Source organism: Cyprinodon tularosa, unplaced genomic scaffold, assembly GCF_016077235.1.
Source record: "Cyprinodon tularosa strain WSP-4 unplaced genomic scaffold, ASM1607723v1 ctg4, whole genome shotgun sequence".
Lineage (NCBI taxonomy): Eukaryota > Metazoa > Chordata > Actinopteri > Cyprinodontiformes > Cyprinodontidae > Cyprinodon > Cyprinodon tularosa.
The window spans coordinates 2,276,080-2,564,437 of NW_024039118.1; the positions used below are offsets into that span (position 1 = coordinate 2,276,080).

Sequence of the window (288,358 nt, forward strand, 5' to 3'; positions counted from 1 at the left end):
TTTGCTTCTTGAGTCATTGTTCCCACTATTGGATGTAATTTTGATGGTATTAATGATCATCCATGGTCTCTAGTTTCCTGAGAAGGGTCTGGCTTTTCTCCACAGCCTTCAGCCTTTCTGCCTCACTTCTGTCCAAAGAGGCTCGTACCCTTATGACTTCTTGATTAAGTTCTTGACACAAAGCGCTGACACTTTCTACATGATTAGAGATTTCAGTTTCTGCTTGGAGCTTCAATCTTTTCTCTTCTTGGAGCAACGTTTCCAGCTCCTGGTTGTCATGTTGAAGTTTTTTCTGGTCGACCTCCTTGGATGTGCTCTGAGTTTCTTTTAGTTTCCGTTCTTCTGCCTGGAGTCCTACTTTCCTCTTTTTCTTGAAGCTCTTCTTCCAGTTTTTAAATGTCCAGGTTAAACTATTGAATGTAATCCTGATGGTATTAGTGATCGTCCCTGGTCTCTAGTTTCCTGAGAAGGGTCTGGCTTTTCTCCACAGCCTTCAGCCTTTCTGCCTCACTTCTGTCCAAAGAGGCTCGTACCCTTATGACTTCAACATGGAAAACCAGTGATTTCACATTTAGAAATCGATTCTATATCACTGCTGGGCATGACCCTTCCCTTGACACAAATCCATGGTAGACTTTCAAGAGAAGACTATGGGGACTGATAAAATAAAAGCCTCTTCCTTACGCACACTCATTCATTGTGCCATATGGTTCATAGCTATGACCCGAACTCAACCAATTTCTTTAAATTACACGACCAAGGCCTATTGACAACACACCTCAGTGCACATTTCTTAATGAAGCTCTAACGTTTCCACTGTAATAAAGCATCTGCTAACATCGTAAGCAGATGCTTTACTTCTGTCAACTTCCAGGTAAACAGATACTTTTGGACTTTTTCTTCTGGTTAATCAACTTTAAATGTTTTGCTTTTAAGATGAGTGTGTTTCTGCCATTATTTTGCCAAATGATTCTACCCTACAAAATCTTCAGATGATTCTACTGGTTTCTGCAGTTTGAAGTTTCTGATTACTTCCTATCACATTTTGATATGTTCTTCAGCTAATTTCTGCTTCTTTTCCTTTATACAGTTTCTTTAGCTAATTTTTCTTTCTTCATTCAGCATCAAAAAGCATTCCCACTTTGCTGTTTCTCCGAAACAGCTTTTTCTAGTTATCAGTTTTATTTTCCCAGAGCTTTCATTGCTGGACTAATAAGACATCCAGTGCAGCTGCACTGGGCGTTGAGCTAACTAGGAGTAAGTTCCAACGGCTGGAAGCATGAAGCAACAGAAGAGCTGACCCTACCTCCTCCCTGTCTCTCTCTTACCTACAGGCATATCTGTCTCTGAAGCCTCTTGGAGCGTGGATGCAGGATCTCTGCCAGCGAGTGGACCAGTTTGCATGCTGGGCACGCACACTCCAGCCTCCCATCCAGTTGTGGCTGTCCGGCTTCACCCGTCCAAACGTCCTTCTCACCGCCGTACTTCAGTCCACGGCACGGAAACATAACGTGAGTGCTTACAAAGATGAATATCTTTCTTCTGATCTTATAAACCTGTCACAGTTAAACTCAGTTTCACTCTACAAGTTCCCACCGTAGACCACTTTTGCTTGCCCATGTCAGAACTACCCCTCAGTCTTCTGCTGTGTAGGTTTGGCAGAGAACACAGTGTCTCTCACTTCTGAGTGAAGGAACTTAATCTCAGCTTCTTGCACCACATTAGGGCCTGTGGGAACTTGGACAGACAAGTCACTTTTTTAGCTTATCTTTTTTTTTCTTCCTCTTTCTGGTAAAACATGACAACATCTGATACATGACAAAAGATCCCACATGATAGAATCATACTTTTACTTTCACCAAATTATATCCAGATCAATAGAAAGATGGTAAGACAGATGGACAATAATCAGAATTCCTGAATACTTGTCATTATTCAGATGGGAAAGTCTTTCACCCAAGACGTAAAACTTACTGAAGAAAATATACCATACATTTTTCACAGAATAAACACTAAACCTTAATTCTAAAGGCTTATGCTATTTTGAAATCCTTCAAACCCCTCAACTGATTTAATGTAACAGCACTTTTTTGTTTTCAGATTTGAACTACAGAGACCCGTATGTGTAGACATGTCTAAAACCTGAACTTGTTCATCAAGTAAAAGAAAATGTAAAACTGGCTGGAATGTGTAGAGCTAGACTAAATAGATCCCAACAACTTCATTGGTAAATTTGTATATGCATGCAGTATCAATTTAACAAAAAACAACTTCAGAATAATCCAAAAATTTAAAGTCATTCCAAGTCATTTAAGTCATTCCAAAAAAGTTAAAAAGCAAATGACTGGATTGAACAATCCAGTCATTTGCTTTTTGACTTTTTTGACTATGACCTGGATGACTGTGAATCTTCAACAGCATATAACTGTTAATGCTTTACAGAAAAATGTACATTAATGAATAATTCCATTTGTTTACTTTATAAACAAACCATCTTTTAAATGATACCTTCTTCTATTTGCAGATCCCAGTGGAGACGCTGTCCTGGGAGTTTGTGGTGTCCACTGTGGATTACAGACAGCTGTGTACCATGCCCGAGGTGACTATCAGATCGCTCTTCTTTTCTGAGCTGTTAATGTCCAGCCATCTTCTCCCAGATAGCATCTACTCACTGATAGCAGCACATCGGATTAATCTCTTGATACATTCTGTTTTTTTTTTTTGGGGGGGGTCCCAGTTAGTGTCAAAAAGTTATTTTTTTTTTTCAATATTGTGATGATCCTTTGGAAATATTGCAGTTAATTTAAATCTTTCCTGAAACCTAGACACCTTTTTTTATTCAACCATTGCCACTTGGTTGAGGTAATAGCCATGCCAGGCACTTTTAACCACTGGAAAATCCTACTGTAAGAAAGTTTTAACCTTCTGATCCAAACACCTTAGGTAGATAAAATTGGTAAAGATGCTGAGGTGGAACCCAGGGACCACCAAGGCATGCTCTAGGTGTCTTCTACTGTATAAGGACAGAGTGTACGTGCTTTCCATGCATCACAGATGGCCATATTTGTTCTTTCAAATCCAAGTAATGACAAATGACAATCTAGAGTCAACAGCAGAATAAGCCATTTAGCCACTGTTTACATACTCATCTCTGTCAAAGGAACAGTTCAAATGAATCAATTTAACCAGCAAATTACTTTGACTTTCATGCTTATAAAAGTTATTATAGTTATCTTTAATACCTTTCCCCTGTCTCACCTAACCTTCAGGATGGTGTATATATAACTGGGCTTTACCTGGAGGGGGCAGGTTGGGACGGGTGGAATTCCTGTCTGGTGGATCCAGAGCCCATGGAGATGGTGTGCCGGATTCCCACTATCCACTTTAAGCCAGTGAAAAAATCCAAAAAGATGCTACACAGTGAGTTCAAGTCACCGTACCATTTCAGTTCTGACACGTTATTCGGTTTTTTTTCTTAATGTTTCAGTGTGGTTTCACTATATGAGCTCATGCTGTTTTGTGTATGTTGGCAGATATTTACCGGTGTCCCGTCTATTACATTCCTGCACGTGCTGGCAGAGCCGGGCGGCCGTCATTTGTGGTCACAGTTCAACTACAATCTGGAGCGGTTGCTCCAGAGCACTGGATCAAGAGAGGAACTGCTCTCCTGATGAGTTTGGAAAACTAAGAAAAATATATTTGAGACTTGTTTTTTGTCATTGTTAAGATTAATAAAAGTTGTTACTTGATGTCTGTCTTCTGGATTAATTTGTTCGCACCCGTCTTTGTTTTCCTCTACTATCAGTAGTATGTTTCTGATCAACACTCCTGGGTGAGTAATCCAACATTTTAACTAAAATTATCCTTGAAATATCTGGACCAACCTGAAGTGATTGGTAAGAAAATGTCTGCCTTTTTTAACTGTCACCTAAAATAATTTAAAGCCACTGAAATAACACAAAACATTTCAACAGTGATGGTAGGTTTGCGGAATTTAGAGCTAGATGATGCAAACCAAGCATTGCTAAACATAAAAAGTGATAACAAATCAGAACAACCCTATTTATTTAAAAGAACTTAACTTACCTCCACTCATGGGTGTAAGGAGAAGCATGGACTGAGGACTTTGAATATTCCAATTAAGTTTGAGTATCAGTGGAAAAGATTAAAAATGTTTTTTGACACTATTCCTAATCTGACAAAAGGCAGTTCAAAGTAGGATTTATTTTCTTAAACCCCCTGGCTGAGAGTCTAGTAACCAAACACACGCATGCACATGACAACAATTCAAAGATACATGTAAATGAATACACCTGATATTACAACCCTTCTAGATTACGTAACCCAAGAGAAGAAAAAATGCCTAATTTACAGCAGCAGACTCTCACCGTCTGTCGTCTTTTGCAGACCCACATTTTTCTACAAGACCGTAACTGCTGGACCGTTTGAGATGTCTCAAAAATCAAGTATGTAGCAGAGAAAAACACTCATGAGTCTACAGTTCTATTTACGTAGTGCATAGGCCTTCAGCAGTGCTGTGACCATTCAATCGCCGAAGTGATTCAGCGGCGCATCAGATGTTTGTAAAGTGAGCTTCTCAGGAGTGACAGCGCCGCAGCGGTAACATTCAAGCATAAAAGTTAAGACAGAGGGCCAATCAGAAGCTTGTAGGTGGTCTAAACTCAATGAAGCGGGCTTCAGCTTGAGCTGAGGTTTTCCACTTGGTCTTAGTGCCAGACAATTGTCTGTTTACTGTTGCGTAACATTGTTTTATGGCAGTGCAAGGAACATGTCCCCCCCCCCAACCCCGAAATTACGTCTGTGCCTAAAAACTCTACAAAAACTCTGCAGATAGACTGAATGGTACTGTACAGTAGTGCAGATTTTTGCATTTAAAACTATAATTGATGCTACTTTTAAGAGATATTAAACATTTATTTTAGGTCATCCAGAGGTCACCCCAATAAAATCTGAATTGAACCAAAGTGGTCTACTTGTTTAGTGCTTCATTTGGGCGGACTTGTGCTGTAGTTGGTAGGGCGAGTGAGCCATTCAGCCCTTAAACAGCTAATTTGCATCAGTGCAGGGTTGCTGGAATTTGGCAGCGGGTGTAACACCCACCTGATTGCGGGGGAAGCACCTGCATCCAAATGTCCCTTTCAAAAAGTTTTGTTTGACTGTATACATTTTTTTAAGAAAGGGGCATATTTGATTTCATGTCAACCTGCCACAGAGCTACAGCCACCCACATGTGGGAAGAGGCCGTTCTAATCTTGTTTATACCAACCTTCAATCAAGGCGCCTTCCACAACTGTGAGTGTGACTTCTTTCAGAGTGACACTTTATAGTTATGGGTTAGTGGTTATGGGGGAGGTTTGAGATTGGGCTAATGTTCCCTGAAAGCTGTGCGCTTGCACAATTGCACACTGCTCGCGCATTCTCAGCGCACAAGAATCTATACAGTGCTCAAAATAAAATCCAACATATACTTTAAATCAATATTCAATAACATTTTTTTCCTCCGTCTTTTAACTTTTTCCAAATTTCGTTACATAATATAGAGAAATTGAGTAAACTAATGTTTTCTTGCCATAGAGTTATAGTTTTAGGCTTTTGTAGCCTGTGGTCTTTATGACAGCTATCATGAATTACCTCAGCCAGCTGGTTGGTCTGGATGTACAAATCGCCTTTATTTAAATCAACTGTTCTGAAACATTATCTACTTTTCAATCCCGGTTTAATATTAATATCAAATCAGTTTTATAATACAAACTAATACATTTACGAGTAGTATTGGTATGGACATGTTTAATGAAACGGCAGTTTCCTTTGTAAACAGCTTGTGGATATTAGTGCTACATTTCAATCATCCATTGATGATTGTGAAAGAAGATTTAATTTAATCAATAATCGAAAAAGCAGGATAATCATATCAGGTTGGCAGATTCAGACAACCACTCACAGGCTGGCCTCACATTCTGTCAATTTATTAACATTCTAGTGGCATGTTTTGGTTATATCGTATTACTGAATATTAAACAATAAGGTCTTAAACTAATATTGTCAACTTACGGTAATAAAAAATAACACAGGATTTCGCTGACAGAATAAGAGTCAACTATACTAGTGCCCAAAAGGCAAGTGTGTCAAACTATCTCACTCAAGGTGCAATAGAACATACAAGACTGGCCCTAAACTTCCTGGGAACCAACACACAGGCCACTCCCATTAAATTTTAGGTAAAGGTAGTAAATATTTAAGTCAGATTTGTTGCTATTCTAGTGACATTTTTTTTTTTAAATGGATATTAAATGAAAATACTTGTCATAAAATGGGACAGATGGACCCAGTATTGAGGTGAGTCAGACAGTGGGAAGTTTCAAAATGTTTAACAAAAAATAAAAGACAGAAACTGAACACGGGCTGCTGTGGATCAGCAGACATTTGACGCCTTTAGGGGGAGGTCGAGCATTGCTCATCACTGGAACTCTGGTTGTGGGAGAACCATAGGTAATGACCACGATAATCTGAAAGATTAAAAAGCAAAAGTATGTTTTAAATCAAGTGAGGGGGAAAATTACTTAAGTGGCTTAAGGATTAAATGGGGCAACAAGACGACATTCCTTTCCTGAAAATTTTATTAATTTGAAACATCTAAAAGCTCTTCCCTCCACTAACCTTTGTTTTGTTTTTTTCTCCCTGCCCTTTAACGGATAGGGGCCGGTTTGGGATTCAGCCAAAGTCTCCTCGTTATGTAGCCGACAAATGCATCCTTTTTGCCCGTTTTGAAGGACAGGTTCCGGTGAATCCTCCGCAGCATTTGGCATCCCATTATCCATTGCAAGTCCAAGCAAGCCAGCTGCTCTGTGCAAAGAGGAAAAAGGTGCTTCTCAGTAGTGAATAATGAAAATAGTTTTAAATAGTTATTGAGTCAGATATGTGGCAGGTAATGTTTGGTTTATTCAGTTTTTTTCTTTTTATATGTCCCTGTATAAATGGGTTTGGCTGACATTTAATCACAGATTCCAATATCTGCGTTTGTTGGGAACTATAATTCTGACATTCACAACAACAATGTGGGTACCCGATATGTCAGGGTGGTCAGATCTGCTTAGAGTTAGATATACATAAAAGAGTAGACCCTGCGTCGACCTCTTTCTGCCATGGTTTTGAATAGGCCTTTGGCCCATATGCAGAACAAACTCAGGAGAGAGAGAAATGTTTAAGAATATTAAAAAAAAAATAGCAATAACTGGAGGCTGAGCTGAGATCTGGTTCTTCGGCTGTGTAGCAGAGGATGACAAAGTAGTTAAATAGGTGGAATGGGTGAAGGGGAATTTTTGAAAGAGAAGGTTGGCCTACTGATGGAGATGAGTGGAGCTGCCAGGAAGAAGTTGAGTCTGAGGAGATTCACTGGTGAGCCAGTCTCCAAAGGTGGAAGGGTGAGCAGGGTTCGATCAGAGCGTGGGACTCAGTCCATTTCGGTAGCCTGTTCGATAACCAGAACCTAACGCCACCTCAGTGGGAGTTTGGTGTTAGCTGGACCGCTAATGCAGAAACGGGCAACGGGTGCTCCTGACTATGATGAAGACCATAGCCAAAAGAAGCATTGACGGGCTATCTTAGTGTCCGCTGTTGACCATTAAGCAAGCCTGCTGTTACCCAAGCCTAAATATATGCTTCGAAGTGAGAAGAGATTTTGGAATGATGTTGCATAGTGTCACAAGCCTTGATGGGTAGATGGTGCAGGTGTGAACACCAGCCAATCAGGATTGGTGTAATCATAGAAAGGATTTTGAGGAATACGACGTATCCTATAGTGAGATTTTGAAATGAATGCTATAAATGAGAACTGCACAATGAGTCTTATTGCATAATGATCTATGAAACTAGAACATTCATAGTACAGAAAGTAGTTCTTGCAGTAATTCATCTCTGGAGAACCATCTCTTTTTTATTTATTCATATTTGGATCACTTTTCTGCTTTAAAAATAATAATAACCATAATCATTTAAAAGATCCAAGTTTCAAATAGGTTTTGATGACACAGACCCCAACAATGTTGCCTCAGTCTTGGGAAATCAACAATTCACTTCTACTTTCAATTCTTTCTGGCAGGAGATCCCAGCAAATTTTAGTGACTGTCTTCTGGTAAACCTTGAAATTCTTTATTTATGACAGCACTCATTAGCCCTGGTTGTCGGTATGTTTTCTTTTTTTGAGTGCCTGTTAAGAAAACAGCTTCTAATGCTGCATTCCATAAACCCTTAAGAAACAGAAAGCCCAGTGTTTATGAGGGCAGGTGCTCAGACAAACTGATACTGATTGAAACTGAAGTGTCAGTTTTAGAAGTTGTTTGGTTACCATATGTAAACAAAACTATTGTGGCACTTTTACTATTGAGAATTGATTATTATTATAAAAGTAATGTTTATGAATTCATTTGCATTAAAAATAATTTTTAACATATTTAGCAACTTTTCCAATAAATATGTAAATTAAGTAATGATGGTAACAGCAGAGACCTAATCTATATAGAACTTTTAAGTGCAAGTGTAGCTGGGTTGATTATTTTATTTTATTAAACATAGCCAAAGTTTGAAATAAATGCATGTGCTTCTAAAAATTAAAACGTGTGTTTTTTTGTTTGTTTTTTGTTGTCTTTTTTTTATTCTGGGAGAATTTGTTCTTTCCAAACGTAGTTTTCTCTCCAGTCTGTATTTTCAATTTTTTATGTTATTTAAGCAACTTTGTTTTATTCTGTAAAAAAGCATGCCACACAGCTGCTCTGCTGTGGAGGAAATATATTGTGGTGGTTTGCCACCACCTGGTGGTTGCAGAACGTATCAGCACCCATTGCAGTGCAACGTTACAGCGTCAACACTTTGAGTTGTAGGAAATATTTGATTCAGAGAAACAAGTTAATTAGGAAACTTAGTAAAATAAAAAAATAAACTAGACATTGTTTATTTACTGCAAAGGGAATCAGTTTTTCACACCTGGAGATGGCGGTAATGCTCACCTACCGTTTTTTGCCAACCGCCAAAAAAAGAAGAAGAACAAGACGAAGAAGAACAAGAACAAGAAGAAGAAGAAACGTCAACAACAAACGTTTGACGTCATGACGGTAACGTCCCATCCAAATTTGCGCGGGTTAACCGCTTTTACGGTGGGCTGTCATTTTTTTTAGTTCAAGGCTGCAAAAACGTAATCAAAAAGTTAGTGGACCACTACATTTGACACCTTACAATAATTCTTTTACACGTAAGTATGACATTTTGCTGCAATCAGAGCTAGTTTTTATGTAGCAAATGGCCCGTTTAAACACATGTTTTGGTTTTTCTGTCGGTAATTACGTCGTCGGCGTATATAAATCTGTGCGTTTTATTTTTTATTCTCTTAAAGATTTCAGGTTACTTCTTATCCATGGTTTAACACGGAATAATGTCCAAGCGAAAGGCGTTTTTAGAAGCAACCTCAAAGGAAAAGGTGGAGGACTTTCTTCGCTTTATTCAGCTTCACGTAAGTACTTTATACGCTCTATTTGGGCCAGCTAAAAGTTTAGACGAAGCAGTTTGCTTTTTAATGACAAATCTTAATTGTTTGAATTACTTCCCTTCTGTGTTAACAACTTCTGCAGGATCAAAATGGACGCTTGTTTTATTTTGGTGTATGAAATCAGTGAAAGATCTAAGTACAGGTGCTGGTCATAAAATTAGAATATCATGAAAAAGTAGATTGATTTCAGTAATTCCATTTAAAAAGTGAAACTTGTATATTATATTCATACATTACATACAAACTCATATATTTCAGATGTTTATTTTGTTTAATTTTGATGATTACAAATGACAACAAATGAAAATCTCAAATTCATCATATCAGAAAATTAGAATATTACTGAAGACCAATAAAAACAAAGGATTTATAGAAATGTTGGCCAACTGAAAAGTATGAACATGAAAAGTATGAGCATGTACAGCACTCAGTATTTAGTTGGGCCTCCTTTGGCCTGTATTACTGCAGCAATGCGGCGTGGCATGGAGTCGATCAGTCTGTGGCACTGCTCAGGTGTTATGATAGCCCAGGTTGCTCTAATAGTGGCTTTTAGCTCTTCTGAATTGTTGGGTCTGGTGTATTGCATCTTCTTCTTCACAATACCCCATAGATTTTCTATGGGGTTAAGGTCAGGAGAGTTTGCTGGCCAATTAAGAACAGGGATACCATGGTCCTTCAACCAGGTACTGGTAGCTTTGGCACTGTGTGCAGGTGCCTAGTCCTGTTGGAAAATGAAATCTGCATCTCCAAAAAGTTGGTCAGCTGCAGGAAGCATGAAGTGCTCTAAAACTTCCTGGTATGTGGCTGCGTTGACCCTGGACCTCAGAAAACACAATGGACCAACACCAGCAGATGACATGGCACCCCAAACCATCACTGACTGTGGAAACTTTACACTGGACTTCAAGCAACGTGGATGAAGTGCCTCTCTTCTTTTCCTCCAGACTCTGGGACCTTGATTTCCAAAGGAAATGCAAAATTTACTTTCATCAGAGAACATGACTTTGGACCACTCACCAGCAGTCCAGTCCTGTTTCTCTTTAGCCCAGGCAAGACGCTTCTGACGCTGTCTGTGGTTCAAGAGTGGCTTGACACAAGGAATGCGACAGCAGAAACCCATGTCTTTCATACGTCTGTGTGTGGTGGTTCTTGAAGCACTCACTCCAGCTGCAGTCCACTCTTTGTGAATCTCCCCCACATTTTTGAATGGGTTTTGTTTCACAATCCTCTCCAGGGTGCGGTTATCTCTCTTGCTTGTACACTTTTTTCGACCACATCTTTTCCTTCCCTTCGCCTCTCTATTAATGTGCTTGGACACTGAGCTCTGTGAACAGCCAGCCTCTTTAGCGATGACCTTTTGTGTCTTGCCCTCCTTGTGCAAGGTGTCGATGGTCGTCTTTTGGACAACTGTCAAGTCAGCAGTCTTCCCCATGATTGTGTAGCCTATAGAACTAGACTGAAAGACCATTTAAAGGCTTTTGCAGGTGGTTTGAGTTAATTAGCTGATTAGAGTGTGGCACCAGGGGCCATCAATTTTGAACCTTTTCACAATATTCTAATTTTCTGATATGATGAATTTGAGATTTTCATTTGTTGTCATTTGTAATCATCAAAATTAAACAAAATAAACATCTGAAATATATGAGTTTGTATGTAATGTATGAATATAATATACAAGTTTCACTTTTTAAATGGAATTACTGAAATCAATCTACTTTTTCATGATATTCTAATTTTATGACCAGCACCTGTATGTAGATAACAAACCAATCAATATTTTATGTGACGTTTGTTTTGTTTTTTATTTGATTTCAATAAAAGCTTAAAAATCGGTTCCAAAGTTTTGTATTTTCCTTAAGAAATGTTTGACTTTGTAAAATTGCGATCATCCTGGCGTTAGGGACTTCACTAATTAAATAAATAATAGTGGCGGATTTTGAGATTCTTTGGAAAACATTTCTGTTGTATGAAAACATACTGGCTTTTTAGTCATGGTGAAATATAAAAATACTGCTTTGGTGCATACAGAAGAGTATTTGGGACACTGAAAAAATTTTAAAAAAGTTGACTGATTTTTAGATTTTATTTCAGTTTAATATGGGGAAAAAAGTCAGAATTTTGACTTTAATCTCCGAATTCTAACTTTTATCAGAGAATTCTGACTTTTTTTTCTCAGAATTCAGACTTTAATCTCAGAATTGTGGATCTTAATGTAGGTGGGCACCATGAAGGAAGAGAGGTGGGAGCACTCAGCTTCACTGACAAAGATGTGAGCTGTCTGGGAGGGCCAGTAACACATTGGTGGAAAATGGCAGAATTAGGCAACTTTTTACTTGCCAGAGGGGTCCCGGGGATTCTATTTTAATAATGGAAGAGCAGAAGGTGATTAAAACAAGAGAGCTAATCTCTAAAACAGCTATGGCTACGGCTTTATGCTAACATGTTTGTAAGCTGTCAGAAAACAGTCAGAATTCTGAGCTTAAAGTCAGAATTCTGAAATTAAAGTCAGAATTCTGAGATTTTTCCCATATTAAACTGTAGTAAAATTTTTAAATCAGTCAACTTTTTTTTTCTTTTTCAGTGGCCCTAATCCTCTTCCGTTGGTGTAAAAGTGGCTTTGTATAAACAATGGGAAAATCAGGCCATATGCCTGTAAAATGAGCAGTTCTGAATTTAGATTGCATAAAGCCTCAAAAGGACAAATTTAACCACAGTCTATAGTATAATTGTTAAAGATTATTTAAAAAAAATGGTTAAAATCTGAGTGTGAGATTCTAAGGCACGCTTAGATCTGGTTGCTTTTGATTTTAGAGTCAAAAATTGACAATTACAAAAGTAATGAGGAATCCTGAACCTTCATGCTAGCGACTTTCAGAATGTTTTTGCTATAAGAATGGTTAGGGGTTTGTTTGTATTCGCTAAAACTAATATATTAAGAAAGACATTTCCCATTAACTAAAACTAGTGGGAAATGTTAAACCCTGCTTCTGTTTTTTTTTTTTTTTTTTTTTTTTTGGCTGAGTAGAAGGACAAAGCTGAGCCCTTTGATGTTGAGGAGGTGGTTCAGGAGATGCCCAGAGAGCAGAGAGAGGCTCTCTGGAGGCAGCTGGAGTCGCTGCTCCGTGAGATTTTGCTGGAGTTACCTCCAGACCAATGGGAAGAGGAAGAGAGAATGCAGCAGGAATCCGTTCCAGATGCTGTGAGTTTACGGGTCTCTTCATATTCAACCAGTTGACATAAATCAATAGTAACCCCTGGCGTCTAGAATATCACATCGTATTTAGAAGGTGAATGAACGCTGATATGCAGCCTGGTGATTGTTTCAAACTTTTCTTCTTCAGAAACACGTCATGGCGGTGGTGGACGGTGTTGTCCTGGTGGTTGCTGCATCTCTAAGGGTTTTACAGGATGGGGACTCCTATAGCACACTTTTAGATATCGCCCACAGACTTCATGGTGAGATTAATGTTGTTTTGCTTTATTTAAAAAAAAAAAATGGACCCATTCTTATCCGATTTTCACTTCCTGATTACCTACAGTTCTTTCTTAACTGTTTCCTCCCCTCTCTCCCTCACCCACTGATTTTCTGGGTTCACCTGCTTACATATTTATAACTCACCTTCCACTATTTATTTATAGCTTTCTTTATGATTTGATATTAAATAAAAATTTATTTGATATTTCTTAAGAGCCTTTAGAGACAGCCTTTCATTAGATTTCATGTGCATCTGTATAATTGTAGCTGTTTTTGTTTTCCATCAGATGTTTTGATGTCACTTCCTGTGTCAGAGGCGGCGTTGCAGCTCCACATACAGAAGCTGTTTGAAGCCTGGTGGAAGTTGGGACTGCTGGAGAGGGAAAAGTTTGGTCGTGTGGCTTTCCTTTTCTCCCTGCAAAATAGCTTCCTCCTAAAGAAACCGGTCAGTGTGTTCTCCTTGAATGTCCACCGCTTTTTAGCAACAGGAGGGAGCTTGCTCGTGATTCAGGATAAAGTGATGCCGACAGGCAGGAGGAAAAGGAGCCACTAGCATAACCTCTGTAGAAGTTTAGAGATTTAAGACCTGATGGGATCTATCAACACTGTTTTCTTATCTCTGATTTTTACCGTCAGAGTGCTGAGATTGAGAGAGTGTGGAGCCTTCATGATGTTCTTGCCAGTCTGGACTACACATCGGAAGACAACAAGCAGATAGTCGACCTGCTGCTGCAGTGCTTTCACCGTCCCACTCACATTAGAAACGACGACGTGAGTAGAGTCATTCGCTATTGCAGGTGTGACTTCATTCTTAAGCTGTCAGCCTGATGGTGAGTTTGTTGTCACAGGGAAAGCGGTTCCTGGTGTCCCTTTTCAACTGGGATGTTGATTTTATCAGGGTTATCCACGGCACCATTAAAAACCAGTTGGAGTTTTATGACAAGTAAGACGTGCGCTTCATGCTTTGACTCCAGCCAGCATACCAGGGAGTTTAATTTATTTGCTTTTATCATAACACAGGGGTGTAGTTGATCATATTGCAGAAATTTACTTCAGAGCCTGGAAGAAGGCTACTGGGGACTTCCTGGAGACGATTGAGAGCGCATGCATTCAGGATCTGATGCAAAATGCCATTCTTCTTCAAAGAAAATCACCTGTTCACAGCAAAGTTAGACAGGTACTCTTTAGTTTTTTTTGTACCTCCGTCACATTTTGTATTGTTACAACCAAAGACTTTGATTAACAAAAAAATTCAGAAAACATAGTGTCTTTTTTGTTGAACCCCCTTTAATTTCATGCCTATTGATTAACATATAGTGAAACCAGTGGCCCTTAAAATATAACTAGACACATTTTGTCATTTTGTATACACAGTGTATACAAAACAACATTTCATTACATACAGCGACAGTGAATGTGCAGCAGCTTGGCAGTGAAATCAAAATTTCCATTTATAAAGTGCAGCAGTGATCAAAATATAAACAGTGTAGGAGTGACATGGTGCAAAAGGCATTGATGTGGAAGGTTCAGAGCAGTGCAAAAATAAATAAATATATATGGTGCAAAATGCAGTAGAAACATTGAGTTGAATTCTATCTAAAGGGATTTGAAGATTCACCATGTAGTGCAAGTAATATGATATTAGTGTGATGCAGAGTCTTGATGTGTGACGTAATTAGAGTTTTCAACATTCTTATGGCAGTGGGGGAAAGTTGTTACAGAACCTGTTGGTCCTACATCAAATGCTTTGAAGCCTCTTCCCAAAGTGCAGCAGGGAGAACAATTATTTACTAAGATCCTAATGCAAAACACTGCATGTGCTTTAAAAAAAAAAAAAAAAAAAAAACTACTGCCTGAACCTAATACCCCCACTGCAGAACATGGTGTGGAATAATTATGCTATGGGTTCGGCTGGACGATATGGCCAAAACTTATCACAACATATTTCTTAATTTTTGTCAGTAAATTAAAATATGCAATCAATATGAAAGCCTCAGAAAAGGTGCCAAGAAAAACCACAAAATTCCTTTACAAGCCTTTGAATGTTTGCAAAATAATTTAGAATTATCTCTGAAAATAGAGATTAAAGGTGCTCTATTAATTTTGAAAAATCTAGCTCAGAAAAAGCCCTTATTGACACATCAAGCAGAGCTTTACTATGAGCTGTTTTTATAAGATTAACTTTATTGTCCCACGAAGGGAAACTTCCTTTGTGCACAGTTGTATAATCACAACTGAATACATAAAATTACAAATCATAGGATTTAACATAATCAAAAAAGAAATAAAAATCGTAAAAACAAAAAACATCCATATGCATAACATACAAGTGCAATACTAAAAAGGACAAAAGTAGAACTTAGGCGTCAAGATTCTTCCAAAAGTCCTGAAAAGCAAATCACAGCACACCACCTCTCTCTGTCATTGCACTTCACGTTTTCTAGTAAAAATCACATCACACATTTTTTTCCCCAATCTTGAATGCAACATTTTTATATATTTTTTACAATTCTAGTATAGTTTATGCTCTAAGTGGGTTTTTCTGACACCTAAAGACATATTTTACAGTTTCTATACTCCAGTTAATGATTAATCGATTACTAAATTAATTAACGATCATTTCAATAATCGATTAATCCGATGAATTGTTTCAGCCCTAATCCTGACTAGCTTTAAACTGCACAATCAATGCTTTCTACAGGGTCTGCACGCAGCAATCTTTTTCTCTTTCATCAAATTTGAAGACATTTGACTGGTACAGGTCATTCAAAACTGGAGCGTTTGCTTGGGTTATCACTGGCACTCGTTAAATCTTAGCGCACTGAAGCTTAGCATCTGAGCATCACAGCTTTCAGCGGCAGAGCACAGCCTCCTGTCTGTGGGGGAACATCATTGCCCCTTTTGTTCCTTTTGAATAGCCTGTTCTCAGTTGGTGGTAACGCTGTAACCAAAAATAAATAATAAATAATAATAATAAATATATATATATAAAGTGCTGGCCTAGTGGTAAGGGCATAGAGCTTGGAATCCTGAGGATCTTGGTTTGAGCCCCACTCCCACAGACTGCCACTTTGGGTCTCTGAGCAAAAGACCCCTGCTCCCCAAGGGGATGGGTTAAATGCAGAGGTAAACTTCTCCAATGTGAGATCTATAAGGTTCAATTATTTATTTATGTAGCCTGATATTGTGCTATTTTACATTTTCGATGCTGACTTATCTTTTCTCCTTTATTCATCATAGATTTTAAGCTATTTTCACTCCAGGAAAACAAGTCATGGTGTGGACAAGATGCTGTATAACCTCTACAGGCCGATCCTCTGGAAATCCCTGAGTGTATGCACACATAGCTCGTTGAATGAATCATTTAGAGCATGTTTACATGTTCACCTAGCATTAATTGCTGCCTGTGTGATGCCTTTAGGTTCCTAACTTTGAGGTTCGTGCAAACGCCACTTTGCTTTTCTCTGAAGCCTTCCCAGTCCATGACCCAGAAGAAAACTCCAAAACTATGGATCTGAATGTTCAAAAGCAGCTGGACACAATGATGGTGCGTTTTATTTTAAGACACTGCGGTGCCTTCACAGGTTGGATTAGTTTACAAAAATATGGAGTTTGATTTTGTTTTTTTTCTCCTCTCCCTCTATCCTCTTCTCTGAAATGTACATATATCTGTTTGTTTTACATCCATAATTTTCTTTTTCTCCCGTTTTATATTTTCTACAATTTTTTTTTAACGAGAACCATCAAACAATTAAAAAATTGTATGTAAAAGAATATAGAGAAGTATGAATATGGGAAACTCGCATCGTTGATATGAAAAATTTGGAGGAACGAGATTTACAGTCCTGTTTTCTTCATGTTTGGGATCTAATAATTTTGGCTGTGTGCATTGTTTTCACACTCTTAATATCCTCCAATAGGGGCTCTTTGACGACCCTCAACCTACCGTGCGTGCTAACGCCACCCTGGGGGTGTGTAAGATCCTGTCAAAGTTCTGGGAGCTCCTTCCTCCAACAATCATCACAGACTTCCTGAAGAAGCTGCTGATGGAGCTGGCTGCTGACAGCAGCTCTCCTGATGTCCGCTGCTCAGTCTTTATGGTAAAGTCCATGGCCTTAGTTCATTTAGAGTCAATATCAGTTTATATTACTGGAATATCACAGAAATTACAAATTTTAAAAATGTTCTTTTTTAATCTTTCAAAGATATGCATATAATTTATTGGTATAAAAAGTTGGAACGCTTCATTTTTGCTGATGTATCTGTTCTTGTCAACAAGCCGCCATTTAGATCAGGGGTATTAGAAAGTAGATTCAGGGGTAGGCCAAGGACCCCCACACTTATGGCAAGATGGAGCAGGGAGCCCCTAATGATATATATTGTATGAAATTGTGTCATATAAAACTGAACCTATAGTCACTCTATTACATATAGAGTAATGTAACAAAATTAGTTATCTTCCTGGGTTTATTAAAGTATTTCGGATTCCTCATTGATGGGATAGGTGTTGTGAATGAAATGGTCCCCAGCCTGAAAGAGTTCCTGTGTGTTGCTGAATGTGTGCACTGATGACTGAAAGACATCTTCTGCCTCCATTTATCTGTTTACTACAGTGTGTTTTATTCATGTTAATGTATATTTAAAGACATTTCAATTAGTGGAAAAATTTGCAGGGGGGAATGTATAAAAAAAAAAAAGTCTTATCGACCAAAACTTTCGTGAAAACTTTTCGAACCTAGGGGTTGCGGACCCCCCCCCCCCCCCCCCGTTGAAGACCTCAGATTTAGATGCATTAAGAGTCAGAAAGGCTGGAAAGTATTCAAACTGCCCTCGTTTTCTCCGACTTCTTGTTCATTTTAATTCCTGCTGTCACTAATGGTATGATAACTAAAAAACTACATTAAACAGAACAAAACCTATGACTAAACTTTTTTTGTTTGTTTTTTTTGCAGTACAGTGATGTTACAACCATAGAAATTGACAAGATAACAGCTTCTATATAAAACTGATAAGATACACTATATTGCCAAAAGTATTTGCTCACCTGCCTTGACTCACATATGAGCTTAAGTGACATCCCGTTCCTAATCCATAGGGTTCAATATGACGTCGGTCCACCCTTTGCAGCTAGAACAGCTTCAACTCTTCTGGGAAGGCTGTCCACAAGGTTTAGGAGTGTGTTTATGGGAATTTTTGACCATTCTTCCAGAAGCGCATTTGTGAGGTCGCACACTGATGTTGGACGAGAAGGCCTGGCTCTCAGTCTCCGCTCTAATTCATCCCAAAGGTGTTCTATCGGGTTGAGGTCAGGACTCTGTGCAGGCCAGTCAAGTTCATCCACACCAGACTCTGTCATCCATGTCTTTATGGACCTTGCTTTGTGCACTGGTGCACAGTCATGTTGGAAGAGGAAGGGGCCAGCTCCAAACTGTTCCCACAAAGTTGGGAGCATGGAATTGTCCAAAATGTCTTGGTATGCTGAAGCATTCAGAGTTCCTTTCACTGGAACTAAGGGGCCAAGCCCAGCTCCTGAAAAACAACCTCACACCATAATCCCCCCTCCACCAAACTTTACACTTGGCACAATGCAGTCAGACAAGTACCGTTCTCCTGGCAACCGCCAAACCCAGACCCGTCCATCAGATTGCCAGATGGAGAAGCGCGATTCGTCACTCCAGAGAACGCGTCTCCACTGCTCTAGAGTCCAGTGGCGGCGTGCTTTACACCACCGCATCCGACGCTTTGCATTGCACTTGGTGATGTATGGCTTGGATGCAGCTGCTCGACCATGGAAACCCATTCCATGAAGCTCTCTGCGCACTGTTCTTGAGCAAATCTGAAGGCCACATGAAGTTTGGAGGTCTGTAGTGATTGACTCTGCAGAAAGTTGGCGACCTCTTCGCACTATGCGCGTCAGCATCCGCTGACCCCGCTCCGTCAGTTTACGTGGCCTACCTCTTCGTGGCTGAGTTGCTGTCGTTCCCAAACACTTCCATTTTCTTATAATACAGCTGACAGTTGACTGTGGAATATTTAGGAGCGAGGAAATTTCACGACTGGATTTGTTGCACAGGTGGCATCCTATCACAGTTCCACGCTGGAATTCACTGAGCTCCTGAGAGCGACCCATTCTTTCACAAATGTTTGTAAAAACAGTCTGCATGCCTAGGTGCTTGAATTTATACACCTGTGGCCATGGAAGTGATTGGAACACCTGATTCCAATAATTTGGATGGGTGAGCAAATACTTTTGGCAATATAGTGTATTTTTGTTTTAATCAATCATTTGTCCAGACAAATGTACCATTAATGGAAAGTGAATTATATAACAATTGGAAGAAAACAATGACAGTGTCTGTCTTTCCAAGCTCGCTTGATTTTTAGAAAAAGCATTAGTATTAAAAAATATTTTTTATGGAGATGATTTAAAATATTTTGATTTCATTTATTACAATTATTTTAATTATATGCCTCCTTTCACAGATAAAGTCAAAGTAATTCACAAAACCCTTCAAAAAGCAAAGCAAAATAAAAAAAATCATAATCACCTAAAAGCCTGTCTTCATAAATATGTTTTCTGCTGCATTTTGAAATAATCAATTGAATCTCGCACTGCAAAAAAGGACAGCTCCTGATTAGCTGACCTCTTTCTGAATTTGTTCAATAAAACTAATAAAATAGAAGAAGCACTTTTTGTTTATTCATTTTCCTTAAAATTTTTGATCAAAATGGCATTTTACCATATAGTGCCCTTAAACACTATATAGGGCACTATATGGTTGTTACTCCATTTTAGATGAGTGTCCCAATGTACAGTGCATGAAAAAGAAGTGCACTTGAAATATCCCACAATGCACCTTAAAAAATAGTGATCATCCATAGTCACTAAATGAGCAGATATATCCCTTGATGCTTTGCGAGGAGAAATCTTGCAAAGCATCAAGGGATTTCCTGTCACAGTGGCTAATAACAAAAGCGACTAATAAAAATGTGTGACCAACGGTGAGCGAAAAGCAGTGATTATCTGTTCGAACAGTCAGTTAACTGAGTCCATATGTTGAACCAAAAGCTCCTGGTTAGCTGAGCTCTCGCTGAATTTGTTTTAAACCTAATAAAATAGAAGAAGCACTTTTTTTTCATTTTCCTTCTTAAAATTTTTGATCAAAGTGGGATTTTACCATGATCAATTAGGTTTAAGCTTTAAAACCCTAATACCTGTAACAAAACATGTGGCTGCGTTAGGCATGTTATTTTTATTCCTTTGTTTCTATTGTCTTATGGACCCCCCCCCCCCCCCCCCCCCCCCCCCCCCCCCCCTTTAATTTTTATTTCCTGCAGAGCTTGACTATTGTGTTGGACAACCCTTTGAGCCACCCACTGCTAGAAAAACTCCTGCCAACTCTCAAGTACAGCCTCCACGACACGTCAGAGAAAGTCCGTGCAGCTTTCCTTGACCTGCTCATCAAGGTTAAAGCAGTCCGTGCTGCCAAGGTGGGGTTCATTTTAGAGAAAATTTACTTCTTTTGTCGAACAGTCTTTGCAAGGTTTTCCACAGTTGCTTTAAATGTAAACTCACTCCATCTGAATACATTGTTTTCCAAAATGCCACCAAATCTCTAAATGCAGTAAAAAGACGGTTCATATACAGAATTAATTAAATCTCACAGGAAAATATGAAACAATTCACAGTAATATTAAAATCGTGTCCCATAGAAACAATTCCCACACACTTTAGATGCAAATATCATCTAATTTGGAGTATACTTTAGCTATGTGTCAAGGTCCTGACAGCTATGTAGTAAATTATTATTTGTTAGACTGCTTAAAAGGCTAACGATAATTTTTTTTGTTGCTTTTCTTATTTTTTCTTTTTTGTCATTTTGTTTTTAGAAGAATCATATTGTGGAGTGTACTTTTAGTTTAGCCAAGAGCAAGGTGATATGGGGAAGGATTTTTTTGCCGTTTTTAATTATTTTCATATGTATCATCATATGGTTTCAAAATGAGCTGAAAAAATAATTTTAAATGAACAATTATAAATGACAAAAAACATATTTCTGAAACAACTAAATGTTGTGAGCAGTGATGTACTTAGGGAAGTGTTGGCCTATGGGTTAGAGCAGTGCGCTTGTGCACTGAGAAGGTTGCAAGCGGTTCGATCCCAACAGCCTACACTCTGGGTTCCTGAGCAAAGACCCTTAACCCCACAGTTCTGCTCGGGCGCCGCACAATAGCCTCCCCCACTGCTCCCCAAGGGGATAGGTTAAATGCGGAGGTAAATTTTTCCATTGTGAGATCAATAAACTTCTATTATTATTATTATTATTACTACTTCAGTCTCTTGTGGTCAAATGTGGTACTACAACAACAAAGCTTGTATAACATGAAGGCTGGCTAGAAGAAACTGCAGAACAAACATTTCAGATATTTGTTACATGAAGTGAGTAAATTCAGAAGATTTGCTAAATTCATTAAGAAAAATTAAGAAACGTGCTTTAATTAGCGAATTAAAACCTGTTACAGTCCTATCGAAGAAGCAGATGAAGCCTTTTCTCCTAATCCCCCCCCCCCCCCCCCCCCCCCCCCACCTTTCTTCAGTTCTGGGACATCTGCAGTATGGAACACCTGCTAGCCCGTCTCGCCATCGACTCACAGACAGTGTCCAAACGTATCGTCAACCTGCTCTTCAAGTCCTTCTTCCCTGTTGACGAGTCAGAGAAGGAGTGGTGCTGCCGCTGCGTCACCCTCATCCAGATGAACCCCATGGCTGCCAGGAAGTTCTACCAGTTTGCTCACAAACACACGGCCACCACAAACATCGGTAAGGAACAGAAGCGACGAGCAAAGAGAGCTTACATGTTGAAAAGACCATTGAGTGTATGACAGGGTGGTGGTTGTGAAACATTTTTGTTTTTCTATCTTAGTAAAGCTGATGCTGGCTATTCGTCGCACTCTAAACAGCTTCATCCAGGTGGATTTTGACATGACGGAGATTAATGAAAGCAACAAGGAAAACAGCACAGTAAGAGACAGACTTTACAAAATTACAAACATTTGTGAGGATTTTTACCAATTAAAAAAGGGGGTTAACTTATATTTTAAAAGACATCATGATTAGTAAACTAAAAATTTAAGCTGATATTAGTTAGCATGACTTTGGTTCATAAAACAGCAATCTTCCTGTGTGTTATATAGAATGCCACATTTTAGACTCTGAATACATAGTTGGCATATATTCAATCACTATTTTAGTAGTTAATTATTTGAATATTAAATTAACCTGATTTATTTTTGCAGCCCTAGTATATATATATTTTTTTCCCCAGCAGGCTGGGCCTGTGTTGCTGGGACAGGACATGTCTGTTGTGTCCAGTTTACTGGAAGTGGTGGCCATCCTGTGGAGAAGTGTTGAGAAGGCTTTGAAACAAAATGAAGAGGCACACAAATACACAGTGGCAAAATTTGGAAATGTTATGACAAAATACTTCAAAGCTTTTGAGGTAATTTTGCTGCAGCTTATTATGATGTTAGCATTTCTCTAAACCACGGGTGCTCAAGTCCAGTCCTCTAGAGCTACTATCCTGCAACTTTTTAATGCACCCCATTTTTAACACACCTGAATCAAATGAATGGCTCGTTAAATGAGGGGATTGAGCCTTTCTATTCAGGTGTGTTAGAGAAGAGATGCATCTAAAAGTTATAGGATAGTAGCTCTTGAGGACTGGACTTGAGCACCCCTGCTCTAAACGAATCCCACAGAACGTTTTTTTCTTCTTGTTCTTTTAGGATGAGCGCTGCACTGCACCACTCATACAGCTGGCGTCTTTCATGCCCCCTGCTGCAGTTCCAACATTTAGGTGGGCTGTAACGCCAACTGTCACCTTATTTGATCCTCTTTTAAAACAGACCAATTTAGCTTTCTTATCTCTTCCTAGCTGTGGAGTCCTGTCCAGACTGAGGAGAATGAACTCTGGAGCGACTTCAGCTCTGTTCAGCCAGCTGCTGGACTGCGTCTGCAGTTGGGGTCAGGTGGCTGACATCCTAGAGCTGGTGTCTGATTGGCTTAGTGAGTCTGTTCCCAAGCAAACGGTCAGTGGTTTCATTTTGCACTCTAGGGTTCTCATGCTGTATCGAAAATAATGGAAAAAGCTTTTATATGTTTTCTCATCTGGATAGGTATGGAGAAAAGATATCACTGTTTGGGAAAATAATTATTATTATTTTATTTTTTTTTTATTAGCTGGCCTCATTAAAATTCCAGTTATTTTTCTGCTTAATTTAATGCAAGAGGTGCAAATGTGCTGCTAACTTATAAAAGTCAAGTGTTGCCACTGGACTGATTTCTGTGTGGCTGTAGTACAAAAGCGATGCAAATCCAGTCCTCAGTTTAGGGATTCAATAGTTTTATTAATTAATTGATTTATTAATTAATTAAAACTAATCAATTGATTAGTTTTAATCAATCAGTTTTATTTTTAGATTGGGAAACTTTTGGACTGATCAAGATGCCCTTGAATTACAAAATGTTTACAGCATAAATTTTGCAGGTTTTTCATTCGCTTTAATTTTGTAATAAATAGGATTCCCTCTTTCAGGAATGTTCTGGTGGCTGTTGGAATTTGATTTACCGTTTTTTTTTTTTTTTTTTTCCTTTTCTAAACATGATACAATATTCAAGTAAACTGATTTTGTTTTTTGTTTTGGTTTAATTTAATATTATATTGAATATGATTATAATTGCATACCATGGAGAACCTGAAAAATCACAGAAAAAGAAACCCAGCTGTTTCAAATTTAAAATTAGAATCAATCAATTTGAAAAGCATTTTTTAGTTGCAAATTTTAAAATGAGTTATTAAAGAGCAATTTAAATGCTATTTATTAACCCATTGTTAAATATTGGAATTTGGAAAATGTGTTTTCAAATCCTATTTCTGAAAACCATGATTCATATATCTGATTATAAATACCTTTCCTAACAACACATCTAAAAAGGTCATTCCTTTTTCCATTTTCCTTTTCAATTTGTTTTCAAATACTTTTAAAATTGCATTTTGTTTTTGCTTTATCTGCTCTATTTACCTTTTCTGTGCCCTCTTTTGGTCCTTCAGGGCACTGAAAACACAATTAAACCAATCACAGCTGCTCTTTGGATGTAAACAACTTTCTCATTAGACTGCCACAGTTGGATCCTAACCCTGAAATCCCACATACTCCGTCTGCGCTCCGCTCCGCCCCGCTGCGCTCCAGACCGCCTGCACAAAGCAAAGCCTACAGCCGCCGCTGTTGCTCCGTCCCCTCCGCTTTGAGTTCCTTGGAGATCATAGAGGGCATGCGCCAGATGAACCAGGGTTTCCGCGGATCATTAAAAATAATTACAATTCATAATTCTTTTTTTAATCAAGGCCTTAATTGGCACTAAAATTAATTAAATATGTTTTATCGTTGCATTTATGATTCTTTAATAAAAATGCTTCTAAAAACAATTTCGTCAGATATTATCTAAAAAATATCTATAAATATATATAAATATCTAAAAAAAAAAAAAAAATTCACCAACCAGGAAGCAGATTTCTCATCTCCATTAAAATATTTATTTTATACCGAGGGACTTAAAGTTTAATCAAATCCATTCAAAAGAAACTTCTTATTACAGGAATGAAAAGAGATGCTGAGTTGTAGAGAACAAGTTCATTAAAAAAAGCAGTTTTGAATTATCCTTCTCTGTTACAAAAATCTACAAATATATATTTATATATTTGGGCAGAAACTGAACATATGCTGGATGATGGTGGGATTTTTTTAATATGCCATATTAAATTAAGCGCTCACAGGGTTCATACAGGAGTGAGTGACTCTAATTTAATGCTATTTTAATGCTATTAGAAATGATTTAATGCCATCAACCAGAACCATGTAGGCCTACACAAGTTATTAGTGTACATGAAATATGAAGGAGCTGTAAGCAGAGTTCCATGACTCCTGTATGTAAACACACACACACACATATATATACGTATATATATTATCTAGCTTTTTCTCCGCCTCGAGCTTCCTTTCCGAACATACGGCTTTATAAACAGTTCCACGCAAAGTCACCAATCTGTTGCTACTATATTTTAATTTGACGAACCGGAATTTGTCGATGTTCTTTTTCCTGTTTGGTGCGATTGCAATTGCGGATCTTGACTTGGCCGGACCGGAGCGGAGCAAAAAATAGCTCGGCTCCGTAATTTGTCGGTGACGGACGGAGAAGACGTACGTGGACAGAGACGTGCGGAGGAGTAGCGGTGGATGTGGAACAGTTCTCATTGATTTCCATGAAAGACAAGCGCTCCGCACGACGTACGTCAGCGGGGCGGAGCGGAGCAGAGCGCTGACGGAGTATGTGGAATCTGGGGGTAACACTACGAGGAAGAGCTTCTATGACTGGTTAAACTGTGATTCGGGTGTCCTCAAGGACCAGAAGTTTCAGGGAGGTTGTTTTCTGTAAGGATGTCAAATATTAAATCTGGCTTGTATATGCCCTTCTCGTAGCAATAGAGAGACACATTTCCCATTGCTCACTGCTTGGCTTTGATTAAAATGACCTATTAATAGGAGCTTATTACTGATAGTGTCTATCCTAGGCCTACATTTAAAGTTGTAATTATTGACACTGTCCTACCCTCACCATGACATCAATAGACTTCAGTCAGAAATGACATGGTGTAAAATGTGCCTTTCAGAGGGACACCTGCTTCAAATAGCTTTAATATCTACATCCTGGACTATTTATAAGTTGGATCATTTCTGAATTTAAATATGTAAATAAAATATTTGAGTGGACCAAGCTAAAATGGTGATATACAGTGCATCCTTAATGTTTGCCACTTGATGGCCCCAGTGAGCATTTGAAGTTTATATAAGGCTTTGAGAAATCAACCATGTTGAAACGCATTTGCTGAAGAGTTTCAGAGCCTCAACAAAGATCCTGCTCTTTATCACTGGACTTATTCATGTATTGTATGAGATGTCTAAAAATGGCACTGCACATTCAGCAGCTTGTTACTGTGGCCCTGTGCAATAACCTGTTATTTATATTTAATACCCTATGCAATAGATATATATTTAAATACCCTTCTATATTAACACCCATTTAATAACCTGTAAAATAATCCTGCTAAATGAGAGACTTCAGCTGTTATATATGTATATGAGGATGCACTGTATACACCCCGATGCACCTTTTCCTCCTTTTGGCACCTTCTTCTTTTTGACTCTAAAGCTGATGTAACGATTAAATTTCTCCACTGTGAGTTCAATAAAGTCATTCAATCAATCAATCGTAAATAAATGCAGGCTTGGATTCAATCCAAATCCAACACTTATGCCACTTTGGGTTTTTTTTGTATTAGCTTCATATCAATATAGCCTATTATTAACAAATTCAGCTGTAGGAGTGGATAAATGCTGCCACATGTAGTTTTTGAATTTCTGATAACTGTTCTCAAGTCTGATGTTAATCAAGGTGTGGGGATCTTGTTAAACATCCATTTGTTTTGCCTCCATGAACTTTTATCTTGACTGTTTGGTCCATGTGCATACAATTTGAATGCCCCGTATTAAAGTGTTGAATTTTTCTGTAATAAATGTGTAGGATCCTTGTAAAAAGCCCCTCTTTCCAACACTAGGAAAAAGCCACTAAGAGTAGGAAGGTGCAAATCCAGGAGACGCTGGAGGCCAAACCAGATCTGGCTCTGGTGTATCTGGAATACCTTTTCAGCCACACTTCCACACGAGAGAAAGTCCTGGCTCTCGGTGAGGGCCCTCTGAGGCAGCTTCATACAGTTTTGGGGAACTGGAAGGTAAATAACTCATAAGTCTCATAATTGTTAAACATAAAGGTTGAAATTTATTAGCCTTTATGTGTTTGGCTAACAGGGTCTTCTAAAGGAACGCCTTGTTAGAAACATGCTCTCTGCCTCTCTTTATTGTTGACAGTCGGTGCTCTACACTTACCTCAGCTCATCTACAGAGGATCCAAACAGTCCCACTGTGCAGACGGCGCTGAAAGCCTTTATATACCATGGTCGTCTCAGTGTTCACCTCCAGCATAGCGTGAGTCTCTCTCCCATCTGATTAGTATGAAATTACAGGTTTTACTCCACTTGACTGTTTCGTACAAGTCTCAGTAGCAAAAGGGCTCCTCTTAAAACTTAGCTGTAACTTACTGAAAGAAACCTGTCTGGGTCTTTCAGGAATAAACTAAACTATAAACAGACCTTTGCATTTTGGAAGCATCTTTTTCTGTAAAGGAAGAATCCTGCATTCAGAATTGTATGTATTTAAAAAAAAAAAAAAAAACAAAGCAAAAAAATGTCTTACAGTTTTTAACTGATTAATGCTTCGCTTTACTAAATTCAGAAAACCTGTAGGTGAACATGGATATTTATTTACATTAGTGCCTAGCCTTCTATAATGATATTTTAATTGTTACTGTAAAACCCCAAATTGGTAAGGTATAAATAGCTTAATAATACTGCATTTTAAAGCTCCTTTTTCTTATAAAAATCCAATAAAAACAATCTGATTTTACTTTAGTTTGACTCTTTCTTAACAAACTAATGTCTGCACTGCTATGGAGCTAAGCTTACAAAAATATTATGCAGTGACTAGCCTTTCTGGGTGGGTTCTCAGGTTGCAAATACAATTAAATATGGTGGATCCAGCATCCTGTATTTTTTTTTCCCCAGATGCTGCAGTTTGCTGCTCCCTTATTTGCTCCCTATGTGAAGTTTATGTAGCCAAAAGTTTTTGCAAGCAGTGGGACAGAAACAGGTGTGCTAACGTCACCTCTATGACTGGAATGCTATCTGACACATGCATACATGCATGCATGTGTCACATAGCATTACATCGATGCTTTTGAATAAACATTTAGAAATAAAATATCATTTAATAGTCTGAAATTGTGAGTCTGAAGTCCTTCCAATGCAAGTCTAAGCAAGTATGAAGTCACTACTTATCAGACATGGGTAATGTGGAGTCAACAAGTCATCTCCATGTCATGTATTTAATCTACCCAGCCAATTAACCAGGTGAGTCCAATCTGCACAGGTTAATTCACGGTGAAGATTGGACTCACCTGCTTAAGTGGCTGGGTAGAACAAATACATGACATGGAGATGACTTGTTGACTCCACATTGCCCACGTCTGCTACTTATGCAACTTAAGTGCAACAGGAGTCCCAAACTCGAGTTCTCATCCTTGCCTGCAGTTTGATGTGTAGAAACCGTCTGAGTCACCCTCAGCCTAAGACTTTTTATTGTGCAAATCATTGAAATATATGATTTATGGTTTTAATCAACTGAAAAGATCTGTAGTTTATTAGTAAGTGATAGTTCTGCTGAGAAGTTTACATTTACTCATCACTGGGATACATGTTACATAAATTTGAGCTTTTAATGACATATTTGAAAATTCATTTTTAGGCTAATGAAACATTAAGTTTAGTCATATCTCAAAAACCGTAAAGTGTCAAATTAGATTTTTAATCTCCTATCTTCTTCCAGACTTGAGCAGAGTGGTGAGAATCAAAGGAACTCATTGCAGAATACATTGCTGTTTAAAGTCACATTTTCTGCATTTGTACTGTTATAGAAATGGCTCTAAAAGAAATAATTTACAACTAAATCTGGTATTATTCTCCTAAGATGTGTATTAATTCCTTTAACCTTGCTGCTCCGCGTATTTGTCATTGCTTTGGACGCTGTTGAGTATTTTTAAATGATTTCAAATCAAACTCATCTGAGCTGAAGTTCTCCAATTTTTCCATTTTGATCTGGAAGTGCAGACAATGTCTGGCCTTAACTGTAAATCTGACCAGTTTTAGAAAAGCCTGCTCTGTTTTATCTTCACAAGAAGCTTAAATAAAACTGTCATGTTTTTTTGTTTCCCAGTCGGCAGAAGGTCGGGACTACCTGATCTCCCTGGAGAAAATGGCAGTGTGGATCTCAGACAGGGTTCTGCCCTTCCTTACCAAACATAGGAGTGATGACGGCAAGGATTCGGGGAAGTCTCAGCAGCTCGCCTCAAAGATAACAGAGGTTAGCTTTCGTTTCGTCTACTTTTTCACATGCAGCCCCAGCACTACAGCTTAGTTATGTTGGATTCAGTTTTCATTAGGGCTCAGTAGTCAGAGTGATGCTCATTAAGCTCATAGTGAGCCTTTTACCTGAGAAATAATACTATTTTCTTCCTTTTTCATTTCAGAAACTGAATTTCTGCTCGTATGATTGATGACTAAATAATCTGTTCTCATATTCTCGGACAAATAAGCCTGTTATTTCTCAAAGTAGGACCAATTAGTTTTTGCTGTATTACATTTGAAGGTTGTACAAATATCCAACAGGATAATAGTTTTTCTTTTTGTCTTGTGGAAGAGGAAAACAAGAAACGGTCCTGTGTCTGAAGTGTGGAGCTAATTTCTGTCCTCCTTTATGCTGTATGAGAATCAAACCTACCAGTTTACAGGCTTTTTATGCAGTCCTAAATGTTATTTATAGTATATCCTGATCCAGAGGTTATGAAAAAATACACTGTGAAGAAAAAAATGTGTATTTCATTATTGAGAATTCCCTTGTGCTCTAAATATACCTCCATCTGTCCATTTGCTCATCCCTTAGATTTTCCATTAATTCATACATCCGCCATGTTTATTGGATCCATTGGATTTCCATTCAACTATTGGTCCATACATTCTGATGTTTTAGTTGTATTTTATAAAATTGGCTCCGAAACTGACTGAGAATTTTGGATGTTTGTGTCTGGAAAAGTTGCATTTTCTGAGATGAAAAATGTGTTAAACTGCCATCTTAAATTTTTATCCCAGTCATTTTCACAGCAGCTCATACCCCAGCTCAGAATGAATTCTATCTTGTTATCCTGCATGTTTGGTTCTGAGGAGCTTATTTTTCACCCCCATCAGTGACTTAAAGTGCTGCTCAGTAAACTTTGAATCTACATAGATTTTTTATTTTTTAGTCTACTCCAGTCCATGCTTCCTGTTACTCTCCTGAAATTAGGTGTTTCCACACCCCACCGATGAATTCAAACCGTTTCTTTAGATTGTTAAGTAACTGGATACGTTTCCTTGATGCACTTCAACAGAGCTTCCTGACATTGTGCCGTGACATTTTTCTGGTTGGTTTGGGAGATGAGATATTCAAAGGCGAGATCCTCCACATGTGCTCACTCATCCTCAACTCAGGTGAGCGCCTCTGCTGAGATTAAAATGACAAATTTCACTCCGCTAAAACGGATGCAAACAAGCATATTTCACTGAGGCTTGGCTCTCCTGCTTTTACGACTTAAGTATCATATGGTGAAGTAACAGCAGTGTTTGTGTTTCCAGAGTCAGGCTACAGGTGTATTCCTGCAATTCTGCCAATTTTAAAGGAGGTGGCAAACTGCTTTGTGCCCTGTGATAACATTCGGGACCAGAACAGTCATGATGAGTCCAACTTGGTCATGTTGGGTGTGGTGGCCAACCTTTTCCATAAGATCATAGCGTTGCTGACAAGTTCCCTGAAGAAAGACCCAGAAGAAGGACAACTTGTAAGGATTTTTTTTTAACTATTCAAAATGTAATGGTTTGTTTGTCATTTTCCTTTTATTTGGCCTTGATTTATCATTTCAATGGTTTGCAAAAGTATTAAATAGAAAAAGAAACATAGGAAATGTTCCTTCATGTTGTTTCTTTCTGTTAATGAAAATCCATCATAGTTGGAGATGGCAATGAAAAATGGTTACTACTTTCTAATTTCTCTCTGCTTTATAACTTTGTGTCTGATTCAGCTGTGTCAGTCAGCCGTTCCCAGTCTGACGGACTTCTTCCAGGTGGCCCAGACCTGGCAGCCAGCACTTCTTAGCGAGGTTTACTCCACTGTGTTTGCTGCCATCATTGTGGAGAACATACGTATTCTTCAGAAGGTAAGAGATGGCACAGGATGGAGCCACTAAAAGGTTGTATTGCTTAATTGTATGTTGAGTTAACCTTAGTCTATTTATTGATTTTGTTTGTTTGCTTTTTTTTTTTTAAGCTTGCTCTTCCTGAAGAGGTTTTCGTTCCTCAGTCAGTGGATGAAATGCCTCCTTTGTCCAACTTACTGCTATCCGTCATCATCATATCACCCTCTATCACAAGGTAAACAAACTGAGTATCTTTTAAATGTAGGATATTTTAGATTCGATTGTTAATTCATCCTGTCTTTAGCTCGTTTTTGGCAGAGGTCTCTTCGTCTCTGGACTCGGATGCCCTCAGCAGTTTCACCGAACTGGTAGCAGTTCTGCACGTCTTGGCCGTCATTAAACAAAGTACGTTATTTTTATCTATTTATTTTTTAATACCCAGAGCAATCATATCAATATCTGCAGTGACTGAATATCCTTTTGATGTGTTGTTCATTAGAGGGGCATAACAAAGGTGCCTTAAAGAGCGCTGCTATATCTATCCAGCGGCGTCTTCACGAACATGCAGTCTCTTCTTTGGACAGCAGAGAACTCCATCGGTGAGTTTCAGGGAATGATATGTTTTAAGTTTATTCTGTCAGGACATATTTCTAGATTTTATAGTGCTATGTAAAAGTATTTGGGTCTTTCAAGCATCATGCTAGACTACAACCTAAACGAATGTTGATAGGAATGTATGCGAAAGAGCAATACAGTAGAGTGCATAAGATGGAAGAGAAAAGAGGTTAAGTTTTAAAATGTATTTGTTTTTTGTTGTTTTTAAAAATTACAATTCCAAAACGGGCATTAATTTAGCCACCTGTGCTTTGGTACCATGAAACGTTATCCAGTCAAACTCTTCAGAAGTTCTGCAATGATTTAACAGATTCATCCTGTGTCTGGTGTATTTATAGTACATCCAGCTGTTCTCTGATTATCTTGGATGTCTTTTCGAGAATGATAGTGCACAGAAAAAAACATCGAGGAACACCGCAGATATTTTAGGGATAAGGTGGAGTAGAGGATTTAGGCAACGTTTGGTTACCTTTAACTCTGTCTTTTAAGAGGAAATGAGAAATGAGATCTGATTCTCAGTTTTAGCCACATCTGTGACAGAACCTGAGTATATGAAGATGCTCCTGTCAGTTGAGACCAAAATGGACATTTTTGGACTATACTAAAGATGTTGGCAGAAAACTGAAATGGTACATCACCCTCAGAACTCCATTGCTACTCTTAAACACGGTGGTGGGAGCCTCATGCTGTGGCTTTTTCTTATTTTTAGCAGGACCAGAAAAGCTGATCAGTTTTAATGAAAAGATTAATTGATCAGGAATATAAAGGTAGACAGAGCAACGGTATGGAAGTTTTTGATTAAGGCATGACTGTGTAAAAATGTCCTAGTTAAAGTAAATGCCTAAAACTGATTGAGAATCTGCGACAAGACTGAACGATTGGTGTCCAATTGAATTGAGCTGTTTGTATTAGCGATTTGCCAGTAGTTCATGAGGCGTCATGAACTACTGGCAAACTATGGATACCGTGTCACGGAATACTGACACCTGTTGGACATTTAAAATTACTACAGGCAGCCTCTTAGACAGACTAAAGGCTGATTTATACTTCGAAATTAGGTCCTCTGCATAGGTGTCGCAGTGAACAAAAAGACGTCCCCGCCCCCTCCGCAGACACTCTGCTGTACCTCTCCCAAATTGTAGCTGAACGCAGAAAGGAGGCCGGCCCGTTTTGTTTTTATAACCGAAATTGCGGAAAACAACTCGTTAAGTTTGACCAGCTAGAAGATCGAGGTGCACGAGAATGCTGAGACTCTTTTTCCACCTGGATCCCCACTATTTTTCGCCTTCATGTCCCTCCTTTGTCGGAAAAACTCGCCCCTACTTCCTCACCGCCTCGGCCGTAACTATGATCGCTGAGGCTAGGCGTATATATAAGCCTAGCCTCAGCGTGTATGTATATATATATATATATATATATATATATATATATATATATATATATATAGAACTGAAGAAATGTTCATCTGTAAGAAAGATAAAATTCCGTTGGATTCCTGTTCTGTTGATGGATTTTTTTTTTTTACAGTTGTTGGACGATAACCTTTGTCTCTCTTTCCTTCAGGTGCATGTATGAATCCTCAGTGAAGACCTTGAATGACCTTCTGCATTTCTAATCCCCAGTAAATTAAACATGATGGGTTTGTGTTGAGTGTTTTTTTATGCATTGTAATCTCCATATTCATACTGTATAAACACAAAGCCTTTACATTAAAAAAAAGATGCTGAAACAAACAGGTCATTGAATTGTACTGACTGATTCTTCTCACTTGCAGTATTAAGTTTAGATTGCATCCAATTTATTGGTTTTAATAGGGGCAATACATGTGGAGTCATCAGCCATCATAACCATGGTGTCTGAACCATGTATGGGTCTGCAATAGCGACTAAAAAACGGAGAGGAGGAAGGAACTCAGCCCACAGCCTTGAGGCACACCAGGGTCAAGGGTCACTGGGGTAGCAGTGATGGTCTGAGTAAGGTGTGGTCTGTTGGTAACAAGGTCCAGTCATCAGTTGCTGATGCCCAATTGTATACATTTGCTGATCAACTTGGAAGTTATGCCTGTATCAAATGTTGAACTGAAGTCAGTAAAAGGATGACTTCATGACAACCATGAAGGGAGTAATTGCTATTATTTTATATATTTGAATTAGGACAATGCACATTTATCAACATGTCAGCTTAAAGCATCAATGTAAATCTGCCAGAATTGGTTCAACAGCTAACAGCATCCAGTTTCCTAAGGCAGGTGAGAACAGTGAACATTAAACAAGACACTACAGGAGTGGACACAAACAGATAAGATGCCAAAGACAAAATCACTATAAATTAGAATTACGGGCTCAAAGGAAAGAGCAATTCACTTGTGAAAACATCTGGTTAGTTTCAACCAATGTCTCAGGGAGATTTTAAAACTTATGTAGGTTGCAGAGACCCTAAGATGAGCTGGCAGTGTGTTCCATGAATGCCCCTCTGATGGACACAACCATCTGGTCAAATTTGGTGCTACGCTGCTGAACATTACAGTCTCCTGTGGTTATAGCCCTGGTGTTTATTCTAGTAATTATTTATTTTTTTTTTTGCTTATAAAATCAGTAAGAGTAGTTGGAGCAAGTCAATTTAAAACTTTAAAAACAAGCCACGCATCCAAAAATATCTGATGTTCAAAGTCTAAAATGTACTTATTTAAAACGTTACAATAATGATAACATAAAGGCTGTGTCCGAACATCCGCCCTCACCCATAAATCCCTCAATTACTATTTAGAGCGGGGAATATATAGTGGACTTTATAGTTAACTCGGTTAAATGACCATTCGGACAGATAATCTCTACTTTTCACTCCCTTTTGGTAATGTAACTCTTTGCAAAGCATTCTGGGATTTATCTGCTCGTGTAGTGACCATTGATGATCGTTACTTTTCAAGGTGCGTTATGGGATATTTGGAGTCCCCTACCTTTTCATCCACTAGACCAGGAATGGGTGCCAGAAAGGGCCGTGTGGCTGCAGGTTTTCTTTGCAACCAAGCAATTGCACACCAGACTCCATCTCATTAAGGGAGTCCAATCTGAACATGATGACTTGATGAGATGAACGGGGTCTGGTGTGCTATTTTTTGTTTGGAAAGAAAACCTACAGCCACGCGGCCCTTTCTGGAATCAGTTTAACAATCAGTTACTCATCTAAAATGTTGTAACTACTATATAGTGCCCTACATAGTGATTAGCGTGGATGTTCGGACAAAGCCAAAGGCTTTTTGTCAATAATTTTCAGTTTTCTTCAAGAGAGACTAGAGGTTTCCGAATGGCCTCTGAAGATCCCATGTCAGACCATGTGGTATTGCAGTAGTTTATATGGCATGCCTATAGGTTTATTTGCTAATTCAATAGCCAGATTAAATAGCCGGCTTAAACTAGGGGTGGGTATTGTCAAAGAAGTCATGATTCGATTCGAATCACCATTCACATGCCACGATGCATCACGATACTTGAAATATTGCATCGTGATGCGTTGCGATATTTTCACTGAACACTGTAAGAAAAGGATACAGCAATTACCAGTGGCTGACTGGCTGTGTATGATCTGGATAGTGTCTTCAACTGATACATAACTGAAATCAACTGAATTCATACATAGCTGTATTTATTGAAATGACTTTTGGAGGTGTTGCCATTAAAACAAATACTGGACAGAAATATTACTATTACTGGTGTGGACACACTGACAAAAAGATCTTAGGATTCATAAAACTTAAAATAAAGTAAGGATAATCAGTGCCGTTTACATGGCCTCAGTGGTCATTTAAACCAATGAAATGAAAACATTCAAATGTATGACATTTCCCCTTTTGCAAATTACATGCGTCATATCAATTTCGTTTTTACCTTCTTTGTTTTTAAAGCCTAAATGCATCCAAGCATCTTAGTTTAAATGTGATGGAGCCGGGCAAATTTTCTCAGTGTCCTCCATGTTTTGTTTACGAATGACTTGTCACAGTATCCCGCGGCTGGAAATGCTTGTGACACAAAGCAGCGGGCGTCAACAAATACGAAGCTACATCTGCTGGACGGGAAGTTGTATTCCACTTGGTTTGGCTGATGTGCGCCAACCATTCATGTATTTATTTTATTCATTTTTTAAAATTAAGAATCGATACTTGGCGTCAAGAATCGATGCAGTAGATCACAAAAATTAGAATCGCGATGCATCGTCATGACGATTATTTTGCACACCCCTAGTTTAAACTTTATGTTTAATGTTTACTAGAGGCCACTTGTTTGAATGTTGAGGGTTTGGATGGTGGCACAATAGGTCGCATTGCAGCATGGAACAGGGACAGGTTGAATTGCCATTAGAACCCTTAGGTTTGTGGACCTTTATTCTGCTCAGCACAGCTGAAATCTTAATGGCTGGTGTACAAATTCCTTTGGGCAAGTAATATCTAGAAACTTGCCCAGGACGCTAGGCCCTAACTGAAAGAATCTATCTATAGATGGTGTTCATCATGTCCAACATCACACAGTAAATGAAAAAAAAGGGTTAAAGACCCTTTTATATTTTAAAATTACACAACTATTATTTCTTCATTGAATGGTAACATACAGTATGATCAAAAGTATTACATGTATTTACATGTCAGTAAATCTAGGTGTTGCAATCACTTTTATGAACAGGTTTATGAAATGAGCAGCTGAGCATGCAAATGGGACACTCCTGGGGTCTGAGTGAGTTACATCATTGTACCAGGATAACGATGCCACCTGTGCAATTACTCTGGCTGTGAAATATCCTCTGCTTGGTATTCCATTGTTAACCGATGGAAGTTGTAAAAACAAAAGCCCAGCAAAAATGTGCTAAGCCACATTTCTGAGACCTTATCTCATCAAGCCTTCAGATTCACAAGGTTAAACAGTTGAAGCTAAATTAACAAATATAACAGCAAGAAGGTTCCTTGTTCGATTCCTGGCCCGGGGTCTTTCTGCATGGAGTTTGCATGTTCTCCCTGAACTTGCACGGGTTCTCTCCAGGTACTCAGGCTTCCTTTCACAGCCCAATAAAATGACTGCTAGGTCCAATGGCTTCTCTAGATTTTTCCTTAGGTTTGTGGCTGGCAACCTGTCCAGGGTGTACCCGCCTCTCGCCCATAGACTGCTGGAGATAGACACCAGCCCCACCTTGACCCTGACAAGGACTAAGTGGGAGAAGATGGATGGATGGATGGAATCTTGAGTAAATCTGACCTGTAATTCATTGGACAAGATAATATTATGCTGTGGGGCTCACTGTTGCATTGCAGCAAGAAGGTTGCAGGTTCGATTCCCGGCCTGGGGTCTTTCTGCATGGAGTTTGCATGTTCTCCCTGAGAATGCGTGGGTTCTCTCTGGGTACTCCGGCTTCCTCCGACAGTCCAAAAACATGACTGTTAATCGTTTTCTCTAAATTCTCCTTAGGTGTGAGTGTGTGCATGAATGGTTGTTTGTCCTGTTTGTCTGTGTTTTACCCCGCGATGGACTGGCGACCTGTCCAGGCTGCACCCCGCCTCTTGCCTGAAGACAGCTGGAGATGGGCACCAGCCCCCTTTTGATAACGCATGTCAGAAAAAAGTGATAATTTGTGGAAATAGTTTGGGAAATACTGTAAGCAAGGCCTATCATAACATGAATGAATCTTTATTTTTGTTGAAACAGAAAAGTGAAACAGAAAAGTTGTGTAATATAAAGATCATATCGGATTGCAACTGGAACATCACTTTCGTCTGTATCTATAAGAAGGCAAATGAGCCTTTCTTTCTATAGATGGATTTTAAGCAGCATATTCCACCATCAGTCATATAGAATATGTCTGCGTTCACCGGGTTATAGTGGTGCATGTATAGTTTCTCCTGCCATCAGTCTCCTTTCCTCAGCATGTGTGCTGCTTGACGTCAGGGCCTTAGGAGGGGCTTCGCCGTCAAGCTGGTCGCTGTTCGTGGTGCTGAAACAACGACTGGCTTCTGTGGTGCCCAAATGCTCTGTACCACTTTTCTCTGTCTCTCCTTCCTCCGTTACTTTAATCTCCTGGCTCGAGCAGCCGACCTCTCTGAGGCTGAGGCTGAAAACATGCCGTTTTAGCGAAGGTGTGCGGAATGGATTAGTGCTGACGGCAGGAGCGGTATGGATTCTCCGTGGCGTCCCGTCCTCATCGCTGCGCTGGCGGTCTGCTTTTGCTCCTCACCTGCCGCCTCTGACAGAAAATTCGGTAAGAATCTGGATTCTATCTTATTCCGCAGTCGGTAACAAATGATATTGTTTACCTTTAGTGGGATCGTCTCCGCCAAACGCTTAAAGAACATTTAGTATCTTGGCAAAACTTCGGGGACAATCTCAGCCTGCAAACACAAAGATATAGCAGTTTGTGAACAGATGCAGGAGACTGGATGAAATCCGGACATCCATCATTAGGAAAAGTTACGTAATCTTTCAGGCCTAATGGACAAAACGTTTCCTGTGGGACTTCTTCTCTACTTTCTGCTCCATGTGTCTGCACTGAACATATGGCCCCCAAAGTATGTCTATAATAGAATCTTTATTTATAGAGTGCTTTTTACTCACAAGGAGGGCAACCCAAATGGATTTAGGCCTACATGAGATAAAATAACTTAAAACATGGTGGTAACAGAAATGTGTGATCAATTGAGTGGATTTTGGTATGTAGAAGTTATTAAATGTAGTGTTTGGTTTCGCTACTTTATTATCATGTATACAGTCACGTCAGAATGAATTTCAAGTATTTATATTTTCTAATTTTATGTATTTTAGTTAAGCTAAGGGGCTGCTCAGTGGGGCAGTGGATAGTACTGCCGTCTTGCAGCAAGAAGGTTCCTGCTTCGATTTTCTGCATGGAGTTTGTATGGTTTCCCTTTGCATGTGCGGGTTCTACTTTGGCTTCCTTCCACAGTCCAAAAACATGACTGTTAATTGGTTTCTCTAAATTCTCCTTCGGTGTGAGTGTGTGCCTAAATGGTTGTTTGTCCTGTTTCTCTCTATGTTGCCCAGCGATAGACTGCCGACCTGTCCAGGGTGTACCCCGCCTTTTGCCCGTAGAAAGCTAGAGATAGGCACCAGCCACCCCCCGTGACCCCGCTTGGGATAAGCGTGACAAAAGATGGAAGGATGGATGGTTAAGCTTACAAAAACCCCAAATTTAGCCTCTCACACAATTTGAGTATCTCATTAAACCAAATTCAAAATGCATTCTTTTTTTCTTTTTTTTCTTATTTTTTTTAACAGTATTATGGTACAACATATATAATCAAGTCACTGTAAAGGAGCTAGCACTTTACAGGCTGTATACAAATAAATATAAAGTTTGGTGGTGGCAGGATGAATGTGGGGGAAATGGGAATAACTGCTGCCTTGTTTGACTGTGGGGTATTCAGAATTTCCATGTTAGTATTTTCTTAGGGTCTTTATCAACTGCTTTATATTTTTTGATGTTTATTTTTTTGTTTGTTGGATTAACCTAGCCCTATCTTCTGTCCCCTTCCTTCCTTTCCTTCTTCCTTCCTTCCTTCCTTCCTTGAGCCGTTTTTCCTTCCATATTTTTGTTCTCTTTTTTCATCTGTCCATGCTTTCTTTTATTTCTTTTCTCTTTTCTCATCTCTCCATCCTTTCTTTTATTTCTCATCTCTTTCTTTAGTGTGTTATCCTTTTAATCCATCCATCCTTTAATGCTGGATAGATGGCTAAAAAAGTATCACAGTTTTATATAAAACTGTAAAGTATCATAATTTTTTTTAAAGTTGTCACCGAATCACATAAAGCATACATAAAAGTCTCTAGTGATTCTGAAATAGATATTTATTTATACATGTTGAAAATTATTATTTTTTTAATATTTATAAAGGTTGAACCCTAAATAGAGGGTAGAGTTCTTATAGGTATAAAAACCTGCATCTTGATAGATTATTTAATATTGAGGTCATAGCGTCTTTTATATTCGGATGAATTTTATTTATTACATTTATTTATTCTTCTAGAAAGGCCTCAAATATAAGAGAAAAACCTGATTAGGTATGTATGTTATACCGCGTAGTAGAGCATCTGTTGTGATAACTGAGTTTCCCCAGATTTTCTCACGTCTTTTCACAGCAACTGTTACATTTTCTGCTACCAGAACACATGACAGCATAACTGGATCATAAACAGGAGGCAAATATAGGTTTCCGGTCGGCACCCGGTTCTGGGATGATTCATACAGACACCAAACAAACTGCACCATTGTCTGTATATTTAGAGCAGGGGAGTGTCAAATTTATCCTTTATTAAATCAGGCATTGTGCTTCTTATTTTATCTTTCATATAATCGCATGTGGGTTTAAACATGTTTTAATGTTTTTTTTTCTTGCTTTCAAGTTTTGGAAGTTATAGACTGTTGATAATGATTTAGAGCATTTTTTACAGCTGAGTAATTTAAAGTGATTTCTCACACTGTGTTTCTGAAACAATAAGCTCCTGATTGCCGGCATTGTGAAGCCCGGGAGATGCATTTTCTCTTAAATAAAGCCCTGTAATTTCATGGATCTAGAGCTCTGATTTACTATAACTTAGTGTGATTATTTAGATGATGCTATAAATAGTTGGATGCATACTTATGTAGTTTGTGTGGCAGGTAGACAGAGAAGGTGTGGAGTACGTGGGAGTCCAGAATGTCTGAGAACAGATGAAAGCAACAGAGGAGACAGGGGCCTAAAGCATACGTATTTGCGCAGATTGGTAGTTCCGGTAACAGCCACAGACTTCATGTGTTATAGAACCTAGTCTGATTTAAAAAAAAACAAAAAAACAACAACATTCCATCTATGGGTAAATTATTCCTAAAATAAATCCAGCTGTTCCTTAAAAGGCTCAGGTGTGATAGAGAACTTTGGTGAACAAAGAGCATCATGGAGACTAAGGAACACAGCTGGCACATCAGGGAGAAAGGGGTATCAAAGTATTCAAGCCAACACCTGAAAAAGGAAAGACTGGCAAAACTTCAAATCTAATTAGACTTTAATTTTTACTGGCAGTAGAATGACCAATTATAGTGTATAATTATAATAGTAGTTCTTTTTACTGGCAGGGTTTTATCTAAAGACCTGTACATACACTAGAAAAACAGTGACATGTCTTTTGCTTGAGTATGCAAGAACAGTTAAAGTTCTGATGAGATAATGTTTTATGTCGCGCAAAACGTAATTGCAGACCTTCTAGTAAGTCATCATAGGTCCCCTCTACAATAGCCTTAATTATAATGCTCACATAAATTTAAGGTTACCACAGTATTTGTCAAACACCACACAAGAAAAAAATAATCACTTCAGACAATATTTCAAGAACAAGCTGCAATAACAGACTGACATTTTGTTATTGCAGCCTTAGAAGGGAGGGCACATTTCTGTTCTTTGAAAGTCTTACTACTTAACCAGTATTTTAGCCAAAGTGACCAATTTGTATTTGTTTGCTCTTTTAACAATATAGACTGGGTAAAAACACTGCCAAATTAGATTAGTTGGTTTAACTAAAAGATTGGTTGAACACACACCTTCCAACCAAATTAAAACCAAAAACTGTAATACGTTTTTTTTATTTCTCAACAAAAATTACTAACACTTTTCCTTTTCCTCATCATTGCCTAATTTCCAAATACACGTTCACTGTCTGCTTGAGCTTATTTCACTAAAATGACAGTACACCTTAAAAAATTATTCTTTTCCAAGACATGTTACTCACAAAAAACTTACAAAGGATTTTATTATTCACACTAATCATTAACACTTTAAAGAAAACCTAAATGGAGAAGAAAAACCATTGCAAAAAAAAAAAATCACAATTATGTTACAAACTGTAGTTACACACTCCACCAGTAGGTGGTGACATGTTCACATGAAGCTTCATGAACTGTGGGGATCGTTGAATCAATTTGCCCTAATGGTTCAATGCCTCATAAAGCTTCATCTCCCCATCACTACGTGTAGTCTTAGGTTTTTTGACAAAATTCCTCGGTAGTTATAGTTACAATGTGGTAGCATCATAAGACAAAGTTATACTCAACACAAAACAAACATATTCATTCTATTTAAAAGTAAAAAAACATTTAAAAGAGAATATATTTGTGTGTTTAAGCACATCAGTTTGACTAGCTACTTATTATTTTAAGGATTTAAATACTTTCTGCTGCTGAAATGCCCAAAATTAATATATTTAGCAAAAAAAAAAAACAACAAAACATTTTTTTAACTTGGAGCTCCAAGCTAATGGCGCAGAGGAAATGGACATTTAATAGGGTGATTATCTCCCCCTCTTCATCATCCTCAATTGATGCAGTTCTGCCTCTTTCGGTTTCTGTCTCACTGACTCCTACTTGTTAGACAAACACTCAGTGTTCGCAAACCAAAATGAGTAAAACCGCCTATAACTACCTCTGAAACTATACTCTAAAGGTCACAGACTTAATCGAACCATTGCTACCTGTCAGGTTGGGTGACTGAAGCTGAAGGTGGTTTCTTGCAGATTTAAATTAAAAGGTGACAACAGAAGCAAAAATCCCAAAACCAAGCAGATTGGGACCAGGTGTGGACAGATGCGTCTAGAAGGGAGGTAGGGAAAAGGAGACTGACACTAGAGGGCAATAGAGGGCAAACAAGAAATACCTAAGAACTCAAATACAATCAAAAATCACTAGAACAACACAAAATCGAAATAAAGACAATAAAAAAACTCAAACCCACAACACTGCCTTAATGATAGCAAAAGTCAACCTAGTAAAACAATGTTAATAGATCCACACACAGATATCACATGAGAACAACAATTTAGCATGATCATAAGCTTATATGCTGCTCTTCTGCTTCTGGTACTGTGAAAGCTACTGATGTTGCACAGTATGCTACCTTCACAACATAACAGTATAAATCATAAAATGCTCAAATGAGAGATTGCCTCATTTGGGGACAGATCGTCTAAAATAAGGACTGTCCCCGTAAATCGGGACATGCGGTCACCATATTCTTATGGTTTTTAGCCAAGAGGTACCAGACATCCTGTGATAAAGGGGAACATATAACCTGACCTGGTGAACATATAGCGTGCCAACAGATAATAAACAAAAAGGTAAGCTTTGCTAAAGAACACACCTGCTGTTGAGTCATAAATCACTGCAATTTCAAAAGTAACACACACAACTAATGAACTAATGCTAGAGCAACCAACCAAACTTTAGCTTAAGGTTAACTGGACTTTACCCCTGAAATATAATGAGAGGCAGAGCCAAGTAAGCAAAGGATCAGACTCAGCATTGTGGATCCTTCATCTTTTGACTTATAGATTGCATGCACAGTCATATAAAGAAGTTTGGGCACCCCTTTTAATCTTAATTATTTTACTTCTAAATATTTGGGTGTTTGCAACAGCTATTTCAGCTTGATATATCGAATAACTGATGGATACAGCAATATTTTAGTATTGAATTGAGGTTTATTGGTCTAACAGAAAATGTGCAGCAAATTTAACAGGTGCAAAAAATATGGGCACCTCAGCAAAAGAGAGATTAATATTTAGTAGATCCTCCTTTTGCAAAAACAACAGCTTCTTGTCCGCTTTTTGACCATTCCTCTTTCCAAAACAATTGAAGTTCAGTTAAGTTTAATGATCGCCGAGCATGGACAGCCAGCTTCAAATCATCCAACAGATGTTCAATGATATTCAGATCTGCGGATTGGGATGGCCATTCCAGAACATTGTAATTGTTCCCCTGCATGAATGCCTGAGTAGATTTGGAGCGGTGTTTTGGATCATTGTCTTGCTGAAATAACCATTCCAGGCATAACTTCAATTTCATAACTGATTCTTAAACATTATTCTGAAGAATCTGCTGATATTGAGTGGAATCCATAATACCCTCAACTTTAACAAGATTCCCAGTGCCAGCATTCGCAGCTCCAAAGCATTATGGAACCCCCACCATATTTTACAGTGGGTAGCAAGTGTTTTTCTTGGAACGCTGTTTTTTGTTTTTTACCCCCATGCATAATGCAGTTTTTATCACCAAACCATCTTCTTCTCTGCCTCCCTGATATTTTTCTTGGCCTGCCACTTCTGAGCTTAACAAGAACTGTCCCTGTGGTCTTCCATTTCCTTACTATATTCCTCACAGTGGAAACTGACAGTTGAAATCTCTGAGACAACTTTTTGTATCCTTCCCCTGAACGACTACGTTGAACAATCTTTGTTTTCTGATCATTTGAGAGTTGTTTTTAAGGGGCCCATGATGGATCTTCAGAGGAGATTCAAACAGGAGAACAACTTGCAACTGACCATCTAAATCATTTTCCCATGATTGGATACACCTGGCTATGAAGTTCAAATCTTAATAAAGTTACCAAACTATTTTGTGTTTAAGTAAGTCAGCTAAAAGTAGTTTAGGATATTCAAATCAATAAAATGCTTAGGGTACCCCAATTTTTTCACCTGTCAAGTTTGGTTTTAATGCGTATTGCACATTTTGTGTTAGTCCAACAAACCTCAGTTAGATACTGAAATATTACTGTGTCCATCAGTTATTAGATATATCAAACTGAAATAGCCGTTACAAAACCAAAATATTTAGAAATAAAAATAAATAAGACTAATAGATGTGCCCAAACATTTTCATATCTATGATAAGTGCCATTGATTCTATTTGCCTGATCAGTCCTCAACCTTTTCATCTCCTCTTCATCTTGATAAAAATTTTTAATTTTTCTTCATTTATTTTTATTTTTTTTGTCATGTAAGAGCCATGCTTATGTTGTAACACCCTAAAAAAAGTTTGTTAATACAGCCAAAAAAATTGGTTGAAGTTTACCAATCTGGTTTGTAGTTATGTGCCCAACCAATCTTTTAGTTAAAACAACCAATCTTATTCGTTAGTGTTTTACCGTATCTATATTAGTAAAAGGGCAAACCAATACAAATTGGTCCCTTTGGCCAAAATCTTGGTTAATCAGAGTAAGAAAATTTAGAGCCAGAGCTTGAACCAAAAACCCTTTATTTGCAAAACATTCTCCTGCATTCAGCATCACTGTCCCCAATTATGCATCTTGGAATTTACTTATAGTTAAAAGTAAAAGTCAAGTTACAGTCTGCACTTGACTTCAGCCAAGCAGTCAAAGTAGAAAACCATCAGTTGCCATTTTTATTGGTTGTTTGCTTAACCAGTTAAATTGGGTCATCCAAAACAGTGGCTTAGTCAGTTTCTGACCATTATATTCGTTAATTGGTTTAACCAAAAAGATTGTTTTTTTGTTTTTTTTTTTTTCCCCAGCCAATCCATGCTTAGAGTGTACCATCTTGTGGTGTTTTCTTTATCGTTGTCACTGATGAAAACAAACAACTCTTGTAGAGTAGGTATGGACCTGCGTCCTAAGGAGCTGTGTACAGTAGGGTAATGCAGCAAACATTTGAAAGATGGTGTTCCAGTCAGATGGGTCTAAAATGAAAATTAAAGGCCTATGTTAAATATGCTTTGTGGCTAAAAAATATAGTACATAATATAGCTATTGGCTTGTTGAAAAATTTTTGATAACTGATCTTGTTAATTGTTTTTCCTGACTGGGACTTGGTTAATTACGGTGTGTTCAGAAAATGGAACTCTATCTAAGTTGACACACTATCCCCATGAAACATGATTGGGACATCATTATGCTGTGCAGATGCTTTTCTTCAGCAGGGATAGAGAAGGTGGCTGGAGTTTATGATAAAATCATAACTTTCAGCAGGACCATAATCGTGCACCTAGAGCCAGAGCTTGTATAGAATGATTTATATGCAGACATATTCAAAACCTAGACCTAATTCCAGCAGAGAACATTTCTGTTCAGTCTTTCTCCATCATAACTGGCTGTGCTGAGGTATTTTGCCAAAAGAAATGGGCAAAAATTGTTCAGATAATCAAAGCTATTAGAGATACTCCCTAAAAAGGTTTGCAGCTGTGGCTGCAGGAAATGCTGGCTTTAAAATGATGAGGGCTGAATCCAATATACTGAACACTTCCCAGATTTTTATTTGAAAAGAAAAAAATCCTCTTGAAAACTATGAAATATCTTCCTTCTTCTTCACAATTCTCCACTATTTTGCATTGATTTGTGAAATAAAATCCCAATAAAACACATTTTCCTAGGGGGTTTAAATACCTTTGTAACTTGCTAGTTGGTGGATTCACTTTGGTACTTTTATAAAGTACCAAAGTACTGTGATATTTATAACTACATTGGTTGGTTTGAAATACCTCAAATGACGTACAGCTTGCTCACCTTGAGCTAACTGACGTCAGAGCTGCTTCTTTTCAATGTTTGCTCAATGAAAAGAGGAGAAGAGACCATAACAGGGCTATAGTGGAAACTTCCTGCTCTGATGACTCACTAACCAGCCCCCAGTCTGACGCCTGTAACTGCAATTCAAAACTAGGCTCGTATAATCGGAAACTATGTTTTTCTAATACTATTATAAAAGCACTTTTACGCATACAAAACATAATCATTTTCATCACAGCATGCTGTTACTAAAGAAAAGAAAAAAGGCTTGACAACGATTGATATAACCCCTACTTCAAGGGTGAAAGAAAGTTGTTCTAAGAAAGTTATTAAAAAGTCTGATTTGAATAATGACTGTGTTGTCTCCTGAGTAGTGTTTATCCAGTGGAAAATGTGCAGAAATTGATTTCGCTGTGCAGCAACACTCCAGTGCTTTGCCTTGTAGATTTTCTATCAGGAATGCTGTTAAAATTCTGCAGGGTGTCTCTGTTCTGTTTGCAAGGGTATGGCAGTGCTCTGAATCCCAAACACAGTGGCTGAAAATCCAAGCAGCTTTTATTTAAAACGGACAGTCAGCCATTCTCCAGCTGCAAGGTCAAGCTTTAAACCACCAGGTCACAAAACATAAAATTAAATATATTATCTTATCAGGCTTTATCACAATGTATGGTAAAATCTGTCACAGAACCTTTAGCATGACTAGAATTCCTAATTTACAACTAATTCAATACAGAATCCTTCATAGACAGGCCAAATCGATGCTTAAGATAGGTTTTATATAGTCTGATATCTGCTTGAAATAGTGCGCAAGATGACTATATATATGGCTAATACAGAATCCTTCATAGACAGGCCAAATCGATGCTTAAGATAGGTTTTATATAGTCTGATATCTGCTTGAAATAGTGCGCAAGATGACTATATATATGCACTACGGTTATGCACTCCTCGGTTGAAGTCTGCCCCTGGTGCTTGGCATCTTGCTCCCCTGGTGGAGGGTTAAGAAATGGGTGCCTATAGGGGTTAGTAGTGGAGTTGGCTCCCTGGGAGAACACTTTTCCCTATGTATATACTTCCCATCTCTGATGCTTCCCCTCATCTGCTCTATCACTCTACTACACAAAAAGGATCTTGGGGAGGAGATTATCCCCAGGGTGGGTTTTCCCATGGTGGTGGTAGCCCCAATTTTTATAAACACCTTAGTCAGCATCATTTATGACATTTCTAAGACCTACATATATGTAGGGCATCAGGTCTTTGCTTCTGGTGCTCATGCCCACCTGTGATATTTTGAATGCATATAGGTGTGCGGCTTGTGCCGCGGAGGGGCTGGGGCCAGTGCCCTATGGTTTTTTATTTTTTTAATTAATGAATCTATCTTTGCATGCCCCCTTTCCACATGGGGGGGTCTAGGGATCTCCTCCTGGGGCTGTGGGTCTTTTCCCCCCAGAGGGATTGGCCCCCCAGACCCAGGAGGATAGTGTATGTATGCAGACTGTAAGAATATGTTTAGTGTATGCCTCTATGTCCGTCTCCATTGTGTGTCTGTGTATGTTTGCATGGGTTTAAAGGTGGGATTGTGTGAATGTGACTGGATAAATGTGAAGTTGTTTCTGTCTACTTGTCAGGTTGGGTGTTTGCCAAGGCCCTATGGGACCGTGGGACTAAGGCCTTCGGGGTCGGGGCCCTCAGGAATTAAGCCCCTTTGACGTTTCGCACCTCGGGGTTCAGGCTCCAGGTGCACTGGTCTGCTGGGTGTGGCTATCCCTACAGTATGTCTGCCCTCCTTGTGTCCCAGGGATCTGGAGTTCCTCTGGATAATATGACTCTCATTTCGTCTTTTTCTGTCCGGGGCCCTGTAGGGCTTGTCTGGGGCCACCCTCACCTGCTATTAAGCAGACATTCCCTTAAAGAATCTTTGTGAGTCATTTTACACAGGCATGCTGATGCATTTGGTTCCAGATGTTCATGGATATAAACTAATACTAAATAGTAAGCCGCGGCTACAGATATATATATACCGCCCTAATTAATATTGTGTAATATCTGTAGGTTCTGACTCACACACATTGAAAGGATACCTGCTGCTCTTGAAGCTTTTTTGTTTTAAGCTTACTTTGGTTTCTTTGGTTTTCCGTTGTCTTCTTTTTGCTGTTATGCTCTCTGTTTTCTGTTCCTAAGGTTCCTACAGATATAGAAGCAGAATGAGTTACTGTATATCTACTGTGTTGTTTTGTTTTTATCTTCTCTTTTCTTGAACTCTTTCCGAAAATAAAATAATGATTGAACTTCATTGATCTCACAATAGGGAAATTAACTCTTTGCATTTAACCCATCTCTTTGGGGAGCAGTGGGCTGCCACTGTGCAACGCCCAGGGAGTAATCGGGCGTTAAGCTTCCTGCTAAGAGGGCCAGAGTGGCAGACTGTGGGAATGGGTTTCGAACTCAGAACCCCAGGATTCCAAGCCCTATGCCCTAACCACTAGGCCGCCACCCCACTAAGCCTGTCCTCTTTGTCTCTATATTTCTCTCCCCCCTTAGTTCTTATCCCCTCAGTCCTTCTCACCTCCCTTTCTGTGTCCGTTGTATACGATTTTATTCCCCAAATGATGTTCAAGAAAATTTAATATACAAGGATCAAATGGAACCTTATTGTAACAGTACATACTGTTCTGCTTGTGAAAGCAAAGCTGTTGGGCTGTCGGCTAGCTCTGGGAAATTTATTCCCAGAGCTATATTGGCTAAACAGGACACAAAAAACAAAACATGAAATCCCAGATCAATTATTGCCATGTTGTGGATTTGACTAAAGGAAACATGCAAATTAGTCCTATTGAAGTAACCCTATGCACACAAATCAAGAACAGAGATTACATTCGTCACCATTCATTTCTAAAACTGACTCTTTAACTCCTTTGTATTGATTGAGGAGATGACTGGAGGCTTTAAGGGATTCAGAAAATTGTTTACAGAAACATCTTTCTTCACCTCTCATCTTCAAATGCAATACAAATGTTATCTTCAATATGTTTTGACCCTCAGGGGCTTTTTATGGGGCCTGGCTTTCAGTAGCCAACTTCTTGTATACAGATGGAAGTAATATTTGATTCATAGGCTGTTTTGCTACAGGCCCCTTTCAGGTGATGGATCAAAGGACTGAGTGGTGGCATCAAATTCTTATAGAGGTTCTAAATCATCACAGGGGGATGAAATAGGTGGTGATATTCAGGATCATGTATCATTACAGGGCTGGTCAAGTGGGGCTTTCCTCATTGGATTTGAACCATTTAATCCCATGCACAGTTAAAGCAGAAACGTGAACATGTAGAAATCAAGATGTGTTCTAACCTCAACTGTGATGTTTGTAAGAGGAAAAACAATACAGTATGTAGATGTTTAGCTCTGTGTGTAAAACAGAACCTAATGAACAAGATCATTTAAAATCTCATTGTTGATTGTAATACTGTTGCCTTGCAGCAAAAAAGGCAAGGGGTTCGATTCCCAGCCTAGGGTCTCTTTGCATTGAATTTGCATGTTTTCCTTGTGCACGCCCAAGTTCTTTCCGGATAGTCCGGCTTCCTCTCATAATAAAAAAAAAATGACTGTTAGGTTAATTGCTCATAGGTGTGTGTGCATGGTTGTGTATCTCTATGCCGTGAGACAAACTGCCGACCTGTCCAGGGTCCACCCTATCTTTCACACTCAGAGATAGACACCGGCTCCAACGCAAGAAATTTCTTAACATTTTCAGTATTCTTTCTCAAAAATCGATCTACAACCATCTTGAACTGTATGCACAAAGCAGTTCGACAGAATGATGCTACCACTGTTTCATTGTGGTGTGTGAGTTCAGGTCAATTGACAATGGCTAATAAACAGTTGTGATTGTGTCCTTTAGCAAGATAATGATGTTAAACATAGGTATAGCCAAATCTGCCTTGAACAAAACAGGAAGATCACCCGAACATAAATTACCTTCTCACATTCTTCATTATCGTCTAGAAAACATGTATGTCGAGCTAAAGATGTAGTTTATATTGACAGGATTTTAAATGTCCTCAAAACAGTTCTTTTCAATACCCTAAAGTTCTCTTTTGCATAAACTTAGTGATGAAATGTTGTCTTTTGGAAATCTTTATTCATGTTATTTGTGCAGAACCTAACATGAAATTCAGTTTTCATGAAATTCAGTGTAAATGTGTAAAAGAAGAATAAACGTATTCATTATCATCAGTTCAGGTTTCTTTTAAGCTCTAAAAGGCTATTGTAGTTGTTTCATGAGGAGATGAAGAGTCTTTTGATAGGTTAAAAGTGAAAATGATCAGTCATAAAATTGATAATTTTATTATTATTTTTTAATTAACAGGAAGAGCTTTTTTCTTAAATAATACAAATGAAAACTTTTTGCTGTGATTTTCTTATAAAGCACTTTTTTCATTATTATCTTTTGACTTCATGATTCAGAAATGTGCTAAATAAGTAAGATTGAGGAAAACTAACATTTCAGATTTTGGGTTCATATGGTAACATGGATTCAAGGAGCAAAGCTAATGGGGCCGCAACACTAATGTAACCCTTCTGTCATTATCTTCCAAAAAGGTCGTTTGGCAATTTTGGACCCTCTTGGGATATGTGAGTCCCCCAGTCGATTTGAAAGAGGGTCAAAGTCAAGAACAGGGTATAGCTGAGACTTCATTGACACTTTGGATATGAAATCTCTCTGGATCCCTTTAACAACATTAGCTTATTAATTACCTATTGGATGAGGCTCTATTTTTCAGCAGATTCTCTCTTTGTGTGCAGCCTGGTTAAATGAGCATCTCTTGTGTTATTTGCAAAACCCATTTGCTAAAATAAATGAGGTCCCCAGCTGCTGCAGTCAATACAATACTCATTGATCAACGTTAGGATTTTCTGGTATTATCTCCTGATAGGCATTATACATATCTATTTATTCCTAATAGTAAACAGCATATAAAGAAAACCAGAAAAAGTTGTCGATCCCTGAACTCTTGTTTTTAGGAATATGATATTTTGTATAGCACAAATCATACATAAGGTAATTAATTTGGTTAAGTAACATGAAAACAAAGGAAAAGGAGTAAATATTTATGTAAAAAATAAAGCATCACATTATATGAGATGAACTTCTAAAGTAATCCTAAAGTCAAGGGTTAATCTTAAGTTTAACATATTTGAGAAAAAAAATTCGAATTTGTAAACTAAACTGGAGGAAATCCTTACAGCTTGGTTGATTTCTATTACTGTATGTACAAACTGACACAAACACTGTTTTATTCCTTTATCTTTTCATCGCACAAAGATGCAGTTATATAGTAAGCATACATGTGCTAAAAATATTGCTTCGTTATTAGAATTGTCATTGGAAACCCAACGTATTTTAGCAACATTAGATTTGATTAAGCAAAGCAGTCTAAATAAGGTGACAAAATCGGAATACTTTAAAATGGCTCAGAAAGACACATACCCCAATCGGCTATTGTAATATGCTTTTCTGTTATTGGATCAGCAGAGAGATCCAATATAAACTTGCTTTAGTTAGCTTAAATTTAAGTTTCATAATAAAATGTGGAAGTTAAAGTACTTATTCTCTGAATAGAAAACAAAAGGAAATAGGTTGCATATTTATATTTTGGGAATCTGTGGCAACTGATATGATACGCAAATGTACGTTGGGGAGGAGGGAGGCTTTCTGCTGTTTCTTAGAACCTCCTAAGGAATGTGAGAAGCTTTTAAGGAGCATTGCGAGCCAACAGAGAAGCCTGAAACTGTGTCAAGCAGACATTTTAAAAGAATGCATTGTTTCAAGCTCCACTCTGCCGTGGTTTTACGATGTAATTTTCAGTTATTCTGAAGAAGGAAAAATGCCACAAGATAAGGGAATTGGTTACATTTTTTTTTATCTATTGTCTAGACAGCAATAAATCCACTAATAAGCAAAGAGAGTATTGATGTAACCTTTTATTTCTCCTAAGGACCTTTGAGTTCTCATTTTTATGCAGGTATCAGGAACGAATTTATACAATGATCCTGACTGAATACATCTTTAAACATGCAGTGATAACCTTTGACACATTGCAACCACACTCAGTTGTATTTTACCTTTTCTTTTCTTGAAAATTTTCTTGAAAGCTTTTAACCCTGATGGGTCCAGAAGAAATAAATTTTTGGTGTGTTGAGGTTGTACTTTGAATTTTTCTTTCTAAACAGTTCACAAGTATAACATATTCAAAGGACTGTGCAAATCTATTTAGGCTTTTTTTTAACTTGATAACTGCAAAGAAAGTTTACGGCAAACCATATGCTGCCACCTAAAGCCAGGCATACACTGTATGATTTTTTCAATCGTTGCACGCAGCTAAAGCTCACACTGTATGACAAAACCGCAGGGTTTCGTTGTACTGTGTGGTTCACAGCTCTCGATGTATTTGCGGTTCGACGCCCTAATGCAATCTACCTGCTCACACTGTACATCTAAAAGCCACGTCGGACTCAGCTCCGCAGTGAGATGGCGCTACTTGGACTTATATAACCAGAATCCAAACGTTCAGAAGAGGAACAGGAAGCGCACTAGAGTAAAACACGCTGCCATGGCAATTTGTGCAATTATGTGTGCTGAATGCCCTAAAAAGAAAAGGCAACGACAAATTTGGACAAGTGGTGGTTGTGAAAGGATGATTGCCCCTCGTTACCCCATGTACACTACATGATGCTACATTCTCGCACAACTGGAGAATCGGCCTGAAATTGGCAAAAAAAAATCATACAGTGTACATCAGGCTTAATTAGCCACCCTGTTAATAGATAAAGGCCTTAGCATTTTGTTAGAGAACAAACAGAACTGTTCAGACTAAAGAACACAGCAGACATGAGAATAAATATTAGAACAAAAACATCCTATGGATCAGTAAGCCACATAGCAGTGCCTCATGGAACGTAGACAGTCTTTGTAAGGCAATAGGGAGCTGGTGGTTTAAAAGTGTTAGCTGCCTATTTTAGTGTTCAACAAGCTGATTTTATCCCTCAGAGATAATTCAAATGTGTGAACAATGATGCATACACACATTTTCTCCAGAGCCTCGCTAGCTCATGATACAGAGGCAGCGAGGCTGCCTCTCATAGATCATATCATGTATGCATTTTTTTCCCCTTTTTCTTTTTTTTTTTTTTTTTACATTTTTACAACACTTCCTATGTTGAAATTGAATGCTATTGGTGTATGAACTGGTGTACAGATCATGTCTGTGTTATCAAAGCTAAGATTAACTTGGAGGACAGTGACAATGTCAACAAGATTGAAAAAGATCTGCAGGCTGAGCATAAGTAACGGATGCTGGGTTAGCTGTAATTAAAGCAGTGCTCTGCTTGTTTTGTCTTATGGAGATGTTGATAATTGCTCTGCACAATTTATCAGTGCAGAGCGATCTCTTGGAGACTCGTTTATATTCCTACTCTCTCTTGTGTTTTAAATTTGTCATTTTTGGCTATATTCTGTAAAGATTTATTCTAAGGTACAATATGCCTTAAACATTTATACATGTCCTGTTTCATCTGCAAACAAGGATGTGTTCGATGGAGATTCTGTGTGATGGATCTACACACAGCAATGAAAAGGTAGAAAATTTAAAATGGATCCTAGGCAGAAGTTCAACTGAAGAAACTATTTGCTTTCCTACATCCACCAGCCAATCAGTTTTGAACCACACCTCCACGAAAACCAATCGGCATCCAAAGTTCATCTTAAAAGGCCGCCGATACGCACTTGTCTGTTCCTGTGCGCAGATGGCGGATGCGCTGTGACTTCATTCAGATGACACCGTTTCAACCGAACTCCAGCCCCTCCTCCACCATCGTAACTAAAGCTTCATCAGAGTGTCATTCCACCTGGACTCTTACTTCGTTCCCTGTCTCATCTTTACTGGTCCGACAGAAGACCGGCATGTTGAGCCTGCTTTTGCCAGAGGTTTCTTCCCAACTGGGAGTTTTTCCTTTCCACTGTCGCTTCATGCTTGCTCATCATGGACAGGTTCTCTCAACCTGTGTTATCCAACTGGACTTCCATCTGAGTGAAGGTCTAGTATCAGCTCACGTAATCCACTAGATCTCCTCATAAAGCTCAGCATACCGTCTCACTAACCAGCAGTCTACAGACTGACCAACTTCTTCTATCTCCACTCCACCACCAGTTTCAGGCCTGGAGGGTTGGCCTAGTGCAGGGGGTAACCAATTAAAAGTCAACACAGTCCGAATAAAGAAAATCAATAACCAGTAAAGGTCCCGAGACATTTTCAATTCAGTGTAAATATGCCAGAACAGCTAATTTGCATCCAATGTCTTAAGGGAGGTAAGAACAGTGAACTTTAAACAAGACACTACGGGAGAGAGCAGAGTGGACACAAACAGAAAAGATATCAATAACATAAAATCACAATAAAATTAGGCTAACAGGCTCGAAGGAAAGATCAATTCACTTGTGAACACATATGGTTAGTTTTCAACCAATGTCTCCAGGAGGTTTAAAAACTTATGTAGGTTGCAGAGACCCTAACTTGAGCTGGCAGTGTGTTCCATGAATGCCCCTCTGATGGACACAACCATCTGGCCAAATTTGGTCCTACGCTGCAGAACATTACAGTCTCCTCTGGTTATAGTCCTGGTGTTTATTCTAGTAAGGTTTTTTTTTTTGCTCATAAAATCAGTAAGAGGAGTTGGAGCAAGTCCATTTAAAACTTAAAACAAGCCACACATCCAGAAATATCTGAAGTTCAAAGTCTAAAATTTTATACTTACTTGAAAATGTACAATAATGAGTCCGAACATCCGCCCTCACCTCCAAATCCCTCAATCACTATTTAGAGCAGGGACTATATAATGGACTTTATAGTTAAAGAAGTTAACTTACCATTTGGACAGATGATCACTACTTTTCGCTCCCCTTTGGTAACGTAACTCCGCTTCCCTGCACAGTGTCTGCACCAAATCTGACAAAAAATCCCATAAGGCTTTGAAAGGAGAGCTCTCCTTGCAAAGCATTCCGAGATATATCTGCTCTTCTAGTGATCGTTGCTGATCACTATTTTTCAAGGTGCATTACGGGATATTTCGAGTCCCCTACTTTTTCATCCACTAGACCAGGGGTAACCAATTAAAAATAACTGGGGTCCGAATAAAGAAAATCAATCACCAGTAAAGTCTGGAGACTTTTTTAATTATGATCTGTTACTTTAAACAGAATGTAACACTAAAATAAAATGAGGTGTTTCTGCATCGATGCTATACATTGACTTTTTGAATAAAAAATAATAATAAAAAAATAGAATTTTTTTTACATTTTAAAATCTAAAGTATTTTTTGAAGTAGAGACCAACAATCCTTTAGTTTGGCATCTAGGCAATTTCCTGATTCAAATATTTTATAAAATACCTGAACTGACCGTTTTTTTTGTTTTTTTCTTTCTTTCTTTTTTCTGGCTTAATGAGAGAATTGGACTTCAGGCTGACCTGCAAGGCTTTAAACCTGGGTGTCGGCAAAGCCATTCTAAAGCACATATCAAAGTACTCATTCGTGAGCCTGGATCAATATTTGTTTTTGATTATGTTCATGGTGGAGAATCCTGCTTCACTGCAGTAGGTTGAGCCAAACATACTCAAAATGTGCAAGGTCATCTTTGAGCACACCATTTCAGTTTTCTATCACCGCAGTTCTTCCAGCAGTCCACACACTTTCTTTCACTTTTTCTCATGTCTTCTCCTTCTTTCCAGCCACCCAGCTATCCACAGGTTTGCCTGCTGTGTCTAAAAGTGGCTAGCAGCAGCAGCTTTAGCAGCCACCCTGATTAACACATGGCCTAATTTGTATCTTGTGTAGCCTGGTCCCAGAAGCTCTAGAGGTCTTTACCGTACAAACAGGAGAATCGGGGCAAGTGAAATTAGACACTATCGTCGGACAACATGCGGTAATTTATAAATGTTTTAAATCAGGTTGGGTCCGGATCCGGACCGCGGTCTGCTAATCCGTGACCTCTGGCCTAGTGGATAGAGCAGTGCACTTGTGCTCTGAGAAGGTTGCAAGTACCCGGTTCCACACAGCCTCTACTCTGGGTCTCTAAGCAAGACCCTAAACCCAACACTGCTCCCTGGGCACCACATAATGGCAGCCTACTGGAAAATCAGGATGAAAAGTTCCTATCTGCTTGTTTAGACACAACAAATAATCTCCATCTCCAGCAGGATGGGTTGTTGAGGGATATTATTCTGTTGTAGAATATCTTTGATTTGCCCTTCTAGCTGCATGGCCTTTGGTTTCACACCTGCAGAAAAAGGATCCATGCATTAATGCAACACTGGAATGACCTGAAATTTATGTTGGGTTCAAGTGGCAGCAAATCTTCCTCCTCATCTAGAGAAGTTGATATTTCCCTTCAGACCAGGTTGTGTTGATTCACTCTGAGCTCCTTGGAGCGTGACAAGGAGGATGCTTAAGTGTTTGACTTGCTCAGGTTCTGCACTTCAACACTCAATCACATCTCAAATGAGGGGAAGAAAATCAAACGACTGAATCACTCCAGAGCGGGTTGGGGAAAAGGTCAAGCCAGCCTATTTATGGGCCCTCAGTTGCCGCGGTGATGCCATCTTTAATTCATGGCTGTTGTCGAGTGCTGTTGCCTCGAGCTGGCAACCGAGTCGCTGAGAGTGACCCGCTTGAGTGGGAATTCAGACAGAGCTGTTTCTTTTGGTTTAGCTCCTCAAGGTGACAGGTGGTCTCAGGTGGTGTCAGGTCTTCTCTGCTGTCAAAGTGACCTCAATATCTGAGTTTTAAGCACCTCTTTATTACTCTCTCAGGCTCCCATTTTTAAATTTGACTGCAGGGGAAAGTTCAGCTTCTATGACTTCAGGGTCAAACCTTAAAAAAGTATAATTGGTAGATAGATACAACAGACACAATAATTGACTTCATTTCTTGTTTTATCATAGATTAATTTTCCAGTATGTTGAAAGTCCAAAATACTTCAGAAGGGAATGATGTGTTCAAATATATAATTCAAGGTTAATTGAGCTCTCCCAGACACCTGTATTCTCCTCATATGCTACACTGATTAGGCACAACATTATGACCTCCTTTCTGATTGCATGTTGCTTGCTGATTCTGATGATACTCTTATAGTCTTCCAGCTCAGGGATTGAAAAGGGTTTGGGACCCTGGGGTGCTAAGATCATTTAAAATCATGGTAATGTGACCCCTATGGTGTATGAAGAGCCAAAAGGGACACAATTAAATAAATGTATAATTTCAATAATGTGAATGTTCCATGAAATGTATAAATATAGCATTAAATGCAGTATTAATTCAATAACTATTGTTTCTCCGGGTACTCCGTCTTCCTCCCACAGTCTAAAAACATGACTCATGGTTTAATTGGCTTCTCTAAAGTTTCCTTAGATTTGAGTGTGTGTGTGAATTGTTGTTTGTCCTATTTGTCTCTGTGTTATAATTTTTGCTGTGTATTAATAAATAAATGCAAGATGAAATAATTATGTATTTTTTTGGTGCTCATTCATATTCTTTATTTTGCAGATTTTACTGGTTTTAACCTATCGAATCACAGTACCAAATGTGTCCTTGCTGTCAACTGCATCTAACACAATAAATCATACCTTATTGAAGAGTTTTAGAAAATATTTAATTTAGCTGCCATTTTGGATTCTGAGCTAACAAGAAAAAATATTTTTCCTGTTCTCTCTGAGTCTAAGTGTGATTTGTGATTTCCAAAAGGTTTTCCTTAAAAATTATTTTTATTGTTGCATATGAAGAGTTTGATTATTTAACTTTGTAATGTTTGTGTGTGCGAGCTACAGCTGTTTTAAACTAGTTTCTGTTTTTCTTCAAAGTGAGAGCTTCTCAAAGCAGATTGGACAAGTAAGACCTAGAGCATAACGTGAAAATAATTTTTAGGAATTTAGATGGATTATATATTTCTCCTTTCAAAACAGCTGTCAGAAAAGTGCAATTTGAATACAAAGTGCTTGGAAAAATAGGTCAATGACTTGACTTCTTATGTAGCACTTACGATAAGAGCTGCCCTCCTGGAGCTACTTTAATTTTAGAAAGAGGAAGCTATAATGACACAAGCTGTTTAAATATACAGACATGGTGGCAGGCGTGAGGTGATTTGCTTGTAGGTGATGTTCGCTGCTGTCCCCGCTGCTGCTACGCTCTCCCCTCTCAGCTTCATTGTGCTTTTATTGCAGCTGTCACCCACTGCGGTGTCCAAAATGGCTTTTTTGGCAGGTAACACATATGTGTGTATGATAAGAAATGGGTCAGGTGTCCTTGCTGGTAGCTTATATTTATTGTAGAGGATGCCAGAGATGGGGTGAAATATGTCTCTTAGCTGCAGCAGACTCTAGGAGCGGCTGTCCTCACTGCCAGGTTCCCTGCGCCCTTCCTTGGTCCCCTTTGATATCACAGATGGTAGCCCAGCAACCAGCGGCCACCTGTGAGGGAAACTATCATGGACTATTTCAGGGTCGGGTTTGGTCTCTTTCAAACGTTTTTAATATTATAGACAAGGTCAGCCAAAGCTTTATATTTCAAATCTATGATTATTATCAAGGAACTAGTAGATGAAACTGTTCTCCTAAATTTCTGTTTTTGCCCTTTATTGAGTGTTTTATTAAGCTTTTTCCTCCACTTTGTTTTTAAATCTCTTAGGGGGGACACCCCTGCAAATACTGTATGTCCCTCACACACTGGGAGATTTCAGCTGAAGGTTAATAGTTTCTGGAAGTGTCTCTACATAGACCTCTGTGTTGCCCTTTACTGCAGATAGTTGTAGTAAATAAGTAGTTGTAATAAAAACAGTATAAAGGCCATAGGGTCAAATCTCCATAGATTTTCTGTAGAAGTAGCTGGTTTCATTAGAATATGTATTTTTGCAGTCTAGTATTAATTTTTGCCTGCTGTAAAAGAACCCAGCAAAACCAAATCTCTTCAACTACTGACCTGATCGTTTTGGATACTCCGTGCATGCTGTGTTTATAAATCAGGTCACACAGCATCTATTTCTGGAAGGGGAAGCGTCTGCACATTTAGAGCACCTGCCGTTAGCTTTCAACAAGTGCTTCCTTTTACTATTATTTTAATCATCTTTTAATCTGCCGGTTACTGAAAGGACATTTTTTTCTGTGTGTGCAACACAAATGCCCCCTAAAACAGCCTAAAATGTCTGGTTACATGCCTGCTTGTCATTTATTGGCAAGCAAAATTTATTTTTAACAAATTGCTTTGTCTGAAAAATTGTTAAGGCTTTTTCTAATTATCTATTTTATACTAATACTCCCTGCAGGGGTGATAAAGAAACCTCTCTCCTATATTCCTACACCACTGCTTGAAAGATCAACCCACCTTGAGCAGCAATTATATAAAACCTGTAAAAACAAAATATGTGAACATAAATATGCATTTAAGATAAAAAAAAACTTTTTTGTCCTTCAATGTGCTCTAACCTCAGGTGGAAAAGTGTTAGATTCATCTGGTTTAATTTTGCAAACAATCTTCTTTAAGTAACTTTTGGCTATTCAATTATTAATCGATTAATCGAAAAAGATAACCAATAGATTAATAGATTTGCATAATAACCATTAGTTACAGCCCTATAAATGTGAATAGGTTTAGTTTTTCTAAAAGGCTTTAGAATGACGTCACTACCAGGTGCATTCGAATCACTGCGTCTGAACCTAGGATTTAGGTTGGAAGTGTGTAGAATACAAAGAAGCTGCAGCTGTAGAACCTCCACAACAGCTCTGCCCATTACATTTTGAGTTTAAATCTAAGCATGTCACATGAGCAGAAGCCTATAAATCTGATTTTATCAGCAGGTGTGGAAAACCAAAAGATGGCAATATTGCTGTTTGGAAACGATACCATTTCAATATAACTAGAGATGCATTCATCAAATCAATGAAATTATCTTTATAATAAATAAATAAATACATACATGTCAAAAAGTTATATTTCTTTAAATTATTTGCTGTTACTAGATGTTTATTTCAACTTTATGGCCAATTTTGTAAGCTATTGCTTATTTATTTTACTAAAATCCTTTTTCCTAAAAAAAAAAAAGCAGGTCATAGTTGTGTTTATTTTTAAGTAAGTCTGCTTCGATTGCTACATTTTGCTTTATTCACGATGTGTAGTAGTGGTACGATGGCCAAAAAGTTCATTTTTGGTCTACTTTTCAGCCACATCCTTTAAGAATAACTTACAATAATCTGCAAATGGGAATTGGTTATATTTTTCGTTTTGCTTTTGCTTTACCCGTCAATATCTTTTTAACAAAACGGTTCCAATGATAATGAAACACACCCACCTTAAGAGACCCTTATGCATATTTTTGTCTTGATTGATATTTGAATGTTTTATTTTATAAGTAAAAATGTAATTAATAACTCAACTGTATTGGGTAGGAAAAATTCAGTACCACAAGATACAAAAATTACTCCTTTTGTTTTTGTTTCTACACCATTAAAAAAATCCTGTTGTACTGTATTAAGATGTTTTTATATTACAGTGGTATTTGAAAAAACAGCTATTTACTGAAACTATCATCTTCGTAATAAAATGCACTAAAACCCTCTGTGAAACCGTCATGGTGAGCTGATAATAAAAACTTAATTTCGTGTTCTAAAAGAAACATCTTGCTTGAAAATTTATCTTGTAAGGTTACAGTAGAATTCAATTAGATGTTCAGGGTTGGCTTTCTCAGGATGTCTCATTAAAACATACTTTCTCTTTATTTTTTCCTATCCACTACAAACATTTTTTCCCAGCCTCAGGTAATCAGCAGCATCCACTGTGATTGCTTTTTAATTAAAAGGTGCAATTTTAATCATCCGTGGCTTGGCTGGTTGCAAAGAGTGGATGTACCATTTTCAATGCTCTGTCCCTGCCTTTCACACAAAGACACACGCATTATATCTAAATGACTGACTGTGCCTGGCTGGATGCGTCATTAGTTTAAAGTCATGATTAATATTGAGAACTTAGAAAGCCTCCCTGAGAAGCCATTGAATTATGCAGGGAGGTGATGAGGAGGTAAAGTTGAACTTGTTGACACTAACTGCAGAACGCAAAGATGTACAGTCAAGAGTTTTGGCATGATTCAGCTCCATGTGTGGTCTTCACAAGAATTCAGCCTAATGTATGTGGTCTCAGGTTGAAGTTTAATCATAGGATATTGAATTGACCTTAAAACAAATATTTGCATGACTTTCTTGAGGCGTAGCACACAAACAAATCCATATTAACTGTATAAAACTATATCTAAGTACAGATTCACTCATATTTCCTTTGTTTATTCCAGTCTGTGTGGATGGTGTAAGCAAACCTGGTAAGAAATACAAGACTCCTACTGTTAGGACACCCCCTGTTCAACTATGTACCGGTAGATAGAGATATGCCTTTCATTAAATGTGGGAATAACTAGACTCTAAAGGAGGGATTTGCACAAAACCATAGACTTGGCAAGTAACCAGATTTCATATCATGAAATCAGCCTAATATAATAATGTTACCCCAATGACCTGGATTACACGCAATTGTAATCATTGAATGCTTAAGTGTACCAGGGGATGGTGTAGGCATATCACAAAATGGCTGTAAACATGGTTGGATATTGCATTATGACCGGAAGAAAAAGAGTAGTCTCCTAAACTACTAAATTGTAAAAACACTGTAAAGATAAACTAATCCTTTTAAAGAAATCCACATATGTATGTCAATAGAGGCACAGCCTTGTTGTATCTGACAAAGGGCTAGTGACATTTTTTTTTATCATATGCAAGAAATAATGTCAGATTTGTATCTGACTTGGAATGTGTTAGGAAGGATAATGCTTAAAGACATCAGTGCGCCAACTACTGATTGTTCTGGTGCGAGCCGATAGAACTGACAAAGATTTCTGGATGGATGTCAAAACGTCTTCAGAAATAGCTGATTTTGTTTTTCCATTTTTAGCCTGTTTTGTGGTTAACATGACCCAAATAAGTGAGAATATACACAATCATTTATAAAAAAATTTTGTTACTTTCTTTGGGGTTCAACGTTTTATTGTCATTACATTGTCACAAGTACAGAGCAACAAAATTAACTCTCTGCATTTAAGCCATCCCCTTGTGGAGCAGTGGGCTACCTTTGTTAGGCACCCGGGGAGCAGTGTGGGGGGGAAAGGGTCTTGCTCTGGGATCCAGAGTGGTCCGTGGGAGTGGACCACTCTGTCAGGATTCCAATTGCAATGCCCTAACCACTAGGCTGCCACTTCCCAAAGCAGGCAATAGTGTGAAGGGTGTTGCCTAAGGACCCACACTGGCAACTCATTCCCCCCAGCTGGGAAAAGAACCCAGGCTTCCTGTTTACAGGACAGGTGACTTACGACTTCAGCTAGCCAGCCGCTTACTTCTGTAATTTACTCATCCCCTTGGGAAGCAGTGGGCTGCCATCGTGGGGCGCTCGGGGAGCAGTGTGGGGTTAAGGGTCTTTGCTCAGGGAGCCAGAGTGGCATTCTGTGGGAGTGGGGCTCGAACTCAGAGCCTCAGGATTCTCAGCTCTATGCCCTAACCTCTAGGCTGCCATTCCTCCTGATCATTCGCCAATAGTTAAAGTTAAACCGTGCCTAACCAATATGTTCAGTACTGAGGTAATGATTTGTTAATCTTGTGAAATAGCTTATTTTATATCTTCATTCCAACCAACATTACTGCAACTATTGGCTCCTGCTGTTAAAGCCTCCTATGTTCAACTCTTTTTATCATGGCAGTCACGTTCCACAGAAAGTCACCAAATTCATGGTAAGTGCTGCCCCTTACCCAACTTTAAGCTAGTCTGTACGATTGAAATCAACTGGTCTGTCCCCAAACATTGACAGCTCTAGTTATACAACTGTGGTCAAACCCTAAGCCCACTCATGACGACCAAGTGAGTAGCTCACTCCAAAGGCTGTGGATGCAAATTCTCAGCTACTTCTATCTAGAGGTGGGATATGTGGAACCATCAAGGCATTTCTATGTCATGTATTTATTCTAGTCCCAGTCACTGAACAAGGTGAGTCCAATCTGCACAGTGAATTAAACTGTGCAGATTGGACTCACCTGGTTCAGTGGGTGGGCAAAACAACATGACATAGGGATGACTTGTTGACTCCACATCTCCCCACTCTGGTTGTATCCACTGAGCCCGCTCTGCTGACAGTAAGGATTGGGTGGAGCTGAATCTAATTCCGCTCTCATATTTCCCAAAAAAATAAAAAATAAAAGGCAATAACATGATAAGCTGGTAGGCTCTACAGTCTATAACTTGTTATTACACCCAAACCCTGGCTTAAAATCATAGTTATTTGGCATATATTTAGGACTCTGCCAAAACAGGTAGAAATAATTCTCTAAGTAGATGTTAGAGTGGATTTGCTAGTTTTTATTACTGCTGCTAAAAGTTCTCCATAGACGAAGACAACAGGTGAAAATAGTGCAAACTTATACAATGCTACACAGAGAATGTAAACTCATCAATATACACAAGCACCTCTTTATATGTTCAATGTTTTAACAGCTTTGTCAACACTGAAATAACTCCATCATGGTTGTTTTCTTCTTGATGCTGCCTGGTCGTGATATAACTTATCTTTCAGGGTATCTACTCAAAGAGATAAGTTTGTGAAGGTAGTTATAATCAGTCCTCTAGTGCATACAAGTTAGTTATTCCACATATTTTGTCAGGGTTTTACTTCTAGGCTCTTGCTTTTTTCTTTCTTTCAAGTCATGTGAATGAATATCATGCAAGTCTCTGGTGATGTCCTACTTTTGTTATCATTTACTCAGACCAAATATTTAATCTACAAAGTCCTGGTGTGCTGTTTGGTGCTGACAGCTGATACAAACTGCTAATGAGAAAAAAAATCACTTTAGTTTGCAATACTTACTGATAAATTGATGAACATCAAAGCGTAGGGCATTTGAATTATTATTTAGGAATATTTTACTTTATTATACAAACAAACAATTAAGTTTTAGTTTTCTTTCTATATTACACTTCATACTCATCTCAGTTAACAAAGGTTCTGGGTTCAATTCCCAGCCAGGGGTCTTGCTACCTGGAGTTTGCATGATCTCCCCATGCATGCGTTGGTTCTCCGTGGGCACTCTGGCTTCCTCCCGCAGTCCCAAAACATGAATGTTAGATTAATTGGCTTCTCTAAATTTTCCTTAGGTTTGAGTGTGCAAGGTAACAGACCAAATCAGGATATACCCTGACTCGTGCCCACAGACTTCCAGGGACTGGCACCGGCCCAACCCCTGACAGAATAAGTGGGAGAAGATGGATGGATGGTTTTAGTTAAATATAATAACCCCAGAGTGACGAGGGGAGGATAGGAATCAGCTTATCTAAGCCTAAGGCTATGGTTCTCAGCTGGAAAAATTGGAATTACTTTATTTGGGTTGGAAGTCAGTCTTTTCCTCAGTCTCTGTCAAGATTATTTGCAGGATTGACCAGTGACAGATTGGGGTTCAGTTAAGGTGGAAAGTTATGAATACAGGAACATTTCAAGTTTTAAATTCAAATATTGAGCTGAAAGGTGATACAATTAAGCCAATATAAACTGCAGAGATAATCAAGTATATGTACAAACACTGGTAAAACTATTTTTAAAGACAATTTATTTAAGATAAACACATAATTTATTTATTCTAATCGATTAGTATATAATCATTTTAAGTTTCCAATTTTTCATTTTAGAAATCTTACCATCACTTTTTTAGGTCCTTCGTGAGAAAGGTCTGCTGCCTGCCCATTACCATGATCAATGCACTGTGTGTGGAAGAAAATAATATCTAGTAGCTTCTCCTCAGTTCAGGACATTCTGCTTTTCGTTACAGAGAGCTGAGTGACCCTGCAGCACAGCAATAATGCCTCCCTCTGCATCATTAAAGAGCCATTTTGCTGACATCTCAAGGCCATTACCTCTGAAAGACACAATTTCATGAAATGCACCCTACACCCCTAAGTAAAATAGCTTTTCGGTGTCTGTATAATTATGTCTCCACACATACAGTATGTACCCTGTAAAAACGAATCGGAACAGATTAATGATGCTGCTGCCGGATCAGCAAGTGGAAAACTTGAACAAACTTTGGTAACTTTCTCCCTCGTCCACACCTGTCCTCATTATCTGTCCTTTCTGCGTCAATTGATCAGCAGGCCTGCAGCACCGGTCTCTTCTCATTATTAAAGAAGTCTGACAGAGACGTCTCCTCCTCTTCCCCTTCAGCCCGTTCTTTCTTTCACGGTCACAAGCTGCTTATTGCTATCCATCGGGGCCATCGGACCAAGAGAGTGCATCCAGTTCTGTCACTCAGTCCGATAAGCACAGGGGGGAAATAACAAAGATGAAAGACATGCAGAACGAGAGCCATGGCTTGGCCCAGATGTTTGCATTCCTTTTCTTTGTTGATAAACCACAAACCCCCTAAACTCTCAGTGTGTCTGAGCTTTTCTTAGTTTAGAAACTTATGTGGAGTTGGATTCTCACAAAGAGTAAGGTCTAAACTTTTACTGGGTCATTCAAAAAACTTTTTTCCTTTTACAACTGGTGTGGCTTTAAGTTATCTTTAAGGCTTTTAAAGAATTAGAGGCCACTGTGTGTTTTTGGGACAGTTCATTTGTTACAGTTATTTTTCTGTGGACTCATAGGGATCTTTATAGGTTATAAAGTGTGGTGGCTGTGTCACTGTTTTATCATTTTATGCATTTATCTAACTAAGTGATGAGAGCAGCTTCTTTAATATCAAAGCCTGGTCAACACTGAGTAAGAAGTTACTTTTCAATAGTTGCTGACCTAACAGCCCAGGTCCTCTATGGAAAAAATGTCAATGTCAAATGCATTTATTGTTATTTATTGTTATGTTAATTGGTGTTGTTGTCTTTTCTGTAAAGCACTTTGGTGCAGTTTTATACCTGTTTTAAAGTGCTGTATAAATGAATTTGACATTGACATTTGACAAAAAATAAGATATAATAAAAATAAAGTCTCTGTAAATGTATTGAGTTTTTTTTGTTACTCATTTCATAGATGAAATACAACCTAAAACATCCATATACTTTGATCTAAATGATTAAATGTAAGCTATGGATGTGTGTCCAGCATGATGTGATACTACAGAACCTCTGAAATTACACTGAATTTTATTTAGGGGTCCCAAAGTAAACCTACTTCTACTTCCTGTGAGTTTTTTTTTACATGTTGCAATCACTTATGTTAGTGTCAGGCCATTTAAGTTTCAATTTGTCACATTAGATTATGCAAACTGGATTATTTTTAAGTGAGATTCAACTATATGCTTGGCTAAATGTCTATCCATGCACAACAGGTCACCTTTGTTTCTTCAGAAATCTTTAAATGCGTATGATTACCTTTGCTGATCAGCAAGCTGAACAATGAGCCGTCTTTTATCCCCTCCATCCCCCCAGAGAGAGATAGGAATCCAGGGAAGAGCTACTCATATAGCTGCTGCCATCTGTTCTTTTATTAGTTCAGAACATCGGTTCTCTGTCTGAGCATTAAAGGTCATTAATATTCATACAACATTCATATATGGAAACGTTGCCAATGGAGCTTGGGTATTAGTGTCAGAGTCAGGATAGGACAAGTCGCACTAATTAATGACTGATGGCTGGACCATTAGCAGCCAGGCTCTCAGTCTGAGTCAATGTACCACTAAGCTATGCTCTCAGAGCAATGGCTCTATTAGACATTGCAGCATTTAAGAAATTTTATGGCTTTTTCTGAATGAACAGGTTGACGTTACGAAGAGATTTTAAACTATGTTTTAATTGGTTTTCCTTTCTGTTTCACTGACCTTTAGGTTGTCTGTTTGAGGACAAGCTCTGTGCACCATATGAGTTCTGCATCAATGGTAAGTACAGCTTAGAGATTATATACACCAATTTGTCTTGTCATGGTTCCTACTCAGTTGAGAAAGATGTGGAAAGGTCTGAAATACACTTTTTTATCAGTTTCTAGCTCTGCTTAAAAATGGAGTCAAACCTTTATTCAATTCCTAAAGCTGCTTGATTCCAGTAAAAGTAAAACATGCTTTTGGTTAAACAAAAAGCTGTCGAACTAATAAGTTAGATTTGATTTAATATCTAGTTTTAAGTTATCATATAAAAAAGATAAAGTTATTTTAAAATTAGTTTGTTTTATAATAAAAATAACACAAAACATTAAGAGTTGTTTACAAACAAGGATTCTGATTTTACTGTAAATGTTAATTGTGTGTGTTGTTCACATTTTATTAAAACAAGCTTGATCTTCATTCTGTGAAATTTCTTATGATGGGGAGAGAAGCCAAAAGTAATTAATTAAGTAAAAGTAAAAAAGTGTTGTGTAGTAAAACAACTCCTGAAGACCTTTTTTTCCCCTGTAATTAAGTAGAACTGGATATTACCCACCCCTGTTATGTGTGGCTGTGTGTTTTGGGAAAAAGGATGCAATATTTATAATCCCTATCTCCCTCAGCATGAGATCATTTTTTGTAATGTCAAAGTCTTATTCCTGCTTTTAAAAATTGTAAAAAATTTAGTTTGACTTTCATATTCATATCTAACAATCTTAAGCAAATGTACACACTATTTAAGAGAACAGCACGTATAGACAGGTTTCTTTTTGATAACTTCTCCTTTATTATAGTGCTCTAATAAACAACACTGTCTACATCAACCAATCATTACATTAACTGCTGCACTGATCGATATCATGACTTTTTCCTTCATATGATGAGAAATTCCTTGCACAGCAGAAATGATCAGAAACCTCACATACAAACCAGTCTGTCCTGGAAGATGGATGTGTCTGTGTCTGTGGTTGCCATGACAACATGTCGCCCCAATGAATGAATGGATGAAGGTGAAAATGTCAGGTTTTTCAGCTGAAACCACACACCAAGACTAGTTTTGAAGGGAACTGACAGGAATTGGATATTAAAGTTCATCTTAGTCGGCACACTTAAATGGACTGAAAATATTCTTCTCCTTAATGGAAGGTTTTATCAACAAAAATCATCCTCATTCTTATTTCCTCCTTCTTTACCTACAGACATTTTGACTAAGTGCCTGTTTGCTGAGGTTGTGTGGTTTTCTGCTACGTTTGCTGTCTGCTAAGTCTTGTCCAATTATGCTTCTTACAAACAAGAGGAAGCAAGCCAAGGCACGACTTGCACTTGACAGACAATCAGCCTGCTGGGGAACATGATGTGACTGCATGGAGGAACCAGAGAAGAAGACTAGAACAGAAAAAAGATAGGACACACACAATTTGTGACTTTATCATAGAAGTAAGATTATTGGATTCTAACTTTAACACGTTATTCTGATGCTGCAGTTTTTTCTTGCTTTCTAACATGATGATCTTAAAACAATACATATTTAATAAAACATTTATTTATCAAGAATCTTTAATTCATTCTTAAAGGAACTGTCTCGATACACGCAAAGATTCAGTTATATTTCCTAAATTTGCAATAATTCATAAAGCTCTCAATATATTAGAATAAGAAAGCATAATTTAAATAAATATATTTAATCTTCTCTGTATATTTTGTTATTTACTTGCCTCTATTTCCTTTAATTAAAATATTCTATAATTAATATAAAATGGTTTAGTGCTCAATATATAATATCTATAAAGAAAATTAGAATAGCTACTCTGTTTTTATCAAGCAATTTAAAGCAAATAATGTTTTTGTCAAAAATGCTATGACATTACGTAAAACAAACTATTCTCAAGTATCAGATAGTATGTTCAGGATTATATATTTCGACTTTCAATGTTGTCATTTCTAGTTCTTACTAAAGGATCTTCAAATGATACAACAATGATTCATGTTGGTTGATTTGTTTTACAGAAAAAAAAACAAAAAAAAAAACAGAAAAAACAACACAAGGAGCCTTAATAATACAGTTGAAAACCAGCAACAAAAATTATTCTATAATACAACTGTGAAAATGAATGTAACAGCCAGTAACAGTATAGGGTGTGTTTCGGTATGCACCATATTAGCAAATTTGGAGACCTCCTTTCTTATTTCCATATTAACCCAGTTTCAGGGGAACTTGTAAAGAAGACCGAGGAGAGGAGAAGCCACTTTAATTACAGATCCCAGATTTATTCAGAGGGGAGGCTAATGGATGGAAACTGCTGACAGCTTAATAACAAAATATCTTCTGGCAGAAAGAATGTTCTTGCTGTAGGTGCACCATTTTAATTTATGCTGATGAGGTTTGCTCACACCACTGTCTAGATCCAAGTTAAACAGGGTGTGAGCCGTAAACTTTAACCAGTTATGTGTATTACAAAAGCATGATGTGTTTGAATACATAAATGTGTTCTCCACACAGAATGCAAATAAGCAGCTATGCTGTAAGTGAGTATGGTTGCAAACCATCTGTGCCTACCCATGTGTCTTCCCTCTTTCACTCTCCACTGGACTCTCGGTGAGTGACAGCCACAGCACAGACAGATGATGAGTGGGAGTAACTAGGTCTGTCACTTTCACTCTAACACAGGTCCCTGATGGAGTAACCTGGTTTATTCTCGGCTGGGCGAGACATCTTCTTCTTCAGCCCAGCAGTTGCCATGCAGAATGGTTAGGAGGCAGCAATAGCTGTGCTTAAGGTGGCCTAACATGGCAAGCCAATCTAGCAGTTATGAAAGTGAATATGTCTTGAAGGAAATTAGGATCTAGAGTCCCTAAAAAAAAACACCATGAAAATTTTACAATTTTGTTAAGTTTTCTAGTATGTTGTTTTTGCTTTTTATTTTTAAGACTAAGACTAAGTATTCTATAATTATGAAATTTTACAGATAAAACAACTAAAACAACAACAAATCAGCGAACCTATTCAAGAGTGTTGTATTTCTTTTTTTTAAGCCAACGTGGTGGTGGAGGTTGGATGACGACCCAAATGCAGAGATGAGGGAGACAAAGATAAATTCTTGCAGGTTTAATAAACTCAAAAGGGCACCAGAAACAAAATCCAAGAACAAAATACTAGAGACCAAAAACCAGGGGAAAACACACAGGAGGAGCCAACCAACAACAACAAGGAACCAAAGGGAGAGTATATATGGGAGACAGAACAAAGACTGGGGTAATTAGCTGATATGGAGCAGGTGTGGATAGAAGTGACTAGAAGGGAGTTAGGGAAAAGGAGGCAGACACAAGGGGCAACAGAGAGTAACTCAAGACAACTTAAATATAACACAAAATGGAAAATAAACCAAAGATCAACAAAACAGAATGGCTTTGATGACTGAAAACTCAAAACTCAAAGTCCAAAAGGGAAGAAACCTAACATAAACGCCCAGATAAAAACAAGACAAGGGAACAGAGATAAAACCTTTCATTGAAATAAAGTGCTTACAGCCATCTCATTTTAGAGTAATTCACTGGAAATAACCTCTATATTGTATAAGGCTCTGACATTCATATTTCATGGTTATTATTATTAATCATCATTGAGTTAAGCAGGTAACCCGCATGTTATCATCTAACACTTTCTGCTTTGCAAAACATTTCATCATAAATGCTGATAACTTACTTCTGGTGTGAATACAAATATGCAAAAATGTTGATTTGATGTCATAAACTGGAGTAAACAAGATAGCAGTCATTTAGATGAGGCAGCAATTCATTGTTAAGTTGGCTAAACTTAATACTGTAGCTACAACTTTTGTTTTTATTTCCCTTACACTAATTTGACTGTCGGAAATAGGATTTTAATTGCACTGTTAAGTAAGACCATAATAAGCATATTTAGATCTTATTAGGGCAAGTGGAGTAAAGTCATTTTAAAAGGATTACTTTTAGTATTTACCAAAGTTACTATTATTGAATGAATAAATCATTACCGTACTATTCATCATATAATCTCTGGCTGTCATTTCGTGTTCTGTAAAATCTTAAGAAAGTTGCTGCTCTAGGCGTTTTTTTTTTTTTTTTTTTTTTGAAAGGATAAGTGATTACCTGGAAAGGCCTTTTAATTTTCTGCACTCCAGAGTGTTTGACTCACTAGTTGGACAGACTCAAACCAAAGTGCAGTGGATAAGTGCTGGGTGTTTCCCTCGGGGTGGCGGTTGGCTCCTATTAAACACTTAAACCAACAGAGTTGGATCGATCTGTGGTTATCCCGCTTCCAATTAGGCCAATATTGCCTGAGTCTGCACTGTATTTTAAACTTAAGTGATTTAGGTGATGCCTCTATTGATCTGCAGCGTGTTTAGCTGAAGCATAAACATTAAGCATGGAAATATCTGACAAGTTTGTACAGCCTGAAAAAGGAAAGAATGAAGTGTTGACTTTACAGGTAGTAAAGAGTACAATAGAAGAATGGAAATTTAAATTAAGCTATCGTACTGCAAAAAAAAAAAAATCTTTTTAGCAGGAGGTCTTTGATAAAGGATGGAGAGTCTTTTTTTATTCCTCTATTTAAATGTGCATGAATATGATTATCATTTCAAAGCAACAACTGCCTCAGCTAAAAGGCCAGAATCGCCCGTAAACACTTCATTAGTCATAGTCTGATCACTATAGCTTTTGTTGCTGCACCTTTTCTTTGCTAGAGTGCCACATCTGGTCCAGTTTCGGCACATTGATTTGAGCCTATTCATTTTCGTGACAAGAGCTGCACAGCTTATACACCTGTTCCACTACGTCTTAATTTGTCTCCCGGGTCCGTTCCTCTCTCCTCCAGACACCTTGGTGACTGTCAGCTGTAGTTCCAGCTCCTGTTATCCTCCTACATTAGCTTTCACAGTTTAAATGGCTTTAGCGGCAGACGGAAGTCACTGTCTGTCACAGTGGGAAGACAGACGAGATCTGGATCCAAAGCTTCCTTTTTAGCAGAAAATCCTATTTTTACCTGTCAACATTTTGCTTATTCAGATGGAGATTCTGTATTGCCAGAATGCAACTTATTCAAATTAAATCTTTTCAAATGTAATCAAAAATACATTTGAAGAGAATTAAATGTATTCAAAAAGATTTTTTTGTTCCAAAACGGGAAGTTAAATGTTGCAGTAACTCATAGTTTTTTTTTTTTAATCAATGAGTAATACAAATGTTGATAGATGTAAGCAGGAAGGTTCTTGCTTTTCACCTGTAATGTGAAGTGTTCATCATGTATTATGAATTTCATTGAAAAAGTTTTTTTTTTCTTTTTTTTTCATCATTAAAAAAAAACAAATTACATGCATTAGCCACATAAAAGACTTTTTTTTGTCATGAATAACATTTTACAGATCATCAAATATTAAAATCAGACAGTTAGACCCACAAAAGCCTGTATAGTATTAAGCACCTTTCAGACAAAGCAGTCACAAAGAACTGTACAAGAAACCAATAAAATAACACAGATATAAAATTACAATAAAAATAAAACGTAAAAAAAAGCCTGTTTAAAATAATAGTTTTTAACTGCTTCTTAAAGTACAGGAATTCACCTTTAAATTATACTTTTAATGAGTGGAGAAAGGTTCTCATACTAAACTATTCTAAGTGAAAAAGTTATTGCCTCCCATGTTGACTTAATTGACTTAAATTCTGATAAACCACTTTATTTAGGGTTCAGTTTCATCACAACCATTACCTACAAATGCAGAAATACAAATAAGTGGTGATCCTTCCCAGGAGAGGCTCATCCGGGCCACAAAAGCACACAGAGCAACATCCTAAGCAACACAGACCTCACTGAACTTAGTTTAGTTCATTTGTTATCACCAAAAGAAAAAAAAAAAAAACTGTCTAGGTAACATGTTTTTAACACCTAAAATTCCCCCCAACAATACAAAGAAACACCTCATATTTGCCCAAATAATGTCAATTATCTGCAAATCCTTTAGGAAAATATTTTTTGCGCTGATAAGGTTTTGCATTTGATTATATTTTGTGTAAACTGATACCATAACATTATACCTACAGCCAAGCATTAGACTGATCTTTTAAAAACCTCCTTCAGCCTCGATCAATAGCAGTGAATAATGCAGCGCTGGATCGGCTCTCTAGCAGCTACTATTGATTCTAAGCATACCTGGGTTATATAAATAGACAGTAATCCAAAGTCCAAAAGGAACTACACCTCAGAGTGGCTCAAAACAAAAACCTTATAGCGGTTTTATGTAGTCAAAGTCCAGATATAAATGTCACTGAGAGTCCTTAAACAGCCTGTTTCTGCTTGCAACATCCAGAAGTAGATAATAACAACAATTCTGTAAAAAAGAGTGGGCCAAAACATCTCCACAGTGACAGTAAACCATTTTATTTCTTGTAAGTGACAATTATGTTGCCACCAAGAGTTGGTTTGGAAAGCTTTTAATTTCCCTCAAGAATTAAAATCATCATTTGTATTTACTCAGAAATCTTAGTGTGACAAAAAAAAAAAAAACAGATGAAGGATGTAAGTATGCAAACCCCTTTCACATGTTGCATTTTTTTGATTTTAAAATGTATTTTAGATGTTGTCGGTCAAAGCCTTTCACTTATCAACATAATTAATCAAGAGAAGTAAATAAAATGCATATACTAAATATTTCTCACACAAATAGTGCCTTTTTTTAAATGTTACTTTTATGTTACTTTCCGTTTTTGACAATCCTCCATGGATGCAACACATGCTGCGCTCCTCCAGGCCTGAAATTAAAATGGTGCTTTTTCTTGTCAAAAATAGCATGGGGGGGTTGGGTTTTGTTTCTTTTTTCTCTGAGCTGTCAACTGCAGTGAGCCTCGTTCTGATCCCTCCGGTCTTGGGTATGCGAGCAGAAACGTGCCAGAACAAACCTTGGTGTTTGGTGCAACCTCGATAATTCAATTACTTGTTTGCCAAACAAGGATTTTTTTGTTTGCCAAAACCTCTCTTTGATAATGGAAATTACCCTGAAAATGGACATGTGACATTTGCCATCAGCAAAAAAAACCACTACTGGATTTAGTGTAGAGCTAGCACTTACAGATTCGTTTTCCAGTTTTGACACGAAAATTAAGGATTCATTGAGTGAGTTATGTCACCAGGGAAGATGAGAATAGATTTTTGGCAAACAAATATGAGCAAACAAAAGAAGACAGTTGGTGTGTTTTGATGTGCAAAAATCTGTGGGCGGAAAGTTTATCTCTGTTCAAAATAACTGCTGAACATTATCCTCTCTTGAGTCTTGAATCTCCCCAAGCTTTTTTTGTTTGTTAGAACCGGCATCTGATATCTGGCAGAGAGACGGAACATCTAGAAAACACCTGGACCTCTTTTAGGATAGGATTAGAGTGTCCAGACTTAAAGCCATGTCAGATTTTATGATTTATGTAATGAGGACTCAGAAATCAGTGAAATTAACTGGTTTATTAGTATTTTCTGCAAACTTTGGAATGAATTTTGACATCCCCCTACATTGTGACACCCTCCAACTCGTTCTGGAGACTGTCATGGACAATCCAGGTTATAAGATGTTTATAATACCTCCTGTTTCAGGTACATGGAGTACATCAAGTACTTTTGTAAAGTGTTCATTTCTTTTAACTGTTATGATCTAAGCTTACGGACAAGGAAAATCCAAAATTTAAAAATTTAATAAGATCCAGATTTTTGTTTTTAAACAGCAACTTACAGTAATATATTTAGTAGGTTATGACTATGTTGCATCCTAAACATTAATAGGGATTTACTGCTGACTTGAGAAATGTCAAGAAGACGATCGCTGACCCGCTCCACTAGAAGTATAAGTCATAAAAGGTCATTTCTAAAGGGTTCAAAAAGCTCTTTGTTCACTATGTGCTGTATCAAGAATAGTTATAGAAGGTTTAGTGGAAAGAAAAAGTGTGGTAGGAAGAGGTGCTCCAGCAACAGGAATAACCATAGCCTTTAGAAGATTGTCAAGAAAGTCCATTCAAATATTTGGGAAAGCTTCACAAGGAGTAGACTGACTTTAGAGTCAACACACCAACAGCCTCCATTAACAGATAGATCATATGAGCTCCAAGTAATTGACTGAGAAGAAAAATAAATAGACCTTTTCTTTTTCGTTAAAAGTATTTTTTTTAGATAAAAGTAGATCCCCATGTCATTTGGAAATCAAGATCCCAGAGTCTTGGTCAGGCAGGAATTATTTCAGTAAGGGAAATTAGCCTGAATAAAATATGAAATTAAGAGTTTGAAAGGAGTCACAAAAATATTGAAGTTTTATCCAATCTTCAATTTTTTTTTCTATGTAATTTACAATGAGTCATAAATAGCTGCATTGCAATCAGATCCCCAAATCACCAAGAAGAAAATCTACTTCAAGCTTAATCTATATGAGGACTAATTTGCTCCTTACATTACCTCCTTATCGACCATTGTATGAATAAATCTCATTTAAGTCACTCATATTCTATTATATATACTGTTTTAATCAATACATCATTATTGCAGAAGATAGGTTTAGAATATAGATGGATTTAGAAATGTTGATCTTTATCCTTTCAGCTGATATCTTTTATCACCACAACACACTGGACAACACCCACACTACTGCAATTATGATGCGGCAATTTGTTCTTCTTTCATTGGAAATTAACGGACATATTAGGGCACCAACGTCGATAATGTAGAAGCTACTTGTAACTTCTGTGTGATGAGAGAGCTGAGGAAAAAAGCAAATCTCTTAATTTACCAGTAAGTCTACATTCAGATAATTACAAATGGCCATAGTCTAAGGATTATAACCAGAAGAAAGAGATTCCAAAAACAAGCAGCTACAATATGCTTCATCCATTGTGCTGCTGAAAAGCACAAGAGCAGTGTAAATAAGGACCCAAATTATGAAAAAAATTAATGTAATTTTATGCCACCAAAACAAGGGTTAAATGTGCATTGTATTCTTAAATTATAAGACATATCCATCTAAATCTATTTAATGTAATTCCTGTTTTTTGTCATAAGCTCCAGGTGCCCAGATGACATTACAGACATCTCCTCTCAAAGTTGAGATAATGTAACAGGAGTAAAAGTTAGAGTACGGCTAGCTTCCTACTGTAGGTGAAAAGCAGCCTTAAGCATAAGTAAAAAGGTATGGACATCTGAGAGAAAGAGGAGACATAATCAAGGTGTCTTCCTGAAAAAAAAAGAATTAATGAATCTTTTGTATCTACTTAAGCTTATTAAATAACGATGAGACATGACAACAGATTTTGATAGAAATTGTAATCTTACTCAGATCAGAGAAGTTGCTTAGAGTTACTGAAGGTAGCTGCATACCCCCCTCACTTCTTGGGAAGTGGCCCCGGTTAACGGTTAAAGAGGCACATCTTATACAATTCCAGTCGTCCACATCATCACATTTTACATCATGCACGTTAAGATGAGGAGACATCCATGGCTCCAGCCTTATCAAAATGTTACACTTTGTTCTTAGCTGAAGGACATCCCTCTCATTCTGTTCCCAAATATTTGCCACGTAAGGAATGAAGATTATAATTGTATATCTGGACAGAGGAACTGTCTTAATTAGATAAACTATTGGCGAAAACATCATTTCTGACATGCAACAGGCAGCTAATATTAATTTGTAATAAACTCACACATTAGCAATGATAATTATCCTAACACAGTTCCTTTTTTAATGGGGAGATTCAGAAACCATAAGAACAATGCATCCTTTCGGGATACAAAATCCTGCAATGAAATCACAGATCTATCAGAAGCCAAACAAATAAATTCACAAAGGTCTTTGAGATTTACATTCCCTTGTTTGCTGCTAATATAAAAGCAAAGTTAGGAGTGAAAAGAGTAAATCTACTTAGCATTAGTTCTTGTTTATTTTGTGCTTCCCGAGATGAAAGCATCAATCTTATCGATGTCTGCTGTCATTCCCCGACGTCTTGAGGCTAATTAATGGGAGGCTGTGGTGTATGACCAAGTGTTGAAGCCCATCATTAGTTCCCACTAGTTTACACTGACTCTCAGATTATGCTATTGCTGATAGCTCACATACGTGAACACAGAGATGTGAGTCTCTTGAGAACATCACTGAGTCACATCTTGGATTTTTGCCAAAAAGGTGCAGAAATTCTTCTTTCTGGCTGAAAAAACATGGCGGCTCGGTTAATTTAAATTCCAAGTTTCTGTTTACGCACTGCTGTCTGACCCCCACATGCCTCCCTGAGCCTCAGTATTCATCAGAGGTCCAGAGCAGCCATTGAATTATGGGTTGATAGTGAGTCTATGGTGTTGGTTGCCCGGCAACCGAAGCGGGAGGCCTACTGATAGGAAGATTACCAAGGTCTCAGATAAAGTCCCTTCTGCCACAAAAGCGTGCTTATCATGGAGCTGTCTAAGGAAGAAATGTCAGCTATTAGCCCCCCTTAAAAGAGAGAAAATAAGATGTGCTAAACAACACAGGTGCCTCACAGCAAAGCTTTTCATCTGAGCTTGCAGATGTTATTTGGCATCAACAAAATCGCACAAAAAAACCCCAAAATGCTGAAGAATGTGTACTGTGTGTGTTTCTCACTTTAAGTTGCAACAAAACACCCCCTGAACCTGTTTTCACTGTCTGCTTCCTCTGTAGATGGAGTGTTTGGAAGGTGTCAGGAGTTGGCTGGGGCAGACCTGTACACGTATGATATTTCATCCTCCGCTCTCCAGCGCCTCAGGATCCTCCTACAGAAGCTGGCTCACAGAGGTACAAACTGCCTGTCTGTCTTTGACTGAGAGTCTTTCTTTTTCATTCGTCATCTGTCAGTGCAGGTCTCGCAGAAAATGCCTTTCGGTGAGAGGCAAGCCAAATCAACCAAGCTGTCTCTTTGGCAGGCGCTACACTCTGCCATAGAGCAGGGACGGGTCATTTGACTCACATCAGCCCATTGTTTGGCCATCATTTTAACTCTAGCAGCCAGTCTTATTGGCTCTGATGCTAGTTGGACATTCAGAGCTAATCTCGTGGATGAGTAAGTGTGATGTGTGCAGGGTAATCGCATCAGTCTCGCACACCCAGTCGGATGATCATGAGCTTTAGAGCAAGTTACAGCTTCAGGCTGTTAAAAAGCATCTACATGATAAACATGCAGCACCTTGCAAAATCTTGCCTTATGTTGTCACATAAACTAGATTATTTCATTAGCTCATTTATATAAATCCATGTTTTATAAGAATTAATAATATTCAACTTATCATATTTTCTCTTTTCTTTCCTTTAAGGCAATGGTGTGAGTATGTATGAAGAATAGGCAATACACACTTAGCTCCCTGTATAGTGGTATTACTTTTTTTTTTTTTTTTTTTGCTTTGATAGTATTTAGAATATATTTCTGACTGAAATACATATCTACAAATAATAATGAAAAATATGTTGTAATCATAGATGCAACTTTTTGGGCGGTTAGGTTTACTGCTTTTTCCTCACGTCTTATACAATTGAATCCAATTGGATGGAAAGTGTCAATAAGCAGTCTCAGTCTCAGTTGGATTTAGACTTTCTTACACATGGTGTGTTAGGGATAATGTGCAGTATTAGATTTTTAAACTCCAATATCTGTGTAGCTGTATCTACTTCATGGCTTCTGGCAAAATGCAAAAATGACCTCTTATTGTTTTTATTTGAAAAAATTGCTCTTTTCTTACCAATCCTTTTACAAAGGACAGATTTGTATACAACAGATGTCATTGTGTGAAATTATTCTTACACTTGAGCTGTGAGTCTCTTCAGCCCCACTAGATACAATGAACCTCCTCTGCTTCTATGATTAATTTCCTCCTTCCCCAGCATTTTAGGAAGATAGCTATGTCTGGGTAGGTTTGCAATTGTCTTCCCTTTTTCAGACAATGAACTGAATATTTCATTCAACAAAAGCTATAGATTCATGTATTACTTTCTTTCCATTTCACAAATTATCTCCACTTTCTGCTGCTGCATCATATGAATTCCCAGTAAAATACATTACACTCCTTCCTGGTTGTGTCGTCATAGAATTAAAGTTTAAAGTGAAATGAAAACCGTGATAAATGCATATTTATTATTCAAATCTCGTCATAACAACAATAAAAAAACAAACTAGATGCATAAAGAGAGACATTGGAGGCTAAATTCTTTCTTGATTTTCTTTAACTTAATGAAAGTAAATGTCATGTTTTCTGTCCACATTTTGACAGTCTCATTGCTTTTACAATTTAAGTTATTATTAAGTTTATATTCACACAATGTGGTGGGGTTTAGATTAGCTTTTTGACTGCAGAAATGACTGCATCCTTCCTGAGAGTCAAAGCCAGATAAATAAACAAACAGAATTTTTTTTAAAGTAAATGTTGGAAAATGTCATTTAATTTACCTTGCATTTCATCAGAATTTCAAAATGTTCTGCCCTGAGCCAGATGTAGGATTCTGTGATAAAAATGTCTATGGCCTTCTGAAAAGTATATCTAATGAATTGGTTGAGTTTGTGCAGTTATTATAATATCTATTGTGAAACAATAACCAAAAAAAAAATCTTGGTGAGCATGAGTGTAGCATGTCAAACATTTCTATTATAATTAGAGGTTATAGTTTACTTACACTTAGAATGTACCTTATATCTTCATGCTCCTGCACTGACAGTTATACCCCACCAGGGAGCAGTAGAAACCTTTAACAAGACCATGACCATAGAGGTCCAGTGTCCAAATTGTCTTTGTGGGCCACCTTAATATTTTCAAACAAATGTTCAAATTTATAAAGTGTGGGTAAAGTGTGAAATAGAAGGCATGAACAAAAAAAACATAATCAAAACTCCCTGCAAACTTTTTTGCATTTATTTTTATGATAATATATGAAAGACTGAGGAGGATATTAAGAGATGTGGATTTTATTTCTTTTATTTTTTTTATTAATTCTCATCCTCCTCCTTTGACCGCGTGCCTTAAGAGAGTCTTATACAGACATGACATCATCACTTTGAAGGCTACCCCCCCTTCACTGTCTGTAAGACTCCCCATCCACAGACAGCGAACGTTATCTGCCTTTGAGTTCACAATGAGCAGGTAATGCTCAGTGGCATGTTCTTCTTATCAGCTCAACAGCTATTGAAGTGTCATCTTTGTGGTGCGGATTTTTTTGTTGTTGGGGGGGTCCTTTTTGAATCAGACAGGTTTGTGGGGACCATTGTGCTGTAAGTTAAATTGAAGAGATGAGGGAGAGAAAAAAAAACAGTACGAACATCAATGGAATCGATTTACAATCCTCTTTATCTTGCATCAGAGCAGGTAAAAATCACACAATCTCTGCTCGCTGCGCAACACCAATGTCAGTCAGATCAATACAAATTGACCCTTGAAGAAAGGGGGCTTGAGCTGTCTGGATGTGTCCCCATCGGCATTGCACATTGTCTGGTATAAAATTTTCTTCACAATACCTGTGAATGCAAGGCACACTCATCCATCTGCAAATGACTTTTATATTTCACGGGCAGCACCCAAAGCAAAGCAACTTTAGTATTCACTGTGTGCAGCTACAGTCTGTCCACACAGTTTATAGCCATGCACACCGCTGTCATACTGCTTAGGACTCATTAAAGCTCCACTAAATATTTGTTTTTGCGTCGCCTTGTACCAAGAATAACTTCAGTTGTTGCAGTTAATTGAATTTGATATACATTCTTTTAAATTAAATATTTGCTTTGCGTCTTTCTAAACGTCTACCCTGAACAGACATTGTTCAGTTAACTGCAATCACTAAGCAAGCAGGCTGTCATGCTCTTCAGGCTGAAGCAATATTTTGAAAGTTTGGAATAAGAAAATTGTATTTTTTTTTTATTTGACCAACCTATTCAAGACCAGTAAACATGTCCAACTACTATGTTGTAAAGTATTTATCCCCTTAGGGTTTTCTTTTCTTCTTCTAATCACTCTAAAATGTTTTAGATAATCAACACAATTAGGATCTAAACCAAGATAACTTTTGTAACTACAACAGCACAATTAACAAATTGATTTCATTTATTAGGGGGGAAAGTGCAACCCAAGCCAACATGGATATGTGTGAAAGACTAACCTGAACCTTAGCCTAATAATTAGCTGTGCCACCTTAACAGCAACAACTACCACCCAGTGATAACTAGCAAAGCTTTCTACAGCAATCCAGAGTTAAAATATTTTTACTCTTGTTTTACTATTGTTTTACTTCAGCTACAGAGTTTTATTTCTCACAGTCTATCTAAGATCACCCCACAGCTTTTACAAGTGAGGATGTCCTTTTTTTGGGTGAATCATTAAAATAATTGTCAACTTTTTACAATTTTTTATTTTTTTTTAAAGTTGCTAAAAATCAAAAGTTTGCAATGTCATTAAAAGTTGCATTATGGTTATATGTTTACGTAAGGCCATCCTACATGCTCGTCCCCAATTTATCTTACTAGTGGTGAGTTTGACGGTGAGTCTGCTTGTATGGCGAAGGGAACAGCAACTTAAACTTAAAAAGTTTGCACGAGGAGAAATGGGCTTGTGCATGCTCTTACACGCACTCTGCACATGCACCCGCTTCCCTCTCGGGTGCATGTGCAGTTTTTTTTTTAAGTTGTTTTCAAAAATTCATGAAAATCCTCCACTATACCTTTAAGTCTAAAATTTGTCAAGGCCACTCAGAAAATTCCCTTTTTCCCTTTGCAAGATAATTAGGGCTGGACTTTTTATTCAGCATTCTCCTCAGGATTTTCTCTTGATGAGAATCTGAAAATTAAGTATTTTATTCTCTCAGGTTAATTTTGTATTCTACTGAACGTTATTTAATAGAGTACTCCATTTAATTGTGACAAAAACACAATAACATCACACATTTGTTGGGAAAAGGACAAATACTTTTTAATGTCAAACAGATAAATAAGAGCAAAACAGTGCTAAACTAAAGCATTAGTTTTACCAGTTGCTTTTTGATCTTTTTACAAAGAAGAACGACACTTACTGCCCTGTAACTGGACATTGTTTATGCTGTTTTGAAGTAAAATTCAAATTAGATCATAATGGATATAAAGCTGCCTGATAGGATATCATGAATAAATGATATCCTTTCCTATATAAATGAAAGGATATGTTTCTCTATATATTGATAAGATTTGTTCTCTGCACTTTAAATTTATACATAGATGGTTCGTACAGATCTATTGGTAGTAGTTAACAATTTTCCAGACTAGTTACACAAAAAAATTATTTAATATATGTGAAGGAATTTCTTGCTAAAGCTTTAAACTAACATCTATTCTGAGGGAGTTTAAAGTTTTAAATAGTTTAATAGTTCAGACCAGCTTTATTTTAATGATAAACAAAATTTTATTCACCAGGTAAATATTATGTACAAAGAGTGAAACACTAGGTTTTTAGTCACTTTTAGGGTTATTTTCTTTTACTGTATTCTGTGTGTTTTTAAACTGATTATACATCCTTTATTACATAAGACGTCCCTTTGGCACAGAGAGACAGCTCATCACCATAAAAACTGAACAAATCAATTATATACAAGCATTTTTTTCCCTTTTTTCTTTTTTCATTTATTCACTTTTTCCATCCAACAACATTTTTAGCATACTGCTTGCCATATCAGGCTTTGATTTGGTAAGCGGTGAAGTAGGGGCTTTACAGTTCAGTAGCTTTTATTTGTCCCAGTATGGGCAATTTTTGTGCAGTAGTAGTACACCTTTCACACACACATTTATATTTCACAAATCACAGATAAAAAAAATAAAAGAAGAAACACAAGAAACACATCAAATATTTAAAAAGATAAAAGTGAGGTGGATAAAAGAGAGAGAAAAAAAAACAAGCAGCATTTTCATTTTTCATTTGACGCCCAAATCACTTAATTTTCAAGGTGCTGAAAGCTTGTAACTCTAACTTTAAGCTTTCTGCAGTGGCTAACACAAATGTTACAATTTGAGTTCTGACCACAAACTGAAGAGTAGACAGGGCCTGGCAGAATGCAATACAGCATGAATCCTTTCACAGAGTAATTGTGATTTAGTTGATGGACCATGTTAAACTACAGTGGCCTGCAGTCGATTGTCCTTTCGACCTGTGCAGTACAGCAGATATATTCTCATTGCGGAGACAAGTTAAGATGATGTGTTGTGACATTTGTATTAGCTATATTGACAGGAGCTGCCCATCAAGGAGAATCATTGACCACAAACTGACATCACAGAAACAGTCCTATTTTAACTTTATTGCCAAAAAAGAAAACCTTTCTGGGGAAACAGCCACTAAAATCAAATTGTTCCTTCCCAACCCCCCTCGGCAGTGTTACAGGGTTCACACAGTGGCTTTCAAGCTGTTTCTGCCACTTCTAAGTAGGAACCATGAAGGTAAAGGTAATCTTTTGTATCCTTATTAATGTAACCCTTTCACTGTAGAATCATGATTCTTCAGTTCACTTACATGTTTATTGTCATAAAGCGGGGCAGAGGGCCCCAGTATTTAGGCAAGACTGACAGTGGGAATGTTGATAGTGTTTATCAACAAAAACAAACAAATGCGCAGAGCTGTGAATCTGCGGATAAGCAGGGGCTGCGGGGGGAGGCGGGGCTCCACCCATCACTGAAGCTCTGGTTGAAGGAGAAACATAGGTAAGTGATCACTATAATCAAATGGAAGATGATAATCTAAGTGAGTCACTTCCCTGGTTTAACAGTTCAGTCCAACTCCTAAGAGTGAGGCAGGATCCAGCCGATGGACTGCCAGACAGGATGTGGCGGGGGCTGCCGAGCTTGTCCCCGATGCAGCAGCCTCCGTAAACAGGCAGAAGTCCGAGCCAGGTCAGGGAAAACAGTCCACAACAGGACAGTTCTGAGACCAAGGAATCATTAACTCGGTCAGGGGTTCCGATCAGAGCAGGAACAGACAGATCCAGGGTTGCAGGAATCCAGATGGAAACAGGCAGTGTCATGATTTTATGCAAAGATCTGACCCACATGCAGAAAACCAAACAGAGAGACCAGGGGAAGGTTTAACAGGTTTATTGAGAACTTGTAGAGATGGGCCCAGTGCTGCTCTGAACACTGGCAAACCGGGACTTAAAAGTGTAGGGGAAGTTCCTGTGGTTAGTTGAGGCTCAGTGGGAAAATTGAGCTTCGATTTGCACAAGGGAATTAAGGCAACAGGACTCACGTTTCCAGAAAAGGTGTCGATCTCTGAATCCAGTAGGTGTGGGTTGTTCCAGTGATTGACTTGCTCGTTGGAGGGTGGACAGAGTTTACCCAGATTGAGGTGTTTCCTTGAGGAACGGAGGAGCTTACTGCCACTTAGATTTCCTATGGTAATTGAACACTTTCTTGTGGAGATGTATCGCCTGCTCAGTGTGAAGCTCAAACAATCCTTTGGGGAAAAGTAGATCCAAACCTCCAGTTTGAATCACCAGCTCAGTTGAAGCTCAGACGATCCTTCCAGGGGGAGAAGGTCCAAAACATCCAGTATGCAGGATGACTTCCTGCAGAGAGGCAAAGACAAAAACACAAGGCTAAGACTCAGGTTGACAAAAACTATGTTTGACTCAGCAAAACTCAGCTTGGCTAGAGTACCCAAAACTAGCAAACACTCTGGCGTCGAGGTAGTGGCAGTCAGCAGCTTAAGAGTCCTCCGGTAATGAGGTAACCCTCCATAGGTGTGTGAGGAGGCCAACGAGAACCAGGTGCCACCTGGTGGTGGAGGGAAAAAACACAAAAACACAACCTACACAAACTGCACATGCAAATTTTTTGGACTGTCAGAGATAACTGTAGTAGAGTAATATTTATCTAAAAAAAAGAAAAAAAAAACGTTTAGAGGTTGGCATGGTTGGTAGCTATGTGTTGCACTATAGATATTATTTATTCTTATCATAGGTTTTTTTTTTTTAATATTCATTATAACCTCCATCTACATCGCTCAGAACCTCATCTTCCTTTTATGGTGACTTTCAAACTGCCGGTAGAATGTGCAATCTGCAAATCTAATGGGTAGAAAAAAATCATCATAAGATTTGTGCAGCAATCTTGATGAATCATCTTTGATGGGCCCACTTATTGGACCTGATAAAAAAAATGAACGTGTAATTTAGCACCACTTATTTTCCAGCTTTAAAGATCAGACAAATAGAGATCAGAATAAAACTCTGTATTTTATGTAGCATCATATTTGTTCTTACAGTACTTCTTTTTTTTTTGAAAATCCTGAATAACAGTACTGCCTAAAAGTAAATCTTGGGCGATTTTTTTTACCTACACTCAAGAAAATATGTTTCTAACCTTGGCAGTTAAGTCGAAGGGAAAGGTCATGGTTATTTTGTGCTATTTTGGAACAATTTATTGTCCATTTAATATTGAACTAGTCCGTAAGACATGTATGGATATATTGAAAATACACGAGAACTGCATTATTTTTTCTGCAAAAGGGAAAAATGTCTTTAATATCTTTATTTACTAATATTATTATTACATAATAAATTAGTATAGTCACATTTTAAACTTTTAAATGTCATAAGTATACCAAACAACACATTTGTGCTTCATGCATTCATTTTAGTAATGCATTTTCAAACCACACATTATATGCATTGAAACACCGTATAGTAGCACACTCTAAATGATAGAATAGCAAACCTAGTAAACATGAGTCTCCAAAGTTTCGAAGTTCTTACAGATAGTTCTGAAAATGTGAAAAAACATAGCTGTGAATATCAATCTGTCACTGGATGAGTGTTATTGGAAATTAAATTGAAACATGGATTTTATTAGACCGACATGTCCTTAATAACAAAACAATTAGCATAACTTCCTCACATTTCATACAGGGATTAGTCATAAAAAATTAACTTATTTTGTTTGCCCATGATTCACATATTTTTAAATAATTATAATTGGATATATAATATGGATTTTAAATAAAAAAGATTATGCTTTTGAAATACTTGACACAGTAAAATTTCCTTTCTTATATATTGAACACCAAAGAATAAAGTGAAAGCTTTGTATTTTTGCTGTTTCATTTGTCAAACTGGGAGTGACACATTTCATTTTGACTAATTAGGCACAACTGACTGCTAAATTATTCACAGTCTTTTCAATTAATGCATTTAAAATCAGTTGGTGGACAGAAGCAAGGAAAGGGGGAAATCTGCATTTCAAAAACACCAGATGAAGCAAGAAGACATGTAGAGAGGATATCATCTAATAGGCTTTGAATATGTAGGAGAGCCACCCCCCATCCTCCCTGTCATACAGAAAACAGGAGGCCAACTGAAATATCATGCTTGTTTGAAAGCTGTTGTGCTAATGGCAAGGCGTTAATTAACTGAGGCGTTTACCCGAGCTGGGATGCTACTGTTAACAGGCAGAAAGTGGCAGCACTTGACAAGGAAGTCTGCTCTGACTGTGGACTTATTGAGGATATTGCATGACATTTAACTCTTCTGTGCCAGGTTAATCAGCCTAGAGGTCCATTGAGAGGAATCCAACCATAAAAGCCTCAGTTCTCATTGGCTTTCTTTGCTGTACAAAATGACGTGTTCTGGCACTGTAATTTGTGTCTGAATATACCTTTCCATCTTATGAGTGCCCATCAGAGGCTCAGAAAAAAACCTCTGGAATATACAGAAATGAGTGCATTCCCCAGGAGATGAAGGGATAGAGGTGTCACAGGCAATGAAGCTAGTCTCACCCTGTTTGGGATGCAATAACACATTTACTCTGAAAACATTTAACCAGCTGCAGTAAACTGCAGGTAGCATATGGAACACCAGCCCTGAGATCCCCATTGACGCTGTTAATAGCGTAAATGATCATCACTGTGGCAACGTATAGTCAGTCGGCCCCACATCGGGTAAGCCATAGGTAGTTAACTGTCATTGTTGTATGGATGGATGGCTGAGCTGCGTTCCAGAACGGTGACAACATACGCTGCTTTGTGCTCTGTTCAGCGCTGCCAAGAATGACTGGAGGCATGTGTGGCTCCTCTTTAGCACTCAGATCCTCATCTGTGCTCATGAATGCCTTTGAAAATATCTTGTGTGGGCGAGAAACAAGGCTAATGAAGACATTCTGCAGCGTTAATACCTTAATGTTTCATATTTCTACAGTGACTTCTTAGTTCATTGATATTAAACATGTCTACGTCATTAACAGATGCAGTGTTGTTTAGAGGACTCCTGTACATAAGCATTAATCTTTGCTGCTGTGGATTTAGTTGTTTCTCATTAAAATGCTTTTGTACTGCAACTGAAGTGCCATCAGTGGGTATCTTGGCACTGATGAGAAGTATATCATCTAAGGTATGTTGATCCGCTTTGCTGATGGAATTCGGTGCCTCTTGGCATGTTGGGAAAAGAGCCACATTTTTGGTGTCTGCTTTGCTTGGGTAGCACCATCTGGTCCTGGCACTGCTGTGCTTCGCCCCTGCCCAGGAGTTCTGCATCACAGCTATGTGTTGGCAATTAGCAGAGATGTTGGAAAGGCATTGAGGCTGCAGAACAGCATTCTCCTCGGGTCTGTTGAATGGTTGTTGTATCTATCTTTTCTCCTTTACTGTGAGTTTTTAAACTGTTTTATGGCATGCTCTGTGTACTGTATGTTGAGGACCAAAGTCAAAGCCATGTCAGAATGAAACAATTCAACAAGATTAAAGGGGCTAATAAGAGAAGTCCAAAATTATTTCAAAATGATACAAAAAATAAAAATTTATATGGCATAAAAAGAATAAAGTCATTTAATAAGTGATCAAAGAATCAATCAAGCTAAATATGTTATTAGGGTTATGACTAAGTATTATTCTGCATTCTTAAGCCTTCTATCAGTTATACTCTGAGATGTTGTGTCTGTATTAAATAGCTTCTGTTCTCACACCTGTATGCATGTAGGGCATTTTAAGAGTATCTATCTACTTTCTAAACTGGCTTAATATTGGGCTGCTCATTGGGTCCAACCAAGATTGGTCACCAGTTCCTTACAAGGTTAAAAGAAAGACCCAAAGAACAAACAGTCATGCATGCACACATTTAGCTTCATCAAGCTTTCCAATTTTGGAAAAGCATGCAAACCTCTTTGCACAGAGAGAGGAGATCTTCAAACATGTTGTACTGTATATGGGTTTGCATGAACAGTTCAGCAGGAAGCACATGCAAACTTGCTGCATTTTTGCCTTCATTGAAATGCATGTTCTAATGACTAAACTGCACACAATTATTGATGAAAGATGTTCAAATAAGATAGGTACTACTTGCTAAGTCATTTTCAAAACAGAAACTTATTAGGGGATGCTGTATTTGGGGACTGTGTCTCCTTCTCTGTCGGATGGGTGGGGATAGACAAGCATTTAGGTTTATTACTGGGCTATTACCTTTCATTTTAAACACATTTCTGCTAACTTATTTATTTTACTTTTTTAGTGGTAATTTAAGATGCCAATGCAAAGGTCACTGTAAATAATGATAATTATTACCATTATTATTGTTATATATTCTTTTAGATTTATATCATCATTATTACCTCCATTCTAGTACTCCATCTTATCCAGCCAGCTAAATATGCCAGTTTCTATTAAAAGAGATTTCCTCATATATTCTTTTAGAGGTTAGGAGGTTTTGGGCTACATAGGTAACTGTCATCCACAACATTTAGTCTTTAACATTACCACCGTTTGATTTTTAACAGTAAACTATTCACATTAACTATCATCTCTGCCGACCCCACACTTCCTTGCCATAGGCCGTTAAAAAACTCTTACCTTCAAGGATGTGCTTCAGAGTGCTAATGGCAAAAACAAACCACCACAGAGGCGCGTCTTTCCTCAGGCTGTCTGTCTGTTAAGCTCAATGAACAACCAGGCTAGTCTGACACAAAATCCTATTCACTACCTCACTCTTTGTTCCTTTTTTATTAAATTTATTTACACAAATATACACTTGTCTATAATGTTATTGCCCCATTAAACTTGTTTTTTACAGAGGCAGGTTGTTGTTTCTACTATTGATTATAATGTAAGTGACAGAACACTGAAGACAAGTCTGTGCCCAGGAAACTTTGCCATTAAAGTTAGTTCTGATTCTGACATTAATACATTTTAAGATATATACAGAATAATTATTATTATTTACTTATTTTTACATATTATTCGTATTTGAAGTGTTCAATAGTTTTTTATGTTCTTAGGAACTAAACAGCTGGGATTTATCTATCATTGAACCAATTTCCTCTTAACTTCTCTGCAGGACTGACATGGCAGGACGACATTACTCAGCAGGTCATCTCCAGAGAACTCTCCAAACTGAGGACCATCCCTTTACGCCAGCAGAGTCCACCTCTGAGCCATCTGATGGCCTACAGCAACCCCAGAAACAGGAAGCCGAGTCTAACACAGACAGAGCTGAGCAGAAACCTTCAGGCGTATCTTACAGGGTTGGGCTTCATGCCGCAGGCTGACACAAATGGAAACCAACCAGTAAATCAGGTGAGATTTTAACTCTGTGAAGGAAATAAATACCTGTGATAAATAGGAAAAGTAAAAACCTAAAATAAGACTTAAAATATATTTGATCTGCTCACAGACTTCAAAATCAACACATTTTCTAGATCACTGTATTGAAATTTGAAAGGATATGGTTTCAAACATATAAGTTAAACATGGAATAGGCTAAATGCCTTTTTACATGTTTTTTAGTACATAAAGTCTTTTACTCTGCTTTTATTAAACATAGTAAAATGACTCACTACCTGCTAAATATGGACTCCTAAATACAACTGCGTGCAAGGCATTAAATAAAATACATCAGAAATGTATTGTCATATTTTGACAAAATGTGGGTTTGAATACTTTTGCAAAGGGCTATAAATCTCTATAAACTCTATATACTCTATAAAGTCCCCATAAAAACTACACAATCTTTCTCTAATGATATGGTCAGAGAGGATATCTTCCTATAATAACCCTTTTGCAGAGGAGTCATTTTTTGTCTTTTACATCTGCCCCCTTGTCCCTGCTTTGCTTTTGTTTCTTGCTTTCTGGCCCCCTCTCTCCCACTGAGTGGGGACCCTTCTTACACAAAGGTCCTCTATCACCCCTTTACATTATTCAACTATCATATTTAGGGTGGACATCCCGCTTTGTCCAAGATGTGCCTGGAATCTCTCATAAGTGAGCTGCAGTGTCACTGCATCCATAATGCAAAGTTAAAGAGTTCAGGACCTTCCTTATTGATGGAACGAAGGCCTTTGTTGTGTGGTGTGATTGAAAGAGGCAAACATGGTTAGCATGAATGGCAGAGCACCTCCGTCTTGCTGCGCTAATGCCATTATGGGTCTTTCTGTATGCTGGCAGTAGAAAGACTGACATTTTCTCTGTATACATTTGAAAGGCAGAAAATGGCACCAAGGGAGAGAGCTAGTATTGGTGTTGCAGTGACATGGATAATAATGCCTTTCAGTGCATCAGATGTACTGTATGCTGTGTGCGTGGGCCCGTATGACTCAGATGGAAAGAATGATTCCCCTTCCTCACAGTACAAAATGACAAAAGAGAAGAAAAGACAAAATCGCACAGTTTGGTGCCAGTATCAACTCCATCTCCATTGCCAAATGGTTAAAAAGACCTCTAAATGTCTGTGTACGTAGCAGCACATTGTAATGCAAATACATATTTCATCTTTTGTGAAATATAAACTCATATGGGTAACTTTGAAATCATTTTATCCCCCATTTAGATAAGGGTTTGCTGTAAAATTTTTGAGTGGGAGGATATGCTTTTAAAGTTTGTGGTGTGTTGTGGAAATGCATGAAATTACTATTTGAGTGACACTATCTCATCTGGGATTTCCATAATGCAATTTCCAAGGGCAGTTGTCTTTGATCTAGAATCCCTATTCATATCCTGTCCTGTCTGGTGGAGCCCAGGTTGCTTCTCTTCTTATTCTGAAGCTTGTCACATCAGCTCTGACCCCCGCTGCAGCTTATTTGATGTTCTTGTCGGGCTAAATAGTTATTGAAGAGCCCAGGCCAAGTTGAAAAAATTTATCCTGTGAACGTTCCCACATCAGCTCTTCAGGAAAAATGCAAAAAAATAAAGAGCTTAAGGTTTACAATATTCCTATTCAAAATCTTTACTTGGCAAGGTACATGTTATCGAATATTATTTTCTATATTAACACCTGGTAATTATGTCATAAATTATAGCTCAATTTTGAAATTATTTAGCATATAATCAAGAGACACTTTAAATCAAAGGTTTGCATGGAAATATAACGCTGATAGTATTTCAAATGGGACAATTAGTAAAGCACAAGTCAACATCTTACCTTCACAAAGTGAACTGCTCTCTATATCCTTTATCTATCAGCCCAGAATAGTAGAAATCACTTTACAGTTTAATACTAAGGACAATGATCTTGGCTTTTTGTGGTAACATGAGGGCAACCAAATAACTTTTTGTCACCTATACATGTCTAAATATCTAAATATTTGGATTTTATTAGCACAATTTCCTGTGAATACATTTAACTTATCACACCAACTCAATTCAACCAATCACGGCTTTAATGCTTTAATATTTACTATAAGAAAGCTAAAGACTGGATCACACACATTTTTGTTTGATAAAATATTTGTGACACTGACAGTTTTTATTAATAAACTGAAAAAGTTGAATAATTATTTTTATAATTGTACAACATTTTTTTTAACCTTTCAAGTATTTCTTAAAACAATTAGATACTATTACTACGGATTAATTTTCCAAAACAGAAGAGTCATTTTTATAGTTGTCATGTCATAGCGTATCTGAATAGTTTGCTTTTTTAAACTATTCTTTCTAAACACAGAGAATGCAAACTCATAATATGTTAAAACCATAACTGTTCTTCAACTAGTCAAATTTCATGAAAAAATATTAAGACCAGAATTTGTGTTTTTTTTATTTAATTTTTTTGCTTTTGCTAATCTCACTGTGGTCACCCTAGGTAAACTACTACTTATATTATTTATCCCTTTTGCATGTTATGCAAAAGGTTAAAAAGCAAAACCTTAAATTGGTAACAAGTCACAAATATTTTCACTTTACCACCCCAAGTGAAGGGGAAAAGTCTTAGCTTGTCATCTTAAAGTTCAGCCAGTTAAGCACTTCAGGAAAAAGGTCAAAATATCAGCCTACAGTATGTGAAAATGAACTATTGTATAGCTCTGCAGCTCCTAATGCTAAAGCTTAAAACCTTACCTTAGTAAGATGCTATTAGCAAACAAGTATCACCCTAAAAAAATTAATACAATGTTGTTATAAACTCAAGAAACTTGAAGAACGTCCTTGTGTTTGTGGTAATGATAATTAAACATTAAAATTTGTAAAGCCTTCAAAACTCAGAACAATGACAAATGTGATATTAAAACACACTGTCTCTCGCAGCTTGTTACACAAAAGCCAACATACTCCTGTTGCTTTAAATAAGTATAAATAAATAAAAATATAGCAAAGTTTTACAGATGGTCACTAAAACTAAATTCAAGAAATAGATTAGATAGCTATGGACTGAAAACTTTGCATCAGATAAGGATATTACTTGTGTTATTTACACCGTCAGATTTTCAAATAAACATTTTGACAATACATCCAATAGATTTATCAAAAACATTGTTAAAACTTCTCAAATGTGTTGCAGAATCAAGATATCACACCTGATGCCCCGAAAAAGACCAGCCAGCTAAAGCCAAATCAAGGCTGGAAGGAGACCACAATCTACAGCCTCCAGAAAGGAGCTGGCCAACCTCCAGTCACCAAAGTCATTACCAAGAGTGGAGATGGCAGACACCCCAAGCTCAGTACAGGCTACTCAAGCCATGAACCTGACAGGAGTAAGCTCCTCTCCAACCATGTGCAGCAGCTTCTTCCAGGGGCATCCGGTACTCAGCAGGGCTTTACTGGTGGAGAGCCTGTATGGCCAAAGGGGAAACTCCACTACCTCAGCTACCTGCAGCCTGCTCAGAGCAATCGTGCAGACCCACAGATTGCTTTTGGCTCCAACCCTGCAAAGCCTAATCTTGACAGACTGCTCTTCAAGGCTGGCTCAAATCAGCTCCTTTCAAAAAGCCCTCATAGCGTCATGGATGGTAGGTGCAGCTGTTTTGCAGTGTTTGTATACAGATTTTTCTTTTTTAGTTTTAGATTATCATTCATATTTGCTTGTTCACTGTTTTTGATTCATTCAAAACAATTGAAGCCCTTATTAGAAATGTGTACACTCTAAAAATTTATAAATCTTGATGAACATTACACCAAATTTGGTCCATTAATAACATTTTACACCCATTTTTAATCCAGGTTTGAATTATAGGTTTGATTATATGTTACTATTTTAGTGCATTTATTAAAGCATGAATATTGTGTTTTAGTTTGAATTTTGCAGATTTTCTGAAATACTGTACACCCCAGATCAGAATCATGCATATTTATTTTATAAATATTTGTTTAAGTCATCCTTAGCAGATTGCAGGGAAACCACGTTTATGTGGCCATGACCCAGTTTCCTGACATAAAAAAAGAAACAACCAAAAAAATTTCTTTTCAAAACACTTTTGAGATATTTGTCTGTTTTTATGGCAAAGTTCCAGTTTATATGTACTTTCAAAGGATGTAGAATGCCGTTGAAATCCAGGCTATTCTAAAAGATTCATGTATGTGTACCTGAACTGATTATCTTCTAGTTTGGATCAAAAGGTGACTATTTAGCTGCATGTCCACGGTGTATAAATGTTTTCCCATTCGTGTCAAGCACTTAAAGGGTGTATGACTAAAAGGGGCTATATAGATTCTGTCTTTGTATCATTTGATTCCGCTTGTACAATGCACAACCTACACTTGTGATGAAATAAATGATCATCATGATTCTTCTTGAAAGTAGACATACGATTCACATTGACTACTCCAAACATACTTCTGGGGGGTGTGAAAAAGGAAATGTGTGTTACAAAATCTCTGACCACAAACATTTCTACAGAAGACACGTGTTTTCAGTGTGTGCATCTGACATTTTCTTTTTATTGTTTTTAGAGGCATTGATAAAAAAAAAAAAAAAGACCTCTCTATGTTGGCTTCTCTGTAGGCAATATTACTGGTGTTCCTTTGTGTTTTATGCATTTGTTTTGCCTGATCATGCTGATTAATATCCTTTCCTCTCTTGTTTATAGTCTGAATCAGATGCATAATGCCAAGACATGACAAGATTTTCCACCAAATATCCAATCCAAACTAGTTTAAAAGTATGAAATAAGACTAATAAGCTTCTGCAATCACCCTGACCAACACTAACTAAATTGAGAAACTAACCATAGCAACATAGTGCTAACGGTCTGTCAAGCTAAACTAACTCCTACTGCTATCTGGCCAATGTGACAGCATGCATAAGCCCATTTTTCCTCATGCACGCTGTTTAAAAGTTGCTTCTTTGCATCACTCATACAAGCTTACCTTCCAAAAGAAGATTTGCAATTTTTCCACTGTCAGACTTACCACCAGAAAATGGGGACAATTACGTAGGACAGCCTAACGTATGTAAACATAGCAGAATGACTGATAATTTTTAGGAGGATCTAATAATTAGGAGGACCATTTATTTAGATGATCCACCCGGAAATAAAACATCCTCCACTAAACCTATAAAGCCCAGTCTGTGCAAGGAAACCTGCTAGTTTAAATAATGCCAGAAGCTTTTTAATAGCTACAAAAAGGTGACTGGTGAAGATGCAGCATTCAAAAGAACGTTTACTGTGTCTGAATTTTACCAAAGATTTATTTATACATTTCAGGCAGACACTGCTTTGATCCTTTGTTGTTAGCAGGAAAATCTTTAGGAAATTAACTTATGTTTTGTATGATCAATCAAACTTTAATATAGAAATATTCAGTTTATTTCCTTTATTTTTTATATTGATTCTCTTTTTTTGTGTGTGTCCAGATCATCTCATCCTCAATACAGTGAACCACTTGGGGAGCCATAGCCTTAACATGGAGGCTTTGATGGGGAAAGACCTGGACCAGCTGGCTGAGGTCATCACCGGAGCTCTGCAGGAGGTGGATGAGGAGAGGCTTACTGATGGGGCCGGGCCAGTACCTGGAGCTGGTAACTCCAGGGGGGAGATGAGGGTTAACAAGCAACCACCATCAGGAAGCCTTCTGAATCAAGACCAGGATCTTAAATTGCCAGAACTAAATCCAAAAGGAGCTCTCAAATTAAAACAAGGTGGGTTTTTGTGCTGCTGTAAAAGAGAAAAAGAAGGGCAGCATTTAGAGAGCTGTGTAAGTGAAGTCAGGGTACCAAGCATTGTTTGCTAATAAATACTATAGCAAGGCTTTGTTCATATAAGCTTCATATAAAATCCTGCCAAGTATATTTCTCACTTTTCAGTTTTGTGTCATAACTTGTTTTTCTCTTCTGAACACAAAGGAGGAACCTCTGTTTCTGTACAATCCTCTCACATACAGTGTGTTTGTTTCCAGGCCAACGGATAGACGGTGCAGACAAAGAGTCCACTGACAAGGTGAATTATAAATTACTTTGCTGTAAAACAAATTGGTTTCTTTGGGAATGAGATGTCCACGATTCAGTTTTATTTACTCATACCTGCCGCTTCAAAGTAAGGATTTGAAAAGTTGAATTATTGGAACTTGAGAGACAGATCTCAGCATAATCTTTGATTTTTCTTCACTATTTGTTGCAGATCTTTAGTTTGAATTTAAGGTGAAACCACTAAATAGCTGCTTTATCATTGTTTATTTAAAAAAACATCCCATCTTTTTTAATCCATGTTGAAAATACAAAATATAAACACCAGTTTATATATCTTAATGATTGACTTTGTTTAATTCATAAAATATCTCCAGGGGATTAATTGAAATAATCTTGATTATAAATGTCAAATTCTCATTTTCAAAACAGCATACGGCCATATTTTCCAAGCTGCTAGACTACCTCAACATGGAGCCCTTTGGTGATGCTCCAGGGGTCAAGAGTGGGCCACGTGCTCCTCTCCAAAAAATGGTTGGACTGGAGAGCGTCCATAGCATAACGAAACAGGGCCAAGTTCCTGCCCCCTTCCGCTCAGAAGAGAAGATTGTCACCGTCCCAGCAAAGGAAGGGTCCACCCTGCGGTTGAGTGGCGGAGTGGAGGGGCCAGAGGGGAGGGTGGACTCTGAGATCCAGAGGTGGATGCAGGGGGATCAGAAACCCGTGACGGTTGTACAGCCAGAGGAGGCTCAGAAAAAGGATGTAAAGATTAAAACCCAGCTGGTCCACGTGGGACTGAAGGAGTTTTCCAGCAGAGGGAAGGACAGACATTTTGGCTACATCATCACCAACTCAGAGTGAGTTTCATTGTAAAGAAGATACAATGCAGTGTCTTAATTTTATGCGATTTAATATAAACTACTATTTATAGATGACCCATATCAGTTTGTGTGAAATTGGACTGAACTTTGATAAGTCTAGTTTAATGTAAAATAATGGGATGCACAAAGGCTTTAAGTCAACACTAATCTATTTCCTTCCAATATATTAGATTTTCTTGTTCTTCGCTTGATTTTTTTACTCACTCCTTGTACATGGCAATGACAGCATATCCTGTGGAACTGGTAAAAAATAGGGAAGTCGAGAAGCTTGGACAATTTTAAGCGATGATTATTCCTTCATTTCCTTTATCTGCTTTGTGTTATCCTTTACTTTAGCAAAATTAATAGAAAAACATTGAATCAAGGCTGCTGGTGCTAAAGAGCAAAAGGATCCTGTTCGCTAAGTTATCATTAGTGGTTCATAATCATAACTTGTGTTGTTTAGAAATGTTTTTTGTTTTGTTTGTTTTGAATCAGAACTAAAGAAAGTTTTGGTTCTTCATGGCATTATAGATGCTTTTTTATACACATTTGTATGTTTTTATTAGCTTACTAAGAGTGCCTGTTTAACCAGACTGTTACTAAACAATATCAGATCACTCTAAAGGCTCCACTGCCATCATAATCCTTTGACATCACATGGACCAAACCAATGTGTAAAAAGCCTTGTTTCAGTAATGGAGACTGAACTGATGCAACATTATTTAAAATCTAACCAATTTGTATATGAAAGGTGAGGGTCAGACATGCACTTTTAAAGAATGATTTTAATTTGGGGCAGTTCTTAGTATGTACATAAGAGCAGTATGTGATAATCGTAAAAAGTATATGTTTCTTGGTTAATCACTGAATTGATTACTTACTCTCTGAAATCAGAATGCGTTGTTTTTTTAAAAATCAATCTGACTGCAATTACTGTCAAGTTAATATTGAACCTAGAGGTTTCTTATGGGCTCCTATTCTAGCTAAAGCACTTCTTGCCAGCTGGAAAAATAACTCAAGATAAAAACTTCCTCAAGCCCTATTCTAGTGGGGACAGCAGTACTGATTTCTATCCATGCCAAGAGGCTCAGTGTTGCTCAGTGTTGGGATGTAGAGTGTAAACTCTTCATTGCAGCTTCCAAAATTATTATTTTTTTGCTGTTGTTGCAGCCAAAGCTACTATGGTGTGCAGCCAAGAGCATTATAATACCAACAATCCTTGTAGGTGAGAAGAACTTGTAGCCTTGGCATCTGGACACAATGGCTTGTCCACCTTTAAAAGCTCATTGCAATCCTTGATATCCTGGCATCATCCCTTCCATATGAAACTTTATTTTGTGTTTTTAAAACATTTGGAGAACTACTTCACTCCACTGTACTGAATGGAAAGCCCAATTCCACCGTTTTTACATAGATTGTTTTCCTCTATGTTCCAGAGCTTTCCTAATCTCGGGTAAAATAGGCTTTATTGTCTTAAGTTCATAGTTGGATTACTGGTTTTGCCAGTTATTTGTTGCTTCCCTGTTGTTATTTGTTGCTGGACAAGTTTGTGGTAAATTAAACAAAATTGGGAACTAATCCCATGTTCTGTTTTTTGTCTAATTTTATTTATACATTTTATATTATTTTACAAAACTGTTACTGATCCATGAAAATGTCAAGAAATAATTACTCTTTACACTGAGTGCTATAGTAATTTCAGAGGTTAGAGTAATAAAATAGGCATAAATGTACATCTTGCATGAAAAATAAATGTATTTTCGATAAACTAGAATCATTTAAGGCGAATTTTCAAGTCGTGCGAGAATTTTTTGATCGGGCCGACTTTCAGCCTGATGGTGCGTTGTGTAGTGTACAGGGGGTTACGAGGGATGATCAGCCTCTCACAACCACCTCCCAATCAGGAATTGTGAGGTCCCGAACCGTCATGGGCAAATCTCTCAGTGGGCATGCGTAAACAAGGCTTCCTCTTTTTCTTCTTCATCTCAGATGTAAACACAGAACCATGGCGGGGATGCAATGAGTGAAATGGAGTTCTTTCTGTAAAATTGAAAGACTGTAGGAGCCACGTTTGCTAAGCCATGTAGGGGCTTTCAGGGCTTAGGGCTTTCAGCACAAACTTGCACAGATTGCCAAGGCAGCACATTTTACTCTTGTGAGTTTAATATTCCCCTTCTAGTTGTTTGGCTTCAGGATAGACGAGTCAGAGCAGCTCCATCTCACTGCGGAGCTAAGTCTGATGTGGTTTTTAGTCGTACAGTGTGAGAAGCTAGATCGCATCAGAGCGTTGGGCTGAACATAAATCGTGAGCTGTGAACTCACACTGTTCGGCTAAACCCTGTGGTTTTGTTGTGCAGTGTGAGCAGTGGTTGCGTACAACGATTGAAAAAATTGCACAGTGTATACGGTTTGACTAAAACACATTTTCTCCCGACTCTTTGTTGCTCTACTTACAAATTAAATCAGCTATTATGTAAAATGAAAGAATAAAAAAAAAAAAAAAACAGCACCATCACCTCTATTCCCTACTCCATATACTACCTGGTTTGACTCTATAGTAGAATCCTTCTTCGTGCAGTGATGTTTTGTTTCTGGAGTACTAATGGACTTCAAGAACACTCATTCAGCAGCAGACATGTCTGCTTCGTTCACCTACAGTACATAGCCTGAAAAAGCTCAGTTTCTGTCAACCCACCTACATATTCCGATCTTTATAGAAAGGGATGCTGTGGGTTGGACTCTATTGTGTGTGCTGTAACTGATTACAATAGCAGAGATGATAAATCCCTCAGCGCCAGAGCATTACTGTGCAGCATTACAGCCTTAATGATGATACTTTGTTGGGAAGGGGAGCCAAGTTTCTGCCTCTCCTTCTCTCTTACCTCTGGCTCGACTCCTTCCCGACAGAGATAAGTTTCTATCGACTCTGTCTTTGCCCCTGGCACTCTCTCAAATCCCTTTATGGTGTTATCAAGTCCAGTGTCAGTGGGTTGTCCTTCACCTGATCAACGTATCCAGCCTTGTAAAGGTCCACTACGAGTCCATTTGTTTTTGCTGTATACCATATGAATAGAAGGAGCAGATTAACTTGCAGAATATTGGGAAAGAAACAGGTCACCTTCTAAGTGAAAAATCTTCACTTCCTTCTTCCTCCGCAGTCCGCCAACAGTGGACACAGGTGTCCCTGAATTTGCTGCAGATGTCATGATCGCACAGTTGTTATGCCCTTCTTCAAACCCTGCAGTGAGGCCACACAGACATGCTTATCCAACAGCTTGACATTGTGCCGGTTGTAGAAAGAGGGTAGGTGGTGTGATGCAGAAGGAGAAGGCATTAGGGTGATATGTGTGGAGGTACTGGAGAAGGGGGGATGGGAAAGGTATGGATTCATGAGAATGAGAAAGAAAACCCCAAGGGGGAAAAGTGCTAGCATCAACAACCAAGTCACTCCTGAAGCTCTCCAGTTGCTCGAATTACTGCAGAGGGTTAGGGATGTGTCTAGAATTGCTTTGCCGGAGCTTTAACTTCTAAAACTCCTCAAAAATTGCAGAAGAAAGAACTTTGCACTCTTTTAAGTGCACAGAATATCTGCCACCTACTGTAGGCACAGTTTACTGTAAATAAACCCTATAAAGGGCTGCTGTGGTGCAAACACAGACCAAACAAAAACTGTATGGGTATTATCTGACACACCGAGGGATGCACAACATACAGTTGTTTGCAAAAGTATTTATACCCTTTGTACACTTTATACACTTTTTTCAGTTTTTCTCATATTACATGAATACCTTAGATATTTCATATAACAAAGAAAAAGCAGCATATAGTTGTGAAGTCGACTTATAAATCAATTATAAATTCCAGTCCGTTTTAGAATTGATTTTAAACTTCTGCTGTTTGTTTTTAACACCATTCATGGCTTTGCCCCCTCCTACTTGTTTGAGATTTAAACTTTCCGCAATTGTGGCAGAGGTTTTGCTCCTCGGGTCAGCTTTTGCTAGAGGTCCCTAGGTCAAGACTCAAACAGTTGGGCGATCGTTCTTTTGCCGTCGCTGCTCCCAGACTGTGGAAAACACTACCGCCTGATTTGATTTGATAAATCATCGCTCACATACCTTCTCCCAAATGAAACACAACTGAGGGATTAGGTCATTGCGAGATTCTATTTCAGCACAATTATAAATGCGTTTGGCTAAAAATGGGTAAATCCTTGAAGAAAACCTCATTGAGGTTGCAAGGAACTCAGAAAAAACAATCTCCAGGCAGGGCTACACAGTCAGAGCTGGCAGTGTTAATATCATAGCATATCCATGTAATGGAATGGTCCAGTCAAAGTCCAAATAGTTTCAGTTTCTAAATGTGCAAAGTTTGTAGAGTTCATATACTTGTAGTTTAGTCTGCAGGAAATATTGCTTATACAAATATACAGGTATAGATAATTGAACTTAACTGCATACCATGCTACTTTATGTTAGTCTTTCTTCTAAAATGTGAATACAATACTTGGACGTTTGTGGCTCCAGTGGGAAAAAATGTGAAAGAGTTTAAGGGAGGGGACAGATTTTTGTGCAGTGACTGATCTTGCACTCAATGCCCAGGCCTCCATGAAATTGTTTTACTGTTTATTTCACATTTTCCCATCATATGAAACAGAGACACAATTTAAAGAATGCCTCACCATAATCCATGACCTCTTGCTGGAAGTCACCTTGTAGTCACCTGCCAGCGAACCCCAGAGATTCCTGGTTAAGCCGTCAGAAGAAAAGAGTAGCTTTTCTGATAGAGCTTGTGAGGATACGCCCCTCATTTCCCGTGTACGAAGCGAGCCGTCCAGCAGATTGCCTTTGTTTGGTCTATTTCCTCCGAGTGAGAAAACAGCCACGGACTGAGCTGAGATGAAGCATGGCTTTATCAGACCACCATTACACTTCACCTCCATTCCATTTGCACCTTATTATTCTCATCTCAACGTGAAGGCGCGTGCATGCCTCCCATGTGTTTGAGTCCTGTGCTATATTTTTTGAGGGAGCAGAGTGTGCACGATTGGCAAAAATGTCAGTGCAAAAGGAAAGGGAAAGATGAGGGAAGGAAGAGGGAGAGAAAGGAGCGTCTGTATGATGCAGCCATTACACCTCATGCAGGTTCCATTTGCACCTTATTGTTTGTTTCATTGCTGGAAAAAAGCAGGTGATTTAGAAAGCCTGGAGAGGCAGCTGATCCCTTTTCCCTCGACGCAATGCTTTTGTGTGTGTGTGTTTTTATTTGTGATTGTCTGCAATGTGCTCTTCTTTTTTTTTTTTTTTTTTATCTTTTTGCAGACAAGTATGCATTTTTGCTTGTGTGTGCAAGGACCTCTTTACATGAATAAAATGTTCCAGCATCTTCCTGGAAGAAAAACAAAAATCAATAAAAATGCATTTTAACAATATTTGGGTGTCTCTTTTAGCTCCCTCACAAATGACCGGGCCTCTGACCTGATGGAGCGGCTGACCCAAAGGCTGAACCTCCACGCTGCCGACCTCACACAGCTCTCGTATGTACAAACATTGGTTTACCACACAGATTACACATATTAAAAGATTATTATTCACATTTAAGTGGTTGAAGCAATTTTTATAGGAGTCTTTGAGCTTAGAAAAAAAAACAGGATGAAGGCTCCTCAGTTCCTGAAAGAATTGTTGATACAAAACAGAAAAGTTTGTGGGTGTTTTTTTTTTTTTGACCTTCTGGGTTGCTTTTTTTTTTTTGCCATACAGTGAGAGAAATTAGACCTATTTACCTCCAGACCCACAATGATGTCTTTTCTGTATTCAAAACAGCACCATGACTCTGCACAGCACCTCTTGTCAAAAAATAGCAGTGCAGCTGTCAAACGATTATAAGTTAAAAACAAATAGAGGGACATGGAAGTAGTAGTGGATACAGAGAAAAGGACTCCATCAAAAGGTGGCTGATGTATTAATGAGCGAGCGAACTGTCCTTGAACCCGTACTGATTTGTGTTTTTAACATGGTTCTTGTGAGCGCCCTGTGTCAGACCGTGTAGGAGGCAGAGGAGATGTGTTTGTCTGAGATCTGACGGGCCTTTTGAAATGCTCACGCAGGAAGAAGTGAAGTCTGTGTGGCTCAATAACACCTGCAGGATGAAAACAACAAAGCCAGAGGACTGCAGTTTCCGTGCCAAAACACTCCAACACAAGATGCAGAATACTCTGGCTTGCATAATTCCTCCTAAATAAAAACACACTGACCTTAACATCAATGCCAGCTGCAGAGGCATTCAGATCTCTACCTCCACTTTTTTTTCCTGAGCCAAACCAACAGGATGTGTAATATTCCTGGAAGCATTTTTGTTAATTTTGGTATTACTCTTGTCATTTGGGATCAACTTCTGTCATAAGCTACGATAAATGTTGGGTTTGTTTTATGCCGATGAAAGGTCTGAGGGATTATTGACGTTCATTCAGTCAGCTCAGTGGTGAACTTCTCACTTAAATTTGAGGGAACCATTTAGTTTCATTTATGTCAAAGCAGAATATCTTAAACTAATAGCCAGTTTGAATTATGTCTCAAGAATGGAATGCAGATAAAAGCGGGTATTTTAAGACAATCGCTAGAATAGGTTTAAGACTGAAGCACCTACAGTTGAGGACTGGCTCAGGACATTTACATTCTGGAGAAGTTATCTCTTTCTATTCTAGATCGAAGGAAATTGTTCTTCAGGATCTGCTCTAAATTGACAAACTATGTAAAATCAGAAATCCATGTGGGTTAAATATGTCTTTCAGATATAAATACTGTTATGCTGTGTATTGTATCCCTGCTTCCCCGGCTCCGTATGCTAAAGACAGTTTATAATCTCCAGCTTACTTTAGCAAGCATGTTTTTATTTTGTTTTTTTGGTTTTGAAAAGATTAGGTCATATACTGGAAAAATATGCAATTTTTACAGAGAAAGTTCTAGACAACCATTTAAAACAGCAGTATTGTCCTCTATGTATCCCAATGATACATTGCTTGAACACTATTACCAGAGTTCTCTGATGTGTATTTATAAGCAAACAAAATGTTCTTATGTAAAATAAATATTCAAACATATAATAGAATAGAAAATCCCTTTATTGTCCCACAATGGGAAAATTCTAGTGTTAACAAAAAAGATAAAAAGACAAAAAAGATTATAAGTGTATACAAATAACATAATAGTGAAGAGTTAGTAAATAAACTAATGAAATACTGTACTGTAAAGTGTTTTAACAAATAAATACTGTGCACCTGGAGAATTAAATAACCAATATACAGATATGGACATTTTTACAGTAATGGATATTTGAAAAATAGATGTGCAAAATGACAGCAGCTTGTTATTTTAACAGAATATGGTAGAATAATCAAAGATAATCAAAGATTATTAGATTATCTAAAATAAAATAGAATCTGTTTATATCTTCTAGTATTCTTTATCTGTCTTGTCAACACCTCTACAGCTGAGGAAACGAGGACATTAGTTGGGTATTTCAATCTATTCTGAAGTGGTAATTTTGTGTTGTTGGGCTATAGATTGCGAGGTGAAAACAGAGCACCTCTTTAAAGTGGTGCTTTAAATTTGGAGTGCATTCTCATGCGTCTTCATTTCCTGTCTGAGATACCAATAGAAAACAATCATCTGATAACAGAAATAATTCATAGGGCATGTTACACAGAAGCTAACCACCATAGTCATGTCTGGACATGTCCCTGCCAACCTTAGAAAGGACGGATCAAGACAGAAATACTATTTGTTTTTGGACTGCACAATTATTTAGATAAACTTAAGAGTAAATAATAACATTTAGCTGCTTTAAATTCAAAAACAGATACTTTAAAAAAATACAGCCTTGGAACAGAAGGGGTCCGTATCTAAACTGAAGAGTTTGCTCAAGCATTCCCTTAATCCTTACGAAGAGCTCGAGCTCAACACTGCACAGAAAATTCACCCTTCAGCTAACTTTACACTTGACACCATGCAGTCAGGCAAATGTGGTTCTCCTGGGAACTGTCAAACCCAGACCTGTTCGCTGGAATACCACACAAAAATGCACGTTTCATTACTCCAGATAACACATCTCTACTGCTTGGCGTCCAGTGGCTGAGAGCTCTACACCTCGGCATCCAATACTTTGCTCTGCACTTGGTGATGTAAAGCCTGAATAAAGCTGGTCAGCCATAGAACAGTAGATCCTACAAGGCTTTGAGCTCTTCTTCAGCTAAACTGAAGCTCACATCATTGTTTGTGCCCTTTTGCTGTTAAATACACAAAGAGCTGTGCCATTGCAGATTAATTGAAAGATTTAGAAGAGTTATCCAATGGTTTGGAAAAATATTTATCTAAAATAACAGTATCAGGGAGTATTGTTTGGACTTCCCTTTGAAAATGATTGAAAAGTGTTCTTTAATTACAAAAGGGAAGCCTGCAAACAAAATTTAGAAAAATAAGCCATGTTTTTCTCTCTATATAATTTTCATTGATATAAGGAATACGATATGTTTTACAGAATTTCCTAAAACAATTTTGTTGAATTATGTCTGAACCTTAGAGTTAGACCGGTGTAAAAGCCAGTCTCAAATGAAGCTTTCAGTGTGTTTTTCCACAGTCTTAAAACCTCTAGTTTACTCTTTTCTATATGGAAGGCCAAAAAACAAAATTTATTCATTATCCAGCATGTTGACTTAATTTCTTTTTTTTTTCTTTGCAAAGTAATGAAATCACATTCATGTAGAAATACATGAAGGACATGACGCAAGCTTTTTATGCACTAGGATAAGTGCGTGCGTCAGGTGAGTGTTTGAAAGCTCCTGTCTGAATACGTGTCAGCTGTGAGAATGAGAGCCAGGTCAGAGCACACTGCCCGCTTTGTTAGGAGGGTGGAGGTTCTTATTTTCAGCAGCCCTGATGAAACCTGGTAGATGAAAAGAAACAGTAAAAATATGATGAAGGGGTAGGATTTTCAGAGCAGAAGGTTGAGATATTTTTTAAGATCTAAGAATCTAAGCATAGGTTCAGGGTTCTCCCATGTTTTTCATGTATTAAATACAAACTACAAACATGTTGTGGCTTCTCCGTCATTATTACATAAAAAAAAACTATGCAAATACAAATTCTAAACCTTACTACTGTACATATTACAGTTAATATGAATTAAATAGGGAATAAATACTAGACTGAAAGGACAAGGACAAAGAAATAGGGGAGGGACACAAAAAAATAATAAGAAGGAGACAAAAATAAGAAACAAAAAAAAAAGGAATTACAGACAAAAAGAAAAGGAGAGGAAAAGAAAAGAAAGGAAAAGAGGAAAGATGAAAAGAAGGAAGGACAAAACCAAGGAAATGAAGGACATTATAAAACTGAGGAAGGAAGGGCCAAAGAGTTAAAAGGGAAGGGAGGAAGGGTCCAAGGAAAAGAACAAGGCATAAAGTAGGATCATCAGGCAGAAGACACCACAGGTAGCACCCTGAAATAAAGATCTTTTCTTTCACTTAATATGCTTTCAGATTATGGGAAATACATGGATTCCTTCACCACAATTATTAGCACAAAACATTTCTTCAAATTTAAGTTTTGATGCTGATGTATGTCTTTCACATGACGTAAGTGTTTTACTCCTCAAAAACACTAGGGGGAGATGGACACACACACTCAAAGTCCTTGGTCACATAGTCTATGAAAGACAACATTTACTCCCCTGACAATAAAAACCGTTGTGCACACAGACACTCATCATATCCCACCAACAGAGCTAAAATGAAGTCCAGCCTCACACATTCAATAACAAAGGAGACAGTGTGAATTCCTCCATATGACTTCTCTATCTAAGCTTCATCTCCCAACTATAGCAGTGTTTTCCCCCTTGGTACATTCGAATAATGTTGGTGTGGTTTCAGAGAGTGAGTGAAAAAAAAAAAGCACGTCAATTCAATTTGTGATGCATTGAGATCTTAGTCAGTGCACCCCTGGCCGGGGAGAATTGAAGCAGGGGTAAAGATTGTGGAAACATTGACATTTACAAGAGCAAACTGGAGCCCAGGTGAAGGTGCTGCTGGGGGAAGGGGATATTTCTTTTCAGAGTGGTGTGTTTTCCTTTCTGTCTGTGCTCGAGCATGTGTATAATCATGTTCATAAATGCATTGTTGCTTGGCTGGGTCCGTCTGTTGGGAAGTATTGGCTCATTCGCTCCTAGCTGGACTAGTGGAGCTGCGTCTATAGCAGGCTGACTGATGGTGAGGGGGTCTGGGTCAAAGCTCTCTGGCAGTCTAATGAATCTCCCTTTATGTCGCATAGTTTGGCAAGAAGTACACTAAAAATGTATGTGCACTTTCCAGGACATAACAGAGCAGATATGATGACATACTGAAGGCTGAGGGTGAACTGAGGCATGTTGAAGAATGAGGCGTAGATCAATCACAGCTACTGTATAGCCAAAGGGCAATAATGCTGTCAATAAAATATAAACTGGTATATGCCCTCTTATAGCGCAATATCTGGTTTGAATAGTGAGTGATGCATGAATGGTTATTTCACAAACATAGTAAAAGCACACCTGGTACCTATTCTTGTGTTCCTGAGAGTGTAATTATTTATTTTCCATCTTATTTAGCTTTATTAAAATTAAGGTTAAAAACACTTATTTCAAGACATTTGTACTTGTACTGTTAGCATATGCATCTGGACTCAAGAAATTATTCTAAATTGTAAGCTAATAATGTAATTTTGTTTATTAATATTGTTATATGACTTTTTTATCTAACCACCAAAATATGATTACCAATTGAAAATGAAGGCCTTTGCTCTGCTGTGAGAGCTTTATAACTGCCTGATTCAGTGAAATACTAAAACTACTTAAACAATTGAACAACTTATTTTCCTTCTGTTTCACTTTTTATAGAGTTAAACATTCTTTAATGTCATTTTTTGTGTATACAAGATTAAAAAGGAAATTACATTGCTTACAGTTTACAACGGTGAAATGAGCAACTTGCAACAGTGGAATAAACATTACCATTATAAAGTGCAGCAGTGATCATCTTGAAAACAGTTTAGGAGAAAATGAAAACAGTTTAAAAAATAATGGTGTAAAAAGGCATTAATATGAAAAGGTTTGATGCTAAATAAATATGCTGCAAAATGTAGCATTAGGTTGTGTCTGATTTAAAAGGATTATAAAAGTTTCAGCCATATTGGTGGTCCAAAATAATAATGTGAGGCAGAGTCCAGTTTAGAGTGTAACAGTTAAACAAACTGACGGCAGTGGGGAAAAAGCTGTTTCACCACCTGTTGGACCTGCACACTGATGATGTTACGGGATACACAGCTCTGGGATGAAATGTCCTTAATTGAAAGAAAAGGAGCCCCGATGATCCTCTCTGCTGTTCTCCTCACTTTTCTCACTATCTTCCAGTCTGAGGCGCTGCAGCCTTCTAACACACAGTAAGACATCTGGTCAGAATGCTCTCTATGATTGTTCTGTAGAAGGTCATGAGGATAGACAGGGACAGGTTAACTTTTTTTGGATATATGTTATTCTTGTTTAATATAACAATTTGATTCATTATTAACAAAAAGATAAATAAATAGTAATCAACTGGCAGGTATAAGGACATACAGTGCAAATCAAAGAAATTGTGAGAAAGCAGTGGAGTATTGGATGTAAGGAGATGATGATGATGATGATGATGATGATGATGATGATGATGATGATGATGATGATGATGATGATGATGATGATGATGATGGTGGTGGTGAGGATCACTTGGAGCTGTCAGAAAACTGCTTCTCTCTGTGTTTTCTCCTGCAGAGCTGTCAGTATAAACAATGAAACATGCTAAATCATCTAAACAGCTTACACTCAACTAAATTAGGTTTCCATGACCAGCAAGTCTTCAGGAAAATATGTATTTTTTCCTCTGTAAGGAACATTCAAACTCGACCAATTGAATTTGAGTATGTTCTTTATTAAGATACCGCTGAATTGATGCTTAAATTCTTATTTTCAAAGGTGAGGAAAAAATGCGGCAACAGTACAGTGCAATTGTTCAAAAAACCTTACAAAACAGTTCATGAAATAGCAAATAAAATGTAATTCCACAAAGGTTTTATAGCTGGCATTCAGTTGTTACAGAAAACATGTAGCGGAAAATTTCCGACTGTGGTCAACGAGGAAGCAAACCTCAACCACAGAAACTCAAACAAGCTCATGGCAGTTTAAGATGTACAGTCCTACCTAGAAAGATATCAAAAACAATGGTTGTTAATTAATAGTAGTTGATAACTTCATACAGTCACCTTCTTCCTTTGCTGGTTCCTCAGTTTGTTGTAGGATACCTTGCTGCTCTAGGTCTACAGAAATATGCATTAATGCATCTTTGATTAAATGAGAACACATCTTGGCAGGTTAAGTAAACTCTCCTTTATGCAGACGTAGACTGTCTTCAACAAAACAGAGAGTAGTTCTTGAGCTGCATGCATGACAAAAGCAGCCTATGAAAACAGCTGGTTGGACACTAACAACAGCTGGCTACAAATGAGTTTTCAGGCCTCTATATCTTTTATGCCAATTGCATGCCGGTATTTTGAAAAAATGTAACAAATGGTGACATAGTGACAAATAACATATGAATGATTTGTATAAGCTGTACCTTAACTGGTTACATGATTAGTTGCTAATGGCTAAATTTGGCATCTGCTGTAAGGATTACTTTACCATCTGGGATGCATTTATCATCTATCTAGTTTAACATCAAACAATTTTAGTGGTCAGATTTGAACAGATAAATCAATAAGCTTTTTTTTTTTTAAACAGGTTAATACTTACTGTATAAAACCTCCCTTCTTTTTGCCTTTCTCTAGCATTGCATCTGGTAAATCAAATCTAAAATATAAAGTGCCATCATGGTACAAATCCCAATTTTATTTATAAAACCTTTATATTAATTGGGAAACATCCCCAAATTTGTTTCTCCATTTTCTCTAAAATGCAGTTAAAATCTTTTTTATTTTTTTTTTAATGCAGCGTGTTTCATGCTGTGAGCTGATGTAATCCTTTCATTTTCTTTGTCTAGAAGCACTTGTTGCTTTGCAAAAACAATGGACTAGTTCCATCAAAAAAAGAAAAAAAAATGAATACCTGCTATTTAAGATTAAATTAATCCACTTTTCCCTTTACCCTAAAATGTATGACATAGTAATTAATGTTCAGTTTTACACAGGGCCTCAACAAAAAACTGACCAATTATTTTAGGAAGCTGAATAAACTAACTAAAAATCATTACAAGAGGGTATATATCTATATCTTTGGTATATTTCTATATCCTCTATATCATAGACCCCTGCCAAGTAAAAACTAACTGTGTTGTCAAATCACAACTGACTATAGAGTTCTGGTTGCATGTCGAAAACCAAATGAGTTATGAAACATTCTCCTGAACAGTTCATGTAGTTATATGCTAGATGCAAACAGTTATTAGTCAATTTGACCCATAGGTTTTACTACTTACAATCAAGTAATTTCATTTGAAAACACACCTCCTCATTGGCTTTTAAACCAGAATTAGTGTTTTATCTGTGTTTTTAAATGTACTTGTTTTCATTTTTTTTTCTTTTTCTTATATGTTTTTTTTTTTATTATAGTGAGTATATGAGTTATGTATATACACAGTTGTGATTTCTTTGTGCAGCCCTTTGGTGAGCTTTTTTGTTGTTTTCAAGTACCCTAGAAATAAACTGATGAGGTATGGTAGTCAAAAGTCATTCATAAACATCACATATGCAAAAATAGCTGGTTTCATTTATGCTTTATGGTGTATTGGATATTTGTAATATGTGACATGTAGAGGTTTAACATGAGTGGGGTTATTTCTTTATATCTTGATAGACTGTGACTTTTTCCCCTGTGACTACTGCCAAGAATTCTACCAAAGTGTTTAGATGTTGTTAGATTTCATTTCATGGCCACCTCTGGGACCTTTAGCAAATATTTTGCTCCAGTGAGAGAAGTCTCTGGCTGACTCCAGACCAGAGAGAGGAGAATAGGTGCAGAGTGCAAGCTTCAGTGTTCCAGGGTTGCTCAGCCAGTAACTGTAATTTGCTCTTTGGACTTACTCAAATTTAAAAGGAGTGCAAAACTTCTACTGATTCACATCATATTCACAGTAGCTATTTGTGCTCTCGTTGGAGTACAGAGTAAATATTAAAGTGAGTTGTAAAACTTGGCAAAATCTTCATGTGATTTTTTTTTAACGCAGATAAAAAGGAGAAAATCCAGCCCACCTACTTTGTCTACTCTATTGTTTGAAGGAAAAATAAACAATATCAGAGGTTGAGTGTAGCTCTTCAAATAAATGCTTTTCATCAACTAAAGTGTGGAAACTAGACAGAACAGCTTATTGAATTTTGTGCAGTGTATTCCTTCTACTAGCTTTTATGGAATTCACATAAATGCTTGATTGGTGAGAAAACAATACAATAAAGCCTTCATAACATTCCCCATCAATCAGTGAAGCTAATAGAAACCTGATGAATTTTTTAAACTTTAAAGTTTGTCCCTAGTCAAACTCATCTGAACCATACATCCATATTTCCTCTTCAACTCAAACCAGATCTTTAGAACCCTGGAAAAGGCGTAATTGTTTTATTCAGGTGAGTTAAAGCAGCGTTACATTGTAGCCTGCAAGACACCAGCTGTTTAGGACTGGAGCTTGAACTAGACTAAAACCTTAAAGGGTCTTAATAACATATTGAGGATACATGAATGTGGTAGTGTATTTATCATAGTACAAAATATTGCCATCATGAAGGATTCAAATCTCAGTAATGCTTATCTTCCTATGTACACCATCCTGTCAATGCAAAAGGATATTGGCAGGATGGGGACAAATATTTTATTTTTCCCTCTAATAGATAGATGAGACTGGTGTAGAGGATCAAATCCTAGCAAAAACCTCCTGGGACAAAAAACGCTGCCCTTATATGTAAACTGCTCAAAAAATAAAGGGAACCATTAAAAAAACACACAATCTGAATAAATGATGTATTATAGTTGAAGATTTTGGATTTGAAGATTTGGAATCAGTGGAGGACTGATTCAGCTTTGATTTAATGTCCTTAAAAAAGGTCAAAATGAGCCTCAGTGTTTTGTGTGGCCTCCACGTGCCTATGTGACCTCCCTAAAATGCCTGGGCATGCTCTCGATGGTCTCCTGTGGGATCTCTTCTCAGACCTGGACTAAAGCCTCCGACAACTTCTGGAGAGTCTGTGGTGCAATGTTTTGTAAGCAATAAAAATATGCTTGGCCAGTAAATAATTTTATCTTGTGGTCAATTTGACCATTGTGTCAAAAAGTTAATTTTGGACCTTGCCTACATGGTGTTGGCCTTTGAGCACAACCCACATCTGTGGACATCAGGCTCTCATACTGTTCTCATGTAGTCAGTTTCTAACCATGTGTGCAGTACTCCTCCTGTTCCTCCTTTCAAAAAGCCAGAGGTAGCGGTCCTTCTGCTAGGTTGTTGCGCTCCTACGGCCTCCTCCATGTCTCCCAAAAACCAGCCTTTCTCCTGGTAGTGCATCCAGGCTCTGGACACAAAGATGACAGACACAGCAAACCTTCCACAGCTCGAATTGACGTGCCATCCTGGGTGAGCTGGACTAACTGGGCCACTTGGGTTGTATAGTCTGCTTCACCACGAGTGTGAAAGTACCACCAACATTCAAAAGTGAACAAAACATCAGCCAGAAAGCACAGGTACTGAGAAGTCGCCTGTGGTCCCCACCTGGACAATTTTATTTGACAGAAGTTTGATTTGATTTAAGTTATATTGTGTTGGCTATGTGTTCCCTTTATTATTTTGAGCAAAAAAATAATACAATATATATATATATATATATATATATATATATATATATATATATATATATATATATATAAAAAAAAAAAAAAAAAACTGTTTTCTCACCCCTCGTGGGGTGGTATGTGTCATCCTCAAGCTCGGGTCCTCTACCAGAGGCCTGGGAGTTTGAGGGTTCTGCGCACACATATATATATAGCCCCCAGTGCTCCAATTACCACTGGCACCACTGCAGCTCTTATATATATATATATATATATATATATATATATATATATATATATATATATATATATATATATATATATATATATATATATATATATATATATATATATATATATATATATATATATATATATATATATATATATATATATATATATATATATATATATATATATATAAGAGCTGCAGTGGTGCCAGTGGTAATTGGAGCACTGGGGGCTGTGACCCCTAAACTAGGAGAGTGGCTACAGCAGATTCCAGGTAAAACATCAGAGGTCTCTGTCCAGAAGAGTGCAGTCCTAGGAACAGCTAAGATACTGCGCAGAACCCTCAAACTCCCAGGCCTCTGTTAGAGGACCCGAGCTTGAGGATGACACATACCACCCCATGAGTGGTGAGAATTTTTTTTTTTTATATATATATATATGTATAGGGAGAGGGTAAGATAGGAAGATTTAGAGATATATAGGATAAAACCTAGTTATCTGTGTTTCTTCTATGTAAATATCCTAGTTTCAAATGCACATAAACTATGTTCTATTAAAACAGACTAGGATAGCATAGACTATCTTTATCTGTGTATGTACTTCCAAGTGAGGCTAACTCCACCTTTATTTGAGGCATGGGAATGTAAAGAGCTCTGTTCAGTTTGCTGATAGCCTTAGCTTCCATCTTGTCCTCTAACAACATCAGCAAACCTCTGGTTTGATTCTAGGATTCATCATAATATAGATAGAAACTCATTTTTTTTTTTCTCTCTCCCTGACTGTTTGCCTGCAGTGTTCTTGGTCCTGCACTGACGTTCAGGGTCGGCCCAAACCCTAAAAACGTGACCACTGCAGATCTGGTTCAAGTTGCAGGTAAGACCAATATGCTTCCATTTCTTAACAGAATTAACCGATTAAAGAAATTCATTCTAATTCATTTCCACTTTACAAGGTAGATCATTTTTTTACAGTGTTCTTGGCATATAGTTTAGGTTCATGGGTTTCCATCATCTTTAGTCTTTAAGAGGATTGTCAATACTTAGCATCAGTAAGAGAAGTAATGATTCCCCCATCCACCCATTCACATTTTTGTACACAATACACAGGACAGTTTGTTTGGTTTGTTAGGACCAACAGACTGACAGCTCTGAACTGGTTTGTGTTGGCCAATCTGAGTTTGTACGTCTGCAGTGTGCGCTGGATTGATGTAGACTGATGGGGATCTGTCACCCAGCGACAGGTCGCTGTCAGTACGCTCCTCTGCTCATTGTCTCTGCTGCGGTCAGTGAGCCGTGTGGTTGTTCAAAGTGTGTCCTTGTTTCAGCCGGAAATGACTTTGAGCAGAGCAGTGCAGCGAGGCTTCAGTGTGATCCAATACTCCCCTTGTGAAATCAAAACGGTGTTGTTATTGGCAGAGTTGTGTTGCTGCTCTTATCTTTGTTTCATTTTTTTTGTGTGTGTGTGTTTGTGTTTTGTTTGAGGCAACATTTGTTTTCATATAATTGTTCATCAGTTCCAGCCACAACAATCTACGGTGGTTTAGATCGTCAGGTTTAGAGTGTAGTCTGTGATTTAAATAAAATAAATCTTCTCTTTTTTGGGTTCTTTTAACACGTGTTGCTGATTGGGATGAGATTTCGTGTGGTGAGAGCTAATGACGGGCATAAGCTGGGCTGAAATGTCAGACCAAATGTTATGTCAACATCATCATGAGCCTGGTCCACTGTGATGAATTATGAACACAGCCAGCTTAAATAGCATTTTGTTCAAGTGAAGGAAATTTCTACTGAAAACAATAAAAATAAAAGAAAATAATTCACTTTCATCCAAAATAAACATGATATGTACTTATGAAATGCATTAAAATGCACCAAGAAATCATAGAGCTTGATTGAAGTAGCCTGGCACAAGCTTTATTCCCTGTACTCTCGCCGCAGTGTGAAGTGGACAGGAGTTCCCACCCTCCTCCTGATGTTCAAAGCAATCTGAAATAAAAGCGTTTATATCCATTTCCAGCTACACAAAGCAATCAGTGACATTGACTTCAATGCGATGTGGCAAAGGCGTGATGATTTCCAAGCAGCAACCAGGCTGCAGAGCAGCAGCACTGTTTTGGCGCGATCTAAAAATCAAAGTGACGCCCACATACAGTGGCCACCTGGGTAATCCTGACTGACCTTTGCCTTATGTGTGACTGTGCATAAATGACGTGGCCTTCTAATGAACTCATCAAAACCCCCTGCTGCAACCAGAACCAAGTGACCTGCAAGAAGCTTTGTTGTAGTTATTAGGCATAAAATCCAGAGAATTCTGCATATTTTAAGCTAATTGTGACCAGTTTTTAGGCTTAAAAACACATATAGAGAAGCCAGAAATTCATTATCTGTGTGGGAGTGTTGTGCTGTTAAGTAAATGCACTTGAATTTTTATGAAGACATTAGCATTTTTTTAAACCTGCAGCTAGTAAAGATGTTTTGTCTCGTCTTGTTGATGTCTTGTTTTGTTCACACATTATCTTTCAAAGCAATAATAAAATATAGTTAAAAAAGAAATTGTGCCTAATGTTTAATTATTACAGTTTTTAGAGTTGATCAGCTGTTAACTGTTTGCCAAGCACTTTTGTGTGAAGGTGAAGGTAATCCAATTCAAGATGCTGAAAATCATATAAAGACCTAATGCCAGTTTAAGGCTTTAAATTTCCCTTCAAAAGGAAATCCAAAAGAAAACAAAATAAAGCAAAAGTAAACAACTGATGATTTAGTCAAAGCAGGATATGTTGTGTAGAGCAGCGGTCCCCAACCACCGGGCCGCGGACCGGGACCGGTCCGTGGGTCATTTGGTACCGGGCCGCACAGAAAAAAAGTACATACATATATATATATGATTATCGACGATCAGAGTCTGAGTGATGTTTTATTTTGAAAAATATAAAAAATTGCGGTATTCTCTCCCAATTACATCAGTCGGTGCATCTGTGCCTCTTGACACGCCTAGATGGGACCGGCTTGTTGTTTTATTTTATGCTGTTTGTATTTAATTTTATGCCAGTCGTCATGGGCGGAGTTTGGGGGGGGCAGGGGGGGCACTGCCCCCCCATGGTGGCTGAAGCATGTAATGACATTAAGTCAAGGAAATGGCAAAATATAAATGTTAAAAATGTATACGTACTGATTGTTTAATGTTTTGATACATATACATGGTAGTATGAAATTAATATGAATCTTAGTACATTTTTTTAAATAGATTTATTTTTCAGCAATCATGTGACATAGTGACGTTGAATACTGTTTCCCGCTACTTGGGGGTTTCCCACTCAGTATTTATCTCGCTAGCATACAGTTGTAGCCTTGTGTAAGTGATTGCAAACTGAAAATGGATATTCGACGTTTTTTAAAACGTCCCATGACCTCTGCCAACACTCAGCAAGAAGACCAAGCAGAGCCAGAACCAACAAATGCTGATCTGGAAACACCTGGGACCAGCTCGGCAAACCCAGCTAGCTCACCATCTGGAGCGGGGCTATCGTCGGGGTCAGTTAGCTTGCCTAGCAGCTCTACTATGGTGCAGCAGCTACCAAATGATCTTGGCGACAAGCACTGCTCTCCTAAGCAGCCTATTCTTCCAAATTTTCCTTTAAAATTGTTTGGAAAAACTAAACGAGCCTTTTCCACGTACTAGTACAACAAGTACTGTTGGCTTGAATACTCAATTTTAAAGGATGCCGTCTTCTGTTTCGCCTGCCGCCACTTCCAGACTGACAGCAGCGTGGAGGAATCGTTCCGAAAGGGCATAAGTGACTGGAAAAAACTAAGCATCAAATTGGAAAAACATGCAAATTCTCTGGCCCATCAGAACTGTATGGTTAAATGGGAAAACTTCAAACAGAGCACATCTGGAGGATCGATAGCTGCCAAATTGTCGGAGAGCCACAACGCTACAGTTGAGAAGAACAGATCTTATCTTTGTAAAGTCGTGGATATAGTGCGATTGCTGTCTGCACTTGGATTGCCTTTCCGTGGACACAGGGAGGCTATCGATTCAGATTCTCGGGGGAATTATCTTGAGGTTTGCAATTTTTTCTCAAAATATGATTCTGACTTTCAAAGTATGCAGTCTAATTATTTCAATGCAACAAGTCCAGATTTTCAGAACGAAATAATTGAGATATGCGCAAATTTGGTTCATGCAGAAATTGCAGAGAAAGTGCAGGACGCAGGGTCTTTTGCGGTTATCGCAGATGAGGCCAGGTCATCCAAAACTGAGCAGCTGTCAGTCTGTTTAAGATATACAGAGCAGCTTCAAATCAAAGAGCGTTTTTTGTGTTTTATTGATTGCTCCGCATCTCGAAATGCAGCTGGGATCGTGGATGCCATAAACAGTGGATTGGAGATGTGCGGACTGAAAAATATCCCAATTGTTGCCCAGAGCTACGATGGTGCCTCTGTAATGTCTGGCCGAGTGTCTGGAGTGCAGCAGCGCATTAAAGAGATCCATCCATACGCAGCGTACATACACTGCTTGGCTCACAAACTGAATCTCGTACTTGTGGACTGCTGCACGGTGAACCGTAGTGTTAAAACATTCCTGAATGTTATCAACAAATTGTATTCAGTATTTGCAGAGCCTGCAAACCACCATCGCTTTATTGAAGTCCAGAAATCTCTGGATATGAAGCCAACCGAAATTGCACAGCCCAGCGAGACGCGCTGGGCATGCAAGTGGCGCGCTCTGCATGCCGTTAAAACACACTACTCTGCGATTACACAGTGCCTGAAAGAAATGAGTGATGAGGGAGAAAAATGGTCAGTGGAGGCCACTGGTCTATGTGAGCATATGGGCAGGTTGTCATTTATTACATGTCTCATTGTACTTGAAGACATACTGCGTGTGATTCATGTCACACACAAAGCCCTTCAGTCCTCAAGTCTCACACTTTCCGAAGCGGCTGTGCTCACCGACAACCTGAAAGCGCACTTTGTGTCACAGAGACAGACTGACAAATGGAATGATGTATGGGGATCAGTGAAACAGTTCTGCCGAGACAAAAACATCACCGTACCCGAGGATGTGAATATTCAGAGTCAGACACCTGCTGGTCCTGGACCACTTGTACTGAAAAGAAAACGGGCCGCACAACCCCCCACCTCCCTCGATAATTTCCTGATAACAACGACTTTGGGCCACAGAGAAGAAGAAAATGATTTAAATACTGTACAGATATCCCAGAGTGAGACCCCTGGATTCCAACAGCACCTGTATTTCCCAGTGCTGGATACCATAATTTGCGAACTGGACAGACGATTCACGGGAGAAGCTGTTGAACTCGCACAGGCCTGCGCAGCAGTGTTAAGATGCGACAAAAGTGGAATTGAGCCTCTCGTACTAAAGTATGCACAGCTTCTGAAAATCAACCACCACCTTGCTGGGGCAGAGATGGACCTTGTTAAAGCCTCTATTGTCGGATCTGTGTCATGTGAAAACCTTCAAAAAACTGTAACCAGGGCCGTTTATCCAAATCTATACAAGCTGCTGCAGTTGGCACTGACTCTACCCGTTGGATCTGCCACTTCCGAGAGGAGTTTCTCTGCAATGAGAAGGATTCGCAACTGGCTACGCTTAACAACAGGAGCTGCACGGTTTTCACCCCTTTCTGTGCTTCACATCGAGCGCGACATCACTGCCAGGCTGTCACCTGAGACGGTTGTGGACGTTTACGCAGGACGCAAAAAAAAGACGGTTACTTCTGCACTAGGTAAGACTTTCTTTAAATTAATACCAGCAACTATGTTGTACTGTATGCAGTAATGTAACAACTGGTGTTGAACATTATTAATGTTACATTAATCACTTGTGCCATCATGCGTAATGCGCTTTAACGCGCATCGTTGTGAGAGCGTGTTGGTGTGGGAAAAAAATATATATATATATTTTTGCCCCCCCTGACGCAAAAGTGAAACTCCGCCTATGCCAGGTGTATCATTTGACTTGATCGTATTCCCCTGCATGACTGCATGACTGCAGCAAGTCAGGCCTATATGCAATCCTACAACGACTAATGAAATACTATTTATAAAATTATCCACGTAAACTAGACTTACACCAGCCAGGACCAGCAATCACATGTCGACCGAGTTCAAGCACCCGTTGTTGCATTTCTCATTAGCCTTTTTTCAGAGCGGACTCGCAACTTCCTCCTGTCCTCAGTCCATGTTTGTTTTGGTCAGAGTCCCCAAAACAGCGGGACGAGTCACCTGGACAACAGAAGTAAGGGGGGAAAGCATTCCTGAGGCAGGAGCAACAGGGGAAATCAGTGTGAGATCAGCGGCTGAGAGAGCTCCATAACCAGGATGAGCTGGCCAGCTATGCCGCCCTCTGTGGCTAAAGAACCACAGCGACAGAGGTGGCAGCTTGCTGCTTCCAGCTTAGGAGGAGCTTTCGAGCACAGCGATAGCTTGGAAAGGCCAGCCAGGAAACAGCACTGATGGCCCGAAAGAGGCTCCTGCTGGCCCAGGCTTGCTAGAAACTAACTGTGGAAGATCGAAGCAGAAGGATGGAAGTTCGGATTAGTCCGCCGGGCAGAGAAAGGTCTGAAGACAGAGGAGAGTGGCAGTGGCTTACACTGAGGAGGACAGTGTGAATCGAGGGAGCAAGGGTTACAGAGCAGGAAGAGAGAACGGCAGACCAAGGCTAGGCTGTGGAAGCTTACTGCTGGAGATGGACGGAGGACTGCTTAGGATCAGAGTAGCCTAGAGAGAAGGCAACAGCTGGTCTGTATCTGTGCTGGAGATAGGATATGAAGACAATCTTTTATAAGCCACTCACAAACCTCTTTAGAGCATTCCCCATGTTATCCTTTGTCAACATTATTTTCTCTGTCTTCCATTTTGATTTTAAAAAGCTCGTCTTTGCGGTCTCCTTACCTAAAACAGTCGTCAATTCATGATACTGTCTTATGCCCTTATTTCTATACTTGTCAAAGTACTTGCGACGACAGTATTAAAAAAAATAATGTATTTGATGCTGTGATCTAATGTAAATAAACCTCGTTATTAGTTGACAAGATAGGTAAAGCGAACGCTGCAGAAGCCATTTTGTACCAAGATGGCCTCCGTCTTGTGGGAGTGTAGAGGCACTATGGGAGGGAGGGCAGTTCATGTTGATGCAGTCTGACAAAAAAGATGTAGCTGAAAAATACACACACATATTGTAGCTTTGAAGTGGAAAAGAACACATGAGCAGGATTTCCTTTGCAACTGTGCTAACCCAGAAGTGACAGTATTCACAAACCAGAAACGATTTTGTGGTGTGACATAATCTATGTGGTGATATCATTCCAGCTTCCTGCTAGTGGTGGATAGACCAGTCTTACACCTATAACAAGGACAAAAACACCATGATATTTCTGACCATGTTAAAACATCCATCCATCCATTCATTTTCTGACACATTTATCCCTACTGGTGTTGCGAGGGGTGCTGGTGTCTATCTCCAGCAGTCTAGGGACGAGAGGCAGGGTACACCCTGGGCAGGTCGCCACTCTATCGCAGGGCGTGTTAAAACTTACTGCTGTGAATAATTAAACAATGCTTTAAATACTCAAAGTAAGATAGCTTAAATAGTGTTTATGCAAGTAGCACCCATCAATAATGCTTAAGTCAGGTGTGGTCATGTTCCCCCGACTTATCACATCAGGCATTTCTTCTTTCGAGGTTTGGAAATTCCTTCTCAGTACGAATGGAGTGCACAATTACACTATGAAGCCTTAGGGTGATGTTTGGTTCTGCTAAATAAATAGCTAAATAAATTCTTGATCAGTTGAATAATTGGTTACTTAGTTGAATAATTAATTCAATTAATTTCAGTTTTTTATATAATGCCAATTCCCAACACATGTAATCACAAAGCACTTTACAATTCAACCAGATCATACAGTCAAATTAATTCAAAGTTTTCTATCTAAGGAAAAGCAGTGGATCTCATCGACTCATTGACTCAAAAGCAATCCCTCACACCAAGCATTCTTGTAGCGACAGTGGAGAGGAAAGCTCCCTTTTAAACAAGAAGAATCTCCAGCAGAACCAGGCGCACTGTGAGCAGCCATCTGCCGAGGTCGACTGAGTTTCAAGGAAACAGAAGCAGACATAGAAAAAGAAGCAGAGATACAAAAGGTAACTGTCAATCAGCTCAATAGGCGGCCCTGTCCAAGGAAGACACAACCAGACAGATAGGCTCCGAGGCAGCCCCCATGTCAGACGACGAAGAGAGCTCATCCAGCCAGTCACAGAGAGAGAAACAGGACTACACTGAAAAACAGGCCGATATTTCTCTCCAGGATGGTGTTACAGACAAACAGGAACAGACGAGGCAAAGCTACTATGAGAAAAAGCACAAAGAGCAGAGCATTAGAGATTGAACTAAGTTCTGCAGAGTCGGAGAATAGAGATAGAATTAAGCTGAATGATGAAAAAGGGGTCCCTTTGTCCTCCAGCAGTCTAAGCCTATAGCAGCATAACTATAGAGATAGCTCAGGATAACCTATGCCACTCTAACTTTAAGCCTTATCGTTTTAAGCCTACCCTTAAAAGTAGACAGGGTGTCTACCTCACGGACTAAAACTGGTAGTTGGTTCCACAGGAGAGGAGCCTGATAAGTAACAGTGCAGATTGAGAACGAAGTTTTCTGTTAGGAATATAATGAACGATTATATCTCTGATGTAAGATGGAGCTCGGCCATTTAAGGCTTTATATTTGAGAAGGAGGATTTTTAATTCTATTCTACATTTAACAGGATTATGTTAAACTTATGGTGTGGTCATTGATTAGAAAAGATCATTTAGTTTTTGAGGTTGCAATCAGTGGTTTCAAGGTTGCTGAATCTTTAAAATAGATACAAAATGACCACTATAATACCTCTTGCTGTCGACTATCTTCAGACTAATTATATTTTTTTAAACTTTTTTTGTCTTTCAAAGGTCATAAAATCGACTAAGTGTCTGCTTTAGTGACTTAAACTCTATATTATAATATAAATTAAACCTCCATGGTTGTTAAGTTCACTGTACTCTGGTTTCTAAACAAGATTAATATGGCTCGGCTACATTCTGCTGTCCATCTATCTGCCTATCAGTTCCATTCGATGCGTTCAATGCGCCATTGAAACAGAAAGACAAAGAGACTTGGCTGAAAGGCACGGACAGTATAGAGGGAGATTTGATAACTCGTTGAAAAGCATCTTTTTTCTGCAGCAGGTTCTTAGCGGCTGCGCGGTGAAAGGCCTGCTGGGAGGTCTGACTGTATTAGTGGAGGTAGAGTTCTCTTGTGTGCTGCTCAACTGGAAAACTGCAGGACAAAGCCCAGCACTGCCTAATCCCTGCTCGGCTACGAAACAAAAGAGAAAGCTGCTGCTTTATCAAAACTACAAGGCATTCTGTGTGTCCGTGTTTGTTCGTGCATGTGTGGATGTGTGTAACCCTTTTTTTTCTTTTGCAGCTGTGTTCATACTGCGCCAAGAAAATGATTTGTTCAATATTTGATGAAGTGGCAGCCAAGCTGTTAAAAAGCGACGATGGAATGTGTTGTTTAGAACTTTACTTTTTCTTGCCTCCTCTCAGTGATTTCTAAACATGGAAATCACCTTCAGTAAGGGGATAACAGATCTGCCAGTGCTGCTTTTGCTAACTGTGGAATGACGTTTTCTTGCCGATGATGGATTTGATCCACTTATGCTATCGTGTTCAACGCATATGAGTAGGTGGTTTTATATGTAGGACGAGTGCTCTGGCTTTATAGAGTGTTATTGTATAATTATGCCTGGCGTGGCTGTTTTTCCTAAATTATGATATAAGCTTGTTTTACAGATATAATTATTGGTATGCTTGTTGAATTGAGGGCAAATCAGGAGTCTGATGACTCCAATGGGATCAGGATGTCCAGATCAGATACCAGTATTTGTGATGGGACATGTGTGTGTTAAGCATGGCTGATAGGTGGATGGTGGGGAGCTGGGTGAGGACACTTTTATTGTTTAGGCTGTCACGGCTGGTTGACCCCGGAGCCCTTTAGAGGCCTCAAAGGCCCCAGAGGCCAGGCCACAGAAATGAGCCGACAGGCCCCCAGGCCGTGAGAACCCCGGCCTTGGTCATTGAGCGTTGGGATCATAAGGACCCTGGGAGCAACTTGCTGGGCCATCTGGAAAAGACAGCAGAGACCCTGACACATTGCTGTCACCCTCAGGGACACATGCAGAGAAGAAGACATAGACAATGTTGGTCCCCATGTTTCCTGCCTCAGCTTCTGTCTTTTTTTTTGTCTTGCACACACATAGAGTCACACGTATAGGTGAAATCCAAGAAGGTGACCGCAGTGAGACAGAAAATGTAGTTGAGAAAATTTCAAAATGTGTTAAATAAACCAAATGGATCAAGCTAAGCTTTGTCTGTGAGTTGTCCTATTTTGCTGCCAATTATGAGCCAAGATGGTAATAGTGGAAAAAAGTTTCTGCTTTATGCAAATTCAAACTTTATCCGAGTCCAAAACAATAGATTTGGGAATGATTCACAGGAAATCTACAAAAAATTATCCTTTAATATTAGGTGATCATGACACGATAAATAAGACTTGTCTGTACATGTTTCAAAACCATTTTTTTTCTTAGATTTGAAATAAGATAGAAACCAGCAATAACCCTAATATAGATAACTACCACTAATATAGATAATTAAAAAGTGAGGTTTACAAGACTATTTACAGACAATTTGAGGTTCTTTAATCTTCAGGTTAATCAGAAGTTGATTTCTTCTCATTTTAAGATGTTTACCAATTTTTTTTCCAGTGTGGAAAAAGTCCAAACAAAAGTAAACCTAAGAACAGAAGGTGCAAAGTCTAGAGAAACTGCAGCAAAACAAAAGATTGATTTCAAGGACTACAGGCACGTTATTCCATCTGAAGAAACTGTTGTCCACTGCTTTTTTTTATTATTTGAGACAGGACTGCATGCGGTCCAATGCATCTGGTAAAAATCTACACTCATATTTTAAAAAGACTGATAGAAAATGGATAGGATCAGCTCCTGCACTGCAAAAATGATCTAGAAATAAGTGAAAATGTCTTAAATTAAGTGAATTTAAAAAAAAGATTGTTTGCCAATGGAATGAGTATTTTTACTCTTAGAATAAATTAATTAGATAATATACACTTGAAATAAGACACTGCAGTTCCTTTTTGTTATTTTAAGTGGAAATTGTCTAGTTTCATTGGCAAAATGTCTCACTTACCTCCTCAATTCAAGAAAAAAATTGACTTATTTTAAGAAAAAATTAATTAATCAAATTTAAATTTTTTGCAGTGTAGCAGCATGCCATTCTGTTTCCAGGCCAGGCCGATAAACTCCATTTAAACTTCGTACATTCATGTTGTACTTTTTTTTGCTTTCCTTTTGTCTTTTCATTACTAATTCAATAAGAGAATTCTTGAGAACAGTATCTAGATATTATCAGTTACTTTGTTCTAAAAACATGTGAGATGCATTATATTTAAGACTTGGACACTTTTTCCTGTCACTCCATTTTCTGTCTGCAAATCTGTTTTGTCTGTCTTTTCAGCCTTCTCTTTCGAGGCTATGTAAGATGCGCTCAGAGGCCCACGCACTTGCTCTTGCCCTCTTTCAAACGCACAAAAGAACCCTTGCAGACAACTCTAAATTTGAAACACTGTGGCTGCATGATGGTTCCAGCTACCATTTGAGTGGTGAGTGGTAGTCTTTTCCAGCTGAGCAGATTAGCATAGATCTCCCACGCAGACAGAGTTGACCTTCACTCTGGCAAACACTTGTCAAAATGCCAGCGATAATTACCTGTTCTCTTCGCAAACAGCACCACGGTTTATCCACCTGCATCTCAGGAGCGGAGGATGAATCTGTAGCTTCGTGGCTGCCTGTCTTACAATGAACACTGCTCTTATATTCATACCTTTTCAATTTTTCCACATTTTGTCACAGCTACAAACCTCAGTGTGTGTGACTTACAGAAAGTAGTGCATAATTATAAAGCTCTAGGAAATATAATACAAAGCTTTCACCCGTAGAAAAAAGCTAAGCATACATTCAGCCACTTTTACTCTACTTCTAAATAAAATTCATGCATTCTTTCAACTTCAGAAATCCCCTCTTAAGTAAATAGGAAACCCCAGTGTGCTTTTGAGCCATTGGATATATAGGGAGCCAGGTTTAGTTTCGGTACAAAGCTACCTCAACAGACAGGTTTGTTAATGTGAGTATAAATCAGAGAGGAGGATCAAGAGGCTCCATGGTAACTTTAGAGGACCTGTGGAGATCTGGAGCTCAGGCGGGGGAATCCATTGAAAGAAGAAAGCTGGTGGAAAAATCTAACTATCCCTATTATGATATCAACAATTTTAAACACATTAAATTACCACTAAGAAAAAAAATGAGTGACTGTAAAGTTTAGAGCAACACTGCGAATCTTGACCCAAGAGTAAGGTTAATTTGAGATATAATTAAAGATTTTTCAGGTCAATATACAACACTTACAAGCACGTATCAATGCCCCAAGCGGGTCGCTTTTCTCAACAACCCTGCTATGTAACTTAAGATAGTCGGATCCGTCACTGAAGGAGACATGTGACTCAGCACTGCTTTATAGCTCACTGCACTTCACTAACTAAGCTGAAAGTCAGGCAACAAAACAGATGAAAAATACCTTATTAAACATATGTTTTGCACTCTAAAGTAGGTTTTAATCAAGAGAAGTGACTGTGCCCTTTTTTTTTGCAAGTAACTCCGAGTTTCTTAGTCTGCTGGTCCAAAGTGGTATGCTACCAGATACCAAAACACTAGTTGTTACAGCTTCAGTGCCCCTAGTGGCCAAGGATTACACAGTGTTGCTTTAACAATTTAGATGAGAAATAACATCTCTAAAAACATATTTCATGCTATTGATTAAATAGAGATGCCATTTTGAGGTTGGTCACAAGTCATGTAGAGAACACAGCATTTGTGTGAAAAATTTAGTGTGGTTATGAGGTGCAGTAACACTAGAACCACAATAAATTGACAGAGTCTCATTTAGATCCGCAATAAGTTTATTTCCTTTTCCCTTTCAAGAAAGAAAATCTTAAAAGCATTTGTAACATGTGCAACTGGACCATTATGTTTTGCGAAATCAAAGAATGAAACTAATCAAAACCATCAAGGCCATAGTGCATCATATCACAAGTGACAAAGCATTTGCCAAGCCTTTTTCAAACCTCTACTTCTGGTACATATTAAGGTTGTAAACCTGAAGGATTAAAGCCCACAGTATATGCAGCTAAATCTTATTGTACATCCCAGAAAGAAAGACAAGTGGTTTGTGGTCTGTAAAGACCAGTATAGTTTCCTCAAGCCATGATAAACCTCAAAATTCTGTAATGCCAAGAGTAGTGCAATGGTGTTTCCTTCTTAATTTTTCAGTACCTACGCTGATGAAAATAAAATGTCCACAAGATGTAACTCACAGGATGATTATTACCACCCCTTTTTTTCTGCAGATCATTAGCTCCTACCCTAACAGTACTGGCATCTAAATCCAGTTTAAAGGGCTGGTTGAAATTTGGGGTGGCAAGGACAAAAGAACGAAAGAGTATTCGCTTAAGACCCTTAAGGTCATGTTGACATTTATCAGACTAAAATAATTTTTCAATGGACTATTAAAAGCTGTTAAATAGAGCAGCTACTGTAAAAAGGGTTTTGCTTCTGACATAATTGCATTGAGATGGGCAGCCTCATAACTGTCGCATACAACAGGGTCATACAGGTAGCCTTGAGAATTTTACAGCAGAAATCTCTGATGCCCTTTTTGTAAAAACAAGAAAACATGGTGATAACCTATTCCTGTAGCAAATCTTTACGTTTGCTGTTTACAGAAGAGGAAAAAAAAAAATCTAAACTCTACATACGCAAAGCTGTGATTACTGGAAAAATAATTAAGCCATGAATTAACTGAGGTGAGCTGAATTCAAATACACAATGCACTTGGCAGTATTTTTATTACCAAAAAAACATAAATACCATTTAAGTTTTCGGATTTATGACACTGAAAAGTTCAAGTGGTGGGAATACCTTTGTGTGTGACAATATGACCAATGAAATCCAGTGTGACACACCTTTCTCCCTACTTGCTATTGCAAAATTAACCCTTCAAAAGTCAGCAAGCCATCAGAGGCTGAAGAAATAAGTGTGAATTAAATTTCGGGACTGTTGTTCAGAGCATTCATGCCCAGGCACATAGGGGCTAAAATAAATTCACTTTAGTTAACCTGGGTTTGACTGCATCACGAATCATGTTAGGGAAAACAAGGCTTGTTTTTTAGCATGCTTGGATTCATGTTAGATGCCTGATTGTCTGCGTGTTCATACCTTAACAGCTGTATCAATGAATGTAGAGGTCAGAAAACAACTGGATTCCTTTCTCTGCATCTTCATCCCTTTCCTCCCCCCTCTTTTCTCCCTCCCTGGGCACTCTCCGTTCTCCTCCTCATCACTGGCTGCCCTCTCTGGTTGAGTGCTTGAATGTGCTCAGTTCGGTGATCAAAGTCTTCCTTAGTCTCTTCCCTCCATTGCCCCTGGCTCTGTGAGTGAGTGTGTGTGTGTAAAAAAAAAAAAAAAAAACCTGTGTGTGTACTACTCAGCCGTCACTCTTTCTATGTTCTGTCAGTCTGTCTGGTACTTTTTTAGGCTTCTGTACATCATCCACCCGCCTGCTAGAGGGCAAATGCATCCGCGTATACATATATACAGTATCTGCATGCACACATGAATACCTAAACCTAAAGTGATGCTTATCCAATATGACACATCTCACTTTCCTGTCTTATGCATTCTTGATCACAGAAATCTTAACTCACTGTTACCATAGGTAATTTATGCATTGCACACACAAACACACACACACATGTATTTTGCTGCAGGGCACTTGATAAGCGGAGCTGAATGACTCACAGTAAACTGTTAAATATTGTGTGTTTACTTCAACAAAAACATAGTGTTAAACATATTTTTAATTCCAAGGTCACATTTAATATTTTTTCCAGTGCCTCCAGGAACAGAAAATATCTGAAATTGTCAAAGATGACTATTTAAAAAAAAAAGCTCTGGCAATAAATCAGTCCTAAACGTCTTGTTTTTGTGTTTGTATCTAACCGAGAAGAGTAAGGATTCGTCAAAACCCTGACTCCTTGCGTTCATCTTACTGAAAGAAAGTGTCATGTGAAGGAAATTTCCAAGCTGCGAGTGTTCCAGAAGATGAATCAGGGGAACCTGTCTGGCGCTTCCTCTTCATCCTGCTTATCCTTGTCAGTCATATTCTTCCAGTTCTTGTTCTTTTCCTCTCTGTTTTGCCTCAGTATTATTCCTGCACTTTTAGTTTGGGGTCAAGGCAGTGGCGCTCCTTTAAATGTGTTTACTGTGTCAACAATGCTGTTGCAAGGCAGCCAGAGACAGTAACAGGTGCCTGTCAACAGCCGGCCTGATCTTCAGTGCATTAAAAGGATCTGTGCTATAGACGAGGATTAGTGTCGCCTGGCATTGTTTATTTGCTAATTCCATCTCCAAGGTATTTGTTGAAAATGTGCATGAATAATTGAAAGCGATTTCTAGTGGACACAACGAAGCTATCAGCGAACTGTGGGAGATTAATGAGTAGGGGGTGAAACACAGCGCTTCAAACCTTTCTCAAACACCCACAGAGACTCCAAGCTCATAAACAAAAACTGAATATTTATTGTGTCAGAGGTGGATACAACTTTGCAACTGGAAGTAGTAACGGATCAGGAAGGAAATGGAGCTATGAGTTTAGATATAAGATGTGTCTTAGCCTGATGCTAAGGCATTAAGGTCCCTTCTACTCATCAATAATTATCATTTCAAATTGCACAAGCAGATTGCACATCCTGCAGTTTTGTAAAAACTCCTGATTTAAGATCAGAAGTTATACTTTTCAAATTTGAATAACTGTTCTCAAAAATGAAGCCTTTAACTGTTTAACTTTAGATACAAAAATTGATTTTTACAGATTCATTTTAATATTGATAACCCTGTAATGCCAAATGTATCATATTTGATACATACGATTTCTGAAATGTTTTGCGTCTGACACCTTTTGCATAATTTAATGGTAAAAAAATTGCTCAAAATCCTATTGTACACAATCAGATATACCTGATAACAGAGGGCAGAAGACTACACAAAAAATAATCTTGACTTATGGCATAGTAATAAATTATTAATATCATTATTTCTGTTTTTTCTTTTTACATATTTTGTTAAAAGGCCAAATAAGGACTTCAAACCAAAAAAAAAGTAATTTTCTGTTTTGTTTTATTCTTGGATCGGGCTTTAAAGGGTTAATAAAACTGACATGCAGCAACAATTATTTTATGTCAAATTTTGATAGAGGCCTTGATGTTTGTAGTTGGCATATTCCTTTCAGGTATGCATGGGTTTTCTCTGAAAACTCGGATAACCACCCGCAGACCATAAACACAACTGTTAGGTTAACTGGCTATAATGCCCTTAAAGGAATAGTACACCCAAAACATGATTAGCCTTCATTTTCTACTCACCCCCATGCTGAACAACACTCTGGAGTACTTTTTTGATATCTCAAATGCATCTGGAGATCTGGGAGGCTTCTTGCTGTCTGCTGACATTCAAATAATGGAGGTCTATGGCGCCCGAGGCAGAAAGGTCCATAAAAGTCCACAAAAAACGTGTCAATATTCCTCCATACTGCTCGTCCAATGTATTCCAAGTGTCCTGAGTGGGTAGCATCCAGAATTTACTCAAAACGAAGTCATTTAGAATGTTTTTAGAGCATAAACAGTAGTGTATAGGATTTCCTGAAAGCGCGCACATGCGCAATCCCGACGCTACGGAAGCCGGCAGACCAAACCAGCGCATTCAGCTCGGCAAAGAACTCATGCTCTTCCTCAACACTGAAGTCCTCAGACATTTTTCTTTCGTTGTTTCTTTCTTTGCACAGGTAAACGGCACATTTCTTCTTCTACGCTTGCATTATTGGAAGAGCAGACGCTGAATATGCACTTTCATCTGGTTTGGTCTGCCGGCTTCCGTAGCATCGTGATCGCGCATGTGCGCGCTTTCAGGAAATCCTATACACTACTGTTTATGCTCTAAAAACCTTCTAAATGACTTTGTTTCGAGTAAATTCTGGATGCTACCCACTCAGGACACTTGGAATACATTGGACGACCAGTATGGAGGAATATTGACACGTTTTTTGTGGACTTTTATGGACCTTTCTGTCTCGGTCACCATAGACCTCCATTATTTGAATGTCAGCAGACAGCAAGAAGCCTCCCAGATCTCCAGATGCATTTGAGATATCAAAAAAGTACTCCAGAGTTTTGTTCAGCATGGGGGTGAGTAGAAAATGAAGGCTAATCATGTTTTGGGTGTACTATTCCTTTAATTTCAAATGTAAGGTTAATTGTTGTTTTATCCTGTTTGTTTGTCTGTTACCATGTGATATGATGGTGGCTTGTCCAGGGTGTAACCAGCTCTTATTTATTCCCCAAAATCCTGCTTGGAATAATTTGGTATAGAAAATGGATGGATGGATGGATGGATGGATGGATGGATGGATGGATGGATGGATGGATGGATGGATGGATGGATGGATGGATGGATGGATGGATGGATTATAAATACATGCAAATATCAAATAATAGATAATTGTAAAGTTTGTTGGATGTGTTACTGGTATCAAGGCTTTAAGAGATTTACTTTTTATATTGGTACAAGTCTCTGAAGTACAGTTACAAGGTTGTAATAGGGAGGAGGAGAAATGGCCGGCGTGATTACAGTTTTCTCCAGCTGAATAGAGCAAGTGTAACCACTTTGTTGGAAGCAGCACATTGCAATTTAATAGCAGGTTTACTAGTGGTTCCTAGAAATTCTAAAAGTAGAATGTGAGGCAGATCTTTTAGTTATCAGGCTCCTCTCCTGTGGAACCAACAACCAGTTTTAGTCCGTGAGGCAGACACCGTGTCTATTTTTAAGGGTAGACTTAAACTTTCCTTTTTGATAAAGCTTATAGTTAGAGTGGCTCAGGTTATCCTGAGCTGTCTCTATAGTTATGCTGCAATAGGCTTAAAATCCTGGAGGACATAGGGACTCCTATTTCATCATTCTACTTCATGCTATCTCTATTCTCCCACTCTGCAGAATCTGTTAGTTCAACCTCTAATGTTATGCTCCTTCTTTTTTTCTCATAGTAGCTTCGCCTCGTCTGTTCCTGTTTGGCTGTGACCCCATAATGGAGAGAAATATCAGCTGTGCTGCTGCCATCAACACTTTTGTTTATAGATGTTCGAGATCAGCCTTTTTTCAGTGTAGTTCTGTTTCTCTGACTGTGACTAACTGGATGTGCTCTCTTCATCCTCTGACATGGGAGCTGTCTATGAGCTTGTCCGTCTGGCTGTGTGTTTCCTGGATGGGGCCACCCTTTACAGTCGCCTTTTGTATCTCTGCTTCTGTCTCCTTGAACCCCAGTCGGCTTTTTCAGATGGCCGCTCACACTGAGCCTGGTTCTGCTCGAGGTTTCTTCCTGTTAAAAGGGTTTAAAAGTTCCCGTTAAAAGTTTTTCCTCTCCAAAGTCAATAAAATCATGCTTAGTGTGAGTCAATGCAATCAACTGGTTTTCCTTAGATAGTAAACTTTGAATCAATTTTATTGTATGATTTGGTGAATTGTAAAGTGCCTTGAGATGATGTGTTGTGAATTGGTGCCATATAAATAAACTGTATTGAATTGAATACATGCATTTGTGTCAGCTGTGCTGCAAGACAGTGATATTGTACTGTACAGAACAAAGCACAAATGAAGCACAGTGAGAAGTTCAGTGCCCTTAAGGTGTGCCATGATCAAAGCCAGTAAACTTTGGCCTCAAAACACTCCACCGAATCTTTGCAAATGCAATGAATACATGTCTCTCAATCTTGATTGGAATTTTTTTTCTTGAATTAGCATCTTAGCAAACTTTCACTTCTCTCTGGATCTTATTGCAGTAATAAAGGTTTATATCATCTGGCTCATTGTCATAGTATGTATGATTGAAAGCCCTTTATTTTTAACCCCCATGAGGTCCTTAGTCACGTTTTCATTGTACTAAACTTGTACTTGTTACAATAAGGGCCTCTATGGACTATTTCAGATCAGGTTTTTACAGCAACTGGTGGGAGGTCTTAGTATCTCAGCCACTTTCTCAGTCTGCCAATGGCTCATGCACTGCAGGGACTAACTATTTCACGAAGACTACTTGTCTTTCTCTTTTTCCCCAAGGAGTTGTTTTTCTGCCTGAGGCTTTGCTTTTGGAAATCATCTTTCTGATCTACTCCTGGTCCTGGATAGTGGCCCTAAGATTCTCTCCTAAAACCCTCCGTTCACAGTGTGAATGTTCTAGACTTTAGATCAGGCATGTCCAAAGTCGGTCCTCGAGGACTACTATCCTGCAGGTTTTAGAATTTTCCCTGCTGAAGCACAGCTGATTTCCTTTGGTAGCTAATTAACAGACTGTTTTGCTGAACTGCAATCATCAGAATCAGCTGTGCTGAAGCCAAGAAACAATGAAAAACCAGTAGGACAGCGGCCCTTGAGGAACAAGTATGGACATGCCTGCTTTATATAATGTCTTCAATTCCTAGTACAGAGCATTTTGCCTTAATATTCATAGGTTTTTTATCATAGTTACACCAGCAGAGATGTACCTGGTGACTTACATAATGTATTTGCTGATGGATTTATTTTTACCATTACAGTAGCTGTTTTTGATCCTTTTTGTCTTATGTTCATATGTAGTGTTAATGCTGTGATCTATTTAGAAAAGAAGGGTGTGAAAGGCCAGGATGTCTAAACTTGAGTCTTTTTTTTATTTAACATATATTTTGGTAGCTTACCTTCTTCTCCAAGCATCTGAGCTGGCTTGAAAATCTAGAGCTGTTTAAAAGGCGTTATACACGTATTGTTTACCAGCTTACACCACCTTAAACAGTAATTAGATCCAAAGTAGACATATAAAAAGCATTGCAAATCTATCTTTTTACTGTCTTACCCCAATCTAACTCTGAAAATGTTGTAAGTGTATGTTATTTTCAGTCTAAGATTGAAAACAAATGGTTAAGAAATTGTACTATTAGGAAAACCACCTGTGCCACAACTAATGCAATAAATTCAGTGGGAAAAAAGCATGTGACTTAGAATAAGTAAGGCAGATAGTCTGCTCACATCTGCAGTTTAAAAAGAACAGTTATTTGGCTGACAGCTTAATTTTATCACGTCATATTTTTAAAAGGATTTTAAGGGAGTAAGGACCCCTCAGAGCTCACTGTTAGTGAAATATAATGAAATGAAAGTGACATCTCGGGGTCACCAATTCCTTGAACATTAAACATAATTAATAGCCAGTCATTTGTGTACCAGGAAAAAGTGTCCTTTGTCCTACTATCACAAATGTAATCAGATGATTATGGAAATTGTTAAACACTACTGTATTGTTACTTTAAATAAGGCTGACTCTATAGAACAATACCAAACAAAGACTTTAAAGCTGGTTGTTTAGTATTTATGGACTCAAAGACAAAAAAGACTTTACAGCATGTTAGAAAACTAAGAAGGAATTGCTGTTGCTAATTTATTAAAAGATTGTTAATTATGTTTGAAACACATCCTTAAATCACCACACTGCAAAAAATCTAAATCTAGATAAGTAATTTTTTCTTAAAATAAGTGCATTTGTTCTTGAATTGAGGAGGTAAAAGAGACATTTTGCCAATGGAACAAGACAATTTACACTTAAAATAAGAAAACACAATTGCATTGTCTTATTTCAAGTGCATATTATCTAATTATCTTATTTTAAGAGTAAAATTACTCATTCCATTGGCAAACTGTCTCATTTACCTACTCAAATTAAGGGTGAATACACTTAATTTAAGATTTTTTTTACTTATTTCTAGATTGTTTTTGCAGTGCACAGACATTGTTCACAGGAGCCAAAATAATGTTATGTGGCCCTCTAACCTCAGATCAAAATCTGTGTTGAAGAATAAAATGAATATACTCAAAAACTTGTATAAGTTCAAATAAGAATAATAATTATAGCAATGTTTATATATATATATATATATATATATATATATATATATATATATATATATATATATATATATATATACTACCAAAAGAGGGGTATTTGTATTTTGATCCCTATTTTTTTATTAATTTTTTTTTTTTTAGAATATATCTCCACACAGAGCTGATAAACACTTTGTTGGCATTTGAGTTAAAAGAACTCCAGTTAAGAGAGAAGTGTTATTATGTGACACCAAATTTCCTAATTTATTCCAGCTGGATTTGAGCCAGAGACTAGAGGATGCCATTTTTATCTGACCGAGGAATTTGCCATAATTTAATTTTCCAGCTAAGCCCTGTGCTGGCAGTAAAACATTTCTCACACATGGTGGCAACGTTAATGACAAAACGGCTCACTAGATTCATGTTCTGTGAACCCACAAAACAACACATTTTGCCACAAATTGTAATGATGGTTGATTTAATAAGAGCAAAATATACCTGATTATCTTTTCCAGGTATATTTTTTCCCTGAAATTAGTTGCTTAAAGATTCCTCTTGCTAGTTTATAGGGATAAAAAGCATAAACCCCTGTTTGCAGAAAACCCAAACTCAAATGTATTCCTTCTGACAGTACTGATCTCTCACTCCTTGCTTCAACTTGACCCCTCCAAACCTCATCTATCTCTATATTCCCCTGTTCCTTCATCTTCCATGCCTATGCCCTCAATGATACCTACTCACTTATAGAGACAATGTGCTAATGGCCCTCATGTCAAGAACAGTGGGTCCTTGTATACAGTAGCATATGCATGCTCTGTGTGCAGTAGTTTGTATACTCAATAGATCCTACTTTCTGAAGCAGCAGATACAAACAACCATGCAAAGGAGCTTCTTTCCCACTCCTGCGTTGAGCTATATTTCACCTATAGCAAAGCAGAGAATATTCTTAATCATGCTGTATTATATAGTATATTTCTGAGGAAAATTTTGCCTTCTGTGAGTTCCCTTCTTTAATTCCAAACACCAATACTAGTAGTGGCACTTTATTGATTTAAAAGCTTTATGCATTATACCAGTCTCTGCTGGGCTGAAGATAGGATCGCTTTGATTACACAGAGATGAATATTGTTTACTTCAGTACTCCAGTTGGCTGGTATACCCTGCTACTGTGACTGTACTGCTTCAAGGTTAAGCATTTTACAGTTAGAATGTCTTTCTCTGATAGGAATAACTAGCTGTCTGAGCTGCTATTATCTTTATTTGTACCTAAATCAACCTGGCTATACATCTCAGAGAAGGAATTTACCACTGCAAAACACAGCTCACTGGATGTTAGAGACCAATTTGTGAAACCAGTCTCTAAAAGGATAGCTGAATATCCCACAGATCAGCAGTGACCTAAACTTACAACCATTCTGTGGGCACTTATGACCAAGCCATGTTCAAGTCCCTTTGATCACGTTTGTTTGCTTGAAGTCTGGTCTTGACTTTATCTTGGTTACAGCCAACTGACTGGCTGGTTAGATGTTTATTTTGAAAAGAAGCAGTCAGTTAATTGGCTGTATGCTATCAGGGAAGCTAAGCTTGCTCCAAGTACTTTTGCATGACATAGAAATGCCATTATCGCGGCTCATAAGGGAATAAATGACAGTCTCCAAAAGACAGACAATAAGGTTGACAGTGAGAACAAAAACACATTTGGATTATACAACTGATACTTAGAGAAAAAATAACCGCTGCTGCATTGTTACTTGTAACGTCTAAGAACTGTTTTTACGAGCATCAGGATAGAGTACTTTAAAAAATTTTGCAACTCAATTGGGATGAAAAATGGGGCTAAATTTAAAGTGCTGGTAAGAAAAGAGAAGTTACTTTTATGGTTTTTGATAAAGGCTATATGGGCATACACCCAGGGAAGCATTGTAAACTATTTTGGACACTAAGAAAACAAAACACACATGACTTACATCTAAGTAATGTTGTTAACTGGTTTTCCATTGCATTTATAGATGGGGATTGACCAGTGTAATAGTTTTCTCTTTTCTGTTTTCATTCATCCATTTTCCGTCATGCTTATCCCAAGCAGGGTCATGAGGGTGGCAGCTCCTGCTGCCAATGGGTGAGGGCGGGGTGCACCCTGGACAGGTCGCTAGTCTGTGGCAGGGCAACACAAACAACCATTCACGCACACACTCACAACTAAGGAGAATTTAGAGAAGCCAATTAACCTACTGTAACAGTGAACAGAGAACCCACGCATGCACAGGGAGAACATACAAACTCCATGCAGAAAGAGAATCAAACCCAGAACCTTCTTGCTACAAGGCAACAGAGCTACCCACTGCCCCACTGAGCTGCCCTGTTTTAAATCAAATTAATTAAATCAAGTTTCATGTTGTGTTTCATTTTTCAAATTACTGTGCTTCTATCATGATAACATTATACAATCCTTTCTACCCTAATAGGGTTGCTGATAATTAATAATAATTAGCTATGTACTGATTAATCTAGATTGGTTTATATGCTGAAAAATATGCAGACATTTTTATAGAACGGTACCATTTTTAAACTAACAAACCCACATAGAACTAATAAAGAGGCATCCAATGACACTTCACTTGTTTAAAGCACAAAGGCTTCATATAAATCAAAGAGGGACAGCAGTACATCTGCTCGATGAGCTCTTTCCAGGTGTGTGTATGTCTTCATCTGTCCTTGTATTTCTACAATATTGCACTGTCTAAGCTTGTGTGTGTGGATGAGTGTTGTGGGTTTTTGTTCTTCCTAATGGTACATCCATGCTAAACTGGCCCCTCGATGCTGCGCTCTGTGCTTACGGTTTTGTGAGCTACAAGTGTAGAGAAACAAAGCGAGCCAGGGAGCTTCAAAGCAGGTGGGTGACATTTTGGGCTTTCAATCTTCAAAGCTCTATTTGCTTTTGTAGTTCCTCTTTGACTATAATTATATATTTTTTTCTAAAGGTTTACAGCTGTCTGAAAACGTGGAGTAGAATTTGAGGGCCATTTCATAACAACATCATTGAAGGTTTTAACAATAAACCGTCTCTATTTTAAAATATATTAATTCCTGTATCATTCCTCAATACTTTTCATCTTTGAAACATATAGAAAGCTAAATCACAGAGATAGTCCTTATTGGTAGCTATTGACTTTGAACTGATCATTGACCAAATAAGCCCCATCGGTGAGTGCCTCCAGATGGGGGATACGTAAATCCTATCCCATTCCCTTATTTCCATTCACCTCTCCTCTTCTTCTCTTCCATCCAAGTGCCTCTCTATAATTCATGTCCAGGTGCAGCGCCAGCTTTCTTTGGCAGGGGGGCTTGAAAAAGAAAAAGAGGACAGATGTTCAATTTCCACTTCTTTTGTGCAGCTCTCCATATGTGTTCGTACGTGGGCACACCTCTTGTTGCCCGTGATGCAGATTGCAGTGTCTCCATACTTCAAATTAAGCAGCAATTAAATCAAGTCACGGCCATGACTAACTGTTAGGTTCTGCTTCATGTGGATCCATTGATATGTCATAGTTTGCATGTTGTGTAAGTGAAAATAATGAACCATCCTGTGTTTTTTCGGGTTTCTCTCCTATGGATGTAGGTTGCAACTGATTGTTCTATCCTGCAGTCATCATGAGATGCTTTATGCAAAGACATGCGCACGGTGCAGCTGTATTTATGTGCAGCTTCTGTGTAGCTTGCAGCCCCCACTGACTGTTTGACTGACAGAACACTGCTTGTGGGTACTTCTACAGCAAACTGACGAGTACCATTCAGTACAGAGTTGAGTGTGCAATCTAAAGCATTTACTTATCGCTGGTGTTGTAAAAGCTGAAATTGTTTTTCCTCGCACTTCTGAATTTAATGCACCTGAAATGTCTTTCAGAACAACGATCTTTCCAAATATAAAAGCATACAGACTGTTTGTGAAACTTTATAAAAGAAAAAGTAGCAAAGCTTCACAGCTTGATGTTTTCACCCACAGAGTAATGTTACACTTCACTGTTGTGCCTGGAATACATTAACTTTAAAACTAACATTTAAAATACCAACAATCTGATTAAGGGTAATTGGTACTATTACATTTCCTTGCTCCGCGGATGTATGAATAGACACTGAGTGCTGCGTTTATTTGTCTGTTTCTTTGTTTTTAAAATAAATAAAAAAAAGATATGGATGGATTTTGGTGATGATCCAGATCATAATGGAGATACAGGATTTTTAAAAGAAAGATTCTCTAACATTGTGAGATTGGGAGGGATTTTTGGCAGAACAATCAGTTCCCAACTAAACCAGAGGGTGACAGCAGTGACCACTGACAGCCTCAACATCGGACTCAAAAAATCCAGAGGTATTTTACTGAAGACAAAAACACAAGTAAAGGGAATGTTCTTGGTTTTTAGCAGGATCAATTGAACACTTATGAACAAATTTTATGGATTTCATATCAAGGGACAATTTATTTTAATTTGGTAATGATCCATATCATGTGCGAGTTTTAGCTATAGGTCCCAATATGTGGCATAATATGATGTCTGGCAGAGTGCATTTCTAGTTTCTGATTGTAATTAATCCAAATCAGCTAACGAACAGTAAAAAGTATCAAGCTTGACTCATAAGGTAAAGATTTTGTCCCATAAGCAGCTGGCCCTAGCTCCATCTCTTTTTGTCGTTGTGTCCTAGGCCTTCTGTTGGTGGCCAAAGAGCCTTTTTTAGGCTGATTGTAAGGCGGCTTTGTCTCTGTCAGCCCCTGGCTACAATGTAGCTCAGCACTATCAGTGTGTGAATATGTGTGGAAATGGGTGAATAACTGAATGTAATGCAAAAAATACTGTTTAGCGCTTAAAGTCATTTTCTGTTGTTTTTGTACAGATTAACTTTAAGGTGTGCTTTGCTAATGGATGTGCTGTCCAACCCTCCAGAATCTGTGCATACTCATTTGGTCAGCAGGGATCAAACTTTTATCTTCCATATTTCATAGAATGTCATCCAAAGGTACATCATGACCCCGGAAAGCCCCTGGATAGTATAAAACCAAAAATATAGTCTCTTCCTGTTGCAAAAGCAACCACAGCAAACATCCACTCAAAAGTGCCAGAATCCGAATGAAAATGACATGTGACCAGGAAGTTATTTACAGGATTTTTTGAAGACTGCAAATTTCCTGCTCTTATTTGTTATATTTCAAAACTTTCAAAATGACATGATATTTTTATTTTATTTTATATGATAAATCATCATATAGCATATAGTAATGATTGACTTTACAAATGATTCTAAAATTTAAAATACAAATTTCATGACAAAGTAGACGATTCAAGTTTTTTTAAGTTTATTATTTTTATTGTCATTATACTGTCACAAGTACAGAGGAATGAAATGAACTCTCTGCATTTAACCCATCCCCTTGGGGAGCAGTGGGCTGCCCCTGTGCGGTGCCTGTGGAGCAGTGTGGGGTTAATGGTCTTTGCTCAGGGACCCAGACTGGCAGTCTGTGGGAGAGGGGCTTTAACTCAGAACCTCCGCATTCCAAGAGCAATGCCCTAACAACTAGGCTGCCACAAGTTGTAACCTGACCAGATGACGGATAAACCATAGAACATGAGATATTCTATGCATTCATCTTATCCTGCTTAATCCCTCAGGGTCGCAGTGGGCTGGTGCCTATCTCCAGCAGTCTATGGGCAAAATGGGGGGCACGTCCTGCACAGTTTGCCCGTCCATCACAGGGAAACACAGAGACACACAGTCATGTGCACACACCAACGTAAGGACAACTTAGAGATGCCGGTTAACCACAGTCATGTTTTTGGACTGTGGAAGGAAGCCAGAGTACCCAGAGAGAACCCACAAATGCATAGGAAGAATATACAAACTCCATGCAGAAGGACCCCGGGTTGCTACAAACTGCACTCCTGGGCAGCCCGATGTGGAATATTCTGTGAATGTGAATTATTTCAGTAAATATGTGCCATCCCATTATTTCTCTGTGATTTGCAATTGGACCCCTAATGAACCTATTTCAGAAGTAATGCTTTGTAAGGCATTCTATACTCCAACATTATAAGTTACAGATCTGATTTTAAACAGCTGGAGAGTGTTTCTGTCTGTTGCAGTTGTTTGGTTTTTTTTTTTATAAACCTCTGCTTTTGACTGCATACATTAAAGCCAGTGAAAATAATAAAAGACTGTATAAATATGTATATGATTTGGAATGGAAAAGTGATAAATTCCTTTGGTATCCCTTTTAAAGTCTGGTTTTATTCAAACAACCACAATGCCATGTTTTTATCACCAGCATGTCCTTTTTTTTATCTTTCCCATAACAAGCATTAAAAGCTGCAATCATGGAATCACCTTGGGTGAAACAGACAATAGTTATTTTCACTATACTAACATCATAACCATTTTTCTGGTACTTGTATCTGTTTTTTCTTCGTTGGTAAATTGGCTCTACAGTCCTGCATGTGTCTGTAGCTGTATGAGTGAGGCATTTCAAAATAGGTTGGCACTAATCCCCTTAAAAATGTCATATAGCTTTCTGAAAGAGAAAGAAAATGTAGGAGGAGGTATGAAAGAGAAGTAAATGAATTATGGATGAGTTTTAAAAGGGATGTTACTCCTTGCCCTTCTCACTGTTTTCCCATTCTTCCTCCTTTCTTTTCCTCCCCTGATACTTTCCTTTCTGTGTGTCCTCTGTGTCCTCTGCCTCCGCCTAAATCGATACGAGCTGGCTGTCATGGGTCAATGGCCTGAATGTATCGGACTGGACTACTACAGAGGGGTATTGTGGCTCCCAGGGTCCTTTCAGGAGGTGGTTACTTATGAAAACCTACTTCCAGTCCACTTCAAACTCAGATTGTTAATATGCATTTTCAGCTACAGAGAAAGACATTTTTATTCTAAAGGGACTATAGAGGAATTCAGTGGAGACACCACAAATATTTGCTTAAAATAGATGCCATGTTTATTTCATGACAGGTTGTGGTTGTCTTAGATTTTCATTGTTTTGCAATCCATTGAGTCTGAAAAAATTCACTCATTGCTGGGCATTGGCAGGCCTGTTGAAACTCATTGCTTTAAAACTGATCCGTTCAGTTCAACGTTCACTAAAAATATGAACGTACGGAGAAATGCTTTCTACTGAATGCTGTCAAGCACAACTCTGACTACATCCATAAATGGCTAATGGTTGAAGGGTCTTGACCTGCTACATTTGCATGTGATTATTTTCCACATCAAGAAACCTTTTATCTAATTATAAATATAATTTGACTCAGTGCGACTGTGCAATGTAAACAAAATATAAGTACTGCTGTTCTGTTTTTAGATTATTTACACATTCAAATAAGACAGTTTTTTATGTGCTTCACAATGATGGTGAGTATTTTGCCACAGGCATCCTTACACTCCAAGTCCAATTACCTGTGTTAAGGCCACATCTGAGACATGGGGATTACAACATATTATTCTAGCACAAACAACAGTCTCTCTGCCCACCAGCCTGCAGGCGGCCACTGACAAGCAACCAGGGAAGTTGTGAGAGGTGTTACATTAGCACCTGCATGTGCGAACAGCATTACGCTGACCTTTTATCTGTAGCTGATACACTACCTGGAAAACTTGTTCGCCCTCCTGTAGATTTTATATATTGCCCTCAATTTTTCAACCTCTTCTCCCCTGGCCTCTCACTTTATTTCACCTTCCTTGTTCCTCTGTATCTATCTGTGATTGTATCCCGTTCTTTATTTTCTAATCTCTTTTGTTGAAATCTGTGTTTTTACTATCAAATTTAAGTCAAGGTGTTATTTGTCATTCTTGACTGTCTGTTTCCATCGTGAGTTATCTGTAATGTGTTTCTAATGCAAAAAAAAAAAGCTATTTTACTTCCTTATGAACCTTCCTGCCATCCCATAAAGACTTATGTATTAACAGAATGCTTAAGCCTTGAGTTTTCTCTTCTACTGTTTTTCTCTGAACTGTGGCTACCAAGCCTGTACTGTACAAATCACCGTATTTCAATATCCTTGAGACACAACTTCCTTCAAGTCACCTGCCAGGGGCTCTAATTAGACTGATAAGCAGTGCTACTGGAATCAACTCTTCCTGGTAATCAGCCCCACGGAGCCTCAACAGACGGCTAAATGAGGAGGAGATGAGCCATGCAGCCCAACAGGTGTCCTTAAAAAGAGAGGGAACTATTCCTATAGAGTCTTGTCTTTTCCCTTTCCCTGCTAACTGCTTAATGGTTCAGTAGGGTTTGAAACATAAAGAGATTATGTGGATATTTAGGAAATTAATTCTGGAAAACAAAAAACAGTGTGGTGCCCTTCTGTAGTGTATAGATTTAATCATCACGCTGGGACTTTGAGTCGCTAACTCGCCTCACTTTTAAAAGGAATTGTTTTGGAAACTCTGCAGTAAAATGATTGATTAGGAGTGCAGCGAATTTTAACAAACACACTCGTCAGTGTGTAGTTTGATTTTTGAAACGCTTCCCGTCTTTAATACTTTTTTTTTGCTTCTTTTCTCTCTGCAGTCGCAGCTGCTCTGCTTTAGACATATAATAATGATAATCACATTTTGTCCTAAAGCAAAGTAGTAATGCCAGGCTGGCTGAATACAAAATGATTTGTGAACTAATAAAGTCTCAGAAGGGAAATGTCATATTTCACGTTTTGACACCTGCATGAGGCTGTTGTGTGACACTTTCATTTCGCGCCCACCACTCCCAGCTGTACAAAGAAAGGCAACATGGTGAAATTAACGCTGTAGCTGCCAGGATGCCTCATGGTGATGAAGACAGGCAAGCTGGTAGAACACAGCTCTCAGATGCTTTATCCACTCTCTGTGGGAAGATGTGCACTAACATCTGTAGACATTGTAGAAGTGATTTACTTAAGGGCAACATGTAAAATGGCCTATACTTGTTGTAAAAGGATTGAGAAAGTGTAAAGGGAGCTAATGATAAGGGTAATGACAGGGAGGCATCCCAGCTTAAAACATTACTGGTTTAACTGTTGCTCATTGTCAAAGACAAATAGATGAAAACATGCAAATGTTGCTTATTAATAACTTGAAGTTTCAGGGTTGCTGTCGCGCCATAAAGTATTGATCCACTAATAAATTAGAAGAGTTTGAATACTTTTAGCATACCAGTTGAAAAAAGGAGCAAGTAAACAATTTTTTCTCAAAACTCTACTCCTTTATTGTTATTATATTGTCTTTTAGAATATAGCTGTCCCATTTTCTATAACAGTTTAAATTGTTGGTGGAAAAGTAACAATTTGAAGTCTAAATCTGTCTGGACTTTAAATGATTTTAGGGAATTCTGGGAAACAATAAATACAGTTATCAAGACTTGGAGAAAAAGGAGTTTCCTACTACAAATACTAAATGTTTCTACAAAAATATTGAAAAGAGAGAATGTGTGTAGAGAGGCTATCAAGAGCCTGACAGGAGAACTTGAGCAGTAACAGAATGTCCAACATAGTTTAGTGTCGTTCCTCGTATACATCGATCTCCTGTAGTCTCCTTATGTCACAGTGAAGGAGTAGAGTTATGAGGCTTAATATTTTCCAAAAATAAAGAAAACAAGATGTAATTATGTTTTCGGGTATGGTTTTGGACATACAAGTATACTGTATAATGAAATACTTAAAAACGTTGTTATTTTTCACATTTCATCAAGCACAAGCATAAGTCTAAACCAACCTAAGAATTCGATTAAAATGTTAATTTAATTGATGGTATTAGCTAGCAGTAAATTTTATTCTGAAAATGTTTTGGATTATTTGAGAAGGTCTGTAGACCAGAGTTGTGCTCACAGTCTGACAGATGTGGATAACCTTCTCAAGGCATAGTTGAAGGTTATTTAAAATGATGAAAATACTTGCTGGTAGACTGTCATTAAAGACGCGTTAATGCAGAAAGAAAATCAGACTTATTTTCTTGTTTTAAAGAGATATGCCATGGTCTTACTTAAAAAAACATTCCATTTTAGTGAGGTGTAGACATTTTATATCCAGTCTACACTTGGTGCAAGTATTTTTTAAGTAAAACATATTTAGTTTTGTTATATTTTTTGAGAATTGTCAAATCTGGCAAAGGTTTCAAAACAACAAGCCTAGCTAATGTAAATTTAGTCCTTTGAAATGAAAATTTGAAAATCAAATGGTATGTTCACACTGCACGCGATTGAAGCAGCAGAAGTATCAGTAGCCTCAAGGATGTTCTTGATGCGTGTCTGACCTTAATGTGTACAAGCATGAAAATTGAAGCAGCAGGCGCTTGTTTGCTGCCCGAAGCTCATCCCGTGTGAATGTAGCATTAGTTTTCTAAACTGCAATATAGAAAACTCTGTATTTTCCATTTCACTAAGAGAGTTTAGCTCTGCTTAAGTCACCGTAGAAACATTCTCCCTAGAACTAACCTGGTCAGCAGCGGTTTTGTTCAGTAAACTCAGTGTCCTCTGTCTCCGCTGTCCTTACAACCAATCACGCCATTTTATTCCCTGATCTAGTCTGATTTTTTGCATAAAAAAAGAAAAAAAATCCTTCACTTGGTCTGTTGGACACATTAACTTTACAAACAAACATTGCATGTCAGTTTGATGAGGATCTTATTAAAGAATGATCATATATAATATAAATAGTGAAAGGATTCTACAACTCAGTTGACAGGATATGAGATTGCTCTTGGTTTGTCTTTGGTTTGTTAAATATGTGAAACATTTGGATAGTTTTATTTTTCTTTCTTTTTTTTACAGTACATGCAGAACTACTGAAATTATTTTTAGATTACACATAAATAGATTAATTAATTCCACGGGGGGGGAAAGGAATTACTTCAAGGTTGTGATTAGGATTCATTCAGTGATAACCCACTGAGTCTACTGGCACAATCTGGAGCCATTCTATTGGATTTATAACCACTAGTAAGTCGTTGTGTCCTTTGGCAAGACACTTCACCTGCATTGTCTACCTCTGGTGGTCAGAGGGCCGATGGCACCAGTGTACGGCAGCCCCGCTTCTGTCAGTGAGCCCCAGGGCAGCTGTGGCTACAATGTAGCTCGCCATCATCAGTGTGTAAGTGTGTGCGTGAATGGGTGAATGAATGTAGTGTAAAGCGCTTTGGTCAAGTCTCCTGACTTGAAAAAAGGCACTATATAAGTACATGCCATTTGCCATTAGTAATGACCATTTAATGGGATGATAATAATCCCAATAATAATCACTAATAATAATAATCAAACTGAACCACATGAGATGATGACCAGGTTCCATCCTATACAGGCTGCCAGATGATTGACCCTGAATATATACAATGATCTACTACCGTTCAAAAAATTATTCTTTAATGTTATCGTCTTCAAAACAGCCTATGGCAAGCTATTTTGATATGTATTTGTATTACTAAATATGTATTCCTGATATCTGATAAAACAGGAGTCAGGATGACTGGAAATTAATTTCAATTATATTCCTTTTGTTACGCATCTTCATTTGTAATATTTTAATACAAAGAATTGTATTTCAGATATCATAAATACATATAGAGTCAAGCTCATAAATGCCAGAATGGCCACTTAAAATGTGTAAACATTTCTAGGTATATAAAACTTAATTGTTACTAGTATAATTTTTTTTTCTGAAATTCAGTTTCTGCTGCAAAAATGTAATTTAGAAAATATATTGTTATAGTTCAGTCTAGGAGTGTGATTTTGATGAGGAAGAATCACTGATAATGGTTTTTTCATGAAGCACACGCTTAACTTTGAGTGGACCTAGTTAGAGTTTACTGAACTCACTCATAGCAACTAGCGTGAAATTCAAACTCAACTTTCCGACTTTATGCTAGATCCATTTAGAGTTTAAATCTGGGTTTCTTAAACCTGCTTTTTGAAATGGACCCCAGGAAACAGGTTGCTGTTGTCCTTTTTTTTGAGAAGCATAAAGATATAAACAAAAATATCCCAAAGGAACTCAAATGTTTACTCGTTCTATTATAATAATGGTGTTATAGCATTGTCAGCTTCAGCACAAAATTACAAATGCAGAAGTGTGAAACTTCTCTCAACCATAGCTTCTAAAGCCATATAAGTTATTTGTAGTCGTTCTATTATAGCTAATCTGGCATGGATCATTGCCTTATAACATAATTACACTGTCTTTCAGTTTTAGGTTGATTATTTTGTTTGTTTTTCTTTTATAAAAATAATGTTGCTCTTTATGCTTTTTTTTTGCTGTTTGTATTTCTTGTAATTCACTCGCTTATTTTGCTTGAATCAATGTAATTCATTGCTGGCTGTTATATTTGTTATGTATTTATTTATTACCATTGTTATCTACTGTATGCTTTCCAATATTATATAGAGTGAATAAAAGGTTTGTTTTCTAATGTTAAGACAATTCTAAATCTATGCAGGTTTTCATTGATCTACCTCCTGTAATAATAGCTGTTATCTGTGTATTTGAAGATCCAGAGTTTATTTGCTTTGAAAATGATTTTTTTTTTTTCAATTCTATTATTGCTAGACATAGTTTAATTGCTCTATATTGCTTATCTGCAGATGTAAACAACTTTAGATAAAGTTAAACCTACAAATTATGTTTTACAGAATTAGGGCTAAAAAGAACAACACAATTGTCTTTTTTAAAAGACTTTTCAGTCTTAATAACCTTTGCTTATCTATAAATCTATGACCATTTTTTTTTTGCTAAGCTCTCCATAGGTGCACTAGTTTAAATAAATTTGTTCTTCTGTCTTCTGAAGCACTTGAAAAAACTATAGAAATCACTTTATCTTGCTACCATTAACCTTCAGTTTATTTCAGTGATATTTTATTTGAGAGTTAGTAAATCAACCATATCTATACAGCCCCCTTCAAAGAACAAAGTGCTTTGCAGTAAAAGAATAAAACAGATAAACATGCCCCTAAGACCTCAGAGGTAAGTATCCTAATAGAAAACAAATAAATTGGACCTTCATTTACTTGAAAATAAAAATAAATGTCTCCTCAGCTGATTTTTAAAGGAATAAAATCAAGCCCGAGTAATTTTTTATGCACATATTACTCGGTCAGCTGACCACTACTCCCGGAAATCTATCAGCTACTTTTCAAGAGATCTGCACATATCAGTCTGCAAAAACGGCCTAGTAAAATCCAGATATAAATTTATTCAAAAATGTTTGTCAAAATTTGAACATCGACCATTGAAGATGTTTTCTTTCCATTCTGATTCAGCTAAAAGTACGTTTCTAGATAAGCAAAGCTGGTTGCTGTTTATGTCCCAACATACTTCTACCAGTTTTCTAATTAAACGAGGTACATACAGACTTTTGCCTTTCTGTTTAGATTTGTCTACAATTTTCCTTTTAATTAATTGACTAAAGAAAAATATTTTTTTGTTAGACCAGCCAACATGAACTGTAAGGTATTGCACGTGTAGGTGTAACTGGATGAAACTGGTTTAAATTCTATAGGTATTGATACTTTTGAAAAATGATAAGTGTCAGGAGAGCCCAGCTATCTAAGAACTAAACAATCCCATGGATCTGATTAATACAATCATCATAGACAACATGTAATGTATTGAATAAGGTGCAGATGTGCTGTTTTTTTATATTGCCAACACAAATATTGTTTTGGCTTTAAAATATAGGCTACAGCATATGTTTCAGTTATGGATGGTTAATGATACTTCTTATTCTTCAGATCAAATGAGCTTGATTACAATTAGAGCCCAGCAGCACCCTTCTGCCCACCCATGCTTACTCCACTTCATCCTCTCCCTCTTTTGCCTGACTTGAGTGATGGCGTTTGTGATTCCTAATGACAGTTGGAACAAATCTACGGTAATGAGGTCACGTTGGCATCTTTTCTCTGAAATCACCCTTCACAGTTCTGTACAGTCAGCCTGTCCCTGTAAGCCAGACATGGCTCTGCATGAGAGCTCCACTGAGCCGGTGTGAACCTGCTCAACTCTTTCCGACAGGAAACCGCCCCTGCAGCCAAAATGGATACCCTGTCCTACCTGTGAATTATGTTTCAATCAGGGCCCAGAATTACATGTTAACTAACTAAAACTCACATCCCGCTGCTATTTAAATGCTGCCTCTCATTTCCAGACCTGTTGAATTATGTCTCTTACATACTTATTTAGGTTTTCCATTGCAAGTGTTTAAATATGACAGAGGTTTTATCTTATCTAAGATAAATGTACCTGTATAAGGACAGAAGAAGATGTTTACATGCTTGCACAAGCTCCCACCTTCCACTTAGTAATGGATGTTTTTCTCCTGCCTCGAGCAGGATGTCTGCACCAACACATCGCTGCGATTCATTCGAGCCATTAGCTTGTGGAAAGGGAATTGTGGATGAAAAGCACAGCCATGTGACTGTGAATATGCACAATGCATGTATGTGTGGGTGTGCCCTCTTGTGTGTTAGCATGCACGCACAGTGTAAGAGTGTGTGTGTGCAGGGGGGGTACATGTGTGTGTCTTTTGCCCAGCGATGTGGTTAGTAATGTGGAGACCTGCAGGAGACGGTCCATAGAGAGAGCCTGCAGGATAATTGCTATCACAGTGACAGGTAGGGCTGCCTCTGTCAGAGTTCTCTCAGCGGGGAAGCAGAGGAAGAGTGTCGGTGTGTGGGGGGTTGGGGCGGGGGCTGAATGCATGCATGCATGTGTGTGTCCAGCTCTGTCTGTCAGTTTCACTATCCCTCCCATTGGCTTTCCACCTGTAACCCCTGTACCCCTTAAAACATCATGGTGCCTCTTGCAAAACAGGACAACATTAATACAATATCTATACCTAGTTGTGAGTTTTTTTTGTGTGCTTTTTTCACATTTTGTGGAATTAAAAAGCAGACTTTAATGCATTTGAATGACAGAGCATCACCTAACTTTTTTTGTTAGGTGCATAGTGCTTGTTTTCCTAACCATATGCTATATAACATGTTTTTTATTTTGGGGTAACATATTCTTCAACCTGACCTGTAGAGCTTTGCGACAACTCTAGAGTTATAGGACCTTTAGAAGTCACCTAAAAAAAAAAAAGATTAAAATGCAAACAAGAAAAAAAAAAGAAACAATAATTCATGGTTTTCTACTTTGTCTTTTTTAATCACATAAGATGCACTTAAGTTTGAGATTATTTAATGATTAAATACAAATTTTGAGGGATATCACTACTTTTGGCTAAATATTGTATTTTGTGAATATAATTAAAAGGGTGACATTTCTGTAAATTTTCTAAATACATTCATATACTCTGCACACAAATCTTTGCTTTACAACAGGCTGGACTGCTGGTCGCCAAGATTGCCTCAGATGGGATTACTTACCTTGTCACTCACTGTAAGCCACAAACCTTTCCGCTTTTTTGAGCGATTGTCAGATGTGATTTATGCGTGGCGTTTGTCACACATCTGCCGCCTGTCATCTCTAAGCAGCAGCGTAAACGATCTGAGCGCACCCTGGTGAGGATGCAGAGTGACATCCGCACAGGGAAGGTGGGGGTGGATTGGTTTCTCCCACATCTGGAGTCATCTGCAGTCCAAGTCATTTGCTAGTGCTTCTCCCATTCTCTGGTCTCCTCCAGTCCATGAAGAATTGGTGTCAGCACCTATCAGAGGCAAAACACCTATCCTGCACAGAGTGTCAGAGCAGCCACAATCTATTAATCAACACAGCAGCAGAGAAAAAGATATTATGTAGGCGGTGGTTGGTGCTCTGAGGTGGTGTGTCTGTTGACTCAAGAGCAGCAGGCGAAGCCTCATTTAGGTGTATTACTCAGGAATTGCTGAAAGGGCTTCTTAATGATGCAGGATGCAATTATAAATGTCATATGTGGTGTTTAAGAAAGTAAGGGGCTTGAAAACAGTTTGATAGTGTTGTTGATCGGAGGACTCTAAACATCAAAGCTTTGGACACATCTTTTCAAGAATACATCAAAAATAAAATCAACTTTGTTCATTTATTCACAGTATTTTACCTCCGAGTTCATAATCACCAAATTTATTTAGACATCCAGGTTTTCTCCTGTGTTCATTTAGGCTGAATAACAGCAGCAGTTGGTTTGTTTTGGGTGCATTCTTGGCCTTATCTGCAGGAAACGATCGATTGGGGGGAATAAACAGTGAGCCAGCCAGGACCCATACTGTTCACAGCATGGTTGTACCATGTGACAGGCAATGGGGCTTTATGACTGGCATTTCTTATTGGATATTTAAGACTAACAAAGTCACGATGTTTGGTTTACTAAGAGACTTGTTTTCTTTGTGACCAAGATATTTGGCTCAGAATAACTCCATATGTCCTTTGATGGGATTTAAGTGACTGTTACTGTTTAATAAACTATTTCTGATTTTATTAGACTTGAAGACAATTCCCTTTTATAAGCAAGAATTTGGGAAGAGAGAGGGAACATTTAGAGAGTCAGAGTGTGTCTCTATCTGATTAGTCAGAGCAAAGATGATTAGTTGACATGAAATGAATGAACCTTTAAAGCTTTCTGAATGATCAATTATCAAAAAGACATCCACCAAATGACACAACCAGGCATGCACTTGTTAAAGTTTATTAAATATTTATATAAATATTTATTTTCTGTTGTTAGTTTATAGCACAGCACCCAACATTTTATTGTCTGTATAATATATACAATACAAAGAATAATTCTTACCACTCAGTACAATTATGATAATTTTTTAAACCAAGGATATCAAAATAAACATATAATTTGGACCAGATTGTCCGAACAATAATTCAGGTAATCGGGGTCAGTCAAGCAGAATGTTTAAAGCCAGGGGATCCAAGGTTAGGAAACAGATTCAGGCAGGCAAAATAACTGGATTGAAAGAGAAAAACAAGCAGGTTAGATTTTGCCATACTTGGTCAGACTAAGCAAGTAGCCTAAAAGTGTTACCACTGGGGTTAGACAACAATCTGACGCCATGCAGATAAAGGAGCCATCCTTAAATGGCTCCAACAAAGACCATGATCCTCAAAATGCTGTCTGCCTTGTCTAAATGAGGGTGGATCTGTTAAAGCGGTTGTATGAAGGAAACTTCTTCTCAGTACTCACTGCTTGAAAATAGAGGCACAGGCAAGTCAGTATGTTTTGGTGAGGCCACTTTTTCTCTTTGTGTTGCACCAAAGATTTCTGTTTTTAATAGAGTAAAAACTAAAAAGTTCACAAAAAATTGTCTTTATATTTTTGTAATAAAAGGGCACATGTTTTAACAGCTTTGGTTAGCAGCCAGATGGCCAAGTGAAGAAACACATAATGCAAGGTGGTTGGTGATGGAGCCTGTGCACCTTTACTGTCACCCATATGCAGAAAACAACAAAGCAACTACTCCCACCGCCGCATTTTCCCTGTTAGTTCATTGAATAACAAGATAGATTGTTAAAAAAACAAATAAAACATACTAACATCACAATGGTCTTCTGTTTCATGGCAGCAACAACTGCAATCAAGAATTTACCATCATAGACCTTGAGTCCTTCATTTTTTAGCTCATGCCACAGTATCTCTATTTATATTTGAAGGTCAAACTCACTAAATCTAATTCAGCATTCAATCCAACAAAAATCTGGGTTTTATAACCTCCATGCAATAAGAACATGTTGGAACAAATGGGGCTATGCAGTTGGCTTGCAATTTTATGTGGCTCTGATTGACCAACAAAGATAGACCAGAAATTGGACAGAAATGTAACAAGTCAGACATGAAATGAGACTCAGTATCAAAGTTAAAAACATTTGCTTTAGGGAAAATACACAGTATAATGGTCAAACTGTGATGGACACTGATCAGTAATCAGTGTTGGGTTACTCAAATAAACTAGTTTTAGTTTATCAAAGTTGTTTAGAGTAATTTTGTTACATAATGTGTAGTGTTAATAACTGCATTGGCCTTACATTCAAAAGTTAAAATAAAAATCAGATACATTTTTTGGGCAGAGAACTGTATTCAGAACTGTATTTTACAGGAGAAATGGGGCAAAGGAGAGAAAAAGACTATATGTGTCAATGAGCTAAGGAGCCATAATGTTGGCGGGTGTTTATCGTGCATTGACTGCTGCTTACAAAGACTGAGAGGACAGAAAATGGTTAACAGCCACGGAACAGATTTAATGATACCGTTTGTAAACAGGAAGCTCTCTGGAAGAAACGGCCAAATCTTATGTCATGATGCATTTCTTAATTTCAGTCGATACAATATGGTTTCGATATCGATGTATAGAAAATAAAAGCCTCAGAAAGACTGCCCAGAATCCCCTCAACACATTCCTGTACAAACCTCTGAGTGTTAATTTTCCATGTTAATAAAACTTCTCCTATATAAATTTAAAGTATTCTCATTTAAAAAGAACATGAACATAAAACATCATAAAAGTTGGAATGTTGCAAAAATGTTCTTATAGACTGTAATGTATACTGAAATATCAGACGTGTCATATTACTATTTTGAATAACGTTATATTGTGATATATATTGATATAGAATTTTTGTCCAATCACAAGTCAAAGGGTACATTTTCCTGTGATTTGCTCATGATGTCTGAAACAAAGACTTTATCCACGTCCGTTACAAGCAACTCTAATCTAAACTTTCACATCTCTAGGGCATTAAAACTGACAGGCTGCACTTTGTTTTTCTCTTTATTTGCTCTGTTATGTTGAATTCATTTGCATGTTTGTTTTTTACAGAAATGCTGGAGGCGTTTAATAGAAATAATTTATTTTCATGGAAATAAATCAGTAATTATTTGATTCATTGACAAAAGGAAGACATCATTTAGAAATTGAACATTGTTCTACACCATGTTATTGTATATGGTAGTGGGGTAAGTTAAGCAAGATTTTCAAATGCCATGTATTGATGGAGATAAGACTATTATGTTCAATATTAATGAATGATAAAAGAACAAAAATAACAAAGCAGATGTTTTAGAACTTGATATCTATGCACACTAATAGGCTGCAACTGGCACCAAAAAGCAATGATATTCAAGCAATATCATAAGAAATGACACACTTTTCAAAATAAAAAAATAGACCATGGTCTGTCTGTTCCATACAAAAGCCAACTAAGAATATATACGAAATACTGTGTAACAGTAACAATATATCATGCTATGTATCATTCATGATTTCAGCATAACACAAAAAAAATACAGGCACCCGTCTAAGTTAGTGTTGTGGAACGGTGAGACTCTCTGAGGTGATTCATTAGATTTGAGCTGCTTTTATCCCACCTGCATAAAATCCTTGTTCTTTGACATAATGTGTAAATCACAGAAATATTTGTCTTTGGCTTCTGTGAGCATAAAATTGTGACTATGCTTCCAGTTTAGAAATGCTATCATTTAATTTGCAACACTTACCACTGACGCCTTTCATCTGTCTTGTTGTTTGTCTGACATAGCATTTTTTGCATGATGAACGTCCATCCCTAGCTCAGCTCCTCACCCATTCAGTGTTACATACGCTTCTATCTCAATGCTCCTGCTTTCCCCCTGCATCAGAACACAGAGCAGTTGTCTACCAGTTCCTGCAGCAGAGAGAGTTTACTTAGGAAAGATTGCTTTTATTGATAGAGTTGTAGTAAGAGCCTGTGTTATATTGTAAGTACTGTAACGCTGTTACCCAAAGGAGTAATAGTTGGATCTGTTAGATAAAAAAATTGTCCCGTTATTAAAGCTGTTATGTAATTTTGTTACCTGTATGATTTGGCTTTCATCAAAACTTGTCAAAGCTAGTGCTTGACTTATATTGTATTTTAGCCATTTAAGATTAGACTTGATGTTATACTTTGCATCATTGTCCTGCTGCCAGGTCACTGGCTGATGAAGGAACATTTCCAGTCAGGAATTTTTCATAGAGAGTTCATAGTTCCATCCATTCTAACTCTTTCTGTGAAGCAGCAACAGCGCCATTGTTGACTGTAGGTAATATTTAGTTTTCTAAAATTATGTCGATTTTACATCATAAACTTAAATTACGTTCACCTATGTCTCACCAATCCACAAAATAGTCTTCAGAAGTTTTGGGAATCATAAAGATTTTATTTCTGATTTTGTGATGTGCTATATCTCTAGCAATGTTGACTAAACTCAACTGTGGGGAATCTGAATGCATTTGTGATTGAACAACAGTGCAATTAGATTTTCAGATTGGGCCACAATGGCTTGGACTTTTTTTTAGTTCATAAATGAAATTCTCATTTTTAACAGTTCAAGTTTATCCTTGTCTTACCTTAAAATTTGTTTTTCATCTCAAATATATAATTGTTAAAACTTAAGAGTAAGTTGATATTTTTTCTATAAGGCTTAGGTGAATATTACAAAATGATGCTTTCTTTATTTTCATTTGTTAAATATAAGTTTGGGGGATATGATTTTTAAATGCCAGGAGATGGTGCTTAGCTTCTTGGGTAAAATACAATATTTGTTTAAACTTGAGTTTTTGTGATAGAGTGCAAACCTGGGAATTAGGAAATATCCATGTACTGTAGAGTTTATAGAGGAAAACATCTGTAGGAAAGAAGCATAACTTAAATTTACTCAGAGAAAACATGACAAATGAGTTAAAGTGTCATAACTGTTAATTAACCATAACGTGAACAAATTCATCAGGTAATTAATAATTCATGTTGAGTTGATTAAAATAAATGGTTTAATGAGTTTAAGGAAAACTCACTCCTTTGAAATCATAAAATAATACTGCTTAATACTGCTTATTTCAAAACAAGCACATAGCAGTAAGAAAAAAATGATAGAAAAAGTGTCCAACATCCAGCTATATTTAGTGAGGATAAAACACTCAGACAGCTGCTGTAAGCTTGCAGCCAGGCCGGCCTGACAGAGTGGAGTTCTGCCACATTTACAGAATGTTTTTAAACGGGGTCACTCTTGATAAATTGATGACACAGGTGAAGTTCTGAGGTCTACATACTTTGAAAACATTTTAAAACATCTTTTTTTTTTGGCAAATAAAAGGTATAAAAAGTTATATTTACTTGCTCACCTTCTCGGGTTACTGCTGCTGCCTGGTGGCACAATGTAGGATGTCCTGCGGCACACAACCTAGCCTCTTTAACCGCTTTCAAAATGCTTTCCCCAGACTAGTCACAAATACCTGTGAAAGTAAGGCTCCACTAAAGGGAAATATCCAGGTAAATTTGTACTGAAACGCACCCTGCGCTTTCTAAAGGCTTGGACTCCTGAAAAGCACAGAGCCTTTAAACAGCAATTAAAAAGGCTCTTGCATCTTTGTCATCTTTGTCAGGTTTTTAACCATCCACCGCCTAATATACCATCACAGACATGAACAAGGACTGGACAGAAGATCAGTGAAAACACAACCATAGATAGACTGAAAATGAACCTCCAGAATGATTCTTGAGATTTGATAAAAGCCACTTCAAAAGATTACAAGAGCTTCTCTTCTGGTAGCAAAGTAGAAAAAGACACTGCTTGTTTAAACCCTCTGAAGAGATTTATACACAGAGAAAAATCTAGAATTATCTTGACACAAATTATAAAGTAACATACACGACTAACACAACAAATGTCCTGAGATTGGGGGTTTAATCCAGATTTATTCAGAATAATCTTGCATGATTATCCAACAGTTCTTTATTAATATTAGATTTTTTTTTTCTGTTAACTATAAGCCTGTTATTAACTTCATTTGAGAGTTAAAGGAAAATAAATAAGGTAAGATACCATTTCTGATGTTTTTTTTTTTATTAACAAATAATTTTGATCTATTCAAAACAATGTTTAGTTGTTTCCTCTATCTTATGGCTTACCAGCTATCATCTTTAGCAATGTTTTTCTATACATTAAAATAATCAGTTGTAATCAAATGTTGTACCATAATGCATTGAGTATTTTGTTCAAGACATTTAAAAAGCAATAAACATCATCATGAAAATGACATAAAATGTTTATTAACACAGTGATCTGCTCTGAATTGTCATATTAACCTTACTCTAACTACTGTGCCCTGAAAAGTTTTTATTTTAACTTTTGCAGTTATGCTTCGATTAACTGGATAATTCATCAAGACTTTGATTAAACAATAATAAAACAAGCTTTTAGATGAGTTTATAATATACATTTTAAGCTGCATTCATTTTTTCCTTCTTCCCCTCATTTGCATGATGTGCCAGATATGCCCTTTGATTTAATTAAGGTTTAACATATTTAATTAGCCATAGCTTAATCAGTCTGCAGATTATACTGTAGTCACATCTTTAGATTTCTCATCAGGTGTTTAAGATATCCTTGAAACGCCTTCTTGTTTATGGGGATTACAAACTAAGATTTTTTTAATTCATGAATTTAGACTCTAAAAAGGAAATACTGCTGCAGAATTTCCTTTTAAAAGTGTAGATACTAGCTTAAATGTAACTCTATGTATATATTTGATGTGGCTAACTCTCCAAATTAGCCTGGATTCTGGAGTCCTAGACGTTCAGCACTTCTTTATTTTAAACTTGTCTTTACTCGTTAGCTTTATTTGTTTATGTTAATGTTGCATATCAACCAAGCTCCTGGTCACCAGTCCTTTCTAATCTTACCAAGGAAATTGCAGCAACACCTTTTGTAAAAATAGAATAATTATTGATATGCTGTGCTTGAATCAAAAGGAAACATCCTTACTTTAGTTGTACATGTTTATTATGTTTGTAGCAGCACCTTTTTTCATCATTTTGGTGCAGTTTTTAGATTAAGACAAACAGTTGACTGCTAATATTCTTCATAATATGTTTTTGCAGCATCGGGGAACAATATTCTAAAATGTGTAACAAGGCTTTACGTCTCTATTGACATATTTAGCCATTGGTATCTTGCATAAATGGCTATATTGAATAAAATAATATTGTAATAAAAGCAGCAAATATGTTTGTGAAGCTTTTTACATTTTGATAAGCATCTGTGTGTGGTGTAGGGTTCACATATGTTTTTCTTCATGCATGTAATAAATGTGCTGTGAAAACGACGTTACGGATCTCTGTGTAGTTGTTTTTGTTTGTCTTTCAGGATTTTGACTGAAGAAAATGAGTTACCATACATCTTATCTGCTTGGGTGTGGGGTGTGGGAGGATCAGGTGCATCTCCTCGTTTCCTCCACCTCCTCCTTGCGCCAGTCTCTATCTCTGATAGGTAGAGGCACCCGTCATATTTGGGGGGGGGGACTTTAATATTGGAGTGATTTCCTGCTGATAAGGCTAACGGCTGTGGAGAGGCGTGAGCGTCAGCCCTCCCCCGCAATAAACACTCTCATTTTGTTTGGTTGGAGTGATGGATAGAGTGATGGAAATGGTGAATATGGACGACCTAAGGAACACGGGAGAGAAGGGGCGGATAGATGGAACGGATGGGGATGTTATTTAATATTAACTGATCAATCAGAGCACAGTGAAATATGCATTTTGTCAACTCTATATCCCAATTTGACCACAGAAGCAACATAAAAACTATGTGACTGTACTGGTAGCTGTGCCATGATGAAATGCGAAATATTTACAGCCCGCAGAGGGTGATTCGTCTCCTGATGCTGAATTTATATTGCCTCTAACAATAACAACGCAGTCATATATCAGAAAAATGAATATATATAGTCATGACTTTAAGCTCTGATGGCTTCATGATAATCATTCCTGATTTTCTGTTAGAATCCATAATGAAGAGTGCTTCAGTTTCCAGCATATGGAAGAGAAAAGCACCAATTTAATCAAATTATTTTCTCACTGCTTGATACATTTTGATAAGTGCATATCCTGCAGAGATATTTAAAGGTCACAAAGGAATCCGGCTTTAATGTCTGCTTGGTTGTTTTATCCATATTTTCTTTAATCAGTAGGGAAAAGGCACCAATATGTTTGATCACCCTTTTGACTGTTGATTGAAATGAACCCATAGTTGTGCTGATGATTAAAGAAGACGAAGTGTATGTGACAAGTAATTCTCCAAAGGGGAGATTAACTTTTGAAAGTATGATAATTTAGAAGTCTGGTTGACATCTTTGTGGATGTAGCAACTGTTGCAAACATCTCATCTCAGCATGAACTCAAATAGATCATTGTTCTAAAGGCAGTAACTTTCTAAGCAGCACACAATTTTCATGTGTTTAACAATAGTTTACAAAACACTGTTATCCCCAATGGCAGGTACACAGTGGAACGAGTGGGGCAACTGCATCTTAATTTTTAAAAGCTGGCCTTCAGACTTGTTATTTCGATCCCCAATTTTATTTAATTTTTTTTCCAAGGATCATTTTTTGCAATAAATGTATGTCAACAGAAATAATTAATCAGATTAATCGTGATTAATTTAATATTGAAATAATCGTCAACTAATTTAGTAATCAATTAATCGTTAACTGGAGTACAGAGAATCTAAAACATGCTTTTAGCTGACAGAGCAACCCACTTAGAGCAGTAATTATATAAAAGTTGTAAAAAAAAATATATAAACATTTTGCATTGAAGATGAAGAAAATGTTTTTGTCTGTCAATATGCTCTATCCAGAACTCCTGAAGTGGAAAAGTTTTAGTTTTGTAAAACATCTTCTTTAAGGAACCTTTGGCTATCCGATTATTAATCAAATTAATGATCGACACATTAATCAGTTTGCAATTGCAGCCCTAATCTACATGGTCTTTTAGACATTAACTCTACAAAATGCTAGTTATCTGTGTTATGATACTTGAAATCTTGATAAAAGGATTCTAAACATTTTCCAATTGTAAGATTAAATGTACTCTCCTGGAAAGCCAGAAAAAAACCATATAGCACTTATGTTTTGTTCTACATATAATTTATCTAGGACTGCTTGAATCACATCTGTTCAGGGAAAGGGGACATTTGGAAGAACATTTCAAGCTGACTGGGCTAAGCGACACTTCCCCACCTTCCAAAGTTAGGTTTTAGCCATTTAACAAATGGAAAAGCAGGAGATGTCATGTGAAACCACGACAACTTTTTCACTCTTTCTGTTCCTGTTTGAAAGATGAAGTCAAGGATTCTGACAAAACAGATAACAACAACTACGCTTTGAGCTCGGCAGCTCCTTTTTGGACACGATGACCCATCTTAAACTAATATTGCAACATGACTGGCCAACCCAGCGTCAGATTCAAATTCAGCCAATAGACAAGCTTACAAATATACACTAGCACAATATATTAAATAAAAAAAACGTAAACTGAAAAACTAAATAAAAGAACTGACCAAACTGATTGCATATTCCGGAAACCTTTACTTCGCAGAAGAGTTCTGGAAAACCAAAACTGGATATAAACTTGTGTCAACATCTTCTCTAGATAAGCAGATTCCAATTTTGTTGGAAATAACTTCTCCTTAACTTCAGCGATACATCCTACAGTATGTCCCCATAGCCTGGACATCCAGACTGATATGCCGTATAGGAGCTTCTAGAGCCTGATTTCAAAGGCAGGGCTAACGAAGTCAGCAGAAACAGGTTAAAAACAACAGATAACAACATGCATGATGCAAAACATATTTTTACGAAAGAAAAGCTCTTAAAGCTGTAATCTGTAGAACTCCTAAAGACATAGCCAACTGATTTGGGACGGAATGGGCATCTTTAAAGCATCGGTCAGTTGCAGCTGCAATGTTGACTCTTATGGTTACAGAAAAGTACTCTTGCAGTATGTGTAAATCTGCCACAACTGTAAACTCCCGCCTCCCACGTTGTGATTGGTCCAGACTATTTTAGACAGGAGACTATGAGCTTTACCAGCTGAGCACGCTTATGTCCCTAGGCCAGAAGAATTGGCCATTTCGATCACCCTGAGAAATGTCAAAACGCCACAAATGAAATCACTGAACTGATCAAAACACTCGTCCACTCTTTTGGCATATCTGGTGTGTCATCACTGTGATTTATATCAAGTTCATTCTTGATAATCGTAAGGAAGACTTATATAAAACATAGCTGTTTGTATGCTTAAGGTTTCCTCCCAGTGGGGCATGCCTTTTAAACTTGCAAAAGGATTTGTTCAGGAAGCACCCTGTATGGAACAACCTTGCTGATTCCTTTTGATGCAAAGTAGAAGCATCTGCTCTCCCCTAAGCCCCTCAACCTGTCTCTAGAGAGAGCCTGGTCATGATATGGAGGAAGCTCAGTTTAGCTATTCACTTCTAAGTTACAAATCTTTGTGTTAATAGTTGAAATCTAATTGGTTTATCAGGAGCTTTGACATTCAATTAATTTCTTCTTTATGACTAAGACAGCCTTGATCAGTCTATATAAACATTTGCTGTCATTTGGTGTGATAGTATAGGGCTTCACAAAAAGATTTAGATCAAACTAAATGAGGGAAATTGTGAATGAAAGCTGCATAATAGTAAATTAGATTTTTTTTCCTAAAGTTGCAAAAAAGCTAAAAAAAAAAAAAAAAAAAGGAATACCCAAAGCTAAGACCTGTTGCCATTTTGTTTAACTTTAGCTTAAGTGCATGCAAAAAAAAAGAAAGAAAAAAAAGCAAAAGAGGGTGCAAAAATCCTTTTTAGACTTTGTCTTTGCTTGCAGGCCATTAGGCGATTGGGCTCAGTCTGATTCAGAAAATAATCAAACGAGCAGCAGTGATCAGATCTTCACTTCAGCCTCAATAGAGTCAGACAATTCCTATTAAAAAGGCTGGAGGAGTCTCTTTGAAATGAGACCTGACATCTCTTTTCCACAGCCTGTCAGGAGTATTTGGTGGCTAATTTGAAATCTGCAAAATCTGCGCTTGCGTGTACGGGAAGGGAAAGAGAGTAAGCTCCAGGGGGAGGTTAATAGAAGAGGTGACCAAAAAGAGGCGCCCAAGGCTGTTATCTGCCCAGCCGGTGAGAAGACATGTAATCGTCTGGCCGGATTGTAAGAGTCGCCCAGCTCAACTGAGTCACCAGCTAATGAGCTTTGGAAACTACATTGTATTTACATTTAAAGTGGCTGTTGTGGGACAGTCAATCCAATCAGTTTGATTGGAGACTTTTTAGCTATGATTTACTCTGACCTTCAGGCTTTTTTAGTCTAACAAAAGACGATTAATGTCAGCTTGTCAGTCAAACCTGAGCCACCATGGCTGCAACTGCTGCAACACGTATATCTGTTGATCCTTGGCTAATCTTTCCTAGTTTGACTCATGATGTGTTGGGACCCCAGAGGGGTCCTCATTAAGACCAAACATTGTTTGACCTTTAAGCAGCTTGGCCTTATTCCGCCACCTCCACCCTCACCCAGCTGGACCCAATTACCTCGCTCATTACCCCCTCCTAAACAGGTACCGGAGCTATCTAAGGAGAGCCAATATGTCTGTGGCTAAATACAGGGGTGGAAGCAGCCACTGAGAGGGAGATTAAATCTCTTCTAAATGGCAATGGATTTTTGTCCTATTTTTTTGCAACCCTATGGATCAGATGTAAACTGGCTGGCCACTTTATTAGATACACCGAAGAAATGGGTTGGAGTTTTGTTGGCACTTTAGGGTTACCATAACTATTTTTGGCATGGATTCATCAAAGTTCCAGAAACAATCCTCTGGGAAATTTGGTTGATACCGACAAGGCTGCATCAGATTTTTCAAATGCATATGCATGACAAATGTGTTTTAACTCCTTTCTAAATGGGACACTAAGAAGGTCTGGCAGGGGGACCAGGGGTACCTTTCCTCAACACTGAGGGCTACTTCATGGGTACTGAGTCATGGGACATGCTACAAATACTGGCCAATGAAATGGAGGAGTCAACATTCACCTTAACTTCAGAGATAATAAACATATTTGTATTGTTTCTTTTCATTTCTAATTTACTTTTAGATATTCTCATTTTGAAATCCCTCTAAATGCTTAAATGTTCTAAGTTATTGATATGATGAAATTCTCTATAAATGATTAAAAAAAAAAATAGAGCAACAGCATAAAATAAAATTTCAAAAGATTTCAGTTCACTGGTGAGTTGTTCTGCTTTCAGTAGATGCAGAGGGTCCCCCATGAGGTTCTTGAGGGCCCCTTGGTGCCCACGGGCACCACGTTAGTGACACCTGATCTAACCCTAACCCTAAGGTTTTTTCAAGCCTGAATTTTCCACAGTTGGTTAGCCTGATTTGTTGCAATTTACGGCCGACACGAGTAGCACGATCTTAGCACTTGTTTTCTTCCGGTGTAGGCCATCTAGTTCAAGGTCTGACTTGTTGGCCTTGGTCGCAGGGTCAATATGTTTACATTACTTTATTTTCCCTAAACTGTTGGCATTTTAAAAGGTATCTGTTTATACGTTTATGGTACATAAATAATCTTAATATCGATGTTCAGGGATGGTATTCTGCTCACCTTAGTTGCAAGACTTGGGTATTTTATCTGCTATTACCTTTTTTTTATTCAATTCCACTTAAATCCCCTTTTATCTCCATTCTAATGCTCTGTTTGAATTTCACCAAGCCATTTTCAAAACGTCCAGGTGCATTAATGACTTGAGGCGGTGCCAATGTGATTTGTTGATTCACTAGATGTTAACAATTAATTAAACAGGTTCGCCAAATAATTTGTCCACTGAGTGTATATTAAACCTTTCCAGCTCCAGTACCATCCTTTAAGCTTCCTTTTGCCTTTTCCTCTAGAAACCCAGGGGTTACACCTAAAATAGAAGATGTCTCCTTGTCTGCCATGTTGATGGGATGATAGGATGATCAATGTTTGCAGGATCCTTAATAACCAGAAAGAGAAAAGGCGAATGAGGAAGAGAGAAGGAGATGGATGATTACCCTAAAGGTAGCATCCTTAATTAGATAGAATTCTGCATACATTGTGGACTGAGTGCAATCATTGGGATAGATTAAAATACTAATTAAACAGACCCATTGCTGAATTTGGAGTGTGAGGCTGGGTTCAGCTCTTCAGGGTCATTTGCATAGCCTTCATCTGGGGAGATGGGATTTAAAGGACCTGCTTTCTTTCTCCTTTTTTTCCCCTATTTTTCACATTAACAGCCACATTCACATGCTAACAAACTCAATTAAATGATGCTGCATTTTCCACTTTGGCTCTATAATTTGGTGTAATCTATTAGAGCCCGCTTTGATATTTGTTTTTTAATATAAATGTTTCCATCAAAGTGAGGAAGGGATGTTGAGGAGAGCGAGGAGGAAAAAGTCGGCTAAACTCTGTGATCTTGAGCGATGGATATTTAACATCGCCTCACTTCAGTTTGATTTGCATGAGAATGTCTTTTGTGAACAAAGCATTGAAAATAGCGTGCCATATTTGATTAGATCACAAGATCTGAGGATCAAACTCGGGTGGTGTATTAATTACTGCTAGAACAAAGACAGGAGCTCAAGTTATTGTGTGCTGTGAATGTACAAGTACTCTTCTGCTTTCTGGTAATCTTCAGTAAGAATGAATACTTGTGCATAATAATAGGTGCATTTTAATGTGCACTTTAAAGTGGTGATTGTAACCTATTGTGCATATACAACACCAGGGTAGTATGTACAAAATGGTAGTGATAGCAGATAGTTTCCATCATTACCTACTTCCTAATGTCTATAAACTGAGATAATTGAAGTTTCCTAAAATGATGCAGCTAAAGATTGTGATTATGTAACACCTTCTGTATTTACTTTGTGCCTTTGGTTAATCAGCCATTGTGCAGGTTAAAGCAACTAGCATCTAGTATATTTTTTTGCACTATTCGGAGCTACATGTATTGTATTTATTCATTAGCTGATAAGCTGATAAAAAGGGGTTTATAGTCTGATTATAATGGAGGGCAGAGATATTTTTTTTATTCATTTTTGAGTCATAGGGGTTTAGACAATAGATCTCCAAGTAAAGGGTTGCAAAACTATAGAGCAGGGGTCTCCATCCCTGGTCCTCAAGATATAATGTCCTGCAGATTTCCTTCTCCAACAAACCTGAACTGAATGACTGAAATACATCTTCACCATTCCATCAAGTTTGGCGAAGGCCTGGTGATGAGCTTTTCATTCAGCTTTGTTGGAGCGGGGATGCCTCTTAAATCTGCAGGATCAGTGTTGGTCCTGCCTCAACCTCCCCATCTGATATTAATACTTTTATGAGCATCTTTCCTATAGCTGGTACTCCCCCTCCCTGCTAGCAACATCTAAGGGTACTTGAATAAAGATGGCTCATTTCAGTTGCAGTCCTCACTGTTCAACTTAAACTTTGAATATGTAAAGAAAATGATGTACCCATTTCCTTCCTGTTCATGTTTATGCACTACTTTGTTTCTCATTAATACTAAAAAATCTATGTTATTTGATTTTTGTGGTTGTCATGTAGGAAATGTTCAAATGTTCAGTGAGTCTAAGTACACTTTCAAGTCACTGGATTACTTTAAGACAGGCTTAGTCATTCTTTTTGTACAATTATAGAAAATAAATTGAAATCAAAAATAGGATTACCAATTAACATTTAGCCTCTATACAATAACAGCTTCTATACAAGATGTGGCTTATTTTCTTGATCATTGTTATAAACCATCTAAGCTTAAATATCTGACCAACTTCTTCATCAAGGAAACCACAACTTTGAAATTTAGCAAGCTCCTTTCCCAAAGATTTTCTGTGTTTCCTATGACCAGTTTGACATCTGACTCAAAGTGATAAAGCCATTGCATCATTCTCAGTTTCGCTGATTGCTTGTTCTGCCACGGGAACAGAGAAACCTGTGACTTTGTCACGTCAACCCTCCTCTGCTTTTGTCTCCCCTTGCAGTCCAAGAGAAGCTGCAGCTGGAGAAGGAGACGGGCCTGAAGATAGTGGAGGCTGGAGTGAGTGATGTAAGTGCAAACAACTTCTAAAGCATGGAAGCCATGTTTAAGGTTTTAATCATTTACATCTGTAGCGGTGGTTTTCACACATACATCTGTGGTTTTTGTTCTACCAATTAATTTACTTGTTATTTTTTTAGAGCTGTTATCCTTGCTGTAAATACAAAATACAGCAAGTGAAAGCTTGATGCTCTTTGTAAAACCTAAAGAGAGGCTTGATCACTGCTTCTTTCAACAATGATCGGATTATCTCGAGTACTGTCACTTGTCATGATCCCCAATGCTCGGCTGACATATTCATTGGAAAAAAATTAAGAGGAGGAGGAGGACTCTCTGGATGATACAGATGAAAGCAGAGAAAATTTTATTCAGCCATGATAAATATTCAGATGTATCAAAGGTAAAGATCTAATCAAGCCCCCATTGATGCGTCATAGCCCTCAATGCTTGCTTAGTAAATTAGTTTCTTTATGGAAATGAGACAGACATCCTTAGACCTCTGAGCTATCCTGATCCTGAACCATGCTGGGAGCTAAGTGGATGTGGCCCGTGCACTGCAGGACAGTTTCCAATGGCAACAACGGTCACACTTTGCAAAGACAAGAGCATTTTTCCCGTGTTAGTCCTCTCTCTGTCTTGCTTTCTTCTTCGCCCATCTGCCTCTCTCTTATATCCAGTTTTGTTCCTGCGATTTCTCTCGTCTCATCCCACGTCGGGTTTTCGTTATGTTCCTCATAATTATCACAGATTTTGTCTCTTTTTTTATTTTAAATGTATGACTTTCATTTTAGTCTTTGTCTGTCTCCCTTTGTGTTATGTCTTCACAGAATGATTCCCGCGCCTATAGCCAGCACTAGCTCAGTTTTGTGTTTGTCATATTGGGCCTATTTGTAGATAATTAGCTGCAATAATAGCCTCTCTGCAGGAGACAATCAGGGGGAGGGATAAGGGGAGGGGAGGAAAGGAAGAGTTTGTCTTCCGCCTCATGGAGAGAGAATCTGCTACTGGCTAGATTTAAGAAAAAACGTTGTGCCCTTAAAAAAGTGAGGTAGCAAATTAGAAATCCCCAAAAGCCACTTAGAGGTTGTTTTATGAGCTCTAATGTGCATGTGTTGACCTCACCAGTTTGCATCCAAGAAGTGGAGAGTTAAGGCTAAGTTGGTAGAAAATGGCAGCTTTTGACAGGAGAGCATGTGAAGTGTGCTCTCCAAATACATTAGTTTAAAAGGTGTTAAACCAAAAGCCTGCTTTCAATAAATTCCCTCTAAATTGACCGCAGTTATGAGTGAATGCATGCCACGTTTGGAGAGAGCTTCGTCTTTCGTCTACCTATTAGTGGTATGGATAGAAATATGCTAGGTGAAATTGCTCTATGAATCCATTACAGGTACTGAGCAGGAAATTAAGCCGTACTGCGGATTCTTCCATCTGAGTTTCTGTAAAACCACCATAGTGGTTTCTGTCATTAAGCCTTATCAATGTGAGCTCCCACACCTCCTTGGTTTTTATTTAAGAGGTGACAAATGACAGGACAGCTTAGGAAGATGTCCAGATAGAGCAAACGTCAATACTTGGAGATGCTCATGAGGATAAGCAAATGTCAAAGTGGGGAGGAGGGGACATTAGTCAATAAGCTTAGCAATATCCACTCCATTATAGATCACATGCTAGTTTGCTCACAATATCATAGGAAGAATTTTTTTTTCTTGTAGGACAGACAGTGGAAGAGAAAAAATGAGTAGTTTGAAATAATTAAGGACATTTTATTTTTTATTTTTTTTTTTTTTTTGCCCCTTTAAATCCACAAACCTCGGTATGTTTTATTGTTTTTTTTTATGTTGTAGACCAATTATGCATGTCTAGATAATTGAAACTATGTCCTACCTTATTGCACAATCATTCGAGCTGAAATAGTTTGTCAACATCAGTTTTTACATTATAGAAATAAAGGTTTACGGATATTTTCATGGATTTATGTCTAGAGCCAATTATTGATTGTTTAATGGCTTATTAGAAAAATACAGTTTAGTTTTAATTCTCCGGTTTTAAAAAGCTGAAGAAACACATAAAACTTGTGTAAAAAAAGAAAATAAATAGATTTTCTATTTTATTAATTTTTTTTTGAAGAATTGCTTCTTAAAGGAATTAAAATTTGGAAGAAAATCTTTTATTTATACAATTTGTAATACCGGTACTCTGTAATCACACAAGCATAAGAAAAACAATGCAAATATTTGTTATTACCTTTGCATATTACACTCGGGGGGAAAATGTAAACACAACACTTTTGGTTTTGCTCCGATTCTTTTTATGAGAACTAGGAACTAGTTCACATTTAGTCAAGGCAAGGAAAGTGTATTGATATAGCACATTTCAATGCTGTATGTGGAAAAAAAAGAGAGAGAAAAGTACATTGCAGGGACATAAAGGTAACATCAATAATTAAAAGAATAAGAATGAAGAATTAAAAAAAGATGAATATATATGAAAATTATACAATTGCTGATAAATAAAAGAAAGGTTGGAGTGAAAACTTAACAGCTCCATTAGTGTCTCTTCCAGTGTTACTATCCACTGTTACCATAATCCCACCACTAAGCTTCACCACAGGAATTATGTGTTCGAGGTCATATAGTGTTAGTTGTTTTGCACCACAAAGTGTTTAGCATTGTAAACACTACGTGATTTCAAGCAAAAAGACAAAAAAAACATTGCTATATGTTTTTACCGACAAGGTTTGTCTTCTTACCAATGTGAATAATAAACTCTGGCAGATTTTGAAAGCCTGGGAACCCTTACAAACTACTACAACAAAAAATGTGGGAAATTCTGACAGGGTTAATACCTTTGAATATATCACTGAATCACATTGATATCACTTTAAAGTATATATTTATAGAAATGCATATTTTCTTACTAATGCCTTCTCTCCAAGAGATTGCTGCAGAGAGTATTTCTGCAGAAAATAACTCAAGTGGAAATCCAAGAGGCACATAAGGGGCTCCTGACAACATTGCAGATTTTAAATGTGTTAAAAACTGAACAGAATAGAACACTTTAGGGACAGCAAAGTCATGGTTGATGTGGTCCTGAACTAACAGGCTGCTCTGGTTACTGCACATTGAAAACTTCTCAAATGATTTGTAGAAAACATGTTATCAGACACTCGCTGCTCTCGGTTTGGGATATTAAGTCCAGCAGATTGTAATAGACGTTGACTCATCCAACATAATTGTTCCGTACCAGCTCTGTTGCTGCCCTTCCTGCCTCCTTGAATCTTCATCTTTGAGCTGAATACAGCAACAGGGCAAAAGATGCTTACAGCCACATAGATAGCAGGACTGGTAATAGTCTGGCAAACTGTTTGCTTAAGGACTCATTCAGCCAATATAGCAGATGATTTTGCAGTAATATTCCTCATTTTTTCATATGTTACCGATTAATGGCCTTCAGCATTTAAAAATGTGGGAATGACCTTTAAATCTAACTTAATGACTGCAAGTTATAATGTAATCTATGACATAATCTTTGAGATCCGACATTTGAATTGTAATGACATCAGATTTTTAGGGATTAAAACCCAGGGAACATGTATCCTTATGTGCAGATGTTTTCCCCTAGATTAAAAATGCAATATTAAGAAAATGGCAATTATCTAATTCCTTTGACATCTTAATTTTTTAACAATATTCATCTAAATCTTGAATTTAGACATGCAACCAGCCTGCATAAGATCCCCATGTGGTAGGAAGAGAGGTTAAATTGAGATTCACTGACATTTTGACAGCAGTCTTGTGTTCGCAATAACTCCGGCAAACTGCCTATGTGAAGAGGCATTCATTAAGCTCCGAATTCCCACAGCTGAATGCAGACTGATTATTCCACCACTAAATTTAAATCATATGTGGCAGATGAACTCCTCTGTGTTGTGTATGCAGGGTGTTTATTCTTTTTCACTCGAAACAGCATCAGTATCAGTGTTTATGTGGTTGTGGTGAAACAAACTTTACTTGATGAATATGACTTGAATATCTCATATATATATATATATATATATATATATATATATATATATATATATATATATATATATATATATATATATATATATACATCTATATAGATATAGATATATATATATACCGTATAAATAATTGTGATGAGATGAACAGTGAACAGTGGTGTTTTTTAAATCAGAGAATCACAGGAAAAGATAGATATATTTTATGCTGATTTTAAAATCCATTCCACTCATTTAAGTCTACATATCCTCAGAGTCAATAGCAGTGGTTTAGTACCCGGTAGTTTTCTCTAGATCTATGTATTGATGCTTCCTGGGTTATGTCATGTGGAGTTTACAGTAACTATCTGTATCAACCAATCATTCCTACCTTGGCCCCAATTGCCTTTTCACAAAGACAATCTTCTACAAAAGGCGTAATAAGCCCAGACACTATAAAAACTGATGTCTATAAAAATTTCAACAGTGCAGGAAGGCCAATCTGAGCATTTTAACTGTGGCTAAAATGCCATTACTGTGGCAGATCTGGATGTGAAATGTCATATTGGAGCAGCCCCACTGTGCCTTCAGCCCAGAGTAAGGCTGCCTCTTTGGAGACTCCAGCTGCCTCCCACTGATGAAAGCCCATCCAGCAGCTCCCTTTCTCAGCAACCTTTTACCATCACCTGACCTTTGGACTGCAGAAATGCCTTTGATTCCATGCCTTGCAGCTTGGTATTTGCCTCTGTATAGCATGACGTGTGCTCTCTGGCAGGAAGGGCTGGACTTGTCTGTTTTTAATGAATACCAGAACGTAAAGTGTTTACTTTCCTTTTACCTTTTTTTCATTCTACTGTGTGTTTAAAAGGTGCTACAGTTTCTGAGGTAACATGACTTTGGTATTTCAATTAAAAAGCAATTCTGCACAGGTTTACAAAGTAATATATATTGAACATATTGGTATATTGAACATGTAGTTTTTTTACTTAAAGAGTTCAAGATAAAAGTTAAAAGGCAGTAACAGTAATAAGAGGTTTTACACTTTCTATAAATACTTAATACAAACCTAAAGGTTAATTTATTATCTAGTGCCAAGCCCTAACCTCTTCTTCTGTTTCAGACATTAGGTATGCTTTCATAGTAAATGTAACGCCTTTTCCTAAAAAGTCCTTGCTAGGATTTTTGAAATAAAGTTTTATTAAAGTACCAAAACCAACAGCTATTCCCCCGAGTCGAAAAAACATTCAACTAGCTGGCTAAGTAGATAGTTATAATGGGTTTGAAATATTTAGAATAGTAGGAAAAACATTTAGTAACACTTCTGAAACCTAAAGATTAGTTTCTCTGGATTTAGATGTTGGGGTCAGGTATTTAAAGTTATTTTCCTGAAGTTTACAGGGGACTTTATCTGACCATACTTGTATGTTTACAAACTGTAAGTCAGTAAAAAGCACCCTTTAAATTATGGAAATGTACCAATGTTCTACATAACATTGTGCCCCATGCAACAACATTTTCGTATTTTTGTTGTAAATTTTTTTTTTTTCCATATCGTGAGCTTTTACGAATGGACCACACCAGATTCAACAAAATTACCACCCCACTAATGCCATATATGGCTACATACGGTATGGAAGTTGGAGTGCTATGACTTCCCACGCCTGTCAGAAGTTGATCATTCGTAGAAATGGCATTGAAGATTAAAAAAAATAATAATTTACAGTTTCGAAGAAAATATGCTTAATGAGAGCTGAGCTGCAGCATTAAAGGATCGTTAAAGGTCAAGCAAGAAAATAAATCAAAAGAGCTGTGGATGATGTGGTTGTACTGTTACAAAAGTAAAAAAAAAATACATTAAAAAAATTATATAAGAAGAAAAAATATTTGATAGTAAAATAGTCAATGAAAACTGATCGAGGTTTAACATGTGATTTAATTGCTTAATATGAGTTCACCATCAATCAACACCACAACATTCTGCTAAATCAACTTTTAATACACAGACACACCTGTACTGCTCATCTCCAGAACATGTCTGTTATCCCTTCATCTACTCTCCATTACTCTCATGCATAAACATTTTTTTGATGTTGACGGAAAAACTCTAATTTAACAGGTCAGACAGTCCCAAACCAAATATTTCGAATTCAGTGTAATAACAAAACTAAGGAGCTGCAATGAAGTCTTACTCCTGAACTTAGATGGCAGCTGGAGACTAACTTTGCTAACTTTCCATCCAGTCTTTGTTACAGCTGCTACTGTATTTCAATAGCATCTTGATCTCTTGTTGTTCTTGCTTTTGACGAAAGAACAACGATTTAAACCAGTGTCTCCTGGATACCAACATGCCAGCTGCATGTTGTGATTTTGTACTATACCGATAGTGACTGACAGTTCTGTAATCAACAAATAAAAATTTAATTTATTAGTGCGAAGCTGAAATGACATCATTATGACAATATAGCTTTTTATTTAAATCCTATATCAGATTAGAGTTGATTTATAGTTAAGTTGCCAGTAATCAGTGACTGGAACTGATTATTTAAAGTCCTAAACTTAAGGGAGTTTTTTGCTTTAATATGTTTTAAAGTGTATTATACTTCTCTTTTCATGGTGAAAAGATTACAAATTATATAGTAAAACATACTTTTCCCCAAAATGTGAGGTAACTTTCATTCTTCATAAAGTGACACTTAGATCTTAGATCTTCATAAAGTGACAAGTTAGATCTAATCATTTCTCTGAGCATGTTCATATCTTCCTCAAAGGAGAGTTCAAACTAAAGGTACGTTTTCATGTATACAGTATGAATTCATTTTTATTGTATTTGACAGTTTAAATGAAAGATCTGTCAAAAATATTTTTCAGATGTATTCATAAGCTACTAATTACCCTCCAACCCTCCAAAGCAGGAAATAAGTCTAAATATTAGATAACTGCATATGTTGCTCAAACTTTCTTTGAGTTTAAATAGTTATTTGCCCAATGTAAAAGAAACTGAGAAGACAGAGGAGCATATTAGCTATTTTTGCTCTTGCTATTATGTGCAGACTTGCATAAACATTTTATAAATTCAACCTGGAGAGACTCACAGAGAGAGAAGTTGTAAGTAGAAGCGTTTATTGACATAAATAATATATAATATCTGTGGCGCTCGGACACCAGCTGAAAACCTTGTGTTCAGAGTTGATGGATGATCAGATTGGTGGATTTATGAGAGATAATAAGATTTCCACCGGTGTCCGCCTGTAAGCCTTAGCTGAATGGGACGGAGACTGTCCCGGGATTCACTTCTTGGGGAGAAGAAGGGGTGGAGGTGGGTAGAGAGACAGCTGGTGAGCAGAAGGGACCTTGAAAGGCGATTTGCTCCAGGAGGGGTGCGGCCCCAAGGTTGATTTGCTGAGGTTTGAAGGCAGGGCTCTAGCAGGTGATCCGGGTGAGGCTGATCAGAGTGTTCCAGATTGAATTTACGCTTATGCTTCATATCCCTTGGAAAAATTATTTTGGCCATCAAAAGAGGATTATATTATTATTATTAGTTTATAGATGATTCCTGGGCTGCCATGACTTGTAACAGTCGCTGACCAAAAACTGCCAACTATGTTTTTGAACTTAGTTGGCATTTGAACCTCCAGGAGTGGAAGTCTTCATATTTCTTACTAAGTTGAAGCTACAATATCTATAGACCACTAGGTTTAATTTTTATTTTTTAAGGCTCCCAAACCTTTCTTTCTCAACAACCAATTAATTATCATCATTAAAAGCGTCATTCTTTGCCAGGGGGTGCATTTTTATTTGTATTTATCCGACTTGGTTGACACCCATGAATTCCGTTTTATATTGTGTCGGGGTAAAAATGTAGGTACCAGAATAGATCAGATCCATCAGGATAGGCCAGATGGTCATCCTTTGCATGTTTCTTGGACTCTTGCATAGTCACTCTTGCCAGCTAGGCACTATATTCCCTTCTGAAACCAGTTAATGATTACTTTATATAGTAATTTCCTTTTATATATGTTGCCACATTGTACAAAAAGAAGTCTTTACTTAATTTTCTGTGTAAGTTCTAAGAAACATTTTTAACAATAAATATATGTATATACATTAATCTGTTCGTCTGGAAAAGAGACTATTTAGTTAAAATCTGACATAATTTATGGAGTTGAGATATATTTTAGCATAAGGTAACTGTGAAATATTACATACTATTAAGACTTTAAGTAAGAGGCATTAGTATGACTTAATTATTATTTCAATAGCAAAAAGTATTTTCCAAATAAACCAAATATCACAGAGTTTTTACCATATTTGTGTGACTGGCTTTGTACTAAATATTAGAGAACCTGGTTAAATAATGATTAAATTCATAAACACTCAGTGGATTTATCTTTTTTTTAGAAATGGGAATATCTAGCCCAACATATTAAGGGAACATATTCATTCAATTCAACAGATACACCTTCAGTAAATGCACATTTTAAAGCTTTACTTTTAAGCATGTTTGAGATTTACCACAAAGATTTAGTGGCCTTTATAATTAAATGATTGCAGACTTGATCAAACAAGTGATTGTTTGTTGTCTGTCTGGCAGCAGCAGCAGTGGGGTTGAGGGGCCGGGTGCCTGGGAGAGGCTGGGGGTACAGTACAGGGGGGAGCCTGTGGTGTCCACAGCTGGATAGTATGGCAGAGGTTTTAAATGTCAGCGTTGAAGGGGGATGCTGCTGCCATTTGGCCCGGCGTGCTGCATGCCAAGGGACTGGCAGCGGGATGCTGGGGCAGGGTGCTCCTGCTTGCAGCCATGGATCCCTCACCTTCTGCCATTTATCATGCAGCTACTTGCCTAGCGCATCTGGCACCTCGGCACTGACAGCAGTAGGAAAAGCCCTAGCTTAAGGCCAACCGGTGGCCCATGGTAATCTTTTTAACATCACAGCAGAATTAGGGCAGCACTTATTTGTTTTGCTACTTTAAATCTTATTCTTTGAAGTTGACCAACAAAGTAAACCTGAAAGAAAATAATGCTTTTGATGTTGGAAAAAAGGAAAGAGTAAAAAAGAAAGAGGAGAAAAAAACAGAGTATGATTTGTTTTTATTATTCATATATCTAAAAAAAAAAAAGAAGAAACATCTTAATTCACGGTAGCTGTGAAGCTGCGCATTAATTATTGCTCAGTGAGCGCACCATTCGCAAACCATTTTGCTCCCAGTCAATTAAATGTAATCAACTGTCATATCATCTTTTATTGCCTTTAATTGACTATAATTGCAAATCCTGCTGTAACTGCTAGTTACTTTCTGCATGGCAAGGTCAACTAAATTGCCTGATGAGCTGTTATGGTCTTTAATGTGATGACCTTGACTGAAAAGCTGGCGTATGAAGACATTGCATGTGCGTGGACAGAGCATGAAATGATGGTCAGCTGTGCTGCTCCAGTTAGTTTTACATCTACCTATAGGTTTTAACTGCTAAAAGATTATATGTTTAAAAGGATCAGAAATATTTAAACATGGCCTGGAAAGTGAAACATATGATCAGTATTATTCATATATGAATGTGTTTAAACTAACTTCCTCAGTGTTAATACCCTCAGATTTTAACCTATTTTGTCACATTGGAAGAAATGTATGTAAAAAGGTTTAATTTGCTTTACGAACATCTATCGGTGCATTGTTATGGAGTAAACAGGTAAATAATTTTGATTAGTCTGATTAGGTGTATCTATGCTGATGTGATCATTTTAGGTCAATTGTATATCTTAGTATATCAGAGTATATATATTTTGGACCATGCTTTGTAAAATCACAGAAGTATCAATCCCTAACTTGTCGCCTGTAGTACTTGCTTAGTGAAACATTTATGTATTACTAATTGTAATACATTAGATTTTTTTTTCTTTTATTGGGCTGAGGCTTTGCTGATGAAAAAACGCTGATGAAGATCAGATGTAACACTGTTCTGTGTCCTGCTGCGATGGGAGCTTTGCTTCCCAAATCTCAGCCATGTTCATGTATGGACGCTTGCCAGCAGATCTATTTGCATTCACATGCGTTCCCATCATGTCAGGTGTTGGGTGCAAATGCACAGATGTAGCTATCACCCGGCGTGGTTACAGGTGGCGCATGTCTGAGGAAAGAATGCTTTTGATTAGTAGCTGCGACATAAACAATCTGAGCACAAACAGGCAACATACCAAGCTAAAAAAAATGTAGGACTTGCCAGATGAATTAAGATTGAAGAGAGAAACAAACTGAGATCCTCCCACTTTGAGGCTGATCTTTGCTCCTTTAACTGGTCACATGTCACAACAATCGCATCTAAAAATGAGAATATCCTCTGAAAGTTATTTTTTTTTTATAATTGTATGCCAAAAAATTGAAACTTAAAACAATAAAGACATATGGTAATTATAAGTCTAGTTTTCATCCCTGTAACAAAATATTGTTCTACTGTTTTTATTTTAGTTGATCTTATGTAACGGAAAATGTTAGAGAAAAGGAATTATGTGTTTCATAATCCCAAAAAAACAGAAATGAATATTTTAAAATATATCAGTCTGTAATATATATTTGTAATCTGAGTTTCACTTTTTGACATTTGTCTTTCAACTCAACTTTGCATTATGATGTCTATGTATTATAAGAACAAGCAGTGTCAATATTCTTATGTGTTGTCAAGTTTTCTTTATGATTCTATAGGCCATTGTATTTGAATATTTTATATATATATATATATATATATATATATATATATATATATATATATATATATATATATATATATATATATATATATATATATATATATATTATATATATATATATATATATATATATATATATAGTATATATATATATATATATATATATATATATATATATATATATAAACTCAGTTATGAAAATAGATTAACTTTAATAACATTTGTAGTGCTGTTCTGTTTTTAGGATGCACCTTGGACTCTTCATAATCAGCGTAAACAAAAGATAAATGCATTGCTGAGGCTTCATTGAAAGCTACAGAGTGTAATTACCTTTGCTGGTGAAAAATGTAGTGAATTGATTATATACATTTACAATAATGAGCCAGTGATGTATTATTACATGATAGAGCCATCAAAATCCCCACATAAATCTTAATTGATTTCTGCCTTTGGAATATCCTATCAAAAACACTCCATGTTGTTGTTGCGAGCGGCTGCGGTTTGAAGCGGTTGCAGCATTGAACTGATGCAGTACTATAGCCGTTTCAGCAGCTTCATTAAGGATTCACAGAGGGGCCTCTCCACGAGCCACGGCACTCGGTTTGGCTCCAGGGCAGACTGCTCGTACAAAGCTGTTGTGAGACAGACAGAGAGACGGACAGAAAGATGGTGAGACATGCTTTGAGGCTTCAAGATCTGGGCCCCGGCAGCATCAGCTCTGTTCAAGCGGAGAGTTGATTTTACGGCGCGAAGCCCCTGACTCCTCCCAGCTGATTGGTGTGGCTTCATTAGCATGGACTTGGGCTCCTCCGATTAGCAGTAATTAAAGGAAGAAACCAGAGTGCCTGCCTGCAGTCCAGACACAGCCGGAGTCTGACATGCAGGCGAAATGCTGGAGTCTGTGCCAAGTCACCCCCACCCCGAAATAACCCTCAGGGTTAGTCCGGTACACACGCCTTTCCCCCCGGAGGGCTCATGCAGAGCCAGCGTTGTCATGGTGATAGCAGTGGGGAAAATGTATAATGAAGACGCTGATGAGAATTCATGAGGCTGTGGCTGCGTTCGTTTTACAGGGATGCGACCCTTAGCCTATCACGCACTGCCTCCTGTGGTTCTACATCTATATTTTCACTTACACAGGCCGGAGCTGATCAGTGGGGCGTGTGCACGGGCAGGTAGCCCCAATATGCTGCACATCCTCCTGAACTTAGATGGCAGCTGGAGACATGTGGCATTGGTTGCTCAATAAACTTGACCCAAAATGTTTTCATTTAATTTAAACTGGGAGAATAATAATCTTCTAATTTTCTCTGAGGAAGTTTTTTTTCAACAGAAATTGTGTTAGTAGGAATGGAGTGAAAAGCCAAATGCAGCTTTGGTGTTTTTAAATAGACTGAAAGTGATCATTTCAGAAAGGATTATTGCCTTTAAAGCTCACCTGGGTAGGCCAGTCATGACTTTTTTTGTAAAATTATTTTTAAAAAGTCCAGAGTCAAGACGATTTAACCTCTGAGTAAATGCTGTTTATTGTTTATTGTGACTTCATATAATTTGAAAAAAAAAAAATAACATTTGTGTAAAGAAAAGCATTCCTCTCTTAACCCCAAAGGTTTGTTTTTTTTTAAGTCATATTTGCTCTAGGTGTTAAATGATCAAACAACATATATAAAAAAAGCAGCACCTGTCACATCTCTTGACATCCAAACATCAGAAAGTGTCTCCTTGGTTAGAAATGTCCCTCTTCACTCTGTATCCATGGTAACCAACTGCTGCATTGGCTGATGGGTGTAAGACCCTACCACATCCATTACCTCTTCGGATTTCAGTTCAGTGATAGGCCATGGATTCAAGGCAAGGACACACAGGCTGCGCTTCCCAGTTTCTGCTTTGTTCTTATAGTCCAGCTAAATTTAAAGACATATTGCAATGGACTTGGTCAAAAACCACAAACAAACAGCAGCCTTTTACCTCTGGGCTTACACACTGTTTGTGTGTTTGAGCTTACAGTTTAGTATGTGTTTGGGTTTTGAAATGCAAGGTGCCATTAATACTTACTCCTCTAACATATAAAATCTAAAAGGAATGTGGGAAGGAGATCCTGTTTCTTTCTGAATCAACTCCAAATGTTATCCATTTTAACAGGTGAAGATTGCGTTGCACATGCAACACAAAGGTTGCATGGTTATGTTAATGCCAGTTTGCATTGTGTTTCTTTAGCTTGTTTTGCAGTTATTCGTTCTATTTATCAGACAGCCATGTTTTTCTGTTTTTTTATCACACTTCTTTGCCCTTTAATGCAGTCAGCTATTCTTTTTTTCTAACATCCTACTTCAGCACCTCTTCCGCTTGTCCAATCATCATTGTCTACCATGAGGTGAAGTAATGTGCTTCCATTAAATACTATGCCACACAAATTACTTATTCACCTAACCAGTTCCAGTGCTAAACTGATTTTAGAGATTGCTTTGAGAGACTTTCCACCCCCCCTGAGCTCCAGCTCGGGTTCCAGTTCTTCCTCAGTACCAGCTCTGATCCAATCGAAAGGAAAGAACTGATTGTATCAGTTGCCCTGGGATAAACTCTGTGAAGACCAACATCATCACAAAATGCTGCAAACGCTTGTTTGAACTCACATATTTTTGCTTATTCAACTATGGCACAAAGCTTTGGGAATAATTCAGGGTTTCAAATATATATATAATCTTTAAGACAGATTTTAGATTACTAGGGACAACTTGGCATATCATTTTCCTCACCATAGGTGTTTCTTTAGTTTAGCCATTAGGCTTCGATTAGAAAAACAACTGTATGATTTCCCCCAGAACAACTCTTTGTTCTTTAAATGTGCAATTTATCTTCACAGACCTTAAAATGTACTATCTACGCTGTGCTGTCTAAAGCTCCTTTTCCCCACATAATTTTTGGTAAACATAAAGTGTCCACTTGATTTCTGTTCGAGTAACAAATATCCAGGCTTTTTTCATTTTCGTTAGCTGCAGAGAGTACACCAACTCCTTGATGTGAAAAGTTTGGACTTAGAAAAATAAATCACCTGTCAATCCAGATAAAAAGCCCTTATCATTGACAGCTCATCAGGATTTTCTGGATTTGAAGGCATGACTAAGAGGACTTTATTTTCCAGTTAAAGGATTGATCTTTTCTATAATTAGTTTCATTTGATAATTATCAAAGCACCTCAGGATTTTTGACAAAACCTAAACCTTTGCAACCATTTAGCAACCTTTGCTAAATTCTAAGGCCTTTTTTCTGTGTGTAAATTATGTATAGCTAGCTTATTACTATTTGTTGCATCCTTAGAAATATTTCAATTCAAATTTAAATTCAGTTTATTTATATAGCACCAAATCAAAACACGTCATCTCAAAGCACTTTACACCAGATCATACAATCAGTTCGGTTCGAAGTTTTCTATCTAAGGAAAACCAGTTGATTACATCAACTCACTGACTAGAAGTCAATCCCTCACACCAAGCATGCTTGTAGTGACAGTGGAGAGGAAAAAAATCCCTTTTAACAGGAAGAAACCTCCAGCAGAACCAGGCTCGGTGTGAGTGGCCATCTGCTGAGGCTGACATACAGAAAGAAGCAGGGATATAAAAGGTAGCTGTACACAGGCCCACAGGCGACCCCGTCCAGGAAACATACGGCCGGGCAGACAAGCTCTGAGCCAGCTCCCATGTCAGATGAAGAGAGCACCTCCATTTCTTTATCCATCATTTTTTTTATTTGTTCATGGATGTATTTATTTTCAGTTGCAATAAAATATGATTCTTTAAGGTTATTTACATATCTGTGCCAGAGGTTCCATTAAGTGCAGAGGGTGTGGTGTATGCAAACTGCATCAATATTCTGTATCTTTCTGTACATCTATCGAATAATTAGTTCAGCTTTGTTTAAATTTAGATCAACCAAAGTCAAACATAATTACAAATGCCAGACAAAGTTAAAAAAAATACATCAAAAAAGAAGGTTTTGGTAAGCTTTGGTTGATTTTACAGGTTTAACAGAATTTGGTTTTTGTAGATGATTTCAGATAGATGTGTGTGAAAAGAAAATGTCCTGTAGAATCTGTACATTTACCAAGTGCACCTCTTTTTGTCCTTCCTCTGTCATGCTCAGTATCAGAGTCTAACAGCACACAAAGTCTCTTGTGAGGAGTTTCAATTATGAACGCTACCTTTGACTACCTTTGTTATTCAGTGGCAGACCACATATCCCTGCCTGTCGCCACTCATGTGTGACTTGATGTATTGTCTCAGTGTTTTCCCCCGCCTCTCAAAATTAATTGCAGTTTTATCTTTTTGCAAGATAAAAAAAATGCTTTGCCTACTTTCTGGGAGCACCTTAGCTTAGAAGTGGTGTGGACTCCAGTCAAATAAAACAATTAAAGCTTGAGTTTCCCTGTCGTTATGGGCGCAGGTTGAGATTCCTGTTGGTCTTTTATCTTTTCACTCAATAAAACAAAGCATTACCATCAATTTCTTTTAACTATTTGGTGCTGCTGTTTAAAATAAGAAAGAATTGTGATATGGCCATTTTATTTAGCCTCTCACTGACACGATACGCATTCTTCCTTTTAAAATTCACTAAAATATTTTAGATAACACCTCTTCCAAAAATGCAAAATTATTCTCTGTAAGGCAGCGAAAATGTTTTCGCTGATTGTGGGTGGATTTGAATTTTTTCATTGTGGCTACAAGTGACATTTTCCTCACTTCGTTGAATTAATTTTGGCTGGCATTTTAGCGAGCGTGTCAGACATATTGGGATTGTCAACACAGCTGCAGGTAGAAAGGATCACTGCTGTCAGTTGAAAGCAGTTGGATACTAATCCCAATAAAACAAAAAGAAACATATGAAACTTTAGATAAATCGGTTCAGCTTTATCTATATGTCTTTGTTTAGGATTCAGATTAATGAGTCTGCTAACAGTGATCAATACTGGATTTTAAAGCTGCACTTTATCACAGCTTGCTGACCTTAACTAACTCTTACTGCGTGTTTAACACAACTGAGTGAAGAACAAAATCTAAAGGTGGAATTTTTCAAAACAGCTAATTCTGGTTTACCTGAGAAATACACAACGTTTATATCTTTAATACAAGCCACAATAGTAAACATGTAACATTTTAATCCAAACAATGTTACTTTTTTGGGTCATTTTATATTCTTATCATTATAATTTTTTGTTTCCTACCGGGTGTGAACAGGCACTGGATGGCAGCCTAGTCTGCTGTCTTCCTCATGTTCTCTTAACATGTTCTAATAATGCTTACTTGTGCTTAATAAGGTTGAACTCAAATTGAAGATGCTGGTAAACCTAAAAAGGCTGTTGGTATGTTTGTAGTTGATAGGTATTACCAAACAGTCTCACACAGTGTCTTATTTAACCATGTTTGGAAGCATTTTAAAGGTACACTATGCAACCGGTGTTGATTTTCCAGCGAGGCTCCCCCCAGAGGGCGAAAGTAAAAGTGCACTGTCGTAAATATGCTCAGCTGTTCTCCTGGTTTCTCCGTCAAGCCAGGCGCGGTTGTTTTGAGCTTAGCAGTGAATGACTAATGCTGCGTTCACACTGGACGTAGCTGGCGCGACAGAAGCAGCGAGTTTACATGCAAAGTCAATGGTTGACGCGCGTCAAGGCGCAGCAAAAGGTCCCGCGGCTCGTTTTGAGCACCAGGCGCAGCACGTCTGAGCAGCTGAAGCAGCGCGTCGGGTGCGTTTAACGCAGGGAGAGAGACACAGCGCTGATGATCACTCCTCTTAAACAGTTTATTGACGCCTAAATTAACTTAAAATGCAGAAATCTGCCGGCAGAATATGCAGTTTGGATTATTTAGATGAAAAACACCTACCAGCTGCCGCGGTGAACCGCTGCTGATGAAGGGATCCATACTGTCGGCGCATCCCTGGTATGTGGGGGTCTGAGCGGCTCCGACAGAAAAAATATTGAAGGCAGGATAATAATCTGAATGAACTGACTGCACTGATTACGTTTTCAGGGGTATTTTCTCACTTAAACACGTATTAAAACTACTTTATTTCCACTGATCACAGCAAATATAGCTGCAAGGCAGAGAAAGGATAGTGAAGCTCCGCCCAATGCGCCTCAGACACACTTTTGCACCGCGCAGCCAGAGCAGCAAAGCTGCTTCAGCCGCGCGTCACAACTAACTGGTACAAGCAGCAAAAAGGAATCATCAGACGCGATTTTGCTGCCCTTGCTGCGTGAACGTAGCATAACTGCACAAAGATTGCCACTGTGCTAGCAACGAGAATGCTTTTAACTGGGGGCATGTAGCAGTTCTCGCCGTAAAGCAAGACTGACTCTCACGAGACTTCTGAGCTTGTGGGTGCGGGTCGGTGCTCCTGCAGTTGCAAGTGCAGTATTTCCCCCACAGACCACCAGGGCGGCCGAGAATACCTTTGTTCAACCTGAAATGACTCATTTAATCATCCATAACGTTATGGAACACATTAATTAACTGAAAAATGTTGCATAGTGTGCCTTTAAGAACAAGAAACTATAGAGCATTTCTTCTAAACTTAAAGTTCAGCGATGTCCATAAACTGCTTTTGATGGATGAAATTTGCATGGTATTAAATCATTATCCTATATATTACTTTTATGGGATGTAGCTGACTTTTTTGTATATTAAAGGACCAATTGGCCATCTCTATGAGTGCTCCAGGTATTAAGGAAAATTTCATCTGAGAAAAAGGCAGCCTCAGGTTTTACTTTCATATTAAAGCTCCAAGTCTGTCTAGTTGAGTGAACTTTCTGCATAAAAACTGTTAAGTTATTACTGTTGTGTTGGAGTTGTACTGACACATATAGCATTGCAGTGGTGCATGTGTGTAGTATACATAGCGTGTTTGTCCTGCTGCACTTATTTTGCAGAAATCTCCCAAAAATCACTAGCAAGCTTGCTTCTATGATGATCAAATTGTATAAGCATTTCTGTTAAATATGTACAATGGCAATATGAGTGCTGTTTTGATTTTGGAAATGTGTTTCTGTACACCATTAAAACAAAAGGGTATTATGTGATAGTGTGACCTTTTTTCTTATCAGACTATCATGAGTCCAGTCATTGTTAACTTCGTGAGAATCCAAATAAATGAAGCATTTATGCTTCAAAATATGACTGAATGTAATCCTTGTCTAATAGTTAGCCGCACTTTTGTTTTTACTTCAGGCATTTTGTACAGTGAAGTAGCCTTCTGTATTTGATAAAAGGTCAATTTTGTTACTGGAGATGTTTTGGTTATTAGAGGCTTAAACTATATGCAGGCACAGCTTTAAAAAAACTAACATTGATTTGATAATTATTTCTAATCATTAGAAAAACCCCATAAAATATTTTAATAGATAAAAACCAGTGTTGAAATAAATCTAGAAGGAATTCCATTCCAAGCACATGTGGAAGATCTCTTTGTGGCTGCATTCATAAGAGAATTTTCCATAAAGTTGTGTAAGACAAACTGCTTTAAAGAAGATAAAAACAGTCCCAATCTATAAACACAGTGGAGGCAGTATCATGGTGTTGGGATACTTTTATTTATTTGGGATTTAAACTCTGATGCCCTGCGATGGACTGGCGACATTCAGGGTTGTGAGGGACCAAACTTAAATAAGGACAAAAGGTGTTCAAAATTTGAAAAAGTGCTTTCATTTAATTGTGTAAAAAGGGTTAACAAAGGCTAAAAAGCAATACAAAATAACTTAAATACAGAATCTGGGCCCAACTTAACTGAAGTCAACTGGTCCAACTCAAACAAAAAACTGACCTGCAAACAAAGAACTAAAGGCTGCTTAAAAAGGGATGGAGTACCCCAAGTCGACAAAATGAGGGAGGCATAACATACAAAGCTGTTGTGAGACAGACAGAGAGACGGACAGAAAGATGGTGAGACATGCTTTGAGGCTTCAAGATCTGGGCCAAACAAAAGAACCAATAAATACAAAATTAATTATTCTATGAAACAAATAAAGCAAAACTAACTTTTATTCATCAGAAACAATAAGTGAATATTTAAGTGACAAACTAATTGAAAAATTCTTGAAACAAGTCTCCCCCCTCAGTCTTTCAAAAATGGTACGCTCCAGGTTTCCTTTTCCAGGTGGTTTGCATCAGCAGCACCTCAAACAAAAGAACAACTGTAAAAATAAACCATTCAGACAGACATTAACTAAAGTGTGCACCCACTAGAAAATACCTGTCTAAAATAACCAACTTAAACATAAATTGTAATATAATATAAAGCAAGAAAAGAAAATACTAACACGATGTGGTGGTGGGAGGATCATCCACCACAAGGGTGTACCCCGCCTCTCGCCCATTGACCGCTGGAGATAGGCACCAGCACCCCTCGCGACCCCACTAAGGATAAGCGTGCTAGAAAATTGATGGATGGATGGATGAAACTCTGATTAAAGTTTAAAAGAAGACGGATAGACGAACTTTGATAAAAACGATTAAACACGTAGAAGACAGTGTTCTGGTCAGATAGACCAAATTTGGCTGAATACAAAACTCTGTGTGCAGGCACTGTTGATACTTCTGAACTGAATCTGCTTTCTTTCTTTTCTAAAATTGCCCTACTAGGCATCAATAACTCCAAACATTTAAGTAGGTATTAAAGTTACCCTGAACGCCAACTAGAGAAAGGAGTGTGGTATAACCCCACAGAGTCCTTATTTCACTAACCATTGCATCAGATCACATGAAGATCACATGAAAAAACACCCCTTAGACTCCTCCAAACAACTACTTCCTGTAAAAACATTTTTGAAGATCTTATTTTTTCCACCTCTGTGCCTCTGCGTGTGTGAGCCCCTCTCTGTTTTAGATATAATTGAGGTGACAAGCAAAGCGCTTACCTTGATGTTAACAGCTTTGAACTACACAGCAAGGCAAAGCCTGGGTGGAGAAAGAGGCCCATTTGAAGAGGTTCTTCTGGGAGGAATTTCCAGAATGACATGGCTGACACACACATGGGCTTTAAATGGTTCCTCTCAGAAGAAGTGATGAGCACCAGACAACATTTCAAATGTTTCAAGTACAATCCTAGGATGAGACCTTTTTTTGCATTGCTATGCTTCATCCACCAGGAAATGTGGGATTTCACACAGAAATGTCCAAAGGAGGCAAGAGAATTAAGTGTCATCTTTGTTAAGGTTTTATCTTAGTCTAAATTCAGTTTTGTGCCTGCTGTGAAAATCAAACTGCAGTGCATCAAATAACAATATATTTAAATCACAATCCAGTATCCACATAGACAAGATATTCAAACCAAACTTAACATCTCATCTTCAGCTCAAACGAGAGCGCTTTGTTCCATTATAAATGCTGTCAGCATATAAATCAAAAACATTTAAAATATAAATGAGTTAAACCCCAGATGAGACTGGATGTTTCCCTGCCGCGCACGTATCTTGTAAAAACTACTTCAGCGACAACAAAATCAGCTGGAGGATCTGAAAAATGAAAACATTTTTTTTTGTTTTGTTTTGCATACATTTCTCTTCCCCTCAACAATTCAAAGCTTATCCTATATTGAGCTGCAGCAATGGCCTGGCTCAGATATTATTATGAATAATTTATCGCAGTCTATTTCAAAGAGGCGAGCAGAACAACTATTTTTGGTGCATCCCACATTTGTTAAGTTTGCAGGTACGCAACACAGCTGTCGGTTTTCTTGCAGAAGGACTGTAAATAACGTTATCCTCTGCACAGATGCAATTTTGCTGTGATTGCTCACAACCCAGTTTTATATATGTTTTAGGCTGCAGCAAGCTAAGTTTCTTTTCTATTTGATAGACTAAAGATAAAAATGATTGAATCACCAGGTGAGGGGGTCTCCACAGAGGTATAAATGCTTCAATGCACCGTGGAAACCTGTTTTTTCTGTGATGCAGTTAAGGAATGACAGATGAAAGAATCACTGATGATCGAATTGAGCTTTAAAACCCAAAGAAACATTCTAAGAAAACTGCTCAAAGGATATAAGTCAGTAAAATTTTTTACAGCGACGGGAAGATTATCTTTAAAACTTGGGTTTTGTTTCTTTGAAACCAAGCAGAAAGCAAGTCAATTTCCTTCCTGGAAAAACTTACCTCCTATCCAGAGGACTTCTTTGCCTCTCTATGTTGCCAGGATATAATTTGATTATATGTAGGGATGCTTTTCTTATGGAACCAACCTACATTTCTCACATAATCTGTCAAAAATCTGAGCAGCAAAATTATATCACTTGTAAAACAGTGTCTTTTCATCCTTTCATTTATTAATTCATTTATCTGTGCAGTTTTTATTCTCAACAAGGTCACAGAGCCCATGTAAGTAAAGCACAACGTTTTTTAAGGTTTCTGCCAAGAGTGATGGTGCTCCTTCCCTTCTCCAGACAAGTTATAAAAAATATATATTTGGATCCTTTCTATGACCTATATCTCACCATCAAAAAATAAGTGAGCGTTGAAGTGTAGGTGGACAAGTAAACTGAGACCTTTGCTTTTTGGCTCAGCACTTCTTTTACCATGACAGACAGCAGCAATGCCCACATTACTGTAAAAAAAAAAAAAATAATTCAAAGTTCATAAATTTCATCCTCCATCTTACCATCAGTTGGAAACAATACTGTGGGATAATACAGTAAATTCACAATCCTACGGGAGCAGTGAATATTTTTCCAGTTCAGATGCAAAGCAGGAGAAACTCATCTAGGCATCTCTCATTAAAACATTTCATCTTTAAAAAGTGGTTCTATGACAAGGTGTTCTTCTCTCATCAACAATTCCATAAAATCAGGTCAAAGAAGGCCTCTAAATCATGACTGACTTGGCACATGACCATCAAAGACTTGAGAGATTACTTGAATATTTAATGTGACCTTGTTGTTCTAAGGACAACTTTATTGGACATTGCAAATGTATATTACAATTAAATATGTCCTGTGCATTTAACTCATCCCTTAGGGAGCAGTGGGCATCATGCAGCACAATATGGTGCATGATCTTCTTAAGGAAGCCATAATTGCAGGCTGTTGCACTTTAACCAAGTTGCCTTCTCAGAGAGCAAGCACTCTGCTCTAACCGCTAGGCCTCCATCCTATAAAGACTTGAGATTTTATATAGTCTTACCTATCACAGGCTTTAAAATGTATTTGGACTAGTTTTTTAAGATCTACAAATTTCATTTTTACTTGAGATTTGAGACTGAAATTCAGAAATCTGTTCCCTGTTACAAATCTTTTCCACTCACTGGAAGGAAAGATCATGCAATGACATGAACACACTCTGATTTTATTCTCTAGAAATAGAACCATCACCCCAGACCTTCATGGCCTACGAATTGTCCGAGACCTCCTGACAATAAAGATGTGTGCCTTACTCATAATTTCTGTTTCTATTACTGCACCTGCCACTGCAAACACAACCATATCGACTGATGCTAAAGGAATTCTGCTGATCTTAGTGTTAAAATTAGATATGAACACCATATGATGTTCATACGGAATGTGAATAGAGAGAGAGAGAGAGAGAGAGAGAGATGGATGGATGGATGGATGGATGGATGGATGGATGGATGGATGGATGGATGGATGGATGGATGGATGGATGGATGGATGGATGGATGGATGGATGGATGGATGGATGGAATTAAAATTACATATAAGCACCATATGATGTTCCTATGGAATATGAATTATATACTATATATATAGTATATAATTCATATTATAGATAGATAGATAGATAGATAGATAGATAGATAGACAGACAGACAGACAGACAGACAGACAGATAGATAGATAGATAGATAGATTTTCTTATTTTAGTTTGTGTGGATGGATGTTTTGAGTTTCTTAACCTCTGTACTCAGTTCAGCACATATGGGAACAGAGATATTTCTTTTTCCTTTTCCCAACTATCTCGAGAATAGTACTTGACCCTGGGATTTGTTCAGGTGTCTTTTGCATCAGTCTTTCCTTGCAGTACTTAAAAAACACATCAATATTGGATCTTTTTATCATAATATGGGGAGAAAGGGGTGTCATTAAGGTTAAAACCAGGGAGAGGGAGACAGGTAAGCCTGACAACATAAGTAGTGACTCTTCTAACTCATGTAACCCTGAGAAATTACTTACCGCATAAACAGCAGCTTCACCAAGAACCATAGCAGCCATGGAACCATGCTTCTTGGTCATTTTGGCTGTCATATGACAGCCATAAGGTGCCATGAGCCTCCCTGTGTGATGGGACACAGTTGTGAAATGTTCCTTGTCTGATCTACAAATATCAAGAAAAGTAAGGACATTTGGTTGAAATAATGTGTAGGTCCAGATAAAAAGTGGGAATATATTGTTGTTTATTAGCTTTCTTTCCTTCCACTGTATGCATTTTACTGTAGGTCCATCCAACCCTCCTACTGTATAATCTTTGTTGTTTTTTTTTGCAATCATTTGTATTTAAGTAGAGCTTAAAAAAAGAACATATAAATATAGTTAAACTCTAAATACAAAAATAAATCTAGTATTTTTCCAAACTGATATACTCAGGTTTACCCACGGAGAACAGGTGCAAAGATTAGCTCTCTGGCTGCCCATCCCTGTTCGTACCAAGGAAATATTCTTATTTGTATGACTATGAAAGGAACCTGACATAGGACTGACCCGGCTGTTTCATGTAGAGCCTAGTGAAGTAGTATTTTCTGCAGATGGTTGACAATGAGATAGGACTGATTTTAACGAGCATAAACTTTTGCAGCTGTTATCTATTTCTTACTTGTAATAGAAGTCCCTCTGCAGAGATCATGGGGTGAGTACCTTAAATCCCCTCAGCATCATTTCTGGACTGCAGAAAGAATGTTTTCCTACACTGACTAAAGGAGAATATCAGACATAAAATGTGTCTCTCCAGCCTGACAGTCTGCCTGTGCCCTCTGGGAGACAGACAGAAAACAAAATCTGAATTCAGAATAATTTCTGTTCTATGGAGATAGGGATGCAAACAGCATGACGTGATGGTTGTCACTCACAGAGTCAACGAGGAAAAGAGGGAACAGAGGCGATGAGGAAAGAACATTTTTCCAGCTTTTTGGTAGGCTATGCTTTACATGTTCTGATTGTAGGGTCAGTTTTGGATTTTACGCCCCTGGATAATTTTTCCCCCCCGTTTTTGGTTAATACTGAGGTGATGTCCGATGAGACCATGGACCTGGACTACTGTTTTTGTTCTCTCCTTCGCATTGCCAACTCCAGCTGTCACACTGAGGGACAATAGACAAGAGGGGGGGGGGGGGGGTGCTTGCTGAATGGAAAAAATAAACTGGAGAGCACTCCCTCCTCCCCATGACTCGTCATCTGCATTTGACAGGACCCCTGTTCTTCTCTCATCACCGCCCCTTTTCTTTTGCTTTCTCTTTTTCTGTCCCTCTGCTCCCCATAATCCCCCTTTCTCTCTCTCTCTCTCCCCGTTAAGTGCAGCTGTTGCTCTGCATTGGGCAATTTTTCCAGCCTGATTGCTAATTGGGAGACTAGTTGTTTGAGTTTTATCTCTAAAACTTGTTAAAGTTGCAATCTTCCACCCCCTCATTTTCTTTAGCCACAGATCCAAAGTGAGAAACAGGGGGAATAATTTCCCCTTTTTTGTCTAGTGCAAATCTATCATCAATTCTACACCCTAACCACAATGCAGCTTGCTTTTTCCTGGCTTGGTTTCCTGCTTTTATTTTGCTTCTCTTTTATTGTTTAATTTGTGTAAAGCACTTTGAATTGTCTTTGTACTGAATTGTGCTATACAAATAAACCTACTTTGCCTTGTCTAACTTAACAAGAAAGGACACATAAAAACAGCAACAGAAAGATTGCATGAAAGAAAGTTTTTCACCAAACTTGCTATCATTTCAGTGTTAACAAATTCAAGGGTATATCTTTACAGATATTCGTTGAAAAAAGTGTTAGGGTTAATGAATATTCTATTTTCACTATACAACACTATATGGGATCATCAAAGGGTCTAGAGTGCTACAGATAATTAATAAGCACAAAAAAGTTGTATGTTGTTGCTGAAATAATCAGGGTGAAAAACAGCACATTGATCAGCTTTTAAAATTTGTTTTTGTTGCTACGAAATCAAATGTGATAACCCTTCCAAAAGGGCTTTTAATGCAAAAAAGAATTTTTGCACCTAATTGTTCTCTAATAACTTTGTGGCATCAGTTTTGTACATAAATATCCACTAAAAATGGAGTTGTGTTTATATGTCAGTCAATTAGATTCAGTTTATTTATATAGTGCCAATCCACAAAGCATGTCATCTCAAGGCACTTTATAGTTCACCAGATCATACAGGCAAATTGATTCAAAGTTTCCTATCTAAGGAAAACCAGTTGATTAAATCGACTTTGGGTGATAACTCAGCTTGATTTTCTCAACCTGCATCATAAATACAGAACTTTAGGGGCATGAAGCTTGATTTCACATACGAATCTTAGTTCAAGATTATAGTTCTTTAGTAGTTTTTGGGGCAGATGACATGCCTACGTCTTTCACTTTTTAGATATTAGAACCGGCCCTACATAGCAATCAGACCCATCGCACAATGTGCCTTATCCACTAGGTTAAAGCAAGCAGAAAAAAAAACATAGTAGCATTGTTGAGAGTTTAACACACTCATTTTATTTACCCAATTAAATCTGAAGGACAAAAAAAAACACAGACAGACAGACAGACAGACAGGCAGGCAGGCAGGCAGGCAGGCAGGCAGGCAGGCAGGCAGGCAGGCAGGCAGACAGACAGACAGACAGACAGACAGACAGACAGACAGACAGACAGACAGACAGACAGACAGACAGACAGACAGACAGATAGATAGATAGATAGATAGATAGATAGATAGATAGATAGATAGATAGATAGATAGATAGATAGATAATCTGTCTATGTGTCTGGTCACTGAAGTAGCAGCTCCAGTAGAGAAACCCAGACACCCATACCCAGAAATCTTTGTATCATTTCTGATTGGGATACCCAATATCAAAATCTGACCTGGAAGATACACAAGAAACTTGCAAAGAGGGGGATCCAAGATGCAAACTAACTCTTTAAATATAGAATTGGTTTCTTCTGGTTGACATTGCATGCGATTCATCGTAGACTTTACCCAAGCTGACAAAACATATCCGAAATGTAAAGCAAATAAAAAAAGACATGGTTTTAGGGAGTTATATCTTAAAAGCTTGTTAGACTTGCAAGAAGTCCCCCTCCCCCCACTACCATCCTGAGCCAAAAAGATCTGAACTGAGGGAAAATAAAGGACTTAGCCAATTACACACGATTTACATTATGGACCAGGCATTTCTTTTTTCTTTCCCACAAAGCACCTAATCTCTAGTGTAGCGTTCATATAGTTTACAACTACTGTACTGTATGGCAACCTCTTATTATTGCGCTCACTACATCTTTAAATGCACAAAAAAAAAAAAAAAAAACACTTTGAAGTAAAAGAACAGCCTTATCCTGAATCCCTGTGAGAGGAGAGAGAAAGAGGGAGGAAGAACATGGGAGAAGGAGAGCCTGAGAAAACAGCAATTCACACAGCAAACACAGAGACCCCTGGTAGCTCAACAAATGAGCGACTAGCCCCTGCGTCCATTCATATCGGCCCTTTCGGCCCGCAAGCCTATTAGCCAGGCATCGCTCCTTGAATATTCACTGTCGACAACATGTGGAGGGATCGCTATAGCAACCGGTGGATGTGACATGTGCAATGGACGGGGACTCCTGAATATAAGGAGGGGCTCAGCCTTAACTAAATGATGGCAGGAGAGGAAAAAAAACGCTAACCCCGACACCTCCCCGTCTCTTTTCATTGGCACGGAGGAGCTGAAAGGACTCACAAGTGGGGCTTCTGCACATTCTTGCAAAGCTCGGAAAATCAGGCGGGCATATCCTGCATTCTTCCCCCTTTTTTCTTTTTCTATCCGTATTTTTTATTTTATTTTTTTTTTGTATCCATTATTTTTTTCGACTATACGTGTTGAAGTGAAGCCGCGCTCTTTTGAGGGAGGGGACGCACGAATGATGGGACCCTCAGGCGGAGGGAAGGTTTTGGTGAAGCGCACCGACCTGGGACGCACACAAACGCTGGTCGGAGCTGCGGCGAACCTCAGCGGCTCCTTGGAAATACGGAGACGCAGCGTCAACCTGCTCAGCATGGATATGGGTAATTATCTATCCGGGAAAAAATAAAGAAATAGCCAATATCTACTGTCGGTCCTGATGCGTAAAAGCCACGAGCGATTACTGTTTTTTTTTTCTTCCCAATGATTTATTTTCCCTATTTGTACTTTATTTTTCGTTCTAGTTTGTATGTTTTCGTTTTATTTGATACTTCACCCCCTCCCCTCCAGCAAGCATATATTTAATGAAAAAAGTATGGATTTTTGGATTTGAAAGTGTGCTGATGTGCACATCTGGATGCAAAGTTTCTGCAGGTTGAGCCTCATTAGCGCCCAGCAGCAGTTTCAGTAAGTTTGCAAATTAGAAAAAAAACTCGTGATGTGTCTATGATAGGAAATGCATCCTATGCTTCATTTGAAATAAATGTTAGATTTTTTTTCATATATTTCACATCAAAATCAGACCACACGCCCTCACCTCACTATTATCTCAATGTTCTGCCATATTTTGCAGAACATTTTTGCTATAAGTTAATAGAGCATTCCTAAAGAAATGAGACTTTGTCTCATAAAGTCGCTTTTATTAAACTGCAATAATTTTATTTAGATATAGCAAAGCCCTGACTTTAAGATGTGGAATAATTGTGTAGCAATTGCTGATATTCAGCTTGATTTTAAGACTTTTTGTAAGTCTTCTCTCACTGACCTTCCTCTTTATCATTTGAATAATCCAGTGCTCCGAAATCCATCTGCCCCCTTGTCTTCTTCTCATATTGGCTCATTCTCCACAGGGGCAACTTCAATAGATGGTAGAAACAGAGGGAGAGGTTCCTATTGAAACAGGGAACTTTTTTTTTTTTTTTTTACCGTTATACTTATATTGGTATTAAAATGAAATCATTTGGATTATAATTTTGGGATTTTCTAAAAATTGAAAATTAAATTCAAACTGAAGAACAGACCTGTTTAAATAATAATTTAATAGTCCAGGATGCATTTTCTTTTCTAAAAATATTTGTAAAAACCCATTTATGTCTATTCAATTCTGCTTTTTTGTGGAACATTTTATTTTAGGTTATGTATTTACAAAAACTGATAAGTATGTCAAAAAGCTAAGGATGAAATGGCCCATGATGGTTAATTCCAACCTCTTTTTATGATTTTTCATCTTCTTTTCCCCCATGTCTGTCTCTCCCTCCGGTTTTCTACTATTACCGCCTTCAAACTGTTTTTTTAAATAGTTCCTCTGAATTTCAATACTCTTTGCTCCCACAGTGGGGATGCTTTTCCATCTTTTCAAGGTTCATATTTTTTAAGACTAACCTAGGAGATTGTACCAGTGAGGGGGGTATTTTTAGAGAAGAAAATAAATTTCAATCTTAAAAAACACTTCAACCTCTAAAGTGCTGGCAAACGGCTTTCCAGCACTCTAATGGGATTTAATTTGTTTCAAGATATTGTTAATTTTTAAAATGTGGTACGGTCAAAATGTGTGCTAATAGAAAAAAAAAACCTAAAACACTGCTGTTCATCTGCTCACTGAGACAGCCAATCCTTTGGACAGAGGCCATTTCTCTACTCTGTAATAGGCTCTCTTTGAACATCTCTGTTGTTTTGCAGCCTCTTAATCCTTGATTGAAACTACATGCCGGAACCACTGCTTTTGCAATCAAAAGCAAACACTGTCAGGCCCAACACATCGAACAAAGCCGTGATGCTAAACCTCACTGGCAATTATCAGCCACAAGGTCAGACCGGTTTGGTACTGGTCTGAGGAAAAAGTTTCTCATTTTTGGATATGATAAAAAGTTGGAGCAATCCTTCAGCATGCCTATTAGACCCCATTCAGGCTAAATGTTAAAGCTCCTCCATGTGTTTTTTTCTTCTTTAGATTCACCACTTCCTATCAATCTTTCAATATTTCATGCAGACAATTAGGAGCCTTCTGATGTATGTGTGGACTGTTTATTGATATTGCCCTTTTGCCAGATGTATAGCTGCTGCAGCCGATTACATTAGATAAAAAATGTGTGCAGAGTCTCTCTTTTTTTTTATTTTTTTTGCAGAAACCTAGTTTTCCACGTCAATCTCACAGACAGTAAGGATGATTTATGGGGAGGAAAGTGTTTAGGGGAAATTGCATCTTCCCTGTTTTGAAATCAGGTTTGACAGGACACTTCGCAATCAGTGAAGAAAATCGGTCTCGATTTTTTTTATCTTTGGTTTGGAGTGTGCAAAAGATTGTATGATGCACCCAGCCAAATTTTCCAAGCCAAAACTGATTTCTAGGTTTCCTTGATCCTTGGTCTAACCAGCTTATTCAGAATTTAAAAGAAGTTGATATATTTATTTGAAGAACCATAGCACAAAGAAATATGTTATGATTTTTTTTTTTATATATATTTTTGAATCTACAAAAAATAAATGAAATAAAGGATTATTATGTATTCTTTTTTCTAAACAACCATTCCTTGTCTTTATTTTATTTTAATTAGATTCCAAAAAATTATGCTTCTAAAAACACATTACATGTTGACATGTCTGTATGTACAAAAAAGAAGATAAGTTCTGTTGAGAGATTGGGGGAAGTTGGAAATGAGCAAACAGTTTAGTTGCCTGTGATAATGAGCAAAATTATTAATTGTGACGACAGCTTAGACACAAACTGCAGAAATTATTAATGAACGACAAACTATTGGATTCAATAATAACTAATTAACATACATATAGAACCAAGAACTTAGGAATATTTTTTGTTTCTTTTTTTGTAATTTTAGTAATAAAAATTGTTTTTCAGATGTTAATTTAATTGTGTTTCAAAGTACAATTATATTTTCAATGACATCACCCACAAAATACTATAAAATCAAAAGTTATTTGAACCTGTCCTTCCAAATGTAAATCCATACTGCCTCTTTAAACCTTCAAATCAACATTTGAAAGATGGTTCCTAATTTACATATGCAATAAGAGTTTTTTAAAATCCCTGTTAGAAATCATCAGCGCCCCCTAACAGACTGGAAGTTACTACAGTATGTAGAAGTTAAGGTTCATGATGTCTTGGGTTGGCCCTGCTCATTTTAAACCCTTGTATATATTACCTATACCCTAGTTAAAGCCTAGTTAATACCTTCTGTCCAATAATGTCATTCTTTTGTTATTGCTTCTTTTTTTGGACCAAATAAAAAATAAAAAAAATTCCACCATTTTTCTTCTTTAAAGTTAAGAAGTTAAACTCCTTCTGGGCCGCAAGGGGCGCCCTCGCCCACTCTCATGTCATGTTTACTAGTTGGTTGCCAGGTCCTCTAATGCTAATGCTAACCATTGATATGAAACACCATAAAGAAACCATTTCTCAGTTCTGTAATGCAGGTCCTCTAGTTCTTGTTTTGCCTGAGCTCCATCTCTGTTTTGTTTGATTGTGTCAACCTTGGCATCATAACAAAAAGTAAACATTTATTTATTTTGGGCCCATCACAATTCATTGAACTATTATTTATATACTATATATTTTTTATTTTTTTAAATAAAAAAATATATTCTGCACCATTCTACAAATTCTGTGGATTTTTTTCTCTCATTATTATTCATTTTGATAAAAATAAAAAAAAAGATTTAGCAATAACATTTAGCTGCTTAAATAAACAACGTTTACTATTATGCAATTATTTTTACATTTAATAATTATTTGATAAATGTTATTTTCTGTGTGGCCATATTTATCCTATTCGAAAAATTTTTGTTTAATTTAAACTTGCTTCCTCTCCAAGAACGGCTGTCTTTTAAGGTATTTGTCAATCCTTTTTAATCAGAAAAATAAAAAGAAATTTAGTTTTTTTTTTTTTTTTTTTTTTTTGTATAATACAACAAATTGTTACAAATCTCATTCCAAAAAACAATACCTATGGGTCCAAATCATATGCAGTCATATAGAATCAAATACAGTTTTAAATTCATGTAAACCAATTCACTTTAAATCCAATGCTACTTGCACATTCAAACCAATTGCATTTTGTGATTATATTGTAATTGTGGTATTTAAAGTTAGTTATATACAAAGTAAAGTAAGAACAAAAGCTTTTGAACATCTTTATTCAGTGTTCAATGTCCCAGATACTGGGGGACACCTACCAGATGCTTACTTTGCTTATGTTTCAGGCCAGCTCCTCTTTAAGTGAACATTTAATTTTCTGTTGCAATTATGCAAAATAAGCAATGTTGTTTTATTTTATTGTTTAATTTGTTGATGGTGATTTTTAAGTTTTTCCTTCCAGCATACTTGCAAACTGTGTATAGTTATATGTTAAAGATAAACTGGAGTTAAGCTGAAATGACTACGGTATTAGCTATTGTTGGCTTATAAACCCCTGGTGTGAATTTATAGTGACAATAAAAGCTGAGCCAATCAAATGGCTAAAGATTTTAATCTGACATTGAAATTATTGGATTATTATACTCATAGAAAACCTTATCTATTACTGACTATATCATACAACCTGAAACACAGGTTTTTGTTTGATCTAGCCCCCCTGACCCTGTTGCAGACCTTGGCAGACTCATAGAAAACCAACTCAATACTTGTCAGGAAAAGCCTGATCTTTGTCTGTATAGTTTAAAAACATAGTTTAATTGATTACTTACTAAGGATAGTAAAAATATTAAAAGATATCTAATAGCTCAAACAAATATGTCCTTTTGCCTGTATGTGTCTGAAGATTTTGTAAAATCTATTTTTTAGTCTGATGCTGTTTATTGCACTTTAGGCTACCTGTGTGTCCCTTCAGTGCTGCTTTGACCAAAGCCTAATCCAGCCAACTCAGGACCAGAGGAGCTAATTAGGCACAAGCTTTTGGTATCCCAGCATCCTGCAGCTGCACTGTGCCAGGCTTTCTCATGCCAGCACTAAATAGGGTTGTAAATATCTGTAGTCCTCAGACAGGAGACAGCAGTGGGCAGAGGTTGGTAATGGGGACTGACTGAGCCTGAATGCACATAATGAGGCAACTATCAGGGATCCTTAATTAGAAGGACCAGTCGGTGGCTCTACATGCAGATTCTGTATGTTTTTAAGTCAGCACCAGCTTCCAGTTGAAAAGGAGAAGATGTGACCACGTTGTGTAGAAAACAACTCAGTAGCATAGTTTACTGCTCTGATGGTGTGTTCTTTCTGTCTGTCACCCAGAGAGGCAGCCTGACCCAAATCCCTGTAGTGAAGGAGACCAGGGTGGAGTCCGGCCAGTTCCTGCTGCTCTCCGTCCTCTGCATGCTCTTCATCCTGGTGGCGCTGACCGTGTCCGCCACCTTCTTCTGCGTCCGCCAGCGCTCACACCTCCACATGAAGGAGAAGCTGGCAAGCTTAGGGACTGACACCAACCATGACGCTACAACAGCCTATCAGGTTAGTCCCAGCCCCCTCTGTGAGCCGCCAGCCAACCAAAGGCCAGAATAACCAGCTTGTTCTGTGTCATTGGTGGAAAACATGCTCTGTTAATATACACCCAATTATTTAGCTGGTTTATAAGCATGCGTTTGGAAATGTGTGGCTGAATCTGCCTTTGAGATGAGCTTAAGTGGTGGTTAATGTTCTGAGGACAGTTCTGGATTTCCGTCCAATAAGTCTGCTTACCTTTATGATTAGAAGTGTGTGTACGTGAATATGCACACATAGGATAGGAAACATGTCTCCAACCTGACCTATTCCCACTGTTCCTCCAAAGCAGCAGGCAGCCTGCTCAGTATTGATTTTACCAGGGTTGGGGCTCAGCTGTGCCCAGCGTGCCACTTGGAACACATTTATCCGCATGTCGAGTTAACATTTTCAATGTTTTATCAGGCTTCTGCAGGGCTGCACTGAGAACATGTTAACATTCCCGACCCCAGATGGGAAATCATGCTCTGCCTCACAATTATAAAATTTGAGCTTCACTACCTGATGCTATGTTGGTGTGGATTTCCATGCTGGTTTTCAGAAAGATTTTTCAGGGTTGCTCAAGCTTCACAATATGTTCTAAAAATGAATCCTTCATTTGATTTAATTGGAGTCCAATCTAAGAATAAAAGAAATATAATCCACAGTAGGTAGGTAGAAATGTAATAGTATTAATGATGCATATGTTTGCAGTGTTTGGACTGTTATCAGTTATTTATCCAAGAACTATAAATTCATATGTGTATATATTAGGGCTGAAATCATTAATCAGATTAATCGATTTTGTAATCAGTTAATCGTTCACTGAAGTATAGAGAATCTAAATCATGTCTTTAGCCGACAGAGAAATTTCTTATGAGGAATATTTAAAGCAAAATTGGAAAAATATTTATTTATATTTATAATTTTCATCCATAAATATGCTTTAACCTGAACTAGAAGTGGAAAAAAATTTTGTTTAACCTGGTTTTATTCTGTTAAAATTCTTTGCTCTGATTAATATTCAAATAATCAACAGATTTATTTATATGCAATATAATTGTTGAAGATTTAAAATTGGTCATGTACCTTGTCTGTTTTACTTCTTATTAGTGCTCAAAAGAGTGGCCAGTAGTGAACCTGTAATCCTATGACCTGTGCTCCTCTTTTTCTTTCCCCTGGCACCGACTGCTTGCTTCTTCTTTTTTTCCTTCTGATAAAAAAAAAAAAAATGTCAGCTCCACTGGTGCTTTAGCAGAGACACTGAGAGGTGGGATGAGTTATGAGGTGGACCTGGACGCTGCCCCAAGGCCAGGGCCCTGGGCACTGTTTGATGGCTGTAATCATTAAAGTCTGATGGTGGAAAAGCTGATCCAAGACCAGGAGCTTAGGAGGAGGAGGGGCCTGTGCTCTAAAGGGAAATATCACTGCGATTCATCAAGAGATAGCATACACTTTCATGAGGCTTTTTCTCTAGTTGCGCTGTCCTCTTCATTATTAATTGGGTGTGAAAATTTATTTTGTGGAGAGAAAGGGAGCCGTTTCGCCTCCTCAGAAAAAGTCAAACACGGTGGGCTTCTCAGATTATGAATTCAAAATGCAAATATCAAATGAGATCACAGCTCGAGGAAAGAAGCAGGGGGAAAACAATGCTGGAAGACTGCACACAGTTTTATGATTCTGTGCTACAGGGAGCTAATGTTTGCACCAAGGCATGATGGGAAAAGAGCTGAGTCATTAGGAAAGGTGTGCAGATTTTAACAAGAAATATTCAGATATTAATCAAAATAAAGCATTAGTTTGGTTCATTTTTTTTTTATTTGCATCTCTGTTGTGGTGCAACCAAGGAAAGGCAGGGAGTGCAAGATAAAACATGAAGCGTTAAACACTTGACATATATTTTTCATGTGATTTTGAATTTAAGAAAGAGCAGAATGAGCTTAAAGGACAAAAAATATATGTCCATTTCAAATTTCTTAACAAGCCACTGCTCTAAAGATGACAGTAGCTGTAAAGCTTAAGAATTACTGCTTTGATTTTTAGTTTTAGTGTGCCATCCTGATTAGAACACCTCTCCTCTAGCCCCACCTGTGAATATGCAGATATTATACTGTTTTTAAAGCATAAATCAGAAAGCAGATAACAAGCTTGTAAGACTTTTAAAAACCTTTTAGTATATTTTTGACAAAAAGTGAGTCATTTGGAGCTTTTCTCTATCTAACTGAAATATTTTTGTCTTCAGTTTCATATCCTCAGTCTACACTAGTGTGCCGCTACATAGAATGCAGGCTTAGATGCTGCACACTGTCACTTACATATAACTCTGTAGAGAACTTTGTATAAAGGATACATGGGAGTGCATTATTTGCAGAAATGTCTTGGATAGTTTGATTTAAAAAAGAAAAAAAAAGGATGTCTCACATGGATGACATCCTAGAATTAAGTTTTTAATTCCCTGAATTAAAATAAGATTTTGCTGTTAAACAGTTAATTCATTTATTTATATCATGTGCTTTTTTGTCCTTCATACCCTACCAAAATACTAAAATGGCTAACTAGTTATACTCCTTATCATATACTGTTATTTATTTTCCAACTTGCAATCAGCCTGCTTTTTTAAATCTCTTTATACAGCCCTCCCAAAAAATTATGATTTTTAGGAATTAGGAAGGAAAGTAAAAGCTTCTATGAGATAGAATTTGACCGATGTTTGGATTTTCCCCAGTATCTGTCAATGATTAATGAGTAGGCGTCTCAATAGCCACTTTTTACGCAATAATAGTAAAGGAAATTTGAAATGTAAACACAGTTTTAGACCACTCCATAAAAATGAGCGAAACAGAAAGAGTAATTGTGTGGCATGAAGGTGCAGCATTTATTCCTGTAAAGGCGTGGGCTTCCTCAGCTCATGTATTTTTGACATAATTAGTATAATCTTTATAATCCACTGGGATAAGCCATTAATCTACAGACAAGTAAGCAGGGATACAGGATCTCACAAGGTGCATTTATAGAAGTCAGCTCCTTACAGCAAGAGGATAAGCATGAAAAATACATCAGCAATTGTTACGTGTATGACAGGGATATAAAATACATGACAGCTTGCAAGGAGTCAGAGAGACGGGGTGGGAAAAATTAAAAAGCATTATTGATTATTCAGTCACTCAAAGTCACATTCTTTAATCCCTCCACAGGAGCTGTGTCGCCAGCGCATGGCGATCAGGACGTCGGAGCGTGTGGAGCGGCCCGAGACCCTGCGCCACTCACGCCTCAATAGTGTGTCATCCCAGTTCAGCGATGGCCCTGCAGCCAGCCCATCCACGCGCAGCAGCACCTCCTCCTGGTGCGAAGAGCCGGTGCCGTCCAACATGGACATCTCAACAGGTCATATGATACTGGTAAGGTTGAGAACATCGCAGTGAGGGTTTATTGGATAAAAACAGTGCAACAAACTCTTGGCTCTTTTCAAACCTGGAACATACTATTTCAATCAAATATAATTAAAGACAAAACTAATTAGTCCAATTCATCCAATGGAATTCAATCATTCAGTCAGATTGAAATCACACACAGTTCAGTTCCACCACAACACAGAAAAGCTGAACAGATCATATAGTGCCAGTGATCCACCTAAAGCATCCCAGCTGAGTTCATCATTCATTTACTTTGCACCAATCTATCAACTATAATAAGAATATGAAAACACAAGTTTTATAGAGTTGATTTTGTCTTTTTTAATATTTGAGTATTTATATTTTAGTTTGATAACCTCTATCCAGAATATAAGTAAAATTTTGATTAAGTATATGAGTTGAGGGAACAAAAAGAAGCTTTAAAATAAGGGGGAAAAAATATGTTTTCTCAAAGAAAGTTCCATAACAGAAAGGTAGTCTGCATGTGGTCAAAGAGAAACACTGGACCACTATGGACTGCTTTCCAGCATCAGTTCTTACTAAGATTCTAAATTTGCTTTTTCAACCATTTTAATTATTATATGTCCTAACTACTTGAGCAGATAGCTTGACTAATTGCAAAACTTAGGTGGCGGTCTTAGTCTGTGCAGAGCAGAATGGTCAAAAGGTGTACAATCTGAGCTATAAGTATGTTTACTTTTAAAGCAACATTAAAATAGAGGTGCTATATTGTTTGAAAATGCAGTTTGCTTACATAGGTGTATTTAGATATGTTTAAAATTACATTCATATGATGACTACTTTTTTCTGTATAACATAGGACTTTTATTCTATTTTTTGCTTTAAATAAAAGCAGTTAAATTGCTCATGTTGTATGTTTTTAATAATTTTTTTAAACACTTTAAAAGTCTGTGTCTTGTAGTGATAGATTATTTAAAAGCAGTCCAGATTAGATAAAATTATATCCTGATGTTATTTAGCTGAACATGCTGCAAATCCATTGGTGAAATCTTGAATTTTTTTTATTTTGTTTCTAAAATGCATTTGTACCTTATTTTTACACTTTATATCCACTCTTAGTTACCTTATCTTTTTTTTTTTTACATTTAACACACCATCCTGCTGCTTACCTCCCTGTAATTTCTTCCACCGCTCATGTTTGCCCCCATGGTGCTGCAGCTTAAACCAGACATTGTCTCCTGTGATGACTATGACAGAAAATTAAATACCAGTTCATATCTGAGTTTTTTTTTTTTAGCTTTGAAAAAATTATGTGTTCATTTTTACACATTTTGTTCCTGTTTTCTACTTATTAAGAATGGTCTCACAACTGCACAGAGGGTAGTTTTTAATTTGTCCCCCAACTTTCATTTGAAAAAAAAAAAAAAAAGTAAAAAGAGAGATGGATAGATGCCTCGCAGTGTTTCCATTAATGGAGAGAGCATTCATCACACTGCATGTCTGGCTTTTATACTGGGAGGCTATAATGAATGAGAGGGAATCTGAGTAATGCCTCGTATTTGGTGGTAATAGATGGGTTTTGTTGCACTTGTCAAGGCTTGTTTGTGAAGCCCCCTTTGAAAACACTGACAATAGAAAAGCATTTAGCTGCACAAATAACAAAAGGAGCCGCAGTGAATCATTTCTAGTAGCTGTGGTTATTATTAAGCCTCGTTTCTTCGCTGCAGCAGTGCAGGCATTAGAATATAGAAATGGTTTAAAAAAAATAAAAAAATACCTACTGGGACCTTTGTTGCTCTCTCCATGCTGTGATTGACATGGAGTTGTCCTATAGAGGAGGCTCTTCTTTGAAATTCTGCCATCATCTTAACGTGAAACCATGTGTGAGATTGCCTTGTTATCGCTGATCTCAGACCTATATTTCCCCTCTCATCTCTGCTCTCGTCTCGTCTCACATCGTGCAGAGCTAGATGATGAATACTAAGCTCTCCAAAGCTTACCAGGGTGTTTTTATGTCGTTGTTCTTTTGCTTTGTTTTATTTTTTGGACCAGATCACTTCACTCTCATACACACGCTTTCTAAGGTTTTCAGGATAAATGTTGCACTGCCCACCTTGAAACTTGCATAACGACTTCAAACTTCAGAATTGAAATTGAATCTGCTGACCCATCTGCTGGGTGTGTCGTTTTTTTTCCATTTGATGCTTCGACTCACCTCTGGTGTCTGACAATTTGCATCTTCTTTCCTTTTGTCTGTTTCAGCTGCTTTTTGGTGCTGTAACCTGCACTTTTTATTTTCTGAGTGGTTAAAAATATTGGAAAATGATAATAGAAAGCAGCGCTTGGCTGTATTTCTGCAGCGTAAGGCTGTTTCAGCACCACGGACAGTGCAGTAGACCAAACTTGTGGAGAAACAGGCTTGAGTTGCTTTTTTCTTTGCTCCTCTTATGGCATAATGCAAAAATATTAATTTCCCTTAAACCTTTTTGCTGGATTTTTTATTTTGCATATTTCTTCACATTAAAACACCAAATGGGTCTGTATTTTATTAGAGCTGTGTTGTAAAGATAATCACAAAGTAGCACATAATCATGAAGTAAAAGCAAATTCCACATGGTCCTGAGGAAAAAAAGTTCATATAAAAATGTAAAACCTATTATTCCCTCTGAATAAAACTGAAAGCCACCAATTTCCTGCATAAATCATCTAGTAGTGTAAGTTCTCTCAAAATTCTGATTTCATCTAAAGGCTTTAGATTTTTATTAGAGAACATTGATAAACAAACACCATCATGAAGTCAAATGAACACAGCACAATGCAGAGATAAAGTTTTAGAGACATTTGAAACAGTGTTGGGTCAAATGAGACTAAGATTATACTAGCCTACATCTAAAAGCCTATGAGTGGCAGAAAGCTAATGCTGTACTCCGAAATGAACATGGCATCTACATGGTGACAAATGGCAATGAGAGCATTATGCTATGGGAATGGTTTTCTTTAGCAGGGATACACATGCTGGTTTGAATTTATGGAAAGATGAGTAGAGAAAACATATCTAACTTTCAGTGGGACAAATAAACTAAACATACAGCCAAAAGCTACAGTGGGATAGATTATGATGAAAGTAAAGTCATGTGCTTAAATGGGCCACTTAAATTATATACTGTTTAGGGTCTGCTGCTGGACTTAAGGATTTTTGGGAAGAATTATCATCAAACTTTTTTTTTTCAATGTGCAAATCTGGTCGAGGCATCCCCCAATGACTTGCTGCTTTTAGGGGTTAGTTCTGTTTTGAGTGGCTGAGTCCAAATGTGCACCAAAGTTTTCAGATTTAACCTTTTTAAAACCTTTTCTTTATGTTCCATTTCACAATTTGTATTATACTCTTCTAGTTTACCACATTTAAAGCCCAAATGAAATACGTCAACATCTGTGGTTTTGACATTGTAACATGAAAAGATATGAACATGTAAATTCTTTAATCCACTGTAGCTGTTATAAAAAAATATAGAACTTGTTCTTGGCTCTTTTGCTTTTTTCAAAATGATAAATTCAGGAAAACAAAATGTTCTGCCTTCAATGTTTTTAAATGTAGTTCCTTGGCAAAAACACAATTTGCTCTCTCATTTAAGACCTTTTGTTTTGCTATTTGTTGCACAAAAATCACTCTGCACATTAATGCCTCCTTTTTTCCACGCGTCTCACAGCTGCTTATCAAACCATAAAGCCCCAGCCCAAACTGCTAGCAGCAATTTAATTCGACAGGGATGTGTTACCTGTTGTGTCTGGTCGTGCCTTCATCCCAATTTCATCCCTCTGCTGCCGAGGAGACCGCTGCTTAGGAAGGATTAGACATTGTTTCCCTGACACACACAGGCCTCCCATCCCCAGCCCTCTGATTGGCAGACATAATCCCCCCCACACATCCCACTATTCACCAAGCCTTCGTTACCCTGTCTCTGGAATATGCCACGGTCCACTGCCTCCCTCCTAAAAAAAAAAGAAATAAAAAAGAAGGGAGGGCTCTATAAGGGGGCTCTGCTAGCTGCATCCCATTAAGCTTGCAAAAAAATTATGAATTTGAAATGCAATCGATTTGGCGGCTCTGGTTTGAATAGATGCAATTCAGTGGATGCACAGAGTACAAGATGTTGGTCGCTATGGGGGGAGGTGGGATGCTGTCAGGCTGGTGTGCAGAGTACTTGTGTAGGGTAGAGCGCAGTGGTGACAGGCTCTGTCAAGTGGCCATAATGGCATGCTGTCCTTTCCTGGAAAGACTCATACTCTGCATACTCTGTGTCCATAACTCAGCATATGTAAACTTGCAAGTGTTACTATTAAAATTGAAATATTTTATGATTCACAGTGAAAGCCTAGCCTTTTTTTTTTTTTTTGACCTTACTTATTACTGGACTTTCTCTGATTAAGGCTAAGGTGCCATACAGTCATTGTTTTTACAAACATATTGTATGACAGCTCACATTGTGCTTTAATCAATTTTGCATACATTGTAGGAAACCTCAGTCCAGACCTTAGAAATCTGAGCATTACGGAATGCTAAAAAGAATCAATCTAAATGTGTTAAAATGCTAAAGAAGCATTCATCAGTAAGTGACTTTTTGGCTCGTATCCGATCATTTTCGTAAATAGCTGACCTGTCTGTATCAAATTAAGTTGCGTGTAATGTCAAATGCCAAATTATAGATAATATGAAAATTAAACTGTTGAAACAAAAGTATAGTGATAAATTAGAACAAAGCCACTTTTCCAAAGAGGAACAGAGTTGTCTCTATCCACTTCATTTAAAATTAATAAATGCAGAAGCATTCTCCAAATTATGTGGCATAAGTTTTCACAATTAGATATGCCTTAAGCTCTATTACAAATCAGTCTGGTGGTTATATTGTCTCTCCTTTTCGCTGCTGGGGTATCACAGCTCTGCACTATCTCTTGGTTTTACTTTAGTTGCAAACAAAAACACCATGACTACAGATTGGACCTTTTTAACCATCTTTTGTGTCTTACATTAGCAATTAGCATGTTAAACAAGATTAGACTTACTAATTCTCTCTTTGCGTGTGTTTCTAGTAAAATTACACACTCAGTTTCCAGATCCAGTATGATAAAATATAAAATTTCACGGGGGTGAATTCGTTGTTATCGTTTAGCCCCCTTTTGTTGATGATGTATCCCTGTGTGTTAAATACCCTAAATGAACAGTTACTAGATGATAGATTATTAAGTTTCCTTTCCAGTAGGTCCTTACAGTTTTCTCGCTTCTGATTATGTCATTTGAAACTCCCCATTAATACTGAAAATAGCAAATTAAGTCTATTAAGAACTGTAAAGTGCCTTGAGAGGACATGTGTTGTGAATTGGCGCTATATAAATAAACTGAATTGAACTGAAGTCTTGTTCCCAAACCAAAAACCTCTAAAACAAGGACTGTTGTTTAGGCTTCCTGTTATGGGGCATTTAGTGCTCAGTGAACACAACGGATTTAGGACTAACAGTATATCAGTCCCTGATACTGTTCAGTCGATTTAACAGTCATTCTCAGTCGATTTCTGGGGGTTTATATGATGATAAAAAAGCCCACTATTGCATGATTGAATCACATTGTTCCATAATTGTGGAATATAAATACAAACAAACTTACTAAACTTATTACTTTATGTCAGGAATGTGTAAAAAACATAATTTGTAGCTTGATAAATGGCTAGAAACCTCATAAAAAGTCCCAATTCTTTAATACCATGATTGGTCAAAGGTTAATAGTCTATTATTCTGCTGTAAAACCTTTCCTCTGATAATCTTCTTGAAACTGATGTGACTATCAGGCTGAGATTTTTTTTCTTTTTGCACTTGACAGCATGGATGAATGACTGAATGAATAGGATATGTTAAGAGCGGAATGTCACCTCTTTGCCCAGCCTACCTATATGGTGCTTTTTAATACGGGATAAAAACGCGACACATCTGGGTATCATTGTCATTGTATTAGCCAGCTGATCCCTGACATCAGTTTATGAGTCTGTAATCTTCTCTCTCACACAATAGCAGACCAAACCATCTAACCCCCTCGTCAGGAGGAGAGCCATGATACACAGAAAAAAATAAGAATCTCCTTGCCAGGACAAACTCTAAGCTCCCTAAGACTTACCCTGGTTTAGCAGGATGTACACACACACTCACACTGAGACTGCTACTTACCCCTCCCCCTTTTTTCTTGTTCCATCTTTGTCTCTAGAGCGAATTCAATTTTGTCTTCTCCAACCAACGGCTTAAATGCAGACAATCTTATCAGGAGCTGTGCAAGCAGTGAGGGACGTGATTGAAACACCCCTGAAGTATTTCCAAAACAGACAAACCTTTCAGGAGTCCTAATTGTGTCAGTGTTTGTGTGTCTGTTGGGGGCGGATAGTCAAACGCACATGCACCGATATCCCAATATTATCACACCCTTCAGTACTTTGATCATCAGTTTATTCCTCCTCTTTGTTTCAGGAGCTCAGGATGACACTGTTTCATCTTCTATTTTATTGTTAACTTACTGTTTTTTTTTTTTACATTTCTGAATAAAATATAATAAAAGATTAACAAAAACTGCTTGTAGAAACTGATTTCTTCTAATTCTATTTCTTGTTTAAAATGGTCCCTTTATTTTCCCTTTAGTCCTACATGGAGGACCACTTGAAGAACAAGAACCGTCTGGAGCGCGAGTGGGAGGCGTTGTGCTCCTACCAGGCTGAGCCCAGTGCCTGCAGTGTAGGCCAAATTGAGCAGAACTCTAAGAAGAACCGAGCTAACGCCGTTGTTGTTTGTAAGTCTCCTTAGATCTTTTCATTTTCGATTTCTTTTGCCTTGTGGAAACATTCCCGCTGTTTCAAAGATGGGGAGGTGGAATGGTCAGAAATAGGATTGCATAGATTTTTTTTAACAGATGAACCATTAAAGAAGACTGATAAACAGGCCAGAACACTACTTTAGTTACAAAATGTGCTTCCACAGTAAACAATCATTTTTAGGTTGTGACAAACAAAACGCATCAAATTCTCTCGATAAATTCCTTCTTAGTAGAATAAAGAATAACAACAAAGTCTTGTTTAGTTGTCTTGGATTAATTGAATTGAGTAAATCAAATTCAAAATTATAGAAATAACCCCAAGTGAGCGTTAATATAAGTTAAGTTTGTCTTTAAACCATGTTTTATTCAGTAAAACTATTTTTTCTTAAATGTCTTTGATAACATTGTACTCATTACTCAAAAAAACAAAACATGTTTAAATATGTATTTATCCATTTAGAGTAAAGTATTTTTACCATGGTAGTGAGGGTAACACACCTAGAAATCTGTTCTTCCTTTAACTCATACATCCTCCTTATTAGGTTTTGTTAAAGTCTGTTTTTGGGATGCTGTAAGAAGCAGTAGCAGCGACAGTTGGTCACAAGTACAAGCCTGGCAAGCAAAGGCATCACTGGCTGATTTTAAACAAAAAAATTTTGTTTAAATAATAACTTTACCAAATTAAAGCAGTTGAAACTAAAACTTTTCCATGTGAGGAGTTGTGGATAGAGCATATTGATGAAAAATAAAAAATTTTTATCTTAAATGCAAAATGTTTATATATACTTTTACAATTTTGGTCTGGGTACTGCTCTAAGTGGGTTGCCATGTCAGCTAAAGGGATTTTTTTAGAGTCTCTATACTCCACTTTACAATTAAACGTACAAACTAATGAAGGCTGCCACCCATTGATGAAGATAAGACAGATCTATGAGCTGACTATTTTTAAATTTTGTCATTTCTCAAAGTGATTCAAAATATATGCAACTCATATTAGATGTGGGTTTATCTCCATTGGAAAAATAAATCTTTACATTTTTTTAGGATTTTACATATTAAAACTTTAAGCCTTGTTAGGTTTAAAGAAGGCTTTATTGCAGGTAAAGCCATGTACAGATTTGCAAGCAGGGTGTTTTTGTGTCTCTGATGAAAGTCGTCTGTAACTAAAGGTTCTTTATTTTTCATCTGGAGCTGCTTTTCAAATGGTCCACCATTACTGTTTAGGAAGGAAATCACATTATAACCCATATGGATGAATTATGTATCTTCATTACAGATGATCATTCTCGAATTACCTTGAAAGCAGAGAATAACCACAGCAACTCGGATTACATCAATGCCAGCCCCATTGTAAGTATTGCTTACTTACGTACACCTTTTATTTCAGTTTTTTTCTTGTTGCAAATTGAATATAGTATACAAATCTATATAACAAAATATTCCATAACAATAAAAAAGGGAAAGGGATTTGTCAATTATTTGGGGTTTTGCTTGCATCTCAGTTAAACCTTCATAGATTCACTACCTTCACAGTCACCACAGTCTTTTGGAATACGTCTACCAGTTCTGCACCTTTTTAGCCATTTTTCTTTACCAAACAGCTTAGATTCACTTAGAGACAAAGAGAGCATCATAGGAATATCAGTCTCCATTCTTGCTTTGGGTTTAAATTTGGACTGTTATTTTAAAACTCCTACAATATGCAACCTCTATATCTAGATTTGTAATATGTCAACTTAAATCTGCTGTCCTGTTCCTGCAGAATAAAATAATTTTACAGCATTATACGGCCATCACCTTTTGTAACTGTATGGAAGGTGTGTTTAGAGGAATGTGTAATGTTAATTTTTATCCATATCATTTTGCATTTAAAGATGAAAAATTGGAACTTTTAAAGAAATAAAAAAAGCTTGTACTAGTACCAGAATTTTCTGAGTAAGATACGTAAAAAGATTAGAAAATCATTTTAAAATTCAATCAATATTTGTGGGAAAATTAATGTTTTCCAGCAGGAAACACAGCATGCAGACATCCTTCAACTTGTCAAATATGTTAGTCTCTAATATAAATTCCCATTAACTTACAGAGAAGCTTGTGGTTACGATGTGACAAAATGTTTTTGGAACAATATCCTGTTGATTTAGATTGTTGATCTTCTTTCATTTTTTTTTTTTAAGTTTTGTATTTTGTACAGCGAGCATCAGTGAATTCGGTTTTCTCAAATCCTTTTCACCACCAGTATCTTATTTTTCATTCTAGCACATGAAAAAGTGCAGACTTTTTTGAATTAGAAAATGCATTCCATGTAAATACAAAAAGACCCCCTCATGCTGGAAAGCATAATAACCTTTGTGTCTCTATGGGTTTTTTTTTTTTAGGTGTTTTTTTTGTTGTTGTTTTTAAAAAACATTGTCAGTCGTGATTTCCCACAAGGCTACTGAGAAAGGATTCCATCAAAGAGAACAGGAAGCTATGCATTTCAAATACAGTATCAAAATCTTCTGTGTAGACCGCTGGGGGACATGCACAGCTGCCCTAAAAGGCTATGACTCTTCAGAAACAAACTGTAGAGACTCATTTATACGTCTTGATCATGTAGAAGCCTATCAATAGAAATGTATTTATATTTATTTCTCTCAGGGCACAACTTCCAACTTGATAGTTAGGAAAACTGTCATTAAGCTTATCAACCAGGGACAGACGTTTGTGAAGAGTATGAACCAATTTACACAAATTATTTTCTTCTTTGCGACAGGTGTTTGGTTTTCTACTTATTCTGATTATCATTAATCAAACAGAAAATTTGGGAATAAAAAGTAAATTTATGATTCAAAACTTCCAAACTAAAAGTTGTCCAAGGCGGCTTAAAGAATGCTTAAGATAATCATTCTTTAAGCCGCCTTGGAAAACTTTGGTTGTAATATTTTTGGTGATGCAGGAATGTAAAAATGAATGGACAGTAATTGTGATACAAAGGGACCCGTCTTTGGCGTGCAAAGCTGGGATAATTACATCTGTGACTGTTGCTATTCCCTCCAGTTTACTTCATTACGTTTAGGATAAATTATTTTATTCTGGGATTCAGGGGTCAGGTAGGCAACTGGGGAATAAGGGATTCTATGATCACAGCAAAAGCTCTTCCACAAATTATTCATGAGCACCCGGATCTACTTCATCATACGTGAGAGAAATAGTTTGAAGGAAGGTATATTAACAGAAGCTCCGTCTTGGCATTATTGCTAAACAATCTGCCAGTCGTCTGCTCAGTGATTTTGCCTGGGTCTCTCTGGATTGAGCTTAGCAGCATTTACTGCCCAACCCCTCTCTTTCACAGAAAAGCAGCTTCAAGGCATGGTGTTTAAAAGCTAAGATGTTTCTCCTGGAGCAGATGTTTCGTTTGAGCCATTTTTGTCCAAGCAATTTCACTCAAAGCCAAGGGAGCACTTCTTTGCATTCCTCTTTTGTTGCAGTCTATCTTCACACTACAACAGCACAGGGAGACACAGCTGAAATGCAGGGCCTCTTTTTCATCTTTCTGCTTTAGTATTCATGTTAGGATGCAGGCGCCACAGCTACAGCACGTCTGCATCCTTGAGATTGGCTGAAAGGAGTGGCTAGCATTTGGCATTGGCCTTTTATTTCTGTGGGGAAGAGTCCTCTTTCTTTAGATTCTTTATTTTAATTTGTCCAATGTATTTGAGGAATTTCAAGGATAAAGGGGAAGCCTAACAACACAGCTATTGCTCATGAGAAACTTAGACGTTATTTAAGTGGTTTTCTGTATTCGTTTATCTTTTATCCACTGTTTTCACTTTTTCTTCCATATAAAGGTAGCTGATATTTCGTATAGGAGTGATTGTTACCGCTCCTTAATTTCCACACTTTCACATGAAATATTTACATTTGCTTTTTAAAACAGTGTATATATATTTTTTGAAAGCAGGGTGGTACCTACAGTCTAAAACAGCCAGAGAAAACTGAGTTAATTGAATTTCCTGTCAGCATTTCAGAGCTTTAAAATTCAATCTGTGTTGTTCAAGATATCAGAAATTATCAGAGAAAAGAGTCGTGAAATCAGATCTAGGATGTAACATTCATTATTTTGCTTTTAGTGGTGAGTGTAAAGCTCAAGGTAGGCAGAAAACAAAGATCGCTAAACAGACTTTTGAGGCAATTTAACATCACCTTGACAAGTTGTACTTCAAGTTCATAAAACTTTATGGAATTCCATTATGTTTAACCAAAACTACTGCTTTATTTCAGCTTTCTTGGTAACTTCTCTAGTTTTAATAATAAATAAAGGGTTAAATGTTAATACACTTGTAGATATATAACGTATCTCAAGTCTTTTTTTTCCAACATTATTTGGCAATTTAAACGCGTGTCATCGAGTAACTCCTGGTTAGTCTACAGTACAAATATGTACAGGGATATTTTTCTGTTGATTATTTCCTATAGTAGTTACAGAAAATCTCACACTGATTTGGGGTAATACTTTCCAACGTATTATTCAATAAAACCTCTGTTCTCCTTTGATGGGCAACAAGGTCTCACTATATATTCCCATTTTAAAATAAGATAAGAAAAATCCGGTGTAAGAAGTTAGATTAGTTACTAGTGTTGCACCGATACCAGTATCGGACAGGGCTCCGATCCAGCACTAAATTGGAGGTATCGGTATCGGCGAGTACCGACAAATAGGGCACCGAAACTTTTTTTAGAGCCAAAAGTTTATTCAACTGTTGTCAACCATTCCAGGTAGGCAATAAAAAGTTCTACTGGATTCACTTTGTATTAGTCTTTTTCGTGCTTCACAGAGGTAGGCTGCAGCTTGACAAAGCCATGATGGCAGTTATTTTATATAGGAAGTAGTATGCAGTTCTTTATATACACACACACACACATCAATTTCAAACAGCTGGTATCGTTATGGGCCGATACTACACAGCCAGGTATCGGTTATCGGTATCACGGCCAAAAATGGCATCGGTGCAACACTATAAGTTACAAGACTTGCTGAATCTTACTTTCAGATTGGTTGCATCACAAATTTTGGAGGTGCTTGCTAGTGTATGAATGCTAGTCAAGGAGGATATGCACCAAAGTTAAAAGCGCGCATATCGCCCTGTTCTTTTTAACATGGGGCTTATGAGTAAGCATGAGTGGAAATGTGGATTTATTTCAATGGATTCTTGCTTGTTCATTGATCCGTATTCAAAATTTGATGAAAAACAAAAAAAGCAGAACTTTGTCTTAAAAAATTGTGTCCTCCTTTCTCAGATGGATCACGACCCTCGCAATCCAACTTACATTGCCGCCCAGGGCCCACTTGCTTCCACTGTGGCAGACTTTTGGCAGGTAAGACTTGTCTGCTCTGCCACTGTTCCACTTTTGAGCAGTTTGTTTATATTTTTTTGTTCTTTTATTAAAAAGAGCTTGATCAAACTGCAGCAGTGCACTGTTGGTTTTTATTTTCACAATCTCTAGATTAGGTTGGATCCGTGCAGTAACATAGCAACAGAAGTTAGACGGTTGAGCTCACACATTTTGACATTTGCTGTAATTCTCTGGTGGTTGCATCATATTTTTTTCAATCATACTGTCAGAATCTAAAAGGCATATTGACAGTTACTTCTTATAGTAAATATGTTGTGTAGCAGATAACTATAGCAATATGACTATAGCAATATGGTGAAGATTCCTGTGTTATAGTTTTGTTCTCTCTGTGTGAATTAAGTCAATGTGGACCGGTTTAAGCAAGCTGGGCTGATGAAATGCATCTCCTATTGGCAAAAAGCATCCTATGTAACCTTTTTTTATTTAGCCTCAACAGTCATTAACAAATTCGAGTTAGACTAAGTAACACAACTACAATTCATGGAGTCACCTTTGCTCTGCATTGAAATATTGACATAAATCCATGCCAACCGCCACACCCTCAATGTATATACTGTACGCACAATCTAATTTGAATTTCGATCATGAGCTCTCTAGCAGACAGTTGAAGGTTTTTAGATTAAAACCAACTGATTTTTGAAAAAGCTTTAAAGATTTATCAACTGAAAAAACCCCTAGGCCCAAGAAAAGGAAATCACAGAGTGTGATAACACCAAGTTTCACTGTGCATGACATTTTTGTTATGCTCAGTCCAGTTTTAGTTGCACCTTTAGGAATAGCAGCTAAAAGTCCATGTTTGTTTTGTTTTTTTTAAGACAACATTCTCCCACAGGGTTTGGAAAGATTTATCTCCAAGTTTAATTTCTTTACTCTTCTATAAATTTGACTCTGTCCTACAATCTTCCTCCTTAGCCTAGACATTCGGAAAATATAGGCGATTGTTTCCTCACTCTAGGAAAACTTTGTTGTAGTACTAGTTTTAGCTCATTTGAATTCTCTCCTTGTCCATAAATGTAAATACATCCTCCCATCAATTACTGCATATGGAGGCTGTCATAAAATGTGTCAAGTTGTGTTGAAGTGCGGCTTAAATGATGCACAGTTGCCAAATAGCATTCTTCTGTGTTAATAGGACAGCACTATTGTAATTAGTGGGTCCATCACCTCCATATGGTGAAGTGACTCCAGATAGCCGTGACCGGGGCGTAGCAGTGTGAGGCATAAATCCTGGCGGACCAGCTGGCCCTGCACTCTGCAGCAAAGACTAAACTCATTTCGTGTAATTATGATGGTGCTGAGTTTAACTTTGAGAAGTAGGTGCTTGGGGCTTGATGAGAGCATCAAATGTAAAGCAGTCTTGCCCTGTGCTTTGAAAAGCAAATTTTAAATACACTTTTGATCTTTGATATCACATTGTGTTGAGATTAATAAAAAAAAAAACCTCATATTTACTGCATTAGTTTGTGATGCAGTCATTTTAAAATGGAACAATAAAAACAGGATTTGTGTTTACCGAAACCAACTTTTAAAAAAGTGGAGATTCAAGCCATTTAACATAATTAAAACAGAACAAATTCTCATCGATAATTTTCAACAAACTTTCTTTTATTGGTGATGGATAATTTGAAATGCTCCAACATTTATTCCCACTTATAATCACAAAAAATAACAAACAGGCTTATCACATTGGGTGCACATGACAAAAAAAACATATACTGGGCCGCTTTTTGAAAGATGTTTGCTTATTTGAAACATAAAGGTCACACATTTAAAACCTGAACTTCAAAGATTTCAAATACAGGATTCTAAATTGCACTTAAATTTTCTTTAGTGTTTATAATAGTTGGGTGTGCTGCAGGTGATCTGCAAAGATTGCTGCACAAATGTAAAGATGTGCAAACAAATTTGGTTTGAAGATGAGCAGATTTTGTGATCTACGAGCAGTTTGAAAGTGGCTGTAAAATAAATATTTCAAAGCTATGGAGCTGAAGGTAATAAAGGTAAGTATTTAAATAATAGACATTTTAATAAACCAAATAATATCTGTAGAGCACCTCATATAGGTAGCCCATCTCAAAGTGCTACAAAAAAAGTAAAAAAAAAAAAAAAGAGGTACAAAAATAAAATAAAAAATAAGTAAAGTTGAATATAAAAAAATATTAAATATTATCATATTTATACTTAAAACAATTATTCTCACTCATTTTTTGATGTGGTTTAATAGTATAAAAACAACTTTAGGGTGCATTCATTTGAACCCACCTATATGGATGTTTCTTGATATTATTCTACTGTTGTTATTTCTAGTGGTCTAACTATGTTCACATGTGCACAGAATCTCTTTCCGTCCACTGCATAGTTTTGTATGTTTGCTTTTACATGAATTTTTAGAAGTACTAAAAAAGTCGTATGTAAAAGTTGAGTCTTGGATTTGGATAATAGCTTTGCACGGGGTAAATGGTTACATTTGCATATCCACCTATGTATTTGTGTCATTAGAATATGTCCTGCATATTGGTAAAGACCAATATGCACAAACATAAATCACTTAGCACCCTCTCTGAAGATCTGATCTGCGTGAACAAACTCACCTATTTCAAGATGTGCAGACCTTCTGAAAATCAGGCTCTCGGTTTGGTTTGCTCCTGACAGTTGAAGAAAGAGAGACCAGTTTGAAATACTGACCTGAGCATTTCAGAGATAACATTCTAGTCACCTTCTGACTGTCCAAGCAAGATTTACATCAGAGCATATCGAAAAATGCTAAAGGACATTTTTTGCTCTCTCCTGTTTTTGGACTGTTGGAGGAAACCAATTGTCTTGGATGACCAACTTTAACACCAACTTTTTGGCAATTTGAGCCTATGCCTTTCTCTTTCTGGTGTTCTCTAGATAAAACAGAAGGCAGCAGGGCATGTAAACAGTCATAAAAATGACTTATTGGATTAGCTCAATTTAATTGATGGCAGTTTTTCTATTCAATACATTTTCTCTAGCTGAACCAAATCCACATTTATCTCTATGGTGTCATTTTATTGAGTCTGTTCAGCACAGTTTTAAAAAATTAATACGTACACCAAATTTGAATCTTTTTGGTTGGGTAAAATCTAATTCTGTTGACCTATATTTGTCCCTGCGTTGAATTAAGTTATGTTCAACTACCTTATAACATTTAAATAACCCAATGACAAATGAAATGGTTTTATAAACTTAACTGTATTTACTTTAAAAGCAGCAAGAGTTATAGTTAACAAACATGCATGCTTATCACATGGTTAAAATGACCTCGACAAAGTTACATCTGCCTGTGATCGTACATCTTGGCCTCAAGATAGCTTATGGTTTCATCTGTGTGGACTTGGGCAACAACTAACTGCACTATCTATTTTAAATGTAGAATTTCCTGCCATGTTGCCTCGTTCTCTGGCAAAAGTGGTCAGACAATTAAAGAAAGTTCACTTAAAAGACCATCCTTGTAATCTCACAAAGCTGCCTTATAGAGAACTCAAGAATGTTAGGTTACTTTGCATCATAAAATCTTCATACATATTGTGTCACATCAATTTAATATTCCTAAGTTATTCTGGAACCAATTACTTTAAAGTTTGTTGAATTTTAAGAAATTGTGTCAACTCAAAGAGGGCTTTAAATTATTTTTTGAGTGCAAGGCAAGGATGCAACGCAGTGCTTATGCATTCAGTAGAACCTCATGTTTTAGATTGCACTAAGATGACGTTCAACCCCTTGACCGTCTTGCTGCAAGGCGAAAGTGCTACCAATTTCCCTACCATATAGCTTTTGTTTCCAGAAAATAATAATAACTATTAAGAAACGTGACCTACACTGTAAAAACGAAAAAGTTAGTTCAACTCAAAATTTCAAGGCAACCGGCTGCACAGAATTTTTGAGTTGAAGGCATCAACTTAATTTTTTAAGTTTTGTAGAACTACACTTATTAAGTTGTGTCAGCTAAGCTTTTCAAGTTCTGCCAACTAAGTTTTTTTAATTCAAGTTACTGGAACTTTCAAGTCTGTAAAAACTTATTATTTTAGGTTCAGATTATCTGTAAAATGTTTTAAATACAGATTACCATCCCCTGTAATAACTTACATTTTGAGTTCAGTCCCCCCCATTAAATCATCCACTGACAGTAAACCATCCATCCATTTTCTTACACGCTTGTCCCAAGTGGGGCAGGGTACACCCTGGACAGGTCACCAGACACACAGGACTAACAACCATTCACGCACACACTCAACAATTTAGAGAAGCCAATCAACCTAACAGTCATGTTTTTGGACGAGGCCAGAGTACCCAGAGAGAACCCACACATGCTGAGGGAGAACATGCAAACTCCATGTAGAAAAACCCCAGGCCAGGAATCGAACCCAGAACCTTCTTGCTGCAAGGCAGCAGTGCTACCCACTGCGCACCGAGCAGCCCTGACAGTAATCCAGTTAAATTTTGCATTTTTATTTGAACCACTTTGGCAAAAACAGGTTTACAATTTCACAATGTAAACAAGTAATCTCATGCTTAAAGCAAATCAGGTTTCAGCACATATTTTTTTTACTTTCCAACTCCTGTTAAAACCTTACAAATAATGCAATATTGCCAGAGATGACAGGAAACTAGTGCCTTAGTCTTCTCTTGGACGAGTGACCAGATGGCTGAACCAAACTTTAGAAGGGAGCTCCTGGGAAAATCCATGGAAACCCTGTAGCAGCCGGTTGCCATGACAAATTTGAAATGAGCATGCGCAGATAAGTTGACCTCGCTCGGACTGGGTGTCAACTACAACTTCTAAGTGAACTCAACTTAATTTATTGAATAAGATGAACTTTTCATCAGAAACTTATGAAAGTGAGTTCAACTGGCTCACAAAAGACAGTTCAAGTTCCAACTGACAATTTTATTGTCAGTGAATGCAAAAATCTTAGTAAGGTGAACAATTTTGAGTTGTCGTTTTTACAGTGTAGATATTATAGCTTTTTTAAATATACTAATTGGATCATATGACTTAATCTGCTTGTTTGCTTTGCTTCTCTTAATTTTTCCCAATCTAGCGCAAAATAACAAAACATTACCATCAGCTTAATTAAAATATTGGATATATCACCATTTAGTGTGAAGCAACACTCTTTACCCCATTTAAAGTAAACAGACACAAAAAACATTGCCACACTTGTGCAACTAGACCATGCAGGAGGCAAATCTTTTTGCACTCTCCAATCGAATCCACACTGGGCCCTAGGCAGTGCTCTGAAAGGCTGCTTGCCTCTAATCCTCTGCTCCTCATCCCGCCATCCGTTCATCCTTAACTTTACTCCTCCATTCATCTCCTCTCTATTACCTTAGTACTGCTGGGCCTTCATGCCTGCCTCAGTTCACCATGAGAAGCCAATCTGCATGAGTTCACCAAGTAAAAGTCAGTTGCTTAATGTATAGTCCGTGGAGTTTAGAAACTCTTAATTACATTTTTTTAAAAGGTTGTAAGGTTGCTTTAGGTGGAGATGGGATGTAATTTCATTTGTTGCACTTTTATATCCAAATATGAACTAAATTGCACAAGACTAAGTTCCCAATATTCCCTCACATTATCACCTTGCCAAATCTCATCACATCTTGGCACAGTTGGCGTGTAATGTGTCCGATGGGCTGTATCGCAGAAGCTTGTGATTAGTGTATAGTCAAGGCCATTGTGTTTTTATAGCAATCATAAAACCTGCATTTCCTCCTCATTTTCCTAATGGCTGCCAGTGGGCCTCTATGTCTTTCCAAGGACGCATTAGATCTCGATAAGATGAAATGGAGCGGCAGCGCAGAAGATGTTGTGATGTCGTTCCTGACGATAGAGAGGGCGACAACACGTGCCCCCTCCCACTCCCACTTCTCCGCCCAACATTTGCCATTTGTCACATGCAGAGAGGGGACATTTATTCATACCTCCTGCACAGAGATAAAGAAATCAATTTCACTGTAATACAAGGAGGAAGTGCAATATGCTGCTCTTAGTGGCCCAGTTCAGGTGCTTATTAGTGCTGTTTGAATTTGAATACGACAAGGCTAATTGTCTACATATGTTTTGCAATGATGTGTTTTCCTTTTCTTTTGTTTTTTTGTTTTTTTATATCTAGATGGTCTGGGAGAGTGGCTGTGTCGTCATTGTCATGCTGACCCCACTGTCTGAAAATGGCGTGAAGCAATGTCACCACTACTGGCCCGACGAGGGATCTGATATCTATCATATATATGAGGTATGCAGCAGCTGAAGAATAGTCCACATACCTAAAACAAAACAAAAAAATAATCATAAATGTACGATTTTCAGAGCTGTGGCTTCAAGAAATCTCTTTCTTGAGTAAAACAATAAAATTTAGTTTGTTGCAAAATACTATCCAACTTACTTGCATCAGTTTCCTGGTTAGATTTTTGTCAGGACCTCATAGTGATTTGTAACCCCATGAAATTGCCAAAATCTTTGCCTGAGGTAATTGGAAAAATGCATTAGTCGAATGTTTATGTTCTTTATTTTAGTACTCTTGAGTTTTACAAAAATACCATATTGTAATACTTGTCATTTTTCTAAACTGAAACAAACATTTAAATGTCTGGACATTTTTAAAAACACTCCAAATGATTCCTTAGCGGATCTGGAAACCAGAGGAAAAACTTGTATGATGCTGGTGAAAAGCAGAAGCTTTGACCAGTTTTCACTGAAAGTTGAATCTAGTTTCTAAAGCTTACCGGTTCTATTCATAAAATGAGAATATTATCCAAACATTGATGTATCTCAGTAGGTAAATTTAAAAATATGTACTGCATATAACACTGTTTCATTGCATATGGATTAATGTAGGTCAAGATTATTTCTGAGAAATTAGAATCTTATGTTGAAATTAACCCAAGGTTTCTTGGGGAGGACTTGATGCTAAAACACCAAGAGGTTATTTTTACTGAAAGTATATGTTTGTTTGGGGTAAATAAAACTGTGTAATTTAAACTTCCAACTGCCAGAGCCCCAATGAAAGACATGCAGTGTAGAGACTTCATAACAAAGAACATTTTATAACTACATAGCATTGCAGTGATATAAGGGGATATTAAAAGTGCTCAAAATATCCAGAGTTGTGAAGAAGTGCAAAAGATGTAATGACCACAACACAGAACCAATTGGCACACCATAATGAAGTAAACCTAATGAAGAGCTTAACTTAGACTTTGACAACATTTATTGTCAATAAACTTTGGATACCAATTTCGTATTGTGACATTTCCATTTCTTAAAGTGCAGCGGTGATCAAATGTAAACAGTGTGGGAGAAGAAACATGGAGCAAAAAAAATGCATTGATATGGAAGTTCAGAGCATTATATATACATATATACATATATATATATATATATATATATATATATATATATATATATATATATATATATATATATATATATATATATATATATATATATATATATATATATATATATATATATATATATATATATATATGGTGCAAATATGCAGTGTTTTAGTTTGGTGTTGTCAGTGTGATGCAGAGTCTGTGACATGGTTTAGAGTTTTCTCAACATTTCAGCTGTCCGATAGCCGTGGGGAAGAAGCTGTTTCGGAATCTGCTTGACCTTTCATTTTAGACATGGAGAAAGTCATTGTAAAATATATATATCCTGAAACACGTGTCTACCTATCAAGCCAGATCTGCTAGTGCAATACCCTATCATTTTCCACTTTCACCAGAACATTATTAGGCTCCAATCTGAGCTTTTTCAGTTATATCTGTATGGAATCCTTAATGATATGAATTGATAATGCTCCTTTTAGTAAAGCTGTTAGCTGCTAAGCTATTATCTTGAGAATCTTGGTGACAAATAGTTATTCACAGACACTTCTATAGCTTCCCAGGAAATAATATTCCAGTTTAGGCAGCATTTATATTGAGCTAAACGGGGACTTGAAACTGACCCCAGTGATGCATTATCCATCCATTTTCTGACACGCTTTATGCCAAATGGGGTCGCGAGGGGTGCTGGTTATCTCCAGCTGTCTACGGGTGAAAGGCGGGGTACATCCTGGACAGCTCGCCAGTCCATCCCAGGCAATGCATTATCTATAGGAAATATAGAGGGAAAATGACCATCTTAAAACATCTTTAAACAAGGTTGCAGGGAAAATGTCTCAATGGGGAACATACTTTATCTGGGTCAACTAGTCTGGAACCTGGTTGATGTAAAATAACAGCCAATCTGGAACAGGGAGCAGACGGAGAGATAATACTTCTGATATGAGTGACTTTTCCAAAAAAAATGTGGTTGACGATGGAGGACTAATGGCACCATTTTCTTTTTTTAACTGCAATTTTTTCTACCTCTTATAGTTTTCCATTAAAAAGCTTTACTATAGCACTCTTTTCACCGATAGCTTCTTTAGCAATGACTTATTGTACCTTAAACCCCCCTTGACCGGTGTCATAATTGTACAGACCATAGCATGGCCATTACATATAACTGTTCCAAAACAAATTTCATTTTGGCTTTTTTTGTTTCTTTAATGAATGTGATAATACGTGATGTTTGCTTTAATCATCACTAAAAAATTTATAGGAATAATTGCCTGAAATACATTATTTTGCTTTTGTCTATATAATTAGATTCACTTTTTAAAAATATAAGTATACCATAAATACATTATTATTTTTTAATTCTAAGGCAGCAGAAAACAGTTTTTATTTAGACAACGTATGCCATTGTTCATTTCTTGTCTCAAAATATAAACTGATTAAGAATAAAAACTTTAAAATAGCTGTATAATTAAGGATAAATGAAATTATGAAGAGGTGTTGCTTCACACAATTATATGTATGAAAGTTATGAATTTGCAGTTTTAACAGGAAACAAGCACAGCCTAAAGTTTTTCTTTCAGTCAGCACTGAAGCATGCATATTCAAAGTGAGATAATTATTCTCACATTCTTTGTTTTCTGACTTAGTTACGTCTCATTTTGTCACAAAATGACTCTAATTTAGTTGCCAAAGGAACACAGCCTTTGAGTGCAGCAGGATGCCCTTAATTGTGCAACATTTCTTCAAATGTTTTATAAGAAAAACAAATAAAATTCCTTCAAAATATTATGAGTCAGTATTTAGTATTCAGCATTGACTTTTTCTAGCAAGAGCAAACTTGTTTAATTTTGCTCTTTAGCCCTTGTTAAGGTTTAAGATAACTATAATTTCCCTAATTTGGGCAGATATGTGAGATATTTATTCCTCTCTATGTTCTCCTGTGTTTTCCTGTGGCAACATCTAGGTCAATTTAGTGTCTGAGCATATCTGGTGTGAGGATTTCCTGGTCAGGAGTTTCTACCTGAAAAACCTGCAGACCAACGAGACGCGCACAGTCACCCAGTTCCACTTCCTGTCTTGGATGGACCGCGGCATCCCAAGCTCAGCCCGGACCCTGTTAGACTTCCGCAGGTAGAGAGAAGATCCTACGGCTTAACCTAGAAAGATTTCTGACAGTTTTCACAACTGACCTTCCATCCCTTGCTTGTTTTTTAATTACTTTCCCTTATCCTGCCTCTCTGCTCCTTTATTTTTTATTTTTGCTCCTGCTGCCTTATTTTCTGTCCTGTAGAGAGTGCTTTTTTTGTTTTTTTCTGAATAGGATCCCGTTTCTATCCCATCCCTTCATCCCAGGCCGATCTCCCTCACCTCTCTCCAGCACATGCGATGCAGCAAATTAAGGGCCCCGCACTGCCTGGCTTGGCTTGGGACAAAAAGAAAGAAAGAATAATAAAATACCTAATTCAAACGCCCAATTAAATGAGATCTGTCTCACCAAAACACAGGAGACGGGGCGGAAAGCTAGTGACTAAATAACCTCACTCTGTTCTCCATATAATGTGTTCTGGCAGAAGAGCAGGAGTATTCCTCTGGGAAAAACCAGGAGGGATAGGCAAAGCCCTCCAAATGAGAATAGATGCATCTGATTTGTGGATGGAAGTCTGCCCCTTAGTAATGAGTACGCTGAAAGATTGCATGGTGTTACCACACTTTTCTAAGCTGGTTTGTGCTATTTTTCCAAATTTATTTCAGTTATGTGTTTATTAATCATTCCGGTGTGAACTGCCTAAATTACCTGCCGATTGTTTGCTGTGCTGAGATTCAGTTTGTTTTGACTAAGCTTCGCAAATGTCACTGTAGGTTATTTAAAGCTCTTCGATCCATACCAGGCACTCAACACTCTCAGTGTTTGTGGTTTTTTGGCCTTCTTGGTTTTTTTGCGGTGGCCAGTGTCATTTTTGTGATGTTGCAGCTAGTAATATGAGCCCAGTTGCATAGTCACAAAAGTGATCATTGGAAACTGTGTCTCCTCAGCCAGGCCTGTGCACACTGTCTCTCTTTCACTCCTGACTCTCTTTTTCCCATCCCCTCCTCTTACTTGCTCTGCTCTATGGCTTGCATGGGAACTCCAGCTATTTTTATACAATGTCTTACTAGGTTGTGTTAAATATAAATTTGCAAATCAAAGTATCCAAAAGGGTTAGTGACAATCTTTTGGTGGTTTAAAAAGTTTAATTAAAAACAAAGTAATGCACACTACATCTGGGATCTTAAAAAAAAACACACACAGCATTTACATTGCAGGTTTCCATTCCAATTTTTCTCTACAGTCCATATATTTGTAAATGTTTCTGCAAAGCTAAAGACTACAAAAGAGTTGGATTAAGGTCAGGATCAGTGTTACAGCATTGAAATAAGTCTTAAACAGATATTTTTCATTTATTGCATGTTGAATTTTCTATCTTTTTGAACAATTAACAGCTGCCAACGTAATAAAACATGCCGCTGTAATATTAATCAGTACAATATCTATAATGATATTCATGAAATGGGTTGTTTTGATTATGATGCACATTTGCTCAAAAAGAAAGTGAGAAAAGAAGCATAACTTTGTCAGTGACTATTTTACATATTTATTGCTAATTAGGGTAGAAATTTGAGTATAATGTTGAGGATTAAAATAGAAATCACATTTTATTTCTGTTAAGTAAATGATTTAAAAGATTTACTGATTTAATTAATAATTCAATAGATATTTAAAATAGAGAGATTATATTGAATATATTTACCACTTATTCAAAGGGTGTTATACAGAATATGAGGTTGGTTTGCACTTTTTCTAGCTACTTAATTAGCTTTATAATACTCCTCTAGCAAGCCTCAAGTAGGATATTTTACAAATAGCAGTCATAACTTCTCACAGTTTATAATAAAATGTTATCACTTCTGCTAATAGAACAAACAGCCTTTGCTCATTAGCAGCAATAAGCATCTAAATAGCTATCTTGCAATAGCTTGTCCAGCTTTTAAGCTTCCAATGCTTCCCCGATTACTGGAGGGATGCTAATTGAAATATTATTGCCAATAGTGAATTTAAAGTAAACCTTTTTTTTTTTACCAACAGGTCTAATTCTCTTGCTACATCAACAAGAATTAAACTACAAGCAAGCAAGCTGTTATGAATACAGGTGCTAATCAACAAGTTTATAGAAGTCGTCAGGCTCTTCATAACCCCAAAGTTAACTAATTAATCCTGTGTGATGAAAAGATGAACCTGCAGGTTTTATTTTACCAGTTAGATTACTCTTAATTTGGGTTAGCACAAATGAGATTGAGCATGTTTGTAAAATAAACAGCTTACTACAGGTTGACTGGCATTAATAAGGCTAATTGACCTGTTAATTTTAACCTGTTAGACCTCATTAGCTACAGTATTTTAACACCTGTGTAATCCTAAAATTGCAAAAGATTGTTCATCGTACATACAGACAAGCCAACTCTTGTCAAAGCAACACTTAGCATATTTGTAAAATTAACAGCCAGCCTACCCATTGTCCTCCCCCTGTCTAACCAAGGTGAACAGTTCATGTAGCTTCCCCTCTTTAAGTCCTCTTAAATACGCAGCTGACTGACATTTTAAAGCAATTAGTCAAAATACTGTACTATGCTTCAAATAGTCACAAAGAAAATGGATAACTGGATTCAGATTTTCAGTTTAAAACATATGTTATGTTGTGGTTATTTAACTTTTAAAAACTGTTCTTACGGTACATCAAACTAATGTCAGTGCATGGTGAATGATCCATATTTGAGCAAATGTATAGTTTGTTTTTTTGTTGCGAAAATTATTTTTAATTTATGTTTAATTTAATTTAAATTATATTTAAATTATGAACATGACTTTAAATAAAAAAAAAAAAGCATTTTTTACAATTTTCTATAGAAAAGTGAAAGAAAGCAAAGCGGCGCTGGAGGGAGGCCTTGATGTAGTCAGTTTCCATGGCAGCAACGGGTGTGAAAAGGCTTGTTGGCCTTCACCATTGCCCATGGTGTAAAACATTTATAATTGGCTGAGGTTAACGCGTTGGCGGACCGCAATCACAACATCACACTACCAAGTCCATCACCCACACGTCAGAGAGAGATTCATTGTTACCTAACGGATGACGGATTTAGTTACTGACTGACTGACAGGAGGAGGCATCTCAGATTTATGTTTGCTGCTTTGATTTATTGATCAGTTTTTTTCATCCAGCTCACAGTGCAGAAATCTCTTGTGAGTCACATTTGCTGTGATTATTGCTATTTCAGTGCCCTAAATTTGATATTGTGCCACCTATCTTGAAGTAAAATGGCTTTTCTCTTTTGCTTTATTCCAGAAAGGTTAACAAGTGCTACCGTGGCCGATCTTGCCCGATAATTGTTCACTGCAGGCAAGTACATGTGTGTGCGTTACAGTTGTATTTTTCATATTTAATCTGGGTCCACTGCTGTTTATTCTACGCCCTGCTTCTTCTGTAAATAATGTTTTTTTTTAAAGAGAGACTTTTCCATTTCCCATCTGGTTGAGCTGGTTAACCAGCTTTGATTGGCTTGTATTAAACACCCAAGTATGTGTCAGACCACTTTTGATAGTCACATCCTGTTAAGTCATGCATGGGGCCAGTAAGCCTGCACTCTCCCTCTCTAAGGAGTGGAGCGTCTAGCACTGGATTAATGAAGCAGTGGCGCTCAGGCAGCTCTCCTGTTTTATTGGCCTTGCCTTTATTAGAGAGATGTCCACGCCTTGTTTGCAATTAACATGCAGAGCTGCTGAATGGCCGGCGGGCACAAAGGGAGGCTTTTCATGGGGCTATCTCTGGAGTAATGGAAAAGCAAGGCTCTCCAAAAGCTGTTCTCGAACTGCCCCTGGCCTCTCAACCTCTCCTCTGCTCCTGAGGTGCATGCATTTAAAAGCTTTTGTCCCCAGCGTGCCTTAGAAAACCATTCCTTCTCGCTCTCTCTTTCTCCCTCTCTCTCTCTCTCTCTCTCTCTCTCACTCTCCGACAGCCTCTCTTAAGACCACACATGCATTCATGTGCAAAGGTTTAACGTAATTACATTTATTGGAAATACTTCGATCGCTTTGAGTATTTCTCATAAGAAAAGGATTTACATTCATTTTATTTTTTTTCGGCTTCACATCTAAAATCATGTTTTATGCAAATAAGGAAGTGTTCATCTGGATGCACGCACTCATTTGTGTTTAAATATACTCAAAAGTCTCACAGCAGATGCCAATGTAAATGAGCAATTTGTTTCATCGTAAGTAAAACACTCTGAGATTAAAGCACCTTGCGCCGCAACCTTAATAGTCTATGCCTCTCTGTTTGTGACTCTGCAGTGACGGAGCTGGCAGGAGTGGGACCTACATGCTGATTGACATGGTCCTCAATAGGATGGCTAAAGGTAACGATCAATAGCTCCCCTTTTCTGTCCCCCCCTCTCTCTTGGTTTGAAACCCTTGGCAACGGCAAAGCCTCTCATTCTCTTCGGAGGGTCTTGGGGATGCATTAGAGGGTGACTTTCCTGAGGCCTGGAGAGGCAGCCGAGACAGGGGGGGTTTCTCTGGGAGTGGGGAGATCAGAACAAAGAGGGAAGACGGGGAAGGGAAATGAAAAAGAAACCTCCACCCACATTCGTAATTATCTATTTAAGCAACCTTCACACTGTATTGACCTGCAACGGCAGCTGCAACATGAATTTAGATAGCACATGCATGGAAATGAAATGTTTAAGGGGAAAATTCATATACTGTATAGTTTTTATATTGCTGTGTGCTCTACTGGTTCAAATCAATATTTAATAATTAATGTAAGATTGTTGATTTTCTTATTGATTTTTCTTAAAAGATTGGTGTTCACAATTTTATTTTGCAATTCATGCAATTGTGTTTCTAACTTTGAACATAGTTAGCATTGATGGAAATATTCAAGGTTTGTTATTAGTGTTGAGTTGTGCATCTTTGAATTGGGTTATCTCCTATAGCAGGGTTCCTCAATGATGGGCCTCCAGGTCCGGTGTCCTGTACCTTTAAGATTTTTCTCTGCTTCAGGACACCTGAGTCAAATAATCAGGTCATTAATAGGATTTGGCAAATTTTACTGTGTTCTGGCTACTTAATTCAGGTATGAAAGATGAGACACATCCAAAAGGTCCAAAAACACCAAGCTCCATCGTAGGGCTTTGCAAACGTATTTAGCAATCAAAACATTCAAGGTGTTTTATTGGTATTTTATGTTATGAGCCAACACAACCAAGTCTGTATTTGTATTTTTGATTTGATTCTAGTAAGAGTTAGGGGGTGTTTGTGGGTATGTCTATATCACATTTCTCTTCTTTTAGCTGATTATTTTTATAAACAAGCTCTTGCTCAGTCAGATTGCATGGAAGGCATCAGCGTGAACAGTAATTTTCCATTATACTTTGACTAGGACAGATGAATATGCTTTTATCTAAACCAGGCCCTTTTAACTCTAAATGTATGTATAAGGCTTATGACGTGCTAGAGGTTTAGCATCCAAGACTGCCCTGTTTTTAGCCCCATCGATCTGCCTATGAACTATGACAAGTCCCTCTCGAGTGTGGGATTTTTCCTAAAAGGTCCAAATCTTGTTTCATCCTACCACTATTTTACCATGTGTGCCCATGTGTGGCTTTTATTAAACACTGGCTTTTGTCTGATCCCTGTTCCATTAACCCCAGATTTATGGCACATACAATTGAAAGTTGCCCTGATTCTGAGCACATTATCCCATATTATGGTTGTGTAGGTCTGCTACACCCCCAGAATAGAAAGCCTTTAGGTCTTGGTAGGTTTAAAGTTTACAGTATTTTTTTGCCAATGCTGATTTAATGAGCAATTCCTTGAATGCTGTAATATTATTATTTCACTGTACCTCTTCAGCATCATGTATATATATATATATATATATATATATATATATATATATATATATATATATATATATATATATATATATATATATATATATATATATATATATATATATATATATATATATATATATATATATAGTGTTCTTGAACTTTTTAGATCTTGTAGAGTACAAAAATCATGTTTTACAGAGATGTAATGGAAAACATTTATAACTGGTTTTCCTAAAAAAAAAATCTTGGAATCAGTAGCTGAAGAAATAGCAGAGTAGTTGTGGTCAGCTTATTCTGCATGAATAAACTGTTTAATTTGTCTTCTAAGTTTTGTTGAGAAATTCAAGTTATAAGCATCCATTGTTTCCAAAGACATTGTCCTCCATGGCTTAGTCTGCCCTTTGCCCCCTGATCTTTGCCCTTTACCCCTTAACCCTCTAGAGATCCAGCCCAGTCAGAACAGGTTAAAAGGAGGCCTTGCTATGCTGTCTGTTAAACAGTAATAAGATTCAGCCTTCCTGGTGCAATTCAAGTACCTCAGTGACAAATGTGCCGTTGCCTGTGGTGATAGGAGCTGTCTCGCTGCCCTCTTTCAACCTTTTGTTTTCTGCATCTGGTATGAAATGCATGAAATGTAGATAAGCTGGCTCTCGAAAAAACCTTTCTTTCTTTCCCCCCCTTTGGCCGGAGAGCCTTCTCTTCAATGTAACTTTGGATTCCAGCTCATCTGAGACATAAAAGTCTTTTCAGAGCGCTGTAGTACCTCTGAGTGCATTAAGCCCCGCTTCTTTTCTCTTTTTCTCTCACATAGATGCATAAATTCATTCTCTCTGATGTTGTTTTCTTCCTTTTGCTGCCTCACTTTCAAGAGCATCTTTGCACTTAAGATGCATTTTCTACCTCTCTCTTATTTTCAAATTAGCTCTGGCTTGCTTTCAACCCATAAGTTTTGGCAACAGTAAGATATTCCCATGCAAACATAACAGTCTGCAGGGAAGTTGATTACAGGTGAAGCAACTGTTGCACAGGTTAGTCTTCAAAATGACTTTGCTGCTGCGAATTGTTTTAATTAGCATGTTGGATATCCTATTTGAATTATCAGATTGAAGCTGGGGAGTAGTGTATATTTCCCAGTCACCAAAAAATGTATACATCCTATTGCATATTTTGTCAAGAAACAGTCCATGGCTTCTGTCCAAGTTTGTTTTTTTTTTCCAGGGATGAATGTAATAATTTTCAATCGCTGCACTGTTCCAAAGGGAGCGCAGCGAAGTATAAAGAGAGATTGACAGATGTGAGCAGGATTACTGCGCTGCTTTGAACTCAGTCCAATTCTCACTCTGTTGCAGGTGCTAAAGAGATTGATATTGCCGCTACCCTGGAGCACTTGAGAGACCAGAGAGCTGGCATGGTCCAGACAAAGGTAAGGTTCCCCAGCTTGAGTTGGAGGAGTGGGAGGAAGGAGGGGGAGGGAATATGGGGAGGGGGATGGGGTTTGAGGCGTTTCAGAGGGATGATTGTCTGCTTCATCCATGCAGGATCAGAGGAAATGATGATGCTCTACTTGATAACTGCTTTCAGGATTACAGAATATTGCTTGGAGGACAGAAACATCAGATTTTTTAAAGGGATCAAAGAAAATTAACCCAAAACTTGAGAGAAATATCATTTGCACAGTTATACGATTTAAATACATTTAATTTGTTTGTAGAAATAGATTCGCAGTTATGTCTTGAGAATGTAAATACTTTGATGGGGAAATACTTTGATAAATCATTGACCAATCTTTTATGAAAACATTTAATAAGAGATTTTAGATGCCCAAATGGTTTACATACAGTGCATTTTCTGACAAAAATTGTCAACAAAAGCATCCAAAGGGCTTTTAGGCTTTTCTGGAAGAGTCAGGAATCTTATTTTTCTGGTCTGGATAAGAATGTGAAAGGAAATCAGATTATGAAAAAATATCTGCATTTCAAGACATTACAGTAGATCCCATACCTTAAGTGTAAGAAATGTTATAAGCCTTAACATAGAGATGTGTATGAATTCTAATTTAATCCATAAATAAATTAAACACAGAAAATCAAAACATATTGAAAATAATTGAGAATAAATGTCACTTTTTATACTTTACATAATTTAGGTAGTTTTACTTAAATATGTTGTATATTTTTGTTCCAGTCTTGCCATAAAATGAACCGACAAAGAAAATGACTCCCTATACAGACATTTGTTCTCACAGTTTACATCATAACAGTCATTTTTCCTCATTCTCAATGCAAACACAAAGACTTTCCCCTTTTGTTTTGCTCTTTCAGTTTGAGAGGATAATAATAATAAAAATGACGCTGCAGTGGGTGATAATATTTATGCAAGCTGCTTCCTAACACACTGCACTGTTCCTCAACGGTCTATTAATGCTGCTTTCAGAGCTGCGCTCTGCTCTGTTCTTTGCAGGGAAAAGCTTTTTCAAAGACTCCCATTTTCTTTTCTGACAGTACTGAGTAGAATTACAGTGGAAAATGCTTGCTTCTACTTTGCTTCCTCATTCTGACTCTAAACAAAAATGTGATTATAATGAAATAAAACATGTAGAGTCAACTTAATTTTCTGCTTAAACCATAGTTAAGGTTTTTTGCTTTTTTTTTAAATGTTTATTGATTATATTTATTAGTTTATTGAAAGTCATATTGAGATTAATATATATATATATATTTAGCAGAATCTTAACAAAAGCTTTGAAAGAAACAGATTTGTAACTAATATAAAACATATTCAGCAGTATATAAAAGGTGACTCTATCCAATGTCATTAAAAAGTCTATTCGAAATAAAACAACAATAGTGAGTGGGTAAAACACTGTTTCCTTACTTGGAGTAAAAAGTTCTAAAAAGTAAACATTTTAGTTTTAACTTTCATAAGGCTTATTATTATGCTGCTGTATAAATGCCTTATCAGCATGGGAGTCTTTCAGAAAGTATGTTTAAATTGACATAAATGGAATACAAATACGTAATTTATTATGATCAATTACAGCTAAATAGTGATAAAACTGTAATGTAATATAAAGGGGTGGTTATTGCTGATCCTTATTTGATCAGCGTCCATCTACAGTACACATTTGTTCCAGTCATCTCATTCTGATGTGGGCAAACTGACCTGACTGCAAGCATGTGTATAGAAAGAACTCGGAGTGATTCATTTCCTTCCACTCTCTAATTCTGTAATGCAGGACCGGCAACCATATGAGTTGCAGAACCTTTAGATTTATAATGAAAAGCAACAATTGTAGTTGCAGTATTAATATTAGTTTTAAAAGAAATGTCCAGATTATCGATGATGCCTAATTACTTTAAGTACTGTGTTTCATGGACTACAGAGCACACAACACGATGAGCCATGCCCACTAGGTTTTTGGAAAAAAAAGGAAACGTACATAAATAATGCTACTTTCACGCCGCAAGCAGCAGAGGCAGCAGAAGCAGCTAGTTTACATGCAAAGTCAATGGATGACACGCAGCAAAAGGTCCCACAGCGTGTTTGGAGCAGCAGTAGCAGCGCGTCATGAGCTTCTGAGCATCTGACGTGTGTGACGAGCTTCAGAAGCAGCAGCTGCTGGAGTTGGAAAAAAATGAACTTTTGCTGCTCAAAGTGCCACATCAACCAATCAGAGAAGCTGATCTGGGAGACAGACACAGCTAGGCTGATGCAGAGTTTATTAACGTTGAAATTATCTTAAAATGTCAAAACCTGCCAGCAAAATATGTTCGCTTTTATTATTCTGGTGCTACGCCTTCCAGCCCCCACGAACAGAAGATGAAAACCGCCAAGAGGCGACCGCGAGGGGTGCTGGTGCCTATCTCCAGCTGTCTACGGGCGAGAGGCGGGGTACACCCTGGACAGGTTGCCAGTCCATCGCAGGGCAACACAGAGACAAACAGGACAAACAACCATTCACTCAAACACTCACACCTAAGGAGAATTTAGAGAAGCCAATTAACCTAAAAGTCATGTTTTTAGACTGTGGGAGTACCCGGAGAGAACCCACACATGCTCAGGGAGAACATGTAAATCTAACAGGAATCAAACCCGCAACCTTCTTGTTGCAAGGGAGCAGTGCTACCCACTGCCCCACCCGACCAAAAAAAAAAACCCAAAAAACACTTGAATCGAAGGAAACCAGAGTTTCGCTCATTTTTTCTGAAAACGCTTCAGCACCTCTTCAGGGGTCCTGTGCTGCTCCATGTGTTTCTTTTATTATTGTGTGAATGATTGCCACTAACCAGATGACTGAAAATTTGAACAAGAAGTGAACAAGCCTCTAAATAAATGGTAAACAGTCATACAAAAATGTCAATAATCAATTGTCTGACCTCTCTGCATCAGTGCCAGATGAAATAAATAAAGTAAATAATTTTATTAAGATACTTGTAGAATAGAGAATCAGTATCTCTATACCATATAATAATAATAATTAAAAAATAATAATAATTGAACTTTATCAATCTCAAATTGGAGAACTTTACTTTTGCATTTAAACCATCCATTTGGGAGCAGTTTGGGGTTAAGGGTCTTTCTCAGGGACTCAGAGTGCAGGCTGTAGTGATCGGTACTTGCAACCTTCTCAGAGCACAAGCACACTGCTCTAAACCACGAGGCCAACACTCCCCTGATGCTTTTTTCATAACAAACTCGTGTGAATGAAAATTTTCTAAATGTGCTTTTAGCTGTCCTGTGAATTGTTTAGTTATATAACCACTGTTGTCCCGTTTCTGATACCTTTAAACAGGTATTACCATTACACTACATTTCACAGTTCATCTGCACTTCTTGTTTTGTCTCAGAAGCAGTATGATTGCCATCTCCCCAAACATTTTCCTTTGGATTAAGGTCTAGAGATTAGGCTCCCCCTATCCCCTATACCCAAATTGTGATGCCCGACCAACTATGCATACAATGTACTTGAATTACTTAATTAAGCTATATTTTACACAAATTAATTGTTTAGGAGTTATTTGACTAATTGATTTGACTCAGAAAGAACAATACTACTTTAATTAGCCCGTAAAAAGTTTTTCCAATTTGTCTTTATGCCATTATCTTCATTGCCGAGAAGATCACCTTTTCATCTTTTCCTATTTCAAAGTGGGACTTTGCAGAAGCTTCTTGCTGTCAGCTTCACATGGGCTTTTCTAATAATCAATTACTCATAGCTTACTATAGAGCTGTTCATTAGCTGAGTCTTTACCATCTTTAGCAATTTTTAAAACTATTGAAATTAAACTCTTTCTCATTTTGGTTTCCATTTGAAAATATTTGCAATCATTATATTGTATTGCTTATTAATCCTTTCACTTTTGAATCTCTCCTCTCCACCTTTGACGCCTTTTAGCACTTTTGCTAAAAAAAAAATCTTCAAGGAAAAGATTATCCTTTGTATGCTTTGGCTCCTTTTGACAGATGTCTATATGTACTGTAGTAACTTTCTCTCTTGCATCAGTTTCCCATCTATGGAGAGAGATTGATCTCCCCCCAGTGGTTTAAACTGGAACAGTGAAGGAGGGGGATTTTAAATCTATTTTAAAACTTTGAACTCAAACTGAGAATCTACCTGAGTTAGCAATAAATCTGGATGTACTTACAGTTTTCCAGACCTATCACAACTTCAGAAGACACGCGAAAATAGACACTTCACATAATCTCAGCCACTGGTGGCTTCTCTGTATTGATTCAGCCTATCCTCGGGCCACACCGTAGCAGGCTGTGTGTTGACACATCTGAGGACTGTTCCCTCCAAACCTCCTACATACCCTTTTCTCTGTAAGAGACCCTGTGGCCTGCAGCCTGGGGAGAGGATAGGAATATAAAAGCGGCAGGTCCACAGGGCAGACATCAATCAGTTCCTCTGGGAAAATCATGCACTGGTTTCACAATAAAACACAGCGCAAAAAATAAAATAAAAATAAAAAAATGCTGAGAGACAGTTTGACTCACAAAGCTGCATTTTAAGACACCTGGTTGGATCGATATTGGTGCTGGCTGTGCTGTGCTTCAGGTTGAAAGCTCACGAAGCGATTCAGCTCGAGACGGTGGCCAGGCACAGCCGGGGTCAGACGATATGGAGGGAGGAAAGGAGGAGGTGGAGGAGGCAACAGCTGCCAGTCATTTCTAAATGGGATTCAAAACATGCTACCAAGCTGGACACAAACTAACACTTTATCCTCTTTTTTTTCTTCTCCTTAGGAGCAGTTTGAGTTTGCTCTGACAGCCGTGGCAGAGGAGGTGAATGCCATTCTGAAAGCGCTTCCTCAGTAAAGACCTACACCTCCTCCTTTCCTCTTCTCCTCATCCATCTCGGAGCGCCGGTCTTCTCTACCTACTCATCGCAAACATCTCTCCCCTCTCGTTTCAACATCTTACAATACTGTATAGTGAATATTGTGCGAGCTCCTTTCTTATTCTGTGATTCCAGAGTTGGAACATTGCTCTGATTACCTTTCTAGTTACTAAGGGAAATGGAGGTGGGGTGCTTGGATCAGTGTTCCTACTGTGCGATTTCTGAAAATGAATCCATGGTTCTCTATGCGGTGTTGTTTTTTCTGAACATTTGGTTTAAAGGCCACTAATGAGATGTGTATGTAATCTCATGTGAAATTTACCAACTGGGCTCTCAGCGACTAAAAACAGTTGAGGGACTGCACCTACTGTTTGTCTGTCAGAATTTGTGTGTGAAAAAGGATAATGGTAGTGCTGACTCTATTCTTATTGTTTGTTTTGCTGACAGTGCTAAACACTTTAATATTCCAACATCCACTGCTTCAGTGGTATTTAACCCCTATTTGGTAAAACAACTCAAACTTAAATGGATTGTATTGGGACTGAATGTAATAGACTAACACAAAGTAGTACACTACTGAGAAAAAAGAATGGAAAATGAACATTCAAATTATTTTATAAAAAAATGCCTTACTGTATCATTAAAAACTACTTCGTTTGCACAACTAATAGTTGTCCTTTCATGAAATTATCCCACCTGAGCTATTGATCAGTGCAGCTCAGCCAGAGTCACCATGCCCCCCTAGCCTGTTTATTTAGGCTGACAGCCATTTCTCTGTTTTTGCATTGGGCCACTCAGATGATACTTTCCTGAATGGCGTATGTAATACAAAGATATACAACACTTTTCAGTTTATTACTGTTACACATTTTCATCATTGTTTTTCTGTTTTTCTTTCATTTCAAATGTTGTGCTACAATTTGTTGGGTTATTACATGATGTCCCAGTAAAAAAGATTAAAGATTGTAGTTGTAAAACAGCAAAATGTGAGAACATAGAAATACTTTAACAAGACATTGTTGGTAAAATGAAAGCTAAGAATAGTCCTGACAAGCTGGAATCAGGGTACTAGTATTGTTTTCGCTGTGAGAAATAAAACCTCTTCAATGCTGCAGGTCTCAACTCTTAAATGTTCTGTCTAAGAAAAACATAACATTTATTTCCTGTAAATCTCATCATACTGTACAGATTCTGTACCCCAGTTGAAGTGTTGTTACTGGATCTGTGTAGACTTTTTGAAAGTGAACTTACATTTCTCCTCTGTGATGAAAAGAAGCTAGTCTAGTATATATATTCATCAGCATCACATGGTCAGATGTTGGTGTGCATGGGTGTTGTTGTGACTTTGGATCTCGGACCCTGACAAAAAAAACAAAACGTCACAGATTGTAATAATTGCAACATATCACATCGATTTCACATTTTTTCTTCAGTGCGTGAACATCTCTGTGAATAATGAATGTGAAATATACTAAACTGGGATAAATATAGCCTCTATTTAAAAATCCTATTATTCTGTATCAATAGTAATAATTATATATTTAGGAATAAATTATATAGGGATTTGTTAGATTTGTCCCTCTATTGCTTGTATATTGTGAAATATTGTGCAGAAAATTTGCTCTATAGACACTGAATGACTTAATAAATCCTCATATAGTGCTATCTGAAATACACACGAAGAGCCTCTGTGAGAACTATATATTTTGTGTGAGAAGTAAAAGAGTGATTTATTCAGATTGATAATAAATCTATTGTACTTTAAAACTATACTCCTCTGCTGTGCACCATGTGACGTCATTTCTGATACACTCACAAACTGACAGACCACTGAAGGGGTTGGATTGAATACTAGAAGATGATGCGGAGTGATCCCTGGGGACGCTGTATCTAGGAAACACTGGGTTGAACTGATGAAATGTTTTTTTCAGCTTAAGAAAAAGAAACCAGGATGTGAAATCAAATCAGTCTTGTTTTTCCGCCCAACAGTGGTGTCAAAAGTACACACGTTTTTTACTTAAGTAGAAGTATAGATACTGCAGATTAAAAAATACTCTGGTAAAAGTTGAAGTATCAACTTGACCTTTTTACTCAAGTAAAAGTGAAAAAGTATGTGCTCCAGAAACTACTTATAGTATAAAAGTATGAAGTAACCTTTAAAAAAAACAGCCAGATGCTACTATATGAACTGAAAGCTCAATTATTTGACTATTTCGAATAATTCTTTGAGATGGGGCCAAGGATGAGGGAGGTCTTGTTGGTCTCCGTGTCCCAATACGCTCTCGCCTGTGTCCGACCTTTCAGACATTTCAACATCTTTTTCTGAATCCGACATTGTAGCATGGCATAGACAATTCACGTTTGCAGTTTGAAGAACACCTGCTTGCTTCTGATGATTTCCTTTGGCTAACCAATGAGTGTTTGCGTTATATGACTCATCCAATTACACTAGTTTTCACTAGATATGGATGGCACTAATGACCTGCATTGGATGACGCACATGACGTGAAATTAATATTTATAAACATTAAACCGAAGCCAAGAGTAACGAGTAAGGTTTGTTTGAAAAATGTAAGGAATAGAAAGTACAGATACTTGTGTGAAAATGTAATGAGTAGAAATGTAATGGAGTAAAGTATATATACCAAAAAAGTGTACTTAAGTACATTAACGAAGTATTTGTACTTCGTTACTTGACACCTCTGCCTCCTAATGATGGCTTGTTGACTATTATGCACTAATATGTCATTTTAACTGCTAGAACGGCTGTTGTTCTTAAATGTTATCTACTTTTAATATTTTCCCAATATCAGGGGAAAATGTATTTGTTATTTTATGTTAAGTTCCTATCCTGAAATTGGTTGTTTCAATGTTTACAGATTACGGGTGACATGCGGTGTGTTTAAAGGGAGAGTGTGTTACTAATTTTACTATCAAAAGTCAAACATTTCTTTCATATTTACATACTCTGCTAAACTCTAATAACAATTGCATGTTGATAAATACAGGTGCTGGTCATAAAATTAGAATATCATGAAAAAGTAGATTGATTTCAGTAATTCCATTTAAAAAGTGAAACTTGTATATTATATTCATACATTACATACAAACTCATATATTTCAGATGTTTATTTTGTTTAATTTTGATGATTACAAATGACAAAAAATGAAAATCTCAAATTCATCATATCAGAAAATTAGAATATTACTGAAGACCAATAAAAACAAAGGATTTATAGAAATGTTGGCCAACTGAAAAGTATGAACATGAAAAGTATGAGCATGTACAGCACTCAGTATTTAGTTGGGCCTCCTTTGGCCTGTATTACTGCAGCAATGCGGCGTGGCATGGAGTCGATCAGTCTGTGGCACTGCTCAGGTGTTATGATAGCCCAGGTTGCTCTAATAGTGGCTTTTAGCTCTTCTGAATTGTTGGGTCTGGTGTATTGCATCTTCTTCTTCACAATACCCCATAGATTTTCTATGGGGTTAAGGTCAGGAGAGTTTGCTGGCCAATTAAGAACAGGGATACCATGGTCCTTCAACCAGGTACTGGTAGCTTTGGCACTGTGTGCAGGTGCCAAGTCCTGTTGGAAAATGAAATCTGCATCTCCAAAAAGTTGGTCAGCTGCAGGAAGCATGAAGTGCTCTAAAACTTCCTGGTATGTGGCTGCGTTGACCCTGGACCTCAGAAAACACAATGGACCAACACCAGCAGATGACATGGCACCCCAAACCATCACTGACTGTGGAAACTTTACACTGGACTTCAAGCAACGTGGATGAAGTGCCTCTCTTCTTTTCCTCCAGACTCTGGGACCTTGATTTCCAAAGGAAATGCAAAATTTACTTTCATCAGAGAACATGACTTTGGACTACTCACCAGCAGTCCAGTCCTGTTTCTCTTTAGCCCAGGCAAGACGCTTCTGACGCTGTCTGTGGTTCAAGAGTGGCTTGACACAAGGAATGCGACAGCAGAAACCCATGTCTTTCATACGTCTGTGTGTGGTGGTTCTTGAAGCACTCACTCCAGCTGCAGTCCACTCTTTGTGAATCTCCCCCACATTTTTGAAGGGGTTTTGTTTCACAATCCTCTCCAGGGTGCGGTTATCTCTCTTGCTTGTACACTTTTTTCGACCACATCTTTTCCTTCCCTTCGCCTCTCTATTAATGTGCTTGGACACTGAGCTCTGTGAACAGCCAGCCTCTTTAGCGATGACCTTTTGTGTCTTGCCCTCCTTGTGCAAGGTGTCGATGGTCGTCTTTTGGACAACTGTCAAGTCAGCAGTCTTCCCCATGATTGTGTAGCCTATAGAACTAGACTGAAAGACCATTTAAAGGCTTTTGCAGGTGGTTTGAGTTAATTAGCTGATTAGAGTGTGGCACCAGGGGCCATCAATTTTGAACCTTTTCACACTATTCTAATTTTCTGATATGATGAATTTGAGATTTTCATTTGTTGTCATTTGTAATCATCAAAATTAAACAAAATAAACATCTGAAATATATGAGTTTGTATGTAATGTATGAATATAATATACAAGTTTCACTTTTTAAATGGAATTACTGAAATCAATCAACTTTTTCATGATATTCTAATTTTATGACCAGCACCTGTACATAGGAGGCTGTGCATGTATTGCAAGAAGCAATGTGGTGTCACCATTTTGATTGCAGTGGCCGAAAGGGGACAAACTTGTTAGCCTTATGCATTTTACTTATAGACTACATGTGAAAAGCTGTTGTCTGTAGAGAACAAAGATCAAAGAACACTGCAGATTTTTCCATTCACCATTATGTATTGAAATGGAGGACCAGCCATACTCTGTGCCCAGAGAGAGGGAAGGGAAATTAACAAGAAAAGAAAGAGAAGTAGTAACTGGGCAAAAACAAGAAGCTACATTAGCATAACCTAATACAGATAGATCCAATTCATGAGGGAGCAGGGCTTAGAAACTGATGCAGATGCTGCAGGATAATACAATGTAAAAGTGAGGTTTATTTTACTATCATGTTAGAAACAGGGCAGTGCACTCCAGCAACTACTCTGTCCTCCCAGCAGAAATGGTTAATTTGTTTGGCATCCTAGAGTAGCATGCTCCATTGTACCGGTATCAGTTATTAATTGCTCTTATTCTTCACCGAAGTCACAGATGGAGGACATACTTGTAAGTTACTGGCACAAATAAAAAAATGCATTTTTCTATCATTCTGCATCTTATCACCTGATGGGACAGTTGAAGTGAGCAAAATGTATTAGAGTTGGCGGCTTCCACTGTGTTCATAACGCCTGCAATGGCGAGGCATCAGAGCGTGCTTCTTGGTCATTGGTATTGAATTTAGCACAGTACTATATGGGGGTAAATCACACTGGGGCTTGATTTGCAAAATAATCGTTTGTTGCAGCCCAACTCTACTTTGAAATGAACTTATGATTATAAAATTGTGAAAGTCTCTGGTCATGCACCCAGTTTTTATTTTCTCTTAGACAAATGTAATTCAGGAGTAAATATACAGTGAGGAAAATAAGCATTTGAACATCCTGCTATTTTGCTATTCTCCCACTTAGATATCATGCAGGAGTCTGAAATTGTCATCAGAGGTGCATTTCCACTGTGAGAGACATAATCTACAAAAGAGAAATCCTGAAATCAGAATATATGATTTTTTTTTTTAACAATTGTTAAAGATAGCCTGTCTGTGTCTACACCTTGGAGCTTTCTTTCGCCTGATCTTTTTCCTGAAAAGAGATCACTTGGGAAAAACTCTTTAAATAACACTACATAACTTATATGTATTGAATAACCATGAGACATGACAACGGTTTTTGATAGAAATTGTAATCCGACTGAGATCAGAGAAGTTGCTTAGATTTACAGAAGACAGCTGCACACCCCTGACGTCCTGTATTGTGCTGCAGAAGTGCAGTGATTCAGCAGTTGGATTATTGTCTCCAAATGATCTTCACCGCCGCCTCTCAATCACACTGAACTGCAAGCGAGGGGAAACACGTTGCTACTCTCTGCGTTAATGCTATTTTATCCCTTGTCGGCATCTGTACTTTCAAGATGGCAGACTTTCATGGAGCTTTGCAAACGGGTGACCAGCCTCATGTATAAACTAACATAAAGGTATTCGCTAATGAAAATGTACCGGATCATTATTGGAGGTAATAATACACCAACAATTACACATGTAAATGCAATCATCAATTTCAGGCAGTGAAACAGAGAAATTGTTACACAATGTTCCTTTAAAACACATCCACACTGAAATGTGTTAATTTATCTATTATAAGTATAAAAATCCAGGACTTCATAACTGCAGTTTTCTCAAATTGTTTTAAGGCATACTATTCAACAATCATATAATCTAACTTCTAAATAAGTAAAAAAAATATATATCTAAATCTAAGGTTATAAGGTTTATCTGATTTAATGTCAGATAATGAGAAAAAATAATTGGTCTCTATTTAAACAGCTTAGGAATCATCTGGTTTCAAATGCAAATTTAAAAATGAAAAAATCAAAAGCTGTTTATCAATAAATTAGGGCATGAAGACTCACCATCAGGTTGCAGAGTAACCTAGTAAAGTGAAGAACTTGAACAAGAGAGCACAAAAATGATTATATCACAAGTAGAAAAGTGATTTGAAGCATGTGCAAAGAATATATAATTTCCTACGCTCAACCATAAGTGTGTGGGGTTCTGATTCAAATGCATATTCATGTATGTGCTACCCGCTGACTTGTCCCTCCCTCCCCTGACAGTTCTAATAGGTGGGAATCAGGCTTTATGCACTTCCTGAGGTCTTATTTGCATATGAGTCACTGATGAGCTGCCACTGCTAACCAGCAATGCCAAACCAAAAGGGCCTATTAATATTCATCCCATTCAGCTTGTAAAGCACACAAACCTAATCAGCTTAGAAATTACTGTATGGAAACTATAATTACGTATGTTTAATTGCTTATCATCTGATGGGTACAAGTTTATTAGAAATTGCATTCATAGTAATTGCTTCCTGAGGTATGTGGTTAGATACAATGGCATGGGATATCCTGTCAGCTCCCATTTGGGAGGATTAATGGAAGAGTCACAAAATTAGAAAATGCGCTTTAAAGTCTTTTGGAGGGTTGTTTAAACTTAAAGTGATTTTTAATTTAGGGGATTTTGCAAATATAATTTTAGGCTCAGATTAGTCTATATTCTGCATCTTGGTCCAGCTAAAGAGTGCTAAAACACTATGGGAACCAGAACCTAGAGTCATTTCCATAAGAAAATAGCTGTTTATGACAAGAGCTGCCACCAAACTATAAAGACATATAAACTGTTGAATTCTGATGAAAGAAAAATAAATGTTAACAGAAAATTTGAGGAAACAGCCCTTTAAAAGGAGGATTTTGTTCGGAATCTCAGAGTCAACGAATGATTGAAGCCCTGAGGAAGCAGATTAGCCTCACTGAGCTTCCATATTGCCAGGAACATCAGGTGGGCCTTGTAGAATACCTCCTTCACACTCACTGATCGTCCGCTATGGTTTATTGTGATCAGTGTAGGCTCTACTTCCTTCTGATGCACTTTTAAATTCATGTGGTCTTATGAATTAAAAAAATTACAGGCAGCAATTTTATAGGACAATTTTCGGTTAGATTAAGTATTCAAACAAAACTGTTGCATATTTATTTGAAGATTTTACAAACAATCAAAACATAAGTCACTGCATTTTCTTTTGATATTAAACACTTAAAGAGTGGCTGCAAAATGTATTGGCATCCCTAATAACCCTTTATTCTAGCCATTCATTTTGGTGTTTAGAGGGCCTGCTCCACTGTTACAGAAATAGTATATCTGTGACTAATTCTCTTTTAATGACCAAATAGTAACATAACTCAGCAACACTGAGTCTCCACCAAGGAGGATTCTGTCACATCAGCATGCTGGATGCTCGAAACTGAAAGATACGTTTACCTTCTGATTTATTCAACCTATACTTATCTGACCAACTCCTATAGAAAACAGAAATGTCATCACTAGAAGGTGGATGAAGAATGAATTAATAGCAAGCTTAACTCATCATGACACACTCTGTGTTTGTTTCGGCAGAATACTGTTAATTCATTATACATTTTAATCTGATAAATTGTCCCAATTTTAAAGTGGCAACTCATCCAACCAACAAACACTTTTCCTTCCATCCGAATTTGGAAATTCACTCTCCCTTTCTGACCATCATTACTCTAACCTGTGATGCTGACACACAAATAAGGACCAAACCCACTTTTATATGCAAATAAAAAAAATTGAAAGATAAAAAAGGAGCATTCAAGGAAAAAAATGCAAAAAAAGGGCATGTTTAAATTAAATTTCATGATCATAAAACACATTTCTTACTGTCTCTAAAGGTTGTAGGAAAAACCGCATTATTGGTATTATGTCCGAACAGCGTCCAGGGGTCTGAAACGGGTTCCAGAAAGGACCGTGTGGCTGCAGGTTTTCATTCCAACCAAGCAGCCGCACACCAGACTCCAGTTATCTCATCAACTGAGTGCAATCTGAACATGATGACTTGATAAGATAAATGGAGTCTGGTTTGCTATTGCATGGTTGGAAAGAAAACCTGCAGCCAAACAGCCCTTTCTGGAACCGGTTTGAGACCCCTTATCTAAACAGTCTGCACTAAAATTCATATACATATTTAAAGACAGTGATTGTCTTTTATAACTATAAATAGGGGTTTTATACATTTATTTTCAATCCGACATATTTTCTCTCAGTCATGCAAAATAAGTGCACAAGAACATACAGCTCTTTCCACACCAAACTTTTGAAAACCTTTTGAGCATGCCAGAGTTTCTAGATGTGAACTGAATCCAGGACCCCAAAACCATACTGTGATGTAGTTACAACTGCCAGTCTCAATGAGATTATTCTGAATCTGAACCGACCCACCCTATAGGAAGGAAGAGAGGATTTAAATCTAAAGATTAAATAGTTTGAAAATGTTTCATGGAGTTATATGGAGTAACAACATGGTGCTGATGCACAACTACATTTGAATCAGCCCACTTGTGGAGAAAGACTGCCCCATAAACAGTTTAAGTTTGGCCAATCTAAAAATCTCCGTGTGAAAGCCAACCATGACAACTGAAGGCATGAATCTTCTCACTTTAACCATTCCCTTGACCAGACCATCAGTGTGAATGTGCCAACGTGCTGGGATATAATCTGGAACACTGACTTTACCAGATAAGTTTCATAACCTCACACTTGATGCTGGTGTCATTGTTTAATTCCCATCCAACTGGCTGACTTTTTTTTTTAGCAATCATAAATTATCACATTAGCTTTGAACCATTTCTGTTATGCAACTTATTCAAAGATTTAACTCCAAAGGCTCAGAGTTCTGCCAATATATTAGAGATTAACAGTTCAGATTGGAAATTACACCTCATGCTATTCTAAAAAAAGTTTAAAAATCAAACCACTGGACTTTGTTTCCAAGTTTAAAGACGTTTCACTTCCCATCCAGGAAACTTTTTCAATTCAAATGTCAGAAATAGCATTGAGTTGCTTTATACAGTAGCCACACAAAGCCTTGTTTTCGCTTAGACAACATGCAAATTGAAATGGACAAACGGGCCCATCCCTTTGGAATGTTTTTTTTCTTCAGCTTCTTTTTTTAGCACGCAATGCCCCATACCTGTCTATGTCTCTGAAAGGGGAGGGGTCGTTAAAGGGAATTGTTGGCCTGGCTGAACAGGTGGGATCTTTTGTTCCCCTGTAACGGAGTCGGGGTTGCGATGATACTGGGAAGGGATTAACTCAATTGCTGCATTGTACAGTAGGTTTTTCAAAGCTGAAATCTGAGTCCACCCCCTCTGTTTAAGGTTGGTTTTTCTTTCTTAACATAGATGGCTTCCTTCACACCCCTCTCAAACCAACTATTTTCTTTGTCCAAAATGTGAACATTCTAGTCCTCAAAAGAATGTCCTTTGTCCATAAGGTGTAGATGAACCGCACACTCTTGTCCCAAGGAGGTCGCTCTTCTATGTTGGGCCATGCGTCTGTGGAAAGGTTGTTTGGTTTCTCCAATTTAAAGATCCAAGCATTCCTCATTGCATTGAACTGAATACTTCACTCATATTTGGTTTGGTGGTTTTGTCCTTAGGATGGTCTCTGTTTAAGGGTCTTGATTGGTTTGAAATGTACTGGAATTTTGTGTTTGGAGAAAATCCTCCTGAGTTTTTCAGAGACTCCAGGAACATCTGGATTTCCTTGATGATTTGACAAGTGCCCAGCTGGGGTAGCCACAGGTTTGAAGAGCATCTTTTATTTGTTTCTGTTCTTTGTGCTTCCCTTCTGTTTTAGTAGGGACATGCTCAGCCCGGTGTTGTAAGCTTCTGAGGACAGAAAGTTTGTGTTCCAGTGGGTGGTGTGAGTCAAAAGAAGATATTGGTCTGTGTACGTGGATTTCCTGTACACTTCAATGTTGAGGTTTGTTTTTTTTTGTTTTTTTTTTGGAATGACTATGACCTGGATGACTGAGAATCTTTACCAGCATACTTCATGCTGTAAATGAAAGTTGGCTTTTGTGAGAATAATCTCAACTACAACTGAAATGATACCCTGAGTGTGACTTCTCATCTACGGAGCTTTCAACGCTTGGCAGGATTTTAGCTTAAAAAGTGTGTTTTGTATTTAAGGATGACAAATGAACAGGAATATAGGGACTTTTAAACCCAATATACAAGATAATCCTGGTTAATTTTTAGGTTTGTACTGTCTGGTCTTTACACTTTGGGCTCATTAATGGTTTATTACTGATTCTGAAAAACATCTGAATTAACCTATAAGGAAAAAGATGCTAGATTTTGTAATATTGGTTAAAAAAAAGAAAAAAAGGAAGAAGAACAAGAGAAGACAAAGACAGATATCAAAGATTTTATTCCAAATAGCTGTCTATGATGGGAGGGTTTAGGTGTAGGAATAAAGTACATCAAACGATTTACATTGTCTTAGTGTGCAGCATATCTTTATTTGCTTATGAGACCAGTAAACAACAAACAACAGGCTTAAATGTTAAAACGTTATTCATGAAAGAGATATAAAAAAATAATCTTCCTTTGGTCCAAAACCTCCACCAACAAATGTAGTCAGTCTAGTAGGCCCACCAACAGCTATAACACCATCACAATATAGAGATAAGACAACTTAACTGAAATATATCATGCAAAGGTATGATGTAAAAAGTAATTATGTAAAAGTAATGATGTATTAAGACAAAGGTACAAAGCAATGTAATAAGAAAGAAAAACAGATGCATGTACAATTTTCTTGTTTGTTGTGCTGATTTGTTTTAATTTTAGAAGAAGTCCAAGATGACCCTTCTACATGTGGATATGAAAACATTCAGAAGATGCACTGTATTCTGATACAGAGCTTGAGAATCGATGCTTTTTGGAGTATATAAAATGTGGAAAGGTTCAAGGGGAATTAGTGGTTTTACCAGGTTATAGGGTTTAGACTATGTATAACCCTCTGCAACTTCAGGCAGAAAGAGAAGCAGAGTGCTTAACATTTGAGCCACGTTCCATTTTTGGCTTCAGGTCCGAGTGGCACTTTGGCTTATTGAACTTAAAAAGAATAAATAAAGGACAAACATGTCCTTTCCCTGAGGAGTAGTGTTAGGGAGTCCCTGAGTGTTTGCTTAATGGGATCCGGTCCAGGGTTCTCCACAAAGTAAAGCCTGTTTATTTTGTCTGCTTATGTTGTTTGGAGCGAGTGGAGAACAGAATGCAGAATCTGCTCCTCTCATGTCTGTCCAGGGCCATGATACCTTTGATCTTATTAAGGAACAAACAAGCTTTTAAAGTCTACTCCTTGAAAGGCCCTCTCCTCTCCCTCCTCTCATTGCTGTCCATCAGGAGGCTTTACATTTCAGAGAAAAATTATTCTGCATGAATAATGTTTTTTATTCTAAACTAATGTGTGACTTAAAGTGTGAATTCCCTCATTGCTCATAAGGAAACCTAGCTTGGTGCACAAATAAACAAATATTGATATTGAAAACAGAGCAAATATAAACTTTGACTGTTCTGCATTATAAGCAAAGCATGGCTAATATGGAACCCAAAAACACCACTTTAATGAGAGGCATCCAAATAAACAATGCTTTTGGGCTTTAATACCTGTTTTTAGAATAGAATTCAACTTTATTGTCATTACACTCTCACATGTACAAAGCAATAACATTCACTCTCTGCATTTAACCCAGTGGACAGTGGACTGTCAATGTGCGGCACCCAGGGAGCAGTGTGGGGTTAAATGTCTAGCTCAGGCACCCAGAGTGGCAGTCCGTGGGATTTGGGCTTGAACTCAGAACCTCTGGGAGTCAAGTGCAATGCTCTAACCACTAGGCCACAACTCCCCTAATTTATTGACAGAATGTAACATGAAACTCTGAAATTCAGATTCAAAAGTATGATTGACCCCACTAAAACGTCAACAATGGTTCATACATATTTGGAAAAAAATATGTAAAATCTAAGCAAAGAATTAAAACAAAGATTACTTAAAATTGAAATATGTATGATGTCAGAATGTGATGAGATTTTTTTTTTTATTTGTTAAAAGATTCCAAAGGTGTGCTACTAAATACAGGCATATGACATAGGTCATATTGCTGCTTCATGGGATCAATGATCCAGCCATGATATTTAAAGAGATCCGGTAAAAGGTTATGAGACAAAAGTGAGGAGTCACACTCAACATCTGTCTGAGCATGAAAGCCAAAGACGATCAGTGGAAAAATCTTCTCTCATTACCCTTCTTGCTTCCTCCTTTAAGATTATTAATGGGCGCACAACAGCCCCAATGACATTTTACACAGTTCATCCCTGTACCATCATGCATCTTGGGGATTGGCTGGCATTTGGCTGCAGTGCTTTTAATCAGAGTCTGGAGCAGCACTGACCAGCACGACTTCAATCCTGCTCTCTGTCACTCATCGTAAGTAAGTTTATCAACACACATCTAATCGCCACTCTCCGCAGGGACTTTAACCATTTGCATACTAAGATTGCTTTTTTTGCTCGGGTGAGAACGCGGCTCTTTTGCATAATTATTAATGATAAAGAGAGGGTGAACAAATGTGTCAGAAGGTATTAGCATTGGGTACACAACTGGCTGCTGAAGGATCCTTTCGGTGACATGCCGGGAGGAAAAGATGAGGGCAGAGGTTAGCAAAAGTAAAGAGCAGGACTGTCAAGGGAAGCACTTTTGCATCAAGACATTGGGTTAATTAAAAGGCCAATAACAGAAAATATAGACAAAGTGAGACAGTGTTTTAAAGAGAAGCCCCACTGAGATTAATGTTGGGTGTCAAACAGGAAAAAAGTCAGCAGTGTTGATGTCAAATATAGTACATTGCATAACACTCACACCTTTTGAACATTTCAACTTTTCATCACCTTAAAAACACAAACTTAAAAGTATTTACCGGTAATTGGGATTTTGTGGGAACGACCAACAGACTGTGGTGCATTATTATAAAATAGAATAGAAATTATACATGGCTTTAAAACTATGCTTTAAAACCTAACGCATATGATATGATGAGCATTTGTATTCAGTTCTCTTTCTCGTAAAACCCCTAAAAAGATTCCAGTCCAAATGAAATTGTTTTCTAATCTGTGTGATTTAATCTCTGTGCACATATATATATATATATATATAGTACACAGGCACCATGAAGAACCATGAAGACCAAGAAACATGAAGACACATCAGGAAAAGGTTCTAAAATAGTTCAAAGATGAGATGTAAAACTAAATCTGTTTTAAACATCTCAAGGAGCTCTGTTCAGTACATTATGTGAAAATAAAAAGAGCTTTGCCTGAACTTGAGACCTACCAAGACATGGCCATCCACCTAAACCAGGCAAGCAGAGCATTAATCAGGCAAAAAGAGTGCATGACAATTTTGAGAAATCCACACCTCAAGAAGAAAGGCGACATAAATAAGCCTCATTTACACTACCCCTTTGAAAGTGTACATGGCACATAAACTGAACCGGACCATGCCAGAAACCAAACAAAGCTCAATCTGGTACTAGTTAAACAGTAGGACTCGGCATGGGGCTTGGTTATCTGATAACAAAGAGCGCATAAGCAGGCCGCATCATCTCCCATTTACAGTCAACTTACCCATTTTTGCAGCTTTTCTGGCGTGTCCAGCTTTGCAATTGACAGATTTCTTCACCTGTTCACAAAACAAACTTATTCTTAGCCTATTAGCAATATATTTCATCAAAAGAGCGTGTTGTTGAGACCGAGGCTCATGAAATTTGGGCGGAGGATGCCATCCAGGCACTTAAGTTCGGGTCATCACCATTTTTTTTTATTGTGTAATTTCCGCCTTGAGAGTTGTAGTATAGTGGACAGCCGATAGGAGGAAAGGAACCGTGTTAGCATAATGTGTAAATGGTTGTAAGAACCAAGCTCGGCATAGGTAACTGATCCAAGCTCGGTCCAAACTCGGCATGGATCAGTTTCAGAGGAGTAGTGTTAATAGCGGAATTGTTGATGTTCATGTTTGCAGTTTACCACAAGCAATAAAAACCCAGCTTAAGGTTGAAAAAAAGTTTCAGTGATGTGGCTTGGCATGTTGCTTTCATTCTGCCAGTGCGATTTTTTGGCGATCAACTGAAATCAATTCTGATCAATTCAAATCAGTTCTGGTTATTGGTATATTGCCAATTCACAACACACGTCGTCTTGAGGAACTTAACAAAAACAATTATCGAGTCATATAGTCAGACTAGTTAAAAGTTTTCTATCTAAGGTAAACCAGCTGGTTTTATCAAGTCATTGCCGTTGTAGGATTTGTACTTTCTGGATGAGGATGTGGCGACAGTAGCTATGACTTTGCATTTTGTAGTTGACTTTACTGTAATCAGTCGCACCGAGGATAAATGCAGCAACAGAGGAAAGGAAAAACTCCCTTTATCAGGGAGAAATCTCCTGCAGAACCAGGATCAGTGTGAGCGGCCTTCTGCAAAGGCTGATTGGGGATTCAAAGAGACAGAAGCAGACAGAAAGGAACATAGAAGCACTGATCTATAAAACCTTTTGGTATTTGAGAAGATAACAGTAAACTACATATAGTCATTGTAAAATCTGAGCCCATAGCTAGGTCTGTGAGAGAAAAAGGAAGAAGCACTGAAAAACAGGCCCGACTCTGTTATAAGTAATGGATGTTGTTGATGGCAGCAATCTAACTGATACCTTCCTCCAGGATGCAGTGTTGCCAACTCAGCGAATTTGTCGCTATATTTAGCAACTTTTCAGACCTCTCCAGGGACTCTTTTTCAAAAAAGCGACTAGCGACAAATCTAACGACTTTTCTGGTGTCACTGGCGGCTTTTGGAGACTCTTACGTGAAAGCACGTATCGTTCTTACTCTTGTCCTCCAGCGACAGGTGCTGCCGTGGGGCGCCTACCCCGTCCCAACCCCGTTCTCTTGCTTCCACAGGAGTCCCTCCCTCTTAGCGCTGCAGTCAGAGCCACAGCATGTTTACCCTCAGTGTCCAGACTGCAAATGAACCGCACGCAGGTTGATCACATGGTGCCGCCCCGCCCTGGCTTACATTCAGGGCAGGTGCGAGCGGGATGTAAATGTAAAATGTTATTTGGTCAAAAAAAAAAAAACTGAATTTGAAATTTTTTATCTTAAATAAATAATGACATTTGATTCACACAGCCACAGTCACTTAATCACCTTGTCCATTGTGTTTTTCCTCTCTAAGATAATGATTTGTAGACTCATTAGTGGACCACAAAGGAAAAGAGAAAAAGTTAAAAAAATAAGTTTGAAAAAAAAGAAAAATTGTAACTTCGCCATAGTGTATCTTTATGGTTCATTTTGCCGATCCCAAGCCCGGGTAAAGGAGGAGGGTTATTATTGTAATAAAATAAACATTGATTTAAAAAATAAAATAAATAAAAAATTATGGACAGAAAAAGTAGCTCTATATATTCTGAGTGTTTTTACTCTCTTTGTCTCACTTTATCGACGTTATTTCTCCCACACGCACATCACATCATGTGGCAGATTATGCAAATCAGGCAATGACGTCATTCAGCAACTTATAGCGACTTATAGCACAGCCAATAGCTACTTTCCTTACTGAGGAGTTAGCAACACTGCCAGGACGGTGTCACAGGGAAACAGAGCACTAGGTCAGATGAAGCTACCACAGCTGTGTTTCCATCCAAATGTTATGTAGATTTTAAGCAGACTTTTAAAAATTCAGAAAAAAGACAACACATAATACCGTATTTTCACGACCATAAGGCGCACCGTACTAAAAGGCGCACTCTCAGTTATGTGTCCCATTTCTGTATTTAACACACACATAAGGCGCACCGGACTATAGGGCGCGTTTTTTATATACAGGTACATGTCCTCTACTACCTTTAAATACCTCTACTGCGTATTTAAAAATACAGCGGGGGCAAAACTGAGTATGACTGTGCTTTATTCATTTATTTATTACAAAGTATTAATCAAACCTGGGAGCTGGCCGTGAGACAGACACATCGCAGATGACACAGCGCTGTGATCACTCCTAAATTAACTTAAAATCCTGAAACCTGCCGACGGAATATGTTCGCTTTTATTACCAGTATCCTGGTGCCTGCAGTTTAAATTATTTAGATGAAAAACACCTGCCAGCCACCGCGGTGAACCCACAGGCTGCCCGGCCTAGAGGCTGCTGTTGAAGGGATTTCTACTGTCGGTGTACCGCTGGTATGTGGGGGTCTGAGCGCCTCCGACAGAAACAGATAATCTGGATGACCTGACTGCAATTATTAAGTTTTCAGGTGGACTTTCTCACTTAAAAACATATTAAAACTACTTTATTTCCACTGATCACAGCAAATATAGCTGCAAGATTTAGATTATTTAGATGAAAAAACACCTGCCAGCCACCGCGGTATACGCGGAGGAGACCGGCCCAGAGGCTGCTGTTGAATTAAGTTTTCAGGTAGAAAAATAGAGCGGGAGCAAAACTGAGTATGATTGTGCTTTATTCATGTATTTATTACAAAGTATTAATCAAACCCATCAAAGTCATCATCCTCTGTTTCTGAATTAAACAGCTGCGCTAAATCAGACATGCCAGTTTCCCATTCTTCGCTGTCAGTCACTTTCCGTGCAGCGCGGCTCCTCAGAAATAATGCCGGCTTTTGCGAAAGCTTGAACAACAGAGCCAGCAGACACGTTAGTCCAAGCATCTACAATCCATCCGCAAACGGTGGCGTAACTTGCCCGGCGCTGCCTTCCACTTTTCCTGAAACTGTGGTCTCCGTCGGTCATCCATCGCTCCCACGCCGCTCGCAGCCTTACTTTGAACGGCCGCTTCACATCGATGTCGAGCGGTTGAAGTTCCTTTGTCAGACCCCCTGGGATAACGGCGAGGACAGCCTTCATTTGATTCACCTTTTTTTTCACATCGGCTGTGAGATGGGCACGCAGCGATGGTGATGCGTGGAAAAAACCACCTGGTCTCCTCACATACACCTGCCTCAGCCACGCTTTCATCATCTCCTCATCCATCCAGCCTTTTTCATTTGCGTTAATATCATATGTCATCAGAGCGATGTGTCTGTCTCGCTGTCAGCTCCCAGATCAGCTTCTCTGATTGGTTGATGCGGCGCGTCCAGCAGCAAAACTTCAATTTTTCCATCTCGAGCTGCAACAGCGCGTTGGCGGTGCGTCAGATGCTTAAACGCTCCCAACGCGCTGCGCCTGCTGCTCAAAACGCGCTGCGGGACCTTTTGCTGCGCCTATACCCGCGTCAACCATTGACTTTGCATGTAAACTCGCTGCTTCTGCTGCACCTGCTGGGTCCGGTTCACACCGATGTCGAGCGGTTGAACAGCGAGCACAGCGTTAATTTGTTTCCCCATGTTTTTCACATCAGCTGTGAGATGGGCACGCATGGAGTTACATATTAACAGCGATGGTGATGAGTGGAAAAAAAACACCTGGTCTCCTTACATTCAGCCACTCTTTCATCATCTCCTCAATGAGGTGGTCTCAAAAGTCGCAGTTACAACACACATAAGGCGCACCGCACCAAAGGGCGCACCGCACATTTTGAGGGGAAAAAAAGACGTTTAAGTGCGCCTTATAGTCGTGAAAATACGGTAGATGTGTTTCCAAGCATAGGAGTTAATTAACAAGGGAATGGTCTGCGCAGGATAGTCATACAATGATGATATGCTTGGCTGTAGTAAGCAGGAAGTACAGTTAGCAAGCAAGGATGGACTACAGCTCAGTAGTTAAAGAATGTTTTGCAATCAGGCAAGTTTTACTTGATTGTGTCCACTACTGTAAGCAATGGTTCATTGAGACATTGAGAGAATTGGGATTCAAATGCTGCATTCAGGACGCCAGCAATAGCATATTCGCTGCCTCAGAACTTCTTTTAAAAAAACCACCTCAACTGAGCATTAAAACTGTTTTGTTGATGGACATGAATTTTGCTGTTCCTTCAAGCTCTACTACTGCAATACTTCAAAATGTGCACACACAAAAAATGCTGATGACATTGATGACTCCTCTTATGACAAGGGAATATAAAGTGGTTTAACTAACAAATACTACAAAATTCGGATCATCCACAACCATTCTTTTTGTAACTTTGCCCATCCACCACCATTAGTGGTCACCAAACAGGAGGAAAAGCAGAAATGAGTCTGAGAGCATGTTTAATTTTTACAGTAATATTCACCCTTGTATATCAACAGAACATACTGTATCTTGCAAATGTAACATCAACTTCAAACACCTAAACCTACCTGTGCGTGTTTTATATATTAGCAATTTAGTTCTGTTATTGATTCTTCTTCTCCTGATGTCTGTAGGCTTGGGGGACACTTACATCACTGGCTCCACTATCTACTTAATATTACCCCTTTCCCACTGGGAAATATCAATTTCTTTTGATAAATAACAAATTTGACCACATGTTTAATGTATGTGATGTAAATATCTTAGATTTAACGACTTTTGTTTTAATGAAACAAAAAAACATTTTTTAATACTTTTCTAGTTGTTATTCTAAATTAATCATACATTAATTAAGAAACTGTGGCCAGATGCAGGTTAATAAAAAAAGTCAAATTGTAAAGGCAAAACCCGCTATGTTTTCACATTGCCATCACCCATAAACTGAAGGCATAGGGCAGTTTCTTCTCTGGCTAAGGGGAGTTCCTTGGCATTCCTATTAACTGGGTAATGCAAATATTTGTGCTCTAAATCCTTTAGGTTAAAAAGGGACTTTTCTTCAGATTTTTTGCTAGTGGTTTTCTCAAAACTACCTACTGCAGATTTCAATTCCAGACCCTAATCTGAATAGGAACCTTAAAAGAGTCTGGAAATTAGATGTTCCTAGACGCTGTTTATCTAGGCTGGCTGAGTATGAGCTCCTTTCTGTGAACTCATACTTGAAGGAGATTCTGCAAAGTGTTGACGAAGCCAAACAACAATGCACATCAAACCCACATTGTTTTATTTGTCAAAAAAAAAAAAAAAAAAAAATATATATATATATATATATATATATATATATATATATATATATATATATATATATATATATATATATATATATACATTTTCTCCCACTTCACTGTTAGTCTTCTTTTTTTGGTCTATTCCATTAAAAGAAAATAACACATAGAAACTTTTTCTTTGTGACATCACAAAGTGTGAAAGATATCCAAGTACTAGAAATGCCCTGCTAAGCCATCGTAGTGGAAAGAGTAGAGAAAGTGAAAGATATACCCAAAGGATTTTCTTTTAGCATGAAAGGAGAAGGATGCAGCGAAATGTGCCGGCTCTGATATATAACATATTTACATCAAAGGAAATATCACCCCGGTAGAAGGAAAACCCACAGTGTTGAACAGCACAAGATGTTTACATACAGCAGAGTCACTCTAGCTGCTCGTTTCTGTATTTCTGCCTTGTACCATTAAAGCAGCAGGCCCATATTGTCTGTCATCTGTTAGCGGTAATTACCACTTTTTACACTGTCCTACCCTCAGTGGATAATGTTCACTGTCTATACGAGAAATGTTTCAACTGAACGGTTTAACTGTTTTCCGCTTTATAGGAAACAGCTGCCCTATTTGTTTTTTTTTTTTTTTTTTTTTTTTTTTACAGGACAGGAATAAATAAGTCATGCACACTGTGGTTCAGATGGGGGGCTGAGGCATCCTCCCTAATGTTCTGAGCTAAACACAGGCCTGTGTGCCCTCTGTGCAGAGTAACTGCGTATTATTAAAAATGCCCCAAGCGGTTGTTAAGTCACAGCAGCACATTTGCGCTGCAATTGATGACCTTTTGTAAACACTAATGAGGCTCTTTCATGAGTTGGTAAAACAAGAACATTAAGTTTTCTGCATTTATGTTAATTTTTCTTACCTAATGTTTAGAAATATATTTTTTTAAGTCTTGTCTTTCAAAAGTCATCCAAGCTTTACAAGTCAGAGAAAATCTTAGGGGTTACCTCTGGGCTTTGCCCCTTTAACAAACAACTGATAATAACCTATAACCTCTCTGTTTTGCATTAGAATTGACATTATTATTCCACTCCCCCCTCCTTCTATGGAAACCACAGGACTATTTGAAATGTCAGCTCTTGAAATCTAAACTTGATCTTTTTTTTCCTTCTAATGAACCCATCCAGAGGTAGAGGGTGTGTATGTGTGTGTGTTTGGGAGAAAAGGGTGTGCTACAGGCTCATCTGCATCACAGATTAGGCTGCTTAGAGAAAAATCAACCATCCATGATTCATTACATGTATCCTGCTGAGCTTTCGGAGCTGGCAGCCATCCTAGCAACAGCAACAACTCTCCACCGCCGTGGCAACCTATCAGGAACTTTGATGTCTGATCAAAATTTAGCCAATGAAAACGACGGAATGGGGAGACAGCGTGATGATGCATTTCCTTAAGCTGTTCTACAGAGAGGGATGTGTTGAAGGCTGCAAACTGCACTGATAAAGCAAATCTGTGTTTATAATGAACTACCCTGGTAGAAATCTATTCCTTTGGGCTTTTTGTTTTGCTAAATTGGTACTTCATGGGTTAAGGAGAATCGGCATTGTTTCCTTTTCACATTGATTTTGCATAATTTTGTGCTGTTGGGAGAAAAACAACACAGACAAAGGGAGAACATAGATGTAATGCTGAAACGCTCACGATGAACATCTTCTTTTGACATACTAAAGACGCAGATTATGAGATGGCCATGCCCCCCACCCCCACCCCCACCCCCCACCCCGCCATTGATGGTACATGGATGGGTTTAGTAAAAAATGTCTGGTTTCTTTTCACAACAGGAAACAAACACATTGGAAGGTCAAAATGTTCATGGTAAAATTATTAGCTATGCTAACATTTTTTTTTGGCTTCTCATACTGTGTAAAAGAGCCTTAGTGTGGTAGAGCAGTGGGCCTCAGCCAGACACACATTCATTTTCAATTATTTAATTTAAATTTTCCAACCCGGCCCAATAAGTTTTTTTCTACAATGCTGAGCAAAAAGAAAGACCCTCCTATGAGTAAACATATTAGAGCAATGACTCCCTCAACCTGCCTACAGGCTGTTTTAAAGTTCACATCGCTTTTTAGACCAATGTTATTATCAGGCATGTTTAGATGAGGCATGCTTTAACGGAAAACAGAAATTCTACAAACAATATACCGGGAGAATCAAATCCAAGCAATGAAACCTCTCGATTTCTTTTTTTATTCTTGCATGTAACTTCGGATAACAGAAACAGTTATTTGCTTTCACCGATTTATGCTGATACACTGCCAAAAACTTTTTATACCTCTAAAAATAGTTCACCATTCAACCACAAGCCTTCCTGTGTTTTATCTGGGTTTTATGTACTAGAATAACACTAAGTATTAAGGGATATAAAGGGAGAGGAAGAAGATACATGGCCTTTAAAATTACAATCAAAGGGGAGAGTGCAGAGAGAGGAAGGGCACTGCGAATCGGAAAGGGGTGGACTTGAGCCGCGGACCTGAGCGGTGGGCTGAGGAGGGGCGCAGAGCAGAGGGCGCCCCCGAGTAGAGGATCGCAGAGAAGAGAAGAGAAGAGAACAGAAGAGAAGAGAAGTGTCCTACCGAGAGCTGTGGTCCAAAGGAAAGAAACAACCCTCAGTGGTCTCAGCTCTAGTCTTCTGGTACCCTCCATTTTGCTCATGGTGCTGTCTGGGATCCAATGGTGGGTGGGTTTTTCCAAGGGGTTTAAAGTGGTTTGTATGGATGTGTTCGATTTTAAAGGCTGCATCCTCCAAGGACCTGGTCAATCTGGTATGGATCCTTCCAGGTTGGTGTAGATAAAGAGACCAGAAGAATTTTGGCTATGGACTCAAAGAGGTCCAGCCCTCTGTGGCTTTCACCACCCGCACGCTCTTACAACAGTAAATCAAGCACAACATGCCTCAAGGGGAAGGGGTGGTTGTTGCTTGATTCACAAGTTTACTCTTCTATCTATGAGACCCACGTACCCAAAGCTGAGTCTGGAAATTGGCTTTGGAGCTTGACAAAAGCAAATGAATTGAAGGCTGTACTTACGTTTCTTAAGAATAGCTCCTCAGGAAAATGAAACCCTTTGTCATAAACCCCTGGTGTCTTAATGAGGGGCCAATAATCAAACCCTTTTTCAAGGAACAGGTGCTAAAATATAGAAACAACAAAAAAAATCCTCTATGGTCATCAAGGATGCAGTAGGGGATCAAGTGGGGTAAAGAATGCAAAATGTAAACTTGAGCTGCTGTGCGATGGAAAGATGCACATGGATTATACTTGTAGAGGCGCTCAAAAATGGATTCATCTTGTAAAAAAATCCTCATGAGAACCCTTCCTGTATCAGATGGACGAAGGGTCTTTGAGATGGAAATTGTGTTTTCAGGGGATAGATTGTACACTGCATACCCATTCTCCAGTACTCCAAAATCATACAAATCTAGTCAGAAAGCCCAATCAGATAAAACTTTGACTCATAAGGAGAAAATATGCTTAAAATGGACCTTGGGGTATTTACAGTTAGGGATGTGTACCTTTATTGTACCATTAGCTTCCATTGGCCCCACACACCCACAGTTAAGCCTGGAAATGTGGTAGAGGATCTAGGAAAGATTGGAAGTTCTGAGCCCTGGTATGCTCCTCACTTACCTGAAGCCATGTGTGAAGTACATAGCTTACCCAAGACACATTTTATATTGAATGGCAGCAATAAGAACAGCAATGTATCTTTTTAAAGAGCAAGTCAAGCCTGGGTAAAGACAAGATTATGTTTTATGTTAAAAAAACATCCATAGTCAGGGTGTGTTGAGGTATAGTTTTGAATATGTAAATAATTGCAAGTACAATGAAGCATTTTAGGATTGGAAATCTTCGATTTGCTTTGCTGTGAGTCCTGATCATACACTCACCTGTTCTACTAGTGAGTCACCACAAGGGCAAACACCAGGCTGTTGGCGACAATCCCTGGGGCGGATATTGCCCCCTTAGCCGGGCTGAGCAGGATCCGGTTCGGGTAGGGGAGCAAGGTACGGCCCCACTCAACACACCTGACTTGGCCTTCACCCGCTTCTCTTTGAAGGGCACCTGCAAGAGAGTCTACCCGGTGGAGAGCACTCGCAAGTGTACTGCGGCCCTCCTTTCGCATAGCTTCCCGGCGGGTTTTGTGCTGCTTGTGCCGGTGAACCTCAGTTGCTGCTGGGCCGTCGTCTCCTGGCTGTCCTCCTCCCCCTCGGCCTTCCTCTTCTTCCGCTTCTTCGGCTGCGTGCTGCCGTACTTGTTGGGCGTCATCCTGAAAATCCTTCTGAAGCTGGACGCAGTGCACGCTGACCTTGAGACTCAGCAACGGGTGTGCGCTTGGCTCTCCGTCCCCGAGGCATTGGCCCATTTCCGCTACTGCCTGAACCCTGTCCTCTACGCCTTTCTGGGGGCAACGTTCAAATCAGCAGCAGGAACCAGCTCTGGAGGAGACTCTTAGGATGTTTTTTCAGATTTACATTTTAAGAATATTTTAAGAATATTGTAAGAGAAGAAACATACGGCAGAAGTTTTATTGTCACTTTGTGTACACAGAGCAGCTTAGAAGTATAGTGCAGCGAGTGATTGGAGGTGAACAGCGTGAGAGAAAAAATTTGCAAACTGCATTGATGTGGAAGCGGCAAGACAAATAAAATATTCAGTAGAAAAAAACATTTCAAGTCAAATTCTTTTTGGTTTGGCATTATCAGTGTGATGTAGAGTCTGTTACTCGATTTTGAGTTTTTTAATGGTTCAGCAATCCGAAGAGGACAATGCTCATCAGAACGCTCTCTATGGCGCTTCCGTAGAAGGTTGCGCCACATATTCACAGCCGAAGAGCATCTGTCTTCGGGTCCGAGGACCCACCCCATCTTTTGTCTTGTCTGTCAACTTTGGACGGTGCGTCTGGTGCCCTTTAGAGGTGTCTTGTTGTTGTTGTCGTCGTTGTTATTATGGTTATTATTATCATTGTTATAATTATCAATAATAATAATTTTAACGTTGTTATTATTTGCTTTGTCCTTCCCACCCCCACCGCCTATTTGCATTGGATTTTATTTATTAATGAAGGGGGGCTGAATTGAAAATGTATGCCACACTTTACAATGTTTAATTTGTGAAACCATATATCCTCTCCCTTCAACTTAACATTTACAGGTGCTGGTCATAAAATTAGAATATCATGAAAAAGTAGATTGATTTCAGTAATTCCATTTAAAAAGTGAAACTTGTATATTATATTCATACATTACATACAAACTCATATATTTCAGATGTTTATTTTGTTTAATTTTGATGATTACAAATGACAACAAATGAAAATCTCAAATTCATCATATCAGAAAATTAGAATATTGTGAAAAGGTTCAAAATTGATGGCCCCTGGTGCCACACTCTAATCAGCTAATTAACTCAAACCACCTGCAAAAGCCTTTAAATGGTCTTTCAGTCTAGTTCTATAGGCTACACAATCATGGGGAAGACTGCTGACTTGACAGTTGTCCAAAAGACGACCATCGACACCTTGCACAAGGAGGGCAAGACACAAAAGGTCATCGCTAAAGAGGCTGGCTGTTCACAGAGCTCAGTGTCCAAGCACATTAATAGAGAGGCGAATGGAAGGAAAAGATGTGGTCGAAAAAAGTGTACAAGCAAGAGAGATAACCGCACCCTGGAGAGGATTGTGAAACAAAACCCCTTCAAAAATGTGGGGGAGATTCACAAAGAGTGGACTGCAGCTGGAGTGAGTGCTTCAAGAACCACCACACACAGACGTATGAAAGACATGGGTTTCTGCTGTCGCATTCCTTGTGTCAAGCCACTCTTGAACCACAGACAGCGTCAGAAGCGTCTTGCCTGGGCTAAAGAGAAACAGGACTGGACTGCTGGTGAGTGGTCCAAAGTCATGTTCTCTGATGAAAGTAAATTTTGCATTTCCTTTGGAAATCAAGGTCCCAGAGTCTGGAGGAAAAGAAGAGAGGCACTTCATCCACGTTGCTTGAAGTCCAGTGTAAAGTTTCCACAGTCAGTGATGGTTTGGGGTGCCATGTCATCTGCTGGTGTTGGTCCATTGTGTTTTCTGAGGTCCAGGGTCAACGCAGCCACATACCAGGAAGTTTTAGAGCACTTCATGCTTCCTGCAGCTGACCAACTTTTTGGAGATGCAGATTTCATTTTCCAACAGGACTTGGCACCTGCACACAGTGCCAAAGCTACCAGTACCTGGTTGAAGGACCATGGTATCCCTGTTCTTAATTGGCCAGCAAACTCTCCTGACCTTAACCCCATAGAAAATCTATGGGGTATTGTGAAGAAGAAGATGCAATACACCAGACCCAACAATTCAGAAGAGCTAAAAGCCACTATTAGAGCAACCTGGGCTATCATAACACCTGAGCAGTGCCACAGACTGATCGACTCCATGTCACGCCGCATTGCTGCAGTAATACAGGCCAAAGGAGGCCCAACTAAATACTGAGTGCTGTACATGCTCATACTTTTCATGTTCATACTTTTCAGTTGGCCAACATTTCTATAAATCCTTTGTTTTTATTGGTCTTCAGTAATATTCTAATTTTCTGATATGATGAATTTGAGATTTTCATTTGTTGTCATTTGTAATCATCAAAATTAAACAAAATAAACATCTGAAATATATGAGTTTGTATGTAATGTATGAATATAATATACAAGTTTCACTTTTTAAATGGAATTACTGAAATCAATCTACTTTTTCATGATATTCTAATTTTATGACCAGCACCTGTATACCCTACTTGTGTCAGTGTATCAGAGGGCAGTGATTTCCCTCTGAATCCTCCCACATGTTGGCAATCCAGCAGAGTTTCACGTTTGATCACCAGCTTTCCTTAAAATTATCTATCAATATTAAAGAAGCATTTTGACCCTAGTTTGATCTTGGATAGGTCTTATTTGAAGTTTCAAGGAAATAATTTCTTCTGCTTTAAAAAAAAAAAAAGGTCTATGATGATAACTTGCAATCCACTGGAGTGTTTTTGCTCTTTCTGCAGAAGCAGAGTGGCTTTCCTTTCATTCAAAAAATGAGCAGATAAAATGCTCTAAAACATCTACTGTATGTTGCATTGAAATATTCCAGCCTTGTGGTGGTGACAATATTAACTTTAAGATGAATGCCACAGAGGAATAACTACTTAAACAGTTTGCATGGTTCTTTAATACAACACAAGCCTTCTTAGAGATACTGAATGTAAATAACTCTATCATAGCATTGTTTGTTGGTGCACTTAGTCAAAGTGCATGTTCTTGATAAGAGCCGGTCTAATCTACAATACGCCTTATAGATTTCTGTTCCACTGTGAGAGTGGAAATCATAAATACTTTGTGGGGGGGGGGAAGTTGAAATAGCACAATATTTGTGTCAACAGCCTCCGCATATGGGGAGTGAATGTTTCTTTCAGAGGCAGCACATGGTGATTTACATATTGTTTCATCTAGTCGCTGCTTGTATGTTTTTGTGCTGATTGCACACAGCAGGAGAGCTGTGTTTTTTTGTCATTTAAATAGGCCTGTAGATTGTCCATTTCATATTTCTGTCTCACAGTTGGAATTTTCTGCATTTTTCTGAATTCAGATTTGGCTTCTAATCAGCTTGCTGCTTCTACGTGAAAACTGTCTCATCTCCCAGCACATTTTGGATTGTTTTAGTTCCCAGAGTATCATTGCAGCATTTGAGGGTAAAACATATATTCAGTTTCTGTTGGTTGTCAAACTATTCCAGGAAAGGTTTATACTACACCTTTAGTAACTATCCTCAAACCTGCAGCCGCAGGATTTCATGTTTCGACGTGAATTGCTTCAGAGATTTTTTTTTTTTTTAAGAGAGATATCAAGATATGAAGAGTTTAAATAAGTGTAATACATGAGAAAGAGACAAATATGTTTAAGTATTTAGACAGAAAATGTTTAGTTAAAAACAATTTAAAGCTATACTATAAAACAAGGTTTGTTAATTTGAGGCCTCAAGCAGCAGGAATGAACAAGATAAAGTAGGATTCTCAATTAGTTACTTGCTTATTACACCTTGTCTTGTAAATTCTGCATATTCATGGGGGTTTCTTTGAGATAGATTAACAGAAAGTGGTGCATATTTGAGCAAATTTTAAAATCAAGAGAAAATGTTTAAAAGTATGTTGTGGTTTTTTTAAGCTTTCCTGACACAATTTTTTGTAGAGCAACCTTTCACTGCGTGTTACAGCCTCATGTCTTTTTTAAGGAATGGCAACTTTAGCTTTGAACATCTGAAAACTGATTCTCCCTTCTTTTTTCTCTTTGCATTGTATCTCACTGGATGAAAAACATCTCAGGGCTTTAACCAAGCCTTTCTGACACATAACTGTTTTGATTCAAACCACTCTGACTGTAAGGTTTTGGTCACTGACCTGCTGGAGGGGGAACACTTACTTAAGATTCAAGTCTATGACACCTTTAAAAGTCTTTCTTACAGGATTGTTCTGTACTTGTCTTAATCCATCTTATCCACCGTCATTTTGTTTTTATTCCTGTGAAACAGTAGCCTGACGTAGTCCTACTCAATTCTAGTCAGAATATGAGTCTGATACTGCTCCATAGAGCTGTGATTATGGGGCATGTTTCGAACGAACCAGGAAAAAAAATGCCTCTGCACTCAATTTGATAGACCTACAACCAATAAGAGAGACGTGAGTGCGTGACGTATGTTAAGCGACGCATAGTTGTTGTCAACAAAAACCAAAGCGTGCAGTTGCACGCCTAGAATAAGAAGATGAGCATTGATCGCGTTTCTCTGTTCCTCTTTTAAAATTAATTTGCTGTCGATATCTTCTAGAACAGACCTAATAGCAGAATCTACTCACCTCAACTCTCCAGCGGCAGCCATTGTTGTTGTCACCGTAGCGCGCTTTGGTGATGTGGTTGATTACGTTACTGTTGATCATCTGTCCATCATCGTATAAAGCCTGCCCTGATAATTTGATTGGCCCGCCAGATATTGTGTGAGCATACTCGCGCTACTATTGAGCAATGCCAGACCGAACTTCCCGACCTCAAACGTTGTGGGCGGGACTAAGTTCGGAATGGCACCCGGGCTAGTGAAACAGCATAATGATGGTACCACCACCATGTCTCAGCGTAGGAATGATGTTTTCAGGCTGATATACAGTGTTAATTTCACCTTTACACATAACAAGCCATATATATGGAAACTACATATTAGACTCCATTTGGCTTTCTTTCATCAGAGGAACTATAATAGCACAATAGCTTATTTAAACTGCAATGGAAAAAAAATGTTTAATGCCTAATAACTGTTTAGTCCCCTTTTCCCTCAAACAATGTCATGTTGCTTTTTAAAAGCCAATCAAAGCTGTCTTTTTTGTATCCCCTGCAAACTGTGACCCCTCAATAAGTACATTTTTTAACTCAGGTTCCTTGCTGAGCTTCAGTCTCCTCTATCCATGGATTAAGTGGCACTCAGGCTGTCCGGCAAAGTTTCTGTAGCTGTCAGAAAAACAGGAGCTCGGTCTGATAAGAGCTTTACGTACTCTCACACTTCCTTCAGGCTATAGTCCGTTGTACTGCCGCAGTTCTTAAAATACCATGGATTTGTGCTGCTGGTCAAACTTGTAAACAAGTACAAAATTCAAGGCTGCAGTTTTGGCTGGTAATAATAATTCTTCAATTCTGAAAACAGGCACAAACAACACTGCTTTTCTGGGGAGACTCAGCACATTCTAAAACATCTAAATGAAACAAGGAATCCATCCATCAAGATTAGGGAAACTGTTTGCATTTCATTTGTAAAGTAAAAGTCACTTAAAAAATACAATACTGGTTCATGTAAATAGTGTTTGAGAATTGATAGTTTGGTACTAAGAGACAAATATTTACATAAGAGTTTTAGACGAGGAAGTGTGAATTTGTTCTACATTTAACATCTGATAAAACACTCCTTCACCTCTAATCTGCTCAGTGCACTACTGGGAAAATAATTCAGTTAGTCCTAAATCCCTGTCTGACAGCTGATCCACAATAGGGGTTTTTCAAGTTTAGACACAGCAAAGCACAGAAAACTACATTATTCTGTTGAACATCTTCTGTGCAAAATATAACAAAATATTTTTATCTAACATTTTTTAGCCATCCATATGCACGATAAATACCCTGCACAGTATTAACTGTTGAAGATCTTTTTGAAGTACTAGAGACCTGCAGGCAAAGCACTAAACCAGTGAAATGTTGCAAAAGGAAAGTAATATATAAGGGTTTATTCCATTGTATGTGCTCTAGTCAGATGAATCTGGTAACACAGTTGGTCATACACATGCTACATATACCTAATGATCTGTATATCCCTATTTTAGTTTTTATATGTGTGTTTATATACATATTCCTGTGGTTTTGGTTCTGTTTAAAGTTTCTTTTTGAGTTTTATTGGTTTCATTTCCATGGTTGTATTTGAGTTCTCGTGTATTTCTTGTTTACCCTCAGTTGCCCTCTTGTGTCAGTCACTTTCCCTTTGCTCCCTTCTAGATACTTCTGTCCACACCTGTTCCTCGGCTGCTTATTAATCCTCCCATTGTTTCTGTCTCCCATATATATACCCCTCCTGTTCAGTCACTCTTTGCTGGTTCTAATTTTTTCTTAGAACCTCATGCGTGTTTTGCTTCTGTTTTCTTTGGATCATTGTTTAATCTGCAAAACTCATCTCTGCCTCCGTTCCGTCTTTGCATTTGGGTCATCAACTAACTTGCACCGCACCTGAGAGTAGGAACCAGCTGGAAATGGACCCAGCAGAGCCCATCCGGGTGGAAGCACAACACTGATTTTTTTAAGCACTTAAGGCTCACCTTGACAACATCTCCACTTTCCATCCACCTTGGAAGAGGGTAACTCCAGCCAGTGAGCTAAAAGAGATTTGCAAGAGAAAGTCTGAGCTTCTAGCTGCTCTTGAAATAACTGGACTGTTTGAGGAGATTGAGTGGAACCAACAAGCCGCTGCAGCTCAGTTTCTCGACCTATCACCTCCACCTAGACCTCCATATACCTGCTTGTCCGCCTTGTTTGCTGCACCCACTGCTCCCGCTTCCTCATTGCCCTAAACAGTCTCCTCATTGCCAACAAACCCCTCCCAGCGAAAACACTGTGCTCACCAGTGAAAAAAACCCTCAGTTGTTCCTGCCGAGGATCAGCCTGACGCCACCACAGCTCCTCCAGTGCATTGGACTGACACCAACTCGGCCGCTCCGGTGGGTCAGGCTAGACGTCCACCAGTTCCTCGTCGTCTCTGCATCCACCTCCACGACTCTCAGCTGTCCCGACAGCTGAGAGTCGTGGAGTGGTCCACATAGTGAGGACCACATCTCCTCCAGTCAGAGCTCCTTACATCAAGGGGATGCTTCTGTGGGACTTTTTTTATGGGGACCAAGAAGACTAATTCCGACTGACGCCTCAACTACTGTCGCCAAGGGTCAGGTTGACTCTTCAGGTCCTGTTCCCGCCGCTGGGGATCTGTCGAATGCCTTGGGTTCTGATCCTACTACTTCTGATCCTGCCTGCGTGGTTGTCCTGTGTCCTGCGTGGGGCCGGTCCTGGAGGACCCGCCGCCCATCTGCTCTCTAGTGTCCTTCAAAGTGGCAGTCCAAGTGGACCCACCATCTTTTTTAAAGTTTCTCTTTGAGTTTTATTGCTTTCATTTTCATTTTTTATTTGTTTCCTAGTTGTATTTGAGTTCTCATGTATTTCTTGTCTACCCTCTGTTGCCCTCTTGTGTCAGTCTCCTTCCACTAGCACCCTTCAAAATTCTGCTGTCCACACCTCTTCCTCATCTGCTAATTAGTCCTCCCAATGTTTCTGTCTCCCATATATATACTCCTCCTATTCAGTCACTCTGCTGGTTACTCATAATTTCTTATAACCTCATGCGTGTTTTCCCTGATGTTTCCTGGATTTGGTTTTCAGTGTTTTGTTTGTAGACTTTTGCTTCTGTTTCCTTTGGATCATTATTAATTCTGCAAAACTCACCTCTGCCTCCTTCCATTTCTGCATTTGGGTCCTCAACTAACTTCCACCACACCTGACACATATATGTTATTGTGTTGATTTTTCTTATAAGTAGGTATTTTATTGAAACTAATTCTGAAATATGAGCTTGATTCCTTTTTTATATTGAGCATTTAACAGCTTAGGAAGCAGGTTATGTAGTTATTGTTGAAATTAAATAAATACTTTATTGATTCTAGAGAAAAAAATTATATTGTCATAACTATTGTAGCTTAGTTATTTTAGGTGTTAAGAGCTGTAGGCAGGATGGATGTCCTGTAGAGCAGCGGTCCCCAACCACCGGGCCACGGACTGGTAACGGTCCGTGGGTCATTTGGTACCGGGCCGCACAGAAAAAAAAATAAAAAATTATTTTTTTTTTTGAAAAATATAAAAAATTGCAGTATTCTCTCCCAATTACATCAGTCGGTGCATCTGTGCCTCTTGACACAGGTGAATTCAGTTCAAGACTCCTCCCATCTATAACATCCTATCTTTGTGAAGCAGGATTTTCTGCAGGTTACAGCGACCAAAACAAAGCTACGGAGCAGACTGGACATCAGGAGCACACTTAGTCTGTCATTGTCTCCGATTACGCCAGGATGGGACCGGCTTATTGTTTTATTTTTATGTTGTTTGTATTTGATTTTATGCCAGGCGTATCATTTTCCTTGATCATATTTACCCCCCGCCCTGCTGGTCCATGCGCGGGGGGGGGGGTCCGCCATTTCCTTTATAGTTCTTCATGTGCACCGACATACACATTCACTATATTAGAATATCACAAAAGAGTTAATCAAAGCTTTTGCAACTGCTAAAGCACAGTGGTGAAATCAGGTGCAAAAAAACAAAATTTGTTCTCATCTATGTAAGAACCAATCAACCTCCTCAGAAGTAGAGCTAGTTGTATCCTGTGAATCAGTATTGTGCTCTTTTTATTCACATTTACCTGTCAGTGTTGCATGCATACTTGTGACCTAATTTCTCTCTGTTTTCACTGCTGTCAATAGGTGATCCACTCCACTTCAGGTGGCATTTTCTCTCCGGGAGGAAATGGTTGACATGAAAGAGCTTAGCGGTGCTTTACTACTCTGCCTTTTTTGCTCTTCAGGATGTAGATGTCCTCTGAGTGGAAGTCAGCAGGAGGAGTGTTTGCCAGGACTTCAGACTTTAAGGCAATGGCAGGAGATGGGCTACTGCTCCGACACACTTTAATTAAACCCTCAGAGACCGCTCGCTGCATGGGAATAAGGTCTAAATGAGTTCCTGGGTCATGTGCAGGAGTTCTGGGTATGAATAATACAAACCACTGCAGGCAGGCTCATTCAAAATAATGCAAGAAAACTGCTCTTTCTAAGGCACTGCACATGTGATGGGGAAATTCAGAGTGTTTGGTCTCAGGCACCATTCACTTTCTGTTCCCAGGAGACCAACTTGTATACATTCATACATACAGTAAGAAAGGGCTCAAATGTCACAAATTTTAATTTAGCTGTTGCCATTTACACATGAGATTTATACATGATAACATAGTATGTAAGAGTGTGGGTCTAGGAGCAGCAAAGATACTGTGCAGAACCCTCAAGCTCCCAGGCCTCTGGTAGAGGACCCGAACTTGCAGGAAAAAAAAAAAAATATATATATATATATATATATATATATATATATATATATATATATATATATATATATATATATATATATATATATATATATATATATATGAAACAAACTTAGAATGCTCCAGCAGACCAAGCTGTTTTGGACAATTCCATGCTCTCCCAACTTTGTACACCAGAGCTTAAAGCAAGGTCCATTTGTCATGATCTGGCCTGATTCCTCCACATTAATTGTTTATTTCTTACACCTGCTGTTTTCCCTCCCTGCTGCAATTATCATTTATTCCTTTCACCTGTTTCCTTTGCTTTATATTCATATATTCAACTTGAGCATTCTGGGCCAGATCATTATTTGTTTCTCGTTAGTCTGTCTGTTGAGTTTGTTTAGTTTATTCCACTGTTCATGTCCTGGATCATGGCGGCCAGTGAAAAGAGGGTATTGTGTCCGTCTCGTCTCCTGATCATTCACTGTTCCTCCCCTGCTGAGTCCTCAGGGTTTTGGCTCGATGCACGGGGAGAATTCGTTTTTATCCCCGTAAGCCTGGCTCCAAGGTGGAGACCAGTTTAAAGTTTCCGGCATCCAGTTCTGGTTCCACGTCCCGTCTCTGCTACCCTCGACCACTGAGCCTGCCCTTCTGGATCTGAGCCTGTCTGCTTCTGTGCATGTCCGCCTGTTCACGCTTCTGGACTCCGTCGGACTCTGAACCTGCTTGGGAGCTCTTGGATTCCTGGATCCTGCCTGATCTGTCTGCCCCTGATTCTGATAGGCTTCCTGCTAGTAGTCCAGGGTTGCAGTACCGGGGATACTCTGGGTGATACACGCCGCGTCAGTTGGTCAGCCCATCAGCTGGATCACACCCCCTTCAATGGAGTTGGTAAGTGACTCACTGAGATTATCAGCTTCTGTCAGATAATTGTGGTCACTTACCTGTGTTTCTCCCATAACCCCGCCCCCCTCCTGCAGTCGCCGCGAACTGCAGTTCCTCAGCAGCTCCACTTTTGTTCCGTCTGTTTATGTCTTTGTTTTAATAAATGTTTTGAACTTTGCTACCGGCTGTCTCACCTTGAATACTGGGTCCATCTGTCTCGTTTCTTGACACAGCCTGCACAGAGCCCTGACGTCAACTCTGGGGTGAATTAGAGAGCCACGCCTTCTTGTCCAGCATCAGTGTGTGACCTCACAAATGCGCTTCCAGAAGGGTGGTCAAAAATTCCCATAAACACACTCCTAAACCAGGTGGATGCCTTTGCCAGAAGGACTGAAGCTTTTATAGTTGCAAAGGATCCACCAATGTCCCATTTAATCCCTATGGATTAGGAATGGGATGTTACCTAACCCCATATGTTAGCGAATACTTTTATGACTTGTCTTAGATTTCTGCATAAACATTCTTTTTCTCTTTTGGATTTTGCTCAAGGACAATGGACATTTAGGTCAGTGAATCTTAACCAAAATACCCTGTAACCAGAGAAAATGCTTAAACTGTTAGTAGTTGTTGGAGGACAGAGCAAGCAGAAATAGTTATGTAGTCCTTTCTGTTGATCTATCACCTAAAATCTCAAAATAATTGGTTTAAAATGTGATCAAAGTGTGAGAGAATGCCTAAAGGTTCAATGTATGTTCACACCTTTGAAAGGAACATTAAAGGTATAGCAGATGATCTTTTTCCGGGTGGATCATCAAAATAAGTGGGCCTCCTAATTGTCAATCATTCTGGTGATATGTTTACATAAGTGAGTCCTATATGCTCATCCCCATTTTCACTTACCGGTGGTCAATCTGACATAGTGGAAGAACTGCAAATCTTCTTTTGCAAAGCTTGCATGCGTGATGCAACGACTTTTTGCACAAGGAGATATGGGCTTGTGCATGCTTACATTTTTTTTAAACTGGAGAGGGTGGGTCTTTTCAAAAATTTGCAAAAATCCTCCACTATACCTTTAACCAGAAGCTTCAAGGTGTCCTATAAACATCATCTCAGTGTTTAATGCTGTTAAAAATCAAGTGCAAAGCTTGACTAAACAAAAATATAATGATGATTTATTGGTACTATTACTGATAAAACTACAGTATAGTTATGATGTATGAATCCTGAAAGAGTTGGTCCATATAACTTCACCCTGGGGTTGAATTCATTTCTTCAGTAAGCTCATTCATTCTGTTTCACATGTAATCAGCTGCTGCCTGCTATGTTTCAACACAAAACAGGCTGATTAACCCAATGGAAGCCACCTCCTAAGCACCAAACAGCAAACCCATTTACTTACTGAAAAAGGTTAAATATTTAGCTGTTATGCAAAGTGATGCTCACCTCAAGAAACACAAATAGAGGAGAAAAACACTACTTTGGGTGTATATAAATTAACACAGATATAGCTTTGGCTAAATGTCTATTTGTATACTATATTTGTGTACTTTAGTACTGACAGTTTATAGATTAATTACGTATGGTTTTCATTCATTAGTCTATTTTCAGTCTGCTGATGCCTATAGTTTGGTGCAATTTTTTGGACATGATTAACTCACATTTAAAAATATTAACTGTGTGGTTTCCGTAACCTACTTAAAATTGTTATTGTACGTCAAAAGCTGCAAATTACTATTTCTCTCCAAATCATTTGGTTCAGGAGATACTGTATGGAGTCTTCACATTTATTGTTGCTCTTGGCAAAAATATAGAAATATTCTTGTATATTTGGTATCTTCTTTATATGCAGAGCCAAACATTCCCTCTGAAAATCTAAATCAATTTTGGTACAGCTATTAATTAAAAAGAGCATTCCCGGTTGGAAATAAAAATACATTATTTTTGGTGCCATACTGACTGATGCCTTCAACAACTCACTTTTCATAAAGTACACCTCTGATCACTCTGGAGCCCTAATTCTTCCTGCTTATAACAGAAAAATGCTCCCATGAAGGTATTGCCCTGAAAATCTAATGGTGGCGCTTACAGCAACACAAACATGACAAGCAGAGCAGTCCCGTATTCATCAGAGACACGGTTCACAAGGGGAGAACAGAGGCAGGTTCTGTGGAGGAGACCAGCAGCCCTGAGGTCTCTCAGTCTGTCCATCTTGGCTTCCACAATCACCAAGCCAGACTTTACCACCCAGTCCCAAACCAGGAACCGGGCTGACATGGAATTAATCATCTGCCCCTTTATTGATAATACATTTATTCAGTCAAAATAAACAATTTCAAAGAGGACCTTCCCCTTTGGAATCAATGACGTCTTTTTTCTTTCTTCCTAACTTGTGGTTTTCTGTCTGACAAAGATGTTGCAAACCAGTGGAACTTGTATTTAAATACAAGTGTTTCCTCTGTCATTAGGTCGCCTTTCCACTGATGCAGACTAGGGGCTGAACGGTTGACTTACTCTACCCACTAAAGGTTTGGGGCAGCCCTTAATATGGAGGGGCCTTTATGGGTAGTGCTTATAGGCTGGGGATTAGGCCTTCAGGTGAAGCTACCTTAAGCCAGGTGAAAGTAAGCAATGTAAAAGCAGTTCTCTTACTAAATTCTGTTATTCCCAGAATTATATCTTATTGATAACTTAAAGAAATCCTGTACGGAAAATATTTAAAATGTAGTCGACCTCTTCTAAAGTTTCTTTGGTGATGTGTTGCCTATTTTAGTGCAATAGAGTAAAATCCCTCCTTGAAGAGGTTAATTTTCTGTGGCCAAGGAAGGTTATAAAGATGTGTTTATATTATTTCAATGAAAAATACACACATTCAAAAATACTGCATATGAGAATTACTTCTCAAAAAAAACCTGAGCCCAACATAGAACATCTGTGTAACGGTAAAGGCTGCACAATGTTCAATTTTGAGACCTAGCAGTCTGCAGTGTTGGGTCTCAAAGTGTCATTGTTAAAAAGAACAGTAACGCTCATACTTCTGAGAATATGAGCCTTTCTATAATCCTCTAAATGCAGCTATAGTCTATTAAATGCCTCTCTCTTAAACCTAGGACCATAGGTGTATTTAAAAACATATCAAACAGTAACAATGTCCACATTATAAAGGCAATAATTGTATAGGCTGCCTTATAATTGTTATGATTATTACAGTACATGGCTATATAATAATAAATATGAGTGGTTTTTAATGTAGACTGATAACAAATACCCCAACATGCAGAAAGGAAAACAAAATCAGTGACTAAACGTATCTCTTTGATGCAGACAGTAGCCACTAGATTTTTAAGTGGAATGGTATTATTTATAAGAATATAAATTTGGTTTGACAAATACTCTGGCCTACAGGCCAGCCACAGTAGATGGTGGTACTGTCCCTTAAAATTTGCCACCACGGGATAATGATCCCAAGTAGAAGTAATTGGTTTCTGATCGGTGTCACTAAATAGATACGGCACCTTGGTTTGAGTAAGCCAGGCTGATAGCCTGGTGAAGAGCAGGCAAGCTGCACTGAATAAATCACAATGCTAACTTATGGATTTCAGGAGTCACAATGCGACTTAATCTGGCTCAGATATCTACAACATTTTGACCCATTCCCTTTGTTTCTGTTTTGTTTACTAGGGTTCAGATGAGACTAACATTGAGCTATTTAACAACAAACAGGAGCAGAGGGTTTGGACTGAAATAAACAGTAAATATGATTAAAAACACATAATTTCCACTGTTTGGCACAATGGAGGGTCAGTTATGCCTGTTATACTTCTGATAAAAACCTTCTCATAATGCATGGCACCAAATAGCAGCACATTTAAAATAATATAGTAACCTCTGCTAGAAAAATAAAAACTAGTTATTTCTAAAACATCTCAACATAACAGAAAAACACAATTTATGTTCCGTTTAAGCATTTATTTATGAGAGTCCATAAAAACTGAACATTACTATTGCGTTTGTCAGGATTCATCAAATAAGGAAAACTTTTCATGAGAAAACTTTTACAAACACAATGAATTCACAAACACAATTAATTCCCTAAAGTAGTATTTAAGAGTGGTAATAGTGTCCTTTCATGCTGTGTAAAAATGTAATTCAGAGTTCATACATCGTCTTCTAATACTGCCGTAAGCCTTTGTGCCTCTCACATTTTCCAGTCTTCCGTCTTCCTCTTTGTCTCTTATTAAAGATGGATCCATTAAATGGTTTGACCTTCACTGACTCTCACATGCTGTGCAGTGTCACAAACTTCCTGCTAATTTCAAACAGAGCTGCCCCTGTGATTCTTCTTCCACCTCAACCTTTTCAAATATGTATAAAGCATCAAGCAGAAACCAAGAAAGCTCAATAAGAAGATACTTCTTCTACATTTTTTGCGCTAGCTATGCATCTGTCATCTTATAAACTTTTTTATTATTTCAATTAAAAGAGGCAGGTTTAGTATCGGGCATACTGGTTATTGTTCAAGGTGCAATTTGAATGGGAAGTGCACAAGCATCATATTATAGAGAAAAATCTCTCGTTTGCAAATAGATGTTTCAGTTAATAAAACGAGCAGGGACACAATGTTTCGTGCTACAACTAATAGAAAAAAATAGAGCTATGACGCAGCTGTGGAGCCGTTGGGTCTCTAATGCCACGTACAGCCGAAGGCAAAGCTGCCATATATAACAAGGAACTGTTCAAAAAAAGGTACCAAAACCACTGAAACGTGGGAAGAGTCGAGGAGCTCGTTTCTTTTTGGATTCCGCTTCCTTCAGCCACAGTTTCTTCCTTTTGGTGTCCACGTGTCCTTTAAAACACCAGAAAAAAACATTATTGTCAATAAATATGGGCAGTCCTTTTTGAAGATAACATTTGCTGGCAGAAAAGATTCACACCTTGTGAAAACACTATTTGTCGTGTGAAAACCACAAACGTGAATGGATTTTATTGGGATTTTTTATTTGATAGAGAAACTGAAAAAAGTGGATATTGGAGAAACCATCAAATTCAAAAATGGCTTACGGTATTTTACAAATATTAAAGCCTGAAAAGTCATCCACAAATCTTTCTTAACCTGATTTTCACATCTAAAGGCTGAAACTTTTGACATTTTATCTTTACAAAAAAACTAAGTCAAATTGGAAAGGAGGAAGACAGTGAACATCAGTCTATTAGGTTCCGACAGATGCTTTCAATTAGATCCAGGTCTGGACTTTGACTATGCCATTCTATGAATAGTTTGATCCAAACACTTCCATCTCAGCTCAGGCTGTGCATCTCTGCAGTTCCTTCAGAATTACAACAACCTCTTTTTTTCCAAACTTTTATTTTAATTGAGCATCCAGTTATTGGAACATTTAGGATCTTGTTTTAGAGCCTAAGTTTGTTTGCCCCTCAACCTGTTTACTTTGGCGCTGATCATCAGGATCCTGTTTGTCCTCTATGTTACCTGCAAAAGCAGATATATTTATTCATTAACTAACTAATCATGTGACTTTTGAATTAGTTCAACACATACAATTTTATTTAATAATGTGCTATTATTTTTATCAAGTTAATAATTTTTTCACTTTCACTGGTTTTCAACAAAAAATCCCATTAAAATACATCTAAATTTGATTCAGGGAAGGATTAATTAATGCGTAAGACTGCATTTTTAACCGTTGTGCTGGCAATTAATCAAACATTTAATTCAATTTGCATACAGGAATTCAGATGTTGCATGTGAAGGACGAAGAGAACATTTTATAATTTTACTCACAAAATGAGGCCATTTTGCTTTTACAGCTCCATCAGCCCTCATTTAACTTTTAACTGTACAAAAACTGAGAAATTTAGTTAATAAGAGAAGTTAATAACTATATGTTTGGGGGGGGTTTGACTCATCAGACCTTGCTGCTGAATTGACTGTGAGCTTCAGAAAGGAATGTTGGTTTAAATCTCTCAGGATCAGACTTTTGTTTGCATCTCAGCAGGAACTATGCACGCTGAAGTTAAAGGTCCCCTCCTCTGCTAATGAAGCTGCCATATGTAAAACTCTCGGTGGCTATGGGTAATTGTTCAGCTTTAGTGACCGACTTCCTGACCCCGTAAAGAAAAACAGGGGGCGGATGGTGACCTCCTGTTGTTGCGGCGACGTAAAACAGAGCTGGCTAATGAACATCTCTGTCTTCTGTGTTTACATCTGCCAATCAGCTTTCATCGCTGTACTTTGTTTGGCCATCAGGCACAAAGGCACACAATTAGCCATCCTCATTAGGACTTTTTAAAGCAAAGGTCTGTGTGTTGATAATTAATCAGGCCTGCAGTAGCAGCAGGGCGGACCTCTCGTTAGTCCCATGCTCTGCTGGCTGTGATCCTCCTCTTCCTCAGAGGGGTTCTGGGCGGAGTTCCTCAGGTAGCGTTGATGCAGGCCCAAACTGGGGAGCGTGTTGTGTCTGCGGCTGCGAAACTCCTCCTCAAACGGGTCTTGGGGGGCGATGTCTGTGGGTGTGAGCACAGAGGGAATGAATCACACCTAAACTTATCGCTGTCTGGATGGATAGCCTAAGGTGTTCAACATAAAGTCATTTTTTTTCCTGTCCATTTTGACATGAGATGTGTGCGTTGCAAAAGAGAAAAACATATTGCCTTCTGATGCCCTTGGCTGTTTGAACACAATCAGACAGAAGAGAGAGAGAGAGATACAAACTAAAATTACAGCACGTTAGGAATGGGTCCAAAAGGTGTATTGATGTAAACAAAAAGAAAAAACTAGGATGATATAAACCAGATACCCTTAAGGTAAACAGACCCCCCCTCTTTCATTCAAACTCCAGCCATATATTTCATTCATTTTTCATCTGCCTGACTTTGATTGTGATTAGTCATGTAAATAAAATGAGATTTGGTTATTCTTTTCTCTAGGTAATTTACATTTATATTGAATTAGAGGCAGGGAGGGAATGGTGTGAGGTGCCGGTGGTTGGGGGGGTTATTATACTAGGAGATTACAGGCAGATCGGATCGCCATTGTGTTGTGTAATTAAGGCAGCGGAGAGGAGAAGAAAGGAGGCCAGATGCTCGCCTTCATGAAACCGGCCCTATTAGAGGAGGATCTGCACCAGCTTTTAAAAAATAACTAACATCTTGACTAACATGAACATATAATAAACAATATGATGTCATATTTAAAATACGGCAGAGCACAGAGATGTGGTCATACCCAGAACATCATTAAACCTCTGTTGTTTTTTATCTGTTAAAAAGCCAGGTTTTTGTGGTAGATCCTACATTATTATAAAGTAAAAAACTAATTATGGTTGATTTCCTTTTTTTTTTTTTTGACAATATAGTGACTTGAAAAACATTAACCCTCTTTGGGATTTTTCATGTTTTGTTAAACATGAAAAACATAAGTTAACATTTTCATTTAAACTAGACTTTACATTGGACTGTTTTATTGTTTTTACCATTTTAAGTACTGAGCATGCCGACTACCTTAAAGATTACATTTTTGGTTTATTTTGAAGCTATTCAGAAAAGGGAGAAAATAACAGAAAATGTCAGCGTGCATAAACCATTACGGTCAGTACATTGTAGCTTACTTTGCATTCATTTCAGCTGCAGGTGGTTTCAGACGAGTCTCTGTGAGATTCCCACATTTTGAGAATCGATCTAATGCCTAGTCTTCAAAGAAAACCTGCTTTATATCCGTCATGCTGGATTGTTTTCACATGCAAACAATGATCTTCAATTCTGACCAGAGACCTTAATTCAAATTAAGCTTTAAACTTTAACTAGGCCATGGTCCAGCCTAACTGGCACTTTCCAACAACTATTTTCGGGCTTGTTTGGGGAGCTCAGGTGCTCATAGTTAGTAGTGAGGCAGCCTCGAAGGCCTTTCAAAAATGTATGTTTATGTTGATCCTGTGACACATAAATTGGACTTCATTTCAATAAATACGTGATTCTTTTAAGTTTTTTGGTTGTACCCAAACCTTTTTGTAGTATTGTATTTAAGAGGATGGATACATATGCACATACAAATATTTCTTGTTTGTTTTTTTTGTTTTATTTTTTCCTAATTTTACTTTAAAAACATTATTTTTTTTACCCGTTCCTTATAGAAAATATGATAAAATTAATCAAATTACATAACAAAGTGTATAAAAAGCCAAACCACCTAACCTGGGAAAAAAGGGTGTAATTAGCATAGCAGCTGAGAGATCCATGGTAGCTCTGGAGGAGCTGTGAAGATCTAAAGCTCATATGAGAGAAACCTAATTAAGGAAGCAGCAAAGGTGTGTGGAAAGCTGCTCTGGTCAAATTGGATTCAAATTGATCATGTCTAGCCGGATTTAAATGCAATCTCCATCACTATAGCACCTCTCCACCATCCTCACCACGAGGCATGGTAAAGGCATCATAATGCTGTGGGGAAGCTTTTCTTTAGTAGGGATGGCAAAGCAGGACATTTTGTATAGAGGGTGGATGGACTTAAAGACATGGAGGTCTAAAAGAAAAGAGTAGAGAAGCTTAATGTGACAACACTTGTAAGTTAGTAACTGAGGTCTCAAAGAGACAAAGTAATGACTTTCAGGAACTAAAGGGTGATGCGCTAAACATAAATTCCACTTCACATCTATTCACTAATTTGGGTTTGTGATTGTATGAGATATCTGGAAAAAATAACAACATTGTTTTCAATAAAAAAGAAAACAAGTGGTGCAGAGTAAAGCATGGCAGAGATTTGTCATGCTCTGGGCTCCCTCAATGTTTCCATTTGATCTTTTCTTAGTAAATCAGGATTAAAACCTAAAGGAGGGTGAACTTTTGTTTTTAATTTATAAATTACACTTAAAAACATACAAAAGAGGCATTTCAGCACAAATGATGATAGTTTGTGTGAGAGAACCAGGTTTAAAAAGAATGTCTATGGTTTTTCTTTATTACAACAAACATACATGCTGATACAACATCAGACAGGATGAATATAAAGGAAAAGATTAACTGCTTAAGTCCAAATCCAAATGATCACAATTGCCTAAAAAGCTGAAACATTCTTTTTTTTATTATACTACAACTGAAAACCAAAACAATCTTTGGCTAAATTATTGTTAAAATAGTTGCATTTGTTTATATCCATCCCTCTACCTAGATTCTATATGGGACGGTAGATCAAGAGATATCTGGAAGAGACTTATGACTGCATTCTTTCATTTCTATGAAAGACATCGAGACCCTTCTTTTTAACTTGTTTGAGACAAACAGTCCACTTCTATCCTGCCTACATTAAAATCCCTATTATCTTTTTCCAATATTTACTTTTCACGGCGCTCTGACTTGATTCTGTCCACTCACTGAGCTTTACTACAGTTTACAAAAAGCTTGGTGTAAAGGACTCTCTGTGTTATGTGTCTGGGGCCAAATGCAGTTTCTTTCCTGTAACAGTTTTAAATTATAGAAATGCTGCCCTATTTAAACTCAAATATCCACTTAGATGTTTACAGCTCACCTGGGTTCAAGAAAAAAGGAGCAGAAACAACCATGTTTTTAGTGTGGATAAAGGCCTATTGACAATGATTTGTGTTTCATTTTCATGGCTGTGATTCAACTAAGCGTAGGAAACCTCCTTTAAAGATTTAACTCTATATTTAGATGAAATTATCATTTGTGCTGCTTTAATAAACTGTATTGAGAAGTGAATTGATCTATGATGTGATTTTCAACATGCACCACATCCCAGTCTCTGTCTGCTCTGTTGGTCTTAGAGTTGACTGTGGAGGCCTCATTGAAATGACTCATTTTTATTTTCAAAAAATCCTCTCGAGATAATGAAGTACTGTGACATGGGGGTGCATTATCCTACAGGATACCAACATCAGAATACTGGTTATCTGGGTTCATTAAGGGATGGATATGATTGGAAGCAATGCTCAGCTGGTTTTAAAGGGTCCAAAGCATGCCAAGAAAACATCCCGCCCACCACTCCACTGCCATCATCAGTGTTAATTGTTGATACAAGGTAGGATGGATCTATGCTTTAATGTTTGCACCAGGTTCTGACCCGACCATCTTACTCGAAACTCATCAGACCTGGGATCTGTTTTAGCCTGTGATAACAGCAGCCCCAGTTTCCTGCTTTTAGCTGGAGTCTTCCAATGCTGTAGCCAGTCTGCTTCAAATTCAAGTTTTTGCATTTGACAGACATATAGATTTAAAGATAGAGTTTTCTAGAAATAGAACAAATAAAAAAATCCCCTTTATTGTCCTACAATGGGGAATTCTTGTAACAGCAGCAAAGCGACAGATATTATAAAAAAGGTATGTGCACTAATTAAGTATATATAGAACAAAATAACAGAATAAAGTGAAAAATGTTTAAAAATAAATGTACGAATACAGTATAGTAAGGTCAAAAAGATGTTTTGAATGTAAATAAAGTGTAGTTGGTAAAAAAAACAACAAAAAAAGGATAAATAACTAATAAACTCAGTAAACTAACTAACTTCTGTTTTTTATAAAAAATAAATAAATCAATAAAAATAATAATAAAAGAATAATAAAAAACAATAAAATAAAGAATAAAACTAACTAACTTCTAAACATTATTTCTTGACAAGTCTGTCCTAAATTAGCCTATACATAACTTAAAACCATCATGCAAGACATTTTATCTAAAGAGCAGCTGCTCAGTGGATCTTTATAAGACAATTCTCTCTCTGAGCCATGGTCGTGCACAAAAATCACAGTAAATCATCAGTGTCTAAAATACTCAGAGTAGCATGACTGAAACCAACAACGTCAAATTTAATGTATCCAAAACCTCCTTTCTTTAACATCAACTTTAACAAGTTTTCTTTACCTAAGATGCGCAAATGCAGAGCATACGGTAGCCATTTGTGAAAAATGAATTGAAGAAATACACCAAATATACTTGTAAATAAGTGTGGAAATTTCTTTCAAATTCACTGTAAAACCTTTTTATATATATAAAACAACCTCATCCCTTAGTTAGGTAACCAAAAGAAAGACATTTGCCGGATCTCACTCTTAATCATCACTCCAAGTCATTCACTGTGATTTCTTTTGAACAGTGGCTTTATTTTTTCTTTTATTAGAGACTAAACAACCCACACAAAATGTGATAATTGTTTGATTGTCTGACTGAAATGTATTTCTGCCATTTTAGCCTCAAACCAGAGAGTTTTATTTTTCTGTGTTTACAAGGCAGCCTGTTAAACTAAACAACCCAGTGCCAACACTACAAGGAGACAGAAGCTCTCAGCGGACCACCAGACAGCAGCAAAATTGGTGGCTTGGCTTTCAATTCCAGCCCACATTTGTTTCACCATCACATCAGGTGATGTTAGTCAGATTAAGCCAAAGCATTTGTGACTTTAAGGGTACATTCTTTATTCCACCTTCAGTTACTCCTGATGGTCAATATTATCATCTATTAGGCATCCTGCTACCTTAATAAGGCTTCTTCTGGTCCCAAGTTAGATAATCCAACATCATTTAATTGAATTAAACAAGGACCACATCAAAGACCCGAAGTAATAATGCGGATTTATTTAATGTTCAAAAAGGTGGTCTTTAATTTTCTGGATCAAGACATTTAAAAAAAATTAACACCCTCCAGCAGTAAGATGCTTAATTTGCAGATACTGCGCTGAGAGTACCTGTCATCTGTCTGCAGGTTAAATAAAGCAGCCAGTTGTAATGTAGACATGAATACAGACAGAAAGTCACATCTCAACATATGGAGAGAGGAGCACACACAGCATCACAGGTAGCAGGCTGGAGGTTGAGTCATGGGTTGAGGGAGCCTGAAATAAATCACAGCTCCAAAGGAGGGCTAACTCTAGATGACAACTGCAGCTAGATTATATTCAACTGTCCAGCAACGCTGGGTTCAGGACTTCTGGTGTCGTGGTGATGGGGACCCCACTGCTGAGCACTGACAGATAAAATCCTTGTTCAGACACGACCAAGAAGGAGCAGGCAGCTTATCTTTTCCCATCTTTCATGAAATAGCCAGTGGCTGCAGGCCGTGCTAAGCTGTCAAGCAGACTGTGTATCTGTGTGTTTGTGGGAGGGGAGGCTAGGAGGGTATAAGGCAAAGGGAGGTGAGGACGGGGGTGGTGTGGCAAACCCAACATGTGTGTCATACTGAAGCAGATGGATGGAGAGGAAATAGCAAAAGGAGTAAAAGTTTATTTATTTATAGGCTTGTTTGCATTGGAACGACCTATCCAATGGCTGAAGGGAAGAATAAACCATTTTTACATATAATTTAAATATGGCTGTATTCCTATAGTTCAATTATTTTACATTTTATCTGGACAAATTCATTTATTTTAGTTCTTTAAAATCAACTGAGGTCTGGGTTTCTGATTTCTTTCCCTCAAAGATCCCTTTTGGTTCTTGGAATATTGTCTTTAGCATGCAAACGAGGACATCTAGTGGTCACATGAGGTATATTTAAGGCTTTCCAGGTAGCAAATATATCTTTCATGTTTGAACTGATTAATACATATTTGCATTCCTAGTTTTCCTTTAATGGAAACCTTTGAAGCAGTCTCACTGATCTGGTTGAATTATCTCTTTAAAGTACTTTGAGATGACATGCGTTGTGAATTGACTCTATATAAACTAAAATGAACTGGATTGAATTTAAGTATACATATCCCAGTTTTTATCTTAATTTGTCTATATTAAAAATTCTTCCAATAAATATATTTATTATTAGCACCATTTGCTGTATGTTTGTGCATGTAGTCCTAATTAAATATGTGAATGTATGCGGTATGTATAACAACAACATTAAAAGTAATGATAGTATTAATAGTTAGGTTAATTTATATTAAATTTCAGATATATTTTGTCATTGCATTTTTTTTATCCAAAATTCTGGAGGAAATAGCTCTTGTGAAGAAAAAAAATTGTTTTGAATCATAACTATTCATGAAAGGTTTTAATGCCCTTTTATTCATGAACCCGAGTACTGCCTTTGTTATGGTGTCCTTGGACATCATGTACATAAAAAGCAGTCTGCATGTGTAAATTTTTAGCACCTACATTTATTTTATATCTACCCATACGATTGATTGCTATGAAGTTAAAATTCTAAAATTCTTCATCTGTATCACCTTGGGGTTTAATGTGTCAGATAATGGGAAGAAAACATAATTGTCTTCATACTGATAAAAGCAAGCAGAAGTAATCTTGTTTGGAAGGTCAGATATTGCAGACGGCCCGGTCGATATTCTTGGAGCTGTAGCCCTCCATTTGTGAAAAGCCTTGGTTTATTCTTTTGTTCTACCTTCTGAATTTAAAAAGCAAACTATTCCAGATGTGAAAGATAAGCTATGTATTTTAACCAAGGTAAAAATCCTGCTTCTATTTAAAAAGAAATTTAGAAGAGATCCAAAGCAAACACTTCACCAACTTCCAAGGCTCATGATGAGGGTCAACGATGGTGAGGTGAAAACTTCAGCAACACTTCAAGTACTTGGAACCAACTTTATCAATAGAATCCTGTAACTCTTCTGAGAACAGTACGAACATGTAATCTCTTTATCTTCTTAATGTTGTAAAGAATCCTGTAGCCCGACTCGACACAAACCAAGGGTATAACTTTTGATGCTGACCTCACCAATCGGCCTCCTGTCAGTTATATAGCTAACATTAAGCCTTATGTGCTGTTTTTTAAGGCTCCTCTTGGTTTTGCGGTGTCTTAACTTCAGAAGTTTTATATACTAACAAGTCTAACCTCATGTCAAGTTTTCAAATGCTCTTCAAATTTTCAAGATCTAATCAAGAAGAAGGGTTGATTAAACCACTGCTGTTATGTATGATGGTCTGCTGTTCTACACAAATACATCTCAGATAAAATGGAATCTGCATAACCATGAGGCTTTATGAGGACATTAAAAGCTGTTTTTGAAAATGTCTTTCAGTATTTATTAAACAAGCTTTTTTATAACATTTCTCCACTAAAATTATGCTCTTATTTGTCTAATATTCTAATCTAAGAAATTAACTGTTTTAAGTGTAAAATCCACCCTAATAAAGAAAAACAAAGCCCTGAAAATATCAGTCTATGGAATAAATCTATGATGTATTGGACTTAACGAATTGAGCTACTGAAAAAAACACTATACCTGCGTGGGTTCATGGTTTACCAAAATCATATTCTATTACCCATAGTTCTGTCATACCAACAGTTTTTTCTAAGCGCTACATAAATAAAGTTGACATATATATATATTATGGGATATACCGGTAGGTACGTAAGTAATACATTGTTATAACTGAAGATGCAGGGTAGCTGAAATCTAAGTATCTAGACTGGCATTTAAAATAATTTAATCTGTTTCTACACACAACTTTAAAAAATGTTTGAGAAAGAAATTTCAAAACAGAAAAGTAAAAACTAAGAAATCACATTTATCCAGGTATTCACAACCTTTTCTTCATACTTTTTTTTATCTCCTTTTGGCAGTGATTCAGCCTCAAGATTGTTTAAATTCAATGTCCCAAGCTTAGCACACCTATCCTCAGGCAGTTTGGACAACTCTTCTTGGCAGTGCACATCTAAATGCTTAACTAGAGCAGGGCTATAATTATTTTCCAGATGCAGTGTACTATAAAATTTTTCTATTTTATTTAGGGGGAGTCATAAAAAAATACTTAAGAAAATATATATTAAACTTCTGGTTAAAAATATATATATAATATATATATATAATATATATAATTTTGGGGAATTAGTATGAAGGAATAATTAAAAGAAATACTTTTTAAATGTGATAAAGATTTAACAGCCAAATGACACAATGGGCTCCATTCAGACAGGGAGTATTTTCAAAAATGTACAGTTGGTTTGTGCCTGAAAAACAGAATCATTTAGCCAAGAATGTTTCATTCTTTTAAGCAACTAGTTTCTGGTAAAGAAAGAAGAAGCAAACATCTTTAAGTGAAGGTACTCCAAAAGTTTTTTTTTTTTTGCACAGTTACTCAGGTAATTGTAACTAAAATTCTTCAAAAAATACAGAATCATTATTCTAAGAGTAGGTTCTCATAGACATGACACAAAACTGCAACCAATCCAAGTGGCCAATTTTTTGGCTTCAAGAAACACTAAATAAAATAAAAACATTTTGTTTGACAGTCATCATCAATCTGGCTCATCTCTTTGATTGCTTTTGCCAGATAAGCTTTACAGTTGGAGTCTCATGAACCATTTTTGTTTACTGATTTCTTCACACTTTCATTTCGATTGAGATCCAGACTATCTGCAGACCATGACATGGATCTTACGTACCTTTCAAGAAATGTTTAATTTTTCCTTAAAAAAAAGAAAAAAAAAACATTATCCTGAAAATTATTTAATCATCCACAAACATAATTTTGATTGATGGGATAAGAGGAGTGTCCAAAATGTCAACATAAACCTGCATTTATTGGAGATGTAATGACAGCCATCTGCAGTGTCTTTAGCTGAAATGCAGCCTCATATTATCAATGACTGGAACATACCATAATTGCTTTTCTGTATCTAAATTCAATTTCATTTAAGCAGTTTGTAAGTTTTGTCTGATTTGTTTCTTCATTTTATTTGTGAGTATTTTCAATTTTTGCTTTAAGCTTTCTGTCTGTATGGTTTATATTTTAGGATATCCTCAGTTCTGGTGAAAACTGTTATTTCTCAGGGGGAAAAAAAGAAGGTATCCGTCTTCGGTAAAAACGTTGTCAGCTCAAAGGTATCAAAACGTTTGAGTTCTTTTTTTATTTTGATAATGTTTTGCAAACTGGGCAGATATTTTAGTTTAATAAAGCAACATTCTGGCCTATAAGCACATTCAATGTTTATTTTGGGGCTTAAAAATCGAAATATACTGATTTAATAACTAGAATTATAGTAAATGCTGTCCAAGCTGACCCGCAATGACTCATGGGAAATGGAGGATCCCGCAGTTTCCTCGGCGCTACCGCACAAATGCAAGCAGGCTGCACCGCAGGATCGGGAGTTCTCATGAATTTCAACGGACCCCCGATCCCGTGAGAACTGACAACAGTTTTCCTGAGAACTGAGGCCGTCCTAAAATGCACACCTTTCCTGAGAAAGTAGGCCTTTCCAGAATGTAGGTAACGCCTTTCCTCGGAATGTCCTAAAACGCACACCGTAGTCTTAACGCTCGGACTCTTCCTTGGTTTGGCAGCATGCCAGCCTCTAACAACCGTCCCATTTTATTTGAGCATTGTCTAGATTTACGACACAATGAGCTGGAAACAACCGAAATCTTTAACAACGTTTTGTGGTGATTTATTTTCCTTAAAAGAGTTAAATGGTTGATAAGCCTCAGGTTGGTGCTATGGTTCGTTTCCCTCCACTTGGTGAAACAGCTCTCATTTTAGACTGCAGACTCTATGATGGTTTTGGGGGAATAAAAAATTCCGATCTTTCCCCCCCCCCCCCTCACTTTGACTGTTATTGTGTGTCGGGTATATTATTATTTCCCCGAGAAAAAGAAACAAACAGTTACTACCCATCTCTGATATGTTTGTCATTATTTTAATTGATATACCACAATTTTTATATACATTTTTAAACATACCAAAGTAGCACCAACGATGCTGTCCTAAGTATCTGAATGTTAAATGTTTTTTTGCGGTGAATATATTATACATATGTTGCAATACATTCAATGAACAGCAGATGGCGCCATTCTACAACAAAAATCCAGGAATAAGCTGCTTGTTCAGCTCTTAGTCTTAAATCCTCCATTTAGGAATTTTCTTTTCTTTTTCTCTACTACTTGACTATTAAAAGCTTGCATCCATTTTACCAGCAACAATAAGAATATGAAATGCCACCAAGTTTGTAATAGAGGCGATTATGCTGGAATAAAAGGTTACAATTTAATAAAGCAACAGACTCCCACTTCAATGTCAGTTTGAAAAGTTTTGACAAACAGAAAAAGGTTTAATTTAATCGCTAAACTAGCGCTGCTAAAAAGATATTTAAGTGAGTCTTGGAAATACAGCTGGGGGCCTCACCCTGTTTTTTTTGTACCGCTTGCTCCGTTTGACAGATTTCAAAAACTTCGAGGTGGGCCTTGCTCATATAAAGTGGCCTAGAGCACATTCCTTTAGGAACACTCATGTTTTTATCTTTCTGTGAGCAAACAGGATGAAGCACAAATGTAGCCTTTACTTTATACTTAAATGTCATATAAATGTGTGTTGTAATTTTACAAAATTATACTAAGATTAAGTAGCAACATTGGGGCCTTCTTAAGACTTGCTTGGGAAGTGTTGAATTTACCCATGACTAGTATTTTTAATTCCCCATTATATTTATACATTTTTTTTTTATGAATATGGGCAGAAAAAAGTTGCACAGCTTCTTTTAGTGATCAGATTGACTACAGATAAAAAGCTTGACAGGTTGGGAATCTTTGAGTTTCTTCACATTGTGGTCAGGCATAAAAAGTGGAACTCAAACAAAGAGCGGGAATGAGGATGGAAGGGCGACTGAAGGAAAAGGATGGAAAAATAAAAAGTAGCAGACAAAAGAAAAAAAAACACTTTACAAAAGGGAGTAATCAGAAAAGGGAAGAATGGATGGTCTGATGGACAAGTGATGGGGTATCAATAATTTGATATTCAGCATTGGATGGATTGGAAGATGGATGGCAAATGGACAAAGGGAGGGTAAAGAGACTAAAAATTATTGTAGATGCTAAGATGGGCAATAAAACCTGGATATGCATTATCACTTAATTTAGATCAAAATATTCTGGTTGATATCTAACTCAATGTTCAGCTTATATCCGTATAGAGCGAGCTAATGAAGTGCACAAACAGCACCTGTGTAACCCATTGGTGGTCTGAGGAAAAGAGGACGGATGGTGTCTCTTCACCTGGTTTTTTATATGAAAACTTACCCTTTAACAAAATAAACTATATGTATGTGAAGATGTCCGTCTTTACTGAAGTTTCATGGAACAAAAGAAAAGGGTTACTTCAATGACAGGAAAGCACCACCTCCTAATGTGAGTCACTAAGGCATTAGTGAGTTAAATAGCACACACACGGTGAGCTGTGTGATGGATAGTGAGTGTGCAACAGGAGGCAGCAGGCGTGGTTCCTTTTTTAGTGAAGTAGTGATCGGCCATATAAGCAGGTAAACTCAAACATCCAAGAGGAGAGATGATTTAAAGCCACTCAAGCCAAAAGAAACACACTTAGACATCAGGCCAGGGCAGTTTTTCCATGACGTTTCACAAACTGAACTTTATTGACAGAATCTGAACTGCATGAAGAACAAAAAGTCCTCTGTGCGTGACCTCCTGTTATCCAAAGCCGCTATTTAACCTGACATCTCAGCTGGTGCAGCAGTTAATGCCTTCTTCAATCAGCGACCATGCAGGAACAAACCAAACACACTCCCAGAGAGAATGAGCAAAGTATGTTATATTTAATTTATTAATGAACACAAATCTCATTACACTCGCATGAACAACAGCAACAGGTTAGCAAAGTGGAGTTTATGTTAAACACATTAATGTGAGGTGGTTAAGTTTCTCATTCACTTGTTAAACAAGTCAAATAAAAAGGGAGCAAAAAATGACATGCAGAAGTTAAACATACAGCATCTTATTTTTTCTGCCACAACACCAAAGACAATATACACCCTGCCTGAAGGAATAAAATATACAGCACACAGCCAACTTTGTGTTTATGGCAGAAAAGTACAACTCAATAAATTCAGAAAATATTAATAAGAAAAAAACAAAATAACAATCCCAGCAAGCTGGTCCCCCTAAGTAATGGAATACATACAAATATACAAATACTGAAAACATCTCTCTTCTCTCTTGCAGCTAAGCTAACGAGAAAATTCTTTGGAAATGAGATGCAGGAGTAAGAGAGAGAGAGAGAGAAAGGAGACTTTTTTTTTCTCTTCCAGATGAGACAATTGCATGTAGGTAAAATTTGGGGGTGAGATTTACTTGTTATCCAGCCTTAAGAGCTGCTCCTTACCATTAACTGTAAGGGATTTTAACTGACCATCTTCCACCACTTCTACCCGCTCCTGGCCGTTCTCCACAATCCTGTAACAAACAGACAGAGCAGTCTTTTTAGAAAGCACGGCGCAAGAATTATTACTTATAAAATGCCCCGTAAAAGTATTCACACCATGTCAACTTCACATTTTAATCACACATCTACAAACTTATATTTCACAAGTTTATTTGATAGACCAACATAAAGTAGATCAGGTTGTCGTATTCAAAAACAGGAGTATGGTAATATTTATACTAGGTCTCTCAATAAACAGCAGATATAAGTGCAAGGATGATACTGTGGGTTACACCAACATTGTATATGTAGAGATTGAAACTCTTAAACTTTGGTAGCCAAGTAGCTCAATTTTAGGCTTGAATTTAGGCTTGGCAGTTTAACTCTGTGGCCCTTCCATTGTAGCCTTTATTGTACTTTGGGGTCATCCTGTAGCTGGAGGCTGAACTCTCTCTTAATCCCTAATCTTTTGAAGGTTTTCCTCTAGGATTGCCCTGTAATCCACTCCCTCAATCTTCCCACCAACTCTGAACAAGTTCCCTATCCCTGCTGAAAAAGCGCATCCCCTAAGCGTCACCTTCATGTTTTAAACCTAAACCGTGGATCTCCTCTCCTCCATAGTCACAATGTTCATCATGGCTACTTCTCTTAATAACAGTCCTTTCCTACCTGGCCAGTTTACACAAACTACTATATCATCCTCAGTTTACAGCTGCACTAAACTTTTGTTTAGGCTTTGTAAGATATTCAAAGTTTAAGATTTTATAGCCTAACACTGCTTTTAACTTCTTCCTGCCTGCCGTTTTTCCTGATCATCATAAAGCTGCTTGACTGATGTTTGCCATCAAGGCTCTAAGTCTTTTACAGATAGAACAACTGAAACTACATCTGGGAAGGGAAAAAAACAAAATAAAAACAGTCCCTTTGCCTCTTTTTTGCAATTACAGGTGCTGGTCATAAAATTAGAATATCATGAAAAAGTAGATTGATTTCAGTAATTCCATTTAAAAAGTGAAACTTGTATATTATATTCATACATTACATATATTCATATATTCATATATTTCAGATGTTTATTTTGTTT

At 37.8% G+C, this 288,358-nt stretch overlaps 4 protein-coding genes across 7 annotated transcripts in view; 3 read left to right on the forward strand and 1 right to left on the reverse strand.

The window, feature by feature from the left end:
• Positions 1–3,749, forward strand: part of dnah2 (dynein, axonemal, heavy chain 2) — a 91,391-nt gene extending 87,642 nt beyond the window's left edge. The window contains exons 86-89 of the mRNA XM_038297982.1: positions 1,335–1,511; positions 2,525–2,599; positions 3,270–3,420; positions 3,534–3,749. Of these exons, the coding sequence (XP_038153910.1) occupies positions 1,335–1,511; positions 2,525–2,599; positions 3,270–3,420; positions 3,534–3,688 (558 nt within the window). The 3' untranslated portion in view covers positions 3,689–3,749. The remainder of the gene's footprint in view (positions 1–1,334; positions 1,512–2,524; positions 2,600–3,269; positions 3,421–3,533) is intronic.
• Positions 3,750–9,395: 5,646 nt separating this feature from the next.
• Positions 9,396–33,340, forward strand: ncapg2 (non-SMC condensin II complex, subunit G2). 2 transcript variants are annotated; one of them, XM_038297979.1, is made up of 26 exons: positions 9,396–9,523; positions 12,585–12,758; positions 12,901–13,015; positions 13,322–13,479; positions 13,671–13,805; positions 13,883–13,977; positions 14,055–14,211; positions 16,275–16,367; positions 16,456–16,581; positions 16,955–17,134; positions 20,373–20,525; positions 21,633–21,855; positions 21,959–22,056; positions 22,361–22,534; positions 22,821–22,891; positions 22,970–23,123; positions 26,708–26,881; positions 27,018–27,134; positions 28,977–29,123; positions 30,187–30,286; positions 30,431–30,633; positions 30,874–31,008; positions 31,119–31,222; positions 31,292–31,392; positions 31,487–31,586; positions 33,166–33,340. In XM_038297979.1, exons 1-26 carry the CDS (start codon positions 9,446–9,448, stop codon positions 33,215–33,217), a joined length of 3,417 nt encoding a protein of 1,138 aa, XP_038153907.1. In that variant the 5' UTR covers positions 9,396–9,445; the 3' UTR covers positions 33,218–33,340. The 2 variants fall into 2 exon arrangements, with proteins under 2 accessions (XP_038153907.1, XP_038153908.1); XM_038297980.1 differs by having other exon boundaries at positions 22,364–22,534.
• Positions 33,341–37,525: 4,185 nt separating this feature from the next.
• ptprn2 (protein tyrosine phosphatase receptor type N2) lies at positions 37,526–235,394 on the forward strand. Of its 2 annotated transcripts, XM_038297864.1 has the most exons (22): positions 37,755–37,839; positions 66,847–66,897; positions 77,574–77,687; positions 89,199–89,437; positions 92,631–93,078; positions 94,923–95,207; positions 95,465–95,505; positions 95,904–96,328; positions 101,781–101,867; positions 113,223–113,302; positions 164,369–164,433; positions 196,513–196,728; positions 199,932–200,135; positions 206,787–206,934; positions 208,235–208,308; positions 212,239–212,316; positions 218,493–218,612; positions 221,678–221,844; positions 225,093–225,146; positions 226,097–226,161; positions 228,993–229,066; positions 233,890–235,394. In XM_038297864.1, the coding sequence occupies exons 1-22, from the start codon at positions 37,755–37,757 to the stop codon at positions 233,959–233,961; spliced, it is 3,192 nt and encodes a 1,063-aa protein (XP_038153792.1). In that variant the 3' UTR covers positions 233,962–235,394. The 2 variants fall into 2 exon arrangements, with proteins under 2 accessions (XP_038153793.1, XP_038153792.1); XM_038297865.1 differs by lacking the exon at positions 101,781–101,867 and having other exon boundaries at positions 37,526–37,839; positions 233,890–233,961.
• Positions 235,395–272,739: 37,345 nt separating this feature from the next.
• The window catches only part of dnajb6b (DnaJ heat shock protein family (Hsp40) member B6b), a 50,691-nt gene continuing 35,072 nt past the window's right edge, over positions 272,740–288,358 (reverse strand). Inside the window, exons 8-10 of one of the 2 annotated variants that reach the window (XM_038297923.1) lie at positions 287,236–287,306; positions 274,522–274,680; positions 272,740–273,004 (exon numbers count right to left, since the gene is read on the reverse strand). In XM_038297923.1, the coding sequence (XP_038153851.1) occupies positions 272,895–273,004; positions 274,522–274,680; positions 287,236–287,306 (340 nt within the window). In that variant the 3' untranslated portion in view covers positions 272,740–272,894. Of the gene's footprint in view, positions 273,005–274,521; positions 274,681–286,645; positions 287,307–288,358 lie in introns of those variants that run through there. The other variant, XM_038297924.1, reaches the window with a different exon arrangement.

What these genes read in the sequence shown, in the direction of transcription:
- ncapg2 (XM_038297979.1), top strand. Translation starts at nt 9,446, where the DNA reads ATGTCCAAGCGAAAGGCGTTTTTAGAAGCAACCTCAAAGGAAAAGGTG. An exon ending in CAGTTTTGGGGAACTGGAAG is followed by an intron (nt 26,882 to 27,017) that starts GTAAATAACTCA and finishes TATTGTTGACAG; the next exon opens with TCGGTGCTCTACACTTACCT. An exon ending in TCGCCTCAAAGATAACAGAG is followed by an intron (nt 29,124 to 30,186) that starts GTTAGCTTTCGT and finishes GCACTTCAACAG; the next exon opens with AGCTTCCTGACATTGTGCCG.
- ptprn2 (XM_038297864.1), top strand. Translation starts at nt 37,755, where the DNA reads ATGGATTCTCCGTGGCGTCCCGTCCTCATCGCTGCGCTGGCGGTCTGC. An exon ending in ATATGAGTTCTGCATCAATG is followed by an intron (nt 66,898 to 77,573) that starts GTAAGTACAGCT and finishes CTTCCTCTGTAG; the next exon opens with ATGGAGTGTTTGGAAGGTGT. An exon ending in ACCCTGTTAGACTTCCGCAG is followed by an intron (nt 221,845 to 225,092) that starts GTAGAGAGAAGA and finishes GCTTTATTCCAG; the next exon opens with AAAGGTTAACAAGTGCTACC.